Source organism: Accipiter gentilis, chromosome 33 (assembly GCF_929443795.1).
Source record: "Accipiter gentilis chromosome 33, bAccGen1.1, whole genome shotgun sequence".
Classification (NCBI taxonomy): domain Eukaryota; kingdom Metazoa; phylum Chordata; class Aves; order Accipitriformes; family Accipitridae; genus Astur; species Astur gentilis.
The window spans coordinates 19158695-19367682 of record NC_064912.1 but is presented as its reverse complement, the minus strand read 5'-3'; the positions used below and the strand labels follow the sequence as shown (position 1 = coordinate 19367682).

Below are 208988 nucleotides of genomic sequence, written 5' to 3'. Positions count from 1 at the left end.
CTTTGCTATGGTTAGCGTTAAAAAAACACACTGAAAAGTACCTGTCTTGTTCTTCACCTCTCTCCAAGATACCCGAATTACCTACTGTGCTGTAGGTGTGTAACGCACACCGTACCCTGCAACTCTTACTGGATTCAGCAGGCCTGCAGCGGCCTCAGGAATGGGCACCAGCCGCGGGAACTCAGTGCCAAAAACCTTCCAGGAGGGTGCAGGTGCGTGCTCGTGCTCCCCTCTGCCCATCGCCCATGTGTGCAGAGGAGGGAAGGCTCCCCCCTCTAATTTTGAGACAAGCAAAGCTCTATCCGGCAGAACTCCGCGCTCCATTGCCAGCCCTGTCGGGTTTCTGAGATGCTCCCACGGGGATACCCCCTGCTCCCCAGGATGCCCCATGCCCTTGGGGATGGCCCTGCTCCTCGGGATGCTCCTGCTCCCCCAGCAATGCCCCTGCCCCCCCAGCAATGCCCCTGCCGCCCAGCACCCTTCTACCCCTCGGAAACTGCTTGCTTCCAGGACCCCCCTGCTCCCTGGGATCCCTCTGCCCCCCCCAGGATCTGCTTGATCCCGGGACCCCCTGCCTCATGGGATCCCTCTGCCCCTGGGATCCGCTTGCTTCTGGGACCCCCGTGCTCCCTGGGACTGCCCCCGGGATCCCTCTGCCCCCCAGGACCCGCTTGCTCCTGGGACCCCCTTGAACCCCAGGATTCGCTTCCTCCCTGGACTCCGCTCTCCCCGGGATCCCCTTGCCTCATGGGACCCCCCTGCCCCCCCGGGATCCGCTTGCTCCCGGGACCCCCTTGAACCCCAGGATTCGCTTCCTCCCTGGACTCCGCTCTCCCCGGGACCCCCCTGCCTCATGGGATCCCCCTGCCCCCCAGGACCTGCTTGGTCCCGGGACCCCCTTGCCCCCCGGGACCCCTCTGCCCCCCCGGGATCCGCTTGCTCCTGGGACCCCCTTGAACCCCAGGATTCGCTTCCTCCCTGGACTCCGCTCTCCCCGGGACCCCCCTGCCTCATGGGACCCCCCTGCCCCCCCGGGATCCGCTTGCTCCCGGGACCCCCTTGCCCCCCCCCCCCCCCCCGGGGCCGGCCGGGCTTGGGCTTGGATTTGGGCTTGGGGTTGGGGTTCGGGGGCCGGCCGGCCGGCCGCGCTGCGGGGGCGGCCCGGGCGGGCGGCGGGGCTGGAGCGGCGCCGGGTTTCCGCCGGGCGGGAGGCGGAGCGGGGAGGCGGCGGCCGCGGCCCGGGCGGAGCGCAGAGCCGAGCGGCGCCGGGCCGGGCCGGGCCGGGCCGGGCCGGGGGCGGGGGGGGGGCTTGTCAGCGCGGCGTGGAGCGGGAGCCCCAACGGGCCGGGCGCCGCCGCCGCCGAGCCAGCGCGCAGCGCCAGCCCTTGCGGGGGGAGGCCGCCATGCCGGGCGGGCGCTGAGGCGGGCGGCGCGGAGGGTGCGCGGAGCGTCGCGGCGGAGCGGGGCGGGGCGCGGCCGGGCCCGGCCGGCCGGCCGGGGGAGCGGCGGGCCGGGGCCATGCCATGCCCGTAGGGAGAGATGCCTTTTGGAAATGGAGACACTGGATCACAGCGCAAACATGGCGTCCCCGCGGCGCGGCTGCCCCTCTCGGGCTGGTGCCTGCTCTGCTCCCTGCTGTGCGGGGGGCTGGCGGCGGCCCGGGAGCCCCCGGCCCCCGCCTGCCAGCCCTGCGCCGCCGACTGTACCTGCGCCGGCTCCGCCTGCCTCGTCAACTGCTCTGCCCGCGGGATGGAGCGCCCGGGGACCGGCATCCCTCCCGCCGCCACGGCGCTGTGAGTACGGCGGGGCGCGGCGGGCCCGGGGCGGGCGGCGGCGGCGCGGCCGCCCGGCGCTGTCGTTCGTCCTCCGGTATTTCCCGGCGCGTTGTTTTTTGCGTTGGGCCGGGACGGCGATGGGACGCGTGACAGCGGGGACAAACATGGAGACGCGGTAGAAAGTTTGCCGTCAGCCTGCCGGGTCGGAGGCGGGCAGAAAGTGGCCCGAGCGGAGAAAAAAAGGGGGAAAACGGCTCCAAGTTTTCGGCAGCTTCAGCTGGGGTAAGGGCTAGCGCGGCGGGGCCGATGCCTCCCTCCCCGAGAAGGCACGGCCGTGGGGATGCCCTCGGCTCCGCAGCTGGAGAAGCGTTTTCAGGATTTCAGCCCAAAGCGGATCGTCTCGTAACGCCGCTCGCGTCTTGCCAAGAGTTGGCAACCCGCGGGGCACGCAGGGGAACACCGGCGTGGGAGATGGGAGGCGGCCCGGCGGGTACCTGGGGCAAAACCGTAGGGTAACGTTCCCCGTGGGTAGGTCGAAAAGAGGCGGGGGGCTGCTGCGCCTCGCCGGGGGAGCCCGGAGGTTTTGTGCCGGGGGGTTAATTCCTGAGGTTCTGGGGGAAATGGCAGGAGGAGACCGGTGTGGGGAAGTCAGCAGTTGGATGGGGTTTAAACACTCTTCTCCTAACAGCAAACCCGAAAGACTCAAGTAACGGGTTCGCATAAAAATGTCTCTGTGAAAGTGCTGGGTTGGGATGACAGTTGTGTTTGTGTCCAGATGCTGATTTTGTTGTTTCGGGATAATCGGTCAGAAAGGCATGTTTCTTGGAGCGGCATTAGAATGGTCCAGGTGCACAGTCACTTGAATAAAGTTACTGTATGATGCAAAAAACAGACTTAGGGGAAAAATGGTTTGGTTTTGGTTTTGTTTTTTTTTTTTTTATTTCTTTTTGAACCTAAATTTGTTTGCCTTAGGGAGCAACTTTTCTGTTCTTGAGGAGACAAAAGCATGGAGTGATTCATGTAGGAGAGATGACGTGGGGCCCGGCACAGTAGAAGAATCTCACATGAACTAATTTCTGCTGGTATTTCAATAAGTTAAGGGTCTGCTCTTCTATTCGGATATTCTTAACTGAGTTTCCACTTTTTAGCGTCAATGTAGATTAAGAGATGTTGCAGAAGTTGCCAAGTACCGCAGTAAACGTTAAACGGTACGTCGGCAAGATGTATGTAGGCTAACTTCAGGAAAATGTCTCTCAATCCTGCAGACAAGGTGTTTTCCAACTCTTTTCTTACAAGATACGTTTAGACTTTTCCAAACAAACTAGCCATTGCTTGTTGCAGAAAGTCCCTAACTGGGAAAGACTAGTGTTTATTAAGGGGTTTCTGACATTGCGTTATCTGTTGTCAGTTAGACGTGGGGATCCGCAGCTCTGGTGGCTGAATGTGCCATTGTGACAGAGGTGGAACGTGCCAGCTCTTTGCTGGTCACTTGTAGAGCAGCCTTCTGAAGACTGTGATGATAAGTCCTTCATTTGGCTCTTTAAGGATTTGGGGTTATTACAGTGTGTTTCTAGGATTATTAATTTTGGTCGTAAGTGTTTGAGACTGTTTATATTATTGTTGTTCAGAGGCGTTGAGTTGTAAAAGCTCCCAGAACATTTTGGATTAGATCCTGTTATGCAATGACAAATTGAAGTTGGACATAAAGCTCTTGCAGGTCAACAAAACAAAGTGTCCGGAATATGGGGAGGGGAAATCCGCTAAAGCAAATGGACTGAAACGGCAGGATAGTGTTACTGACATCTTCCTCTGATTTCGATCGAGAAATGTTTGTTTACAGCACTGTTGAGAGCATATGTGGTAAGAGGAAGAGCTTTCCTCCGCTGAGGGACAGTTGTCTTTGGAATTCAGACTGTAGAGTCATCTTTGTCAGCCAGCAGATCATCTTGTGTTGTACAGTCACGACTCAGCTGAAAAAGTGTGTGCTGGTAATATTCTGATGACTGGTATAAGATGTGCTGAATTGGTCTGCCGCGGTACATGGATTTCCTTTGGGGAGAAGTTTACTGCCCTGTTTGACCTCCTGATGATGGGAAAGAAGGCATGTGTACTTATGTCGTCATTATAACCATGAAAGATTTACAGATTCAATTTTGTCAGGATGAGAGGGACTCTGGCTCATGACATAGTGAAGTTATGCAAGCGGTTTTGTCTATTCATTTCATGTTCCCTTTATTGAACACTGACAGATAAAGTAAATAATGCTTTTAATGATTGCTGCGTATTCTCTCATTAGAGGAAAGCTTTTTTTTTAATATCTCAGCAAAACTTTTTTTTTAGTTAGTCTGAAATGAAAACAGCCTTTAAGAAGGCTGAGTTCAGAAAATTACCAATGCCAAAGCTCCCTGATTCTGCAGCAGGCGTGTGCGCTAGCAGTTGCACGCAGCAAATGTGATACCGTACCTCTAGCTGTAGAAGTAAGGCCTAGGAAATGAATTCCTCGTATCCGACATTATAGATGTAGCAACTTCGAAGAAATAAATGCCAACTTCGGCAGCACTGTTACTAGGAGTACAGAAGAAATGTCCCATCCAAAGAATCACTAAGGAAATAAGCTCTGCTGCTTGCAGACGCTACATACCTAGCTGGAAGCAGTCTCCAGGCAGACCGAATGGGAATATTGGCCCCCTCCCATTGCCAGAGTCGGGTTCTTGAAGTGTAACGCAAAGTCTGGCTGGAATCAAGAGCAAAGTCTGTTTTTCCAAATAATCTGCAGTGCGCAACATAAAAAACTATACCTCAAGAGCAACACGTTTCAAGTGGCAGCATTTGCACTTCTGAGTTCCTCCATGTGAGAAATGCTCTGATCTGATCTCTTTTCAAGTGCTCTGCTTTCAGGGCTACCAGATTTTGTTCTCATTTATTTTTTGAGACTTAGATGTTTCATGAGCTGGTACCATTTCTTTCATTCCTCAACTGGAAATAAACCTCATAAAGATTTTCTGACTTTCCCTTGCAAATATTGACTATTTCTGACACATCTTTAGTAACCTGGTAGTTTTCAAGTGGAGATTAGAATCTCAGCTGAAAAGACTAGAGTTGAGACTCCCTTATTTTTCCTTCATTAATGTGGAATACTATTTGTGGATGGGTAAGAAGGAGAAGCTGAAATCAGAGGAGCTCTGCTATCACCACACTCCTGCAGAAGCAGAAGCTTTGCAGATTTGGGGGTCATAACTTTCATCCAAAACCCAGCGGGGTTTTTTTGTGGGTTTGGCAGTGAGCCCTGGGGTTACACTGCCTAGCCGGTGATTTCACCTAAGCAAACCTTCTTAAAATAAACAGATTTTATGATTCAGGAACCTACAGTCTGTGATATTTTAAATTTCAAGACTTGGCAATGATCGGTAGATTTTTGGTATTGTTATGTGATGCAGTAAAAGCTGTTTCAAGGTTCAAGGTATCTTCAAAAGCTGTGGGAAAAAATATTCCCATTAAAACTAAAATCCAGTTCGGGTAAAACCACAAGCAGTGGAGTGTCTGTACAGTAATGTCCAGTCCACAAAGGCAAAATAGTTTTACTGCTGTTCCTAGAAAAAACTTAAACAGCCTGGAATGTCATTCTTACAAGAAGCTGTATCCCCAGCGAAAACAAGGCTGTGTTTCTCTTTTGTAAGACGTTTTGGAGGGAGAAAAAGGCCCAAATGAGGTGCTAGGTAAATATTTTGCAAATGAGATTAATTCAGCCTGTGGAAGGGACCAATCACGTAAGCAAATTGTATCTATAGTTTAAGCACTAAACAAGGAGGCAATTCTGCATTATTCTATCGGAGCATAATGGTCTCTGGTGTTAGTGAAGTGTTACCATAATGCTGTTACAGCAATGGCATAAGCAGAAGGTCTGGGTTGTTTATTGTGTTCCTTCCTAAAGCTTCAGAGAAATTTGAGTGCTGTTCCCATGACTGAGAAACTTACCCTTTTAAAAATTAAAACTTTAGGGTTTTTTGTTGGTGTTTAAAAACGTCCTGCTAGGTGAGAAGAGGCGTCCCCCAGAGAGGTGGCATTTGGAGGCGTTCCTGCTCCGTGGCAAAAGTTGCAATTAAATAATCCCGAGCAGCATCAAGGTCTCTCACTTCCTTGATGGTAGCCCAGCATTAAAAGATTTTGCGATTTGCAATTCAGCGCAGCCAAACCTACAAACCCTGGTAGTGACTGAAAACCACACATTAAGAAACTGTAGCTAAACATCTCACAGCCCCACTGGGCAGAGGGAAGATCTGCTGTCTGAATGCCCGCTCCTGATGCTAGTCAGATGTTAGTAGAAAGGAACACCATGTCTCTGCTCACCTCACCTTTTGGGGTTCCTTTGACATCTGGTGTATTTTTTTTACCAGGTACTGTTTGGATTGATTTTTTCCCTGTATTTCCTGCAATTTTTAAGTTTATTGGTGGTGTCCTGTGTGTGGCTTTTTCCCTGTTGGAGTGAACAGCTTCTCCTGCTGGCAAGCCCCCACCAGGTCTCTCTCGTGTTTCACCCAGCTGCTTTCATTCTGCTCTCACAAAGAGGGGTTTTAAAAAGAAAATCACTCAAATCAGAAGGTAGGGTGAAATGGGCTCATATGGTTTGTTAATGCTTCTCTGCTTGCCATTTAATGGGATTCCTTGTTTTATCTCTTGTCATGCCGCGTTTTCCACGCTGTGGTTTCCATAATGCGTTTCTGCGTCATCGTTTCTCCATTTCTTCAAGCTTTGTTGTCCTTTGATCGTTGCAGTTCAGCTTGATTTAGTATCTTGTCTCTTATTTACCCCACATGTCCCCAAACATTTCTCTGAGTTGTAGTAAGTGAATAAGAAAGTAAGCGGGAGTGAAGAAGTACAGCTCAGGAGCAAAGATGTGCTTTCCAGTGCCAGGGTGGAGCGGGCTGGGAGCTGCACAGACAGAGGTTCTTGCTCTTACCGTGAGGAAAGTGCACGGGGGGTGTGTGGGAGACATGGCACTTGTGAATTAGTCCCTCCCTAGCCAACAGCACGATTTAGGCAGTCGCTGTCAGGCTCAAAGAGAAAATCTGTGTCTCTTCCACAGTGGAAAGTTGGCAGCTCTGCTCGTAGGCTGCACTTACAACGCGACTGCTATTCGGAGGAACGGCTGCTAGCCCACGTCAGCCCACTCTTCTCTCACCCCACGTCAGCCCACCCTTCTCTCCAGGCCTTGCTGAGATCAGGCTTAAATGCTGGAAAGCTGCAGCAACTGCCGGGCTGCAGAGCTCCCCTTGCAGCTTCTGCCACCTACACGAACATGCTCCGCCGAAGGTCACTGCCTGTCCCGACGGGAGGATGAGGGTGTCAAATCAGACCTCCCCGGCCCTTATTTCTTAACCTGCCTCTACAGTAGAGTTGGCTTGTTTTTCATATCGAAGGACTGTTGTTTACTTAGACACTGAGGCTAAGTTGGCATCTCTGTTTGCCAAAACTAAAAATGTCAAATTGAAATATAACGATAACTTTTGCTTTGCAAAGGGCACAAAAAGCAAAAACCATGTGATTACAGCCATTCCCATTTTTTTAAAGGACAGCTATCATCAGGAGAGCATCAACAACGTGCAAGTTGACCATCTGTAGCATTTGTGGGATATTATAGGAACCGTGACCAGTAAACAGATTCTGTCCTCACTTTCCAGCTCCTCCTTTTCCCTCAAAAAATTGCATACATTTTGATGATGTGCTACCACTGGATTTAAGCAGAGATAATCAAAAGAAAGCGTAATATTTGTCAGTCAGCTGTTTCTGCCAGTCTAACAGTAAAAATAGTTTCCCTCAGGTTAGGAACCAGTACATCTCTTTGGCTTCTTGGCATCAGGCCTATTAAAAAATTCAGTAAGCTGAGATTGGCAACAAAGTTTCAGATGTGACATAGGGTCTTGCGTTACTCTGTTTAATCCAGCGTCATTTTTAATTAGCAACCCATGTTAAGATAGTGCGATCCGCTGGTTTGGTAACAGTACTCGATGGAAGGAAATGACGATGTTCACTTTGTGGTAATGAATCTCCCACCTACGGCATTTTTCAGTCGTGGTGCGTGTGTGTTAACCACGTGGCCCTGCTTTACCTCCCGTCTGGGGTCTACGGGCTGCCCTCCGGCAGTGCGGTGTTGGGAGACGACGGGACTCTCTCTGCCCGCTGCAGGCGTGCTGGCGTGTGCTCTTGAGCATCATCAGGAGAAGGCTATACTCACCCTGACAGCAGTCTGCAGCAGCTCTTGCTTTTGACGAGCCTGCAGGACGATCTGTAGTGACATGAATTCTGGATCCAAGCCAGGGCTCAGCCAGCCTGTTCCTATTCATTTGAAATTGTACCTGGACACCATACCATGCCCTTTTTTCTTCTAGTGACAGCTGGGCAACTTGTATTCTGCCCGCCTATACAGACAGCTCCTTGTATCAAGAAACACATTTGGCTCTGTGCAATACTGTTTTGCGTGTCTGTGATGAAGTCGTGAGGTCTAATCACTGGTTTGAAACTGCGACTTCCACTGTGGAGTCTGTAGCCCTGGCTAGAGCCTGTGCCCACCTCCTTGGACAGACATCGCTAATGGTACTTGCAGACCCACAGCAATGGCCTCTTCACAACTCCATTGCAACATCTCCTGGCAGGACCTCGGGCCCTGGCTCCCGCAGGATCCGTGCTGCTTTGGGCTCCTCTAGCAGGGAGGAGGACTACTGCGGATCCAGAAGCAAAAGAGCAGTTTTCCTTGTCACTTTGGTTGAGGCAGGCAGTGAAACCTCTTCTTCCTCTCCCTGGCGGGGGGAGGCTTGTATGGGATTCTGTAAACACCTTTCCCTGCTCGGTCAAGGGACACGGGTCCTGCTGGGAACGGGTTAAATAGGTTCTGCTACACCAAATGCTTCTTTGTCAGGGAGAGGTGGGAGTGGCTCTCTAAAAAGAGGATCTAGGGTGTGGGTTGAGTCCTCCTGAGGGAGGAACCCGAGGAACAGCTAAGCCTGGGAAAGCGAGAGCCCAGACAGATTGTGTTGGCCAAAGTTGTTAGTTTCTCTCTCAAAGCCACGCCTCGGGAAGGGGGTGGAGTGAGTCCAGCCTGAAACATGCAGATTTTGTTTTAGGTCAGGTTGGTGAAAGCATCCGTGTCTAGTCCCGTTAGGGACCGCACGTGTGATTCTTGCTGCGCTGCAAACAGACCCAAGGTGGTTAGCTGGTGGGTGGTGGGAATACGCTGTGAACACAGAGCTGTGAGTCGAGGGGATGCGTCCTTTTACTGTGTTGCAGTGATGGGAGCACCTGGGCCCCTCTAATAGCTGGAAAAAACCCCCAAGATCATTCCTTTTTGTGTATTTATTTTTGTAGGGCAACCTCGTGTTGCTTGAAAGAGCACTACAGAAGTGGCTATTTTTGTACTTCTCTGTTCATCTGCTTGCCTCACAGCTGGGCTGGTTGTGCTTTAGGGGTGGAATACAGCTTAGCCTTTCCAAGTGTGGCTCGGAAAAAACAGATGTTTCAGTTCCTGTCTCCACTGCCGATGCTCCCATATGCCACATTTCCAACAGTAGGACATCAGTGCTGGCACACAGGGTCTGGACTGTGCCCAGGGGAGGCCCCGCGGGGCTCTGGCTCTCCAGTGTCTGCGTGCTCTTTGTGGAGCTGTCAGGAGGGCTGGCCACACAAGCGTTAACTTCGAGGGGAAGCACATGGCTCCTCGTCAGCACCTGCCTGCAGCCCAGTCCCAGCACCCTGGCGTCTTGCTGGCAACGGGGACCAGCGGGCTGTCAGTACGGGAATGTTCACGGGTTTTGCCTCATGGGTTGCTTCTGTGCTATTGCTTAATGGCTTTCACATGGAGAGGCTGCGTAGCTGTTTGGGAGCAGAGAGAACCATCTGAGCCATGCTCTTCAGCCAGTGCCAGGCAGTCCGTGGGGTGATAAGAATAATAATCACCAGCCCCATCCTGCGATGCATGCTCCCAGTGCAGAGTGTGCGTGCTGCATTTCCTCTCCTGGGGCTTAGAGAGCTGAGGGAACAGTTGGAAACCACAATGAGATACAGAGTAGAGAGTCTGTGAGAAAAGCGTTGCAGCCACATTCCCTCTTAGCTATGTTTTGTACTGCCTCAGACACCTCTGTTTAAGCTGCATTTCTTCCTCAGAAAGAGAAGCGGGACAGGGTTTTTGGGACAGTGTCTTGTCTTTTCACCCACAGACAGATGCTTGCACAGGAGCCTTGTGAAGACCTTGTGAAAGGGTCTGTCCTCTGCCTGAGCCGGTGCAGACAGCACTGTGTGCTGCCTGGAGTGTGGAGCTGGCCCTCTGCAGAGAGTTGTGTTTCACCCCTCCTCAGATGAAAAGGATTGGAAAGCCTTTTGGAAAGAGTGAGTTTTCGAAAGAAGGGGTTTGGATATGGAAAGAGCAATCAACTGGCACCTTTAATATTTTGTACTGCTGTTCCACCTCTGGGATCTCATAGCTTAGGCACAGTGCAGACACAGCAAAGAGACAGCTCTTACCCAAGACCTGCATGTGGTCCACGCAATCCTGCAGAAGCATGAACTTGGAATATGGGCACTTGCCTTTGAGGTGTTAGCAGAGCTGCTGCCATTCTGGTCTCATAAATGATTCCAGCAGGCCATTTAGTGACTCCTCGGTGATTTGTGTCATGAAGCCGCCCTTGCACCTAAGCATAGCACAATTAAAAAGAAATCTTCTCCTATTTCCTAAAACAAAACAAAGCACTCATCTGAAATACAATGCTGGGTGATTCCCTGGGAGAAGAGTTTCCATTGGAAAATACCTTGGCTCTCGACCAACCTGCTGTAAAGCACTTGTAGAGGGCAGCTCATTATCGCTACCTGGGTGATTTTCTAGGAGAGGATTGTTACATAAGCAACAAGTTGGTGAAGCCATTAGTCAGGATCCCTTCTCAGCTACTTCACTACATGGTAAAAAAAAAAAAAAAAAAAGGTTCCCTGTCCTCCCGGACTCAGGAGGCGACTGCAAGTAGAGAGCCACTGAAATGAACGGAGTGACGTTGGCCAGAGATTCATAAGTAATGAATTAAATCTGTGCAGAGCAAAGGTTTCTATCAGAGTGTGGGAACGTTATTTTACTCCTACAGAGGGAAAACATGAAGTCACTGGCTTTATAGACTGAACTCTGCCTAGATTTGCAGCCTCTGATTGCATGGATCAGTGCAGTTTGTATCAGAAGTCTTAAAAAATTTAGTAGACAAAACTGAGGTGGTAAGACAAAAGCTACAAGGGGCCAAGGGTTAGACTGTGTTAGTCTTTCAGTTGCATTAAGAAAATTCACTGTAGCTAATATATGTGGTGGATTGTGTTCATATCAGCAGTAAGTAATGGCTTTACTTAAGGAAAAGAAAAAAAAGAAAACTGCTGCCCCTTTGTGCAATAAAGCTGTTACAGGGCACAGCACATGTTAGGACAGCACCATGGAAACAAAGCTTAAGCTGTCTGGGTGGTACTCGAGGCTCTGCTAGACTGACACAACACAATTCCCAAGTTTTAATTTAGAGAGAAGACACACCCCATTTTTTGCAGGGAGTGCCAGGAGCATCACTGATTCTTGAATCTGTGTTTCATACAACACAAAATAACTTCAGTAGCCCAACAGCCAGACCCAGACCCTAGGCCCTCATTGCTTTCCCTCTTGTCACTCATTGCATCCAGCAGTTAGCCATTTCTTGAAAAGCTCTCTGTCTTTCAAGTGCTTGTAGGAGAGTAAACTGTCAAGGTAGCAATGTCACTGTCCTTGGATAATTTAGTTTCTGATTACATGCACAGATTGTGTCTGATATAGCCACCAATTTAAGTTGCATTACCTTGGATTTGCTTTGTGCTGAGTGTCGTGACCCACGTTATGCAGCCAGTCAGATTGGAGTATTACTTTCTGGCATAATTTAGAATTTGCAGTGCTTAAAGGGTTAATTACAGCTAGCCGTCAGATCTCTGAAACAAGCCAGCAAAGCCCACTGCTGCATTCTGTCTTCCTGTGGATTAGCTGTGACACATCCAAGCCTGTAGCTTGATCCCATAACTTCAGAGAGAATTGGGAGAGGAGACTAAGTTTGGAAATTAATCTCCAACACCCCCGGTCCCACAGGATGCAAAGCTTCCTCTGAAGTAAATGCACTCTCTAGCTGCTTGGGAAAGACATAAGTCATCAGAGAGTCCTGGGTCTTTTGAGATGGTGCAGCCCTGCTCCAGATCCTCTCCTCTTGCAGGTGATTGTTCTGATCAGCAACATGGAGCACCTTTTACTTCCTGTGCAGACTGACCACAACTCCTGTTCATTCCCATAGAGAGGGGAAATAGCAGTGGAGCTGGTGTTTATTGGCTTGCTCTGCAGTTCCTGGAAGTTGCTAAATTCTGCAGCAGCCATGGAGGCTGTGTACACTGTGCTTAAGGCCAGGACTTACTTCCCCGTCTGTCCTTCTGCCCTCCTCAATCAGGGAATTGAAGTGCATACCTTAGTTTGGGAAGAAAGCCGAGCTACTGGGGGCAGTGTTGTCTAGCAGCTGGAACACAGAGGGGAAAGCGGGACTTCTTGGTTTTGTTTTCAGTTCTGACCCTGGTTGTGTGGGTTGGGCTGTCATTGATTCATCTGCACTCAGTCTCCCCTGTCTGAGCAATGGGGCTGGTGCTTCCTGCCTCGCGGGAGTATTGTAGTGGTTATTTATGGGAATTAAATGCTTGTGGAGGGCTTAAATGCTTGGCTGCTGGATAAATGCCCTGGATTTCTAATTCCTACTTGCCTGGTGCTCCTTGTGAAAAGGCAGCAAAACATTATCCTATACCAACTCTCGGGAAGCTGAATCTTCGCTCTGAGCAAGGTAAAGGACAGGGCAGCAGAACACACACCCACACTCATTTTGACAGGCTTATCGGTAACCTTGGTCCTGCCTTCCCATCCCTGCTTGTGCTTCAACCTCTTCTTGCCATCGTCCTCCACACTAAACCTTGTGCTTTGCTGGTACGTACTGTGTGGTGGGTACTGGAGCCAGCAGGATCTCACTGTGCTATCATAGCTAGAGAACCATTCGTTTTTCTTTTAAAGCATCTGAAAAAAAGAAAAGTTTTGTTTTCTGCCCAACTTTATTTTTTGTTTCAAGGCAGTGCCATCAGTTTCCCAAACGGAGACATCCCAGCCCCAAATGGGAAGTCAGCGCTGACTCCATTCCAGGGTGCCAGCTCCTGAGAGAAATGTGGCTGCTCCCTGTGGGCTCCTCGGAGCAGAAGGACATGGAGCCGTGAGCATTTTCCTCACCAGGAGCAGCCTGGGGAAAGACGCTGTGTAGCCCCAGGCCACCTGTACAGAGATGGATGTGCATGGCCAGAGCTGGGACAAGATGGCCCCCCACAGCAGGACTGTGGCCATGGTTGTGGACATCGCTCCCCTTTGCGGAGAGCGAGGACTGGGGTGGCTCTCTAGTTCTGCCAGCACCTCTGCTCTTTCTCCCTCAGCCAGGCGCCACTTTACGTCAACCAGGCACCACTTTACGTCAACCAGGCGTCACTTTACCTCAGCCAGGCGCCATTTTAATCTCACCGGGTGCCATATTACTTCAGCTGGGGGGCAGCTTCTCCTCTCTTGTGCTATTTTCCCCCTCAGGTCAGGCAGCCCACACCTCAGGGTATCTGGCAGGCTGGTCTCTGTAGTGCTAGCAGTCCGACCCTGTTTCTCAGCCCCAGGCAGCCCTCCTGGGTGCCTTCACCCAGCAGAGGCCTGTGGCAGGCAGCCTGTCCCCATCATGGTGCTCGGCAGCAGCGTGGTCTCGCAGGTGGGCCCTCTGGAAACACGGGTTTTGTCTGGGCTTGGGCAAACCCCCGCGCATCCATCTCCTCTCCTGCCTCGCACCTCTGCTGTCAGCACCCGTCGGGCACGCAGGGCCTTGGCGCTGCGTGCACCTTGCAGTGAGGCTGGGCTCAGCCTTGGGGAAGGGGTGCCATGAGCTGCCCCACGTCCCAGGCTGGGCGCCCTGCGGGGCTGAGCTGGCTGCCCTGCCTCGGGGCTACGTTGCTGGGCCTGCTGACACCGCTGCGGTGCGGGTTCAGGATCAGGCAGTCGGTAGCTCTTGGCTGTGGTGCGTACTACAAGATCCCTGCTGTTAGTTGTTTGTTTAATGATGGCTGATTAGGGGGAGAGGAGACGAGCCCTTTCCTCCTCCTTAGGGGGTGTGTTTCGGCATTCCGACTGGGAATTTGAGGATGACTTGATCCTCTGCCTAATCAAACTCAGTGCAGGGCATGAAGAGCTGTGTCTCTGCTGCCCTGCTGCCACTGCAGCCTGGAGCCCAGCCCTCCAGAGTAAGGGGTTCTGTCTTTTACAATATGAAACATATTTCAGCAGCAGCATTTTATTTTCTTTATTGAATCTAGAGCTAAAAGGCCCTCAGCAGGAGCTTGAGCTTACTGTTGGGATGAGACACAGGCCTGTGGCAGGGATGGGTCCCAGTTCTCCTTCTGGCTGCAACTCAACTTTTGCACTTGTTTCTTTTAACTTCTTGGGGTCCTAATTCTTGCTGGCTTACGGGCTGTCTGGCAGTAGCAAAGCCGTCGTTGGCGGTCTATGGGAAAGATAAGAGTTTACAATCAGTGGCAGTGTGGGTGACAGAGGATCAGCATGGGGGCTAGCGTGAGTGTCTGGTGTGACCATGAGAACAGTCCCATCAGATTTATATTACTGAATTAATCTACAGAAGTGAAGAGCATGGGAGACTTGTGTTGTTTTACTCTGTTTCTGCGCAGGCCACAGAGAGATGAGAGTCTTGGCGTTGCAGCATCAGGTCCTTGCTTTTGCAGAGGAGTATTTTAATCCTTCCCACCTACCTTTTCAGATGCACCATGTTGTGCTGAGCAAGGGCTGCTCTTAAATCCCACCTGGCCATCAGTATGTGGAGGCCATGAAATACCCTGGCTCTCATACTGCAAGGGCAGGTTTCTGGGTCTTGGGATAGTGGGTATCCACGTATTTCGGGTCTCCATATAGTTTTAACTGGTGTCTCCCTGCCCTGAGTGTGCGCCGTCAGGGTCCTGGTGTTGAACAGTCTAAGCAGACACCTGTTGTGGCTGCATGGGTGGCTCAGCGCCACTAATTGATGAAACCCAGGCATAACAGTGGGAGCGTGAGAGCTGTTTACTCAGGTGTTGCTCTCCATGCCAGCAACTTTGGTGACAGGCAGTAGTGGCAAGTTGCTTTCAGCAAATGCCTGTAAAATTGTACAGTCCTTCTTCTCCTAGTGGGAGGAAATTCTGAACTTTTAATGTTGCATGCAAAGACTTTGTGTCCTGACAGCAGAGCAGACTTTCAGCAGGCCTCTTGCTCACTACTAGTCATCGGGTGATGAAGGAGCAGCTTTTTGTATGTTGAGGTACTGGAATGCCCAATTTAAAATGTGGAGATTTAGTTGTATCTCTGTTGCATGGTACCGTGGTATGTGTGGGCTTGCATAAAAGACCCAAAGCTCTAGGAGTTGTTTTTTGTATGTGTTGTGCTTCGAGCCCTTGGCAGGATTGGGACCTCATAGTGCTGGGTACTGTACACAGGCATACTGAATAACAGACCTTATCCTCAGGATCTTGCAATAAAAATAGACAAGGCAAAAGAAAAAGGAAGTCTTCCTGTTTTTCGGCTGGGTAAGGCTGTAAAAGCTTTATGCTCACAGAGTGAGGGAGTTGCCTGAGGTCATACAGGGAGTCTGTGTCCGAGCCCAGCACTGAGCCCTCCCAGTCTTCTGAGGTGCAGCTGAGTGTGATAAACATGTGGGCTTGCACGTGCACGTGGGGCCAATCTGACATGAAGATCTTGTAGTGTGAGATGACTTGCTGGGGGTGCACATGCATCTGGGCTCCCACTGGTCTGTAGCATCTTCAGGCTGGCAGAGCTGCATTCACTGTCTTGTCTTAGTCCCAAAGGCAGTACAGCATGGCTTAGATGTGGTTCATTTCAGAGTGGAGAGAGCAACACCTAGTCATCATATCCTTTCACTGCCTTGTAAAGAGCTGTCCTTGCACTAGCCCCTGCTCCTGGTGTGCATGGAGGTCCTGCCTCTGCAAGCCTGCGTAGACACCGTTCCTCCATGGTGACCTCCAGGAAGCAGGATTCATTTAGGTAAATTCAGTGTGACAAGAGAAACAACATTTCATCATGAATTTGTGCTGGGGTTCTGGATTAATCATTACTGCACTTAATGTGTTTTAACTCAAAGCTAAAACCATCCGCATCACCTGACCACTCTGCAGGCAAAACCAGTGGGGTATCAGATTTTGGCATGGCTTTGCTACCCGGAACTGGGGTTTCTGCAAGGCATGAGGGAAAGGAGAGCAATGGTTAATAGGTAGGATGGAGTTAATCATTCACTGAATTCCTTAGCTGCAAACTCTCTCCTCAGTATTTTTTTTGGTGCATTGCTGGAAAGGAAATCGGGGTATGTGAAGCAAAACCATACTTAACAAGTCACAGTAGCCCTGGTGTGTGTAGGATTGCTTGCCTTTTGCTGAGGGTGGAGCTCCCCTGTGGCAGGAGATGCTTGAATAACCTGATAGAGCTGAGCAGTGCTGGGAAATTTGATATATCTGCACCTGTCACTTTGCATGCTTGGGCCAGAGATTGAGGAAGGAAATGTCTGGCCTTTCACCTGCCTGGTACCCGAGGCAAAGATCTCTATTTTTCTCTCAGCAGACAGTGGCATCACCAACACCTCAAACAGAAGTGGGAAAACTTAATTAATGAAATAGCAAGGATGCAATTACTTACAAAAGTCCAGCCCTGCCAGCCAAAACATGAGTCAGCTACCTCTCATAAATCTTGAGATTAAAAATAAACCAAAGAAGGCCAAATGTTGTTGCCTTCTGGGATTTGAGCCTGAAGTCCCATGTAGGAGACGTTTGGAGGAATCTGTACTTCTCAATAAGGAGATGTAGAGGGGAAAAAAAGACTTTAGCAACATAAAAGGGAAGAAAAAAAGTAGAGATTATTATTTAATGTCATGATTCCAGGAGACAGTTTTAGGGAACCCACCACTTCTTCTACAGCAAGGCTGAGTATATCTTCTAATTCGCTTTTTGGGGTAAAAGTGGGCCATCTAGAGCCACGTACCATGGGACCAGATACAGGAGTTGGTTAGGATTCAAGTGAGGTTGATACAGGCTTTGAGGTTGCTAAAGAGGCAGCTGAAATCTTGAGGGTCATTTTTGGAGGATTTGTCATGTGACGAGATGGATTGTATGACATTTCTGCTGTTTAGAGGTAAATATTTAATCTGTAGGTAACCCAAGGCTGAACTGAATGCTGTACCAGACGGAGCTAGCCTTTAATCCAGGAATCTGAGTCTGCCTTCCTCTCCCTCCCAGCTCTGATTCACCTCCCAAACACCACTCAGACCTTGAGAAATTTTATCCCTGAGCTTCTGTCTTTTGCTTCTTTCTGAGGCAAAAGAGTGGTTGTAGAGTTGGGGATGGTGATTACAGGGTGGTTTCAGACTTAGAGATGGGATGTGCCCAAATGTGACAGATCTCCTGTCTTCCTCAGGAGTGCTGGCTGGACCCAAGAGGTGTGACTGTAATTGGGACCTGTAGGTTCAGGATGTATTTAGTGGGTAGCACCAAATTCAAGTACTGTGAGGCATTTAATGGGAAGGGCAAGTTCCTCTATCTCACTCTTTGATTTCAGAGGTCTCTTCCAGTCTTCCAGCCTCACCTTCTCCGCATGTTCAACAGGGCTATCTTACCAATATTTTTCTCATGCTTTTTCAGGACTCTGGTGAAAAATTGTGATTTGAAGCCTGATTCTGATCTGTCTCGTAGCAAAGATCATGGTGTTGTTCAGCTGAGTCCTGTAAACCTGCACCAGGAATACATGGGTGGGAGAACAGATTAAGACTTTTCTGTGCCGGTAGAGCTTGTGAGCCTCGGAATGCCAAGTCTAACGGCTCGTGCCAGCCCCTGGGGTGTCTGCACATAATAGATGTGGACGGATTGTTTTTGTAGCTGATTGTTTCCAATTTGAAACTATACCCCCTAATTGCTCACTGTAAGTTACCAGGACTCCCCACGTGGAATCTCGTTAGACAGCATAGTTAATGGCAGAGCAGAGGGACCATTTTAAAGAGTGTTTGATGATATGTTGAACTATGGAAGATTTGTCTAAGAGTACATTAGATGGGGAAATCTTGCTGTAGTTCTATTCCTCACTTCTGAGCCAGCAGTTGTAGGATTGAGGCTGTCTTCACATCAAGAACGGTAGATTATTACAAGAAAAGGATGGATTTAATTTGTTGACAGTTTCTTGCATGGCATTTTTGAGACTTTTAAGATCCCAGGTAGGATGAGCATGCTGGGTGTTTCCAGGATCCTCTGGGAGCTGCTGTTGTGCAGGGAGGGGCTCCTGGAACCAGCTCTGTGGTTATATTTCTTGCAAAGTCTCTCCCATTTCTTTCCATGCCATTAGTGATGTTCCCAACCCAGTTAGCCTCCACCATTAAGATGAAGCCACAGTCTGTCAAGGAGGGGGAGAGGTCATGGAAGGAGAATTCTGAAATCACCCGAATCCACAGTTCAGAGACATCCAGTTGCGAAAGACTTTTCCTGGTAGGGGAAAGTGTTGGTTCCACAGGGTGTTTCATAAACCACTGCCTGCTGCCTGCTTCCTGGGCCTGTCTCTGTCTCTGCTGCCAGACTCTGGCCAGTTAAGTGCATGCAGTCAACCAGAGTCTGCTGGTCACTTTTCAGAAAAATAAAAGGTGGGGGAGGGAGAAAATCCTCAACCTCTTGGAAGCGCAGGGCCAAATGTTGCTTTCAGAAGCATTGCTGCAAATGCAGGAGAGCCTTGCTAAGTCAGGAGAGGTTCTGCAGCTCTTTGCTGAGGGCTGAAGCCAGCCTCATGGGAAGAGTCACCTTCCTTCTTTAACTTCTGTAGTGGCAATCTGTAGCTCGTAATCTTTTTCCTTCTGCCATTCTGTCTTACACTGCCACATCAGTTGCAGTTGCACTTTATCTGAAAAAAAGCCATACCTACACACCCCTTTTGCTCACTGAGTCAGGGAATGCGGTAGCTTGTCCCTACACCCCTTCAGTCACAGATTTGCTGGTGAACTCTTATCCCTGCTCTGCATACATCCAGCACGCTGTTTATCACTCACCTCTTACTCTGCTGCTCTGTTTGGCTCTCCTGTCTGCTATGACAGGCAGATGGAGCAAAAAAAAGCCAAATGAGAAAAATAACCCAGTTGGTGTTAGTCATGCTGCAGAATGCGTTAGCAGTTCAACAATGGCCTTAAACACCTAGTGGGATCCAATTTAAACCCATAAAAGTGAGGAAGTCCGGACTTGGAGCCTGTTCTTCTACCTGTCCAAGCAGCCATGCATGTAGTAGCTGTGGTACAAGCAGCCTAGGAAGGCGTTGGGATTTTTTTTTACTGCATTAAACAATTGTCATTTGTTTCCAAGGATTTTATTTTATTGCTCCTCTTATTTCACACAGCAGGAAATTAAAAAACCCCCAAACACACAAGGAACAGATGCAAATTTTTATTTGCTCAAATTATGCTGCATGTAGGAGCTGGGGCTCCAGGTAGCTTCACAAAAATGTCATAATATTTGATGATTCTGAATGTAATAAAAATATATTAAATCCATGCTCAGGCATCTGAGACCAGGAGATCTGCCTTTGTGTGATACGTGGGAACACTAGTCACAAGCACAAACCCCTTTCTGCATTTACAAGCCAGGCCTGAGCATGGGCAAGTAATGGTTATCTGGCTTCTAGTGCATTGCCTTTCCTCTTCACTTCATCTGCTGTAAACCTTGGCATGATCCCTCTACCTTAGGCGGCTTCCAAACCCCATAGGAGCTGAGGAGCTGGCCTGCTTATGAAGGACCCAAAATGCGTAATAAATTTCAGAGTCAACCCTCACTCTCCCTGAGCGTCTCCTTTGGAGGATATCAGAAGAGTCTCAGCCCCTTGGTGGGGAGCGAGGACAGAGCTTTGCGAACGTCCTGCCGCATCTCTGAGCAGCGCAGCAGCAGCCAGCCCTGGTGCGGGTCCCTCCATGTGTGTGTGTGCATGCGTGTGCTAACGGGGAGGACTCTGCAGTAGGAAGCGTTTGCCAGACATGGCAGGCAGCTCTCGGAGTTTTCTTGGCAGGAGGGTGTGGAAAATGTTGGAAAGGAAGAACGGAGCAAAGGCAGTCTGTAGCTCAGTCTGCCTCGAGATCAGACGTGTGTGCGAGGCTGGGGAGCTCTGCATCACACGCTCCCCGCTCCCCCTGCCTGTGTGAAATCCCTCTTCATTTGCTGCTATACTTACAATCCCTATATGCTCCTAATTTTATTTTATTTTATTCTGAGGGAAACAGTAGCTCTTTGACAGCCTTCTGAGGGATGAGATGGGACAGACGGACTACTTATCAGGAAAAGCCTTGGGGTCTTTGTCTTCCTGAACCCACCAACTAACATAAAGCACAGCTTCCAGCAAGTCTAAGCTGCTATTTGTATTGAGAGACAGAGAGGGGTGCAATCAGTGTGGGTTGACGCTGTTTGAATAGGCATGACTGGGCAGCGATCCCAGCATGACTTAGCCGAATAAGGGGCTGTTTTTGTCTTTTAGCGCGTGACCCAGGACCTTTGCTGACCACAGGTGCCCGGGCCGTGGTTTGCCCGTCTGCTGGAAAGCAGCGTTCCCAGCAGCTCTGCTCTCCCAGGCACGCACAAGGTGCCTGGCAGTCTGTCGGGGCACCACAGCCCTGAGTTGAGTGGGGGACGGCACAGTCACGCTGCCCTGTTTGGCTGCTGCTAAAAACAGGGAGCTCCAGCATTTGTCATTATTCCAGAGAGATCTGGGTTTAGTTTTGTGAGCAGAAAGCAGCATCTCTCCTCTGACAGATCTTTGGGGAGCAGACCGTGGATCAGAGTCTACCTTTCCTCACATCAGCAACATGACGGAGGATTCAGTTCTTGCTCCATGGCATCCCTTTCCTAGTGCACTGGCGATTCTTCTTTCTATCTTGAACTCTGCTTTAAGGCTGGATTGCACCCTTAAAGAACAGTGGCTGTATTTCAGCGCTGGATTATATAATCCCTGTTCACAGATCATGCTTCAGTGAGTTAAGTTGGTAATGTCCTTTTGGATACAAGAGGAAGAGGGGTGCTATGGAAACGTAACTTGTTATTATTATATGGGAATGAAATTTGTTATTTCGCTCTTCTGCCTCAGTTTGTGATTACACCACAGAGCAATTTTTAGCCTTGGCAAAAAGGTGATTTAACATAAGACCAAAGATGCAGCTTAACTCGGTGTCTACCATAAATCCTGAGAAACGATGATGCCCTCTGAGGCTCGGTGTGCCTTGAGAACTGGGCAAACTTTCTTTCTGCCAGCGGAGCTGATGTAAGGTCTGAGTTATGAATGTGATACTTCTTGACATTGCTGTGGTGTCCAAAGATTACCAAGGATGTTTACTGAAACCCTCCAGAGCCTCCGTATGGAGCCTAAGAAGGGATCAGACTGAATTTACATGTCCTGCTGTGCCAAGCCGGCTCTTGGTAGCCTTCCAGTCTCTGCGGTACTTGGAGCAGAGGCAGCGGATGGTGCTAGCAGGGTGCAGAGCACGCTGGTGCCCGCTTTGCCTGCCACACAGCACGGGAGAGAGTGGGCCACATGCCTCTGCTTGTTGGGGGACTCTGTCCTTAGTATTTTATTGGGCTTGGCATTGCTTGGGTTCCTGCTCTTCTTTCCATTTTAAACAAAGTAAATTTACTGGTGGTTTGTATTTACCGCTAACACCCTCTTACACAATCACCCTTGTGGTTTTTTATCTTCAGCTTATGAAGAATAGGGTAGAGTAATTTTGTATTTAATCATTAAATTGAGACACAGTCCAAGACAGTTGCCTGAACCTGAAGCGAAGCATCAGCTTCCCCAAAGACTCCTCAACCAGCACTGTCAGTGATTCACTTTTGGTAGCACTGTGCCAGAGAGGAGACTCGCAACAGAAAATGAAACGACAACAAAATCAATTTGTGTACAGTAGAAAAAAAATATCTATGAAGTGGAAGGGGGGGTGACTTTTTTTTTTTTTTTTTAATTTGTCTGTGTCTGCTCCAGTGACATTTGCCCTGTTGGGTCTCTGATGGTTCATTTCTCCTTTCTTGGTGTGTGCTTTGACAACTGTGTGACGTGCAGTGGCTGTGAGTGTTAGCAGTAAATGCCCGTTGTTAAGGTGAATCGTCAGAGGACCTGTGCTTGAGAACTTTGGAGAAAACCTGAACTTAGGCAGATTTAAGCTGGCTAATCAAGAAAAGATTTCTGAGAGGAAGAATCAGCTCCTGGGGTAAGCCCCTTTGCTGCAGCCATTTGAAGCTGGAGTGGGGGAGAGACCAGGCAGGCTGAGCTGGGGCAGACCTTCATCTACCCATGCTCTGTTCCCTGTGAGCCTTCGGCACCTCAGCTCCGCGCTGGGTCACTTCAGTAAGGGGCCAGGTGGGAGCACCACGGGGTCCTGAGCCCCTGGGCCACTGTGTCAGTCCCAGCACACACTTGCATGGGGAGGAGACAGTAATTTAACAGGTTTTACAGTTTGGCGTGCCTGTACATACTGACCTGGGAAAGAAGTGTCTCTCGGCTTTGCAGATGAAAATTAAAAAAGAAAACTGCAGTAGTATAGGCTGCCGTTGGTGAGGTTCACCCCTGGGCACAAAGCCAGCACAAACACGGCCCATGAAACCACTTCAGCCTTATTCTGAGGTCTTGAGGGGGACAGGAGTGTTTCACAGGCTTTGTTCTGGTCTTGTACATGGGGGAATGCTTAACCCTGGCTAGCTGAACCACAGCAGTCTTCGTCTGGGACTCTACATCAGGGCTGCGGCACATGGTATCTTGAGCAGATGCAGGAGGCAAACTGGACTCTGGGATGTCTGTCCCCTGCCTGTTCTTGCTAATGTAATTAAGAAATTGAGGGGGGGGAAAGCATTGCAAAAACTGCAGGAAAGGGGTGCTTGCCAGAAATAAAGAATAATTAAAGAAGGGTGGCTGTGGTAGAAGAAAAAATGCTGATTACGAATCATCAACTGTCCATGACTTTCCTGCTGTAAAAGGTTGAATGGTCCAGTCTGTGTATTTGTGCTGGCAGTGAGGGATCTCTACAATAACAGCCATACCCTGTTTAGCTTTGCTACTATTTGGAGGATCTGTGCCAGGACTTATTGGAATTCCCCAGGCAGGCATTTAGAAGATCTTTTAAAATTGGGGGGGTGGGCTCTGGGAGCAAAAAACCCTGCTCAGTCTCCAGAGAAATTGGCTTTGTTTAAAAGAAAAATCCACAGTAGGATGCTGAAGTGTGATGAGACGTTTAATACGACAGCTTTTAATGCGATCAGGAAAGGAATACCTCCCAGTAGTATTTGCAGGTATTAAATCATTAGGAAGATTAGCAGAGTTGCAAGGCCTTTTTTTCTCCCTAGACAGTTTATTCCACATAATGATGTTTTAAAAAAAGGATTATAGGCATTGGTCCTGTGGGAGAAAGGAACAGACACCATAGCGATCCTCCCTTTAACAGATCACTGACATGACCTGTAGTCCGAAGTGAATGAAATTATCCTCTCTGTGGTTCCCTCACAACAAAATCAGACCAACTGTGTCTCCATTATGTATTTAATTTGAGAGAGACATCCCTTTTCCAAAGTTGATCTGAGAAAGGAGTCTGCAGAAAGAGTCACCTCCTTGTGAGGAGAGGGGATGTGGGTACAGCCAGCCTGTCGCACCAGCTCTGTGCTCACTGTGGTCCCATAGGAAGCAGACTGAGAGCACCAAGCCTCTTTCCTGTAGGCTATGGGATAGCTGCTGTGATTTCATCCTATTTTTCCCCAGGCTGAGTTGAAACAGATGCTCTAGAGATAATGTGTTCTTGACCTGAGAGCATGTGTGACTTATATACCTGTATGGATAATGTATGTGCCAGGACAGGGGATGATGCCTGGCACCAAGCTGTGGAAGTTGTGAAGGATCAGGGCCTTCTGTGCCTTGCTCCAAGGAAGCATGGAAGTTCGAAGCATGGAAGTTCTTCCTAAGAAGCACGCACCTTCTGCTTTCTCAGCTGGTGGTGGCTTTTGAATGCAGCCCCACTTGGACTGCAGCATGAGTCCTTCTAGGCAGCAGGTAGTAGAAAGAGTCTGCAGTTGCTGAAGGTCTTGTGGGCTGCGGTAAAGCAGCACAGAAGCTATGTTTCAACCAGCAGAAGCAAGCCCAGGAGGGTCTTTGACTGAGCCAGAGGTCAGAGGTAAATTGTTTTCATTGCTCTGGACAGGTGGAGGTCAGTCCATGTCAAGGGGAAGAGTTGAGCTGAGGGGAGCAGTGTAAAAGCAGGTTATCTCAAGGTCAGCTGCATCCTTCCAGGATAAGCTGATGACTTGACTGAAGTTTTCTCCAGAGCTCTTTCCAGGGATCTGTCCTTTGGTCTCCACCCCATACCTCCAGATATGTTGCATAGTGGATTTATCAGCCATTAATATTTGGCAGAAGTGCGGACAGTTATTCGTCCCAGGCAGGTCATGTTAAAGCTTTGGCTCTCTCCTATCTGGAGTTTAAATTTTCCAAGCAACGGGTAGAGTTAGATGTGCAAGTCTTGGTTAACCCATGAGATCCAAACCCTTCCTTTCTGCAGCGTTGAGCTCATACCATTCCAGCTGTATCACTGCTAACATGTCCGCTGTGCCATCTGTACTCTTTGCACGTTGAGGAGCTGTTGGCATCTCTTAATGTACAAGTGGAAACGAGTGGATCCCTGGGGTACATCTCTTGGCTTCAGGGCTGAATTTGTCCCATCGCTGCTTGACAACTTTTGTCCTAAAATTCCCTATAATAATTGCGGGTTTGTACTTTGCCCTTCTCACCAGGAACATTTGTTGGGTGTTTTGATGTATTGGGCAGGGAAAGACCCATCTCCTCTCATGAGTGAGATATGACTAAAACCCAGAGTTTAGCTGATAGTGAGGCAAAGAGTGCTAAAACCAGGATGGGTTCAGAGGAGGACACTGAGCTATGCTGCTGTGCACAGTGGTCCAGAAAAGAACCAGAAACGTACATCACCTGCACCCAGGCCTGGCACATGATCTGGCTCGGTGAGGACCTCCACCATGCTGGCAGCAGTATCTGCAGACACTGAGCCTGACAGCCCACCGAAGAAGCCCAAAGAATGGCCAGTGACCAGAGCAAACCTCCTTTGATGGTGTCTGGGCAATGGATCTGATCCGGCTGCTGGAGGAGCCTCGAGAGAAAGGAGACTTCCCTCTTCATGCTTTTCCTTGAACCTCCCAAGAGGGAAGGGTGGACAGTTTCTGTGGAGTATGCGGTCAGCTGTCTCTGCTGAAGCCTCTGTGCTTCTACCTAAACCAGGATCAGTTAGGTGATGGAGGATAAGGAGAGTGGCAGGGGTCCTCAGCCCATACGTTCTCCGATCCCGGCAGCGGAGGCATTGCTAGGGAGAGGAGCAGTGTTGTGTGATTTCTGTCCTATGCGTGCAGCTTCCAGTGCCCGTGTCCCTTCTTGCTAGAGCAGCAAAAGGAACTGTCAGCTCTTTCACTGCAACAGCAGGGAAAGGTTCTTCTGGAGATCTCGTGCAGGGGACAAATGGGTTACTGTTTCCCACGCCTGTTCACAAGGTCTTCTAGAGAGGGCAGCTCTGCTGCAGAGCTCGAGGCCCTGCCGAGGCCTAAGCAAGCTGCTCATTTCCCTTTGTACCTACTTTGGGGCCTCTGAACATCAGCATTTTTTGGAGCAGAAATATTCTGACTGCATCACAGAAGACTTTCTAATGCTAAAAGGAAGCAACCCAACCACATACATTATTAATGCCAGAAACATGCAAATGCATTTTTTACTGGAAGCAGCAGGTCTATATTGGGTTCTAATTGTTTTTTGTTTTCAGAAGGAAAATGTTTAAGGATCTATAGTGAGCATATTCCAAAAACATTCAGAGCAGAGCCCTCCAACCCAAACAACCACATTTGAAAAAATATGGAGGAGCTCGTATCAGTATCAGCATCGGAACACGGAGGTTAAGGAAAGGCCTGCCCTTCAGCATCTTGTAAACCATTTCCCTTTTCTCTGTCTGTCTGTCTGTCCAGTTGCAGAGCAGACTGGCTCTGGGCTTTTACCATGCCCTGTGATTTATGGCACATAACGTCAACCAAAGCTGCTGTTTAGTAAATTCCTTGAGTGTTTCTGTTCCAATAGGAATTCATGGGCCTGACTTTGAATTATGGCACCCTTGTGCTAGAGAGGCGTTTACAACAAAACAGTAGATTGGAAGCCCTTTCTCCCTGGCAAGCATGGAAATACTGTTATCTCGAGCTTCAGAAGGAACTGTAATGCATGGAGACCACCCGAGACACGGGCCCACCTGCCACCAGAGCACCTCTGCCGCTGGTCAGACTGCACACCTCCATTTGGTTTAGGCTGCTTAATTAATGAGGTTTGCTTTTTCCCCCCCCTTGAATAGAGAAAAATTCTAGGATTGATTCTAAATCTCTGTTATTGCCCAGCTGACCAGAATGTGAACTACACATTCAGGCATTTTCTCCAAAAGTGTTTTATTTAGCTGATAGACACAGCAACTCCTGCACAACTGCTGCCTGGATCCTTTAATGAAACATATATTTAGGCATTTAAAACAACGGTCCCAGATTATTTCTGTATTTGATAAAATGTATTTGAAGAAGAAAGTCCATTTGGGGGCAAAAATACCTGTTTGTCTGTATGTGTGTCTGTGTATGTATATATCTGTTTGTCTGTCTGTCCATCTATCTAATTTCAAACCCAGAATATTGTAACACCCAGGGATCCAGGGAGTGTGGAAATGATCCAGGAAAAGAAAGGAGGTATGCTTTAAGAACTAGCATAGATGATATTTGTTGGTGGATACTGCAGCGATACTCAGAAGTAGAAGAGATGCTGCAAACCTGAAACCTTGACCAGCATTTCAGAAGTCATGCCTGATGTTGCATGCCCAGCCTTAAACAGAGGGCAAAGATCTGTCATCTGCAGACCCACAACCCTTCTGCTGGGCTCAGCATCTGATGGGACCCCCATTGGCACAGTGATCACAGCAGTCTGGTAGCTTCTGGGTCTTTCTTTGGACCACCTGGAATTATCCCAGTGCTGGCCCCACGGCTCACACTGGTCTGACTGTCCTGCTCTCACAGTCCTCTCCTCACCTCCCATTTTGCCGTCAGCGTTCTCCGAAATGTGTCATCAGTTCCCATGTTTCTCCTGCCTTCACAGCTCCCAGCAAACACCGCTCCGGTCACGCCAGCCCTGTGTTCATGCCATGTGCCTGGGGGGAGGCAGTGAAATTTGCGACAGGCTGGGCTGAGCCCTCATCACCTGGAAGGGCTGGATCCCCTGACACAGCTGCGGACTAGGAGAGATGGGGAGGTCCTCATCAACGAAGTTTCTGGCTATGTTCGTGGTATCTTCAGCCTGATGAACAACAGAGCTTTGCCCTTGTTACTGCTGAGAGAATATCCCTTTCTGAGGGCCTGCAGGCTTTTCTCTCGTTGCTGTAGCACAGGACTTGTTTCCCTTACATACTCATTTCACTTCTTCTCTTCCTGCTTCTGGTACAGGCTGCCAAACGTTTTGTTTCTTTCTCCCCCGTAGATGTGTCTGCATCCACTGCTGTTTGTATTCCTGCTTTCCTTTAGAGGCTTTTTTTCTTTTTTTAACATCAGCTGCATTTTTATCATATTTGGATGCTATGAGTTAAGAGATCACTGCACAGCGTGGGGTGAGGGGGAGGATGCTGTGCAGATAACATCCCTGTTCTATCACCTGCCCTGTGGCTGTCAGGAGCAGACCAGGTTGGCTGAAGACCAGTGCCCAAAGGGTTTAACCAGCAGACCTATAGCTTCCCCTCCTCTGCAGACCATGGTGGGAAAAAGCCAAGCCTCCCTCCGGCTCCTCTGGTGCTGATTTTGCTGTAGAGGGCTGTGCCAAATTGCCGCTTTTCGTAGGTGGCTGACAAACACCCCTTGTCCTTGTCTCTCCCGGGGTTTTCTTTAATACAAGAAGAAATTGAGCACCTGGAAGAAACGTGGACCCCAGGCCTGGCTGATATCTCTTAAAAGAGATCTCATAGAAGGGAATGCTTGTCCCCATGGCTGGCAGCAGCGTGGCAGGGGCAGCGGGTGTTGGGTCCCTCAGTCCCTCCTGGCTCTCGGTGAGGGAAGGGGAGCGGGGCACCGGGATGGGGCCGGAGAGGAGCCGCACTCCGGGCTGGAGCTGGATGAGCGTTACATAACGCACCGCTCCGCTCCAGAGACACGTTCAAATGATTAATTTGAGGCTCTGGCAGCCGCTTCCCTGTAATAATATTTTAAACATTACTTTTCCACTGGTCCTTGCCAGCAATCGTTATTTTGCGCTGTGGAGGCTGTAAAATTTCACTTCAAGGATGGGTTTCACTCCCGTTACAAAATGTGTCTGGAATGTGCAGATGTTTCCTTCAGGGAATAGCGAGCCAATCCGCTCTAACACATCATCCCCACGGGGAGGACTCAACGTGCTAAGCAGCCCTATTCACAAAATCACAAACAAACACACACACACAGAGCCCTGTGGAGCTGTACCCGGGCCGGGCATGTCGCTCAAAGCCCTGTTGATGTAAAAAGCCCAACGTCTCTGCTGGAGCTGCAGAAAGCTTTGGTCTGGGCTGCTGCTGGGCTGCAGGGATACATGTGCTGGTCGCAGAGAGGTCCTGCTCTGCAGCCCGCGGGAGCTGTGCATGGTGTTATTGCAATTGGCTTTTATACAGTGCCACATATGACTGTTTTCTGGAGACGAATTGGAAGAACTATGAAAATTTTGTCTTACTGGGTGCAGATTAACGTTCTGCAGGTATCCAAGGGGTGTGCATGCCAAGGACAAAGAAGAGTTGCTGTAGATGGGCCAGAGTTAGAGAAAATGGAAAGATGGGATTTAATTGAACAAAAAAAGTTTGCATGGAGTGAGAATGCTGAAGTATGCTTTTTAAGGAATAGCCACCAGCAGATGGGAACCCCAGCAACTGGGACTTCAAATTAAGGCTGTAACCATCCCTGAGGAATATTTTATGGGGTTGGTCCTGTTTTTATAGGAGGATCCAGGAGATCACTCATTTTTTTACTTGTGTAATTTTCTCTTTCAGTATCATCTTTACTGCATGGGATGGGAGAACAAAGCTGTTAGGGGCATCAGGTCCTTAAAGAGGACCCCTTAAAGGGGTTGTCTCTTGTGCACTCGGGGATGAGTGCCTGGAGCAGATCTGCTGCAAGTGCTCCTGGAGTCCCCCTGCTCTGCCCCATGCTGGCTGCTCCCTTCAGTTCTGAACCTTGTGCCTCCGGCATAGCTGTTCCCATGTCTGCAGGTCAGGACGGACAGTCTTTTGGGGATGGGTGCTGTCTTTCTGCCGCTCCGGACGGTATATCTGGGCTGTCTTAATCTGTGTTGAGCCGTGTTGCTTGAAACCCTGTCTCTAGTGTTATGAGAGTATTTTGGGCCCATAGCATCTCTAGGGAGAACCTCATCTGCAGTGCTAGGTGGGTTTTGGCGATGGGGTCTGCCTTGATCCTGATGTGCACCTCTGTATTAATCAATATACAGGATAACATTACACCCTGCAAAAAAAAAAAAGTGGAGGCTGGAAGAGAAATGAAGGCAGTTAGGGAAAATAAACATACAAGATACAGTACTGGGAAAGAGAAACATTGATAGTGATGAGTATGGCCTGAGAGCTTAGGGCTATCAAACACTGATAAGCAAGAGAATGCAAGCGAAAGTCTGTGGCCAGCAAAGTTTAGAAGAATAACGAGTTTTTCCAAGTATATTGGGAATTAAAGGAATTGAATTATACTGGTCTGTTAATAGATTGACGTGGTCAAATTATCAATGAAAATACAGAAAAGGCAGGACTTTTCAGTAAATATTTCTCTTTTCTATTTGGAAAAAAGCCAGATGATGTATTTGTATCATATGAGGATGATGAAACACTTTCCACTCCAACAGTAACTGAAGAGGATGTTAAACAGCTGCTATTAATGTTAGACCTTCTTAAACTAGCAAGTTCAGATATTTTGCGTCCAAGAATTTTAAAAGATCTGTCTGAAGAGCCCAACGGACTATTAATGTTCTCTTTTAATGGGTTTTTGGGCAGTAGAGAAATTCCCAAGGACTGGATCAAAATGAATATGGTGCCAGTGTTAACAGAAGGTAAATGGGGTGGTACAAACATTTATTAGCCTGGTGTCCTGATTTTCTAGGACAAGGAGAAACAATACAGTGCAGAGCATGGACATTACTAGAAGTTAAAGGGGATAGTGTAATTAGTGGCAATCAACATGGAAAATTCACTTATGGAAAATAGATCTCATGAACCTTTGCCTTTTAAGTAGGTTTACAGATGGAGTAGATGAAGATGATGACGTTGATGTAATACACATATGACTTCTGTAAGGTATTTGACTCAATGTCACATATATTTGTTAGAAATTGGAATGAAAAAAATCAGCACTACATATATTATAGAGATTAAATACTGGCTTCAAAATGTAGGAATAAACCGGAGTCATCATGAAGAGCTGTGTTGCACTGAAGTATCAAAGATTGATTGCTGACTGCTTCCATAGTGTCAACAGACTGGAGGAAAACGAAAAACATCAGTGATACTGTACTGAGAGTGCCAAAGCACAGAGAAGGAAACGGAGCTCTGCTTTGGTTGGAGAGGTGGTCACAGAAAGGAACAACGATACTGCCGAGTGTAAGATTGTACATCTGGGACTGAGGAAGGCAGCCTGCTGTGTAGGATGGGAGCCTTCTCCTGGAAGGCAAGGACTCAGCCAGGGAAGGTGTGGGAGTCGAGTGTGCAATGAAGGATATGGCCACCAAAATGATCAGTGCAGCCCAGGGATGTGTCAGCAGAGGACTATGGAGCAGAGGGTTGTATTTCCTGGTGTCCTCACTTCATGGACATAGTGATGCCCTAAAGAATCCAACTAAAAGCCTATCTGAAGGACTGTCTCCTGCGAGGCAGCTGGTGTTTGCTGCTCTAGGAAAAAGGTGGTAGGTGACTGCAGCCTGGGGAGTATTTGTGGTTAAAACCAGAAAACATGGTAGAGGGACCCTCAGTTCAGTGGACAGGTGGAGTGAATCCCACCCCTGGGAACTTAAGCTAGGCAAGTTCAGACCAGAAATAAGCCTGACTAACCCTGCAACAGCTTACCAAAGCTGGTGGTGGCCATCCCATCCCTGGGAGTATTTATGTGAAGATGGGAACGTTCCCTAGAAGGATGGGGAACTGCTTGCTTAGGCTTGATGCAGGAATTGATTGTGAGGAGTCTGATGGCTTGCAGTATGTGATTTGTTGGGATAAATGATCATGTTAAAAGTCTGTGAGTCATTCTCCTTGCTCTTTGTTAGTGCAAGAAGCAGACTGCCAAAAGGGAAGGGTTAGTAGATTTGTGTCCTGTTCCCCCCTTCCCCAAAACTGGCTCATGTATTGAGTAGGTCCCAGGGCTTCAGAACATCTGGAGAGCCTGTGCCTCACTGAGGAGACCACAGAAAGTAGACATAACATCAGGATTGCAAGGAAAACACAAACCGGATTGTGCTGCAGCCGTGGTTTGGCCAGGTCTTGGGTCCTGAACATGCTGCACTTTTCTTTTTGCTCCAGGCTCCCCTGGTTTGTGGATTTTCTGTCGCAGGCAGTGGGCTGTGAACTTTGTGGTTATGCTCAGCATCATTGTTTTCACAGAGCAGCACCATTTATTTTGTGCTATTTTTAAACATATCAAGTGCTAATGTGACTGCCCCAAATCCCAAAGTTTTCTCTCTGGAGAAGAAGATAAGTAAGGGGCTCAGTATCTCTCCAGCACAGGCTGTGCTGCAAAATGTTGCTGAAAGTTGTTCTCCATCGCTAACAACACACTGCCAGGCATGGACCTGGTTGAGTCTTCCTGGTCTTCACTTGCCCTTTTCCCCGTCTCAGCTATTTTTAGTTAGCATCCCGTGCTTCTTGCTGAAGGGTGTTGGTGAGAGCCTGGAACAGGGAATCTCTTAAATGAAAAGAAATGTTGTTGGTAAAACATATTGGAGATGAAAATCTATTGACAGACAGGGCTAAAATACACACAAGAATGTTTTTCTTAAGCAGCCACCCAGGAACTTGGAAAACTTGCTCGTCTGTTAGAGATTGCTGTTAGCTAAAGGTCAAACAAATTTGTACTGTCGGCTACAAAAGGGAAAGCGTTTGACGGAGTGTTATCGCCCGTGGGAAGTGACTGTTGAGATCTGGCTACAGGGCCAGTGTTACCAGGGGTGGGTGGAAATCTGGGTCTCTTTCAGCACCGAGGCGGGTGCCGGTGGGTCTGTGCCGGAGCCCGGCTGGTGGCATCTCTGGTCATCTCTGCTCCGTGTGCCCTGTGGGAGGTACAGGCTGGGGGATTTTGGAGCAGGACCTGGGGGGCTGGAACTCAAACTTTGCAAACGACTGAGGAGGAAATACCTGCAAAATCTTTCTGTTAGGTCCGCTTGCCTTTGTGCTGCTCTGACAGCAGGAGGTCCAAAGCCGGGAGCATGCCGTGCTCACCCCAGGCTGCTCCCACACCCGGAGGGATGAAGGGACGCGGTGACGGTGTCCCTCCACCGCCTCGTGATGGTTGGCCGTGAGACTTTCCCCATCTTTTCTCACGGTGTTTTGGATCCGGGGAGCCCTCTTTGTGTCTGCTTTACCCGCCGTGCGTGGGTGGCTTTGGCTGGTAGGTGATGTTACTCCTAAATCCTCAATCCTTTGTGAACCCCCGTAAAGACTGTGTTTTGCTTTGCTCGAGGCTTTGTTTTCTTCTTGGTTTTGTGCTGCCAGTGCCGTGCAGCGCCTGACAACGTACTGACAGTTCTCCCAGTGTGAGAAATGAGAGAGGTATTTCCCAACTGTTTGAAGAAATTACTTTTGATCTGATACTGCCTCACTTATCAGTCTCACTCTCTCTCAGCTGGCTTGCACTCTGAATTCAGCTAGGAAGTGGCATTAAGTTTTTTGCAAATCTCCTCAGGGCATTTCAGATGATCAGGCGGTCCCTAGTTCACAGCTCTCGTGCTGTATCGATGCCCAAGTTGTTCCACTGTTCCTTTTGGGATACAAAACATGGATGCCCCAGAAGGTTTCCAAGGAACAGGCTATGCAAATATTTTTTCATACCGTGTCAGTGTTTGCAAACTGGACGTGTGCTTTGGAGAAGACTTTTCCTGGAGTTCTCTGCGTCTCTTGGCTCCAACTCCTGTGTCAGCTCAGCGACGTATTGCTGCTATCGGTTCAACAGCATCCAGAGCCTCCTGCATCCTGTGAACCTTGCCTGTGGCTCTCATTTGTTGTGTATTGCAGAACTCATGGTGCTGGGGAAAAAATAACATTATGTTTTTATCATTTCTCACAGAGAAATAATATCCCTAGAGGATAGCTGTCCAAGCAAAGGCCTCACATTAAAATAAATACAAATAGAATAATAAAAAAACAGGACCTGAAGATTATCTACTCCATCCCCTGTCCCGGTGGTGAATTAATATCAACAATACCTAAACATTTATGGAAAACTCTTCACTTTCTGTGAGGAAGATTAAGCACTTAGTAGCTCAGCTGTGTAATTCCTAAATTACAGCTTGCAGAGGGCTCACTTTTCATGGTAAAATAAAATATCAGTGGGCTCTGAACATGCTGACTTGGAAACACTCTGGGTTTTCAAGAGACTGGAGCTGGGCATTGGAAAGAGCTCTGTGTTGGCATGCAATGCCACAGGACCTGGAGGCTCCCTGGACAGATGCTTTTTTGGGGAAGAAGTGGGTATCTGTGTGGAAAGTAGTTGGATTTGGGCTGCAGGCATCTAATATGGTCTGCTTGAGCTCTGCCATGTGTGCTGGGAAGATACTTGGTTTTATCGCATCTTTTGTTTCTTTGCAAACTTTCCATGAAACAAATGTGTATTTGTAGGGCTGGCGTTTAGCTGGATGAAACTGTAGACGGCTTGTTTACGTGCAGCACTAATTATGGACATTAACTTTATTTAAATATTTGGGTTGCTGCTTTCCCAAGCTGAAGGTCTTCCCTGTTCTCATCTTTTAGTGTGATGTTGCAGAGGCAGAGCAGGTCTGGGTGACGCCTGATGTTTTCAAGCCTTATTTTATGCCACGTTAAGTCACCTCTTGGCAATGGAGAGGAGGACCACGTCCAGCGCCAGCTCCGGTCAATGCTGGCTTCTGGCGGCTCAGAAGGTGGGACCTGGCATGGAAAGCCTCTCTCACAACAGTGGCCATCCCTGTAGCCAGCTCCTCGTCCCACCAGAGCGCCTTGCAGAAGCTCTTGCTGACCTCCACAAGCACAGGAGGCCCCTGGTGACTCCCCAGTGCCCCCCTTGCCTTTGGCTCCATTGTTTTGGGAATGAGGAGATGAAGTCAGTTGCAGTCTAAGAATAACTTGTAAAATGAGCCGTGCTGTGGGTCCCTGTGCAGACAGCAGCGCTCTGGTTCCTGGGAGCCTCTTGTGTGAAAAAACCCCCACCCAGCCCTCCCGGCTGGGGAAGAGGGACGGAGCGCATGATGCCATTGCCTATGAGCCGGCCCTGCCAGAACATGACGTCGCTCCATGAGGTAACACGTCCCCTTTGTTCGAGTGGCTTCATCCCTGGTCTGACTTTATAACCATATTTGGGAAAGTCTGCGGAAAGCTGCTGGCTGCGGGGATCCGAGGAGCCGCTCTTTGAGTCTCAGCTGCACTGCAGACAGCTCCCACCTGGAGGGTCAGGACGCCCTGGCCACAGCGGTGGGGATGCCCTGGCCACAGTGGTGGGGATGCCCTGGCCGCAGCGGTGGGGATGCCCTGGCCGCAGCGGTGGGGATGCCCTGGCCGTGGCGGGGGTGCCCTGACTGTGCATCCCGCAGGCACGCACAACTCGCCTCCTCTGTCTGCTCCAGGGATGGGGCACGGGCACAGGAGCAGAGGGAGTGTGGACAAGCAGCGGCTGGGTAGGGACTGCCGTCTCACCTGGGGTGTCCCAAGGTCTCAGCTTGATCTCATGCAGGACTCAGGGATCAGTCTTTCGCACGGGCTTGAATCACAGGCTCTCGCAGCCCCTTTTCCTCAGCCACCGGCAGGGACACAGGCACCCACTGCCTGGCTTGACCCTGAGCTCACTCGCTTTGCCGAGTGCTAAGGGAGCGTTTTACACTGCCCTGTGGGCAGCCATCTGCCTCTCAGGGGGATCGTGAAGAACCTGTGGCCCCAACCCAGCAAGACAAGTAGGATTTACTCCTACAAATCTGAGGGTTGCGTTGTGCTGGTGCTCCGGGAGAGGCTTGTGGCAGGATGAGGCAAGGCAGTGAGATGGGGAAGGAGCATTGCTTCACTCCCATTGCTCAGAGGGGAGCCCACAGTGATGGAGTGACCTGCTTGTGGTCCTGCAGCGAGTCTGGGAGTTACATCTGGGTCTGCTTTGTGTCAAACCCAACCGTCTCCTGGCACAACTGCCTTGCAAGGGCATATGTGAGAGTGCTTTGCGGTTCTCCCAGGAGAGCACAAAGCGTACAGAACATTGCAAAAATGCTTGTATCCTTGCCTTACATTTTCATATCAACAATTACAATTTTGCCGTGGGAAGAAAAACATTTAGTTTTTAAATGAATATTTGTGAAAAAGTCTTTTGGGGCAAATTCCTTAGAGAGAGCTAAGACTTGGGCCAGCATTTGAAACTCATAAATTCAAGATGAACGAATAAACTGTCATCGTGCTGTGACAGCCTCGGGGAGACGAGGGTGCTCGCCGCCGTCTGCCTGTCCCAGCGTGCAGCTCTCTGCTCAGGACTCGCTCTCAGCAGCCACCGGCGTCTCCCGTTGAGCCTTTCCCTGGACAGCCCTCTGTCTCGTGCATTTGCTTCCTAACAGCCTTGCTGTTCTTTGGAAGCTGATCTCTGCAGCGGAGTCCTTGGGCACACGGATGAAATGCAGCCTCCTCTGGGGTGGGATGCATCCGTTCAGAGTGACCCACTGCTAAATGGTTTTGGGAAGCAGGGGTGAAACCCACCAGCGAAGGGCCCTTCTTTGTGTTTGCCTGCAGCTCTCGGAGGTGATGTGCGGTGGAGCTGGAATCCCTTTGCCTTGGAAAATCCCTGCTTCAGTGTGATTGAAACCATTAGCTGGTGATGAAGATCTCCCCATGCTGTTGCTCTCCTGTCTGTGCTGAAAGGCTGAGAGCTCATCGTGCAGGAGAGCTGTTCAGACTGTTCCTCCCAGCCTGCCTGCTGGGGTGTCCCTGCATCTAGTGCAGGATGGCAGTGTTGCTCCCTGCACCCTGCACAGAGAAAAATCAGTGGGTTTTTAGATTTCCGTAGCCACTGTGGCAAGAATCTCTTCTTTCCCCTTCTGCACACAAGTGCTATTACTTTTACTGTGCTTCCTATGAGAGGTGCAAGCCAAAAGACAAAGAAAAAAAGGGATCAGATCAGCAAAACCCTGTAATTTTTCCTGGCTGAAACACACAAAAACACATAGGGTTTTTCCTCCTCTTTTCTGGAAAGTCTGTTATGTATGTCAGGCAGTATCAGCACAGCACTGCTGCATGGGGCAGCATGCTGCTTTTTATTCCTGGAGTCTAGAAAAGTGTTTGCCATGGTAACACATAAGACAACGTTTCAGCGACCCTCTTGGGCAGTTTGCTGCTCTGTCAGCTGATGGAGGGCTCTGGAAGCAGTGGGCTTCGTTGTGTCTCACAAACCATCTCACATGTCCCTCTGTCACTTGTCCTCTCTGGTTGCAAGGTGTGGAACGGTGCAGCCTGGCTTTTGGTGGGGGTGAGAAATGGGAGCATTGCTGGGCATTGCTTGGAGCATTTCTGGGCAGCTGGTACTGCCCGTGGTGTTTTCTGTGCCCGTTTGCTGCTCACTTTGTTCGTTGCCTGTCCTCCCTGGTTGCTGCAAGGCTTTATCCACGGGAACTGCCAGGGACTGAGGACCTTTGTATCCTGAAGGTGAAATTCAGTGGATATTTTGGCAAAATATGTAGAGTTGAGATCAGAAAGGGGGAACTGTTTCCACTGGAAGTTGTGCTTGGGAAAGAGGACTGAGGCAATCTGGGAAGGGCTCTGGAGTCATGAGTGGGCCAGAGAAGATAAATAAGAACAACTATTCAGTGTTCACAGTCCAGAAAATTAGGCAGTATCCAGTGAAGCGATGCATCTAGCAGGTTTCAACAAATGAAAGAAAGTACTTTTTTAAAGCATGTGAGTTACGGAGCCTCTTGCTGTAGGCTCTTGTGGAGCCCAGGCTGACTCAGGAAGGGGAAGATGGCATTGTGGAAGATCAGTCTGTTGGTGGCTGTTAAATACGACAGTCCAATGCAGTCTCTGGCACCAAACAGCCTTGGCTGCTGGCTGCCAAGAGCTGGGAGGTGTGTTGGGGAAGGATTGCTCATGGATCTCCCTGAACACCGGGTACTGACCACCACGGGGGGGTGGGATCAGGGGCAGGATGGAATTGAAAGCAGAGCTATTCTGACGTCCCTGCAACCACACCTGCTGTTAAAACACAGTGTCTGGGCCAGAATGGGGCCCAGCCCTGTCCCCAGGACTCTTACTTGGGTCACACAAACATGAGGCAAATTGCATTTTGGGGGGGTTTGTCCTGAATCAGGGAAGACTGGCTGGTTGGGGGAGGCTAGTGGGAAGAGCCCAGCCTGGCTGATCCACAGGGAGAAAGTGCTTTTCCCCAAAGGACAGGGTCTCTCTGTTGCAGGTGCTCCATGTACTCGCCCCATGTGTCCTGTTGGGCCAGCCTAGTTCAGGAAGATGGGCTGGGAGATAGAAAAGCTTCTCCCTTGCCTGCAGGCTGCACCCGGCAGCCTGGAGGGCAGATGCTTTATCCCTCCTGCACTGTTGCAGGCCCCTTAGTGGCCACTGTACCGACTCCTGTGCAGACTCTGGATGGAAATATGACCGTACTCAAGCTGCCGTCTTTCCCTAGCACCTCTAGAGCTTCACTGACCCACAAAAAGCTTAGCTTTTATTGTGGCTTACAGACCTGGAGCTTCTTTTCTACTGAACCACTGCAATTCTCCCCCAGCCTGCATGCAGGCTTCTCTCCGCACAGACGCTTCTCTCTGTCTGTGGATGCTTTTCCCATTACTGTTCTGGCCGGGCTCCATGCACCAAAAGGGCTGGGGAAGGCACAAGCCAGCACTGCCCCCCTCTTCCCTTCCCTTCCCTTCCCTTCCCTCCCTTTTTTGTGAAATGAAGGCAGAGCGGGCCCACAAATGACATAATGAGAGCATGACATCAGGCTTGGCAGGCAGAGGCGTGCTATACTCTGCTCAACATTATATGTTCTGTGGAATTAAGAAAAAAACAGCCGTGCACCAAAAAAAGCCTGTCCACCACAGTGTTGCAGAAATAAACCCCCTGGCTGCCCTGGGCTTGCAGCTGTGAGGCCGTGGAGCCTGTCTGAGCATCACGAAGGGACAAAGCGGGTGGCACCAAGCCCTGCTGCTCATTTCCATCAGCAGCTGCTGGAGGGCAGCAGCTATGTGAGGGCACGCCAGTGCTTGGTTCTTTTTACCCCCAGAAGTTACCCGACCCCATCTGCAGGAGATCTCGCTGGCAGTTTTTGTGACTGATCCGTCCTCACACTCCCGGTGAGACAGGCTGCTGTTAGCCCTGCGGTACACACAGCTCCGGAGAGGTTGGGTGGCATACCCAGCATCACACAGGGAGTTGGTAGCAGAGCTGAGATGGAGCTGAAGGCTCCCAAGGCTTAGGTTGACGCCATCATTACTAAATGTTCCCTCATCTGAAGCTTCACCTTCCCTGCACAACCAACTCCTCTTCCAGAAGAAGTGTTTTAAAATCTTCCTTTGCTTGGCGTGTAAGTTAAATGTGTCTGCTGGGGCATTTAGGGAGCTGCAAGGGGAGCTCTCTGTAAGGCATCTGTTGCAGTTTTTGTTATATACCGTAGTTGGTGGGTTTTCGTGCCCCTTGGCCCACAGAATGCGGAGAAGTGAGCCAGCCCTCCCAGCCTCCTCTGGCATTATATGTCTCCATTTTATAGGTATGGAAACTGAGGCAGGATCGAGAAGTTGTGGCTTGCCCATAGCTGCCCTCTTCCAGGCAGCACAGCGTGTTCTCAGTATCCCCCATGGCACAGTAAACTAAATTTTTCTTTCTTCTCATGGAGAGGGCAGCAGTCTGTGTGCGCAGTGCATTTCAATGGAGAGCCTTGTTTTCTGCTGGCTTCAGCTCTGCTTTGAACCTGCTCCGAATTTTCTCCAGCCTGGCAGTGGGCTGGGAAAATACAGTCGTGGCAGTTTGTGGCACTGGGAGGCTGAGCTCTGTCCCACAGCCTTTGCGTTGGTTTTTATGGCTCAGTATTTCCTGATTTATTTTTTTTTCTGCAACCTAACTTGGTTCACAGCCATCTTTCCCATGCCAGGAAGGCATAATATGATTTTCCATACAAGTTGGAGAGGGACCAGTGGGAGAAGGCAAGCAGGCAGCTGGGAGCCCCAGCTCACTGACTCGCAGCTGGAGGTGGCAGGCGCTGGCATCCGTCACCATTCCTCACTTCTCCAAGCTTTCCTGTCAACGGGAGCTCTGCTTCCCTTGCAGGCTCTGCACTGAGGAGGTCTGGGGAGGTTGAAAGCTGGGAGGTTTTATACCGGTTCCTCATCAGATCATGAAGGCAAGGGTAGAAAATAGCAAGAGAATTGGGCTCTGGTTTGTAGGTAACAGTGGGTTGCCATCTAGTGCCTGGTCTGGAAGGAGTTCAGCAGTGTCTGTGGGTGCTGGGTGGGAGCTCAGGCTGTGGAAGACAGAGGGTGGGAACCAAGGTCTTGGGATCCCTTGGAAAGCATGTGAGCTGTAGTTAAGTGACAGAGCGTCAGGGTGTAGACAGAGCTTGGGTTAATTACAACCTCCAAGGGCTCAGAGCATCTCGCAGCCTCTGAAGCAGCCTTGCCTGGGAACCGAGCCCCAGGTTTCTCCTTTGAAGGCTGCTGGTGGAGCTTCTCTGCATGCTGGGCTGTGGGTCAGTGTTGGCTTTGCATGACAGTAGTGGGTGCAGGATAGATGGGTGAGCTCAGATGGTACTATCTGGCAGCATCAGCTTGGTGTGTGCAGAATGACAGCCAAGTTGTACTATCAAGAGAGGAGGAAAAAGGCACGGGAGCCCTCTCCAGCCCTTCCACCATGCTGCCATGGAGGCTCACTGGGGCACGATGGTACTGATACCCCAGAGGCACGCATCCGAGGGGCCTGACACCCTCCCAAGCTGTCCTGGCCATATGAAGCAGCACAATCCCTTGAACAAATCAGAGGGTTGAGGGTTGTCACTTAGTAGTTCATGGGGAACAGCTCCTCCTGGCCCTTTCTGAATAAAACCCGCTGGCCGCAGCCACAGCACCAGGCGTCCTGCACCCCTTGGGTCCCCACTGGATCACTCCTGTTCACCAGGAGCTCCTTCCCCCATGCGTGCCTCTCAGCAGGCAGTGACATCTAGTGTCTGTCCAACACACTGTGTAAAAGCAGCACTGAGTGGGGAATTACTGCCTCTCTTTGCATTTTACCTCTTTGCTGAGGCTGGTGGGAGCAGCTCTGCCACTGTGCATCTTCCTGGAGCAGGTGCCAGGTCACAGTCATCCCTGGTCCTGCTCTTGGGTAGGCATGGAGCTGACTGACCCCTGGGAGTCGAGGATTTGGGGTCTTAGCCTTCACTTATCTGAAGTTTAAAATCTTTCTCTGAGATGAAATGGAAATAATGATAAGGGGTGTTTGTAAAGGGCTGGGGAAGGCTCAGGACCAACCCCTCCATGCCTGGCACTGTGGCAGAGGGATGGAGATGAGCAGAGCTGTCCTGCTGGAGTTGTTCGCCTCCTACTTGGGAAGCAGCAAGATGGGAGAGATGGAGAGAAAGCTGCAGAGAGCTGCAGAGAAGGCAGCTGGGCTTGGGGCTGGGTGTCCCAGTCCCCTGCATGGCTCAGGTGCCTGCTTGCCCGATTCTGCCATCTGTGATGGTGAGAGCTTCACCCTGCCCTGCGCGTTCTCTTCTCCATGCAGCCAAGCAGCGCTGTTGGAAGAGGCTCTTTGAAATGGCCAAGCCCTGATTTTGTAGCAGCAGAACAGTTTGGTTTGGAGGTCTTTCTTGTCTGGGCAAGGAGCAAGAAGGCGTCAGAGCTGAAGCACCATTTCCTTCTGTCTTGGGCTTGAGGGGCTGCCTAAAAACTAAATGGGTTATTTCCAGGTATTTCAAAGGAGAAAAATAGTTGTACTGGTCTCCCTGTAAGGTAACTGGTCAAGTAATGCAAGAAGGTGCAGAGGCAGAGGAGTACAATTTACGGAAAATGCTCAAGGAGAGGTGGAGCAGGAGCCTCCCTGAGGAAGGATCTGACCTGGCTGGCAGCAGTTGGGATTCCCGTCCAAGCTGTCCTGTGTGTTTGTCTTGCAAGTGGGAGCTGGAAACAGGTTTGGAGGTGACTTTCATGTCCCCCGTGCAGAATATGACTCCCGTGTGGTCTGTGTCACTTCAGCAAAGGATGCTCTGTATTCTTTAACTATTGTCCCAGCTACCCCGAGACAAAAGAGCACTGGCTTGATCGAATATTTTTGCTAGCATCCTTTTTTTAAGTGGATTTGTTGAGCTTTTATTTTGCACATTTCTTGGACTTCTTTATTGGTGTTGCTGGTGAACTCTTCTGAATCCACTCTCAGCTTGGCAAAGAACTCTTGGACAGCAAAATTAGGGAAAATAAACTCAAACCTTTTAAAGAGACATCCATCCCTGTTACTTATCCCCAGAGTTTCCTGGAATCGTACATAATTTTCCTGCCAGTTTGGCAGAATTCATTTGGATAAATTAAGTTTAAATGTTAGATCAAACCAAGAATTAATTAAATAGGGGATAAAAAATAAGAGGTGAGACATCAAGAAAAAATTACGGGAAATGCTTGTAGGAAAAAAGGTGAGAAGGGAGGTGGGCAGGAGAACGTCTCTGTTGACACAGCACGGCTGTGGCTGCTGTGAATCCAGCCCTGTCCGCCTCCCTGGAGCTCTGCCAGAAATCCTTGAAGGATAATAACCATTGCATGGGCTCGGAATAAGTATTTTGATGCTGCTAAAAGAAGGTTTTGGCCAAAAGAGATTCATCTGAAACCAAAGAGTGAAGTTTATTGGAAACGAGTGGAGACAGATCAGCGAAACTTTCACTTCTTAGCCGAGTGACATTTTAAAATTGAAAAAGAGGACGTGGGGTGAAAAGAGAGAGCTGGACTGGAGGACAGAAACAATTTTGCTTTGGATGAGTTGAAGGCTATTGGTGTTACAGGGAGCAATTAGAGATTTTTTAAAACGGTGTTCCTTTTATAAGGACAGTCTAACCTGATTTTAAACAGAAAATATTCTTTGTTACTTCTTTTCTTTTAAGCTTTTCCAAAGAGAGACAGAAAGATCTTTAAAATGTAAAAAGCCGAACGCATCAATTGTGTAATTAATGATCAGTTCTTTGGCACTAGAAATGGACTTGGAAGTTCTGCAGAAATTTTTCTCTATGTTAATTACTATGTTAGTCTAAATTATTTCTTAATTACTTCTTTGAATGTACATTAGACTTGAATTTTTTTTTAAAAGGATACATCAAATTTAGTAATACATTTGTCATGTCTGTAATTACTCTAGATACGCTGCAGAATGGTATGCATATAATGATAGTCCTAATCTGTATCTACACATTATACAAAGCTTTGAGCAGCAAATGGTTTATAGCTGGGAAAGGCGTTTTCTTTGGCCAGGAGAAATGCTCCGCTTTAACACACCAAAACCTTCCGCTCTGGAGTCTGGAAGGAGTTTGGAGAGAGGCTCTTCTAAGGTCTAGTAATGGAGGAATGACAAAATGAAGTTGAACAAAAGCTGAAAATTGTGTTTTCTTTCTCTAGGGATCTTTCCAATAACAAGATCAGTGGTTTAGATGTTCAGATATTCGAAAGCCTGACTTCTCTGGCAAAACTGTAAGTACACACTGCACCCTTCCAGTCCTCCAGCTCACCGTGCACGTTTGAGCTGGTACCTAGAACACATGCTTGTGTTTCACAAGTTAGCCTTGTTCTTGCTTGACCTCATCTGTCGAGCCCCAGATAGATGTGTCCATGGTCTCCTTCCTCAAGGCATTTAGCTGCACAGTCCAGTGATTCGCTTATTGGCATTCAGAGAGTTGGGGAGGATTTGACTTGCTGTACTGCAAGATGGAGAGGAGATCAAGGCAAGAGAATGAGATTCGTCGCAAGATGTTTATTAGTACATGGAAAATTATAAAACTGCAGAGTCCAAATCCCACTTGTCTTCAGAGGGAATTGGGTACGGAGTCTGAGGGTCCTTTGAGGAGCCTGGCAGTAGTGGGGGAAAGGCCCGTTGTCCCACCGCTCCCCACACCTTGAGCTGTCCCGTTTCACTAAAACTACCCAGACTCTGTCTGGGCCAGGAGAAGAGGAGAGCTTTGACCATTAGCGAACTCACTGTTTCAGCTGCTGATCAGATGAGTTTGCACTGTTATGTGCTGATGGTTCATAGGGCAGATTAACTGTTTTTTAAAGAGTAATTGGACTGTCAGATCAAAAAAGGCACCAATACAGCAAGCCCCAAAACCTGATTTGGTGGTTCCAGCTGAGTACCCGGCAGCTTGGACAGCCTGCCATCTTCACACCTCAAAAATCTCCTAAAAGGAGGGCTTATGGAAGGACTTGGAGCACTGGAACTGGATTTGAGCACGGGAACAGGCTACCTAAGGAGGTTGTGGAGTCTCCATCCTTGGAGATACACAAAAGCCGTCTGGATGTGGTCCTGGGAAGCCCACTCTAGGTGACCCTGCCTGAGCAGGGGGGTTGAACCAGGTAGCTTCCAGAGGTCCCTTCCAACGTCAGTCACACTGTGTTTCAGTGACTTAGTGCCTGTCTGGGCATTTTGCTGTCATAGGCATGTGGCTTTTGAGACTCAAGGTGTTCAGAGGGTAACTACTACCCAAGCAGAGCTTGGGACAAAGGTTGATCCTGTATGTTGGCCAGGAAGTTGTTACCAGCGTGATGAACTTTCCTTTTCATTTTCCCTCTTTTACAGAGATATAAGCCACAACAAGATTTCTACATTAGAAGATGGAATATTTGATAATTTATTTAATTTAAGTGAAATGTAAGTTCATCCTCTTTGTTTCCCAGTTCTTTATTTAGACCTTTCCTTGAAACAGCTCTTCCCTTCCTGGTGGTGTGGGATGCAGCGCTGTCTTGGGGAGACCTGGGGCACACACCCAACCAAGCAGCTGCCTTTTGTACTCTTCTCCAATTTCTTCCTCAAGCTGTGTCCTGCTCCTGGGTCCTGTTGGTGCCCTTCAAGCCTAACCTCTTCCTAGACTTTGCTTCTGTCTCCTGGATACCTCCGGCCTCTGTCAGTGCCTTTTTGGCTTCCCTGCTTCTCTCCCACACCAGCTCCGCTGAGGTTCTTGTCTCTGGCCATGGTCTGGGTCACACTTACTCTTCTGTTTGTATGGTCACGCCTTGGGGCTGGGAGATCTAACGAAAAGGGCACCGACCTGCAACATGGGAGACCTGACTGAGGTGTCTAAGTCACTTGAAGGCACTTCAAGATGTTGTCCCTAAGTGATTCAAGTTCTTAGGCCTATAACTGAAGTAATTAAAATCTGTGCCATTATGTGAAGGGAGGCAAGGGGAAGCCACACATTTCCAGGAGAGATACATGAAGTCAGAGCACAGAATGGCAGTTCTGTGTCTGAATGCGCAAAAGGATTAACCCCATGCAGTTGCTTTTCGCAAGTAAGAAAAAAGCTCAGCCACACAGGACACAAAGGGCATTTTCAGCTCAGCATTTTTGCTTACAAGTGGCACTGAAAAGACAGAAGGTCCAAGTGAGTCTGTCCCTGCTAAGGCTGGCTGGCAAAGTGGTGCTTTCAGTATGAAAATCCGGGGTTCAGCCCCTGCGGCGGCCCGGCCCAGCTGGCGTCAGCTAAACAAACAGCTTTCCATCTCTGTCCTGTTCGCAGCTGAATGCCAAAGGCTGTAATTTGGATCAAGCTTAGCTGCAATTAAAGTTTCCATCTTTTCATTAAACTGCCACATGGAAAGATTATCATTGACTTTGCATTTCTTTTTTGACAGATCAATTTTATTCTCTTAGCTATTTTTTAATGGAGCTGTAAATAGTCTGCCTTAGCTGGAGAGGCTGCCATTACATCCAACGGCTGTTAGATGGCAGACTATTTTAAATATAAGATTGTGTCTGTAATTTGCTTCTAATTGCAACAATTATTTGTAGAGTTAAAAAAGTACTTGGAGTACTTGCCTAATTCTAGCCTCTAGAAAAATCATGTTAATTATTGCTTGATTCCCTATTCATTAACTCCCCTTGCGGTTCTTTCTGAAGCATTTCAGTGGAGTGGCACAGATGGGAACAGTGAGGGATCTGCACACTGCTGTAATTAACACTTCGCACATGTCAAGTTAATGCCTAACTTTTGTCTGATCTCCCCATTACAGAAACTTAAGTTGGAATCCATTTGTTTGTGACTGCAAACTTTCCTGGTTGCCCCGTTGGGTGGAAGACAGAAAAGTCAAAGTTATTCAAGCGTCAGATACGAGATGCACCCACCCTCCTGAGGTGGCAAACCTTTCCCTCTTCGATGTCTTGTTCGTCAATGCTACTTGTGGTAAGGAAGCACCGGGGGCTGTGGTGTGGGAGATGACTAAACTGGTGGGAACAGCGGGCCCAAGGGCAGCTGGGGATCACATCTAGACTTCTTTAGACCTCAAGTCACCAGTTCTAATCTAATTAAGCAAATAATGGTAGCATATGACTGTACCCTCATGCCTTAAGGATTGAGTCGGTCACACCAGGGCTGAGCTCAGCAAACTCGTTACAGACCAAGCTTCGGGCAGCCATCAGATGACACTAGCTCCATGACCTCCAGCCTTAGGCTTTCATTCTCTCTCAAACTTTGAACTGACCTTAAGCAGTGAAATCTCACTGGAGTCGATGGGACATGAGGCCATGCTAAGTTGAATCTTTGCAGGTGACAGGGCTCCACGTCGGGAGTGTTGAATGGACACTGCCCGGATCTACAGCCCGTTGCCTGCTCTGGGTGCGTTTTTCTGACTGCCTTGGCTAGCAGAAATGTTGGGCAGCATTTAACTGGAGAATGGGAAGGGGAAGCCCTAAGAAACCTAATCCTGCCTGGATGCTCAGCTACCTTTGAGTAAGAGAGGGAGGGACAGCGAGTGCTCCCCCCTGCAGGCATCAGGCATCTCCTTTAATGCATGACAGGAGGATGCGGGGCTGAGGGCTGAGGGAACCAGAGCTGGTGGGAGCCAGCTGAGCCGCCCAGTGAAGCGTGGTGCTCCCCAGGGCCAAAACCTTGGTGGTGGTTTCCTCTCCTTCCCGGGCAAAGTTACCCCAGCCTTGCAGCACCTTGCAGGAATTAACGAGGGGAATAACACCGGCACTGTTATTCCCCTTGATAAGATAATTAGTTGTTCCCCTCTTGAACTACTTTAAGTTACTGTGGAAACAATAATGTGAGGCTGTCTTCTGGGTAATTCAGTGTAATGGAAGTAGGCTGGGGACAGCCTGCCAGCTACTGACAGTTGTTACTGACCGGCAGGGAATGAAGAAGTATGACCAGGCCAGTGTTAAAAAGCAAAGCGGTTCCCATGCCGTGGTCCTCCTCATGGGACTTTTCTTAAGAAAAGTGCCTCAACGTTTGCAGGAAGGCCGTGGAGAAAGCCGGACAGTTGGATGGATTTGATATGGGAAGATCACACAAGGCCGGAGCCGTTGAGATGTTTGGGGGGAGATGTTGTAGCAACCGGCAGAAACAGAGGAGCAAACGTGGCTTGGTTGCGTGGGCAGAGCTGGAGAGGAGGCCAGGCAGTCCCAGCTGGGCTGCGGCTGTGCACGCGGCAGAGGCCCTGCCTGAGTGTTTGTGGCAGAGAAACATCCCACCCCTTGCAAGCCGGTGAGGGGGAAGTAAACCCAAGGGAATGAGCTGTTGCTCTGAGAGCGGGGCTGTTGTGGCTGCCATCATTGTACGTGCCTGCGTGTCCATGCGTGTGTGTTTGTGCTCCCTGTAACCAGGCATAGGTTGTTTCTGTGCATCCGTCCCATGAATGCATGCACGTGCATCCTTCCACACTCCTTGGGTGCAGGCTCTGTGTGGCATTGCCCTCTTCTCTAGCACCAGATTTTGCTTGCAAGTAGGTGGGAAGCTCTTGGCTCTCCCCAAGGAGGAAGGTGGCTGCAGCGTCTGCCCAGCTCCAGCGTGGGCCTGGTGGAGGGTCCGGTGGTGTTTCCCCTGTGCCCCCGATGTGCCACTCTGCCCAACTGTGTTTGGTTGTAGACTTGTTGCTGGAAGCCCCAGGCAGCATGCAGTGAAATGTGCTGCACCAGACCAAGCTAAGGTACAGCCAAGGGACAACCTTTGCTCCGGGTCTCACTCAGTGGCTAGTCCTTTGAGGGTCAGACTCAGCGGCTCCGTGTCCCATGGGACTGTCAGGCTCTCCAAAGACCCCTTTTATGTGCTAAGTGTTGCTGCTCCATAAATCTGTGTGACTGGCTTGTTATTTCTGTCATCATTAATTAGCACGAAGAGTTTGGAAATGGTTGCTGAGGGATTAAAGACTTCCCAGGCAAGTCTCAAAAAGGAAGTGCTTGGAGTAGGGGCTGCCCAGGAGAAGTCCATTCCCAGGAGTAGTGGGGTGGTGTCTCTTGGAGGGTTTCACCAAGCCATGGCTTCAGTGCCAGTTTGCAAGAGGATCTTCTGTTCTTTCTCCAGGAGCTCAATACGTAACGTGTCTGACAAGCAACCACACAGAAGGGGCTGAACTTGTCATCATCTTCACATCTGTTCACTCTGGGAACCTCACTGAGGAGACGTGCAGTGCCCTCTGTTATGCCGAAGACCAGGAATATGGAGGTTTCAGCACCCAGGGACAGTGTTTGTGTGGTACTGCCCGTGAAACAAACTCTTCCTCCGGTTGTTTGCCATTTTGCACTGAGCATTTGTCCGGGCAGGACTGTGATGGCCCATCACTCGTCCCCTCTCCCTTCCAGGCACAGCTCCCTGTGTCTTTCACAGGACTCCAGCCCCGGTACAGCCTACACCAGGCCGTGCTCTTCAATGTCAGTATTCCCATTGCTGTCAGCACTTTACTGTGGGAATTTGGGGACCAGACAGAGGTTCTCAACACCACTGGAAATGCAGCTGTCCACGTGTATGCCTTACCTGGGCAGTACAATGTCACTGCCACCATCTTTGTGGGCACCAAGGTCTTACACGTGCGGGCAGAAATTGAGGTGGTGGCTTCACCCCAACAGTTAGAACTGCAGTGTCCTTCCTTGGTCAAGACGAATGAGAGTCTGGACATACGGATCCGCAACAGAGGTGGCACTGGCCTCGCGGTGTTGTACGGTATCACCGCAGAGGCAGGAGAGCTGGGCAGAGGTAAGCAGGGTTGGCTGGGTGGGTGCTGGGCAAGAGAGGGGTGGCACTGGGTCCTGGGACTTCCCTTTCCCTTCCTTCCTAACGAGGAGTAAGGGATGACTCCTTCGGGCACTCCTCGCTCCCCTGACTGACCAGGCAGTGTTTTCTACTGTCCTGGACCAAGAAGATGACTGCACGGAACACGTTTCAACAGCAAAGGGGATTTATGGGCTTCAAGAAGGACGGGACATTGCTGGAGCCTCGCTCCCCAGATTGGGTTGGGGTGTGTGGGCCTGCAGAAAGGACGTCATGCTTGTGTTGCTCTATCTCCTGCAGCAGTTCACCCCATGTGTCCCCCGGACGGCTTGGTTTTCCCGGGCAATAACCACTGCTATCAGCTGGTGGTGGAGAAGGCTGAGTGGCTGGAAGCCCAGCAGCACTGCCAGGAGCATGGCAATGGAGAGCTGGCTTTTGTGAGCAGCCCTGAGATCCAGAGCTTCTTGGTTGCCCATGTCATCAGGTAAGCGAGGAGGGTGAGGGTTAAGACTTCCTAGGGACAGGTGTTGTGTTCCTGGGGTCACACCTGCAGAGGGGTCCGGAGGGAGGGTCCCTGTGTAGCCAGTCAGGCTGGGGAGACACTCAGGTCCAGGCTGAGTACGGGGAGGTGGTAGGGCTGAGGCTGCTGAATAAAGAGGAGGAATAAGCAGAGCTTGAGCCCTTGTTGAACTTGGCTTCTTTGCTTAAAGGCTGTGGAGGGAAGAAGAGGAATGGAGCAGAAAGGCTGGAAGTCAGAACTGGGAATCATGGGGTTGCTGCTGGTGGGCGTCTTGTACCCTATGTTTGTGCCTGTGGGTGCATCTGAAATGGTGCAGAGAGGTGCAGCGTCAGGAGCAAGTGGGGCTGGGCAGACCTTCCTTCTGGGAGTTGAGCAAAATCTGCAGGCTCGGGTTGGGCAGTGGAGAGGGGCAGGCGCTCGCGTCCACGAGGGTATTTGGCTGCAAAGCAGGGCCTGAGGGTGACCTTGCAACCAGGTCCCTCCATCAGCAGAATTACAGCTGGATTATCCCATGTGTGACACCGTGGCATCGAGCAGCTGCTCTAGTAGAGCCCAAGCCAGTGCTGCAGTCCTTCCTCCCAGCTGGGATCCTGCACCCTTCCAGACACGGCTGCAGCCTGAAGCCCAGACCTCTTCCCCTCTTCTTTCGCCTCTTGAGAAGGAGCAGTGCTCCTCTCCGAGTGTCAGGCTCCAGCAGCATCTGTTCCACCTCAGGACTTGAGCTTTATAAACAGAGAGCACTGGAAGTGTCAGCCTTTGATTAAATCCGCCCCTCTAAGTGCCCTTTCTGCAACCAGCCGTCTTGGGAGGGAGGACGACCAGGAGAGCTTTCAGGGGCCTGACAGCTCTTGTCAGCACTCCCAGATGCAGATGTTGGAGATGGCCTCTTAATAAACACAGCCCAGAAAGCACATGGAAGGGAACAGCTGCATGTGACGTAGGCTTTGAATGGTTCTGCTGAAGGTCTGACAGCCCCTTCTTCCCAAAGTTGTATCCTTGCCCTATTCCCTTCACACTGGGGTTTATCCTGAGATGGCAAACGTGGTCGCTGCTCTGGGGAAGAGGAGTCTCTCCATTTCCACAGGTTAGAAACTGGTCACTTGGTGCTCTGATTTATCAGGCTTTGCGTGCAGGGCTTTTGATGGACTGCAGTAGAAGGAAATCATGAGACCCCAGAAGGGAATGAGCTGCCCCAGCTGTTGCCCCACGTTGCTCTCCTCTCTGACCCCCTTTATTTCATGTATTTATTTTATTAATCCATTCAGATAAACATGAATGAGGCAGTTCCAGGATGCGATTTCCCTGGCGATAAAAGACAAATCAACTGAGCCGCAGGTTTTTGGAACACTCAGCCTCCATAGTTTCTTGTGGGAAAATGACAGAAGCAGAAATCTGTTTCCCATTAGAGCGTGCAGCAGTGAGGACCACTCTCTCCTCTCCTTCGCTCCAGTCATTCTATGGCCTCCCCAGGAGCAGCATGTGCTGAGCTGGTCCCCTCCGCACCTCCAGAAACCCACACCCTTTTCAGGGGACCCCACTTTCCCCTCTGAGGCAGCGCAGGGAGCCCCTCTCCCTGTCTGAGCCTCCTCAGGCTTTGTTCTGCTCCTGCTGCCCCAAGCAAGGCAGCTTGGTCCTTCCTCAGAGGCAGAGGGGTGCTCACATCTTCCTTCAAAAAAGGATGTCTAGAGTCCTCTTGTTCCTCTCTGCAAGGTAATGGGCCAAGCAGTGGGGCAGGGGTGGGAAGCAAGCCAGCCAGCCTTTTTCTTTTTTTTTCCTTCCTTTTTTTTCCTTCCCCCCCCACTTTTTTTTTTTTTTTTGATGTCTTGCAGTTAGATCATAGCTGGAATTAGAAGAGGAAAATCTCTACCAAGTTTTACTGATGGCAGCAAACAGGCGGTTTCCTAGCCTGTTCTCCCTAATCCCCTGCCAGTGGTTCGGGAGCAGAGCACAGCGGTTATTTATTTTTTAATCTTATTTGCAGTGAAAACTACTGATTCACGGAACAGTTATTTTCGTCGTCGTTTTTCAGCATGACCTCATGAATCATTTCATCTGGCGTGAGCCTTGTGGTGGAGAGACACCAATTATCTCCCTGGTCTGCTTTTTGCAGAGTTGTACCACCCTGGGAGCACGCTGGAGCGGAGGGCCAAGGCCATAGCAGAATTGATTGCAACCTGCAGGAGGGAGCGTGGAGAAGGAGCTGGGGACTTTGTGGGTGCCTGATGTGGCTGTCCCCCCCCCCCCCCCCCAAAGTTAATAAGGAACAAATGCCTCACTTTCTGCTGGGTGCGATTAGAAACAGTTGTCCAGGCTGTTTGTGGCTATGAAAGACTGCTCAGCACTTTCCACCAGAATCTCTGCTGGGATTCAGCCAGTTGCCAAATGTGGAAGGGACATTTCGTCTTCCTAAAGTGATCCTGGCCGTTTCTTGTGTATGTGGGGTTCATCTGCCTGCAGGGCTTTGGCATCTGCTGCCGGCGTCTTGTCCCTCCGGTGGCTGCTGCCTTTCAGCGGTGGCTGAGGAGCTGACGATCTCCCAGCAGCTGCATCAAAGCGAACAGGAGTTCCCGTACCTGGCACCGTCCGAGGTTTAATCCTGCACTGGTGCCAGTTCCACTTGCAGTGTAGAATTGGCTAGTGGCAAATTCCACAGGTCTGCACAGATGAAAAACAAAAGTTTTCTAAAGGATGCAGCTTTGTCAGACAGTTTTGTATGACCGTACCATTCCTCTTAAGTCATGACTCAATGCAGGCTTAAAAGTGTCTGTGAGGGTCATTTAAACTGCAGTGCAGGTAGGCCATTTGAACAGACTGCTCTCCTAAGAGGGGTCTGAGGTTCCAGTCAACCATCTGATACTCCTTAGTCTGCGGATAGTCCCACTTCCCCGTATTGTGCAGGCTTCACTCCGCCACAGGGGAGAGCTGGTCTTAGCCCTGCCAGCACCCACGGGTGGCCGTCAGCCCTCCGTGCCCGCTGGGAGGGGACGCCAGGCGGCATGGTGGTATTAACAAAGATATTAATATGAAGGAAGCAACTCCAACTTGGGGAAGCAGAAGATGTGCAGTTAGAGGGAGTCCTGGGAATTTCTGAACACAATAAAACTTTGTGGTTCTCTCCAGCCAGTGTCACCTCGTGCCTGTGTTTCATTACTCTCTCTGATATCTTTGTGCTGTACCAGTTGTGGCTGGTATGAATCGGTGCTTACCAGTATCTCATGAGCTCTGTGGTGCTGGTGGAGCCTTTAACTGGGTCCTCTTGTAACTGGAGCGAGAGAGACGGGCATTTTGGGAATGGGGTGGCTCAAGTTGTGGGGCAGTGATCACCAAGGGTCTGACTTGGCGGCACACAGTGGTTCCCTGAGCTGCTTCTCTCTCCTGGCTCCACAGCACTGTAGTGTTGGTGTTAATTGCTCTGTCTGGATCCTTTGGGCTCAGCTGTCCTCTCAGTTTATCAAAGGGCAGGTGGCTTTCTGTAGCTCTTAGGACCGAAGTTTGAAGGGCTGGTAGGTAGCAGGATGGCGAGCCGTGCAGGGGCTGTTACTGAAGAGCCAGGTACTGGTGGTAGAATGGATACTGAAATCCTTTAGTAACTAAAAGGCTTTGTTAAATGCAGCCCATGACACATGGATGAAGCTGTTGTTGTTAAGATTATTTTCATTGAGAACCATAGATGGCATCTGTCCCAGATCTTTCTAATACTCATAGTTTCCTGAAATCCCCCCTCTTTTTATTTTTGAAGGAGCCTTGATGTCTGGATTGGATTCAATGATTTTGCAAGCACTGGAGCGCAGCAAAGAGGTGAAGGATTTAATCTGGAGAGCTGTCAGAACTGGCTGCCGGGAGAACCCCATCCGTCAAACGCTGACCACTGTGTCCGGATGGGCCCAACGGGCCAGTGTAACACAGACCTGTGCATGGCCAAGCACAGCTATGTCTGCGAGTACAAGCCGAAAGGTGGGCTCTGCTTCTTTTCCGCTGTCTGCTGGCATCGTGGGCAGGCGGGTATCCTGCTCACTGGCACGTGCCAAGGAAAAATAGGGCTGCATGGAGGGGGTCATCCAGAGCATCACCCCAGATCAAGTTGGACTGGCAACAACCACAATATTCCCTACAGAGGCTTCACTGATAAACTTTCAGAAACCTGGCCATAGCCTGAAGGGAAGAATTTGGCCCACTCCAATCTTTGCCATCAATAGAAGTAGAGAGAGGAGTGAAGCTCTGAGGCAGAGCTTTGGAAATAGCTTTTCTCTCTTATCTGAGCAGTCTCTGCTGCTGCTGCCAGGACCCGAGGCCATGGTGCTGCCTTGGTGACTCTTGCTGTCCTTATGTGGCATCTCATAGTTTGCGAGATGTTGGGGTCTCGTGACTTAAAAGACTATAGGGCCTTGGAGATCATTAGGTGAGCTTTTATATGGTGTGCGCTGTGCAGGTTTGTGTTTATGCAGCCTTCCAAATCTCCTAAAGTGGTGTAGGGAGTAAGAAAGAGAAGCAGAAAGGGCATGAAATACAGGAGAAGATTTAGGTAAGAAGAAAAAGCCATTGCTAGGAAGAGCGCCCACTGGCCCTGGTAGGAGAGACAGCACCAGCTGGTTGTTCTCAGTCCCCAGAGCCTGACGTGGCTATGAATGAGCCAGAGGTATTTGCCACTGGTGAAACCAGCTGGTCCTGGCCATATTTCCTATAAAGTCCAGGGGGATGGGGAGGATGGGGAGTGCACCTTGTGCTTAAAAATTCAAAGCAAATCATGAGGTATTGGAAGGGAGAAGTATTTGCCGAGTTCCTAGAAGTCAAAATTGCTGAGAATTGCAAATGCAAACATTACTTGTGCAGGATGAGAAAGAAATCAAAACACCTGTAAGAAGAAGAAGGAAACTACAGGATTACAGCAGCTACTTCTCCAGTAAAGCTGGAGTTACAGATTCCTGAGTGGTCCAAGCCCTGCTACACCTTTGCTGCATGGTGTGAGCAAGCATGAGCAGGGTGGGGGGAAAAGCTTCAGGCCTTGCTGAGTCTCGTGGGCTTTGTTCACATATTTCCTTTTTAAACAGGAGTTCTCTTAAATGCCGAAAACTTCCTTGTGGGAGACCCTGTGTTTGACACACATGAGGGTGTGAAAAATGTGACAGAAGATGTGCTGTCAGCTCCCTGGCAAGCTGTGGAGGTAAGAAGGGTTTGCTCATCCTGCTGCTGCAGAGGGAGCCCCGGGAAACGCAGGCAGGTGAGAGCCTGGTTTGTTTTGCAGGTGATGGTGTTCCCTGAGCTGGCATTCAGGCACGAGGGATATTTGTCTGCCCTGGAGTTTGTGACACAGGAACTGCATCAACCTGTTCAAGTGAAGTTCCAGGTGCATAGACCGATAGATGGAGAAGGTGAGGCATCTCCTCTCAACACTTGTGGTATTGTTAGAGCTGATGCCATCAGGGCCGTGTCAAACTGCGTGTTTGTGGCCTTCTTGTGGCCCCTCTGTCTTCAAAGCAGAAGCTTTGAAGCCTTACAGGCTCAAGCGATTCTGTTCTATTTTTTGATGACATTAAAGTACAAAGTCTGCAGGTATGGTTGGACAGCTTGAGGTTGCCTTGGGCAAGTGGTTGTCCTGGAGAAATTAATAGAGGGAGAAACCTGTCTCAATGTGTGAAGAAAATGTGAGTGTAAGGAACATGTGTAGAAGTGAATTAATCTTCTGAGCCATACTTCTTTACTTTGGGGACACATGACAAGTCAAATGGGAACGTGTTCTGGTCCATCTGGCCCCACAGGAAGAACATTGTCCTGAGCCCATTTCTTCCTGATGGATGAGATACTCTAATAAGCCTTTTATTCCTTGCACAACAGCTCAATAGTCACAGTTTTGGCAACAATTAATTTTGCAGCAGAATGTTTGCTATGGCCATAGGGTTGGCTGGTTACAAAAGGATATTTTTTGACACTGAAAAGCTGATACCTTGACATGGAAACATTAACTTAAGAAAAGTTGCTTAATATGTTTTCAATGTCAAAGCCAGCTCTGCTTTTGCTTGGACTTGCTTTCGCTTGAACATAGATCTCTTTTACATTGCAAATTGGTGCGTCCTCACTGGAAAAGCGACCAACTTTGTTTTTAACGATCTTCACGCCTTTGTGAAATTTTCCAGTAAAACAGGACACTTGTCTTACATAGCACCAGGATGTGTTGCAGTTGCAACTTTTACTAAGAGTGGAGCCATGGTCAGTCAAAGTGGAAAAAAATGGTGAATTTGGAGCAAAGGAGAAGTGCACTAGAAGTGTTACTTGCCAGAATGGTGATTGTTGCTTTCTCTTTCACTTCTTCAGACTACCAGGAGGGAAAAAATGCTACAGAACCATTCCACACTGCTCAGGATGATGGGAACTGGACACTACTTGACTGTCCTCCTGGTTTCCACTGGTGTCATTTGACTAATTTGTGCTCATCACTAAACAACTGCTGCAACATGACCGAGTGTGCCAACAGTTCTCTTGCCAGCAGCTCTGCCCCCGTTTCCCTTCAGCACAATGAAAGCCAGCTCAGCTATGAACTCATCAAGGAATTTTTCTTTACAATACCAGCTGGCCCTTCTTCCCAGTATCTGGTCAGTGTTTATTAGCTGCTGTAACCAGTGAGTAGGTGGGGCAGTTTTCTCCTGAGTGCTTTGGGTAAATAAAGAACTGTTCCCAATTTGCAGATGGAGATACTGAAGTCCATTCAAATGAAATTACTTGCTCAGTGTCACACATGCCACCTCTTTCTATCTCCCCCACTCTAAGCCATGGACTCCCTGCAGTAACCTGTTGCAATAGCACAGTTGGTCAAAAGGCTGTGCAGATTTTCTGGGCTATTCCTATTGCACTTATGCAGTGGAGAGAGAGCATAAAGCTGACTTCTGTGTTAGCACATTTTATTCGGAGTGGCCAAGGACAGTAGAGTGGTGAAATGTTTCCCCATGCTGTGTTTGGATCTGTGGCTTTTCTGTTGGTTTCCACTTGGCAGTAAATCCAGCTGACTTGCCCAGGCAAGAGTTGGGTGCTGAGTGGTCTTAACTTGAGGCATTAATCCAAAAATGTCTCCTCTCTCTGCAGGTCACATTCCAAAAAGAAGATATTTTTGTCAGGGCTGAGGATATCTTCAGTATCCAGCACGATGCAGACTTGGGCTTACTCCTCCAGTGCCAACCAAGTACCACATCCCCTTACAGAACCAATGTCTTAAGCATGAACTCTTCAGAGTGGGCACTTGGCCTGTCTGATGGCTTCATTGGTGCCACCTGGATAAACAACACTGTTTGCTCTCTCCGAGTTCGCTATGCCGAGGAACAGCTGGTCCCGGTGATCAGCCCCCACAACGCGGGGCTGGAGCATCCAGGTCGCTACACGGTCAGAGCCAGCGTGGACAACGGGGTCTTCAGCGCCAATCTGTCCTGCAGTTTCTGGGTGACTTCGTGGGTTTCAGGCCTGCGGGTCATCCACCCCGCTCCTCAAGGCGGCAGGGTCTACCTACCATCCAACTACACTACCCTGGTTGTCAAACTCTCCTCAGGGCTGAACGCGACAGCTAGCTGGCTGGGGGACAACCGCACCTTCCCCTTCGAGGGGTCCTGCCCAGCGGCTGTTAAACTGCTGACGGCGGACTGTGCCAGGGAGACCAACGACACCTGGTTTGCTGTGGTCAGCCTGAGCGGCCTCAGGGAGGGGGTGAGCACCCACATCCTCGTTGCGGAGAACGCCGTGAGCTCCCAGAACATCACTGTCACGGTGAAAGTGGAGGAGCCCATCCGCGGGCTGCGGGCCACCCCTGACCCTGAGAGCAGAGTCCTGCTAAATACACGAGTGGTGAGTGATTACTGCTGCTTTTAATTCGTCGGTAGCTTTTTTAGCCTTTACTGCTAACGGTGTGGGTTTGGCTCGTGAGGAGGGCTGGGGCTCGGCTCCACACTGGTCGGGTGTAGCGCTGCTTGCTGCTAAGCGCCGGCTCCCAGGCCATGCAGACAGAGCTGCTGCAGGCACAGGCATGTGGCAGAAAGCACTGGTGCTCTCCAGCAGGAAGGCAGCTCAGCTGTACGTTCACTTTAATTCCCTCAGAGGTAAGGCAGTACCTCCTGCGGGGGGGAGGTACTGGCTTTCCAATTCCACAGAAAACCGGAGGCATTATGAAAGGCCAGTACTTACCTTCTTTTGACTTGTCAACTTCCTTTAGGTGTTTAGATTTGCTCTACTAAATCCTTACATTAGTTGGCTGAAGCTATAAAAATGTTTCATCCATCCATCAAAGTCTTGGAGTTACTCTGGTGTTTGTGGTCTTTTTTTTCTCCAATCCCCTGTCCCCAGAGCTACAGCCGAGCCCTAGGAGCCTGTTGAATAACTGCCCATCGGTATCTGTGACACGCTCTGTTCAACCTCTGGCTGCTTATGGCAGAACCCTGTGCCTGCAATGCCTGTTGGTCTCACCCTTCCTGGCTGCCGTGGTCTGCTCAGGAGCCACTGTAGGAGTGAGGAGGGAGCCTGCCCTGTCCAGTGCAGGTCAACCATTTTTTCCTTTGGGTCAGGCACCATCAATGGACAAGGGTCAGAGACTCAGCGTACAGGCATAGCTAAAGCTGAGTTGTTTCTGCAAAGATGTCGGAAAGTTTTTTAGCCAGCAAGAAGAGAGCTGATCACAAGAGCAGAGCACTAGGGTGTGGGAGCAGGCAGTATGGGTTCTGCTCCCTGCTCTGCTGTTGATTTATGGAGTCAGGGTCTGCATTTCTCTACCAGCAGCAAAGCCACAGATGATCTTGCACCTCTGTGTCATGCTCTGAGGGCGCCGTCTTGTAGGTGTGTGATGCCTCCCAGTCTGGCTCTGCTCCCTCTCCAGTTCAGCTGGAGATCTCCTGGGAAGTGCTGTGCATGCTTTTCTCTTGCACTAGTATAAAATGTTCTCATGCCTTTCAGAGCTACATCCCTGTGATGGAAGCTGGGTCAGATGTGACTTTCCGATGGACAGTAGATGATAAGCCATCTTTCACTTTTTACAATGTTGTCTTCAACGTTATCTACCAAAGCCCAGCTGTGTACAAGCTTTCGGTAAGCCAAGGCTTTTCCCATTTCAATCCTGGGTTTCCATTTCATCCCACAAACTAAGCAGGGAAAGCAGCAGGGAGAGTAGAAGGCAGAGTTGAGTTGAGGAGATTTTCACTGTGCTCCTAACAAGCTCTTCTGCTATTTCTCACTGACCTGCTCTTGCAAATGCAAATAGTAATTTTCTTGCTATTCTTCCATTACAGCTGACTTTGCTGTCTTCCTCGTCTTTGCTTTCTTCTCTTTTCTCCATGTTCTCTTTTACGTTCATGGAGTGTCTGTCCTTCCTCCTCCCCAGCAGGAATGAGGCAGGGAGCCCCCACTACAGGGTGCTTGGCTGCTGCTTTGGCAGGCAGGCAGATGTGGATTCCGAACCAGGCAGGGGCAGGATGCAAACTAAGACTTCCATAGGCAGGACAGAGCTTCTGCCACAAGCTCTTCTGGTCTCTGTCCTGTTCTCTTTCTTCTGGTGCAGACTGGAACACTGGGTTTTGTCATGACCCCAGAAGAACGATAGAGCAGAGAGCCTGGGCAGAGAGCAGTAGGTATCTGTTGTGGAATAGGAGTCTATCACTGGCCAGAACATCTTTCTGTATTATGCCCTGTACTGCCATGCAGAGTCCTGGTCTGGCTCCAAGCTGCATGATCCATTTGCAGGGTAACTGCTGGCTTCCTGAAGAGACACCAGCCCTAGCTCCAGGGACATGCTAGCACTAATTTGCTTGGTGCAGCACTATGCTGAGTAGCACTAATTTGCTGGGTGAAGCCCTGTGCTGACAAGCCTGGATTGCTTTCACTTACAGATCTGACAAGGTGGCATCGGTCTGGGGTCCACTGGGTTCAGTGTAACAGATCCACAGAAGTCAAGACACAAACTTCTTTTATCTGTTGGGGTGGGAGGTCCTTATTCAGCTGGGTTTGAAGGAGCAGCAGCTCCTTCTGTCAGCAGCTCAGCTCTCCTGCAGGTGAGGAGGTGACAAGATGCTTCGTCATTAGGTGCCACGTCACTGTTACATGCTTAGATAATCTTGAGGATCCTGTTCTACTTTTGTCATGTCTCTTCAGTCTCTTGTCTCCCTTTCCCTCCTCTGCCCAACTTTGCTCTCCCTCTCTGTGCCCACTACACCCAAGGTGCTGGAACTGCACTTGGCGTGCTTGGGTTTTGAGTCTCTCCCATCCCCACTCTGTGCTTGGAGCCACTCGTCTGCCACTGTCCTAAGGAAACTGGGTGGCTTTTGCCCCCTTGGTGGCCGCAAGTGCCCGGGCACAGCAGCTGGAGACAGTGTGCGGGGCACATTGGAGCAGGCAAAAGGGTAACTGGCAAGTTCAGAGCCAAAGCAGTCTCAGGATGAGAAGCTCTTCTCCTTGCCCTCTTGCTGTAGAAACAGTCCTTCCTTGGACTGACTTTAATGGTGGAGGTGTTGTGGTTCCAGCAAGAGGTGGCTTCACCAGGTAGGTGACCTTCCAGTCACTGCTGCTTTCCAGTGCCATTCAGGCTGTTGCCCCTGCCTCCCTGTCCCACAGGCTACTCTTCTTTGACCTAACCTGCTTGCCTGCCTGGGGGGACCTCTTCAGTACTGTGAAGCCCCACTCTCAGGAGAGGGCAGCGTGGCAAGGTGATCCCAAATGCATTCTTTATCCCACTGTCCTTCCCAGCTCACCGCCTCCAACCACGTCAGTAACTTTACGGTCAATTACAATGTCACGGTGGAGATGATGAATAAGATGAAGAACCTGACCGTGTTGGGTGTCCTGCCAGTCCTCCCTCAGAACAGCACCGTGGAGCTTACAGCAAGAGTTCAGATTGATTCAGCTGTGGATGCTCTGTTCCTGTGAGTCCTTTGCAAGTTGCCTGAACTTAGGATCTTACTGTGCATAGCTTACCAGTCTTGCCTGCACTGTTTCTCTTCCCAGGGCCTGCTGATGTCAAATGGCCCATTTATCAGCTGCTGTCAAGTGTATTTGAAATCCCTGCAAGCGTGGTTCAGTCATGCTGCCTGGGACCTATAGTTCAGGCTGAAATACTTTCCTTTTAAAGGATTGCAATGTTGCTTTCATATTGGGTTCCTCTTCTTCTTACCAGTGCTGTACTCTTCTCACAGCGACAATTCTGCAGCCTTGGGCACAGCTACTGCTTTGATATTTGGCATTATGCTTCCTATGGTTTTTCTGGAAAACCCAGCCCTGAGCCTGAAAGACAGCCCTAGGCCAGGCCAGGGTTCCTCTGGAATTTCAATGATTCTCCTGTTGTGCAGTGTAACATGGTTTGCATGTTTCTCCAGGTGGGATTTTGGAGATGGTATCCAGGAGACGTACCTGTTCAAACCTCCCTACAACAAGTCTTTCCTTGTGCCTGATCCCAGTGTCCATGAGGTTGTAATTGAGCACAATGTTTCACACATCTATCAAGACCCAGGTATGCTCGGGACGGTTGTTTGGGAAAGAAGGGGCGTGGGCATTTTTCTGGCAAAGAGGGTACAAGGCACCTTCCAATAAAACAGTGGCTTGAAAGTCATTACCTTGTTCCTGAGCAAACAGCCAGAGTGACTGGAAGTCTCTAGCAATTGCCATCCTCTGTAACTCTGTTTCTAGGAGAAGTTTGTAAGAAGCAGGTCCACCACACAGAGTCCCCTTTTGGGGCAGTCTCAGCAGATAGACGAGTGGCAGGCGAGCTCCATGCTGATGGGAGCAGGGGTGGGAACCGCTACTGCGGGCAGCAGGAAGGGGGTCTGTTTTGTGAGCGAATAGAAAGAAAATCTTTTCTCTGTGTCTTGTCGGACTGGCTTGTTAATTGGTGTTTGGTCCTCACATGCATGGCCTGGTTGTAATTCCTGCTTGTCCTGGATCGGAGGAGGGAGGCCCAGGGTGTGCACAGTGCAGGAGCGGAGTATCTCCCTGCAGTGCCCCGTCACACTGCCCACATTGCTGCAGCACTGAGCAAGCTATTGCACAAGCATGTCCTCACAACTGGTCTTTTTCTGCTCTCTTCCAATGCAGGTGAATATGCCCTGGTGGTTATTGTGTCAAACCAGTTTGAGAACCTCACCCACTTGACCCCAGTTCACATCTACAGTTATCTGATTGATGTGAAGATGGAAGCAGAGGAGGATGTTTTAGTTGTGAGCCGTCCGGTCACCTTCAGAGCCGATCCGTTGCCCTCTCCTTATGGTGTTGTGTTCACCTGGGACTTTGGGGATGGGTCCTCAGTGTTCACAGAGAGCCAGTCTACAGTGACATATAGCTACCCCAGAAGAGGGGTATATAACATCACTGTGACAGCGAACAATACCATAAGCAGTGTGGAGACAGTTGAGTGCTACCAAGTGTTTGAAGAGATAACTGGGCTCCGTGTTTCCGCAGATGAGGCAGCAGAGCTGGGAGCATCTGTGACCATTAATGCCTCAGTGCAGACGGGGGACAGTATCACCTGGATATTTGATATGGGGGACGGGACGGTGCTGAGGAGTCAGGTGCCAGTGGTGGAACACGTGTACATAAAGGACATCAACTGCACTGTGAACGTGACAGCTGTGAATCCTGTGAACTCCGTCTCCCAAACTGTGCGTGTTCGGATATTTGTCCTGGAAGTACTCAAAATAGAGCCTACTTCTTGCATCCTTGAGCACCCAGATGTGCAGCTCACTGCATATGTGACAGGGAATCCTGAAGAATACATCTTTGATTGGACTTTTGGAGATGGCTCGTCCAATGTCACAATCAGCGGGGACCCTGTGGTGATGCACAACTTCACCCGAAGTGGGACTTTCCCCCTCTCCCTGACTCTCTCAAGCAGGTTTAACAAGGCTCACTATTTCACCAGCGTCTGTGTAGAGCCAGAGATAGTCAACGTCACCCTTCTCCTTTCCAAGCAGTTCATAAGGCTTGGTGAAGAGAGCAGCTTCCAGGTCAGTGCTGTGCCTCTCTACCAGTACCGCTACCGCTGGGATTTCGGGAACAATGAGTCCACTAGATCGAGTGGGACTGAAGTGACCTACACCTACAAGAACACAGGAGTCTTCCTGGTCACAGTGACCGTCTCCAACAATGTCTCTTTCAACAATGACACAGCGTTTGTGGAGGTTCAGGAACCAGTTGGGGTAGCAAAGATTGAATATAATGGGACAAGTGTTTTGGAGCTGAACCAGATCTACCTGTTCTCTGCCAGCATGAATGGAACCAAAGTGAGTTACTGTTGGGACTTTGGAGATGGCACTACCCAGCCTGGGCAAATCGCTACCCACTCCTACAACAACACAGGCCATTACACTATTAGCGTGATGGGCCAGAACGATGTGAGCTTTAACGAGACCATCATCGATGTCGAAGTGAAACGTCGGCTCCATGGGCTGACCATCAATGCCAGCAGGACAGTGGTGCCATTAAATGGTTCGGTGAGTTTTGTAGCCACACTTGCAGCTGGCAGTGCCATTCGCTACTCGTGGATCCTCTGTGATCGGTGCACTCCTATCCAAGGGTCCTCCACAATTTCCTACACTTTCCGGTCCGTGGGCACATTCAATGTCATTGTGACAGCAGAGAACAAGATCAGCTCGTTGCAGGACAGCATCTATGTCTACGTCCTGGAGCAGATTGAAGGCCTGCAGGTGGCTAGCAGTGACCTGGTGGAGGACATCTATTTCCCAACTAATAAAACACTCCATTTGCAGGCAGTAGTGAGAGAGGGAACAAACATCTCTTACAGCTGGGTAGCCCAAAGGGATGGCAATGCTGTGCAGACCTTCACTGGGAAAACCTTCTCTTTGAGCATCCTAGAAGCTGGAAACTACACTGTCTATCTGAAAGCCACTAATATGCTGGGATGTGCAACTGCTAACAGAACACTGGAGTTCATCGAAAGCATTGGTCTTTTAAAGCCTTATGCCTTCCCAAACCCAGTTGCTATTAATGCTTCTGTTAACATAAGTACCACCATAACCAGTGGCACTGGCATCACGTACGTTTGGTACCTAGAGGATGGCTTCTCTCCTGTTACCTCTGAACCCTTTATTATACACTCCTTCCAAAGCCCTGGAGTGATAGAGGTTGTCATTGGGGCAGAAAACAAGCTGGATTCAACCAATGCAACAATTTGTATCTGGGTAGAGGAGGTCATAGAGGGGCTGAGTATAGGGACTGCAGAACTGGACTGTAGATATGTCTCATCAGGCTCCACAGTGGTCTTTGAGGGAGAGCTGCAGCAAGGGACTGAAGTGACATGGCTTTGGGAGGTGCCAAATGGCACATTGACTGGCCAGTCTGTGGCAGTCATGTTCCCCACAGCAGGGTTTTATACAGTCTATCTGAATGCATCGAATGACATCAGCTGGGCTCTGGCCAGCAGGAATATCTCTGTGCTGGACAGGATTCAAGGACTGGAAGTTCTTGCCAGCAAGAAGGTGGTGGAGCCAGGGGAACAGGTCACCTTTGTGATCAGGATGTTGTCAGGTACCTCTGTGAGTTACTTGGTGAGCATAAGTGGGGACTACTCTGTGGTGCTCAACGGGTCCAAGTACACACATGAGTTCACCAAGAGCGGCGATTATTTGGTGACTGTGACGGTGCAGAACCAAATCAGCATTGCACATGCCCAGGTGCTCATCTCTGTCCTGGAGGCCATCCGCAATGTCAGGCTCCTGAACTGCTGTGAGGAAGGCATACCCACGGGCGTGGAGAAGAGCTTCAGTGCCCAGGTGGAGAGTGGCTCCCGTGTGTCATTCTCTTGGCAGTTCTCCCTGTGGAAAGAGCGAGGCCAATCCGTGGTCACTGTGGCAGGAGAGAGTGTTTCCTACACTCCAGAAGCTGCAGGTCTGCTCGAGATTCACCTCAATGCTTTCAATGACTTGGGAGGTATCAATATCACCAGAACCATCCAGGTCCAAGACCCGATAGTCCAAGTCTCCCTCACTGCCTCCAATGCCTTTGTCAACAGGACAGCACTGTTTGAAGCAGTGGTGGTCCCCAGCAGCAGGAGTGTTGAGTTCTTGTGGACCTTTGGGGATGGCTCTTCCACTCAAATGACCAGGGTTGCGGTGGCCAACTATTCTTACCTGAGCCCTGGGGATTACCTGGTGGAGGTGAATGCCACCAATCTCATCAGCTTCTTCATAGCCCACCTCACTGTCACTGTGAAAGTCCTGGAGTGTGAGGAGCCAGAGGTGGAGTTAGCCTTGCCCCCTCAAGTAGTCATGAAGCGGTCCCAGAGGAATTACCTAGAGGCACAGATTGACCTCCGAGGATGCATCAAGTACCAGACGGAGCACCTGTGGGAGATCTACCGAGCACCCAGCTGCATGAACTTGGATGACTCCAGCAGAATCCGTCTGCCAAACGTTGATGTGAACAGGCCCCAGCTAGTTATACCAAAACTTGCCCTGGAAGTTGGGAACTATTGCTTCATCTTTATTGTCTCCTTTGGAGATACCCCACTGTCCAAAAGCATCTTTGCCAATGTAACTGTGATACCAAGTAAGCTGGTCCCGATCATTGATGGGGGGTCATACCGTGTATGGTCCAACACTCAGGACTTAATCTTGGATGGGGAGAAATCCTATGACCCGAACTTGGATGATGGTGAACAGACTCCGTTGTTATACGATTGGTCTTGTACATTCTCCTCCAAGGTAAGAGCGGTTTTGCACAGCCAGAGAGGGTGATCACTGGGGAGCTCCAGCTGCTTGTCAGCTCCACTACAAACATGTGTCTGGGATGAAATGGTGTCGAGGGAAGCTTTTGTGAGCATCTTTAACAAAGCTGCTCCAGAAGGAGGGTTGCAGAGGTTTCCCAATTCCCAGCTCAGGATGATGCTGCAAAAAATTGCTGTGAAGAGTTACGCAGTGCAGCCTGCTGCAGTCCGGTGCTGCACGGCGTCCCCGTGCACAGCAGAAGCGTTGGCACTGGAAGCTGAGGCATTCGCATTGCTTCTTCCCTTGTACTTGCCCTCTGGTTCAGAGTTTCAGTGTAGCTGCTTCCAGAACCTGAAGGCATTACAGAGCTGCTGACTGCAGTCCAGGGGGCTGAGGGCTCTGGTCCCTCGCCCATTAACAGTTAAATATCTCCAGTTGGAGGAGTCAGGTGACCACAAGTCATGGTCACTGTGGTCACAGGCAGGTCACTGTTCTCACATGCTGAAATGGTCTGACCTTACAGTGATAGAAGGGCAAGGGAGACCTGCCCTTCAAATTCTTATGGGAGATCCTCCTCAGGAGCATTTTTTGGTTGAACGTGGGATTCTTTTGCTTGTAAAAAGTCATTGTTTTCTATCTTTACCTCAAAATAGAAAGATGTGGAGTGTGTGGATTAGACTTTTGAGTTTCATGTGAGCTTTTTGTGTTGTTTGGCAACGTTTATAAGCTATTTAATGAATAATTAATTAATATAAAATAAGGATTTGAAGCTCAGATGAAATACAGGAGTATTCAAAGTAATGCTTACTAACCTGAAGAATAGGATAATGTGCTTTATTGTCCACACACCACCCCGTTTCTCCCACCCCAGTGGTGGCATTGCACAGTAAGATCTGTAACGGTGGCTTTGTGTGGACCTGAATGTTTTGGCTGTGGACTAACCCGATGTGCACCCGTACCAAGGAGGATTTGAAAGTTCTTTTCTCCTTGCAAGCAGAGCTCGGCTGCAGGGTGCTCTCTGAATTTCAGTGCCAAGGAAGGAATTGTCACAATTTCCAAAGCTGTATTAGAAGCAGATGTGGAGTATACGTTCGACCTCACCGTCAGGAAGGAGGGTATGAGTCCCGAGGCAACAAATCAAACCGTACGTACCGCAGACAACTGTCGCTTTCTGTCCTTGTGTGCCTGTTGCTGGATGCAGCCGAGCTGGAATTCTGTGGTCCTTTTCATAAGGATGTTTGCAGAGGAGAGTGCTGCTGGCTCAGGACCATGCCCAGCCATGGGTGACTCCCCAGGCTGCTTCCCCTGGCCTGATGTGAGAGCTGGTGCCAGTTCAGCTGGGGGTGTGGAAGTACAGCTATCTACCTGCACCAGCCAGCACATGAAAGCAGGGGAAGCAGATTTTAGGGCATCACAGGGGCTCCATAACCGATCCCTTCCAGGTCATTGGCAGGAACAAACACTGGTATTTCTGTGATCTGTTCATCTTATGCTGCCTTGGGCAGCACTTTTTGCTCGTCCTGCCAAATCCTTTTAGTTTCTTCCTTCCTTTAGACCTTGTGTTAGTCCCTCTCGGTGCAGAGGCTGCGGTAGTGACCCAGCCCTGAACGGTACTGGCCACCGTTCCTGGGACTGAGTCTGCGACTGCAGATCTGCCGTAGGAGGACAGAACGGAATCCGTTGTCGGTAGCTCGTCCAGCACCGTGTGCAGTCCTGGGCTCTTCACGTGTCACAGCACCAGGCTCTTCTGTGATTTTTGCCCAGACAGAGCTTCCTAAGAGTTGGTATTTAATTTTACTGTCAACAGTTCCTCTCTTCTCTCCTGAATATTTTTAAGGGAGGATTTTTTTAAGTGCATGTTGTTTATGTCAAATTAAGCCTAACACTGAACGCATCTGCAGTCCGGCAGCAGTTATGGTTTATGTCAGAAACATTCATCGTGGTGCGTTTGGCAATTAGAGATATAGTTAGTCTGAAAGTGGAAACTCTTACCGCCTGGGTTTTAAACCAAAGCTGGAGGATAAAAAGAAAAAAATTAAGTTGATAGTCTTTCAAGGACATTCCGTACTATCTGGTTTCCATGCATGAGCGCAAAACAATGATTCCAGTGTCGCAGGAAATTTGCAAATACTGTAGGAATGAATGAAGCTTCAATGCGCTCCGGCTTAGTGCTGTGGAGTATTTATCCTCTTTTAAAAGTCTGCCATATTAAACAATGTCTTCATTACTGTCTTTCTTTGAGTTCAGAATACTCATTATGCCAGGGCAGAGGGCTCTGTCGAATGCTGGACAACCCCATTTCCTAGGGGATTAAAGGAATTTAGACAAAGTACAGGGGTCAGAGCTCAATAGCCATTGTGTCTGAGCCACCAGTGCTTCTAAAGCTCTCCTCTCTCCGAGTGCTTTGCCGGGGAGGTGTGGTAGATGTCTTGAGATGTGCAGCTTAGATTTGAGCTAAAAGCCTGAAACGAGATGCCGCTCTGGAAAAGGTGATTCTTCCAGGCTGTAGAGCAAAATGCATTTGATGCCCAGTGGGAGCTGTGTTTTCTGCCTATTTTTGTCATCATTCCTGTCTCTCAGGGACATAGGTAGTGTCAGAAATGATGATGGTTCTGAACAGGCAGTGCTCTTGAGAGCCTGAGGGTCGTGTCCCGAAACGTGGCATGTGGTTCTAGTCCAAGCTCTGTAGATCAGAGCAGGGATGAGGGAGACAGCAGGACCATGCTGGCTTTGCACAGGCAGCACATCCTCAGTAAACCCACGCTCCCTGGCTTGCCCTGGGCCCTCTGTTACTCTGGACTGTAAACACCTCCCATTTAGCAATCTTCCGAGTCGAGGACAGGGACCCACAGCCCCACACTCCTGTGTCCACGGCAGATCTGCTGTGACCCCACCAAGTCAGGCGCTCCACAGCTGCAGAGGCAGGACCAAGAGTTTGGCCCACCGAAAACAAAGGAGAGCTGTGGTTTCTTCCTGGGGCAGGTGTTCACCAGATGTTTGGTCTGTGCTGTAATGGAGGCTTTCCTCCTCCCAGTTAGACTGCTCTTTTCCAAACTCTTAACACAGATCCCATTTTTGTAGGGTTAATAGCTGTCCTGAGGTGGTTGGTGCAGCACAGTGCTTCAGTTAGCATCATCCCCACCCAACAGCACAAGCAGGACTTGCTGGGAATTCAGCACAGGGTACCAGAGGGACATTTAGAAAGTGATTTATGTTGTTAAAAAGTGTGAATAAAGTAAATCCAGAATTACCTGGATTGGCCCATCTTGGCATTGGGTGGCTCTTGAAAATCAGTGGCAGAAGAACTGGCCAGTGTAAGAAAAGTGATGTAGCTTAAGTCTGACGTGAAATCCTTTGGAAATCCCTTTCTGCTGTTGCCTTAGCACAGACTGGGCGGGTGCGGAGCAATTCCTCCTTGCAGAACCAAGTGCTGGGATGTCTGCTTCCCTGTTCAATGTCTGTATTTTTGTCTCAGATTTTCTGATGGAGCTTCTTGCTTCCCCAGGTATTCATCAAGAGGGGGGGAGTCCCTATCGTGTCCCTGGAGTGTGTTTCCTGCAAGGCTCAGTCTGTCTATGAAGTGAGCAAGAGCTCCTACGTCTACCTGGAGGGGACCTGCCAGAACTGTCACAATGACTCCAAACTTGGGGTAAAGTCATCAGCAACGCTGGTCTTTGCTTCACCTTTGGTGGACTTCAGGGAGAAGGGGAGAGTCAGAGAGGACGGGGTGGAAAGAGCTGTGTGAGAAATTAAGTCCTGGACCTAAACTGCTGTAGAGACAAGGGGGGGGAAACAGTCTCTGACCATAAATGCAGTGGCAGGATAGGTCTGGCTGAGGGGATGAAGGCTGGCTGATACTGGTCTCTTCATCACAGCCCCTGGAAGCGGCTGCAGGACTGGCTTGCAGAGTCAGAACTTTTAAAACAGGCCCTCCATGGAGCTTGCCTGGTGTGACCTGGGGCTCCCATGTGCCGTGTCTCAGCAGCATGGAGGAGGCTAGGAAAGCCTGTGAAGCAGATTCCCCATGTCCTGTAACTGCTGGACACCCTGTGAGATGTCCAGAGCTTTCCCTTGCCCGGGGCTGTGCCTGCAGGCTGTGGGACACATGGCCTGTCAGTCCTCCATCGGTGTCTCGACCTACCCAAGGGCAAGTCCTTGCTGGGTCATTTTCAAGCCAAGCCCATGAGTGACCAGCTTGTTTCACACAAAAGCCACTTTTTTTTCCTAGAAGAGATCTGTAGAGTATTTTCTTCTCCCTGCTGACTGGCATTTTGCCCATTATTCTGGTGGCTCAAGCAGAGGTGGTTCAGTCTCTTCTGATCCCCCAAGTCCCTCATGCCCTCCTCTAATTACAGATTCCACTACGCAGCATCTCTGCAACCTGTTGAATGAAGTAGGGCTCGGAAGCGAAAGTCCTGTTGCAAGAGCTAATCTGTATTGCTCCCAGCAAGCCCAGCATGTAATTGCATGGCATTTTCTGGCTGGCTATCGCGCTGTTTCTGTTGTTATCACAATTGTACATTCGTGCTATTAACAGTAACAATCCAGGACACGTTCAGCTTGAAGCATATAAAACATGGTATCCCGTGGAGACTCCACCAGTACTTAATTTATTTCCTGTGTTTTGTATTCTGTATTATGAAATATTCTGTCGGAGGGTGATGTAATCCTAGAGACTAAAGTAGATCTCACAGTGGAAATATTCCCACCAGACATTTTGGAAAGGTTCCAGTTCTTGTTGCTGTAGCACACAAGACTAAAGCTGAATTATCAACTGCAAATTTGGCAGATGCTCCCACTAGAAATCTGTTACTTTTTATAAGAGACTCAATCTGAAAACATTTTAAGGACATAACTTCAGATTTAAACAAAACCTCTCCTGTCTTTCCCCTCTCCATTTCTATAGAGATGGGCAGCACACAGCTTTAAAAACAAGTCTCTCATCCTGGACAAAAAAACTACCTCCACTGGCGACACAGGAATGAACCTGGTCTTGAGGCAAGGGGCACTGAAGGATGGGGAGGGATATACTTTTACCCTTCACATCACAGACCTCACAACAGGGGAGGAAGGATTCGCCTCCATCGATCTGCTCCCAAACCAGCCGCCCGTTGGAGGATCCTGCCAGCTGTCTCCCAAAGGACCCCTCAGGGCGCTGATGGCAAAAGTGCACTTTGAGTGTTCAGGTGAGAGCGTAAGGACAGCGGTGCTGGGCACCTGCCAGCCCTCTCTGCTCCTCATGGGCAGAGGTTTCTCATGACCAGTGTGTTACCAGCTGCCCTTCTGTCCACAGATGTTTTCTTTACCCCAAGCTCCTACCCCAAGACACTGTTGGCCAGGGCTGAGTTTAGAAAGTGGATCCTTCCATTTCTGATCTCCAAAGTTTGGACCGTGAGCAGCTTTGTGTGCCCAAATTATGGAGCTCTAAAACTCAGGGTAGCAGGCAGGCACTTTTTAAAATCCTATTTCATGTAGTTGAATGGTGATATCCAGGCCAGGACAGTACTTGCAGAAGAAACTGGTATTTCAGTGCAGGAAAAAGAAGATAGGTGCCCAAAACTGAGTCACACATATATGGGAAGAGTCAAAAGACGAAGCACTGGGGCCTTCTCTGCCATGTGGGCTGGATGTTCCCATCAGCAGTTATCTTCTCAACCAGCTGCAGAGACAGCAACAACGAGTCTAGCTTTGGAAAAGTGGCCTGGCTGACATCCTGTAGCCTTGGGCCAAGGAATAAGTGCCTCTGAAAACCATATTTCCCCAAATGATTAGTGTTAGAGATTAATGCTGTCTGTGCACAAATGCTGGGAAGCCACGCTGCAGAGGAGATGATGAATTCTGCTGGTTCTGGGATGGCTGGTCACCAAAGCCCAGCTTAAGCTGGGGGAGAAGCAGAAGTGTATTCAGCATGATATGGTTGTACCTTTGGTATGTTTTGAGCTACCCAGAATAATTATGAAATCCTCTTTGGAGTGGTGGGAATTTTAGTTCTTAGTGATTGTTTTTAAGCTGAAGTGAAACACGCAGGATCCAGACCCTGGTCGATGTCCAGTGCAGCAAGCCCTGACAGAGCCAGCACCTTCACTGGTTCTCACTGGCAAACATGCAGTGAATTTCCCAACTGCCCGGCTCCCACAAGACTCCCCATAATTCCTGGGAGCTCCAAGGAAACCTTTGTGCAGGTTTTATCCTAGACTCAGTTGTTCCTGAGGTGTTGAACTGCCTGAGGGCTGCGCTGAGCCTCTGTCTAATGTCCGGCTTTGCAGGGCTTGTACAGAAGCTGTGGCTTTGGGTCGGTGCTGTTCCCAGCCCCAGAAGAGTTATTCCCATTTTTATTCTGCTCATGAACTCTTCGCAAATCCTTTTAAACGTTACAAGACCCAAACACCTAGGCAGGAACCCCTAAACATCAGAAAAATACAAAGAGGGTCAGAGCTTTACACTGCAGGCTCCGAATACTTCCCTCCAGCCCGGTGGAGTCCTCTAGCTGTCCTCGTTGTGGGGACAACCTGTCCCTCTGCCAGAGCGGGGTGACCCCTTGCTGGGGACAGCAGCGAGGGCAGGTGCCATGCCAAGGGCTGATCGTGGTGGGCACACCAGGGGAAGGAAGGGGCACTGCCAGGCAGTGCCAGCTCTGACGGTCAGGCTGGGCTTCGGGATGGTGGCTTCGGCCCCGCCGTGCCCTTGTCCCATCGGACCCCCTGTTGGGGTTTGTTTTGCAGGCTGGCGAGACACGGAGGACACGGAGGGCCCGCTGGTGTACATCCTTCTGGCATCCCGCTGCAGGGCCGGGCACTACCACGAGTTCTGTGTGTACAAAGGCAGTCGCGCCGAGCACAGTGCCTTCCTGCCCCCGGGCTTTCACGAGAGCGGCTTTGTGGTGTCCGTGTCGGTCCTTGTTCAGGACCAGCTGGGAGCGACCGTGGTGGCCATTAACCGGTAAGACCCACCGCTCACAGCCTGGGCTTACATGGCAGTGCCGGTGTCCGGCCGAGGCTCCTGAGTCACGGTCTTGGGGTTTGACCACTGGATCCCTGTCCTGAAGGGCTCGGCAGATCCTGGGTGAAACATTTGCCTCCTGGAAGAGGCTGTTGGCAGGAAGGAGAGGGGAGGCTCAGCAGAAGTGTCATATAGAGAATTCCAGTCTTTGTGGATCATCGCTCAAGGGGGAGACTTTCCCATGTTACTGCATTCCTGACCACCTCCTTAATTCCCCGGTGACACTTTGCTTTGAAGGCACGATGTCACTTTCTCAGAAGATCTCTATGCTTTGTGCTCCACCACCTCTGCATCGGGAGCCCTCAAAGGAGAGTTGGCAGCACCAAGCTCTGGTGCTGCGGGTGGTCTGGTGTCCCACTGCTGAGAGCCAGGGAGGTCTCACATAGCCAAGGTGCAGAGCACGTGCATTTGAATAGGGTGGAAAGGACTGCAGCTTGAGTCTCAGCAGCACCAGTACCATGAAAGCCCAGTTATCCCTTCTGCATACGCCCCTTGGTTTCCAGTCTGCTCCATGCAGGCCACAAGCACCCACAGGTCTTCGGGCAGTAGCCTGAGCTGGTCTCTGCTGCCTGACCAAGCTGTAGGACTGCTCCTTCTCAAGGCTGATTTGCAGCTCCCTGCACTGTACATGTGGTCCCGGCCTCCCAGGCTGGAGCTCACAGTCCTGCAGTGCCTGCGGAGGAGGATCTGTGTCCCAGCTGTTCCTCAGACCCCAGGGAACGATGCCAAAAGCAATGCGGTTCCTCCCAGCACACCGACCCTGTTTTTAAGTGCTCTTTCTGCTCCATCAAACTAAACCTGGATTTTCTTCTCTGGGCTCGATGCACCCGTGTGCGTCCTTCATCCGCAGCTTCACAGAGCTGGACCAGTGAGGAACCTGGCTTCGGGTCCACGATGTTCCTACACACAGCTGGTGCAAACTGGGTACCAGGGCAGGCATTAGCAGCGCTGTCTTTGTTGTCTAACCACCTGCTTCCCCCCTCATGTTCTTTCCCAGCTAAAGGGCATGTTCTGCCCCCTTCCCCCAGCCCCGTTTGACAGTCTGCACTTAACCCAAATGCCTCTTTCCCTTGGCAGCTCCATGGAAATCGGCTTACCCGAGGGGTTCCCCAGCCTCTCCCACTGGCTCTACAATCAAACTGACACTGTGCTCCAGGGCTTAGTGAAACAAGGGGACCCTCAACAGGTCATTGAGTACTCTCTGGCCCTCATCACCATCTTAAATGAGGTAAAGCAGCACTCTCTGCCCAAGAGGGGCCTCCAGAAGGCCTTGCAATTGCCGCTAATGTTCTTTGGCCAGGTTTTGTACAGCGATGTAGGGAAATGACTAATGCTACAGTTTTTCACGTAAATCGGTGTACGTGCATGCTGAGAGCTGGGCTGGAGCTATTTTCATGCATCAGAAATAGTAACAAGGTCCAGAAGCACAATGACTAGGGAAAATAGAGGGGCTGCAAAATAAAACGGAGGTCCCAGAGAAGGCAGTGGCCTGGGCATCTCCCATGCAGTCTGCTTTTTTCCCCCTCATATTCAGATAGTTTTTACTGCCAACCTCAATTCTAAATACTGAATTTAGAAACGGAAATCTTAGCCCAAATTCCCCCACCTCCTTCACACTTCCTCTGAGCTAGTCACCCCACTCCAACTCTGCAGGGCAGGAAACTGCCGGTAGCTGCTCAGGTGATGCTCTGGGGTGCTAAGGAGACCTCCTTCTTCTGACTGCTCCGCTAGTGCAGCTAGAAGGGTCTGCCTGCATATAAGGCTGCTAATCCACAGTGCAGGAGCGTCACCTTCCTGGCAGCATTTACCTTCACTCCTGCCTACAGTAGGGCCCAGTCCCTCCATGTGCATCTCTGTAGGCAGGGCAGGAATTTTGGTCTAAACTCATGCTGTCCTGCCTGGTAAGAGCCTGCTGCATGCCTGGAAGCCAGGCAGGGGCGATCCCCCTGAGCACAGGCACTTTGCTTACCTGGGTGAGGAGTGCACACTGGTGTACTACTTAGCTGTCAAGTGCAAGGCTGTTAAGGTAATTGCTTGGAAAGCACAAGTGAAATTGAGGAAGTTCTGCTGAAAAAACAGCTCATTAGATCACGCCCTGGGGAGGAGCACAGGCAGGGAGATAGGGAGTGCAGGGAAGAGGTGACTTCAGCACAGCTCATCATCTTCTGAAACAACCTGATACATTTCCTCACTCTACCTGCTTTTCTCCCCCACCAGTATGAGCGGTCCATGCTTCTGGAACCTGAGACTGGGAATGAATTTGAACTCCGGACCTGGACTCGCAACAATATCACAGAAACCCTGAACTCGCTGAAGGTCAACACAGTTGATGATATCCAGCAGATCTCAGCCGCCTTGGCACAGTGCACGGTACGTTCCCCATCGCCACCTCCAGCCTCCTGCTCTTCCAGGTGCAGCCTGGATGCTCTTCAATTCTTGTCCTGCTCCCCTGTCTCTCTCTCTCCCCCCGACACACACCACACAGGGAGGACAGGTATCACTTGTTGACATCATTAGGGTTTCTGTGGTGATGTCCTAAGTGTTGTCAGCTCTGCACCTTGCCGTGCCGCCGATCTAGCAGGCGTGGATAAGATGATGCATTCATGTGCTGGAAGACAGCACCTAAGAGCTCTGTGCTTCTTCTCTGGTATCAGCCCTGGTGTGGCAGCTTGCTAGCAAGTAGTTTCCCACACTTGCAGATGGAGACTGTAGGAGAGGCCTCGACAGACTGGAGAAGCGCTGGAATAAATTGCTGGGGGACTTGCAGAATCTCCAAGGACAGGCTGGACTCCGTCAGGAGTAACACAAGTAGAGCCGGACCTGCCTTGAGCCAGGGGACAGCGCCAAGGACTGATGTTCCTTCCAGCCCAATTTTTACCATACAAGATTAGAAACACTGCTCTGCTCCACTGCTGACTGGAAGCGCTGTGTTCCCCAGCCAGCTCACAGTTTCAGCTCCTTGGTGCTGGGGCTGCTGCCTGGTGGATTTAGGAGTGGCTTTATATGTTTTGTCAGATGGGCAAAGGGAAGAGAGCCCAGTTATATAATGTGCTTGGGGTTTGGTGGTCAGCCAGTCGGCTCTGGCGTGCTCTTCCTCCCAGCCCTCCCAAATCTTTGCTTTCGGGACTGGAGTCAGGTACCCTGGCTTTGGCTGCACTTCGCCTCCCCAGCCAGGTCAGCAACCTCGCTCAGCGGGAACAGGCTGTCATTGAAATGATGGACAGACTACTGCATCCCACCCACAGAGTCCCTATTCCACTGCTCCTTTCTCTTCTTCAAAGTCTGTAAACCTCAAAAATCACTTCTTTCTGTTCATCTTTGTTCAGGGATTTGGGGTTCGGCATATCCCATTCTGATGCTGGACTGGTTTGTTTCTGTCTCTCCCACGTGCTTTTGCCTTGCGACTTGATCTCGCTGTGGAAGCTTAGGTCTAGAAATAGAATTATTGTTCCACGGGAAAAGCTGACGTTCCAGGATCAGTTTGTGCTCTGGATTGGAATGAAAAGCTTAGAAAAACAGTAATCTAGAATTTCCCAAGTGGTTGAGACTAGTGCAGAGTTCACACATTTCCTTTCCTATAGAAGTGTCAATCAATGCTGATACTTTTTGCTTTTACCTACAGGGGAGAGGAAAAATCAGAATTCATTTCTCCTAGAGGTGGAAAAAAAGAATCTCAGTCTTCTTAGGGAATTCTCCTTCCTAAGCAGTAGCTCCTCTTGGGTGGTTCCTCCGCATAACCCTTTTGTTTCCCCACCTCCTTGATAGCTGACTGTGCCTTATGGACTCCAATTTACATAGTATGTCCTCACTTCTCATTGCTTACAAATAAAAGGAGAAAAGGGGGAATTCTAGACCTGCAGATGCTGTTTTGATTCCTCATCAAAACATACGGTGAATCACGTCTGAATCCTATGATGGTTAAAAGAAAAAAAGATGAATAAGAGCTAGGAACGGGGTTGTGGTAACAGCTTCCATGTGTTGCCTCGGTCCCCTCCCATCCAGCCCTCGAGAGTGCGGGGAGCTCCAGGCCATGGCTAGAACATTCTGTTTCTTGGACACATCTGGGAGCAGAGGGAGGGACATCCATCATGCGTGAGTGGCAGGATCCCTCCCACAGCTTTCAGGAGTATTTGGACACTGAAACGGATTCATGAAGAGCTAAACCTTGCTTCCATTGAAGATAGCGGAGTGGATGCAGGAATCCTACCCAGCTCCTTCAGGTTGATTTCTGGAGGAATAATGTGTGGCCCCAAAGGGGTGCTCAGGAGATGCAACAGCAGGAGATGTGCTTGGTCCTTACAAGTGAACTCCAGGGAACTTGAATATGCTGCCCTTTATTGCTGTTTCCAACCCTAATGCATCCTCCATCAGACTCCTGGCATGCCTGCCTGTACGCTGGCAGATTGCAATGTGGGGGGAGGTAGGTGGAAGAGTCCTGGTGACACCACCAACTTCTTGGCATCTCTGAGCGTGAGCAGAGCAGCCATGGTCTCTGCAGTCACCTCCCTGGGACTTTTAGAGTGCAAATGGTGTTTGAACAGATCTGCCCAGGTCTTTGCAGGACCGAGCCAGCTGAACTTGCCTACAGCTGCCTTTGTCTTTCCTGGAGCGTTCCTACCGAATCAAACTGTATTTCCTTTTGCAGGTGGTGAGCAAGGAGCTGGTTTGCAAATCGTGCCTGACAAGGACCTTGAACAAGCTGGAGACCATGATGACAATTCTGCAAGGGGAAACGACCCAGGGCACTGTGACACCAACTGGCATCGCCGACAACATCCTCAACATCACAGGTCGGTTTTGTTCACACAGGAACGGGTGGCAGTTGACCAGGCGCCACTGAGGGCACAGGTCTCCCTGCACAGGGTGCTGGGCAGAAGCAGGCTGAGGGAAGCTTTGCAGACTTTCTCCTGTACCATTGGGGGTTTGGCCTTTTCAAGCTGTTAGGAAAATTGCATCTAACATTTGGAGTGTGGCACCCCAGTACTTTCTTCTCCATGCACTTTCCCAGGGTTGTCCTGGCTTTGGCAGCTGTCTCTGCGGACGTTTAAATATGTCAGTTGTTAATAAACTCACTAATACTCCAGGGACTTCTCTTTTTAGTAAACAATGAGTAACAGCTATGGCTTCCAGATGCTTGCCTTCCTGGTTGCAGTCTGAGGAGGGTGCCAAACTTCACTGGGGCACCCGTGAACACTGTGGAAATTCCCACCTGGTTACCCCGGGAGGAAGCAGACACCTTCTTTGCACTCCTTGTTATGTGTTTGAGTGCTCTCCACTTTGTAGTGCAAAAACTTAGTCACGTATGTTTGCTTTATCCATTCCCTCCCTGTTTCCCAATCTGCTGTTCTGGTCACTATACAGGAGGAAAATAAAGCCTGTTGTGATTAAGTATTCACCACCAAACTTTGTAGATTGGCCAAGACACTGCAGGAATTCCTGACAGCTCTATTTTTAGGTATGGGCTACTGAACACTTCCAGTGTGGAAGGTCATGAGCACAGTGTACAGTTACAGTGAGAAGACAGTAAGGAAAGACTTGTCTGATTGTTTTGGGAAGGTGTCAGATGTTATCTAGACTGTAGCAGTTATCTAGGCTATTTACCACTTCCTCTGTTTGCACCTTTATTTCTCTCCTGGCAGGTGACCTAATTCACCTTGTCAATACGGCTTCACAAGAATCCAAGCCCCAGGAGCTGCTTGCTGATTCCCACAATTTGCTGCTAGCTCCCAAAGCCTACAACCTGTCTTCCAGCCTGATGCGCATCCTCATGAAGTCTCGGGTGCTGAATGAAGAGCCCCTTGAGCTGGTGGGAGGAGAAATTAAGGCCACAGGCAAACGGTCTGATCCCTTTAACTTGCTTTGCTACGAAAACACACCAAACTGCCAGTTCTCCATCCCTCAGGCATTCAACACCACCCTTTCCAACCTGACAGATGTCATTCAAGTCATGTTCCAGGTGGACTCCAATCCTTTCCCTTTTGGTTACATCAGCAACTACACCGTGTCCACAAAGGTCGCCTCCATGGAGTTTCAGACACACAACGGGGTGCAGATCCCCATTGGGAGCCTGGACTCAGAGAAAGCCATCACCGTAATGGTGTCAAACAACACAGATGCTGACAATCTCTCTGCTGGCACTGAAGTGATCGAGGCAAGAACATCTGTGAACCTAATTGTGACTATGGAGAGCAACAACAGAGAAGCAGGACTGCACTTCCAACTCACTTACAGAGTCCTGAATGGTAGCGTAGATGAATCCAACTCTTTATGCTCTTTGCTATTTCTTCCTGTGGGAGAGGAGGGCTGGGTGTTGCAGCAAAGGAGAGCTGTGTCAAGAGATAACTGGTGTGGGAGGGGATGTCAGGTGTAGCCAGCAAGTTCCACACCGCATGGTTGAGGTTCTGGCTGTCACGGGCATTATCCAGTCCCTGGTGCAATCCTTGCTTGTGGATTCTGGCACTGAGAAGCCTTTTGCTTTTCCCAGCCCTTCTGTTGAGCCACATTAGCACTGGATGGTGTTTGTCCGGTCCCTCTCTTGGTCAGGTACAGTGAATGGTATCCAGTCTCTTGCTCAGGGATCCTCTGAACTGCAGACTGAGCAATTGCAATCTAGAAAAGCATCTCTCCCAACTTTCTGCATTCCTGACACTCCTCCCTGAACATTCACTGCTGGCAGCAGGCTTGTGGTGGAACTCTCTCTGGTGTTTATAAAGTACTTTCTGTCTTTCCTCCCCCTCTCCATGCAGATCACTACATTGCAAGTGAGCCTGAGCCATTCATCATGGCTTATCTCCATCATGAACCAGAGCCCAATGAGCACAACTGCAGCGCCTCTAAGAAAATTGGCCTGGATGCCCTGGCTGGAAGTGACCACAAGCTCTATACCTTCTTTACCTCACCCAGGTAAGAGAAGCCTCCCTTGTAATCCCTGCCACCCACAGGCTGTCCCATGGATGGATGTGAGGGATGCCGAGGGCCTTGCCATGGTTTATACCAGGCTGCTTTGCAGGACTGGTGCTGTTGTAGCTATCCACAGTGCTCTTCTGTCCTCGGAGCAAACAGCTGTCCTGGGCAGGGAGCTGCAAGCTGCCAGTCCTACACCCCACCATTGGCACCTCTTCTAGCCTGGCACTCCCTCTTTCCCAGACGTCTTCTGCCACTGGTGCAAAAGCAGCTCAGTGCTCTGTGATTTGCCTTTCTGATCCAGGTGAGGGAGGGTTCCCCTTATTAGAGCTGTAAATCCCATTCCCTGTGAGTACCATGACCCTCACCCAGGGCCTCTCCTGGTGATGAGTCTACCCCCGTTGCCCTTTTCTCTGCTTACTGGCCTGATCCCTGCTGTAGTCTGTTTGACTGCTGCTTGTCCAGGCTTTCATCTTCTGTGCAGTAGCGATCCCAGAGTTGCCCACGTTTACAGGACTCTTTCCCCAAGGGACTCACACTGACCTTTGCAGATTCAGGGCTTGCTTCATGCAGCTCATGAAACCATTTCCCAGAGCAAAGCACCACATGTTAGCCTAGTTCCTGATCTGCAGTGCAACCTTCACAAAAGCACCTCTGTCCTCAGAGCTCATCTTCCCAATGTGTGACAGGAGGAGAATGCAGGTACCCTCATGGGTTTCCGTCCACCCTGCTTGCCTTCTGCTTGGAGTGTGCCGGGGCTCATTAAGCACTGCTGTTGCGCTGTTGGGTTTTGCAGCAAAGCTCTCTTCTTTTATCAGAGCAGTCATTCTTGTAACTTCAGTTGCTGACTTGCTGCCTGGCCCAGGAGTGTGTGTGTTCCTGCCTCGTGTTAGTTACTGAGAAGAAAAGATAGGCAGCTTGGGAATAGGTGGGGCAAGAGTGGAGCCACCGTTGTGTAAGTTGACACAGCTTCCATGGCTTTCGGTAATAGGATGCTCGAAGAGGGATTAATCGTTCTAAAGAGCAAATCTGCTCCCAACCAAGAATCATGGAGTGACTGTGGAAGTGTTGTGTGGCTCAGTGGGACACGGGGAAGGGCAGGCGGGAGAGCTGTGCAAGGTTGCCAGCACAGAGAAAAGGATTTACAACATAGTGCTCCAGGTGCTGGAATAATACAAAGATAAAGAATTAAAGTGGTCTGTGGAACCCCAGAGTTTCTGCACAGCCAAAGGGTGATGTAAATTATACCACGTTCACTGGACTTTTCCTCCTCATCGTGTGCATGCTCACCTGTCCCTGCAGCAGGGTGCTTTCTGTGGGCACACATCCATCAGAGTGGGGTTTGTGTCCCTTCAGCAAGTGGGTTAATAGTGTCTCCTTGCTGTCTTTCCCTTCTCCAGAACTGATGACACCATCCAGAAATACTACTTCAACATCACAAACCATTTCAGCTGGTCCCCGGTGGAGGTGACTCTGGGACTGTACACCTCCCTCTGCCAGTACTTCAGCGAGCAGGAGAAACGCTGGAAGACAGAAGGCATCATCCCGCTGGAAGAGACCAGGCCAGACCAGGCTGTGTGCTTAACCCAGCACCTCACTGCCTTTGGGGCCAGTCTGTTTGTCCCCCCAAACTCCGTCCAGTTCATCTTCCCTGTGAGTAAAACAAAGCAGAGGCTGTGCAGCATTGCCACACACTGAGCAGATTGTTGTCACCTAGAGGAAAGCCTCGGGCTCCCGTCAGCCTCACGTTCAAGCTGGGTCATGGCTGACCTGTGCCCAGCTGGCAGACCAGCACAAGTACCTGAGAGCCTTTGGGAACTGCACATGGGCACAGCTCACAGAGGGGCCGTCTCCTCTGATCTTGAGTCCTGGCTGCTGCTGCTAAAACCAGACCTTTGCAGATGGCTTTATTCTCCATTCTGGACACCTCGCAGTGTGTTCACCTCTTGGTGAGATGCCAAACGCTCCTCCCAGCTGTCACCCAGCACTGTTTTATCCCAGTGAGCTTATACCTGCCAGCTGCTCCCTGCCTCCCAGGGGTGTTCGGGCTCTTCTTAGCTCTGTTGGTGTGACATAAGTGGGAGCAGAGACCTCTCGGCAGCTGCTACAGCAGCTTCAGCCGGCTGCTGCAGTATGCTGCACGTGATCTGTGCAAAGAGAGGTCTCTCTATTTGCATGTGGTATCGTGTCTCTGGATGATGATAATAGCCAGGAAGGAGGCAACATGACTCCTGGGGAATGGCGGGGGGGGTTGGTCCTCCTGGGCAAAGAGAGTGTCTTTCAGTGTATTTCTTTTCTTCTAGGCTCCAGGCCCAGGTCTCAACTACATCGTTCTGCTGACATGTGCTGTCTGCTTTGTGACCTACTCAGTGGCTGCACTGATCGTGCACAAGCTGGACATGATTGACATTAACCGAGTGGGGGTGATTCCCTTCTGCGGGAAGAATGGGCTGTACAAATATGAGATCCTGGTGAAAACTGGCTGGGGCAGAGGATCAGGTTAGCCCATAGTCTACTCCTGTGCTTGATTCCTAGGGTGACATCTGTGTAGTTCCCCTGAGGTCTCACCTCAGCAGGTCATGCACCGAATGTTCCCCTGCAGGGCCCAGAGCTGAGCTGGTGTTTGGGGCAGCACTGAGCAGTCAGTTCAGGGCTTCCCACAGCATTCAGTTTTTATTGCGTGATGATGGGGCAGGTCAAGAGCTGTGGAGAAGAGCATGCTGTCCTACTGCTTGCTGTTGGGGTGGGAGAAGCAACTGCTGCTGAAAGGAACCACCCAGTATAGAAATATCCCCACCCTTCTTTCCCTGACTGCGCTGTGGTTGCAGGAACAGCCGAGAAGCAGCGATTGTTCCTTGCTTCTGAGCCTCTTCTCCAGAAGCATCCAGGCCTTGTGGTTCCTTTAGATGGACCATTTTGCTGTCCTCCAGCATCCATCACTTTGTTCTGCCATCTGCATCTTTCCCAGAGGCATGAAGGCAGAAAGCTTGGCTTTCTGATCTGGGTCTGGGTTTGTAGCTAGAGCTGGCAGAAACATCATCCTGGACTTGGAAATCTGGGCAGCGAGGACGGAGGTGGAGTGCTACCATGTCACTGCCACAAACATGCTCCCATTGATCTTAGTGTAACCACTGATTTCACTGGCAGCAGCTTTCTCCTGAAGCCACCCCAAGGACCATCCAGGTTGAGCAGGTGGACCAGGGAGCATCTGGCAAGTGGTGCCAGAGAGAAGTCAAAGAAAACAAGTCTTTCAACTACTTGGTGGAGAAAAACATCCAGAATAAACATCTCCTCCCATTAGGGTGTTAGCAAGGCAAGGAATGTCAGATTCAGTCCCCTCCAAAGAGGAAAACCATGAGCATGCCAAGGTCCATGCACCAGGTCAATCTGAGCAGCTGCCCTCCAGGCTGTGTGTAACACTATCCCTGGGTGTGGGATGGCTGTCGAGCACATTCCTTCCTCCCAAGTCTCCAGGTGGCCCCTCTGAAGGGCCATTTCATCTGGTACCAGGTCACTGGCAGGAAGGCAGGGCTGGGGAACAGCTCCACTTTGGGTGGACTTTCCTAACAGCCCCATTAACTCTGTCAGGTACCACGGCCCACGTGGGGATCGCCCTGTATGGTGTAGACAATAAAAGTGGTCACAGACATCTGGATGGAGAAAACGCCTTCCACCGCAACAGCCTCGACGTGTTTCAGATCGCAACGGAGCGGAGTCTGGGGAGCATCTGGCGCATCCGCATTTGGCACGACAATAAAGGTGAGACGTGAGTGGGTGTGCGAGGCTGCGGCAGCTGTCACACATCCCACGTCAGAACCAGGCTCTGCTCCACCTGGTACCTGGGCCAGGAGAGAGGTACCTGAGCCTACAGTCTGGACTAACCCTGATGGGAGACCATGGTGACCCACTGGCTTGGGGGAAGATTGCTGGGTGGGGACATGGAGTCTGCATCACAGGGAAGTCTGCAGAATGGTCAGCTGTAATCCTGTACGCATACAATTCAGGATGCTGTGACAGTGTCTGTAAATGTACGTACAGCTTAGGAGGTGACTGGCTGTGCCAAGCCTTTCTCTTGGGGACTGTGCAATTCCCACCGATGAGGATGGTGTCCCAGGGTAACTGCTGCTGTCCCACTGAGGGGCTCTTGTGTTGCCCTCTCGGCTTTACAGGTTCATGCAAGGACTGACTGCCATGAAACACATTTCTTCGTCTCTTAACTTCTAGGGCTCAGCCCCTCTTGGTACCTGCAGCATGTCATAGTCCGGGACCTGCAGAGCAGCAAGAGTTACTTCTTCCTGGTGAATGACTGGCTCTCGGTGGAGAGTGAAGAGAATGATGGCATGGTGGAGAAGGAGGTTTATGCTGCCAGTGAGTGCTCAACCCCTGGGGCGTGGGGCTGGGGTGGGTGACCGACATGGCAGTTCTTATTGCGATGAGGAAGGGCCCACAGCGAGAGACTGCAGAGAGACCACAGAGCCTGCACACCGGCTCTTCCTCACTGCCTTGATGCCTTGCGCGGCCAAGTCCTCTGCTGGGTCCTTTGTGCTAGAGGACAAGGCACAGCAAGGAGCCAGCTGTGCAGGAGGGACCAGAGAGGTGCAGTGCGGGTACCTCCTTGAACACCAGGCTGCAAGGAGGGGGCCGTGGCAGGCCCAGCCGGGTCCCCTGAGAGTCTCTCTCTTTTTGTGCTCAGGTGAGACAGAGCTGAGGAGCTTCTCCCGGATCTTCATAGCAGAGTTGCAGCGAGGTTTCTTTGAGAAGCATGTCTGGCTGTCCATGTGGGACCGCCCGCCTCGCAGCCGCTTTACCCGTGTCCAGAGAGCCACCTGCTGCTCCCTCCTCATCTTCCTCTTCCTCTGCGCCAATGCTGTGTGGTACGGCGTGGTGGGCAACGTACACCTCAGGTGCGCTGCGTCCCTTGGTGCTCTGGCCAGTCCCTTGCTTCCTCAGAGGCCCTCCTGCATTTCCCATTCCACAGGGCAGGACAGAGCTTAAGTCGGCTGTGAATAGGTCCCTTGCTTGTGGCCTTGAGTCTGCCCTTCCCTCTCCAAAGAATCTGGGACCAGGACATGGATGATGGATGACCAAGGACAACCTGATCAGCTTTCCCCCTTATCTGGTTTTGCTGTGTCATCTGTTAGCACAGCCCCTGCTCCTTTCTTTCTCTGCATATCTGAAATGCCAGGTTGTGCAATTTTGTCTCACTCCTCGCTTAGCTGGCAGCCCTGAGTGCTCCTGCTAACAGCAGTCTCTGGTTTCTCTTGATTCTCTCCAGCAATGGGGCCGTTTCCAACCTGATCCCTGTTAATGTGGACACAGTGGCTGTTGGTCTGGTGTCCAGCGTGGTGGTCTACCCTCTCTACCTGGTCATTTTATTTCTCTTTCGGATGGCTCGTGGCAAGGTAAGGAGGAGAAGTAGTTGTAGGCTGCCCAGATGGGTGTGATGCTACGAGGTTTGCTCATCTGAGGCTAGACTCTGCCCTGTGTGGTACATCACTTCTCCAGCCGGTCTCTGCACTTTCCCAGTTGTGCCTCTGTGCTGCCCTGCACCATGGCCAGACCCTTGCCCCTAGCAAGTGTCTGCCTCCCTCTTGAGCTGGGAGCAGCCCCTGACCTTAGAGGGACAGATCACTGCCTGGATTCTGACAATGCCCAGACAGAGACCAAAAGGGCAGATTTTAAAAGCTGTTGAGGCACTTACTCCCTCTTGATTTCAGTACGTGATAGGAACCCAAATGCCGTTTAAAGGTATGACCCTTTGGTGCATTGGCAGGAGCGTGAGACATGCTCAGTGGAGCATTGCTAATGAAATGCCTACCCTGGGTACAAATTCAGCTGTCTGAACAGAGCTGTGGTTAGGCAGCTGTGAAAGGATTAGCTGGGGAGTTAATGACCAGTTAGACACAATTAGCAGCCCCATTAAGTATTGCAGCCAGCTGCTCAGTGACTGATGAGCAGCAAATGTCTGATATTTCTTGTTCCTTTAAGCACGCCCTGCTTTGCAGGAGGTTGCAGGCTCCTGTGGCTTCCTGGGAGCTTGTACCTGGGGTAGCCTAGACGGCACTGGGCTGTGGCACATGTGGGTACAAGTGCCTAAAGTCCCTAGGAGGTAATTGAGGATGTGCACGAGCATGTGCCTGTTCTCAGGCCTGGGGTCCCCCAGCTCTGCCTGCAGAAGTGTGCAGCTCCCCAGCAGAGTGGTGAGCTGACGGGATCCGCTGAGCATCAGGGCTCTGAGCCACTGTGACACTGTCACCTTCACCCCTCCCTTTTCTGCTCAAGCCTTTCTGTCTCCTGCAGGTCTCCATCAACCACACTGTGACTCACTCAGACCAGCAGTCCTTGGAGATCGACAACTACCTGGACTCCTCAATCCTCGACAGCTCCTTCCCCACCTTCCCCGGGCTCCGGGCAGAGGTAACCTGCTTCCCATCCGAAAGCTGGACAGGCTGCTTGGATCTGTGTGCTCCCTTGCAAGAACACAGTGTCCATCCACAGCTGTCAGTGCAAGAACTGATACGCTCAAGTGCCTCTGGCAGATGCTGGTGGTGTGGGAGGGCCACAGCCCTTCATCTCTACCTGCATCTCTGCCCAGGCCACTCTCAGGTACTGAGCACAAGCTGCCTCCAGCTACTGCTCTGTGCCTGTGAGCATGGATCTTCCAGCGTGCCTGGGCATTATCTCTGGAGGAGAGCAGGCTCCTGGATGTGTGGACCCAGGGCTAAGAGCAGCTCAGGGTCCAGGTTTCTAGTGAGCCTTGATGTTAACAACCGCTGTTTTAACCAGGCACAAACCAGTGTCATGTGCCTGAAATGCCTCCGCTTCCTCCACAGGCCTTCTCCGAGCAAACCAAAACAGATCTGTTCTTGGAGGACTCCAAAAGGTAAGTAGGTTTCTGGGGATGGAGCAAGTAGGAGTTTAGTGTAGTTTTCTGCTTTGGTAGACTGGGGTTGTGCTCCCACAGCTGTTTCCCTTCCAGACAGTCCTACACACTAGCACAGCTGCTTTTCTCATGCTTCCCATTCCCCACGCATACCTGATTGCACCCATTCCTCTGTTTTGCCGTAGCCTCGTGCGGTGGCCCTCCAGCGAGGCCCTGCTCAGCTGGCCAGACCTCCTCAGTGACCCCTCCATCATGGGCAACACCATCCAGAAGCTGAAGAGAGGCCGGGCCAGCCGCCACCTTGGACTCGAGGCCCCATTGGCAACTGAGGAGGACAGCTTGTCGCTTGGCGTTCACCAGGGACAGCCTCGATATTTCTCTGCCTCAGGTGGGTGTGTGGATACCATTGCTCTGTGCCAGGGTTTGAATTTCCCAGGGAAGTGCAGGAGGAGCAGTCTGGTCCCTGGGGGCCCTGGCTCAGCTCTGGAGAAGGCAGAATAATAGAGCCTGCTGCCATCACCACTAGCTTCAATTTGAAGGGCAGAAGGGGAGGGTTGTACTTTCTTAATGGGGATTTCAGTCTGCAAAAGCAGAAATCTGATGTGGATCAGTCTGAAGTGAGTGGTCACCACACTGCCAGCAGACTGGGAGCAAGGAGAGATGTGTTTCTATGGGATGGATCTGAATGTTGCAATCAACCAGCACTTCTTCACTGGTTGCAAAGCCACAGTGTGTCTCTGAACCTCTGTAAATGGCTGGAGAAGGAGAAGAACTTGGCCTCCTATGCCAGCAGTTTCATGCCAGGCTCTGCAGCCAAGCTGGGGATAGACGGGAGCTAGAAGACAGGGAGGACGGGAGGGCTGTCCCATGGAGAAGGACCTCACCGTGGCCCTCTGCCTCCCCAGTTCCACAAACATGGCTGAGTCTGAATGGTGCGGAACCGACCCCTGGTGTGATGCTTGGTGCTGTGCTCCTGCTAATGTTGTTTGCACTCTCCCTCTCCTCAGATGAGGATCTGATCCGGCAGATCCTGGCAGAAGGAGCTAGCGGCATCTCCCACTCCCAGGACCTAGGGCCGTACATGAGGGCTGAAACAGATCTGATCTCAGGCCTGTAAGTATTCAGGGAGCAGAGTCCCGCATTAAGCCACTGCCTCCTGTCCCTTGCCATCCCACCCAGCTCTGCAGCGGCTGGTATTGTGCCAGCCAGCTCTGCTGCACCCAGCCACAGTGAGCTGAGCTGGGTTTTGAGGCATTGCAAACGCCTGGGACAGCCTTGTCAAGAGTCACTATGTTCTTGCTGGCTGTGATTCCTGCAGCCCTGCCAGCCAGAGCTCCAGGAGGGCACTGCCACGCTTCTAGGAGCCACGTGAAAGCTCTTTTAAAGCCCCAGCTGAAGATGTGTCTCCAGAGCTTTGTGGACTGCTGACAAAGTGCCGGGATGCGGGTTCGCTTCGTGGCACTGACAGGAGGGAGAAGGGGGGGTTGAACCTCTGTTGTGTTATCGTGCCCAGAGCACGCTGTTTTGGGACCCTGACCACCACCCAGCTGGGCTGGTAGATCAGGGGAGGGGAAAGACTTTCAGCCCTTCTCCATGAGATGCAGAGTGTCTGTGTGCCTCAGCAGCCTCGGCCCGCTGTTCTAGAAGGAAGTGCTTCCAACTGGTCCAGGGCTGCTGCACTGGTGTTAGCACTGGAATTCAGTCCACCTCAGTGCCAGCCTGCTTACTGCAGAGCCAGCAGTGGCAAGGCTCACCTTTGCCTTGGCAGGTCCAGCGTATTTGGGGAGAAGGTGGAGACTGTCATGATGCAGAAACTGAACGACAAAGGCCAGAGCATGGCAGCTCCTCCCAGGGAAGTGAGCAGATCAGCCAAGTCGACATGGACAGGTACCAGGGCTGCAGGGCTGTGCCAGCGCCAGGGCAGGGAGGGTGGGGATGTGCAAGAAAAGGGACTGTCGCACACAGCAGCACTTGGGAGGCACAGGCAGGTAAATAGAAAAGGAGCCTTAGGAAAGGCTGCTCCCCTGCTTGGGATATATTTACTATTTCCTGCCAGCTTCTCTTGGAGCCTGAATCTCAGTAAGCCCTGGGCCACCGCTTGTGCTGTGACGGTCCCCACCGTGCACCCTAGGGAGGCTCTGCTCGCTGCTTCCCCAGTTTCTCTGCTCACTGCACCCCTCTGCAGCCATCAGTCCCTTCATCCATCCAACACGAGAGACAGAGAGTCGCTGTACATAACCAGAGGGGAAAGGGAGTAAAATGCCAAAGAAAGCTCAAATCAACAAACAAAGCAAAGAATAGAAGAGACGCTTCCTACTGGGTCATGCAACATGACAGCCAGCCAGCTGGGCTTGCAGAAGGCAGGGAGCAGGCTGTCAGGCCCCACAAGGTCTGGGGAGTGATGAATGCCTGGGTGCCCCGTGGAGAAGCTCAGCATCAGTTCTCTTAGCATGAGCTCTTGGCTTCCCGAGGCACAGCTTCCCTGGGGCAGGCTGCAGCACGGCAAATCGGACACGGCAGCAGTCCTCTTGGGTCTGTTAAAATCCATCATTTCATCTTGGTTGATGAATGGTTGTAGTATCTTCATGCAGGCATTGATTTGCATGGGTGGGTGAAAGAAGCTGTGCTGAGCAAACCCTGGGGCAGGGTGGCTTGGCAGTCTAAAGACAGCCAGAGCAACAAATCTGTGTGGCTTTTCATGGGTTTGACAGCAGCACTTCCAGCCAGACTGGACATGCCCAATGTCCTGGAGCTCTGGGATAAAGCAGGGAACCCATCCCACTACCCAAATCAGGATCCCTTCTCCTGCTTACCCTGTTGGCTGCAGATGGGAGGCTGCTCTTTTGAGGCTGGCTGTGTTTCAGTGTGCTGTCCGTGTTGCTGCTTAGTGGGACATGTTTGGGATAATCCCTCCAAACTCACCCAGGACTGGTGGCGAGCTCTCTGCTGGGATGAGTGGTATGCTCAGCCCTTCCTGTGCCCATTGGGACCCTTTTGCAGTAACATTTATGCTAGTTTTCCTTCCTCCTTCCAGTTGCAGACCAAACATTCAGGAAGCGCTTGCTCCCACCCTGGTGCTCCTATCTGGCTCATGGTATCAGTCTCCTCCTCTTCGCCACCTCCACGGGGGTTTCCGTGTGGATCGGGGTGGGCTTTTCTTCCAGCGTTGCCCTCATGTGGCTCATCTCAGGGATATTCAGCTTTCTGGCATCCTTCTTGGTCTGGGAGCCCCTGAAGGTAAGGATAACATGAATACAAAAGCACATATCTGTACACATGTATGAATTAGCTGTAATTACATCTTGTCCAGATACGAATCGGGTCATACGGGACACTGTGGATTGAATACTCTCTCCCATCTTCATATCCCTGCAGGAGGGGAAGGATGTACACACCAGCAGCAGTAGGAGGGGCAGGGCTGGTGGCAATTTGTTTTAGATGTTGTCGTATCTGCTCCAAGAGAGTGCTCAGACATTAGTGCCACCAGTGCCCACACTGCTTGTCTCCCCAGGTTCTCCTGGAAGCCCTCTATTTCTCACTGGTTGCCAAGCGCTTGCACCCAGAGGAAGATGATACCTTGGTGGAGCATCCGTTTGTTGAGCATGTTTCTGAGAAGATCAGCAAAGTCCGACCCCCACAGGGATTTGCCCTTTTTCAGGCCAAGGAGGAGGCCAGGAAGGTCAAACTGCTACACAGGATGCTGAAGGTAAGACATCTCCTGATGCTTGTGGTGCCTAGGGCGGAGGCAGAGTGCTGGCTCCGGGAGCTGTGTCCTTGTGTGGGTCCTCCCAGTCCAGCTGTGATCTCCTCCTGAGCTAGTAAGTGCGTATCTCCAGTTTCTGCCCCAGTTTCCCCATCTGTAAAAGACTGGCAGTGATATTCATTGCTGAAGCTCTGAGATGACTGGAAAGCAGAACCGTAATTGGGGGCTGTACATCCTCAATTTGGAGCAGCTGGTGTGTTTGACTCCATAACTCAGGTGTTTGAGGTTAGGGCAAGGTTTGCAGTGTGGAGTAGATGCCAACTTGCACAAGAAAATTCATTAGTTGTGTCTTGTGAAACACACAACTCCCTATCTAGGAGCAGAAGTTTCAATCTGTTTGTAGCTCATTCAGTACTAATCCTCCACACTTGTGCTGGGAATACACAGCTGCTTTAACAGAGTCAAGTTATTTTTAACTGAGTGATTTCCCTTTAAAGGGTGGAAACCCCCATAACTATTGTATAAGCTGAGCTGCCAGCATATAGGAGTTCGTACAGAGAGGTTGTGCGATGCATATCAACTAAAACATGTGGTGCTGGGCTAGGCGCTTTGAACAAAGAATATTGTTATGAGCCTGTGGTCTGGGTTTCATTTTAAGCTGCTTCCCATATGGAAAAAGAAAGAACAGCATGCTCTGGGTCCTGATCCTGCTGCATGGCAGGGAGCAGTTAGTGGAAAGCACTGATTTGCTGCAGGATTGGGAAACAACCCCCCACCCCATGCTTGGGTGCAATCCCTTTCTACTCTCTGCTTGCCAGAATTTCCTCATCTACATGATGTTCTTGCTGGTGATCCTGCTCACCAACTACGGAGATGCCTCCCGCAACAGCAGAGCCTTCCTTTTGCAGAGCTCCATCAAGCAGCAATTGGGCAGCAACGAATTCCTCCGCATCAAGAGGTAACTGTGAAGGCCCTGGGGTTGGGGAGGAACAAGATGTTGCTTTATATCAGAGAAGCTGTCCAGGACTGCAGTGAAGAGTCAGGGAGCGGGCTGGGGCTGGCTGTTGGGCTCATGCTCCACAGTCGCTCCCATAAAGAGATTCTCAACTCTGTGGGGAGCACTGGTGCCTCTGGGGAGCTGGGCACTCGCACACAAGTATGGCATGGCAGTGAGCAGGTCTCTTTTTGTCTCTGTGGTTCTGCTTCTGCCCTGGAGAACAGAGGGACCTGTGGAGGTTGAGAGCTTTAATTTCTTTGAATTTTAATTATTTCCTCAGTGGGAAGCGACTGTGTGAATTATAGATGTTTATCTTTCTGTTTCTGATTAAAAGGACACAAGTTTGCTCTGTCTCTAAAATTTACAACTGTAAGGTTTAGCCATAAACAGTGTCACGAGAACCAAAAATAACATCTCGTATAAATACAGTCCTTCCCTTCCTTGCTCTGCACATATGGTTTAACTAGATTAAATTTTCCCAGCTGAATTTCCACACCACTGCAAACTTCAGCAGTCTAGAATCACATCAGAACGGCTGCCTGGGATTAACAGCGTCTTTGTACCCGTCTCACTACAGACCCCTTGATTCTTCTGTGCAAATAGATGTGACTTGTCCGTGCCATGCAAAGTCACAGAAACTTTGATTCACCACAATATGAATCAGAAATTATTACAGTGAACTCGGTGGAGTTCTGGGATGGAAGTGGTGTAAGGGGGGAGAGCAGAGCAGAATCTGGTCCTAAATATCATCCCTTTTCCACCGCGCTGCCACAGACCCGCTGGTCTGATCCTCATCCAGGTGCCAAGTGGATTCAATCACGTTTAGGTTGTGCATGTCAAATAAACATTTTCCTGACCCCAGCCCAGCTGAGCTCTTGGAATAGATGGAAATGCTGCCTCTGCCTGCTAGCCAGGCACCTGAGAGGAGAGCAGCCCAGGTTAGCTCTCCAAAACTCGGTGCCCCCCCTCCAGGTGAAACACAGATGGTCATACGAGGGTGAGACATGCAGCGACTGCCCTAACAGAGCTGTCCCGGGAGCTCTGCCTCTCACGCCTTTTCCCCGTTGCAGGTCAGATCAGTTCTGGGTCTGGATGTCACAGGTCTTCCTCCCTTACCTCTACAACAACCGGTCGGGTCAGGAGAGCTACAGCACCACGCTGGGGACAGCCCGGCTACGCCAGCTCAGGCTGCAGGAAGGTAGGTGGGCAAGGGCCCATGGCTCTGCTGTCACAGGGTGGGTGGTGACATTCCTGCAGGGATGAAATGGCCAGGTCTGGACACAGCTGGGGCTGAATGAAGCAAGGCAGAGGTTACGGAGGCAGGTTTTTCTTTGCAGCATGTATATTAGTGTGCCTCTGGTTCTGCTCCTGCGGAGATGAACTGGAGCAGTCAATCATCGGGATTTACACTAGAGAGGTTGACTTGATTTCTGGAGGTGTGACTGAGGACGTGGAGGTGGAGGGAGCTTGGGAAGAAGGGAGATGCTAAGTGTGAAAGCTCAGCTGTGTGCCCCAGCACCGTTCGGCTGCCTTGGGCTCCCAAGAATGACAGTGTTGGTCTCGTTCCAGCCGAGTGCCAGCGCAGTGCCCAGGATGTCCTCCACGGCGTGGGCATGGCTGCCAGGAGGAATTGCACCGACTCAGACAGTTTTTCTACTGCTGACTACACAGCTGGCTGGAAAAGGGCAGCCATGAATGTGACGGCTGCGTGGTCCTACTCGCCACCCGACCTGACGGGGTAAGGAGCTGCCCAGCCTGCACTTACACCCCCTGTTCCATCTGCCAAAGACTTTGCATCTTTACAGTTGATTCAGTGCCCAGGGTGGTTCCCAGCCCTCACCTCAGTGAGGCCAACTGCAGCCCCTGAGCCTGGCAAAGTGCAAATAAACACAGAAATTCCAAAGGCCTTTCCTGAACATGTCTACAGTGGCAGTGTGAATGGTGGGAGACACATAGCTGCCGCTCACCCAACTTCCCTGGAGATGTGTGTGTCACCTCGGGCTGTCTGAATGGCAGCATAGTGTGTTCTCAGGGGCCCAGGGGTAGAGGGCTCAACTCTCCAGCTTCAAGGGCAGAGACAAGCTGCAGAACAAGGTAACCCAGCCACCCACAGAGACTACAGAACAGCACTAGCTTTCTCTTAAAGTGGGTTATGGGACATTGGCCTTTACCAGCATACTGGACATTAAATCACTGTTGGTTTCTGCTCTGGTTTGTTCCTGGATGTGTCTTCATTGGTCTGGGGCACAACAGGGCTTGGAGCTGTTCTGAGGCTGGGAACGCTGAGATGGATCAATGCACTTTTGTAATTTGTCTTGTGAAATAAATAATGAGGCAGCTGTCGCCCTTGGATGTGTAGCACAGGGGTCAGGGTCTGCATCTGTACGCTTCCTCCTGGCCTGCCACATAGGAGAGCATACCAGTGGCTGCTCCGTCCTTCAGCTCTCACCCATGGCTCCTCTTCCTCTGCAGGGTCTGGTACTGGGGTTACATCTCATTCTACGATAGCAGTGGTTACGTCCAGGAGCTGGGGGCTTCGCTAGAGGAAAGCAGGGCTCAGCTGAATTTGCTTCAACAGCACACTTGGATCGACAACATGTAAGTGTGGCAGGGGGGAAGGAAATGTTCTGCTGTCACCCAGGTTTTTAAGGGGAGCTGCTGGAGCGTCAGTGGGGAGAGGATCTATGGTCCTACAAAACAGTGGCACCAAAGCCCAGAGTTGGTGTTGTCCCAGTGCCCTGAGCTGCTCTTCTCCCCTCCACAGGAGCCGGGCAGTCTTTGTGGAGCTGACGCAGTATAACCCCAGTGTGGACCTGCATGCTGCCATCACCCTTCAGCTGGAGTTCCTGGGGGCTGGCCAGGCCATCGCCGCAGTCACCATCAGCCCCTTCCCGCTGCTGCGGCTCAGCGGGGGTGTCACACTGCAGCTTCTCATGATGGTCAGTGTGTGTTAATTCCCCTCCGTGCTCCTCTTCCCTCTCGGTCACTGCACAGAGGGCTCTGGGGACCCATTGCCTGGGCTCCCGAAGGGCAGCGTCAATCGCTGAGAATGAGATCTCCTCTGCCTGAGGCTACTTGTCCCCATGCCTGTCACCACTCTGCTTCCAGGCCTGGATAGCACACGGAAAACGTCCCTGGCACCACTGAGGGGAAGGAGTTTCCTCCTGTCTGGCAACATTTGTTGGTCTTGGCTCAGCTTTTTTGCTTCCTTGAACTCATGCCTGTTGCTGTGGAAACTTGAGGCTTTTGTTCTTCTGTCCTCAGCAGGGACATCAGCCAGCTGAGCCGTGTCCCCAGAGACCTTGCCTGGGCCAGGGTTCAGCATAAGCGGATCCCTCTTCCCCTGGGCACTGCCACCCTGCCACAAGTGCATTGGACGTGATTTGGGGAGCTTTGCTGCCAGGGCAGGAGGGATCGGGGCGCTGAGTGAGTGAGGGAGGCGTGGAAGGGGGTGTGCTCTAGCTGTGGGCTGGCAGAACTCAGCCTAGTATGTGGGGCTTTTGCGGTCCTGGAGTGCTGCAGAGTCCCCCGGTGCAGCACAGCAGTTAAACATTGCCCTCTCCTTCCCTGGTAACCTCTCTATTCCTCCCCCAGGTCTTCCTCATGATGTTTGTGGTCTACTTCGTGGTGTCGGAGTCATTGTCCATCAAGAAGGAAGGCAGAGCCTACTTCACCCTGTGGGGCAACTATGGCCAGTGGGTCTTCATCCTGCTCACCACTTGCACCGTGGTGGTACATCTCAGCCAAGCCACCCTTGCCGACCAGCAGTGGCTCAAGTACCTCAACAACCGCAAGGGTTTCACCAACTTCTACCAGGTGGCCTTTCTCAACACCGTCTTCAGCACCTTGGCTGCGTCCCTCCTCTTCATCTTGACTGTGCAGGTATGGAGAGGGTTGGGTAGGAACAGCACGTGGGCAGGGATGTGTGCTTTGGTCCTCTTGTGCCAGCTTGTCATCCATGCACTGTCCCATGTCAGGGGTCAGCAAAGGGCCCTGAAGTAAAAACAAATGCAAGACCGTGGTCCTGCTGTGCCAGGCACTGATCAAATGCAACAGGGCTGCTGCCACATCCAGACTCTACTGCAGGACAGAGGTGGTGGGCCGTGATGCCACATGCATCTTTGCTGTAGCACTTCGGGTCTCTAAAGGCCCTCAGTTCCCTTGGGGAATTCACCCTAGTGTGGCTGTTGGGATGATTTTTTCTGCAAGGAGCCCGTTGACTAGGATGTCCTCCACTCTGTTTGCATTTCTCGGACTTGTAGAGATGTTTGAAAGACCCTTCCCTGGGCTCGAAGGATCTTGCAGCAGCCTCTGCGATGGGCACGTGTTGTAACACCATCCTCTCTCTTGGTCCTAGGCTGCCCAGCAGCTGCGTTTCGTCAGGCAGTGGTCCGTGTTTGGGAAAACCTTTCAGAAGTCTGCGAAGGAGCTGACCGCCGCAGGGCTGGCGTTCGCCGTCCTCATCCTGGCCTACGCTCAGCTCGGCTTCTTGGTAACTACCTGCCGTCCTCGCCTCGGCTCGCAGAGTGGCTGGTTGTCAGCAAGGGCTGCCCAGCGTCGCGTTGCCCCTCATCCCTCACCACGCCATGACTGCGAGCAAAGCTCAGCGGGTCCTCCAGGCGCTCCAGTGCCCAGCCCGTGCGGGGTGCTCTTGTCTGCCACAGGCCAGGCGGTTTTGGCCAGGGACTGCGTCTGTGTCCTGTCCCTGTCATGGCTGATTTGTGGGCCACTCCTCGGGGCTCGTGCTTTGTAAGATGGGGTAGTGAATATCGGGTGTCAGGGGAACATTTTGCTACCGATCCCCGTCTCATTATGTTTCCGATGTCCTCCTTGCAGCTCTTCTCCTCCTCCTCGGAGTCCTTCCGCAGCGTCGGCAGCAGCCTCCTGCTGCTGTTTGCCATGCTGCGGGGCAGCGTGAACCTCCGCCCCTGCCTGCCCGAGTCCTCAGGCCTCTACTACCTGTTCTGCACCAGCTACATCATCCTGGAGGTGTGGATTGTGCTGAGGCTGTTCACCGTGGTGCTTATCTACAGCTACCGGGAAATGCACTTTGAGCTGTACCGCCCAGCCTTCGAGCCCCAGGACTACGAGATGGTGGAGCTCTTTGTGCGCAGGCTGAAAATGTGGATGGGCTTCAGCAAAGCAAAGGAGGTGAGTGCAGCCTGGGAGATTCTGTGGAGAAGGGGCCTGGTAGCAGGCAGTAGGCTGCAGGTGTTGGCAGAGAATCGATGTCCACCATCCTTGGCTTTTCTTTGCCTCTGGCTACTTCCCACTGCTGTTCGCAGTCACGTTCCTCTGGCAGGTGAGGGCTGGAGCAGTGTTCGTTCCTGGAGGCCCAAGAGCTGGGTTAGCGATGGGGTGTTGTAGGGGCATCTGCTGCCAGTTCTCAGGCCCACAGTTCTATGTGGCTTTATCTGGGATCTGTCCCCAGGTCCGTGCCGTGGCCTGGCCTGCCAGGAATGGCTGGGAGCAGCCCTGGGGCTGTTTGGAGCAGGACACGGTGCCACAGCACGGTGTTCCCACTTAACTGAAATAACTCTGTCCCCTGCTCCCCTGTTCTCTTCCAGTTCCGACACAAGGTGAGGTTCGAAGGGATGGAGCCGCTGCCGTCCCGAGACTCCAGTGACTCCAAGTCCTTTCGGGGCCCCACTCCCAGCGCTGCCTCTGACAGCTCCAGGGCTTCCACCTCCTCCAGCCAGCTGGATGGGCTGAGCCTCGTGCTGAGCACCCGGGACAGCCTGGAAGTGGACGCTGACATCCAGCGCCTCCTTTCCCTCTTTGAGATGCTGCTCGCCCAATTTGACCGGGTCAACCAGGTGACGGAGGACGTGTACCGCATCGAGCACCAGCTGGAGGGCTCTCAGAGCCGCCGCTCCAGGAGGAGGGACACCCAGATGTCGGAGGACGTCCTGAGCAGGTACTGCGCAGGCAGCACAGAGCAGGGGCCCTCGCCCGAAACCTCCTCCGACACGGACCTGCAGCCCCCGCGGGACGCCCCACTGTCCCCCAACTCTCCTGCCGCCCCACCAGGCAGCAGGGGCTCTGTGCCCAGCCGGCTCCTTCGAGCTAGCAGAGGCATCAGCGTGGCGGCTTCTGTGCTGCCCCCACACAAACCCTACGCCGCTGTAGCTCCGGCAGTGAAGAAGAAACGGCCCCTCCGGGCCAAGAACAGGGTGCACCCCACTGTCAAGTAACAGGCGACGTGCTGGGCATCGCGGGGAGCAATGCCCTCGGAGGGCAGAGAGCACCTGGGAAGGGGTTTGCGAAGGGTGGGCTGTGCCTGCCGTGCAGACCTGGAGCCTCAGGAGCTGCCGCTTCTGAAAGCTCCTGCCGCGGCGGCTGTGCCTGCCGGGGCGCACGGGGCTGATGCCGGCAACGGGGCTGGCACAGCCGCCATCCTCCACGGACCTGACCGTCCGCATCAGATGTGGTTTCCAGCGTTAAGGGTTGGTTGGAGAAGGCTGAGCCTTTCCCTCGGGGACCAGCTGGGGAAGGCTGTGCGGGGTACGGTCAGCGTAGAGAAAATCCCTGTTGGGGTAGGGCAGTATTAAAAAGTTGTCTCTTTTGCTAAATGGCCCCATCTGCAAACAGCCTGCATATGGCGACTGTCACAAGGACACTTTACTGGGGACTGGCACAGGGTGACCGGTACAAAGCTCACCTCCCTTCCCCACTGGCTGTGCCGGATGGAAAGGGGGAGAGGAGAGCCCCAGGCCTTGAAGGTTTGAACTGAGTCTTGGATTTTTGTCGACCAGTGACACTGTGGAGGAAAGCTAAAGGTTTTGAGAAGATATTTAACCAATTATTTTTTTTTTTTTTAAAGCATAAATATATATAGATATAGATAAATGATATCTACACCCAGATCAGTTAATTTCCAGTATTGGCTACTTTTATCTTCCAGAAATTGGTACTATTATTTGTATTTAAAAAAATCCAATATTTAAAACAAATGACATCATCGTAAGCTGCAGCGAGCTGCCAGCCCTACTACCTGGCCAGGCTCGGAGGGGATAAGGAGCAGCAGCTCAGCCCGAGGGGTGTGGAGACCTCGGATTGCTTTCAGCCGTCTCTGAGCGTGGGGTTGCCAACGTGCTGGCTTCGCTGCGGTCCCCCACCCAGCCCCTGCCTGCCAGTGCTCGCCCCCCACGCAGTGGCCCACGGGGTGCGGGCGCTGCTGGCTGCTTGGCTTTTCTAATCCAAGGAATGTATTGACGTAAGTATATGTATTTTTTTGGTTTACTTGTTCGTATGTACTGCCCAGCACTTTAAACGTTGCTTTCCTCGGCTAACAATGACATGCGATCTAACAAGAACGGGATAATATATCACAAAAAGCAGTATTTTTTGTTTGTTTGTTCGTTGGTTTAAATCATAAACTGAAATGAGCAATGCTGGTGAAGTGACCGCAGCCCCCAGAAGGCCCCAGCCTGAGGCAGCCGGGCCGGTACCTCCTGGCATCTTTCCTACGAGAAGCACAAAGGCGTTGGGGGAGGCAGGTGAAGCCCTAACGGAGCTTTTGTCGGGGTCCCTCCAGTCCTGCCACCCCGCAGCTCCCTGGGACTCGCCGTGCACGGGGCGACAGCTGGCCTGTGCTCGCCATGCCCGGCCAGGGAGGGGCTGCGCTGTGGGGCACCCCCTGCTCGCAGCGCGGGGGGTGCTGAGCAGTGGCTGAAGCCTTCCCAAGGGCTGCCTTCACTTCATCATCCCCATTTCACGTTATGTATATTGTAAGTAATTTATATGTTTTGGTTTTAAATGTATATATTTTTGTATGTTTGCTATATTTTCATAGCATCGGTACCGTGTTTGAAACATGTAGATAGGAGACAGAATACTATTGTCAGAGTTATTTAAAGGATGTATTAAGTGCTTCTTCTTGGGAATGTCCCGTGTATATAAAGTATTAGGTGTCTGTGTGCATGTGGTGCGTGTGCTCTCCTCCCAGCTGAGGTTAGGCCGGGCTGGCTCTGGGCCAGTCGCTGCCGGTGGAGCGGAGCGTGGCAGGGGAGGGAAAGCCCCGCAGTGTGCTAGTTGGTGTGTTCCCAGAACCTGCTCCACGCTTTAGAAATGCGAGAGGGTCGAAGGGAAGCGTTAGGCAGCGAGACCAGGCGGGCAGTGCCCCAGCGGAGGGTGCCTCGCGTTAGACTGCATCTTGCCTCTGATGCTGGTGGTCCTGGCAGCATCTGTCCCCTTCCCCTGGCAGGGGAGACCTTTCTGGGCAAAGCAAGGGGTCTTCACAGACACTTACTTCCATTACTAATCACATCACCTCCTGAGTCTCCCCATCCAGCTCCCAGCACTTCTGCTGTGCTGTGTTAGATACTTGTAAATAAGATTTCATTCCAGCTGTGCTTCCTTGGCTCCAGGCGCCTGCCCACGTCCCTTAAGGCTGACTGAAGGAGGACACAGGGGTGCTCTTTGTGATGGCATCGGGACTGGTGTAAGTTACCTTTGAAAAACTCAGTTGATATGAAGGATGGACACTGTGGAAAGGTTGCAGAAGGATGCGGGCAGGAGAAAACAAGCATGCTGTAGCTTGAAGATCACTTAGTGTGATGGTCGTTGGTCACCATAGAGGTTGTTGAAAGAGCAGATGATTGCAGAAGGAAGTAAAGTGCAGAGGGGAGAAAACTAATACTAGTAAGCATGAAGCTGTCGTAATGGGAAGGCAAGGCAGGTAGAAGAGGAGATGACAGAGAAGTGCCTAGAGTTCAGTGGCAGTAGTTGGAGATGGAGGATTCCAGCGCAGCAGCAGCAGGTGCCTGGAGCAGGTAGAACCAGCAGTGAGGGCTGCAGAGGCCAGGGATGGGGCCCAGTGCTGGCTCAGGTGCTGATGTTAGTAAGCTTTGTGAACCGTACAGACTTGATTTGTTACTCCTTTTACAAACAGCTTCATCCTCCCCAGAACTCTTCTGGTTCTAAAACTGGTTTTCAAGGCAGAGATTAAAACTACTTGTAGTTTTTGGTCTCTTTTACTTACCCAAGCAGCACAGCCACCAGGCTCAACTCTGGTAGATGCCCGTGACTCTTTTTTGGTGACAGGTGCAGTACCGGTGCAAGTGCCTGCAAGCCATGTCCAAAAATCCCAAAGGCAGTAAAACAAGCAGCTGTGAGATGTACCAGGATACCTAGGCTGTGGCACTGCAGCGCTGATAATAGTGCTGGGCACACATCTGCAGTCACATCCAGCTTCTAAGCTCATTGCCCCTCTGGCGTGTCCTCCCTGGGGCTAGGAAGGATGCAGTTATAAAGCAAAATCCTATTTGGTGAGAGAAGCACAGGCTCTGGGTGAAACTCAGGAACTGTTCTACTTCTGTCTTTAAAGACAGAAGTTTCTGACTCTCTGGCTATGCCTCAAAAGGAAAGGCACCAGAGAAGTATTTAGTTGCACAAACAGCAACTACCCACAAAGACAAAAGCAAGTTGCTCATTTTCTAACACCGCTGTGTAAGCATGCAGACCAGCAGAGAGATCGACAAAGGAGGGTTACTATAGGAAAGCAGTCGCTGGCATGTGCTGCTGGGTGGGCCACCAGCTCTTACTCTATTTTGGGTTCCTACATGGGAGATCTCCTAAGCATAACTGCACCAAAACTGCCACTTTTAACCTCCAGCTCCACACCTGGCTGCACCTGTGCATCCCTTTCCTGCTGCAGTGGAGCAACACGCGTAGATCCAGCCACCCCTGAGGGCCATGCAGTAATGTTCAGTGAGTAAAATGAACCAAGCAGGTCTTAGAAAGCTCTTGCATCTTCAAAAGCCAAGAAGTTCAGTTCTCAGCCCCTCCCTGCCCCCACAGCTTGAGTATGCTTATTTAAAAGAGGTTGTTAATCAGAGTTAAGTGCAGGAAGGAGAGACAGAGGCAAGAGGCAGTGGCAAGCAGAGACCCGACTGCTCAGAACAGCCTTTAATAAGCTAACGGGAGGCGAGCGGGCAGTGTAACAAAGATGCTCCCCAGCTGAAGCATCAGGATTTTTGTTCCCAAGTGCCTGTTTCCTACCAAGCTTGCTCTGCGTGTGTGTGAGTGTGACTTGATGCGTGTGACTTACCAAGTGCTTCTTCTAATCAAAGAGGAGCAGAAACAGGATAAGACAACTGCCCTACTTCTTTCCTTCACTTGAAGTACGGAGAGCAGCTCTGGAACCCACAGTTGTTTCTTGAAAAGCCAAACACCTCCGCGAAGGCCCATGTGCGTGGTGGCACCACTGACAGCTTTCAAGCAATCGTAGTTCTCATCGCAGCATTTATTTGTACAAACTATAGCAACACTCACAGGGTTCCTTCACTGTCCCAGCTAAGGTACTGCATATACATGAACTTAGCTGCAGCCAGAGTTACCAGTCATGGAGCTATACCCCTGACGGCAATAAACTTGACTTGCAGCCCTAGCCAATAAATACTCCTGAATGTATATTTCTGTATTTGTAGTCACCAAGAGATGGTTTCTTATTTATTGTCTTAAGTCTCACAAAGATGCAACAGTATCAAGCTGCTTAAATAAAAAACCCTATCCATTAGTTTAAAAGGGAGAGGGAGGGACTTCTTATATAAGTGCTTTTTTAAAAAAAAGGAACAGATGATTGTGACCAATATGCCAACTGTTACTGTCTGGTCAGCATTTCACTGCAAACAAAAAATATCGTATTTTGTAACTGTGGGGATGTTTCTTAAAAAATGACAAGGTCAAATAAAAGATGACTGCTATGACCTGGCTCTGGTGCTTCTGTTACGCTCACTCCAGCCTGTTCACTGCTACCAGCAAAGGCAGAGGGGCAAAGCAGCGCTACTCGGAGCTAGTCCACAGACATTCCTCCCCACCCCATTGTTATTCTCTTTGTCTGTGACTGGAGATTTAATTAAGGTCTCCTGCAGAACTACAGGATGGTTTCTTAAATCAGCCAGCCTATTAGGGCAGCTCTGGGCTGTAATTAACAACATCAGGTTGTCAGTGAAGGGTCTGCCATCAATGTAAAGGAGGCTCAACCAAGGCAGAGTATGGGCACAAGGGCTCGCTCAGCCCCAGGGTGCTGCTGCACAAACACAGCAAGCTGCTCTGGCTCACCTGTGGTGGGAAATGCCAGCAGAAAAGCCCCCCCCCCGCCCCCGTTGCAGAGGTTACCTGAAGCTGAACCAGAGGGAACATCCCCAGCACAGGGACTGGAACACAGCCAGGTATCACACCATGTCCAGAACTTGGAGGTGTGGCTGGTAGTTACTGAAATATGAGCAATATGGATCAGAAAACTGAAAGGGGAAAGAGGGAAGGAATTTAAATTATTATGAAACACAGTTTGAATCTTCCCAGGCCAGCAAGAACCCACTGACCATACAAATATTTTATTTCCTTTACGACTTATAAACACTCAAAACACAACATACACTTAGAGTTCCCAAACAGCCCTGCACAAGCTAGTAGCATCACTTTTGTCCCCTCGCCTGTCACTTCACAGTTCCATGTGCAGATTGCACTTGTCTTCATCTCCACTGCAAGGGCGCTGCTGTTACCTGTTAAAAAAGCCACGCTTCCCATTTATTGACAAAGCAGGAGATAAAGTACTCACAGTATAGTCCAGCTTACATGGTTTCTCCCAGTTGGGTAGTGTAGTGTCTGATGACCATCTTACCACAAGATGGGCTACATAATCCCATTCCACCTGTACACGCCTGCACTGAAAGGACCGCCTGTTAACCACTTCAACAGCCAAGGTCCCAGGAGGAGAGACTGTCACTATGTGTTAGTGCAACAGGCAAAACTCATTCAGAGATGATGCCCCAAAACATGTCAACAGTCTTTCAAAACAGGATTTACAGGGTCCACAGAGAAGGACAAGAGTTACCCCCAGCATCGCTGCAACTACTGGAAATTCTGCAGCTGAACCTAGAAGCCAGGGCTGGCCTCTGGCTAAATCCTTGCAGTCAGCCTGGTGGGTCAGACTGTTCATCACAAGTAATTCATGGCCCAGCTCTCTGCCATTCTGCTGCTCCAGTGAGTGGCATCCACCTCTGTGGTTTGTGTTACTTCTGATAGCAAAATCATTTCTGCTGAATGAGGGAGGGTTTGCTGTGAATCTCTTAAAATGGAGACAAATCCTTGGGAATTTAAGCAGCACGTTTGACAGGTCACTTGAGAACCCAAATTAACTCTTACCAGGAGCTGGCAGCAGAACAAGTCTGAGAGCCTGAAGAGTTGAGTGCTGAGAGGCACCGAGGCCTGGAGAGGAGCTGGGATTCCACAGTGCTTAGAAATAGTAACTGGATTCTCAGTACTTCATATTTCATTCCCAATAAAGTGGTCAAAATTCCCACAATTCCTGCACCTTCCAACTACATGATGCACTGCAGAACATCGTACTTTGTCTGCTTCTACCAGACGCTGGTGCGGAAGGAATCCCAAGAAAGGTTCTGCAAGAAAGATCCCATCAGAGATGGAAGCCTTGAAATAGCTCAAACCAAATAAAAACGCAACACATAGAATTGGTCCTCTCAGAGCATCTGCTGGGGATACAGTGTCCTCATCAGACAACAGTGGCAGGCTGAGACAGTGAAACATTCAAGGCTCCTGGTATGGTTCCATGCCGAGTCCGCATGCAAGCAGCACAGCCACACTGTGCCTGCCAAACCCTTCTCCTGTATGTCCATGCAGCCGCACGGAGTCAGCACGCAGGTAAAACGCTTTCGCTGCTTTGTCCATCCCAGAGCAGACACACCGACCCGCTGGGATCTACACAAACTCTGTGAAATCATCCACTGAGGAGATCAGCCGCTTCCTCTGTCCAGTCTCATAGGTGGGTGGAGGGTCCTGAGGGATCTGGGGAGGGGGCTTTGTCGGAGCAGATGGATGCATCTGGAGGGGAAGGCCAGGAGTCTGGTACTGGGTTTCTTCACGTAGCTGAAAGTCAAACAAGAACAGATGAGCTCCATTCTCTCTGAAGCTCTTTTCACTCTTCATTTGGGCAGGGCAGGGCAGGACAGGTTACTCAGGACAGCTTGTCCTATCATCCCTAGCACAGTGCCACGTGGGTGCAGCTCTGTGTCCAGGTATAAGGGTTCCCAAACCTGTTGCTGCCAGGGAAGCTGTTTGGAAGCTCGCAAATCCAGACCTACATAGCTACACTTAGCATTCCCACAAGAGCTGGATTCTAACCTTCATACACATACTCCTCCTCTTATTCAGCAAGTTTTGATAGCTGATTTTTTGTGCCTTATTTGTAATAAGGTTCTAAGATAGAGCCCAGTTCTAAACACTTAGAACAGACAGCTTTACTTACCCGGTGCCTTAGTCTCTTGATATGACGTAGCCTTGCAATCCATTTGGATGGGTAGGTGTCAGTAGGGTTTGATCGACTATGATGAACCTGGGAAGCCATCTAATTTGGGAAGGGTGGGGAGAAGCAGGGAAAGAGGGGAGGCACATTAACATAACCATGACAATAAAATTAATAGAATGTTTCAGTACAGTTTGACAGCAACTGAAATACAGCTCTGTTATAACTGTTCATGTGCTAACTCTGACTTAAAGGTTGACAGCAATAATGGAAGCAGAAAACATATTTATTTGCTTTAGCAAGCCCTACTCATTTCCTTGGAAGCTGGTGATGGACCAAGACACCAGCTGAAAGACAGAAGGTCTCTGGGAGCTCAGGAGTACTCACGTTAGCATGCAAGGCCATCTGACGGGCTACAAATGGCAGGTTCTTATCAGAGATGATCTTAGCAACACTCGTGTCTACGAGACCCTCCATGTCTTTGTTTTAAAGGAAGAAGAAAAAAATTATTGTAAGACAGTTAAGAACAAGCCAAAGGTTGCCAGTTACTAAACAGATAAGTAATATAAACCTGAGGAATTGCATCACAGAATCTCAGACGCTTGCATCGAGCTCTACAGCTCCAACTGTAACAGAACTTGCACTGCAACTTAACACAACTGGCTCTCAAATTCTGGCTGCTCCATAAAGGTTTTGAGGAGAGCCTGTTGGGCTCTTTATCACATGAACCAAAGTGTGAGCAAAAAACACCCCAGAAGTGCCCCTTTGGCAAGAGGAAAGCAAACACCCCTGCAGATCACTGCACCAGCACTGCTGAACTTCCATGGAGCCATGATCAGTTTCCAAGTATCAGGTCCTGCAGTGCTGGGAAGGACAGCAGAGGCCAAAGCCACAGGGACCTCCACCTCATATCTCCTCCAGTATTCCCAAGTAATTGTTGAAAGGACCTGCTCTACTCTGCTGGCACTTTGCCCTAAGCTTGAAGACAGTATGAGTGGTACAATGAGGAAGATACCTTTTGTCTTGGGGAAGATACACGAATAGGACATATCCAGATATAACTGGGCAGCAAACTGGTTTCAGAGAGTTTCTCCTGGAAGTTTTTACTTTTGAAATGCAAAACCACTGCAAAGTGAAAGCAGTTATGCACCACCAATACAGGAAAGACTGAGAACAAAGGCTGGAGAGATTCCTACCTTTCCGACACTGCAGCGTCACCAGGTTACAGTCATAGTCAAGTGGTGTGATGATAACGTGCACAAAATTGAACTGACCCTAATGAGAAAACAATAAAATAGTCATATACATTTTACTGGCAGCTGCTGTAGTTCTTGTGAATGCCATAAACTAACACATGTGAACCCACCAAGGCGTATGACCTCCATTCATGATCTCAACACTGCTAAGATAACACACATGAGATTAAGGTTTTACAACCAGCCACATGCCTCTTTTATAACACACCCGCAAGTAAAATCTTGTACCTTTATTGTTCCCAGTTTAAAGTCTTCTCCAGAATCATTGTAAACGATAGAAACAAAATCATTCCCAAGGTGCCTTTTCTTGTCACAGCGATATTTATCCAAATCCTTTGTGGGCATCAGAGTAGCAATGTGGAAAATGGCTGAAGAGGAAACAGAAAAATCCTTAGGTTGCCCTGGGAAAGCAGTGCTGCAAGCAGCAACGATCAACATGTAGCACTCGTCTGGAAGACAAAGTAGTACCAGCACCCTAATAATAAAAAATATGAGTTGTGCTCCCTCATTAGGTTTGTCCCCATTTGTGACAGCTGAATCCAGTCCCACTTGATTGCTTCAATGCTACCGGGAGCATGGAGTGCAGAGGCCAGCGAAAAGGCAGCCTCTGAAAGCTCTTCTCTTGCCAGTTTTTAGGTACTCCCCTGCAGAGTCTTCTCTAGCACCAGGCTCAGCAAAGCAAATTAAAGGCCTGGCTTTCAGCATGCGCCTGATGTATACTGGAAGAAGTGTTCTCATCAAGCTGGGGTAGCTATCTATCTGTTCACAGAAAATGAACAGGGGACTGCAGAAGTGCTTCTGGGTATTTATTCCATGACCACAGTAGCATGGCAAGTAGAATCTGGTTTGAGGAGGAAGAGTTAAATAGCTTAAACCAGGACTTCCCCTAATTGAGCTGAACTGGACTAAGTACGATGATTGGGATGCACAGAGGTGTATGAAAAATTTTGGGAAGTTCATCATAGCTTGTTGGATCCTGAACAATAGCTGCACAGCTTGATGCTGCAGGAGCTGGGTAACGCTACTGTTCAATTAGCAATGACCACAGTAATGGCAACCCTCCTGCTTTCAATACTGTTCTACAGAGAAATGATTAGCAGAGTTTTGACATGTACACACTACCCTCAATTAACAGGCTTCATAGCAGCTCAAGAACAAATAGCTTATTCTACAAACCTCTACACCAAACCATATTAACCTTTAATAGAGCAGACTATTTTAAAAGTAAGTAGCAGGATTTTTTTTTTTTTCCTTAAATAAGGCAGGTAGGCAACTCTCCCAAACTTTAACACATGGCTTGCAGAGATACCAGAGAGAGAATGGGATGAGAACAGAACCCCAGATCATTTTTACTACATCCCTGTAAAGGAAACAGTTTGTAGAAGGCAGGTCAGTCTTAAGATAAGAAGAGACTATCCTTCCAACTTCTGGAGCTACCTTACCTTGCATAATGTCATCATGCCAACAGTAGGTAAACTGTCCATCCTCCCCGCACACATCCAGGCCACCAAGGTAGATTTTATCTGGCTGACAGTCTTTGAGCTCAATGAGCTTCCCTAACCCAGTCAGGAACTCTGTATAGCGGTAAGATCCATGTTCATTTGACAGAATTGCGATTTCGTTGTTGCTCTAGGAAATAAGAACATGGGAGTCCCACACTGAATGCTAAGAGCACTCAATCAGCATGAGTGATTAGGTTATTACCTTCCTAGAAGGGCTTCACACGGGCATGGATTTTTAGTGCAAGAAACTAAAGAGAAGCAAGGCAACTGCAGGAGCAGGACAAATCTCAGAGCTGGAGTAGTGGTGCCTGGCCTTCTGTTGAGATGTAACTATTAAAGGATTAATGCATCTACACACAACTCACCTGGCCTTCTCCAACATAGAGCACTGCAATCTTGTGTGTGTCATAAGAAGGAATTTGATCCAGGAGCTGCACTGATCTTTCAAACGTCTACAATCAAAACATTGGTCACATCTTTAAAAACTTATCTCCACACACCCACTGCCCTCCCTAAAACCCTTCAGAACAACGACAGCACAAAGTAAGCACAGATTCCTGACCTTCGCTAGTGTCTTCCTTAATGAATGCTGCCCTACTCTGTTCTGCAAGGGCACAGTGTATCCTCAGTCCTAGGTACAGAGCAGTGCTATATGGCATCTGTCACCACACTTTCTTGGTTTTATACTTCAGATGAGATTAGTCTGGCAAACTGCATGGGTTAGATGCACTTGCCATGACAAAGTACATCATATCTTCGTTTAAACTTCAGGCATGAAAAATTATCACGTCTCTTGCTCTGAAGAACATTTTTAGCGCCTCATCTCACCTCTCTCACCCTACTGCCCGACCACCCAAACCTAAAGTGAGGGGAAACTATCAGCAGGTCTGCGGTGCTCAGTTCACAAGAACCCTGTTCCAGCACTACTTCTCCAGGAAGTTTATGATTAATTTCTCATATGACCACAGAAAGCTTCTTGGCCACTCCCAATTATACGCAGGGCTGACAGGTTTGTCTAGTGACGTTCTGCCAATATCACCTAATGCACCATTTTCATCCTGCACTCCTACCAGCAAAAAACCAAAACTCCACAAATCATCCTGCCTTCTGGCTGGGATTCTGAAACAGCACCAGCAAAATATCCCAATATCTTAAATTCAATCCAGAACCATAAAGTGGGAGCCACCAGGATTGGGGTACGGAAAATCTCCCATCTGTGGCACTGTTGGTAGGAAACACCTTTAAATTGCACCAAGCCAGACATTCATTACTATCATTTTATTTTAAAAAAAAAAAAAAAAAAAGAGGTTAGAAACATTAACAACAAGAATTAAAAGAAATACTTGCCTACCTCATTTGGCAACAAAAGGGGCTTGTTGTTTTCATCGCCAAAGAATGGGGAGTGGTACAACTGTAAAAACACAAAGCTAAGGGAGAGAGGGGGGGGAAAAGTCCTGTTACCATAAAAATTAAGTCACTTTTTATATGTTGTAAGAACGTTATGTACAGAATAAGAGGAGCAAGTAAAATGCTAACAGAGTATTACTCATCTTCTAGAGACAATTTAGGTGCCTAGACTACCTGCAGTTTGTAATAGACCCCTGTCATAAAAAACAATGGGTATGTCAAACAGTGGAAGCTGCACAAATTCCCCGTTCAAAAGGCAATCTTTATGCAGAATAGAGGAGTAGGAATGCACTCCTACCTCACAGCTACAGGGGTTTTTCTAGGCTAGCAGAGAAATGATTTTACAGACATTTGCATTTTACCTGCCCTCAATAAGATGAAGATTGTCTCATAATGCAATTTTGGGCAACCACCAATATCTAAAGTTCAAAAGGCAACTATTATAACCCCTTCTTTTCCTTCTTCTTAGCATTTTGCACATTATATTTCCTGAACTGCAAGACTAGCAATTCAACCTGTTCACAACAAAATTAACTCTACGTGACCTGCATTCAAGCCACATGTGCATTTAGACCCTAAATTGGGATAGATTAAGAACACAAGGAAACTATTTATCTATTTCTTTCACCACTTGAGTCCCATTTCCCAAATCACAAAGTTAATTTGGTGGTAGTGGGTTCAACATGTTGGTATTAGCTCCTGCAAAAACAGGTAATTAATCTTTCTTTTTAATGAGATACTGTTTTGTAGATCCCACAAAACCAGCAGACCACTTTGAACGAATCCAGCCATGGCTGCAGCAATTCTGAGCTCACCATTTCTAGCTTCAGATAAGCGCCTCTACCCACCTTGGATTTATTCCGGGTACTTTCTCAGCATTGGAGGCTGCTGTTCTGCTCTTGAAGGCATCTCTTTCAATCCTTTTTCCCCTCCTTGATGGGGCTGAGTCAGAGATAGTGTATCCCCGGGGCCGGTGCCCAGAGGGAGAGCGAGGCGAGGTGACAGGACTGGTGCCATCCAACCCGCCTGACCCAGTCACTCTGGCATCCTCCCCCTTGCCCAGCCAACTGCCCAGCCCTTCCCCTTCCAGGTTCCCAGACTGGGATTTTGATTTCACTTCTGTGCTCAGCCTCCTTGTTACTTCTCTGCCGTTTGCATCTTTGAGGACCTCCTGCAGTGTCTGTAGCTCAGGAGAAGAACTCGACTTGCTGAGAGGCTGGGATGGCTGGAAGGAAAGCTCCTCCAGTGTTCGGCCATCCTCTGATGGCAGGACTCTCCCAATGGGAATTCCACCCTCCACCAGGTCTTCCGACTTCAGAGATTTTTCTTCTTGGCTGGAGGTTGAGGAGGACTTAAAGAGGGAGAAACAAAGATGAACAGTTTTCCTGATATGCAAAATAAAAGCTGACAACAGTAACGCTCGAGGCACCCCCTGACACTTCCAGTGAAAGATGAGCAGAAAGGTGCCAAGTACAAACCAATGCAGATCGAGGACCCTGCAGAAAACAGGTATTCACTGCTGCTGCTTTGCATGCAGTCCCTCACAAGCCATCCAAACTCTCAATCATGACTGCATGTGCATTTTGGTATCATTAGCGAGTTCTTTCAGAGGACACCACGAGGGACTCTTCTGAGCACAGACAATTCTCCCATGTGTCTAAAGATGGGGCTGTCATACAGGACAGAACTGGATAACCTGTTTCTTCTTACCCTGCTATAAGACTCCTGGGGTTTACCAAACCTTTCCTCGCTCAGGACTTGTTCAGAACATGAAGTCTCAATGTCTTCACTCTCTGGAGACCCAGCTGGGGACTCTGTTTCCTTTAGCTCCATTTCCAACGGGGTTCCTTCCTCCAGCACCACCGCTGATTCTATTGAGACACAAGGCAGAAGAACTGAAGTCTGTAGAGAGGCACAGACTGGCAGGCCCCCATCCTCTCCTCTGAAGTACCAGCCTTTTCCCTACGGGATTTCAATGGAAGGCCATATTGAATGAGTGCTCTGGTTCTTTGATTTCTTGTCATGTCAGACTTGCTCCTGGTTCCCCTTTTGTATAGAATAACTGATCACCTTACCCTCACAGCAAAGAGCTGCGTCTGCTTTGGTCAAAATAAGTGCAGTTGTTTCCAATTGTTACTGATGAACAAGCAGGGGACAGAATGAGGAAATGGGACCTTGTACATCAATGCTCGGTTATCAGGACAGACAGGAACTACAGAGATGTAAGAAAGTACAAGACTGGCATTAAAAGTTCATCATCATCCAGGCAATGAAGACATCAGTTCTATGCAAGTGTGCAAAAAAGTAAGTTTTTCTTGTATTGAAATGCAATGCTCCTGTGCCTTGTAGTGGCCTAGAAGGAGATAAGAAATTTTACTAGGAGCCATTTACTTGCAGTTTGGCAGTTTTCCTAGTATGTCTCAGTAGAAGTAAAACAATTCAGCCCTAGACATATGAAAGGACAAGAGAGCAAGAGTAATACATGCACTGCAGCAATACTGGGAAACCTGCATGTGGCATCTGATCAGACAAACAGTTAATGAAACCACACTGTCAAGAAAGCTCCTTGGAAGCCCTGCCTACAGTGGAGGAGGTTATCACAGCATTTAACATTGTCTCTACTCCAGGCAGTGACCCTGACCACGGGGATGAGTCTGACCAAAGGCTCCTCTTGGCCTTGATTTTTTTGTCCTGAGGAAAAGGCTGGAGAACAGGAGGCTTCCCATTACGCACACAAGGGACTGGAAGACCAATCTGAAAGGCCAAGATTTGTTTTCCAAAGTAAAATAATGATAAAAAAAATTAGCACACACAAAAAATAAAGAAAATCAGCAAAATAAAAAAAAAATTAAATAATAATAATAAAAAAAATCACTAAAGCAGCTTTTCCTGGATTGATTTCAGCTCGCAGGACCAAAGTTATTTCAAAGAAGCAATTAAGAGTTAGCATTGCACACACATACCTTCTAAAAAACAAAACAAAACAAAAAAACCCAAAACAACGTGCTGATCTGGTTAGCTGTCCAAGCCAGAACACACCTGCATATATCCAGTGTTTCCAAGCTTCCCTAGCTTTTACACTACTGCCAAGATTGCTGGTGTTTTTAAATAATGCGAGCACTCACTAATTATTCTTTAGGTGGGAAAAGAATAATAGGAGCAGAGAAGAGAAGTACAGAAAAATATTTTACTGCGGCATCTTTGTGTTCCTTTAAGAGGCCTACGTCAACAACAACCAGCAGTTAAGAATACCCTGCTGCTCTACAGAGAATTTTCCAGTGAAGGAAAGAAGGCAGAAAGACATTTCAACCCTCTAATTAAAATCACAAAGCACTGCAGATTATTAAAGCAATGCAGGTGTTGTGCTCATAAGGTATGCAATTTGATCACCACTTCATTTAACTACAAAGTCAATTTTACTGAAGTGGAGAAAGATTTTACACTACTATAGAGCCTCCAGAAAGCTAGAATTTAGCAGATTTCCCCCTGAAATTTATTTCTTCATTTTTTTATATAAAAAACTTTTAATGAGCATCCGTTGTAACATCAAACTTTATATGTATATCATATATATATCAGCTCCTTTAACCTTTTCTCTGTCCAATTCTGACAGATTTCTGTGGGCCGAGTAGCATGGGACTTCATTTCAGGGTAGCTTGTCCTGTAGCATACTATGCTATTCTCAAAAGTGGGAGCTTTTACATTTAGCAGAACACAAAGCCAATTGTAAAATGAAGCTGAAAATAAATAATTCAATTAATCAAGCCACTCAGACATTTTGACAGGTCATTTAACACGGTGCCTTATGACTCACAATCCACCCCAGCTAAAACAAAAGTTGCTTTAAGAACTTGTCTGCACTTGCAAATGTTGGATCTGGCTTGGACTTCTTCATGCTAGTCAAGATCCCATTTGTTGAGAGTAATGAGACTGGGTACAGACAGGAGACATGGAAGGGGAAAATGAAGTATGAGGGATACATTTTCTATGAATCAGAGGTGTTCTTCTATGGCAATACTTTTTTTTTTTTTTCCTTAAAGATATATAAATATACCTGCCCAGGATATGCTCCTGTGCAACTTCCCTTGACAACTGGACTGGTACATGGAAGAGAAAGAGGCCACTGCAAAGGGAAATCAAGTGAGCAGCTACATCAAAAGGAAGGAGAGACTATATAAAAAAAAAAAATTAAAAAGCACAGAGTTTAAAATGTAACCAAGAGCCTATTTTAAAATAAATACATAAATAAATAAAAACAAAGGAAAGAACAAGCTGGGATAAGCTCACTAGATGCCAAAGGGATACTTTAAGGGTACAAGGTCTCAACATGTGTAAGGAGGCATAAACACATTCAAACAATGCAGGCTTGAACTGCTCTCTTTGAAGAATGCATCTTTGAGTTTTAGAAACAGAAAATTCCTTAGTGATGTCCTAGCACACACAGGAAACCAGTCTGAGCTTTCCTGAGCTACACACTTTTGGCAAAAGATAATTTTTAAACCCACAGAAGAGTCCGAAGAGTGGAAATATGGATAAAGATTCACATAGTTTTAACCTCTAAAGAGGAAGAACATGCATATGACAGTCTGACAGCAAAACTTCTTCAAAACATTCATTCACCAGCCAGCTCCAGCAAGTCTACTGTAGAAGTTGTGTTAACAAGAATGTGGCCAAAATTATTTTCTCAGTCTGCCACAGGAGTTGCATTCAGGCCAGTGCTTCTTTCAACTAATCAGTTAGCACCTAATACCACAAATTTGTAGGAGTCAATAAAAGTTCATGGATAAGAATTTAATTTTTTTTTAATAGGTGATAATTTGATTTTTACTCTAATTTTGTGTTTACACATTCTGAAATCCTAAAATCATATCCTGCCCTGTTTAAAACAAACCTGAAAACTAGCATTTTCACCAGATTTCAAAAAAATCCATACCATTGATGCCACCTTCCCAAAAAAGCCTTGTCTGCTATTACCATTGCTCAGTTTGACAGTGCTAGCAGTGCCAAGAGCCTCAGTGTTAGATGTTGTTGATAAGAGCTCTGAGCAGGGATTACATAAATCTTTAAAAAGTTCAGCTGTTGGTCAACACTAACCTCCCAACATTAAGAGCTCTTTTGGAGTGAACTAGCACCAAACTAAATATAGTCCTGGCGACTATAAAGCCATCAAAAGCAACTCAAGTGATTCAACCGCACCAGTTTGTAGGCTAAACAGTCCTTTTACGAAGTGAATAAATCTGCAGCCAACAGGATTTGCATTCTGCTATTTCATGCTCTAAAAGATGGTGGCAATTAACTGACCCTGGCTGGCAATGTTTGTAATAGGCCATTCTCCCAGGAACCTAGTGCTCTTAGTGTCCAACACAAACTCCCATACTGAAGACAAATGGAAATGGAAACACTGCATGGGAAGATTCATCCACATGTGGGATGCCCAGATCAGCCCCAAACAAGTGGAAGAGGGAAAAGGTCCATGACTTTGTACATTTTCATTTGGGAAACAGTTAGCATGAAACACATTACTCCTCCAAAGAAGCTTCATTACTCCTCTCTTTCTTCTTTTTAAGAAAGAGAGGTACTTTTCCAGTGGAACATCAGAGGCAAGGAGGAAGGGAATTTTTCACTGAAAACTTCTAGGGACAAGAACTGATTCCCCTTCTCATTGCTGTTATCCCTCATGCTACTAACTTTACTGTTCTAGAAGACTTGCAGTAACTTCAACAGACTTTAAATAGGCTAGTGACAGCTATGCTGGACACACTACTGGCTTGACATCTCTCACCTGTGTTGGAACGCTGGAGAAGTGATGGTTTAGCTGTGCCGGTGGCCAAGCTGGAGGAGGGGACAGAGAGGGATTTATATAGAGCTGTTTCTCGGTGTTCTTTAAAACGCTCTGCAGCCATGAGTGCATTAGAGAGCTCTTGCAGGGGCATATTATTAATATCCGAAGAAAATGGACTGAGCGGGTTCTCCAGACTCATTAGCCAGCTTGTGTTACCTGGTAAGACAAAATTAGGGAACAGTATTAAGTACTTCCAACTCCAGAAAGTTTACAACTCACATCGAAAAAAACACAAATTGTTTTGGATTTTGCAAGTAAAAATGAAAACAAACCAAGTTCTCAGTTCTCCTGACATCTGGCAGAATCACTTGATTAATTTCCTATTTTCAGTAAGTAGCTCCCAGTGCTCTGCACTTCACCCCAAGCTCTTCAAAAACCATCCTTGGTAACTCAGTACTACAGCAGATTCCCCAAAGGAATCCAAAACACTCAGGTATTTTAATTAATGATACCAGGTCAGTTATTTTCTCATGAAGCAACTTTCAGCTGAAATAGACAATTCCCTGTTAATGTTGTGTAACATACCAGTATTCAAGAATTTTGACCTTGAATATGTCATTACTTCTTCCCTAGCAGCAGACACAACTATACAGCTGCTCTAGCCATAAGCCTCATTCATCTCAAATCTAACATGGTAAGCTAAAACAGACAGATTTTCAAGAAAGACCACAGAGCAGTGTAAAATGGGAAATGCAAAGTAGGGTTGATATTATCTAGCTCTATTTCTGTAACAGTACTTAATAAACAAATTTAAGTCCTTGCTTCAATCTTTTCACAGGTCTTTTGTAGATTTAAAACACTAAAGAGTGATTTCAAAGAATCAAGTATCAGGTGTATTAGTTTCAAGAGGCAGTAAGCAATAAAGAGATCCATTTCCAACTAAATAAGAATTTTGCTTCTTCATCCAGGCTCTGGTTTCTTAGCAAGTCAAAAGACCTCACTCCACACTCAGGTCAAGATACCTGTGGGTCTGCGCACCAAGATTTCTGCCCATCCCTGTGTTAGCAGTGGGACATATGCAGCTAAGTTTGCTTTTTCTTTCTGCAGAGGTGTTTGTAGAGCAGGATTAGTCTTCTCTGATCGAGATGCTGGAGCAGGAGGACCCTGTGTCCCTTGGGAAGCTGAGCCACTGGGAAAATGGGAGGCTGAGCTGTCTAAGGCACCAACACGTAAGGCATGACCACCTAGCAAGACAGACACAAAATAGAAAGGAGAGCCATGCTTAGTTAGCACTAAAAATATCTCAGAAGTAGTAAGTCTTTTAAGCTCCTCTAGCAGCTGCGCGCACAATATTGGGAACCTAAGAGAACTTTACCTTGCATGTATTTCTTATAAATCATGAGGTTAGATAAACATAAGTGATTCTCAGTGCAAGTGCTCACCACTTAACCAATCACCAGAGCTTTCCTGCAAGGAGAGGCAAGCAGGAGGAGCACCACCTCCTGAGGCCAACAGCTGCTGCTACCTGCCCTCTATTAAATACCAGACAAGTCCAGATTCTCAAATTATTTTAGACACAGGTCTCTTCAGTAGGCACTCGGACACTTAAGCCTGCGACATGGACCCAGAAATGGCAGTAAAACTCCAGGATAGTAATTTACCAGACATGGATCGGACTCTGTTGCGAGAGCTTCTGCAAACCTGCTGCCCAGCTTGAGATTCCAGTTTTGCTGGAGCTTCTTTAGTTTGTCTCACTTGCAAAACAGGGTCTGAGCTGTGGAAAAAGAAGATATTGATGATACCAAGAGAGGATTCAGTCATGCTGGACAACTAAGACATTCCTCTTCTGGTAAAAGGAAAACCTAAAAAGGTGCACTGTAACAGTGATTTAAGTGACTTTGTTAGGTGGAAGTTTCTAGAAACAGGAGCAAAAATTACCTTGATTCTGTGCTGCTTTGGAGGTCTCCAGAGTCTAGGCCAAGCAAGGACCTTGTCCCTGTTCCAACACTTGTAGTGATGGTCACCAGCTTGTTACCAACCAGCCACGTCTTTGTCCTTCCTCCAGCCAACAGAAACTCACCCACAGGAGACCTAGAAACACATTCATGATGAACACAGCTCTCAGACTGCAGAGCACAGAGCCTACACAGGTGGCTTATTCCATGTAACTATGCAGGAGGTGCTGCCTGCTTTCCTTCTTAATACAGCATTTTTAACGTACCCTCTGGTCATCAACACACACATTATCCATCAGGATAAGGGATGAGCTGAATTTAGTATCAATTGATAGTAGTGCTACTGGACACATATTACAGAGCAGTCTAGTTCAATACTGGACACACATCACAGAGCAGAAGGGAACGAGCCTTTTCTGAGCTATGTGTCTCCTTCTGGGAAGGGCTAGCAAGAAAAGTAAATGCCCTCCATTTGAAGCCAGCTGGCACGACACTCCGTTCTGTAGTAAAGACTCTGATTATCCAGCAAGGACATGGAGCAAAGCACTGCTCACAGACAGCATGTCTTCAAGGCAACTCCTTCTGGACAGTTCAAGGCTGAGGCAAAGGCTGATTGGCTCCAATGGACTTCTCTCATCTAACCTCATATTTAGCCAAGCCAGATTTTATCTGCGAGGAATGGCTTCAGAGCCTGGGCCTGCCAGAATCTCAAATGTGTCATGGTAATTTTCCACTAATAAAGTGAAATATGAACCTCAAACAAAAACATCTCTCCCGCGGTCACTGACTGACCCCTACCTCTTAGGCACGGCAGTGAAGTTTGAAAAGACGTATCGAGCCATCATATCCAGACAGGTCTCGGTGAGTTCCAGGTGGAGATTTTTTAAGTTGTCATCAGCCTGAGCCATTGAATTTTCATCTGCAGAGCCCAGGCTTGAACTAGTGATGGATGTTTGTATCCGACTAGAAGAGAATGTTTCCAACTGACAGATCACATTGCAAAATGTTTGTCCCTGTCACCCAAAAGACACTGTGATGCAGAACACCTGCGATACATGCATGTGCCAGATCAGAGAGGTGGCCAGTCATTAAACCCAGGACATAATAAAAATATTTTTGGATCAGCCTCATGTTGTGCTTTGTCGATTGTCATTGCAGAAAGTGTATTTTATCTTGAGAGACTGAGAAACATTTAAATGTCCATCAACTGACTAGGTCAGGCCAGTGCTCTCTGATGTTGGGTGGCCCATGGGCAAGTGCACCAAGCAAATAGTGAGTGGCAGCACCATGCTTTGAGTTCACCAACCTATAGTGAGGGCAAGCGTCCCGTGACCTGCACAGTTACCCAGGCAACATGTTGCCCATGAGCCATAAATAGGTGCATTCTAGACTTAACTTTATAATCCTGTGGTTTGCTTTTTTCTCTGTTGCACCCCCTTCATATATTGATTTTTTCCTCCAAATTCAATAGCTATATAAAACCTAATTTAACTTGAAACAGAAAAAAATTGCACTCTGAACAGGAAATTGGCACAAGAACAAAGAGCAACTCTGCCTACAAATCAGCCAAGTTAGCAATGCAATTTAAAACAATTGCTGTAACAGGCTGGATTGCAATATTTAAAACAATTGCTGTAACAGGCTGGATTGCAATATTTTATAAAGACGACTCCTTATGCCATCATAACACAAACTAAGCTGAAGTACAGCCAAATTTTTTTATAACGTGGAACTTCTTTGGCATCATTCAGTGTAATTATCTGAACTTCCAGTTGCTACCATTTACACATAAATACAAGAAAATCACCTAATAGATTAATGGGGATATGAGAGAATGAAGTGCCAGAATTGTATTCACCATTCAGTCACTTCAGTGTCTTTCCCATAAATACCATATAGTTATAGTCAAAAATAAAACCACAGAAAATAAAACTCCACTGGCAGCAATCCTTACAGATTAAGGCACAAATCTTCAGATTCAGCTTTTAAACCAACATGTTATAGACAGCAGTTTAACACTCAAGGTAAGTGATCCAGATATACGTTTTAAAAACTAGCATAAATTGTTTCATCTTTCATGTGAGCAAATCAATGTCTGCAATCAAAACTTGTTTGCTTTATTCATGAAAGCAATAGCTTCATATGGGCTGAGTATACATTTCACTGCCCTACAGAAAGACAAAATAGGGTTTTCACGGCATCATACTTTAGACCAGAATACTTCTGTCAGCAAACTTTGCCTCAAAGAACAAAGCCTAAACCGAGGCCAGAACTATTCCTCATAGTTTGGGAGGAGGGCCTGTACATAAGTTTGCAGAGTATCAAAAGCCTCTCCTGGGGCAAGTCACTGCTTAGAAGGCTGAAGTTTTAGTGAGTTTTAACCAGGACTCTCACTTGCACAGAATGCAACCTTTTTCTTTTTTTTTTTTTTTTAAGTGTTTTTTTGTTTGTTTTTCCCCCCCTTCACCATCTTTACTTTGAAAATATAAATTTTTGTTGCTAAAGCATCAGAGAATAGGGCAAAGTAACCGTATGCAACATAGGTGTGATGTGACAACCCAATAGCTGGCGTTGGGAAGCCATGGGATATACATGACACTTTCCCAAAACCTTTGACTGTGGCTAAGGCCATATTCTTATTGCGTAACAAAGTCATGCAAGCATCCCACATGCAAATCCACCCTGCTTCCACCCACCCTTGCAGTAAAATTTCCAAGTGCTGAGTTGCTCTTGGATTCTCCCCATTTAAAGTGCCTCTACCTGCGGACCACATGTTCAGACACACTGATGCTGCGGGATCGGAAGGCATCAACTGCAGAGGATTCTTTCAGCTCTTTCACTGGAGGAGAGTTATTCAAGCCTTGCTTTGCATTTTTGGCTAGTCTTAAACTACTAGGTGGAGAAGCACCAAGCCCCAAAAGAGGTCACAGGAAGGGAGGAAATCATTGTAGGGATGTAGGTTGAAAGGTCACAGGTCACAGGGTCAATATTGGGGGATCCCGGAGGGTGATGTAAAATAAAACAAATGCCAAAAAAGGAAAACAAAAATTAAAACGTACAAACAAGCAGAGCTGAAAGCATTAAAAAGACAAACCACATTTTGAAAACAAGATTTTAAACGTGCTACAAAACAAATGAAATTAGTACAAGTTAAAACAAAAAACTGATTGAAATGATAGTTGGAATACTGCGCTGTTAAACAAAGGCAAGAGCACCTGAATGCTAATTTGGCACAAATTTCTCAAGACTGAGAAGTTCTGTGCAGTTCAACCACCTCTTGTGTTGCCCCAACTCACCGCTTCAGCACGGCTAAAAACCTGTCTACTTCCACAGAGACCAGATCCTAAAATGCTTTACCAGTACCAGGTAGCAGCACATTTTTCTAAGAGACACAGGAATACGTCAGCCATTTCTACCTGTTAGGCTTGGCCCAAAACTGAGCTTCTACCCTGAATCACAAAAACACCCAGGGCCAGTCAGAGGTGCCCCTTCGCTCAGCTCAAGACACTGGGGGAGACTCAGCCCATCTATATGAGACTGATCCTTCTCATGCTGCACAGACGGAAAGGCAAAAAGACAAACATCCTCTTGGCTGCTGCTGACTGCATCATGCTTTTCTGTCAAACAAGCTATCTTATTTCACACGGCTCAAGGTAACCCACTTGACTTTCAACTGGAACAGAGGAAGATAAGCCTTTACGCTGTCAGGTGCCAACCACACATGGGAGATGACAGCAGTTAACATCTACGAGGCACTTTAATTAGTCACAGCTGAGATACATGCCTGGCTCAGTACTAATTTGGACATAGTTGGTCCAGCAGTTCACGTCCCCATATATAAAATGGGGATACCAATTTAACTCTTCCAGCTCTTTCTAAAAGTGATTTATTTGCTATCCTCCTTTCAGTGAATTATTACATTTCAGATAGCCATCTGGAGGGATCAGAATTTCTTCGTTCTCCTTCTCTCAACAAACTCTGACAGATCACTTTTGGCCACAGCTGGAGATGTGACTGCACAGAGCAAAGGCTCATACTTTGAGATAATCACCTACACCAACATCGTGCCATTCAGCAACCTTGGGAACTGTTGGGATCTTGATCTCTGGGAACACCCAGCACCTCAGCTAGGGCACAGAAATGCTTATTCTTTGGGCTCAAGGAGTGAAAACTAAGCACACAAGCTTCTCAAGCGAGGAAACAGACATGTGCTCAAAGCTATTTCCCCTCTCACTTGGCCAGAATCCAAGCTCAGACAGACTCAGAAGCAGTAGCATCCTGTCATTCTGGTGTTTCGGGTTGCTGCCTGAGTACAACCCACACTCCTTAGCAGAGACTTTTGTGGAAAGTGATCCAGCAGCACTAGCAAAAGCCTTTAGCTACAGTAGTATTCCAACCTGGTAGAATTTAACAGGTTTTTGGAAAAAAGATTAGTTGAAATTCTAATTTGAGAGACGAGTGTCAAAAGGCTTCTCTTCCAAGTTTCTGAATGAAAGAGGAGGAGATGGGAGGGAGAGATGAAACACAAAACAGGGTTTACAGCTATAGCATTAGGGCAGGGATGGTGTTTCTTCATTGCAAGATACTCATTGAGCCTTGCAGTTAAAGTAGAGGCACTTTCCCCAGGGTTCAGATGCCACTATATGCTTACTGCACATTAACACTGAAGCAAGTTAAGTGAACCAATTTAGGTAAGCCCTGCAGGTAAAAGGACATTAGAGAAACCCTGAATGCCTTCCAAGGAATATTTTCCTATCCCAGCAAATGTTACTTTGAAAGACTGTTGGCAAGATACATTCTGACTAGTAAAGACATTAGGCTTTGCCTAAAACTGACATAATGGCTTCAAGATTCAAAATCAGGACATCCAGATACGCAAAAGGCAGCTATCTGCCACCCAGTACACTGACTTGACAGATAACACTATGGAAAAACACAACATTGGCTCTCTCAATTTATACAGGTTGCTAATCACAACAATTTCTCTGGCGATCATTTAAATAGTTGTTACAGATCAATTATCAAAAGAAGTTAACACTATCAATATGAACATGGTATTCTATTACTTCTGGTATTACCCTTCTCTATTACCTCTGGTAGCATCGTACTGACACACATCCACCTGAAAGAACTGTTGATTTTCAAAAATTAACAACAAAAAGCCCCACACCTTACTGCAAAGGCTTGCAGAACAGCCAGCGATGCCCTCATATGTACTATCAGACTGTCAGCTTGGTTTGATTGCAGCTTCTTACCAACCTAAGTTTGTCTTTTACCAATCCCTTGACCTAAAGAGGTTTACTTTGCTTGCTTAAATGCACTGTCAGATTTTGGATAACTAGACCCAGCCTCCTTCAGAAAAACACAGGGAAAGGTGTCAGCACTAGAACAGAGAACACAAGACCCTGGAGTCAAATATAATTTACCTTTTTGGCCTCTCATTCAGGCTTGTACTGCGAGCCCTGAAACTGTCCTTCTCAGGCGTGTCATCAAAGGAAAGAAGGACATTCGAGCGCAAACCCTGCCAATTGAGACAAACAAATAACATTTTGAATGGCTAGGATGTGCAGCTGAAAGACTGCAATCATGGGCCACCACACAAGAACTCACAGTCAGTTTTGAAAAAGATGTTGACAAGAAAAGTAGAATTTTTCTAGTTTCAAACAGAACTTTTAAACTTCTCAAATTTTATATCATCATTTTTATTACATACTGTTTGATACAGTACAGTCCATTACCTTTGTAATATAGGGGACAAAGTCCTTTCGGAAGGGAAGGCGACACCGAATGAACCACATAGCTATCACATGATGGGCCAGGCAAACGATGTACTGGTTAAACCTAAAACAGCAGAAAGATCTCCATAGAGTTTAATGCTGCATTATGATGCCATTCCAGAACTGAACAGAAGAACTTTTCAATCTGAGAAGCAGCACTGTTCCTTTACCTACTGTAAGTATAAAGAAAAAAGCCTCAAAAAGTTCTGTTCCAGAAAAACAGATATTTTGTCCAAGGTGAATATGTCCCCTCTTCAGAAAAAGCCTGGAGATACCAAAATGAGCAATATCCTATAAACAACCTTGACCCAAGTACTACAAAAAAAAAAGGCATGTTTCATTCTCTTAATTTTACAGATGAGGAAGAAGCACAATTGCTATGAACTTACTTGGAAGGGTTTGTGTATGGCAGGGAGATGGCGAACACACTGGCATACTGCTCTGCTGCAAAGTTCCTGTAGAGGTGAGGCAGCCTCGCTAGAGCTAGAACAGTTCAAGAGAAAACCAACACAGGTGAGGTCTGAACACAAACTATTCAATATCACAGTTCAGTTTAATTTGAATCGTTTTGTTTCTTCTAAATCATCAGCAGACATGGAAGTTAACATCATAGTATAATTTCATGCCATTTAAGTTATAAGCAGCAAGGTGGAGAAAGCAGCTCCATATTTCCCATCGCTGTATGGCTGCACTACACAAAACATGTCTCTTTCTTCACTGTGTGCAAGTGCTTTAAACAGAAAAACAGTAATAAACAAGAGATGATCAAATATTTATATCTTGAGGATGGTGCAAGGGCATCACCAAAAACCAAGAAACGCTTTCACTGCATTCAACGTGACTAACACAATCAAAATATCCATATTCAGTGCATAAAATATGTTTACAACTATAGAAGATCAAAAGTAGAAGAACATTACAACTTACTTGAAAGAAATTCTAAGAGAGGGATTGCCATATTGGCTGTAGCAGAAATGTGGGTTAATTTGACTATTAAGACAGGAAGTGCCTTTATGATGATGTCAGGCATCTCGACACTACAGACAGAGAGTGCCACAACGCACTGGTTTGCACAGCGATAAATAAGACCATGTTCCAGGCAATACACTATTTCACGCTAGAAGAGTAAAAAACAAAAAAAAAGTCGTAATACAGGGAATGAGAAAAGCTCCCATGTACCAGCTCCTGATTTCAGTTAGCATTTCAGAATAGCTTGCAAGGTATCACTACTGCAAGGCCTGTATGACACACATGAATTCCTACCAAGAATGCACTAACACAGAACCCTAAATAACATTGCATGTATTCTAGGCCAAAATCTTAAGATGGGACTTTAATCAAGTAGACATTTTAGAAATTAATATTAAAGTTTCTGGTTAAACAGAACTTTTATGTTTATCAGGGTCTCCCAGCAGAGGGTAAAGTCACTCAGCAACCTGTGAGGGGGAACAGGTATGGATAGAGAACAGTGCATCCAACTGACTGGACAGTTACTGCTACACAAAGTTAGCGAAGTATTTTTTCACCCCTGACCCCAACCCAAATGCAGGAGATGCAGCTTTTTACAACAGAAAAGGGCAGTGTTACCTTGCACTTAAGTCTCCTAATCAGCTAGTAGGAGAAAGTGCTCTACTATACAGATTCAGGCCCTGTACCCCCTACAGACTCTTACTTTCCCCATACCTGTTTAGCTTTGTCCAGGTAATTATGGTAAGATATTAATGCCGTCAGTACTGGGACTACAGCCAGATGCAAATCAGTGCGAGAAAAGCCTTCCGGGGTACCATGGAGCCTGTCAGTAGTCTTTTTGTCTGTGAGCTGATACATCACACAGTAAGTTAGAACACCTCACACTAAAAATACTCTCTAAAAGGCAGTAGACAGGCGCCACCCATAGCTCCCTCTTCACATGTATACATACATACATAAAGAACACTCATTATTACCTACTTCTGTACCTAAAACAATCCTCATAAAAACGGAAGGTAAGCAAGGATTGACGACCAGCATGCTAATCTTCAAAATATTAGACTGAAGAGAAGAAAATAAAAATACCAACTCAAAAAAAACCCCCAACCAACTCTCAAGCAAACTAAGGATCTGGTGATTATACATCAGTAGGGTGCATGGCATTACCATGTAGCTCAGTGCGGAGGCCAGGAGGTCTATGTTACAAGGAGAGGTTAAAAACAGCACTTTATAACGGAGAGATTCAGGTAATTTGTTGAGGACCAACTTCAACACCTTCCAGTCTGTCTCCTGGAAAAAAAAGAAAAAGTTAAGGTGGAAAATTTTTGTATGATTTCAGTTCAGTTTAAAAGTAAGACCAATCAAATTTCAGACAACTTGCCATTTCCTAGGCAGATGTATGTCTTGTCATCGTAACTACATAAAAAGAAGTGGCATTTAACTGTCACAAGTTACTTCCTGTCTGTCATCTAGCTCTAGGTGCAATATTGGCACCGCAAACCGAAAGACAACTTGTATCCAGACCTGACTGAGCTCAAAAAGACAGAGCCAGAATTCAGTTCTCCTAAGCACTAGCGCAAATTAACTTCCAGAGCAAGACAACCCCTCAGCACATAACTATGTTCAATACAACACTAATGAACAATTTATATTTGCCGTTTGTTAGCAACTGAAACATTAATCAATTCTCAAAATACTTCAGAAACTTGCAGTAGGAGAGTTTCTTTTAGTTTCAAATGCCCTTTCAGAAACAGGATGACTTATGTGATCTTTGTTTAGCACACACATTTTTTGCTCATCTGCTCTGAAGCAGAGTGAAATGAAAGCTTTGCTGTTTCTGAAGAGCTGAACCTGTGCTCCCACTGGTGGTTGTAAAGCTGCACAATTACACAGATTCTGCCCAAGAAGGAGGATTTACATATTGCTTTTCAGATGTTATTTAGATACTCTGGGATAGAATTCTCTAGCCAGCTGGTTTAAGTTGACGTATTTCACATGAAGATGACAACTGTCATTACAGTGGACGTACTTGCTTCAAACACTGCAGAAGGACACCAAAGACCATTGAATATGGCAGATGCCCTATCCGAATGGTGGCGTTCTGGGAAGGCACACTGGGACTTCCTGAAGGCGGAGAGAGCGTACCAGTGGGCTTTTTCTCAGAAGCCCTCTTCTCTGCTTCTCTACAACATGGAAAGGGAGAAAAATAAATGTAATGTAAAATCAAGCTCAGAAGAGCCTATTCATGTGACCTACAGTGCTACCTTATTTGGTAGCCAGTTTAATTACCAAACAATACAAACTACATTTTCAATTAAGAAACACAGGATTGCCCAGTAGACAGACAGCAATGAGTCAGTTTGGTCAGGTTAAAGATTCTTCTATCCAGGCCCTAGCAAATTTAGAAAGGTATCTTTTGGGGCATGTTACACAAAGAACTTCAGACCAAGCTATAAAATTAAAAATAGCCAGATTTGTACAAATCATTGAATCAAACCTCAGTGTGAAAACTAGTCCGAGGCAGGAAATTGCAAATATTTTTATGAAGTTTTGTGAGCAGGAACAGAAATTTCACATCTGAGATTGAGAGGTCTGGAACAATTCACCAATGAGTTATTAGCTGAGACAATCCTAGGCTGTAACTGTAGACTTGTCTATAGCAGCTGATTCATCCCGGTTTGGAAGATTTAGAAAAACTGCAGATTGCTACTGATGGACCATTAAGCTCATGCAAAAATACCAAATAATTTGGAAAACAGCTTTTGCTTAATGCAATGAGAAACCTACACAAAATCACATAGACAGTAAGGACTGAACCTCACTGCTCCATCTTTGTTGGAAAGGCCAAGACGGTGGAGGGAGTCAGCTCGAAGCATCAGTAGGAAATCAAACACCTGTAACAGAGAAGACACCGGAATCACTCAAAACCCAAGCCAGTGCAGTACTCTTCCACTTCCCCATGTGATACTTTTGCAAGTATAAGGGAATTTTTAATAGATGCTGTGGCTAGTTCTGTAGGAGGCATCAATTCTGGTGTTACAGTACATATACATACTCCTATTAGCCAAGAAACATTTAATTCTACTTCTGGCAAGCTCTAGAGCACACATTCCCCACCTGCCACCCAAGAATTCCACAGACAGCATGCAGCTCTCGACCTAAAAGCATAGGTTACTGCTCATACCTGCAATCTGATGCTGCTAGCAACAGCAAGGCTGTATGCATATATATAATGGCGTTGGATGTGGTGGATAAGCATCTCATACACCCGCATTGCATGGCTGGAGGGTAAGCTGTAGAGTTTTGTCTGCAGAGAAACAGAAACACAAATCAAAAGGCAGACTGACACTTGTTATTCAGAAATGCATATCTGCACTCAGAATTCAAGAAAAACACAGCAAAAACTTGCTCCTGAAAACAAGATGAACAGATGGCTCTGGTCAGGACCTCTGCAAAGACTGCAGAGCAACTCTGCTTGGCTCCAGAAGGGCACTGGCTGGAACAATCAGCTCTTCACAACTGCTTAACCGTATCTCAGGACACGCTACCCAAACACAAGGGATCTACTCAAGGTTATGAACCACTCCCTTTCTGCTAGTTTATGAACACATCTGCCCTCCACACATGAAAATGTGCTTATATTCGTTGTGCAATTGAAATTAAGAAAATAAAACATTTAGCAGACAGTCACAGTACCCAAAAGCAAAAGGAATGACCAAAACAAGTGTTAAAATATGAAGTGGATAAAACAAAAGTCAGAATATTTAATAGTGGGAGAACGGTTATCTATAAAACCAAATCCAGCAGAAGACTATTCTGAAGAAAACACATTTAATGCTTTGCAACATTTACCTGAAGAATTATCAAGAGTCCAAGAACTGCTGTCTTGACATCCTCCAATGAAGCCGAATACGATAGCAAGTCCCTCTCTTCCAGTTCAGAAGGAGATGAGAGAGAATGTGCAGCTACCTTTTAAAAAGAAAAGCAATACATGGTTTAAAACTGCAACATGCCTTTTCTTTATTTCCATCCTGGAAGATCAGGAAAGACTACAGCAAGCCATCCCTGCTGGAAATTCTGCAAGCCCTGTCACGTAGCTTGGATGTGTATTGATAGGGTTGCTAAAGCTCCCTTCCACTCTGCACTTCAGGCTTGCATCCTCCAAAACCCAGCAGTTTTACAATATCCTGCTGAGCCATGCAACTAGTAACAGTCACGGGTTAGCCTCCTCAGTCACATTAAGAGGATCTGGCAAAAGATGTGGTGATACTACTGACAATTGACCAAACTGCCTCACCTTTTCTATGATATCAAGCAAGCTGTTAAAGTGATGTGTGTTGCAGCCTTCAGCTAGGTCTACGAGTAGCTGAGTGGCCAGTTTTCGGACTTGATGGTCTTTATCCTCTGGAATGTGAGCCAGCTGAGAGATCACAACCAAGTTTATCAGCTCTTCCTGCAACAGGACAGACCTTAATAAGCCTTTACATTTTGCTGTCAGTTGTTCAATCAGCATGTTAAAAAGACAAATAATTACAAACAAAAGAACACTGATATTCTGATATCAGGCTTGTTTCTCAACTAACTGTTTGGTTCCTTGATCTTTCCTCTTTAATTCAATTAAGTGTTTCTGTATGCCATCCCTCCAAATATTTATGACTTTTGTTGAACTTGGATTCAATGCTTTGGTTTTCACCTATCCTACAGACTTGATAGCCCAGGCTCAAATAGACTGCTGGCAAGGGATTTCTAGAGCTTGTTTTTTTGAGAGAAGAAACACGCAACAGCATCATGTTTTCACAAATCTTGAAGGAATCCAAGAAGCACCTCTGCCCCTTCCTGTCCTCTGACACTCTGGGTACATTCCAAGGAGCTGAGCTGAAGACATCCCCAGAGCTCTTCTGTAACAATTCTCTCAGACAGCTTCCATCTTGGATTGCAATTAAACTGCAAGCAGTAAGACAAGTCAATCTGCTCACATCAGATTATGTCCAGACCTCATCGTTTTACAAAGCTTTTAAATAAACTCTGCATCTCTCACATTGACTTTCCTTTCTTCCAAAACAAAATGCATAGGGAATTAATTACCTTAATACAGGGAAGCAAATACACAACCAGGTATGTCCTCAAAACACAGCAGCTCCCACTGCAAGTTACACATACCTGTGTCCAGCTAAGGAAAATTAAAAGGCAGTCCTCCTACAAGCACCCTAAAGAAACGTGTCTATTGCGTGCAACCTTTAAAGCACAGCTCTGTGTATTCCCCAGTGGCAGAGATGACCTGAAGCACACCGTAAAACATGCCTCACCAAAGCCTTTCCCACCCACTTAAGATCTCACATGTGATCATCAGAAACAGATAAACACACACCTCATAGAACTGTCTGTTAATACTCAGGACAAAGGACAAGACATCCAGAACTTTAATACGAACAGCACTACGACTTTCGTTCCTAAAATGGGAAGAGCAAATTCAAGATGAATAAAATAAAGTTGCTGATATTTAGGGAAGGGGGAAGAGGAGAAAAGGAAAGTAAAACTAAAGTAAACTAAGAAACTTCTTAAGAGTTAGAACAAAAACTGTTAGAGATGAGCTGAGCCTTCAGTTAATGTCTCTACATAGAAAATCAGATTCAAGAATAACTGGAAACTGGAATTCCAGTTCAGCTTTTACTATTTCTGGAGACCTGTAACTGCAGCTTTCCCATTTCCAATCCAAACTCTGGTGAGCGAATTTAAAACCAAACATATGGCATCGAGGAAGAGTTGCTCTTTGGCAGCATTTCACAGATGAGACAGAAGTTTGTTATTGCTGTATGTTGTTATTTTAGAGCACAAGAATACTTTAAGGAGTACCAATTCAAAATCAGATAACTTTGATACTGGATAACCATATGCAATCCTGATGCTTAACAGGAAAGTCTTGTTTGGTGTCAGAATTACAAAGTGCTGTGGAGTGGAACACATAACTGCCTAAGCTAACTGGAATAGCAGCATCCAACGGAAATAAAGAAAAAAAAAAAGCAGCAGCATAAATAACTTGGTGCAAAGTTTTTCTTCTCTTTAACAAAATCCTTTTATGTACCGTGCCCTGGAACTACCATACTACTTAGAATTCATTTACTAAGATTAGAACTTCAGAAGACAAAATTATCTAACATGAAAAAGTGGCAAGAAACATTTGAAAGTGCCTTGTATTCACAAAGTTATGATTTCATACCTGAAGAATCTCTCCATTAACATCTGCAGGTTGTGAATCCAGCCATCTTTGGCAGGATGAATGGATTGAGCTCTGTATGTTATCAAGTTTAATACAGAAGATTCCTTTCACAGAAAGATCAAGAATTTTTTTTTAGTGTATAAGTAAATACAATATATCCATTCTACCAGCCCCCACCCCAAGAATAAGGCTCATATAAGTCCTTGCTGTGATTTTCTGGCCACTTGCTATTTTAGGACTCCCAACTTTCAACTGTACTGAGTGACAAAACAGATTCAACTGGCAACAAAGGAAGACAATAATAAGTAAAGTCTTACTGGTCTCTGATCAGCACATCTTTCTACCAGCTCAAAAAATCTCTCTTCAGAGCCATGGAATTCATTCTGGTCACAGAGTTCTTCTACTGTAGTCAAAAGATCATGTACAATGGACTTAAGTTCTTGGCTCTCCAGACTCTGAAATAGAGACAAAAACGTTCCTAAAAGACTTCTACCTTACCAGAAAGTGCTAACTTTTAAATACAAACAGAAAACTTGGTTGAGAAGCACAGTGTTGAGAATTGGGCTAAACCTTCATTCAGCTTCAAAGTTCACTAGAGTGTACAAACAGAACATCAATTTGCAAAAATATTTATGGCAAGGTCTTTTGATTAAAAGCACATCAAGACAGGCTCAACACTTACCTGCAGCTGTTGCAGTAATCGCTCCATGATGTCCAAAAGGATATCCCACGTTACAGCTTGCAGCTCCTTTCCATACTTCTTTATTAGACGTGTTATGGACAGAACTATCTCATAAGACACAACTGCATTGGGACATGTCATGGCCTGGAATACGAAGCATTTCAGTCAGTTAACAGTTGGAAAGCAGTGATCAGAAACCCTCTTAAATTCAAATGAAACACGTCTTACTAATTAGGAACTTAGCCTGAAGGTCTGAGTTAAATATATTCCAGTCTATACACACAAAGGGCAAAGCAAAGAACCATTTTATAAAGTGCAGTTATGCACTCTTGCAAACAGCTGTAGATCAGATGGCAAATACAGTCCCATCTTACAGAGCAAACATACATGAGGTTAAAGCTAGTAATTCCTGCTTGATGCACTTGGGTGACAATTTTAAGAGAGCTCTGAGGCTGTCCCTGAAGACACCATCCCTCGCTTTTTGTACCACACACTGGAAAGAGTGAAAGTTTTTGCTTTGTTTTTATTTTTTAAGCTAAAGTACCCACAATACAGGTATTTGATAAAAAGAATTCAGACTTTACTTTTCTGGCCAACAAAGATATTCCAGAGGAGGCCTCAGTTTCAAACTTAAATCCTCTGTTGTTTTACTGTTTCCCCATGCTTCACCCCCTACGCGATTGCTGCCTCTCGTCTTTCATGCATACAAAGATCTCTTTGGTGGTGTAGGGGACCACATTTTTGTTCTAAATTTGTACAGATTCCAGATATATACCTGACTAAAAAGTTCCTCCAGCATCCCATCCTACCTTGAGGAATGAAGGCAGCACTGAAGTTGGGGAATTCTTGAGTGAATTGAGGCGATGAGCACCCCACAGAGCCATCCCAACAAAGAACACAGCTCCTCTCAGCAGCGCTGCATCCGCCATGTAAGCTCTAAGAACAGATGGAAGGAAAGTCTTAGACCATGCTACAATTATTTTAGCATACAAGAGTCAATAGGAATATACACTGTCAGAGTAGGAATTCCCAGCTGTTATACATCAGAGCCTTATACACCAATTTACAAATATTAAAAGCAGAAAATCATTTAGTACAAGTTTAAACAAAGGAAAATTAAATTCAGAAAAGCCAAAAAAATGAGCAATTCAGCAGCATAACTAAGAAGGGAATTCCATTCTAAGCACCAAAACCTTCAGCTTGTTCTACTGAGGTCAGCGACTCCCTATCTATCTCAACGGAACCTCCACTGAATTCCTTGGGTTTTCTTAGATACACCTTCTTTACCTGTCTTCCATGATCCTGCACATGTTGTAGATGGCACTGTGTCCCAAATGAGTTCCCAAAAGGTTGCGCATAAGCTGCAAATTCAAACAGAACGCTTAAATATCCAATGGTTAAAACACTCCTTAGCAGTTAGCTGGCCGATCATGCCTGCTTATGGTAAGTAAATGTGTCCAGCTATTCCCATGCCACAACAGAAGCCTGTCACAGCAGCTGAGAGGAAACCATGGGTAAATTCCACGGACATGACAGGACTTACACTAACAATGTGCTGACCCCTTAATACTTGAAACAACTTCTAATTTACTCTTAAAATCAAACTGAAATTTATGGCAGATGTGCACATCCAACAGTTCCATCTGTGAGGCCAAAACAGCAAACTCATTAAAAAACAAAACTACAAGAAAGTTCTGACCTTCCAGCATGGCTCACAGAGCTCCTTCACATTGATGGTACGGCACAAAGTGATGATAAATACTGGCAGGTTCTCTGATGGCAGACAATTATAGCAAACAACTGCATCTAGGACTTGCAAGGAAATCTTTGGGAAAGAGAAAGACAAAATGGTTATACACTTCTCTACAAATAAAGCAGGTCAAATGCTAAGCTGGCAGACCCAGGAAATCTTCTAGAAGTCAAAAAGGATACATATGTGTCTTTTTTTTTTTTTTTTTTAATTATTGCGAGATGGAAAGTAAACCATAAAAAGCACTGTTGAAAAATTGATTCACTTATCAAATTTATCAATGCTCTGTTTGTTTTAGAATAAAATTATTATTGGTGTATGAGATCCAATGGCTTACAAATACTTCGTAAGATTGTATTAGCTCTCTCATAAGATGAGAATAAACTGAGAGAAGAGTCTGATGATCTGATTTTGTTTGTAAAAGTTACAGTTTCAAAGAATTTCAAAGAATTCTAAAGGACTAAAAGAGACCCAAATTACTGACCTCTATGTCCACAGATGAGGAAGTCTGAATGCACAAGAGGCATATCTTGCTGTTAGGAAAGAACATTCAAATTCAGTTGTTTGCTTAATATGATTTTAGGCAAATTACAAAGAGCCAAAACAGACAAGTAAACTGGCATGTTACTTTACTTATCATTCCCCTTACTGTGGAATTGTTCATAACACTCCTAGAGACACTGAACACTACAACCTCTTTATAAAGTTAGTTTAAAGTTGCACTTAAATACAACTCAGTATGCCTACACTAACACAAAAGCAGAGACCCGTTGTAAGACTAAGCAATGCAATCAGGTCCACCACATGAAATGGGAAAAGCACATGCCATTAAACTAAAACGGATCTGAACATTGTAAAAAGGGAAAATCAAGTATTTGTCAGAAATGTCAGGTATGACCTGGAACGAAACAGATCCCAATCGGATGAAAAAGATTCCACTTATCTGTATATTGATTTGCAGCTTTCTCCTGTAATTTACCAAGAATAAGCATGTAGGAGATAAAAAAAACAAAAAAAAAACCCAACAAAAAAAAACCAAAAAAACAACTTACTGGACCATGTCAGCTACATAGTCTTCCAGATAGCAGCTATTGAATTTCACCAGGTTCACTAAAACCAGAAGGAACTCAGAAGACAAACCAACATCCATCCACTGTAGTACAAAGTCAGCTAAAGAAGGAAAACAAATTGTGACAATATGCTTTCTACCCAAAAGTGTTATCACTACCTTTTTCTCACGTCACTGGATGCCTGTCCCTTGACTTATTCCCACCAAATTGAAGAGGGGTAGAGACAATACTCACCTAACTCTTCTTCTAAGTAGGTGATATATCGTCCATTCTCCGTTAGAGCCTTGAACACTTCAAGCCGTTCATGCAAGTCTTCGTTGGAAGGATAGTCCTTAATAACCTTAAAAAAATGTGCTCTGAGGATCCCTAATCTCTCACCCTTAAAAAAAAAAGCGGGGAGGAGAGCGGATAACAGTGTCACTAATGAAAAAAGACAGTTAAGGCGTGGACCTTATCAAGGTCTATAACAGTAATCTTCATGCCTGAAATTATTTTCTTTTCCTACAGGCTATGAAAGCCTCCTGAAAATACCTCCAGCCTCCACTGACTACTGACAATCACTCAGGTCTTCTCAATCTGTTCTATCCGCACTCAGGGCTGGAGGCATTTTGTCCAGCAACACACAAACAGCATCCAACACACAAAGTAATCCATTGAAACTGCAACTGACAGCACTGCCAGTAGAGCATTTAAAAAAAAAAAAACAAGCCAGCAAACCAGAATCAATGCCTATTCTTTTCGTAAGCATCTACCCCTATTTTTTCAGAATACTGAAAACTAGAACTTTGGTTTGATACAGTCTTACATTTGTATAACACTTTGTGAAATCTCAAGAATTCATAGTATGCTTAACTTGGCCAAGCTAGAAAAGCATGTCATACAGAACTTCTTGCATACTTGACATGCTGAAACATCAAAAACAGCTGCAGACTAGGACTAATATGTCTGGGCAAAGACCATATAAAATTTGCTGTACTATGCTGAATCTAACCCAAAGTATTTCCTCTTTTTCAAGAATGTTGCCCCAAACCAGAAAAGTTTTCTATGAGTTATATGAAAAGTTTTGCTATGAGGTCAAACCAAGACTTAAATTAAAACGCTTCCTCTTCCCAGTCACTAGGCACAACCGAAATAAGAAACATGGCAAGTTATAGAAAAGAGCCACCCAATATTTTTCACATTCATTCTCTGCACAAACCCTAGTTTAAGTGTAGTGTTTCTTCTACAGTTAGTTTGTTTTCACCTGTCCTTGAACGATTGACTTTAGCAGATGAAGAACAGCATGTCTGGCTTCCACAGGGCGCTCTGGCTGGAGCATATCAGCTACCACTTTCCATATTGCTTCCACTGCATGCTGAAAACAAACATAGGAGAAAGGCAGTAGTAGGAAAATTAAGCTGCTTCTGGGATCTTTACCCCGTAGGTCAGCCATTAACTATGGCAAGTTAATGAACAAGATCTCCAGCGATTTCATGTCCAGAGTTCTCTTTTCTGAGGGACACTCTCATGTGCCCAATCATAAGCTCAGATGAACTACATGAGGGACACCAAATCCCGTCCTACCTGATAACTTGCACCCCAGTAACTGAAGTTCTTCATTCACACACTTACTTCAGTGTGAACATTTGTGCAGAAGCCTTCACCCAAATACAAGATGAGTAAAACCAATTTGAGGTTGCTTATTAACAAGACAGAATGAGCTAGCAAACACCTCTTCTACAGGATTAACATCATCTCCCATGAACTGTCCTGAACGGGCCTGAACATTCACAGCATTCTCTTTCCATTCAGTTCAGGAAGCCCGTCAGCTATGTCCTCTCTGCTCCACAGTTGGTAGGTTGGACAAGAGTAATTTCCTTGGCATGTGAGCCATCCTTTTACAGGTTTGGACAGCACAAAACAGCTTCTGGGATTACCAATTTTAAAAGGCAGTCTAAACTACAGGAGCCTCTTACGATAGGTTAAGAGCTGTTGCTTAAATTTTCATCCTTCCAATATTCACTGAACACTTTGAAACTTACCTCCTCAATTTTTTTTGTCTTTGCCACTTCACAAATTTGACTGATTGCTCGTATCCTATTACTTAATCCACATTCTATGCTCAGTTCCTGGAAAGAAATGTAGAAATAAGCTAACAGTTTATCTTACTAGAAACACTTATTCATTTCTCAAAAGGGATCATGAACCACTGAAAAATAAATTACACATTTGTCCAAAATGATCTAACCATTAGTCATCACTGGAGCTTTTCAGGAATTTCTCCAAAAACTTTTTTCCATTAGCAAATGATTTGTCAAAACCAGAACCTTCACAGAGCTGGAGCCAAGGAGCTCTTCACCTCCAGGACAGAATACCTAATTTTCTTCAAAAAATTTAGTAACTCGCTGGCTGTGGTGCTCACCCAGTTGAAAGGAGAAGGAGAGAGAAAGGAGGGACGTTAAGTCCGGCTTCCCAGTCTTCCAGCGGGTAAGAGCTTGGCTGCTCCAGCACAGACAGGAAGGGATTCTGGTCTCCTTCTCCCTTTTATGCTTTTCCCTCCCTGTGTGCCAACTATTCTGTTTACAGACTTGCAGTACCAATTACTCGAATCAATATTTTTTTTTTTTCATTTTCACAAAACCGTAAGGTTTTCATAAAATAGAAACAGTTTCCAGCTTGTGCTAACTGCCACCACATAAACTTCATCAAGCTCAGACTATAAAAAAAGAGCAACATATTTTGAGGAAACACCCTGTAACCCGGCATAAGGCAACACCATCCTATCAAATATCTCAAAAGTATTCCACCACTGAATAACTAAAATGCTATAACTTTTAAGTAGGTGAGTTTTACATCCATTTCACCACAGAATGAATTGAGACATAAGGTAAAAAGGCATGATCAGAGAGGGAATGCATGTCAAAACAGCAAGGAGAATGAGCAAGCCCTCCTTCTAATCCTCTCAGCTCAGGTAATCCAGGCACTATCCCCACCTTTACTATGGTCAGTTCTCACACCTTGAGTATTTCCGCGGTGATGATAAACTCCGTTTGCTTGCCCTCTGACGACTTTGAACTTCCCCGGGATGTTCCCAGCCCCAGGAGATTCCTGAACTTCTCCTTCAGTCCAGAATCCTTGCTCTGAGGCTTTGCCATTGCTGACAAGCAAGCAGCACTGAGCCCCTGCAGATACAGAACAGGGTTTCTGTTAAAGGAGGCCCAAGGGGAGTCTTTAAGCAGGAAAACACCAGTAACAGCCGTCACAACGTGGCCTTGACAAACAGCTCTGGTGTCTCCAGCTGTTTCAAACAAGGGAGAAGCCCAACACTGAGGACAAAACAGCGAGGAGCCCACACTGCTCCTGCCTTCAGCACCCGCATCCTGCAGCTATCCGAGGAATGTGGACCTCTGGGCTACTATTTTCTGGAAGCTCTGAATGCCCAGCACCACCACGTCCCGCACAAAGCAACCACCATTTTAAAACCTCTGGGCTGATTTCTGAAGTATAAACACACACACAGACTTTTTGGCGGGTGTGAGCTGAAGTATTTGTTCCCAGTCCAAAAGCAATGGACAAGCACACAGCACTGTGAAGCAGATGTTGAAAGTAGCTAGATGTGAGGAAGGACTTAGGAATCTGAGCGTTCAAACATCCAAATGCTGCCACGGCAAGGAGAAAGAGGGGGACCGAGAACAAGCACACCCATTACAGCAACAGCACATCAACAACAACATCTTTCAGAAACTGTCTCCCCGGCCAGCCCCAACCCGCTGCCCCTCGGGGACACTCACACCTGGCCCAGAGCAGGACACCTGCTCCTCGCATGCTGCCACAGCCCCAGCACCCCACGCTCCTGCACAAACCCAGCAACCCCCCGGCTATGCCCTGTGCCCCCCCTGCCCCGGACAGGCCACAGCCTTCCCCACACCCCAGGGCACAGGCCACAGCAATCCCTTCTGCTCCCTGGGGACAGGCCACAGACCCTGTCCCACCATCCCAGGGAACACACCATGGCCACCAGCCCAACATCACCAGGGGACACACCGCAGCCCACCGCCCCGGGGGACACACCAGAGACCCTAACACAGCCCAAGACATGGCACAGTGCCCCCCCCCCGCCCCCCAGACACACCACAATCCCACCACGACCACCCCGGGACATGCCACAACCCCTTACGGACGCACAACGGGGAATACACCGAAGGCGTCGGTGTCCCCCCACACACACACACCCCGGCTCCCTGACAGGGGACACCCCCACACACACACACCCCCCTCCCGGGGCACAGCAAGGCCCCGCCTCCCGCTAGGCCCCACCAGACCCCCCGGCCCGGGCAGTGCCCCCAGCCCGGGTAACGAGCGGGCCGCTCCCCTCTCCTTCCTTCCTTCCTTTCCTTTCCTTCCCTCCCTCACTCCCTCACTCACTCACCCGCCGACCCCCGGCCCGGCCCCGCCGCCCCCGGCCCTCGCCACCGCTCCGCGCCGGCCCGCCCCCCCCCCCCCGCCGGCCAAGCGCCGGAGCCGCGCCCCGCCCCCCCCGGCGGAAGTCCCGCCGCTTCCGGCGCCCTCTCCCGCCGCGGGGCACGCCGGGGCCGGTAGTGCCCCCTCCGGGGCCGCCGCCATGTCCGCGGCCGTGTCCGCGGCCCGGCGGCTCGGCAGGACCCGGGGGGCGGCCGGAGGTACGGGGTGGGGGGATGATCGGTGCTTCCCGGGGCTGGTGGGGTCGTGTGCGGCCCCGGCCCGGCCTTAACACGGGGAGGGGGGGGCCTGAAAGCAGGGGGAGTGAGAGCCCAGGCCCAGCCGGGGAACCGGGAGCATGGTGTTCTTGTCACGTCTCCCTCGGAGCCTGGGATGTGGCAGGAACCTGGCGGCCCTCCCTCCTGTGGCACTGGGCGAGGGCCTGGGGATGCATCTTGTCCTTCTGCAGCCTCCTGTGTGATTGGGACACGCGTCCCCGTAGCGTGACATGTGTCCGCAACTGTTGTCAACCTATTTCCCGGGTCTTTCCTAGCGCTTCCTCGCCCCGCGGCTGGCTCCGGTTAGATGTGAGGTGTTGCTGCTGGGTTGGGACTATGGGGAAGACGAATTCAGCCCTCATCGGGGTCCCCTGGGTGGTTGCTGGCACGCAGGAGCAATGCTGTGGTGGGAGATGAAGGCTTCTTTCCCCTGACCTCAGGCCTGAAAATCTCTCTTCCCCTCTCTTGCAGCGAGCCAGGTCCCCAGCACAGCTGGCATCCCGAGGCACAGCAGGAGGAGGAAGAGTGTCACCATTGCCTATGAATCTGGGCAGGGGGATGGTGCTGAGCAAGGGGCTACTGAGCCCCAGAGACCGCACTGGGAGCCAAGGGACTGGCAGCAGCAGCTGGAGCGCATCCGGGAAATGAGGAGGAACAGAGATGCTCCCGTCGATGAGATGGGAGTGGAGAAGTGTTACGACAGCAGCGCACCTCCACAGGTAACAACGATCTGCTGCCCTGCTCTGTCAGGAGGGCACATGGAAATACAGCCCTGCTTCCACAGTCCTCCAGCCTCCCTCATCCTCATGTTGCCCCTGGATATATGTCCCACTTTGGTTGTCTCCAGAACAGAAGAATAAACACAGGGCTTCTTAGGACTCTAGGCTGGGATTGGTCCCACAAGAGGTTATCGCAGAAGTGTGCATATGAGAGAAACTGTTCATCCTGCTAGAGGAGAAGAGTCAGCTGCTGCTACTCCGGTATTGGGCTTGTTGGCTTCAGACAGCCCTTGTGAAAAGGCAGTGGGTGTTTTCTGAGCTATTCTCTGCTTGCATTCAGCCCATGCTGGGCATGAGAGACCAACTAGCAAACACAGCTGTGAAAGGCCCTTGTCTTCTGCTTAAACTGCTGCCAGAAGTGTTAGCAGGCTGAATCTAGAGTGGGAGCTGAGGCAAAAATGGGATGATTTTGGACTTGGGAGTGAAAAGCCTCAGAGTGTATTGTGGCAGGGCTGTCTTCAGAGGCAGGCTGGCAAGACATGAAGGCATGTCCCTTTTTTCTTAAAAAATTCTGTAGGAGTCCAAGGAAAGTATCCAGCAAGATGGCTCTGTAATACAGAGCAAAAACAGTACGGAGAGAAGTCAAGGGGAGCCGAGAAAAATCTTTCCAGGCTGCTTTTATGCTCTTCAGAGCAGCACATAAGCATAGGTTGCCTTCCTCCCCTCTTACATTCCACTTCTAAGGGGATACTGGTTGAAAGGAAGGGCCATGCTGGGATGGCAGTGTGCTCCCCAAGCCTGGGAACACAATCAAAGGCCCCAGATGACACCTCCCTCCGAGGGGACCATTTGCATCAGTACAAAAAACAAAGCATAGTGAGGCCGTGGTGCAGCTCTGGGACGCAGGGCTGCGCTCTCCATGCATGGCGCTGGTGTGGGAATGTGGAGATAACCCGTAGGCAGGCTCGGCAGAGCAGTGGGAGTCGTATGCTCCACAGCAACCTGCTGGGCTCTGAGGGAGGGGTCTCAAAGACACAGCTGCACAGCTTCAGCGCATGTAACGTTGTCCTTATTGCTGGCACTGTGCCCTAGGCTTGGATCACTGGGGAAAACGGTTAGCTTTGACTCTGGCTTCAGACAGCATCACACGCTCCACCGCCATGTGGGCTGGCACCAAGTGCAGCTGTGGGGCCAGGGGGACCACGATGCAAGATACAGAAATAACTTTTCTTCCCTAGGGAAGCAGGGTTGTTGCTTCCAAGAAAAAGTGGATGTTGTAACCCTCAGCACACACCAGTGCTCCTCACACAATTTCCATGCACTTGGAGATTTTTACCTGGTGAGCCTGCAGTTTTGTTAACTTTGTTTGTAGCATACCTGGAGGAAGGATTGTATCCCACGTTTTTCTGGGCTAGTCCAGGTTAGTTGCATCATCCTCCTCATTCTGGTGGGGACAGAATTGCATCTGGGGAAAAATCAATTCAAAAATAGGAGGTGGATGGTCTGGGCTAAACCCTGCATGATGGCATCAGTGGAACTTCTGGGTTTTGTGCTTCATCTCCCAGTCTCTGTCATCGCAGTTCTTTAGATTTGGTTTCGTAAGGAGCTCACTGGAGCCAGATACCCAGTTCTTAATGAAGCCGAGTGGGAAAGGGCTGAGATTTTCGGAAGCTGCTTAGAGCAGAAGTTGCATGAAAAATCATTGGGCGTTTGTACTTCTATGTCCTGTGGGGTCTCCTGAGAATCCTGTCATCAGGAGAAGCTTTGTCTGGCCCTTTGTGGCTAAGCACTGGTGTCTTTGGATGTGAGATCCCAGCAGGCAGTAGCTGCTCTCTGCTCTTTTATGCATGCTGACTGCTTAGATTGAAGGTGTTTCTTTTCTGTCTTGTGTGGTAGAATTAAAAGGTTATGGATTATTTCTATTGCAGCCTTCCAGCCTCTTGTAGACGGATACAGCTGAACCAGGGTAGGTCCATATTATGCACTGGACTGAAGATGGTGCTGGATGGGTGAACCGAGTCCCAGAGGTGGCCAGATCCTCTCGGAGATCTTGGGGTGTATCACTGTCTCTTTTCCCCCAGGTTATGCGCTACCAAGTTCTGCTGTCACTGATGCTCTCCAGCCAGACCAAGGACCAGGTGACATCAGCTGCCATGCTGCGCCTGAGGGAGCATGGCCTCACAGTCGACAGTATTTTGCAGATGGATGATGCGACGCTTGGGCAGATCATTTACCCTGTAGGGTTCTGGAGGGTGAGTGCAGGATCGCATCAGCACCTGACATGCAAGTAGAGGAACCCTCTCCGCTGTCCTCTGCTCCCATGCAGCTGTCTGAGACAGCTCAGAGGCCCAGGAGAGGAGCACAGAGCGGGTGCAGGCTTGTCCTTTGCAGGCTATACTCGGCGACTGTCGCTGAGCTGACAGCAGGTGATCAAGGCAGGAGGCGGGTGCGAACCAGCCCTGCTCCTGAGAGACGCTCCCCCAGCTGGTATTCAGCCTGCGTGCCATGCCCTGTGGTGATCTTTCCCCTGGAGTCAAGCTGAAGGCTGTATTTTACGCTAGTTTTAGCAATTTGTATTCACAGCAAGGTTGTTTGCTGCAGTGCCTGGAGTGTGCAGGGGAGGTTAGAGCTAATCAGGTCTCAGCATTTTGCTTTAAAGGAGAAATCAAAGACCTCTGTCTCCCTTCCGCAAACTCCAGTGTGTGCCCTCGCATGTCACATACACTCGGGAATGGTTTGTTTTCTGAGCTGTTTGTCTCTTTTCCCTGTATTGGAGGGCAACTTGGATTTTCTGCCTTTCCCTTTGGTTTTCCAGAACAAGGTGAAGTACATAAAGCAGACGACAGCCATTCTGAAGCAGAAATATGGGGGTGACATACCGCGTACTGTGGAGGAGCTGGTGCAGCTGCCAGGAGTTGGGCCCAAAATGGCCCACTTGGCCATGAACATTGCCTGGGACAGTGTGTCTGGGATAGGTAGGTTGGACCATGTTTTCCCCATTCCTCTCCTAAATCCTGCCTGATCCATTCCCCAGGCAGAGGGGAAGCATTGCAGCTGGGTAAACCGCCTGCCCCAGGAGCCTGATAGCATCGCTTCTATTTAATCATCTGCAGAGTATGTGGGTGGGTGAAGGATGTGACCCTCAACCACTCACAGCAGATGAGTTGCTATAGGATTTAAGCATGGATCCAGCTACTGGTTTTCCCCATATTTGATAGCAGAAATTCCCAGGGGCAGTCAGTCCCCTCAGATGCTGGTAAGCAGTGCAAGTATTACCTAATTGAGTAGGCATCCAAAAAGATGTGCTAGTAGAATAATGCTTTGAAATCTCTTTGGTGTCAAGTGAAAGAGAGGTGGGGGTAATTCTGTGATTTGGGGATAGTCGTAGGATAGTCAGAGGTTTTTTTTTTTTCCAGGGTTGCTTCTGTTTAAACAAATCTCATTTGAGATTTTTGTTAGGCAAGCTGTAAGAGGGCAGAAGCAGAGCTTAGTCAAAATTACCTTTTGAAGCCGGTAATTCGTGATGGATGGTAGAAATAAATGGTTTCAGGCAATCTGTAGCTACAGAATTTCTGATGTGTTTTTAGTTCCTGCAGCTGGGTAATAGGTGGCCACAGGTACATTTGTTTATTTGCCGTGTTTGTTGACCAGAGAGCATAGGAGAGCGCATAGCTGTACCCCGTGGAGCTGTGTGCTTCAGCAGCCATCGGCTGCGAGGAGGTCTGAGGTGGAGACCTAACCAGACCCAGGGCAGGTTGGCTCCTGCACGATGCTTGTTTGGGGAGCGTGGCTGGCAGCAGAGCTGCCCGCAGTAGCCGGCAGATGGGGCTGGACGATCAGCTGCAGGGTCCCGGCGGGCTGCCTGGCCTGGGGGCCCCTGGAGACAGATTAATATTCCAAGTGTATTTGCTGCTTAATGGAGGAGCCCTGGGAAAGCTAGGAGTGGTGCCACCTGATGAATGACTCCTGCCGCAGCGAGCACGCAGCCCAAGGTCAGTGCGGGCGGCAGCTGACTCCTGCAGCCCCACTGGTGACCGTCAGCTGTAGGAAATGTGGCTCTTGCGCTAGATTCGACAGCGCTTGGGGTCTGTTGTTCTCTCCCTGCTGTGGGGGAGGGAAGTCTAGAGGGAGCCAGGCTAGCCAACTGTTTCCAAATAATTGTGTGCTCAGTTTTGATTTAGGAGGCAAGACTTAGTCTTCCTGTTTACAGCAATTTCCTGGGTTTTGCCCAATTAGCCATAGAGACAGGTTTATCGCTGCTGATCTAACAATAATATACTTTGCATTCAGAGCTTTTTAGCTCAAAGCACTTTATAAACATTCGTTTAAGTCTCACAAACCCTCTTGTGTTGGTAGGTATTATGAAATGTGTTTTCCATCTGGGTAAACTAAGGGGCAGAGATTGCAACTTGCATAACACCAGCTGAAACACAGGGAGGAAGAGAACCCGGGACAGGCTGCCCTGTGCCTGCTAGATCAGAGCATGCGAGCCTTTGAAGGGAGGCTGGGTCAGATTGTGTGAGCGTGTCACTAGCTGCGTGGTGTGAGAGATATCCATCCCATCTTGCTTTTGGCTCTGGGCCTAGGAATAAAGCAGCACGTTTGTTCTGCGAGTGAACCTCCCCTCCTGTTTCACCTACCTGTTTCTGCCTGCCTGCAGAGGAAGCCCATGCAGGGCGCTGTACCTGGTGTGCTGTGACAGGCAGCTTTTGGCTGTGCTCTCTCCGTTCAGGTGTGTCTGCCCCCACCTAAACTCTGGGCTCTCCCTTCCTAGCTGTGGACACCCATGTGCACAGGATCACAAACAGGCTCAAGTGGGTGAAGAAGGAGACCAGATACCCTGAGGAAACTCGGGTAGCGCTAGAGGAGTGGCTGCCCAGGTGAGGCCCGAGACCCCAGCCTCCTTCCTCCACACCAAGCCCCTCAAGCTAGTTGCAGGAGCCATGTCTGCACACAATCCTGCTTATAGCATTTTCAGTGACTGCACTTTGCGTCCCTTCTCTCTATGGGGGAACTAGTCTGCAGGTGTTTCTCTCCCAGAGAGCTGCAGCAGCAGCATCTCAGCTACTTGGTTGTTTCCTGGCTATCAGATATATGGATCGCCACTAGTGCAGCCAGGTTCCTGTACGTCTTGATGCCCGATTCTTGGCTTGGCAAGTTTACCATGACCCAAGGCAGGTCCTTTTCTACACAGGACCTTGCTGAGCCTAATGGCCACAGCAGTATCAGACCATGGTTAGATTCTGGCCTTCATTGATGGTTAATCTTCAGTATCACATGCCAGCTGACAGGTACTGTGTTGCATCTCGATTATCTGGCACGTGCCTTAGCACGAGGGAATGACCACAGGCAGTTAGTGTGTCTGTCCCCTGCTCCCCACCCCAGTTCAGAGGGATCAGGAAAGGTTAGGAGGGCTGTTTGTAGCAGGAGGCTTGGAGCCGCCTCCAGGCGCCTTGGGAAGCCAAGAGGAACAGGCAGTAGGCAAAAGGGATCCATTTAAAAGCACAGGCTGTCCTTTAGCCCCTCTGAGCAGCTGTATCGGAAAGCTCATGTTTTTTCCTCTCACCGCAGGGATCTCTGGAGGGAGATAAACTGGCTCTTGGTAGGCTTTGGTCAGCAGACCTGCCTGCCTGTGAATCCCCACTGCAACGAGTGCCTCAATCAAGACATTTGCCCAGCTGCTAAGAGACCCCGAGGGATCATCCGGTCTTTGCAGAGCAACAAAGCTACTTCAGCTCAGCAGCAGCCCGGAGCTGAGCCCTAGTAAAGCTGTGCTTTGCACGGGGCTGGCTGTGTGATTGCAGGGAAACAGGAGACTGCTGCAGCCAGCTCAGCATCTCTGGGGAGGGAGCAGCCGCTGGCAATGGCTGAGCTCTCGAGAGGAAAAAGGGTCTTTCAAAGTGCAGCAGTCCTGCTGCGTCAGTGCTAAAGGCTCCAGCCCCCATGTGAATGCCTGAGCATGCCCCAGCAGAGCAGCAGGCTGTGCCGCATCAGGAGTAGCTGAAGAGAAATGCTTTGTCCTAGGGGACTTGCTGCTGCTTGTAAATACACATTTAATAAAGGTGGTGGGGTTTTTTTCCACCTATGAGGTTTGCTGGCATCTGTGCAACACAGGGCAGGGGGAGGAGAGCATGGGTGACCTCACCAAAGTGTGAGACCATAGCAACCAGCCCTGCCAGCTGAGAAGAGGCAGCACACAACCTGCCAAGCTGCCTGCCTAGCGCAGGCAGTGAGGGGCACTGCAATGAATAAGGTACAACTGCAGACCTTGTGAGCCAGGATCAGAGGAGGATGCCGCCTGGACAAGTGACCTCAATCCTGGTAGCAGAAGAGCAGGGGGTAAGGGGGGGGGGGGGGGGGGGGGGGGCAGGAGACCAGCCAGCACCGCACTCAGTTCTGTGTGTGCCAGCAAGGGTTCTAGTGGCCACGGGAGCCAGGCTAGTGTGTGCCTCAGAAGCTGACAGAAGGGACACCATCACCGTCTGTGTTTTGTTCTTCAAAGAAAGGGCAGTGCTGACTTCATTGTAGAGCTTCAAAGGAATAATTTCAGCTACTCTTTAAACAGGCAAGGGAGGAAGCAAAGTTTATAATGTGCTAAAGAAGGCTGTAATTCCGCTCTGAAGTTCCCTACCAAACAGATGAGGAACGAGCAAATAAGTACTCGGTACATGGGAAAACGAAGTTTATTACTGACGTTACAGTGTACATTATGTTTTTACAATGCAGCTGACAGCCTTATACTTTATTGATTTTTTTTCCAAGTTAAATGTACAGGAACTGAATAATTACTACTGAGCTACAAGATGTCAGAAATACAGCAAGTGCTTTAACCAGGAGCAGTTTCCACGGACTAAGCAGAGATTAAGATTTTAAAATTTTATCAGTACAGATTTGCACACCTGATTTCTTTTGATCTGCATTCAAAACTACATTTTCTCCCACCACCACCCCCCTCAACTGCAGTGGTCCAGTCTTGTACAAGAAATGCGGTATTCACAAACAGGTCTTTGCTCTCTGACATGCATCGGAGAGTGTGACGTTTAGGTCAGTGTAATGGGGAACGCTTTGCCCTCCGCAGACCAGGGCACTGCTTGGGGTTTGGCTACGCAGGCACGGGAAGCAACGTGCATACCGTGAAAAAGAAGGGCTCCTTCAAAAGATTACCGATTTATAGAAGCAAATATTTGGAGGGCCAAAAAGAGAGCAGGTAATTGTCTGTGAAGTGGGGTAGGGAAGAGGCGTCTTGTTAATAGCAGAGTCCTGGAGGGGAGGCAAACCTCTCTGCATCCTGAGCCATCATCCTGCTGCCAGTCTCATTACCAATAGCCAAACACCTGCACCAGTTCCTCTCCAAAGTCATTATTTTCAACGTGTTCAGCCCATCAACATTCCTAAAAGATAACTTCTGTACAAGAGAACTCATCTCCTTCACCCCTGAGGCTCTCCATGCTCTCCTGCCAGCCAGCAAACAGCCATGGGCATCAGCTGCTCCCCACGGTGAAGCCCAATGTCCTGGCTCCGCTGCCGCGGTCCCCCTGCCCTGCACCGACTCGGCGCTGTGCTGAGCCCCAACCCACTGCCGAGGAGAGCAGTAAACGTTATAAGGCACCTTTTAGCTTAATACTTGGGAAATACACACAGAGCCGTTACGATATCCGTAGCACACTGACTAACCCAAAGGCCATGGGCTTGGAACACAGCAGTGCAGGAGTAATGCAGAGCAAAATCACAGCTGTGTGTTTTAAAACGGTCATCGATGGCCAAGTGATTGCTGCCATTTGCTTTTAGCTGGGGAAAGTGGTTTTGTACTCAACTGTCCTGCTGTGCCCAGTCCCTTCCCACTGCTCCCTTGGCCTTTGAGCTGAAATACTGGGCAGCCGCTGTGGCTGGGCTTGGGGAGGTGCCGGAGCGTGGGAGGGAGGGAACCGGCCCCATCACAGCCAGGACCCTGCCCTGGTAAAATACCTCTGTCTGCAACCCCTGAGAGTGCTGTAGTTCAGACTAGTCATTTTCCCTCATTTACAGCCAAAGGCAAGTAATAAAGAGCTTAAATGGGCTTAATTTGTAATGCTTTAACGGTACATTTTTGACGCTCTAATACCAAAAGCAGGGTGTTTTCAAAGGAGGCCATAAGCAACTGCCCACTCCATCACACAACTGCCTGCTTCAGAGCCAGCCCCACGGCTTCGGAGAGTGCCCTACTGACAGCGAGACCGAGACTCAGTTACGCATCAAATACCAGCCCAGAAGTAACAACCCAGGTGGGACCCGGCCCCTGCTCCGGGACCCAGCGCCCAGGCACGGCCACAGCTGAGCCCCACTTCCCCCGCACCAAGCCCGCAGCTAGAACCACATCCCCGCGTTCCTCCCTGGAAATAGATGCTGGGTCGTGCTGGCTTTCAAGTCTGTCCAAAGAGTTTTTGTCGCATCTTGTGGCTCTTGTCTTCTCGCAAGGCTGCCGGAGCCGGGCCGGCAGCGCTGCTCCTCGCACCGTGGGGCAGGACTGGCCCCGCTCCCTGCCTTCCCCTGCCGCTCGGTGCTGCATCGACGGCTGCAAACGGCGAGGCCTGTGGCGTTTAGGCTGTTGGGTTTGGGTTTTGTTTTTAAATCCCGCCCTCTCCCCTCTGCAGAGCTGTCGGGGATGAAAAAGGGGCTTTTATTGCCAGGGCAGAAGTCGCTGGTGGGGAGGGAGGTTCCTAAACTAACTGGAAACATATGGGACTTCATTAAAAAAAAAACCAAAACAACAAAACAAATGTTTTCTTTTCAATAGCAAAGCCACCAAGAGCAATTTACAGCCACTGTCTGTTTTCCCATCCTGTGAGTAGTTAACGCTGAAGACGGGGTGCCGGGGAGGGGGTGCCAGGTATACCCCACCCTGCGGGCCCCCACCACAGCAGAGGCGTGAGGCCGTAAGACGTTTGCACAGGGGCACAGAGCATCCCATGGGGCTCAGCCTGGGACACCGGCAAAACCAAAACAAACACTCCAAATTTAAAAAAAAAAAAAAAAAAATAATAGAAGCCTAACTGCTGCAGGTAAGAAACAAGAGTTAAACTCTTCCAGTCCTTTCTCATAGGAAGGGGGGACGGCAGGCAGCCAGAACTGGGCTGAAGAGCAAGCAAGAAAAGGAGCTTTGGTCACATTTGTCTTATGAGAATCGCTGGTGAGTAACAATAATAATAATAATAAAAAAAAAATAAAATAAAAAAAAGACTTTAAAATACGCCTTGTAAAAGCAACCAGTGAAGAGCAGAGCACAAAGCATCTCACATGGACACTGAAGGACAGGGCGTAGGCACCTCAGAAACGTCCGAGCTGGGGCAGGGGCAGGAGAGTGGCGGACGGCAGCCACCAACAAGGCTCAGAAATTGCTGAAAATCTCTCGCTTCTTGTTCCAGTCCATCTGCGGAGCCCTCTTCTTCACCCGCTTGGCCCGCACCTTCTCCTTGGCCTCAGCAGCCGTTGGACTCAGGGTCAGCCCGCTCTCCTCAAATGGGTCTTTCTTCTCAACGTCTCCATCCTGCATGGAGAAGGACGAAAAGATGTTCAGCCCACGGCAGCATCCCCCCCACCGCCATGAGCACGGCCACGGTGTCCTGCACTGTTTCACCCCGCACGGCCCGGGGAGAGGCAATTCCTCCAGCTGCACGATAAGCAAACGCTCAGGGGTGGGTTTTTTTGGAGCAGAAGGTCAAAGTCCCTCCCCTGTGCCATGTCTGTGGTTTCACCGGCGGCAGCAGCATCCGTGTGGCCACGGAGTTAATTACTGCATTGCATTTTGTGGGGGGTTCCCCCCCCCCCCCACCTGAAGAATGTGTGGCTGCCACGGCTAGAAGTGGAAAAGCAGAAACACAGAAGCTGTTGCCAAAGGGAAAACAAGCTGCTCGGTTTGTCTGCTGGGAAAATGAAAAATAAGTCCCCGGTGTAGGCAGAAAGCAGGGATGAGGCAGCAAGCTGGGGGAGCCTCAGGGCTTGCAGGGAGGGGTTGTGGCAAGGCCCCCCACCCTGTGTTTGCCTGCCCTGGCACCCGTTTGCTCCCAGAGCACCCGTGGCTAACCGAGGCAGGGACGGGGGGTGCGTGGGAGGACAGCAGTGCCTGCCTGGGTGCCCAGCTGGCCATGCCCGGCACGGCCACCGTAAGACGCCAGCCAAGGCAGTATTTGCTTTGGGAACTGTATTGAAAACAGCGTCTTTCCATCTGCTTAATAAAAGTACTTTTATAAGAAGAAAATTAACTTTCCTTTCTAAAATCACTGCCACTGCAGCAATGTGCCCTCAAGCCAGAAACCCCAGGTACCCAACCGCTAACCCCGACCCTCTTGTTCTTGCAGTAGGTGAAGGACAGCCACCGCCTCCTCAGGGTACAATTAACATCCTGGCCCATTGCATCCCTGCTGGGGACAGACCCAGCACCGGGTCTCCGAGCCCCCCAAACCCCACAGGGCTGGGAAGCATCATCCCTGCAGAGACTTGGCTCATCAGAGCTGGTTTCGGCGGGCAGCACGCTCCATAGTGGGCACAATCTAAAGCTCCATAGCAGGTACTATCTAAAGCTTCTGCTTCTTCAATCATGTCTGTACGGATGCTTTGCCAGGTCTCGGTGCCGGCCAGGGCAGAGGTGCCCGAGGAGCCGGGTTTGGGGAAAAGCGGCTGCTGCACCCCGGAGCAGCACAGCGGCGCTCTGCAAGCACCGCGCTCCTGTCAGTAGTGTGCAAACATACAGAATCAAGACCTTCTGTTTTAAGGGAACATTTTGGAGCCTGCCTACTCGCATTGCTGCCCTACCGCGCATGTGAAAGTCCAAAATATATGATTTCACAAACGCGGCTGATAACCATGGGCAGGTCGTCCACCAGCACCGCAAGGTAATGGCTCCAGCTTTGCTCTGGCTTACGAATGCAAACTGAACTGGGTGGTGGCTTGAATGAGCACACCAGGCTACGAACTGGGGGGCAGAGACACAGGCAAACCCCCTGCCACCCCTCAGGGACTCTGGTTTCTGGTGCAGAGGCGGGACAGCGATCTCCGAAACAGCCCACGGGAGGAACCGCCATGCTCAGGCACCAAGACGCTGCCCGGTTTTCCAAAGGCAGCAGCCGTTGGATCAGGACATGTATTATTTAATGCTCAGAGAGAAACGGAGATGCCAGACTGCAGGCGTTTGGCCACAGCTCTTGGACACAGCTGGCGTTCGAGATGTTTTAGAGGCTCTGGGGGCTCAGAGGAGGCTGCGTGAGCACTTGCTCCCATCAGACTCCCGCACCCAGCGGTCTGGGGGCAGGGGACAGCACAAGCACCCAGAACCAGCAGAGACCCCGCAGAGCACCTGCATGGAGGCATCCCTCTATTTTTAGCAGAGCCTCATGCTAAAGAAATTTTTGAGCAGTTTAGAAATCCCTTACTTCTTATTTTAAGAAAAAAAACCCAAAACCTGCTCAGTTAATAACACCGAGAGAATACCAGTCTATGCCTTGTGTTTACTTTTGGTCACCCCTTGCACAGCGAGGTCTGCCTTCGCTGCGGCGTTCAGCCAGGCTCCACCAGAGGAACAGCCCCAGCCCTGCAAGGCACCAAACCCACGCTCCTCCCATCTCGAGCAGCTCCTTTAAACACTGTGATAAATTCACTGTGCCCCAAGCTAAAAGCAACTTGGCTTTTTTAAAATTTTAGCCTGCCTTGTTCCTCTTAGCAGCACTTGAACCTCAGGGCTCCGCTCCTCCTGCCCTTGCGGCTTCCCAGCCTCGCCTCCCGCCCTGTAGCTTGTCAGTATAATTACACTTAAGATCCAAAACTCTCGTAGACATCCTTTCATCTCACACCTCCTTTCAAACTATTCGAGCACAAGTCACTGCCCAGCGAAGCGCCAATTAACTTGCTGCCGTTCTCCTCTGCCCGCGTTTGGGGCAGTGCCACCTCCTCCCCGAGGTGACAATGCCCAAAAGGACGAACACGCGCGAGTCCTCCCGCAGCCAGGACGGAGCACGCGTCTGCACCCTTGCAAAACTCGTCTGTTAATGGGGGAACATCTGCTGCTGCTGCTGGCAGAGGCTGTGCAACCCCCGCGAGCTTTTCTGTCACCCAGACAAAGAGGGGAAAGAACATTTCTGTGACAGCAGCTCGTGCTGCTACGGCACACGTCACCCCGAGGGTCCCGAGCCCTTGACCGGCCACCTGAAGGAGTTATCGGTCCATCCCAACGACGCGGCCACCTCCGCGCTGGAACCAGCAGCTGCTGACAGCTCACGGCTCCGTTTCATGCACATCTACAGTGCAAGGGATGAAAGAAAACCCTGGATTTTGTTTGCTGGATGGGTATAAGTATACCCAAGTCTGTGAGACGAAACTGGGAATGCATCGTTACACAGCACCACAAGGCAAGTATGTACCTACAACAGTGTGTAAAAGGGAGGGGGAATGTTTGGGGTTTTTACCTCTGATTCCTTCCCAGGACTCTGAAGGTCACTGTGAGATGAAGATGTGGATCCTCCATTCAGCTGGTGGAAATTAAAATGGTAGTCCAGTTTGCACAAAGACAGAATTAGGAAAAAAAATCAAAATAAAAAGCTAAGCAGAAAAACGCTCCAGCCCGGTGGGGACGGACAGCCCAGCCGCTGCGCCAGGCAGAGAGCAACGCCTGGCTTGTCCAGGGCCGGAGCCTGGAGGGGAGGGTCCTGCCGAAGGGACCCTGCACGCTCACGTGCACGCACACACCGGAGCTCCCGGGATTTGCGGGCAGAGCCGCTGCTCTCCCGCATCCCCCAGACCCTCCCGCCAGCGCCGGGCAGCCACTTGCCACCGCTCGCCTCCTCCCTCTGTCACTGGGAACAGGGATTAAATGGCCCCAAACCCAGCCTTGTTCAACCCCTAAATTAAAGCTGCAGCAGGAAGCAATTAAGATCAGCCAGCAGCAGTTAAACTGAGCTAAATGAGCCTTGGGGACATTACGAGCATCCCTGTCTGCTCTGCAGGCTGGCGAGTCATCCCAACAGGCTCACGTGTCCCAGGTGGGAGCCAAGGAAAGCTGGCGTGCCAGGAGCCTGGCCTCTCCCCCCTGATCCCTCTTGATCCCTCCAACACATTCCCCTAAGCTGAGCTAACCCGGGATGCTGCCCAGCCACCCCGGCCCTCGGGGCACTCCGGACCAGGCAAGTACTCACCTGAGTCTGTGCGGATCCGTTCGTCATGGGCTGAGGTACCACACCTACAGACCACAGAAAGAAAAGACGTGGTAAGTACGCTCAGCTGGGATTGCCGGCCTCGGGTCGCAGGCAAGCATCCCTCGGCATCGCCCACCCGAGCCTGCCTTCATCCCTGCCCACCCCACCAGCTCAGCGTGTCTCGTCTCTTGACTTTGTCCTTGTGCCGCTTCCGAGCCTGCACAAAAGCCTGTGCATCCCCCTTGGGCCCTTCTGGAACCAAATCCTTTCGAATTCCCCTGATTTCACTTGATTTCACCCTGTTTTTATCAGAAGAAAACACCTTCCAGGAAGCGGACCAAGTAACTTGCATTGTCCCATTTTTTTGATTGTTAATTTTTCTTCAGAAGCTGTTTCATCAGAAATCTTAAAAAACAACCCAACATTCTTCACCGAAATCAGCACCTTGGTGTCACAACAGCATGTGGCAAACAACCCACTCCCCAGGTACCCTGGCACTTTTTTTTTTTTTGCTCACTTCCAACGATTTGCACTAATAATATTCCACACGATGGCAAATTTTATGCAGATAAGCTGCCAGTCACTACAATCAAGTCATTGCTAAAGGCATTACCATGTCTCGTCTGTCTCAGGCTAACAGATGTGTTAATTGTGACAGGATTAATAACTGAATTATGCCAAGCATGAATGCTTCTTGGGGCAAAGCCCTCACTCTGTGCATCTCTCCAGCAGAAGACAATGATGTGGATGCACATCGCTGTGTCACCCGAAATCCAGTGACGCAAGAGCAGCACGTGGTGCCAAACGCATCTTGCAACTGCAGAGACCCAGGGCAGGTAACTGCGCGGCTCCAGAGCCGTCGTCTCCCTGCACCGCGTACGGGCACGGCTGGGCTTTCCGAAGGACCGATTTGGGGGCTGGATCAGTGCGAGCTGCAGGGATTCCTAGTGCAGATCAGGGCACCTTTGCACGCAAAAAAAAAATAAACCCAAATCATAATTTTGAGAGTGTGCTGGTGCAAAAGCCTCGGTTATGGTGTTGGGATCCTTGAGTATTTTATCACACTGAATGCTGGACTTGTGTTGATAAGCTCTGAGCGATGGTCATCAGAAGAAAGTCGGCTCATAGCAGAGATGATATGTTAAAGTCTCTGGTGTCATAAGAAGCTAAAAGATAATGTTATTTAAATGAGAAGCAAGCTTCAAATCACAAGCAACATTAAAGTGGAACTGGATTTTAAAAAAAAAAAAGTTATTTCAAAATTTGGCATGTCTCGAAATATTTTCCTATCTCCTTACTCCCGAAAGGTGCATAGCTCTTGAAGTATACTCATTGGCTAAAACATTGAGGTGCTCAGGATCAGCTGTAAGACTTTTAAATTGTCATCTTGAGGTCAAAGCAGTTTGATTAAAGAGCGCAATTATTATTTCCTCTTATCCTGCAAACAACAGAATATACCAGAGCACTTTGTCATCAACGCAGGTGCCGTCCCCGGCCAGCCAGACCCAATTCTTGATCTCTGACGAATGCATCGAGACGGCAGTGAGAGCTGCAGAGCCAAGGCAGGGGCTCGAGCACCCACCCGCACCCCCCCTCATGCATCCGTGGCCCTGGCTACATCCCCCCCCCCCGGGGAACAAGGGCTCCTTTATCGCTTGTGCCAGCAGACAGCTTCACCCCAGCTCCTCCTCGAACCGACGCGGAGCATCTGACACCGCTTTCGCCCCGTGCGCTTCTCAGCATTGTTTGACCTATTTTTTTTTGGACAAATCTCCCCATTGAGTATCCGAGGGAGCCGGGCTGCAGATCAGATAAGGAACAGCTGTATTGGGAAACAGAGCTCCCCATTCAGCCGGGGGAGCAGGACGGGCTGGGGAGCACCCCGCTCCCTCCCCATCCAGGAGCCGCAGCAAACAGGTCGGGGAGTGGAGAGGCAGCTTTCTCTGCCAGGTTTCAACAGCAAAGAAAATATTTCCTGCAACAACCACCCCTGTGATCGCCGTGGCGTGAAACCCTTCCCGCTGCACGCACACGGCGTTTTGCTCCGGTATTTTTCGATGCACCCTCAAGCTCCTTCACCGGAGCAAATAGCAACGGGGGATTTATGGCGTTCTCCCTCTCTGCCCAGCTCAGCACCCCGGGCAGACCGCTCCGCTCCTGGACCCTGCGGGTCCACCCACTCCCACACCAGACACCCTGTCTCCCAGGGTGTGGGTGCTGCAGCCGAAAACAGAGTGGCTGGAGGAACTGCTGTCAGAGAGGCTTCCCAGCCCCGACCAGATGGACCGGTTCCATCTGAGCATCCCTCCCGGAGCTCATCGCTCAGCGAGCGCCCAGCTCCCCCCAAACCCCACCACACTTTCCCTCAGCCGCTTTATGGCAGCAAGTTCCTAAGTTAATTATTCACCACGTAAAAATAACAAATTGCTTTTTGGCTAGGTTAGGAAGCGTTCTCACTATTTATAAATAGCTGGGTGGTGCTCAGGAAACTACCGAGGGATGAGACAGAAGGGAAACATGACTCTCCCTCACTTTTGAAATCCCACCCATGACACGGTGAGTCACAGGAACGGCGTAGTGTCACCCAGGGAAAGCGAGGTCTCACCTTTGGTGTGCTCCTCCGTGGGGGTCACCCCCAGCTTCTTGAAGTAATCATCTGTTTCGGGGTCCACCACCAGGAGCCTGGCTTCGTTCTCCCTGGACTTAATGTGGGACACCACCTCCGAGTGCCGCAGGCCTTCCACATTTATGCCGTTCACCTGCAAAGCCACGGCATCAGAACCCAAGTCCGAGATGCTGCTCAAAACCCCCCAGAGCAGCCTCCTCATCCCCTAAGGGATGGGATTTTCCTTTTTTAATTTCCAGTGGGATGGTAGGAAGGCTACAGGCTTTTTTCTTCCCCCTCTCAAGCCAGCCACAGCCTCCTACCACCCGCCCGGTGCCTCTGCCGGAGCATCCTTCGTGTTACTGCACCCCTCCGCCCGCATCCCAAACACATCCATCGGGAATCACAGACCCCACATTCCTCCATCACCTCGCCCACCCAGGTCCTGCCTAAAACGCTTTGGCTGCCCTCTTCAGTGATTTCAAACCCAGCCTTCACCTTGGACGAGCCCCAGGTATCTCAGGCAGCTACAGGGTGCAACCATGGGCACGGGCACTGGGCTGGGTGCCACCGGCACGTCCTTCTCCCTGGCCCTGCCCAGGTGGCTGCCCCATCACCACACCATCGTTCATCCCTCCGTGATGGAAATCCGTGGCTTTTCCACATCCCCGGCAGGCGAGTCCCCGTGCTTGCTGCACGGATTCATTTTTCCTTTCCCTGCGTGCGAGCCGGGACCTACCAGGGAACATGATCCTCTGCTCCTAATTGTTCCCTGCAGCGAGGGGACAATTGTGATTTCGAGACATTGTTCGAGGTGGAGAATGAATCACTCTTTGTCCCACAGGGGAAGGTCTCCACACTGCCCGGCCCCTCGCTGCTGGACCCGCTTTTGTGCAATAAACTCTTTTCAATGCTCCAGCCTGTCTCCGGCAAAGCTCGACCCACCCTTCGCCGCCCGTCCTGCCTTTGGCATCCAAAGGAGCCTGCCTGCGGGACGGCAGAGGGATGCGCTAATTCAGCTTGGATGGAGAAGGGCAGAGAGTGCTGGTGGAGCAGAGATCACCGGGAACAGAGTAACCTCCTCTTAAAAATAGCTACTCAGCTAATACAGCTTTCTGAAACAAATCAAAGACTTCAGAAACGTGTCCAACACAGAAAGGCCTTCGTTAGGAGAAGAGGACAGCAGGTTTTGTTTGTTTTTCTAAGCCACACATGACGTTATAACTGCATGCTCTGGCTGCACACGCCTGCTCTCCTGCAGGGCCACGGCTGTCCGGGATCACCAGCATCAACACATTTTTATTCCTCCACCGCCTGCAGACAGACAACTGCCTTCTCCAGTGCCAGACCCCAAAAACCAGAGCACACCGATGCCAGAGTCAGGGACCGAGCCCAGGAATGGGGTAACCCCATCCCAGCAGCCCCCCCGGGAGCTGAGCTACACCAGCATGGCATTGCCCCAGCAGCTCCCAGGATGCTGCAGCCCATTCCAGGGAAGCAGGACAGCCACGGTCTCTCTCGCTGCAAAATCGTGGCCGCATTGCGGCAGGAACGAGCAATTGCCGCCTCTGGGTCGTGCCGAGGCTGTCGGGGGGCTGGAGACCCTCCGTTCGGAGGGTCTCCAGCCCCCCGACAGCCTCGGCACGACCCAGAGGCGGCAATTGCAACTTCAATTGCTGGCTTGTAACCCCAGCAGCATCCTCCTGCCGCTCCAGGTCACCCCAATTCACACCCAGTGCTCACCCCTGGTTGAGCTCAGCCAGACAGCGTGGGGCTGCTCTCCCCCCCACCCCAGCACCCCCAGCCCTCCCAGGGCAGAAGGGCTGGGGGGCATCAAATATTTATCGAAGCCCCAAAGAGCGAGTACGGAGAGGATTGGGTTTCCGAGCTCGCCAGCTCACCCCTCGCCGCTTTGTGTGTGCCAGGCGCTCCGCCAAGCACCGATAAATAAATAACAGAACGCCTCGCCGTGACACCGCGCTGCTGGGAGATGCTGCCGCCGGTGCCCCGCTCCCGGCCCCGGCCCCATCCTGCTCCCAGCATTAAACTTTCAGGTGCTGGGAAGAGGCAGCAGCTCCCACCAGCTGAGGAACAATTATTCAAGGGGCTAGAAAGCAGGCGAGTGCTTTGGTCTTAGTATTTCCCCAACTCGCCCGGCTCTGCGGGATGCGAGTGTTTTCTTCCAGGAGTGCAAAGCCCGTTCCCACTCTGAGCCGGCAGCGAGGGCCACGGCTTGGTCCCCACGGGAGGGTTTTGGGGTTCACCCTCCTGGGGAAGGGCCACGTATCACCCCGAGCAGGGGACATCCAGGTGCTCCTGCAGCAAAAAGGGGTGATGGCTGCTGTGCCTGGGGCACCGGCTGCCAGATCAAGCCCTGCCTGTCCCTCTGTCCGTGCGCCGCTCAAAGCAGAGGCAGCTCTGGATGAGAAAAAACCTCATTCTTCAGGAAAAAACACAAGACACAAACAAGCCAAAGGGAGGGTGATTCCTGGCCGCATCAAAACTCGTGCTGTCCAGCGGTCGGTGACCAGGAAGCCACTTCCAAGAGCGGTTTCTCCCCGTCATTCACAATTTCGTGTCTTAACATCTCTCCAAAGCTTTTCTCCCTCTTTTTCCAAACGTCTGCCTGGCAGCGCATCAGCTCGGCCGGGCAGCACCGACCCACCCATATGCCCACGGCAGGACGTCAGACCGGAGGGTGGCTGGGTGGGGGGCCACCCCCTCCCCTGCGCTGGTGGTGGGACGGGTCCCATCCGTCCCTGCGCCCCTTACGCTGCAGCGGGCAGAGCCAGCTCCAGCACTGAGCGGCATCAGTCAATGCCACCGACTACGGGGCTCGCTGTGCTGCGGGGGGGGGAAGATGGGGACCCATCAAGCACCCCGTCTGTCCATGGGATCCCGCTGGCACCCCCGAGCCACCCGGACGGGCACTGGGGCAACAGTTCATCCGCTCCCCCCCTCCTCTGTGCCAGCGGGAGCCAGCAGCATCATCTAGATTTCAGCGCTCGCAAGTGCCTGCTTTGAACGAGCTGCCAAAGGACCGCAAAGCCACTGCCTAAGCACCCGCATCGCTCTTATGGCTCTGTATTACGGAGGAACACGGGGGGATCTGATGGAAAAGCTCAAGGGATGGGGGCTGGTTTCAGCTTCAGGCTTCCCGAGGGTCCCATCGCTTCTGCCATCCCTCTCCCCACCTGCGCGAGGGGGACAGGACCCAGCCGCCACTGCCAGACCGGGCAGGATTGAACATCCGTGCGCAGCATATGCCGAGGAAACCCCAAAAGGCTTCCCAGGCAGGGAGGTGCTGAGCCCCCGTGCCGTTACCTCCACCAGCCGGTCCTGGGGCCGCAGCCCGGCTCTGGAGGCCGGCGAGTCGGGGTCGACCGAGCGGATGAACTGCCCCGGCCGGGACTTCTCGCTGTGCAGGTTGAAGCCGTAGCCGTTGGGGCCTTTCTTCAGGTGGCAGAGACGTGGGCACAGCTCCTTCTGTCCGTTTAGATCCTGATTAACAGAGGAGGGGTTTGGGGGGGGAGACAAAACATGGCGGTTAATTTGGAGGTTTGGGTTTGCCCTAAAGCAGATGCAATTGTAAATAAAGCTACCAAGGAAGCACTGTATCTGCACCCTGTCCTCCCGTTCCCCGGAACGGGGACAGGTTAACAAATGAATTTCCTCTCATTGAGTCTATTTTAGAAAATCAATTGTCCAAAACCATTCCAGAAAAATTAAAACAAAACAAAAATGCATTTCCTTCACCAGAAGCGGCCCAGATAAAGTCCGCCCATACGCAGAGACCCCCACGGCTGCAGCCCTGGGCAGGGAGGAACCAAACCTGAGAGCCCGGGCAAAGCACACAGGCTCACCGAGACACTGGATTAACCTTAGTTATTTATTTAAGGCATTGCCATGCCCTTGGTCCTGGTGACATCGGCATCGCCCGCGAGTATGATCACAACCCAGCGGAGGGGCTCTGGGGGCCGGGGTGACGAACCCCACGCCTGACAGCTCCCCACAGCATCCAAAGGCTGAGCTTGCTATAGGATGAATGGTACAGGAACGTGCGAGGAGTTTAGTGCCTTCCCCCATCCCATGGAAAATGCTTTACAGCTCCTCGGGGCAGCCAGGGGAGCAACAAATACCAGCTTTTCTCCAGGTCTGCAGGACCCATTACATTCCCTGCTCTCCCCACCAGTCCCCACACAGCCCCTTCCCAGCCCACGCACTGGGCAGCACCGGCTCACGGCACAGCACCGCGTCCCCGGCAAGAGCCGCCTCGGAGATCGGGGTTTTTATTTTCATCTGTGGTTTAAGGAAAACATCCCCTGTGGCTGAGGTTTAATCTTTTGTTAAAAGAAATGCCACTCCCCTCCTGCTAACAGACGACATTTTTTTCAAATCACATTTATGGTGAAAGCAGGTACAGCCTTTCCTTGCAAATTAAAAACCCACGCAGCAATCTTCTCCACGTTCCTCTCTTGGCCGAGAGGTGCCAAGAAACACCAAACCTGCACACACACCCCCTCCCGCCGCGTACCCAAAGATGTCCTCCCTCCTCCACGCCGTGCTGCCTTCGCACTGGAACTGCCCGTGCCAACGGCTCCTTGCACCAGCAGCACCTCGGGCTTATTTCTGCAAAATACCCTCAACGTTGCTTAAAAGCCACTTCCTCTGCGGGAAGGGCTGCGGGAGGTGAGGGCACCCATGGCTGATGCCCAGGAGACCTGGCTTGGCCACCACCCTCGTAGGGGACCCCAGGGACGATGCCAAGGGGCTCCAGCTGCACACAGACCCCACGTGGCAAGAGCCAAAAAAGCCAAAGGACGTTTCCCACTGCCACCGTGGAGCCGGAGTATCCGCAGGGTCCCCGCGTGCCCCAACGACGATGGGGAATAACTCCGTTCGCAACGATACAAGGTGATTTTTGGCCACCGCGAGTCACGGTGGGGCAAATACGGAGGGCGGTGAAGAGCTGAATCAATTCATCAGCACTCGGCGACCTGCCAGCGGCACCCCCAGGGTCAGTGCCTAATTCCCGCAGGAGAAGCACAGCGTGCAAGCAAGCCGATTACTGGGTGGCCGAGCATTGCTGGCGAGCTGCTGGCTCCTGCTGCCGGGACCGCCACGGCTAAGTCGCTTTGGGGGCTGATCCAGTCTTCTTCATCCCCTCAAAGAGGGATTTTTCTGGAGGAGCATCAGGTGGGGGGACACAGAGCGGTCTCCCCCAGGGACCTGCCACGCTGGGGAACGGCTCTGCTGCTTTTCCCCTCCGGCACGGCCACGGAGCCACCGGCTGCCCACGGGGATGGAGAGAGCAGCCCCGCTGCGTCCTTCTGCCCCTGGGGCACCATGTTAATGCAAATGGCAAAACACGACAAATATTATTCAATGCACGTCCCTGTCCCCAGCCGGGTTCCCCACTTTGCAGAGCTCAGGGCCAGAGGATCCCCAGGCGCGGGGCATCGGCCGTCACCCGCACCGAGCACAGGCACCATCGGTGACACAAACACACCCAGCCGGGGTGACAGAAAACGAGAGATAAACCCAAATAATCCCTGCAAGAAATACCCCACTTCCTGCCACAGAGAGCACGTGTCCCCATGCCGTGAGCTGTGACCGTGGCCGCCTGGCAAGCGGGGGCTCCGGACAGCCCTCCCCAGCACCGACTGCCTGTTGCAGGATTTAATGCAATGGGGTGAGACCTGGGGATGGGGTAAGACCTGGGGACAGGGCAAGGAGAGGCAGAAACCCACCACAACTGATTCACTGGGGGGGGGGAAAACCGCCCCTCACCCCATCCGGAGCTCGCTCCGACCCCGCACGCACCCGCCGGCTCGATGGGATGTAAATAAATATCCCAGCACAGCTCTCTTCAACTGCTTACGAAATACTCAAGCTGGCGGGGTTCATGGCGGGTTGGAGGAGTTCAGGGGACAACTCTGGCGTGACTGCAGCCCCCATCCCCGCACAGCCCTTTGTTGAGAATACGAATGCAAAAAAGCCACCTTCCCCCCCCCCCATCACTTAGGGCCGCATTTTCCCAGGGTGGCTGACCGCACCAAACCTCCTCCTCCGTTCCCTCTGCGACTTGCTTCCTCACCTTGAGCTCTTCCCAACACAGCCCCCGTGGGGCTGACAGCCTGACATCCATCCCCCCCACCCCGCCACGGGCTCCCCAGCCCTGCCAAACCCCAAAGCAGGGAGGTGAGAGCAAAGCCTTCCCCATGGCCAAGCGCCAACGCTCGGCAGCCCCCGGGCAAAGCAAGAGCTGAAGCTGCAACCGCTTGCACCCATCTGCTCCCGCTCGCATCCATCTGCTCCCGCTCGCACCCATCATCTGCTCCCGCTCGCATGGGTGCGTGCCGACTGCGTTGTCCGACAGCGAGCAATGAGATCGGTCCCAGGGTCCTGGGGCAAAAAGCAGGGAGGAACTTTGGCCGTGGTTGCAATGCCCAGTGGGGATAGAGGTGGGTCGGGATTCAGGACCAGCTCGACCAGCTCAATCCCAGAATCCGGGAAGAAAAGAGGGATGCGAGATGACCAGTTCTCCAGCCCCCTTGACTCCTCGCGGCCAGGGTGCCAAATTCTTCAAAAAGCGCTTACAAACGAGAGCTGCTGTCGGCAGCGCCCATCGTGGCCATTGAGGCTTACTCGGACCAGCTGCAAACTGTACCCGAGATTTACAGAGGTTAATTTAGCAATGCAGGGGTTTTCTAAAAAACAAACAAACAAAACAAAACATGGAGAGAGCCGCAAGAAAAGCTTTACTGACTGCTCATGCGCACACAATGCACCGGAGCGTGCGGGGCGCAGGGATGCTACCGGGACAACTTTTGGAGGAAAAGAGACCCACAGGCACCTGCCCAGGGAGACGCTCTCGGCATCGACACCTCAATGCACAGATCGGTTCTTAAAAGGGAAAAATCATCGGTGCAACATCGAGACCAATCTGTACAACCATCCACTGATCGATAAAACCCAGGTCCTGCCAAAAGCGGGCAGGGTTCCCAAAGCGTTCCAGCTACCTGCTCAGCAAAAGCCAGGACCAGCCCCCCCGCCTCGCATCCTCTCCCTCCGCAGATTTAGCACGCCTGTGTTTTTCCCATGGCCCCAGCGCAGTTGGTTCACCCTAACTGCAAACATTTCCAGCTTGCTTAGGAGTTCTTCAAAAACTGAAGAAAACAGGAAATGATTCAACCGGCCAAAGAGGGTCGGATCCGCGCGACCTTAAAGGATGCACAGGGCTCTGTGCAGCTAGGAAAAGGGGGCACGTCTCGCAAGCAGAGGGGAATGCGTCTGGGATCACCCATTTGGGTTTTAAAAGGACCTTTTTAAACCATTTTCCTCTTCCTCCATTTTTACAGGGTCACAGCTCCGGCAGCAGTGCGAAAGCACCAAGAAAGTCACCCGAAAATGCGGCGCTGTGGCTGCCGTCCCAGCGCAGAGATCCCCCGGCCTCGGCAGGCGGCTGCGGGGAGACACGGCGGCAGGGCCAGTCCCTCCGCCTTCAAGGGATCCCCCGGGATCACCGGGGAAATCAAATTACCCAATAAATAAACCACACAGGGGAAAGCTTCGTCTGCAGGATCTCTTTGGCTGTGAGGGTAGTAACCGGTGCCATGTCCCACGCGGACTTGCTCTGCTTTCACCACAAAATCTTGAATTCAAGGTCCTTAACTGAAATGAATTCAAGATCTTTGTTTTAAATAAATAAATAAATCCCAGTTCAGCATCTGTTCTGAGCAGAAATCCTCAGGCAGAACTGCTTATCCTCCCGCAGAGATGATCTGGGGCTTTCGCTGGGCTCTTAAACCTCCCAACTAACGCAATCCTCGACCACTGGAAAAAACAGGTCTTAGACCACAACTCTGCTTAATCCCAGAGAGGGGCTTTGCAAACACTGACGCTCCCCTCGCTTCACCCAGACCCGAGCACATGCTCAAACACTTTGCACTTACGTGCTCTGTTGACACAGAGCTGCTGCGTCTCTTGCCAGCTCTGCTATTTATTTTCTTTTTGACCAGTGCCAACGTTTCCCTGGTTGTGTTCTGGGAAGATATTTCCTAAGCTCCCGGGGGGATTTTGCCTTTGTGAAACTCAAGCCCTGCGACGAAGCGTTCCCTCTAACAGCGGCACGTTATCTGGGCTCCCCAGAAATTCACCACCGCTCACCCCTGCAGAAACACTTCGGTATTGCTCCAGAGGAGGCTTTGCCGCCCTTTCGCATGCCAAGAACATAAAAGCTAGTTTGGGTAAGTTAGATTTGCACATATACTAGAAAGCAACAAAAATTAACTGTATTTCTTGACTATTTGCATGCAAAAAAGAATTGCAAAACAAAGCCAATTTTTTTCTAGGAATCTGGATACTACCAGTGACCAGTAATTTCATAAATTGTATTAAGAAGAAATGGCATGGCATGGCATACTCCACCTACAAGCATCACTGGCTATACCCATCCACAGGTATGCATGTGCAGATAAATGCTGCTTGGACAATAAGCTGCATTGCCACATCACCCCTGGAGCTGCCGCTTGAGACAAATCATGGTCATTTTAGAAGGAAAAAGGTTTCGGAAACACTGCTCAAGCTGGTCCATTTAAAAATGCACAAACAAGACATTAAATAACAATGAAATGCTTTCAATAAAGCAAAACAAACCAAAACTGTTTGGGTGTTGCCAGCTCTCACAATCTCATTGCAACTGTTGCAGCATCTGATTTTTTTTTCCGATAGAGTTTCCAGTGCTGCTGCTGGGAACTGGGGTCCCCTGGGAACACCCCTTGGCTCACCGCAGCACAAGCTTCGTGCCACCCCTGTGCAGGTCCCTGCACTGACTGGGACCATTCCCATTCTGACGGATATTTCCAAGCACACTCCACCATGGAGCTGGTATCTTAAATGTCATCCACTCTGATTAACGAGGGGTTTCCATGCAATTAATTAGTAGGTGCCAGCCTCCAAGCGAGCAGGATCCCCTCGCAGAAGCACCAAACCGCCGGCACTTTGGTCTTTTCTGTTTCCTGAAACAAACTCGCCTCCCGGGTGTTGAGGGGCGGCAGAGCAGCCCCCCCACACTCCGCTGTCCAAGCAAAACCCTCCTGCCCCTAGAAAAGCCCCTCGCTGGCTCCAGCGCCCACCCGCCAGCCCAAGCTCAAGACCACGAGGCTGCCGGCATCAGAGACCCGCTCGCCATCACCGCCGACCCAGTCCCAAGCTCCGGTTCCAGCCCCTGTGCTCCCCCCCAGCCCCTGCCCACCACCTCCACCTTCCCAAAAGGCACTAACTCCCAAAACCAACCTGTGCGTTCCAACCATCACCCGCAGCGTGACTTTGGGCAGGGCTGGGGATGAAAAGGGTTTTTCAAAGACCTCCGTCGCGCAGGCATGGGTACGTGCTTTTGAGCACGACGCAAACTCGCTGGCCAGCCCAGCCGGGCTAGCTGTCGCCCAGCCCTGGGCAACCCAGCCAGAACGGCCGCGGGTCTCTCCCTGCCCAGGATGCTCAAAGCCGACGGTGGCCGAGTGCAGCCGTGTCGGGTCCCAGCACCATCTCCAGCCCCTCCACCCCGCAGCTCCCCGCGCTACGCAGGCAAATGCATGCCCCGTGATGGGCTAAAACGCCTTGAAAAGTCACACTTTAAGGGTTTATTCCAGGAATAAAACACCGGCGCCAGCACGGACACCTGGCTCTCCCGGGTCCTCCAAGAGAGGAGAAGGAGAAGAACTGAGCACACACACGCACAGACACAGAACTAGTCTAGTGGCCAAGGCCGGTTTGGTACCATCGGCACGTCGCGGGGCAGAGCCGCTCCTGCAGACCGACGCGCCGAAACCACGATGCTGCTGTGCACCTCAGCAAGTGGGGTCACCCCCTGAACCCCCCCCACTCCGAGGCTGAAGAGATGCTCTCGGCAACAGCCGGGAAGCAAGCGGTGTCCCACGGCGGCACCGCAATGGGAATGGGAGCTCCGGTCCCGCTCACCCCCCTCCCGGCACGGGGATTTGCTCAAACTGAGCTGAGCTCATCTGCCACGGGTGTGACGGCTGCCTCGGCTCCACCACTGTGCGTAATCACCGGAGATCAGGGCTCGACACCTAATCGGCTCAATCCTGCCTGGGACCACCTCACCCGCAGCACTCCGCACCCACCGGTGCTTTTGGGGCTGCTCCCGGCACCGGCTCCATCCCTCCACGGACCAGCCCGGTGGGCTTCGCCGCTTCTTGGGGGCGGCCAAATAGGCTCTAATTGCTGCTGTTCGGAATTGCACCCCTGGATGCGCTCCAGGCTCCGGATCACCCTGCAACACGTCAAGCCTTTCCGCCTCTGCTCAGCCGAGCTGGAGAAAACACAGGCAGGAGCATTCCTGCCTAATTTACATTGTTAACATAGTTTCTTTTAAGTCAGCTCCCGTAGCGTTTCCTCTCCTTTCACATGTGGTTTTGGTCAGAAAATGGCTCCTTTGCTCGCCTGCTCCCTGCAAAGAAAACCTCTGCCAGCAAATCCCACCAGGACTGGGGGACACCGGGCTCCCGTCCTGCTCCGTGGCCACCTCGGGACACTGAGATGTCCTGGGGGGGGAGAAGGGACACTGCTCAGGGCCTCAGCATCCATCCCCGCTGTCTCACCTCCAGCCAGGACCTCTCCATCCCCTGCACTTTGGCTTCTCCACTGCAGGCAGCGAGCCCCAAGGGATGCACGGGAGGGACGCACAGGGCGGACGCCTTTGGGGGTTGCAGAGGAGAAGGGCAGCTCCGGCAACGCGGGAAACCCACCAGATCCCAAACACCAGCAGGGAGAGCAGCGAGGGGCGATGCTGGGAGCTGGGAAGGAGCCGAGCGGGGGGAGAAATTCATGCAGGAAGGGGGCCTGGGGCCGCAGCAACACCAGAACAAGGGGCCCATTTACACCCGCCCTGACATGGGCACCCTCCCTTGGCAGTAACGGTTATACTGGGAGCCGAGCTGAGCCGCCGGCAAGCTTTAATTGCCACTATTATTACTACAATTTTGTTGGAAGCTCAAAGGCCGCTGCCTTTGCACAGATTTAGGGATGCACTTAACTTTAAGCAGATGTTTATGACCCTGATCTGGGAAAGGGAGGGGGGGTTCGCATGTCCCCAGTGTGAAAACCCGCTGTCTTTCACGCTACAAAGATGAGGAAAGCTGGGAGAAGCAAGAGCCCTCACCTCGGCTGCCGGCAGTGCCCGCAGCCCCGCTTGCCATGAGAACCAGGGAGGCTTTGGGCTCGTGCCACAGCCAGGAGCGGGATTACTGCCTCCATTCACTGCCGTGCCAGGGATCCGCCGCCTGCTACAGCGGGACTGGTTTTCATTCCCCTTCCCCCAGGAATGACTCAAATTTTCCCATTAAAGCAGCACCAGAAAGGGGTCTATTGTAGCCCTGCATCCCCCCACCCACCCCAGGCCAGGGGGACCTCAGTGACGCTTTTCAGGAGGGACAGGGCTGACTGCTGATGGCAAATGTCAAAGGAGCCTCGAAACCCAGCCAGAAAGCGGGACCACCGGCCAGCAACGCCACGGGGAGGGGGGCAGAGCACCCCCAGGACCGCACTGTGGGGCGAGGACACGGCAGCTCTCCCACCGTCGGGAAAAGCAGACCGAGGATGCTCCCAGGGCTTCCCAACCCCTGGATGGTCCTCAGCTCCGCGCTGGGATGCTGCGGCCCCCCGCACACCGCTGGGAAGGGTTCGGGGGGGTCCATGCCTCCCTCCCTCCCCGGCCGCACACGTTTCACCCAGCTCCGTCAACCGGCTCGGAGTCAGCCAGCGCCGAATCTGCTCCAACTCCAGATGTTGGTGAAATGCTATAAATAAAGGAGGGGGAAGGGGAGACAGGGCTGGTGGGACGCCAGGCCCACCGAAACACAAGCAGATGTTCCCCTTCCCCGCGGTGCCGGGCTGCACCCATCTGCAGCTGGGGCTGGGGACAAAGGTGGCAAATCCAGCACCCTGAGGTTCCCCCGGCCGGAGAGACCCCCCCCAGCACCTGCAGATGGGAGGTAATTTGGAGGTTTTCCACCAGCCAGCCCGGGAATAAATCCTCAGGCAGGACCAGCTCAGTAAACAACCTGCTTCCATTTTTATACAGCCACAACTCTAATTACCACCCGCCCCGTTAGCCGAGGAGGTGTTTCAGCTCCGACACCAGCAGGCAAAAGAGAAAAACCTCGCTTTGTTCTTCCAATACAGACGCGACAGCCTGACCGACGTCTTAAAGCTCGCTGCTTCACAGCATCTGCTGGGCAGTGGCAGCCGCTGCCTCCACATTGCGACCAGGAGAAAGTTTCGGGTGCTCCCGGCAAACGAGCCGGGACCACGGCAGTGCCCACGGCAATCACTGCCCTGAGAGAAAAAGGGGGACTCAAAACACAGCTGAGCTGCCCCGAAATAGCTTTAGGTAGAGGCTGCGATCACCCTGAAACAAGCAGAGTTATCTTAAACGTCACCGTGAGGAGAAGAGGGCTGCTGCAGGTTCCCACCGGCGCCGGCACAAACCGTGCCGCGGTGCCACCGTCCCTCACCTCAGCGTCAAAGCTTCGCGTCACCACCGACCCAAACTGCCAGGCACCTCGCCCGCTCGTGTGGGCTACCACCCTCAAACGCGAGATCTGGGCTTTTGTAGCTTATTTAAATTGCTTCCATTATTCAAACTGCTCCAATTATTTAAATTGCTCCAGCTGGCTTTGAGTGATAGAAGGATCCCCAAAAATTATGTATTTGTTTTTAAAGGGCAAAAGACATTAAGATTTGCACTCTTTTCCTCAACGGCTGCAGCACTGCTGCCCCTGCATCCTCACACCAGCCCAGGGGGCTCAGCCAGGCGCTGTCTCTCTGCTCTGGGGGGCTGCTGGAGGAGCGGGGGCTGCACCGGCACGCACGCCCAGCACCCTTCGGACACATCCTGACGCTTTCTCTGCCAACGCGCAGCATAAAGGGAGCGAGCGAGGATGGCAGGCGAGCTGGGAGACAGCCGACTGATTCCAATTAGCAGTGGAAAGTGTCCAGCCATGGGTATTCAGCAGGACCCACAGCCAAGCTGCAGCTGATATGGTAATTCGGATATTTTCAGCGAGTCTCCAGTCTCCGGCGGGTCTGCTGCGGCAGACGGGAGCACCAACTCAGGAGCTGGCTGTGCGGGCTGGGATGACACCGAGTCCCTGCTCTGCCTTCGCTCGCAGCCCGAGGAGGATTAGCGTGCAATGGGAACGCCGTGCCCGCAGGACGGCTCCTTCCAGCCACGGAGGGGAAGGATGATGCCCGCAGCCGGCCACGGTGGGTACCAAGCCTCGGCAGGAATCCGCCGACCCTGGAGACACTCACCCTCAGCCCTGCAGCAGTTTCAGACACAGCGGGGAGGGGGACACGGACACAACGGTGTGGCTTGTCACCGGTGACCCACAGCACCCAGCAGCCCTTTCCAGGGCAATGCAAAAACAATCAGAAAAAATTAATGAGGTCCTTCTCTGTCCCCTGGCGCTGCAGGAACAGCATGAAGAAGGGGTACGCACCCTGCCTGAGCCACGAACCAAAGCATCCAAGGTCTCCCCCAAGCCCGTGCACCCCAACCTGATCCCTTCCAGGATTCAAACCCCCCGGGAGAGCGGGGCGGCCGTGCCAGCACCCTGCCGCAGAGCCAGACCTCGGCTACGGCCCCAGACACGACAAAAGGTTATTATCCCGAGAAACTGCCGGGCAGGAGAAAACAAGAGCAGGAAGGATGTGAAGGGTGGGGAGGACGCCTGATCTCCAGCCCACGGTGACAGTGCCTGCCAGGCTGGGCTGCCCCACGGGACAGCACAGCTCCTGCCCCCCACCCCGGGCACCGCGCACCGGAGCGGGGTGATGGGAAAAGCATTTCACTTACAGCCTCCCACCCTTAAACAATTTGCTGCCCAAGAAATTAAGAGCCCGACCTCATCAACTGCTGATACCCTAAGGTGAGGGGGGTAAGCCGAGATTTGCCCGTCTCCAAAATCCCCAACAGCGTGCCGCAGCTTCGGCCATGGCATTATGGAAATCCCCAAGCACAAAGGGGTCTCTCAGGAGAGGGGCTGCGGTCGGGGCCACATCCTGATGAGGACCACACATCCCCGGTGGGGACAACCCTAACTGAGGGTCCCCGACAAGCACACCCCCCCGGCGAGGGCGGCTGGCTAATGCTGGGACCCCAGCCCGGTCCAGCTCCGTGGGGTCTGTCTGATCCCATCCGCCTTCCTCTCGGCAGCGATGCCACCGGCCAAGCTGTCCCCGCTGTTCCTCAGCAATCCTACAGCTGGGGAATTTCTCAGCCACAAGCTGCAAAAAGCAGCTTTTTTTTCTTCCCCCACTCCGCTTTGCTGGCGTTTGAGCAGCCTCAGACAGCGAAGGCACCCGCGCTCTCCCCCGGGCAAGGCTGGAGCCAGGAACAGCAGCCCAGGCTTGGCTGGGAGCAGGGAGCAGCTGGGCCAGCCCAGGGAGAGACGGGGAGGGAGGGAGGACAGAGGAGACCAAAACCGCCACGTGCATGTGTTTTCTTTGAGAGACAACTTTTCCAGCATGAGCTGCCAAAGGAACACGCAATCAGGATACCTGCGAGCTCCCCTGCTCCGGAGGGATCGGCTCGGGGACAATGTGGGGCAGCAGCGTGGGTCCTTGCAGGCTGGGATTTGTCCAAGAAGAGAAACACTGGTTCTCCATTCTGGATGTAAAGGGATCTCATCAGATCTAGACGGATTTGTTTTCCAGTGGGTAGGAGGGAAAGGAGGCAAGGAGCATCGGTTGCTCTGCGCAGGGCTCAAACCACAGCTCGAGCTGCTGGAACAGGGGGAAAAGTCCTTCCCACGCTTCCCATGAACCCCCCCCCAGCAGGGGAGGGATTGCTGCGGGCAATAGGAAGGCAGCGGGAGATGCTGGGAATGAGCTTCCCTGATCGCACGGTGCTCTCTCCCTCCGCAGGGGCCGAGCCCCGGGGGAGAGACGTGCCCCGCTCCGCAGCACCCCTAAAATCGGAGGTACAACTGCCACCCACGGCGGCACATCTCTATGTCCTCAGCGCTGCTCCGAGGACAGGCGATGGATCCCAAAGGGAGCCTTGCGCGCAGGGCAGGACCCAAAGCACACCCTGCACACGAGCTCGCGCTCGCTTGCAGCCAGAGGCTCTGGCCAGAGCCGTGCACCATAAAACCGCTGACCATGCCGTATTAGCCTGCCCTTTAGACTCCTCAGCTTCTCACCGCAGCCAAGCCTTGAGCAATCACCAAATCATTCGTTAACGCTGGCCCCATTCGTTGCCTTTAATAACCCTGGGTCACTAACAGGAATCCAGTTGTACCAGCTTTGCGCTCCCACAGCGACCGGCTTGGCACGACCAGCGCCGAGGGAAATCCCCCTCCAGACGGTGGGGGCTCTCACGCGATGCACCGGGCACCACGGGGAGCACCGCTCCCTCCCCAGAGAACACCGTACACCCCAGGACAGGCAGGGCTCTCCCAGCCGCATGCCCAGGGAAGGAAAGATATTTTTCTTAAGGGTTGAGGTTGCTCAGCCTCTTAACTCCTGGCTCTCACCCTGCGGGCTGCACGGTCACACTGCAGCGCCCGTGCCAGGGCTGCGGGACCTGGGGAACGCCATCGCAGGACCGCGTAGCGAACCCCACGTCCCACAGCTGCTTCTTGCCCGCTGCGATCCACGGACCACGGGGGCCAGCACCAACCCGCTCAAACCCACTGAGAGCTGCCCCGAAAGCCCGATTTCTGGGGATGGGGTGCAGTCCCCTGCAGGTCAATAAATAACCCGCAGCCCCGCAGAAAGGCGCCTGTTGGCCGAGACGTCTAAAACGGGATGGGGAAGCCCGTGTTCTGCACCACGGGCCAGCAAGGACGCTGCTCCTGGTCCTACCCCCGAATCCCCGCAGCCTCCCCTGGCCCTGGAGGAAGAGGTCACGGGTGCTGTATTTAGACTTGCAGAGCCCAATACAGCACGTGTGAGGTGGGAGACAGACCGCGCAAGCCATCGTACCGGCCCTTTGGGGCCGATCTTCTCCCCCTGCTCTGCCACCAAACCCACCCTGTGCCCAGGCTGGGGCGAGGGGTGCAATGGGCAGGAGGAGCTGGGTGCAGCCCCACAGGCGCTTCAGCCCCGCAGAGCACGCTGCACGCTCACCGCGCGCTCGCTGCGCACCTTCCAGCTCCCATCGGTGCACAGCAGCGTTTCGCCGTCCCCAGCATGGGGACGCATCTCTGCCTCCCCAGCCCGGCCCCTGCCTGGGGAAGGGGGGAGAACAGGCGCTGCTCTGTGAGTGCCGGGGAGCACTGGGACCAGGGAAGTTCAATAGTTTACTACCAATATTTGTCTTGGCCGGGCGGCACGGCTTGCTGGAGGAAACGGGGCAGGGGGAGGGCTCCAAACATCCTCTGCATTCCTTATAATGAAAGTAAAGCCAGTGCTGTGGCACCCGCGCTTGGGGTTAACCAAATGTAAGGCCTTTTGTATTTAAAAATCCGGCAATAAAATATCCAGGGGTGCAATTTTCCAAAAAGCAGGAGCGAGGGGGCCTTGCTCCCAGCCCTCGGCGTGACAAGCGAGCTACGCGCTCCTCCCAAAAACCCACAACTCAAAGATTTTGCACAAAATCTGCCCATGGAGCCAGTCTGGACACAGCACCCGAAGTCCATGGCTCTGCCTGGGGCTTTCAACCTCCTCCAAACAACTCAACCCTCCTTCCACAGCCACCAATGCAAAATGCTGGCGCCAGCTCCATCCCACAATGCTGCTGGAAAACACGGGATCAATCGGGGAGCATCAGGTCTCGCTCAGCCTGTACCACTGCGATGCTCAGCTCCAAAAATCACGTTTTAAACCCCAGCCTCTGAAAAACGAGAAGACTGCAGAAGATGCCCCTCGCTTGCCAAATGCTGCGGGGAGCCGAGTACCCTCCCGGCCGCTGCTCCTGGGACGAGGGGCTGGTGTTTATCTCCAGCAGGAACGGCACCTCCGTGCTGGGGCAGATAAGGAGGTTCGGAGGCGGCTCTGCCTGCGCAGCGGCGGGTGGTCCAGGACAAAGTGCGTTTCCGACGCGGTGCGGGAGGACCTCCCGCGATAACCCTCGGGTTCGGCACCAGGCTCCGGCTGCTTCTGCTGATAAACCTTGGGTGAAGGTGGGTGCACGGTGTCAGGCACACTCCGGGGGCTCTGAGCACGCTGCGAGCTGTGCTCCTGGGAAGGGCTGAAGAGGACCAGAAAGCCGCAGGGAAAGAAGACACCCCGGCACGGCGCTTGCAAAACCGAAAGATGGATCCGGGTGCCCAGCAAGAACCAGCAGCCGCTTCAAGGAGCGGCATGAAGAATTTTTTAATCCCCATATTCAAGCTGTCCCAACCACCTCTCCAGCACGATGCGGGGTCTCCCACGTACCCCATCCCCAGGGCAGACTCAACCCCCCCGATGTCGGTAGGAGCGCTGCGCTCGTTAACAGCTGCCAGACAAGAGCAGGGAACTCTTCCAGGCAAAGCAGACTATTCACCCCGCTTAGAACTAATTAGGGCTTGTCTTAATTAAATCCTGCTAACCATGAACAACCCCAGGGCCAGAATTAACAGATTTACCTGGGATGGCCTTTGGCCACTCATAAGGGACTGCTAGCCCAGCACGAGCGGAGCCAGCCCCGTGCCGGCCACGGTGGCTGCGGACGTGGCAAGGCAGGAGCAGTCAGGGCTCGGGAAGAGCCACTGGAGACCATTCCCTGGACAGAACATCACATCACCGGGGATGCCGGTCCAGCCGGGTGGTACAGCCCCGGCCACGAGGGCTGCGGGAAAAGCTGCCGCAGCCCGCCAAGGCAGGAGCGGAGGGATTAGCCCTCCCACCACCTTTTGTGCTGCTCGTTTCTTTAAGGGGATTAGTCCCTGTAAATCTGTAAGAGGGTTTAATCACATAACACCACGGGTTGAGCGGCGGGGCTCCCGCCGGGTCCGTGCAGGCGGTGAGCCTCATTTAACTGGGTTTGCAGCAGACAGTGATGGAGGGGTCCGGGACCGCATCCCGACACCAACTCACTGCTCCTCCCTGGCCCGCTCCTCTCTCGAGCATCCCCGGCCATGGGGCAGCGCATGGGATGGCTCAGTGTTGGGGCTGGAGACCCCACCGAGGGAGAGACCCGCTGCCAGGCAGTCAGAGCCTGAGATGCCCATAAAGCAGCCCCGCACACTACTGCGGCACTGGTACCTATAGGGAATCACCTTTCTTACCTTCCCCTTGCTCATAAAACTACTTTTGAATTTGGCTTGCACAGACTCACCACTAACAGACATCTACCAGCGGCTTATTTTACCTGGTAACAAACTCTCGCAAGGCTTTAGTGGGAAAAGAGAGACATTTAGCCAACAAAATCCAGCTTGAAGTCTGGTTACGGTTTAAACGTACACAGCAGTGGAACTAAAACACTCAGGAGTCCAGGCAAAAGCTCTAACGAAGTTAAATTGTGATACGGATCTTGCCAGAAATAATTATGTCGACAACTTGGTGTTTAGTTCCCTATTTATAGAGACCTGTGATTCTGGAGAAACCCTTTGCTGATTATGAGTTTAACTTTTTCTCTCTCTCATATCCCAACCTGGAGTCTCCCAAGACCACTACCTGTAAAATCTCCATACCTAGAGATAGAGCCAAGGACTGGGAGCCAAAACCAGCTCAATTCAGGCCCTCATTTATACACCAAGTTCTCCCATAGTGCTGGGTAACTCACTCCACCTCGCAGCCTCAGTCTCCCCAACTGAAGGGCAGGAACGAAGCGCGCAGAAGCGATGCCACAGCCATCGCATCATACTCGCGTGCCGTTACAGCTGCCATCAGTAAAGGGATGTCACCTTATGGATTAAAAGGAGCTCTTTAAAACCTCGTTTGGAAGTCAGGTGTGCCCAGCCAGCAGCTGGACGCCCTGGCCCCTTCCGACCCAGGAATGCACGCCGTAAATCAGAATCCGCACGGCACCTTTGCCCCATGTGTTTCCTCTTCCCACGAGCGATGCTGTAACGCCGGCACCTTCTCCCCTGGGTGGGAGCAGCCCTGTGCCCAGAGGGGCTGGGCAGGAGGAGGTGGGATTCACCCAGACCCGCAGCATCGCCTGCAGCACTGCCGGGTCCGGGGTCAAACTCCTGGAGATGTTTTATTCAGCCACGCTGCACAGTGGCACCAGGGACAGTGCTGGATAAATAGCTGGAAACGTGCAGTCTGTCCCCTCCTCCACAACTCATTTGGATTTTGGGAATAAATAGAGAATCAAAAAAAACTAACCAAAAAAAACCCCAAACCAAACCCAATATTGTTTTAAGGTTTTTTTCCACCGCGACAAGACCATGAGCCCGACTAGCCTGGAGAAACTCTGAGGGATGGAGCAAAGTCACAGCAGAGGCTCTGTGCAGCTGCCAGGGCACATGCAGAAGGCCCTGATTCTGCCAAAAGATTTTTAATTTATTTGAAACCATTTAATATTCTTACTATTGAACAGAACCATTAACCAGCTGGCAAGCAGCCCACTTTTAAGTGGGGCTGTTATTAAAGCAAGCTGCTCAAGCGCATCCCTGTGAGCAGAGGGGGCTGGGACTGGCTGTGCCGGAGCAAGTTGCATTTTGAATGGCTCCCATTTAATATCAGTTTTCAAATCATTTTGAGGGAAAGCCTTTGATTACTCGAGGATGCAGAAAGGAACATCACCGGCTGGACCACATGCAGCATCTCTCCACATCAGCAGCATCACTCCTCTGCAACCAGGCAATGGGTTGGGATGCAAACACCCACCCACGCTCCTGCCCCCCTCCCAGGGAGGTGGGGTGTCCCAGGGGTGACCCCACTGTCCCCTCGCAGGACCGGGTGTCCCTTGGGAGCGCATGGCCCCAGGAACAAAGGCTCTTGGCAGGGCGCAGCTCCTCCCGATGCTAATCTGCCTCCTGCCTCCCGCTCCCTTCCACTTTGCTTTGTGTTTCACTAAAAATATCGCAGTGGAGGAAGTTTCTGCTGCGGGGTGGATGCTCTCCTCCCCGGGAGGGGCTTCCTGCGCTGCCCCGGCACAAAAATAAACCCCCAGCCGAGGTTTGCCGCAGGACCCGCTGCCCACACCGAGCCCGGGCAGGCGAGCTGCGGCCAGGGGATGCCGGCTCAGCCCCCTCATCTGTCCCCGCAGCCCCCAGGTGTTTTGGGTGATGGGACACAGCCACAGTCCACGTGAAAGGAAGCGTTTCGCATCCAAACCCCCTTCCCACAGCACTGGGAGGATGCAAGTATGCGAGACCTGGGGGGGTCGGAAGCCAGGGCTGACCCCGCCGTGCTCCAGCACAGCGACCAAACTCTGTTTTCTTCACCTTACAACACCGTGGGTAAGCGTCCCATCTCGTATCTGGATTGCATCCAGCAGGAGGAGGCTCAGATCCCTGCCGGCACCTCCTCCGAGCGCTGCGGCAATACCCACCCCACGCTGCTCCTCCGTGGGCTCATCACCACCTGAGCTGAGGCTCCAGCAAACCCCACTGCAGACGGCGGCACTTCGATGCCAGCCCCAAACTGATACCAAAACCAATGAACAAAAAATCAAAAGTTAACAGATTGCCGACGCACAAGGAGCGAGCAGACGGGACTGCATGTGGAACGAGGCTGGGGCTGCCCCGGTCCCAGCGCGGGAACCCGCAACGCTACGGGATGCAGATCCCCCCCCAGCCCCTCAAGCAGCACAGATCCCACTGCTCCCAGTCACCCGCACACCATGGGAGGCAGAGGTGCAACCAGCTCCTGAAACACCTCAACGCTCACGCAAAGGGGTCTCTGCAAAACCAGGTCCAACCAAGCGCCAAGTCGCTGGGCTGTCAGAGTGACCAACGGTCTGAAAAATCAGGTATTTTTATCCATTTAGCCTATCGCTGCCTGCACAGGAAAGGGCCAGCCTCCCAGGAAAGCAAAATATTCCAGGCTCCTCCGAGCAAAGCTCGCGGTGCGACACAGCCTCCTATGGCCTGGATCGGCACAGGCCACCAGCCCAGGGAAAAGCATCCTGCCGCTGTCCCCAGAGAGGACACCTCCAGCTGCCGTGTCCCCTAAGATGCTCCGTCCCCAAGATGCTGTGGGCTGGAGCTGCTCCAGAGCCCACCTGCGGTCCCAGCACCGACTCTGCCCGGCCCCGTGACACACGATGCCAGCAAGCCCGGTGCTATCAATAATGCAGCGGGGTCAGCGCCGGCACAAACCTGCCGGCTTCCCCGCATGCCGGCCAAACTGCTGCCTCTGGGACAGGATTGAAGCGCTAATCCCAAAAACAAGCTCTGCAGTAACCAGAGCCCTCGCCATCCCTGTACAGCCCAGCACCCGCTCAACGCTGCCCTTTGCAGGGAGGCAGGGGGGGTCTCTGGCCCTGCCATCCCACTTCCCAGCTCCCTGCAGGCATCTTCCCTTCCCCAGGAGGGACGCGGGAAGCCGTGCTCCCATCCCATGCTCTCAGCCGGGCACAGCAGAGCAGCAACCTGAGCTCCCAACAACCCTGGTGCAGCTCCACGCTGTGGGTGAAGCAGCAGCTTTGCAACGTGTTTTTTAAGCAGAGAAACACAGAGCGCACACTGTGATGGATCCCTGCCCCGACAGGGCATGTACGTGGCTTCCTTTTGGCTTTGCCCTTTCAGACCCACAGCGAGAGCTGCCGGGCTGGCAGCATCCACAAAAATAGCTGCTGTGGGAAGGGCAGGGAATGCTGCAGGGACATGGCCACAGCTCCTCGGGCTCCGTGCCGGAGGGCTTCCCCAAGCCTCTGCCTGCACAGCGGGAACCTCACCCAGGCTGTACCAGGGACGAGCTTTGCCATCCACCCCAATCACCCCCTCCCCGCAGGTCTGAGCCTGCCACCAGGACCCAGGGAGCACAGGATGCTGCAGGGAATTGCTTTAATATAAACCATGCATTTATTTGGTGTTGGGTTTTTTCTTTTTTTTTTAATCGCATAATTACTGCAGACATTTCTGCTCATGTTAGGTTTTATTACATCTTTGTGGTTATTCTACAAGCCCTAAATTTTGGGCCTCAACTGAGTTGGCAAAGTTCTCTGAAAACATCTGTCCTGAGTTACTGCCCCTCCAGCGCTCCGGCAGAAAGCTGGCGGCTGAAGATGTTGCAATGCAGAGTTTTATTTGCAACAGAAAAAGTTCTTATTCCTGAACCAAACAGTAGTGTAAATATTTACTGCCTCCATCTCAGCACTGGCCCCACACCTGTGGGTCTCAAAAGGCACCCAGGCGCTCGTCCATTCTCCTCCAGAAAACCACACATCTGTCCTCAGGCACGTCAGCTCCTCTCAAGCACAAGCCGGCGGCACGCAGGAGGCTCAACGCTGCTCACTGTCGTGACAAAGAGCCAGCCACAATCCCCCGTGTCGGCGGAGGGACACCCACTCTCCTGCTGTTTGCAGGTTTTGCCAGCAGCAACACGAAGGTGACGCTGTCACTCGCCAAGCAGGAGACAATTAACAACCGGCTGCTAATTCCCCTACATTAAAATTCCCAGACCCAACACGCCGCTTGAATCCAGCAGCCACAAGATGTGCATTTGCTTCCCGAAAGATAAATGCCAGTTGTAAAGGTCCCTTTGCACACCCACCCCCTGCAGTCGTGCTTTAGTGCGACCGGAGCAGCGATGGAGGGCAACTGCATCACCCCAAACGCATCTCGGTGGCTTCACCGTTGTTCTTGTTTCTCCTACAAACACACCTGGAGAAAGCAGTGAGGCAGCAAGTCCCAAGGACACCCCTAACGTGGCTCACTGAGCCTGCGTGGCCTTAACGGGGGGAGTCCCAGTAACGGCACATCCCTCCCACCGCGCAACTGGAGCGGGGAGAGCCGAGCCACAGCTCCTGCCTGCAAAGGTGCTGCCAGCCCCGGGCCACGCTGCCTGCACACCACGAACACCCCCGGGCCGGCCGGCAGCACCGCTCAGCACCGGCCCAGCCCCACAGCACGCCTGCCTTTTTACACGCCGTTAGCCCAGGCATTTAATTAACAGCCACCGTGCGCTCACCCCGCTGTCCCAAAGGCACCTTTGCAATAAAAGCAGCTCGCCACCAGGCACCCGGCACCCAAAGCAGCCCCTGCCACGCTGAGACCCCCTCGCCCTCCAGCACAGCCCTGCCTGCTACCTCCGAACCTCCCAGAGGACTTGACGCCGGGTGCCGGGCGAGGCAGAGCCAGAGTCCCAGGGAAAAGCCGAAAACAGCCCGGTGACCACGAGAACACATTTGGGACAGGGGGAATACGTGGCATGAGGGCACATGCCCTGCTGCTTCCCCTTCCAGGGGACACGGCGTGGGGCAGGCAGCGAGCAGGCAAATCTCCCCAGCCCACACGGACACGGGTGCAGTGCCGTGGGATGGCGAAAGGGCGACCCTGCTCCCCGTGCCACCACGGCTACGCGTCCCCAGGGTGCCGGGGTCGGCAGCAGCGGCTGGCAGCCAGCCCTGCTGACCTGCTCTCGGGGCCAGGCAGCCTGATTTTAAATACGTGCTGAATTATTCATGGCATGACCGTGGTTCCTGGAGCACAAGGTCCTGGATGCCGGGTCTCTGCCGGGGGTGCGCGTTGACCTCCCCACCCGCGGCAGCTCGCCCAGAGGGGTCACTCCTCTTGGAAAATAAGACTGGGGCAGCACGGGGATGGCTGGCAGGGCTGTGCCCACCTCTTCTGCCGCATCGCCTCCCTGCTGCCCACTGCTATGGCCACCAGATTTCCCTCCTCTTTGTTTCAGTTGCTCGTCGCTTCGGGCTGCACTGAAAAACCCAGCCTCGAATCAAGGAAAACTGCAGCCTTTACATAAACAAATGCCGCTCAAAAAAATGCTGCTTCCCTGGGAGCAGCCCGGAGCATCAGCACCAGTTCCTACAGGGGCAGGCTGGGGCCAAGGGTCTGCAGGGGGAAGGGAGCTGCCTTTTCTCCTCCTTCACTGAACGCCTCCAGGGAAGCTACACAAAAGACCCAAGCACTGCCAGCCCAAGCCCAGCTTCTCCCGGTGCCACCCAGCTCAGAGCCTGGTCCCCTCCAAACCTGGCTGGGGACGAGTGTCTGACCGGACCCCAGCTGCCACAGCCCTGCTGCAGGGACAGAAATCTCCCAAACAGCCCCCGCATTCGGGAGCTGCTCACAGCACGTGGGCCCAGCGCCAGCGATCTGCAGGATTCGGCTCAGGCTAGAGCTGCCCCAGGCAGGGACACGGCACTGACGGGCTGAGCACTGCAGGAACCGGGGTTCACCATGGCTCCCCTGGCTTCCAGCCATTTTGGACTTAGGCACACCATCACCCAGACCAAGAGCGGCTCTTACCACCTTGAAGCAAGCAGGACAGCAAGGCACGGGAACAGGACGCAGGTCCTGCTGCTCCGGCCACCCCTGACCTCGTACCACGGTCACTCATGGTCCCAGCACGGAGAAGTGACCTTGGCCAGGAAAGCCTGAAGAGCTGGGCGCTGCAAAGCTCAGCAGGAGCAAACCAGCCGCTGACCCAAGGCTCTGCAGACACCCGACACGCTCAGCACTACCCAGCTCAGCAGCCTCTGTCCCCAACCCCACACGATGGGCATCCCCCCCAGAGTCAATTCCCTTTGTCCAGCTCAGGTTCTGCCAAACGCCGGCTCCGGCACAGCGAGCACCAAATGCCCCAGCCACGCTGCCCCAGGTGAAGCCACCGGCCAAGCCCCCAGCCCCTCTGAGGGGGTGCGTGGGTGCTTCTCCCCCCTTGCACCCCAGCCCTGCCAGACTCTCCCCGTCCCACCCTCTCCTTGGAGGAGCCGAAACCCAAAGGCCGGAAAGGACCGTCCTGTTCCCCTCGCCTGACTTCCCGTCAGCACACGCTGTTGGATTGCACCCAGCAAACGAAACAGAGACAGGATAGGAAATCCCCAGCTTGGAGAGCCGCCCCCAGCCATGCCCCCCCACCCCAGAACGGCTCCTCTCCCACCAGCCATCCCAGGAGTGACCAACTCCCCACTGCACCTACCCCCATGGGAAATGCATCCATCACCATCACACAGACCTTCAAACAGCTTCAAATCATGCAATAAGTTAAAAAAAAATACTGTGTCCTATCCCACCCCTGCCAGCCCCAGGGAAGGGGGGGGATCCTCCTCTGCAAGATGCCAAAGCACTCCGGAGGGAAGGATCGGAGGCGAGAACTCCTCCTTACCACTGGAGATGCACATGCCTCCTGCCTCGTACCACCACCCCCCCTCACCTGTGCAGGGGAATTTCTTCAGCTGTTTCCCCACGGGGGCTCCCGAGGACACAAAGCTTTCTTGATTTTCCCACCCATGTCCTCCCAGCAGCCCCACGGCCACTTCTGGGCCAGCATCCAGCCACCACCCCACCTCCGAGGATGCAGAAGCTGACCAGGAGCCCTTGCAAGCTCCCTGGGGAGGAGGAAGAGGAGGAGGAAGAGTGCACCCACAGCACCTCTGCACTCGAGGAGGTGGCTGAGCACCACTGCTCCCTGCCCAGCAGCACAGACCAGCAAGCACGGGGCGGGGGGGGGCTGCAGAGCGGGGACGTGGAAGGGAAGGGGACAGACGGCTGCTGAGAGGTGACAGAGTCACCGGCTCGGCCACGCGACGCCCACACCGCTCCTGCCACATTCACACCCTGAGCAAGGGCAGCGCCGGGACCAAACCCTGCTATCTGCCAAGAGCAAGGCTGCGCCGTCTCCGCCAGCCCGGCCCCAGCAGCAAGGCAGCCATGGAAATTGGACGTTTTCCACCCCAAATTCTTTCCTTTTTGGAAAGGAGTTTACCAATAAAAGGCACTTACTGCAGAATCAGAGTCCAGACCCAGGCCACTTGAAAAAGAGCTAATTTCCTTCCTATTTAAGCAAAAAAGCTGAGAACACATTTGCCCCAGATGTTCCCTCCCTCCTGCAAATAATGGAGGGGAGAGAAGCTCATTCACGAGCTCCAGCTTTGCCGCGTCCCTGGTCTGTGCAGCCTGTCCCCATGGGTGAGCGAGAGCCAGGCTGGGATGCCAACCTCAGCCGAGCACTGTGGGGGTCACTCGTCCCCAGGCCTGATGACTCTCCCCCCCCCAGCCCCCTCTGTGCCAGCCCCCCAGCAGCTCCTGGGGCTCAGGAGACCCTCGAGGGGCAGAGGAGGGGAGAGCAGCAGTGCAGCCCCCAGCAGCCGATGCTGCTTCGAGCAAGAGCAAATGAGGCCGAGGGGCAGTGGGACACAGCGGGGTCCCCAAAGCCAACAGCCACGTGCAGAAGGTTTTTCTCTGATGGGAATCAAGCCAGGCTTGCAGAGGGAGGTGCTCCCAGCGCGGCTGCACCCACTCCCCGGCTCTGTACTCACCTTCCTGCTGCCGTGCGAGGAGAAACTGTGCGAATGCCGCTGGAGGCTGCCCCCGCTCAGATCCAGCTGCGGCTTCCAGACCTCCCCGTTGTCGCTGCCCACCGACTTGGTGGGCGAGACACCGGAGTTCAGCAGGATCCCACTGTGCACCATCTCCTCCGTGCACGTCAGGCGGAGGCTGCACAGGTACTCGTCCGTCTCCTTGTCCACCACGAGCAAGCGGGTCTCCGTCTCCACGGCTTTGATGCGCTGCACGACCTGGAAAGGAGGAAAACAACTGAGTGGAAAGCCAGGCACCTCCTGGTTGTGGCAGGAGCTGGACCCAAGGACCATCAATTCCCCAACACTCTCCCGCAGCTTCAGACTTGCTGCAGGGCGCGAGTTTTGCTGTCGCTTCCAGCTATCGGTGATGGGGGAGAAGGGCAGAGCGTGGCTTTGGGGGACCCCCAGGATGAAGCATCTGTTGCCTGCAGCCCTGGGTGATGATGGTGATGCCTCTTTCCACCCCATGCCCTGCAACCGACCTGACAGCTCTGCCCAGGGCCACTGCACAAACCACCCGGGATCACCCGCTCTGCTCAGACAGGAGCTTTCCCGGAGGCTGCTTCACTGCCCCCCGAGCATCAAAAACCCTGCTGCCTGGTTTTGTTCCTTAGAGGGTCAACATAATCTGTCCCACCAAGCCAACAGTCTTGCACACCCTCATTTCCTTGACCTGACTTTCTCTCCCGATACCCATGGCAGGGTGGAAATCCGGGAAGCACAGGGAGGCACCAAGCACCCACGCATGCATTCACTGGCTGGGCTGCCTTTGCTGGGTGCTCCCCACCCTACCGGTGTACCAGCTACCCCCCACCCTGGGTGGATTTATGAAGGAAACAACCCAATCTGCACATTCATCCCCAGTCTGTGCTAGGAGCCAGCAGAGATAAGGGAAGCTGGTGCTGGGCCCGTCCCTGCTGGGATCCAGCTCCAGGCAGCGCTGAATGGGGACCATTGTCCTGCTCCTGCCCGGCTCCTTCGTGGGGATCGGTGACTGGCAGAGGCTCTGAAAAGAGCTCGCCGTGTCGGCACGGTGGGGACAGCCGGGAGGACCCGATCCTGGCCGTGGCCGGGCAGGCGGGTGAATCACGCCAGGGCGGGCTGTGATGGAAACAGGGCAAATCCAGGACAGGCACAGGAGGGGGATAAAGGGAAACCGCCTCCAGAATCCCTGCCAGCAGCCACAGAGCGCTGGCTCTGCTGGGCCACCCCCTCCCTGCACAGGCCTTCATCCCGAGGAGGAAGAGGAGGAGGGGTGGTATCACTGGCAATGCTGCTCAGCAGCCATCCCCAGCCATGAGGTGGCCCTGAAGACCACAGACCCGTGACCCCCCCAGGGTGTGCCGGGAAACCCCCAAAGCAGCACTGGGCTTCCTTACAGAGCTCCTGCTCTGATCTGGGTCACGCCGGCCAGACACACTGCAACCAAGGTTGTAAGTGACAAACGAGCCTAATGCGCAATTAGCTAGCATTTATTTACTCCCCTGCAAGCTCCATTCAAGGTCAACAGAGCCAGTATCTGCAAACGAAAAAAACAACCAGCAAGAAATTTATAGACTGCAGACAAGGTGGCTTGTCCTGAACCAACTAATCTGCTGCAGGGCTCGTCTCCACACGCTGCGTCGGGCAGCGACGTGCCCAGGGCTCCCATCCATAACCGGCCTGAAGGATGCTATTCCATCAAGCCCCAGAAAATCCATCTGCTCCCTTTCAGATCTATTTACACGCGACAGACAGCGCTGCCGATACTGGCAAGGGAGTGCCTGTGCGAGGCCACTTCTCCCCAAAGGGACCTGGGAGCAGGCAGCTGACATGCAGCGGTTGCAGGAGATGCAGACGAGCAATACCTGTGGAGAGCACGCAGGAGAAACATGCTGGGTCCCACACAGCGACATTCCCCCAGACCTTGCAATTTGGGTGCTCCAGGCATTAGGGCAGCACAGTTAATCGCTGCCAGGGAGGAGGGTCGCGCAGACCACAACGAAACACAGAGGGACCACCGAAGCGCCCTGACCTGCTGCGGTGCTGCACAGCAGGATGGGTGAGCTGCCCTCCCGGCCGGCAGGGAACGGTGCTGGGGCTCAACCCGCTGCCGAGCTCCCCAACAGCCACGGCAAGAGCAGCGATGGAGCAAGCGTCCCCCCAGCCCCACATGTCCCAGAGCGCCAGGGGCTGAGCCAGGCAGGGATGGAGAGCGGGCACGGAGCAGCCCCTCGCCCTCTCCCCATTAGCAGGGACGAGCAGAAGGGGCACTCCGTGACAAACCCCCCCAAGCAGCAAGTCGGTTTGGGGACAGCGCAGCGAGGTGGAAGGCAAAGCAGCAGCCAGGCACACGGCGAGGTCCTACCCGACGCGGGCAGAGCCTGGCACCCTACCCGTTTCCGAGCCATGGTCACAGGCTTGAGTCCGCAGCTTTTCTGAAGACGACACAGCCTTCCCTGCGCATCTGGCGCCTGGGGACCTTCTCAGCACCGGTCCCAGCCGCATGATTTCCGCAGCTCCACCCAAAAAGACCTTCACCCCTGGCTACACCAGCACCAGCCCAGCAGAGCCGGCCTGGACCCTTCCACCCTTGCCAAACACCAGCTGCCCAACAGGGAGACTCATGGTGTCACCGGGAACGGCTCAGTTCATCCCTCCTGCTCCGAAAGGGACGCCTCTGCCCGTGCACGGCGCTGCCAGCCTCAGCAAGGACCTGGAGAAGCTTTCCTCGCTGCGCTGCCCAGCCAGGCAAGGGACTGAGGAGCCAGGATGCAATTTTGCATCCAAGACATGAAACGCCCTGAGAACACGTTCTGCCTTCACTCTTTGGGTAAGGCCAGGAAAAAACAGAGAACAAAGACACAAATGCCGCCAGCTTCAGCTTGAAACACAGTTACACCCAAACAGCAAGGCCTTGTTTGCTGCGGGCTCCGTCCCACCGCAGCTTCAGATGCGCAGGGAGAAGCGTTACTTATTCAAGGTCGGGGACCTCAGCAGCACAAGGAGGAGAGGCCGCAAACTGGCTGCTTTAACACGTTGGCAGGAGCCAGCATCTGACTCGCCATGGCATCTCCCTCCCCACAGTCCATCAGTGCTGGGGTGGGTTTTTTGGGGGGTGGAGGGAAGGTTCTTGCTGTATGGAGGCAGGAGGAAGGGCGATCCTAAAGCATGTCCTGGGGCAGGGCTGCTCCTGCTCCCACCACTCATTCCATCACAGCAGGAACGCAGCACAGCGGTGAGCTCCATGACACCCCGGACGGGACACTCCATCCCATTCACTGCTCTGCAGCAGGGAGCGAGTGCCAGGGCTTCATCCTGCCTCCGCCAGCAGAAAATGGAAGACAGGAAAATTTCTCCCATTTCACTTGACCTACTGGAAAACTCCCACACATTTCAAAGACACAGCTGGCTGTCTCAGCTCTGCTATCGCCCATCCCCAGCATCCCAGTTTCAGCAGGGAGTTCTGTTGTCTTCCAATATGACGCGGCTCCTTACAGGAACACAGCCCTCCTTTCTGCCCAGCCAGATCAAACTGTGGATCCTCCTTCAAGGGTTTTGAAATCACATTCAGGACAAACGTTAACTTTTACACAGCTGGCTCAGATCATCAAAACAGGCTCAATTAGCCATGAAAACCCACCAAGCCCCCAGAGGAGTCCACAAAGGCTTTACTGGAACCACCTGGAAGGCTCTGCCTCACCTTCAGCAAAGCGACATCCACACGTGGTGGGTGAAGCCCAGGAACCCGCAACCCCCCAAAACTCCGCCAGGTCCGCAAGCTACACGAGGCACATCCCTGGTAAAGGGCTGGCAGCGGGGCCCAGCCATATGTTTTAAGTTACTAAAGCACTAAACCCCGCAGAGCCCCGCGAGCCATTCGGCAAAATGGGCACAGCGGGCACTGTGCCTCTGCCAGGCTCCGTGTCTGCGGTGAGACAGGAGCAGCTTGAGTCTCATTGCTTGTTTTTTGGACTAAACTGTTTAACAAATACAAGTTTCAGTTTTATAAGCAGAAAATGACACAGCCCAAAGCATGCAGCTTCTGTTACAGAGCTGAGAAACAGCTTACTCAGACACCCCCCCCCCTCACAGCTGTGGTCTAATAACAGCCATTATTTCTCTACAAGCCCTATCTCACTTAAACCAGTCAAACTGGTGAACATCTGCAGAGCTTTATCAGTAGATTTTAAGGCATCCTTATACACTCTGGGCTGCAGAAGCAGGAGCAGCTCGCCCAAAGTGGCGGAAGAAACCCATAGCGGAGGCAGAAATAAAGCCCAGGTCTCCCCATTCCTTTCCACCACGGGTTGCATAACGCAGCGGTGCCCTGCCCATACCGAAACACCTTCGCCTTTCCCACCTTTACACAATTACAACATCCCTTCCCCGGCAGCGAGACGGCCCGCGCCACGCAACCCTTCCCTTCGGAACTTGGCACACAAAGCAGCCCAGGCCTAGGATTTTTATTTATTTTTTTGGCGGGGGAGCACCCACCCCAACAGCCTCCAGCACTGGCCAGGCCAAGGATGCTCGGGCACAGCTATTCTGGGAGAAAGCCACCCCTCTCCAGCCCACCCCAGGGAGGCCGGAGCCGGGCAAAGCCAAGCCGGCGGGGTGGCTCAAAGCCGGGGTGCTCGGCCCCTGGGGGGGACCTGGGGGGGGGTCTGCCTGCCCTGCCCGCCCCTCGCCCGTCCCCTGCCCGTACCTGGTGGTGCGTCTCCTGCTCCACGTTGAGCCCGTTCACCTCGACCACCCGGTCCCCGGCGCGCAGCCCCGCCGCCTCGGCCGGCGAACCGGGTTCCACTTTCCGGATGAACTGCCCGCTCTTGCCCTTCTCGCCGTGCAGGTGGAAGCCGTAGCCGCTCTCCCCTTTCAACATGCGGCACAGCCGCGGCTTCAGCTGGTCCTTGGCCATGGCCGAGCGGAGCGGAGCGGAACGGAGCCGGCGAGCGAGTGGGGGCGGCCGCGGGGCCCCTTTTATGCGCGGCCCGGGGCGGGCGCGGAGGGGCGGGCCGGGGCCGGGGCCGGGGCCGGGACCGGGGCCGGGGCAGGGGCCGGAGCCGGCGCTGGAGCTGGAGCTGGGGCTGGGGCCGGGGAGCTGCGCAGGGCGGCCATGCTGCGCGCTGCCCCGCGGTGCCGGGAGCGCGGCGGGAGGAGACGGGGACGGGGACGGGGACGGGGACGGACCGGGCGGAGCCGGGGCGGAGCCGCAGCGGCGGACGGGGACGGGGACGGGGACGGGGATGGGGACGGGGATGGGGACGGGCGAGGGACGGGGCGGGCGGAGCCGGGATCGGCACCGGCACCGCGATCGACACCGGCACCGGGACCAGCACCGACACCGGGATCGACCCCGGGATCGGCACCGGGACCGGCACCGACACCGGGATCGACACCGGCACCGGGACCGGCACCGACCCCGGGATCGACCCCGGGATCGGCACCGGGACCGGCACCGGGATCGACCCCGGGGTCGGCACCGGGACCGGCACCGGGCGGACGGAGCCGATGGAGCCCCGGGACCGATGGCGGCCTCCCGGGCTCACGGATCGGAGCTCTGCGGGCTCAGCTCCTGCTCCGGCTGCTGCGGGGCTTCTGCCCCCGGCCCCGGCCCGGTGCAGCACAGAGCACAGCCCCCCTCCCCGGGCCGGGGCAGGGGCAGCCCCGCGGGCAGCCGGCCGGAGCCCACCAGCCTCCGGGCCAGCCCGGGGACCGGTGCCGCCACAACGCCGCCGAGCCTTGGGTCTGCGAGCGGAGACCCCCCATCCCCATCCCCTCCGGGAAGGGGTACCCGAGCCAAGGCTCATCTTTGGGGGGTAACGCAGCTTTCTGGGACACGGGCAAGGACAACCTCGTGAAGGGGAGGTGATGAAGAACAGGGTCACTCATCCAGAGTTGATCCTGAACTGATGGGATATGCTGGTCCGGAGAGGGCAGGATACAGCCCAGGAGCCCCTCTGCCCACCCAGCCCCAGCCCGTGACCATGGGGAGATGCGGAGCTCCCTGTGGGAACGGCTCTGCCCACCCAGCGGCTCTGGCACACACGGAGCTCATGACCTGATGCGCTTCATACGTTCACGTCAAGGAGCTCAGAAACGTTTTGTGTGTCCCCGAACGCCAGGCCGGGGCTGGGCTTCGTTAGCGGGCCGCTCTGCCACTCCAGTCCCAGACGTTCCTGGCAGGGAAAGGCTCCTGCTCCATCCCGGGTGCCCCTGCGGAGAGGCCGTCCAGGTTTCACCTGGAATGAGCTTGTTTTGGTGGAACACGGGGATCCCCATCTTCACCCTTTTGCATTCCTGGTCTTCATTTCCTCGAAATCTTTTACAAGGAGGAAATGACCCAGATTAGCGTTGGTTGGTGGTGTGTGTTGCATTCCTGTGTCACAGGTTTTCTAGCTCTCCTCTGTGGCATTTCTCCTTCCTCAACTGCTGTTCTACCAGATTTTTATAGACCCGCAGCAAATGCAGCAGCCAGCTTGAGGCCATAAATAAGATTCCAGAAATTAGTATCGATTCACTTTTAATTTGTAGTCTGCTTTAAAAGAAAAGACTTCCACTGCAGTTAGACATAAAGTCTCTCTTCAAAGGATAGTTGCTCGAACCAAAAAGATGCTTGGTGACATGTCTTAGAGGGGAGTTGCTGTCCTGCAAAAAAATGACGTTATTTATCTCCAGCAACACTTCCCACCCTCGTTTCCTATAGGCAATGCGGCTACCTGGGCGTCACATACAAGGGGAGAGCACAGCGTGGCTGGGCGGTGGGCACCGGCCCCCGTGAGCACTCGGTGCTGTCCCTCGAGGTGACCGTCACCCTCAGACAGGATTGGGCTCAGCCCCGGCTCCGGGTGCCATTTGCAGCCGGCGAGGTCCCACCAAGGAGGACGCCGGCTGCCTTCGCTTTGAGGCTCCTTTGCTCTCTGCGGTGCTGCAGAAGCGCCGATCTCAGCACAAAATCTTGGGTGACACAAGGGGAAGCCTGAGAGCCGGGGAAATTCGGAGACTGCTTTATTTGCTGTACAACGCAAGTACTCCCTTGAGCCTCTTTGTGGAGTCCTGAAGCTTTTTATCAGGCTAGAGGAGTGCGAATAATTGATTTTTCCACTCACTGGCCAAACCAAAAAACTGGAGGGAGGGGGGGAGGAGAAGGAATTGTTTCAAGTTTATTGGAACAAAAAAGTTTTTCTTTTTATTCAGTGCAATAAAAACACAAGGAAGAAAATCTTTTGGGTGGTCAGACAGAATATTTTAAACCTTTTGAATGTTGTTTAAAAAGTGTTGGTAGCTCTCGAGATAAAAAACAGGGAGAAAATATCATTTCGAAAAGGTGAAAATGGGATGTTTGAATTTGTCAACTGTGACCTGGATATGGGCTTTTTTTTCAACCTCGGTGTCCTCAAAAGGCATTTTTTTCCCAAAAAACCCATCAATTCATTGTAGAGAAATTAAGGAGGGTCAGGTACCGAGTGTCACCTCTCCAGCAAGAGAACATAACCCAGCAAAACACTCCCGGGAAGGCTTTAGCAAACCTTCCAGCCTGAGCACCCCTGCCCACCTCCACCAGGTGCGGGAAGCAGCAACATCCCAGCACTCGCTCCCCGGGGGCATCGGGACTCCCCGACCGAGCCGGTGCTGGGTCCCCTCTCCTGCAGGGACACGTAGGGGACTTGGTAGAGCCCTGACTCAGCACAGGATTTTTGCCTGCCTGCTTGTGGTCTCACACCTTGTGAGCTTAAAATGGAGCATTTATTTCATGATTCCACTACTTTGGGGACCGACGGAGCCGTGCTGTGGTTGTGCCCCTGAGCTCAGACAGTCCATGGGTCTGGGGTGTCCCTCCCGCCTGTCCTCGGGTGCAGAGCTCAGGGCATGCTTTGGCACAGACATGGTTCAAAGAGAAATGCTGTATTTTTTCACTGCAGCTGATGGGGAAGGCTCCAGCTTCATGTGAAGGAGCTGGAAAGAACTCGAAAAGGCGTTGTGCATCCTCGCACGGTACAAAACCCCTTCAGTTCTCAAGGCCATCCTGCTATTTCCCGTCTGTGGCCCGTTGGAAAAAAAAAGGAGAGAGCACAGGAGGGCTCCTGCGCTTACCGGTAAATATGATTCAATGCAGCAGATACTGCACAGGCGAGGTTTTTCCATCTAAATTTCGGAGTGTTTTGATTTGGGCAGATATTTAAGTCTGAATTGGGCCGGCCTCGAGGCTGAGGAAGTTCATGGGATCTGTGTGCTTACTGGCTTGGAAGGGTTTGAAGCTCTTTTTGTTTGACATCTGCTTCTAATTCCTTCACTGCACTTGGTTGAGCAGCCACAGAGAATTGCACCTGTGTCCTGAACCCTGTTTGCTTTAGGCCTGATCCTGTCGCATCACTCATGCAAAATGCAGATGCAAAATTACAGAAGTTAGGCTCAACTGGCAGGCTCCCTGCTGTGTCGGAGGGAGGGAGTTCTGGACCCCATAAAGTCCATCTTTGTTCAGAAACTGGCAAAACCTCGGCCGATAACCTGAGCCTGTTCAGGCTGGCTTCTTTCTAAGGCGGGTGGAGGGTCAGGGCGAGGGGCTCTTTGAGGGGGAGGATGGTTTGCCGAGGCTGACGATGGAGTCGCTGGGCTGTGCCGGTGCTTCCAAAGAAATCAGAGGTTTTGCACGTGCCTTTGGGCCATCTTCTGCCAAAGAGAACACACATTTTCAAGACGGCAGGAGCCCCGTGGCTCGCTCGTGGCTCCACCTCGTGCCTGCTGGATGACTTTGGGCAGATCTTGTGGCTTCTCCATCCCCCCCCGCCCCTTCCCCGACCCTCTCCCAGGATGCAGGTTGCTCTCTTGTGCTTGTCTTGCTCGGGGACAGGAGCTTCGCCAAAGGTAGGCGAGGGCAAGGAAAAGGCTGGGCGCTGCCGGACACCCCTCCCTTCAGCTTTCGTGAGACACCGGTTTCCATCTCAGCCGTGGGAGCAGCTGGCAAGGAGATGCTCTTCCTCCCGTGCAGCCTCCTCCTCCCCGTCAGCACGTTTCGGCCAGTGTTTATCCGCCCCCCGCTCCACACCCAGCTTTCCACCGCAGAGCTGGAGCTCACTGGGCTGGTTGCAGCCGGGCTCCACGTCCCAGGACACCTTGGCCACCCAAGCACCTTCTGCCTGGGTGTGGAGGAAGACGCGGGTCCCTCTGCCCAAGCTCAGGGACATATCTTTGTTGGCCATGGTGTTGGATGGTCCCTGCTGGGAGTTGCAGAGAGCCACTGCTACTGCAGTAATTAGCTCTGACTATTAATAAATCGAGTCTCGGGCTTTCTACCTGGCATGGATACGGCCGTGCTTGTTCCCCCCTCGTTTCGCCATCACTCAGCGTGGGGCTGCTGGGTCCTGGCCGCTCCCGGGGAGCAGCAGCTCTCGAGGAGTGGGGAAAGGCTGATGATATATTTGCGCTGCTGGAGGAACTGGGAATGAGAGGAGAGCTCATAAAAAGCACCGTCTCATTTTCTCTAGGCCTCTGTGTGTGGCACTATTGAGCTGTAAACATTTTCCAGGTTAGATTTATAGAGACAAAAGGAGAACCAATCATTAGGAGGATTAATTACATGCTTTGTGGGTTGTGAAAATCCAGAAAGTTCAGTTATGCTGCTGAGAGCTGGGAGATCCCTCTTGTACAAGCTGGCAGGAAGGAATCCACCCAGATCTTTTATTATTTGCAAGCAGGTAGCAGGGCGGTAGGTACCGAGCCAGAGGGGGCCCGGTGGCACTTGGTGCTGTGCAGGCATGGAGCTGGTGACAGTCTCTGGCCAAGCTGGGTGCACTCGAGACGTCCCACATGCCAGCACACCCGCGGATAAGCGTGCAAGCAACGATGCTGCTCCCGCGCACTGGTGGCGTGCAAGCCACCCTGCTCCGCAGCTGCCATGCCCCTGCGGCACCGGCACCCTGCTGCCTGCACCGTGCAGTGCAACAGTCCCGCCACTGACCACCGTTTTCCCCCAGGAGAGCTGGAATGTCTTTAGCGGCTACAGGAAAACCGCAAGGATAATACCATCGCAGAGGAACTTGCTCCTGGTAGAGGCTGGTGTTGGCACAGCTTGTTTCCTGAGCTGGACGCCAGCGGGTGCTGGTGCCGGTGCCACTGTGCCTGCCACAGCAAAGATGTGGATGTAAGAGCAACACCAAACCCTGCGGTTGGCTCTGGGACCCCCTGTCCCTGGAAGCACCTATGCCCAGGAGCACCCATCCCTGGAAATAATACCCATCCCCAGCAGCACCCATCCCCAGAAGCACCCACGGCGGGTGAGGCTGGTGGCAGAGCAGCGCTGGTGAGCATGTCCGTGGAAGGACCAGCACGGCAGAGGGGACATCTCTGGGCAGGAATGCACCCATGAGGTCCCTGCCAGCACCCAGCCAGGCGGGCAGCACTGCTGCCCAAGGAGAGCATCGGCGTTCATTTGCGCCGCGCTCGGCCCCGTGCTGCCAGACGTGGGAGCTGGACCCAAGCCCCAGGGTGGTGGTGACCTGAGCGGGGAGCAGCAGAAGCACCTCGAGAGGCTCTTGCGGGGCTGGAGGTGGATGGAGACTGCCGGGGGCGGGGGGGAGGTCCCGGCTTCACCCAGCTTGGACACCCCCTCCACCAGCCCAGCCGCAGCAGCCCGCGGGGCTGGGAGCGTGGCCGGTCTGTGCTGGTGTTTTAGCACGGTCGTGCCTGGGTTTAATCCTACCGTGCTGTCAAAGTCGTGGCCCAGGCTAAGGGTTCTGGAGGCAGCAGCTCTTCTACTGGCCTGTCCAGCCCTGGATGCCACCCCAGCACCCAGGGGACCCCGTGAGGACTGGGGCCATTCCTGCAACATCTTCTTGGCATGAGCAGAAGGGCTAGAACTTCCCCAGGGACCTTCGCTGGCCTCTGAGGTGTTTGTGGTTCTTGACAGGGTTCGGGGAGCGCAGTTTGATAGAGGGGCTGCTTCTCCTGCGGCAGCTGCACGGCTGGGCTGGGGGAGGATGGCTTCCTTCCGCTGCCCGATGGGGCTACGTCTGAGTTTTGCTCTCTCCTGCACACATTAGAAGGAATATCCACCAGAAAATAAGACAGGGGAAATGCTCAGTCCTGGGAAGGTACCTAAGCCCAGTGTCTCATCACCCGGGAGGGGGTGAAGGAGGGGCTGGAGGGGACCCTGAGATGATATTTTATCTTTGCTGCACCACCAGCTGCTCCTGTGCCGGACCCAGCAGTGTGTGTTCACGTCCTCAGAGAGGGGCACGGGGTCCGGCAGGATGCCCAGGGAGCAGGCAGAGCCAGGCAGCGCAGGCAGGACAGTGCTGGTATGGGTCACCTCCACTCCCAGTGGCACGTGCCCACGGCAAGTGAGCTGCCACGATGACGGAGCGGTGCCGGCGCACCCCAAATACAGCCCTGTGTACAGTCAACATGGGGGAGGCACCTCCAGGGCAGCCTCGGCATGGTGCTGGCACGGCTGTTGGGGTGCCGGGGGCGGGGGAAACACTCGTGGGTGGGAGCGTGGGGCCCGTGGGAGGGTCCTGACCTGGAGGTTCCTCTCGGGCACCCCAGGAATAGCCCCGGGCTGCTGCAGCTCAGCCACGGAGATCTCTGCCCGTGTTTCTAAGCCACTGTCACCTTATCAGCGCTCTGGACATCTTGGAAATAGGCAAAGCAGCAGGCACAGAGGTACCGTTATCTCCTGCTCTCTGCGGCTCCTACCCCTTAGCTCCAGCCTCGGTCAATTCCCTTGGGCAGCATCAGCGTGAAGGTGTGGACAGCCTGGCGGGATGGGATGGGACGGGACCCCTGGCAGATCCCAGCTCAGCGCTGCGTCCCGCAGCCCGGGGCTCCCCGCAGGGACATTTGGGGTCATCGCAGGGACCGTCCGGGGTACCCAGCTCTGCCCAAGGGCTTTCCATCCCCAGCCACCACCGCACCCAACAGGGACCACCCGCCGGAGAGGGGCTCAGCCCCGACCTGGCTCAGCCCCAGCCGCCCGCATCCCAGCGGGGCGAGGAACAGCTTCTGGGCAGAGCCGACAACGGAGGAAATTCCTTGGGGAGTTTTCTTCCTCCTGGTGCACGCGGTGGCCCTGCAGCCATTGTGTGTGTGCCCAGGCCAGCCCCGGCGTGAGCTCACGCCGGCTCCCCTGGGGCTGCCGGTTCCTGTCTCAGACGCTGCCCTCCCCAAAGCCCCCAGCCCCGGCGTGCCCGTCCGCCTCGATGGATGCTGTCGGTCCTTTGGGAGAGGCCAGGGAGCCGGGAAGGAAAGGGAGCCGCCCTGGGCTCTGGGCCGGGTTGGGGTGGGACATCTTCCTGCCCGCCGCAACCCCTGGGATTCGCTCGCCTCTTGGACTGGAACAAAACGGATCCGCTGGCACGGCAGGCTGGGTGATGGCGCACCCCGTCCGGGAAAGCCTCGCCGTGTCAGCCGGCCCCGGCTCTGGCCGGTGGTGCTGGATCTGCAGAGTTCCCAGGCGGCACCTCAGGGATGGACCTGGACCAGCGGCCAGATCCAGGTCCAAACCCCAGGTGTGCTGCACAAGGACCCAGAGCCTGGGAGCAGCCCCATCCGTGGGCTGCCCTAATCCAGACATGGAGCGATGGGACAGAGTTTCCATCGTCTCCCGGGCCCGTGGCCTTGGCTGGGGCCGTGCAGACAGAGGGGCACCCGTGGGGGCAATTCCCCGCTCTGCAAGGGCGCAGGGACGGGGACATGGTGGGAGGGCTCATCCTCATCCCTGTTGCATCTCCCCAGCCCCTGGCATGTTGGCGTGGTCACAAGATGGCATGGCAAAGCCACCCGGGTGCCGCTGCACTCCTGGCACCCCCTGCATGCTGCCCACCACCCCACAGGCTCAGTGACCTGGTGGGACATAGTAGGGGGGAAGGGGTGCCGTGTCCCACCATCACCTGGGGATTTCTGAGCCCCCCCATCTCCCAAAGTCCAAAGAGGTGCTGGGAATCCTGGGCTGCAGTTACCCCCCACAAAGATGCTCTGTGGGGGTCAGGGAGCACCGGGACCCTGAACGGGGGCCAGGAGCCGATGTGCTGCTGGGGCTCTGGGCCTGCCCATGCTACCCCCTCCAAAGCTTTCGTCCCCCCGCTTTGCTCTTGGCTGCAAACTCAGGGGACCCAGCATCCTCCCCGAGAATCCCTGGGGCTGCATTTCGTCTCAGGGCATCCATGGGGGCCAGGACAGGGGGTCCCCGTGGTCCGGGCACACAGCCCCCCCCGGAGCAAGGGGGACGGGAGGCAGACCGAGGGGAGCGCAGCATCTCACCCAGGACCAGTCTTTTAGAAGGGATCAGATGAACATCTGTCAGGGATGGCTGGGCCCTGCCCCGAGGCGGGAGAGGTAATTAAATGCCTTCTTAAGTTTTCTTCCATTTTATTGAGCTTGTTGACCCCGGGGAAGGCCCAGACCTCTCCAGAGAGCTGGGAGCACAGAGGAAATTATTTTTTATGGCCGCAGAGAGGAATCAGCTCATGCTCCTCAACATTAACAGGAAAAATTATTTTACAAGGTGAGAAGCGAAGGGCTTGTGGTTAACTGAGTGTCTCACTGGCTTTGCCCCAGTAATTGGCACATACAAGTGTTCCTTTCCGAGAGACGAGGGCGGAAGCGCACGCTCCAGTCGCGTCTCTCATCACATTGTCCTTCATCCCGCTCTCTGTGCATCCTCCTGCGCAAAGCTGACCTTTACATTTTCTACCTCATTTTATCACTTACCTCCATCAAGAAGGGCAATCTGCCTCGGCGGCCACTCCACAGGCTGATTGGCACCCTGACAGGTATGGCCCTTTTCAAGTGCAGCTGCCTAATGGGTTATTGGCAATCATGTCTCATTTGGCCCATCCGAGCACTGCACTGCGCTAACGAAGAGCAGAAATTAGAAAATCATGGGGAGGGGAAGGGAGAGGGGACATGGAGGAGAAACTGGTTGCCAATCAACTGGGAGAGAACAATCCTTCACTTGTTGCAGCACCTGAAATCCTCCCCGAGACCCGGCGAGGGGTGATGGCAGCCCCCCAGCAGGCAGGGTTTGGCGTATGCCCGGCTCCCCCAACAAGCACCATGAGGGTTTTTTTCTTTCGGATCCAAACCACAGGCAGCACAAACCCTGCTATCCCCGCTCCACGATAGGCTGCAGAGGCTTGGCAGGAGCAGGCGGTTCACGCGAGAGGGGTGGAAATGTCTCTCTCTGCCAGATTTCCTGCAAAATCCGCCAGCGCTGGCGCGCGAGAGCTCAGCAATTCCTGGGAGCCTGACTCAGCCCCCCAAACCTCAGTTTTCTTTAGAGCCCACATCCCACCCACTCCAGCACACCTTCACTGTGCACTCCTGCCTGGCCCTGAGGATTCCCCCTGTTTTAATGGGAAATAACGTTTATTTTCATCAGCAGAGAGATGTATAAAATTAAGCTCTAAGCAGGCAAATAAACAACTAGAGCAGTGATGACTCGCAGAGCTCTTGTTCAGCCCAGTCCAGGAAAGATTTCTAACTTTGTCATCTTAATTGACACTTAGCCTGGCAGTAACTCCCCGACGGGCAGTAAAAGAGATTTACTGTAAAGCTGCAGAAGAAACTGTGTCAATGAGTTAAATCATGTCAGAAGAATCTGGGAGTGACCCGACCGCCGAAGTGCCTGCCCTGTGCAAAGCCGTACCAGGTTTTGCTTTAAAAAAAAAACCCCAAAAATGTAACAGCACAATGAAGCCAAAGCTTCCTTTGATCAATTCTCATTTTAATGAGGGCAGGTTCCTAGGAAGCAAACAGTACATGTTTGTATCATATTGCAAACAAGCTAGTACAGAAATCTAAAAAAAATAAACAAAAATAAATATCTTCCCTGTTTATTTCTCCCCAAGTTTATAGCACTAGGTTGACCTGAAAACAAGATGAATTTACCACTGCGTCTGGACAGTGGCCACAAAAAATCAGATCTTTTGGAATGCAATTGTCTATATGGTTTCAGAGAGGTCAGAGTACCAGGAGATCCGCCGATGAGACTCTTCCTCGCCAGCTAGGGTGAGCGGTTTCCACCTTGGGCAGTCAATGCTCCTCCGGCGCTTGAAGCATCTCTGCCGGGCCCCTTCAGCGGGTCAGAGCCAGGTCTTCAAGTGGGAGAAGCTGAAAGGAGAAGAAGGGCCGAGTTATTTCGGAGCCTCGCCTGAGCGTCCGGCTGGGCACCCGAGCCCTGCCACCACCTCCCTCCCCACTTGGGACTACATTTCCCCTCTGTGCAGCTCTTAAACCAACGCTGCATTCATGATATTCATGAAATATTCTCCTCCACGGGCTCAGACCCGACCCGCGGGGACTGCAGGCTCCCATTCTGCCACTGTGCACACAGATAAACCCCATGCAGACACCCAAATCCCAGGCTCGGACCTGCCTGCGAGGCTCCCGTGGAAATTTTGCGGTGAAATCAGAGGGATGCACGCACGTCCGCAGGTCCGGAACCCCAGCCGCGGTACTCGGGACTGCTCTGCCCACGCACGGCCAGGCTGCGGGAGGTAACGGGACAGCGCAGACGTAACACAGGGCTGAGCTGACCTGTCTGGGCTTTCCCAAAAAGATACTAATCCCAGATTTCCTCCCAAAAACGGAAGGGGGAAGGAATACAGCTACGTGTTTCAGGGGCTGATCCAACAGCTAAAAGCCTCCGTGGATTTCAGCTGGATGTTGGCTTCAGCTTTACATGAGAGGAAAGAGATTTAATGTTTGGAACCAGCCCCGAGCCAGTCCCACGCAGCTTGGCTGAGCCCCAGGCGGGCAGGGAGAGGGGTCCTGCGGAGGGGCCACGCCGGGAGCCCCTCGGCATCACCGGCCTGCCGGCCCCGCAGACACCCTTCCCGGCACCTGCGGCTCAGTCCCAAAGGGTGCAGGTTTATGTTGCACTAAACGGGGGGCACAGAAACCATCTGGCTCTTTTTTTCTGCCCTAAAGCCAAAGTGCAGCTCCTCCAAACTCGCCCCATGGGGAGGAGGAATGACTGCCCCCTCCTCCCGGCCCGCTTTGCTGGGTGAAACAAACCTCGCGGTTCAAGTTTAAAAATGTGGCAGAGACTTCAACTCATGCGGTCGCACTCACGCAGCGGTGACGGGGCTGTAACCCCTCCGGGACCCGGGCTGTCCCGCGGGGTCACGGCTCCCCTCGCTCCCCCCACGCCCCCAGCCCAGCCGGGGCTGGGGTGCAGAAGGCGGTGGGGGTGTCGGGGGGCAGCTCCCCGCAGCTGGGCGATGCCATGGGGCAGCCCAGCTCTTTGCCTGGGGCACTCCGAAACCCTGGTGCCTGTGGGATGGGAGACCACAGCAAGGCTCCGTGCACCCCTCGTTACCTGATGAACCCCCTCCCAGGCTCCGTGCACCCCCTGTTACCTGGTGACCCTCCTCTGTGGCTCCGTGCACCTCCCGTTACCTGCTGAAACCCCTCCGTGGTTCTATGCACCCCCCATTACCTGCTGAACCCCCTCCCAGGCTCCGTGCACCCCCTATTACCTGCTGAAACCCCTCCGTGGCCCTGTGAACTCCCCGTTACGTGGTGACCCCCCTCCGTGGCTCCGTGCACCCCCCATTACTTGCTGAACCCCCTCCCAGGCTCCGTGCACCCCCTGTTACCTGCTGAACCCCCTCCGTGGCTCCGTGCACCCCTCGTTACGTGGTGACCCCCCTCCATGGCTCCGTGCACGCCCCATTACTTGCTGAACCCCCTCCGTGGCTCCGTGCACCCCCCATTACTTGCTGAACCCCCTCCATGGCTCCGTGCACCCCCAGTTACCTGGTGAACCCCCTCCGTGGCTCCGTGCATCCCCCATTACCTGCTGAACCCCCTCCGTGGCTCCGTGCACCCCCCGTTACCTGGTGACCCCCCCCCAGCACCCCAGGGTGCCGCAGAGAGACGGCAGCAAGCCCCCTTGCCCCCCCCCCCCAGGCACCCCTCAAGCACCCTGGGGCGCGGCGGAGAGACCGTGCCTCCCCCCCCCCGGCCTCCACCACCGCCCCCCCCCCCGCGTCCGTCGGTGCCCCCCGGGACCGGGTTTACCTGAGCTCCGCGGGGGCCGGGCGGGGGCCGGGCGGGGGCGGCCCCATCCCCGTCCCCATCCCCGCCGGAGCAGGCGCTGCAGGAGGCGGCCGGGACCCGGGGGGGCCGGCGGTGGGGCGGGGGGGGTGTCCCCGTCGGGGGGTCCCGGGGGCGGCGGGGCGGCGGCGGCGGGCTCGGTTCCCCCGGGGGGACGGCGCCGGGGGTCGGCCGGCAGCTCCCGGCGCCAGAGGTAGGGGGAGCGGCGGACGCCCATCAGCAGCCCCGAAGCGCGTCCCACCGTGTGGTAGCGGGGGCTGGCGACGTGCTTGTACCAGGCTCCCGCCGGCAGCATCAGCCCCAGCAGCACCAGGGCCCCCCAGGCGCCCCCCGACAGCCGCCGCCTCGCCATCGCGCCGGGCTGGGGGGGGGGGCGGGGATGCGGGCAGGTGGGGGGTGCTCCCCGACCCCGGGCGCCCCAGCCAAGGCTGCCCCGCTCCCGTGCCCCGCCGGTTTATACCGCCGTCGGGAGGGGCACCCCGCGGCTCCGCCCCGGCAGCCCCCCGGCCCCCCGCACCTCCTCCCCGCCGGCCTCCCCCCGCCCTCTCCCCGCAACCTCTCCTCCCGGGATGCCGGCATCCTCCCCATGGCCCCGAGCATCCCGAGGAACCTGGAGCATCCCCCTGCGGCTCCGAGCATCCCCCTTCCCGCCCCTGAGCATCTCCCCCGCAGCTCCGAGCATCCCCCCCATCCTTCAGCATCCCCCTTCCCCCCCCCCGAGCATCTCCCCTGCAGCTCTGAGCATCCCTCCCATCCTGGAGCATCCCTCTGCAGCCCCGAGCATCTCCCTTCCCGCCCCCAAGCATCTCCCCTGCAGCTCCGAGCATCCCTCCCATCCTGGAGCATCCCTCTGCAGCCCCGAGCATCTCCCTTCCCACCCAGAGCATCCCCCTGGAGCTCCGAGCATCCCCCTTCCCACTCCGAGCATCTCCCCCGCAGCTCCGAGCATCCCTCCCATCCTTCAGCATCCCCCTTCCCACCCCCCGAGCATCTCCCCTGCAGCTCTGAGCATCCCTCCCATCCTGGAGCATCCCCCTGCAGCCCCGAGCATCCCCCTTCCCACTCCGAGCATCTCCCCTGCAGCTCCGAGCATCCCTCCCATCCTGGAGCATCCCCCTGCAGCTCTGAGCATCCCTCCCATCCTTCAGCATTCCCCTTCCCACCCCGAGCATCCCCCTGCAGCCCCGAGCATCCCCCTTCCCACTCCAAGCATCTCCCCCGCAGCTCCGAGCATCCCTCCCATCCTGGAGCATCCCCCTGCAGCCCCAAGCATCCCCCTTCCTGCCCCGAGCATCTCCCCTGCAGCCCCGAGCATCCTTCCAATCCTTCAGCATCCCCTCGTGGCCGGAGCCACCTCCCCCTGGTCCCCTTTGCAGCCCCAAGTATCTTCCCCATGGCCTTAAGCATCTCCTCGCAGCCCTGAGCATCCCCCTGCAGCCCCACAAACCTCCCCGCAGCCCAGCATCCTCCCCGGCCCCTCAGGACCTGCTCAACAGCAGCAGGATTTACTGCTGGAGGAAGAAGTGTTATAAACCGACTGCAAGTGAGGACCCTCAGAGGGTCCTGCACCCCCCTCCCTCAGGTATGACCCCCAGCCTCACTCCCGAGAGAAAGACCGACTGCAAGGCACAGCAACGTGCCCTGGAGGAACCATAAGTAAGAACAAATTGCAGTGATTTTCAGCAAAATTCATCCCAAGTGGGGTACCAGACGGAGGTGGGCGATACGGCTTGAAGCCCTTCTTTGGTAACCTGCCTCGGTGCAGAGACGATGCTGCTGCTGGGGGGGGGAACGGAGGGTCCACACGGTGTGTGCTGTGCAGGGCTCAGCTGGCTCCTCTCCACCTTTGTACTGCCCACAAAGTGGTAAGACCCAAATTTCACTCCCATCTCGCTGAGCTCAAACTAACATCCCACCCATGGTTCGGGGGTCCGAGGGCCCATGAACTCGCCTCGGTGCAGGACAAAGACATGACTGCTTAAGAGGTGCAAAGCGATGGGAAGAGATAAGACACCGAACCCGTGCGGGGGGCTCAGACGACCCCCGTGAATGCTGCCCCCGGGATCACCGTCTGCTCTTGGTCACTTTTCCCTCACAGTTTAAAACGGGCAGTTGCCTGACTTCCTACCCAACAGCTACTTGAGTTAACTCCTGCTCTTCCATCTCTTCTTTAGGAAAAAAAAAGATGATCCGGGAGACGAATACTTGATTCCCATGGGACGCCTGCCAACTTGTCCTCCTCTTACCGAAGCCTACTGCCTTCATAATCCAGAGAAATTACAGGAGCTGGTATTTCCAGCCCCTTCCAACACTCCTCTGGTGCCACTTCTTAACAAAAGGGCGGGTGGGGGATTCAGTAACACTGGCCCTGCTGCCTCCTGCTGAGAGCCACTTTATGTTACCTGGACTGAAATCTTGTGACCACACAAAGTTTTGCCCCGTAGGTATTTTGGAGAGATGCGAGGAGGCGGTTGTTCTGCTCCCTACTGCGATTTGGGAGCCTGTGGCGGACAGGAGCGAGCAGCCGCTTTGCACTTTCTCCTGCAGCAAAGTGCTCAAGACCATTTGCGCTGGATTTGTCGAGCTGCTTCCCCTCCTCTTCTGCAACTCGGCTCTTAAATAGGACAGTACCGTGAATTTTGCCATTCCAGTCAGGTGACTTTTTCCCCCAGATTCCTTAATAAAACCAAGCAGGTCAAATCTATGCTCATCAGGGAGCAATTCCAGTTCCTCTTGTTTATTAGCCAAGTTCTTGCCTTTACACACTGAACTATGACTAAATAATTTCCTTTTTTTCAGGCCACACAGTAACTTGATTAATTTTGTTCTCAGCATCTCGCATGCTCCTGTGTGCCCATTTCTCCTTGTTGATGTTATTTTAACATGCTCCCAAGGAATCCGGCCAGCCTGCTTCCCGCCGTCAGGCTCTCCGGCTCTTTACCGGCACCCATCCAGCCCCCGTCTTCTCACGCCCAGCAAGCACAAGTTCCCAGCAGCAAAGCTTTCTCCATCAGCCCAGCTCACCCACGCCGGCGTTTTGTGACCCTCCGCTCAGGCGTGGGGATGTGTTTGCCCATTCGAGCAGGAGACAGACCCATGCTGGGACCCCTCGGCGTGGGGGAGCAGGTTCTGCTCATCTCGGCCCAGCAACAACCTCCTCCTGTAGGAACCAGCCCCTTGGCCAGGCGGGGGCCGGAGAGAGCGGCGCTGGGGGCTGGGGGGACAAGGAGGAGGAGGAAAAGAAAAGTGCAAAGCAGCAACAAGACATGGGGAGGTGTAAGGCGGGCGGTGCAGAGCCTCACGATTTTCCTCTTCTGGGAAGGCTGGGAGCCAGTGAAATTCCCAGTTGGTAAGAAGAGCATCCCGGCTTTTTCCCGAGAGGAGTGCTGGAAGTCACCTCTGTGCAGAGCACGGCTCATTTCTGTTCATGAACCGGACCCAGACAGTGCGGCTCACCCACAGCCCAGCTTCTTGGGAGCACCCAGGCTTACAGTAAGGACGAAGCCGGGCTCCCATCTCCCACCGAGCAGATCATTGATGGGTGGGCTATTTTTGTCACCCTTTGAGTGCTCTGGACATTATGAGTGGCCTCACTGCTTTCATGTTTTAATAGAGCCATTAATGAATGGCATCGGTACAGCACACAGACAATCACATCGCATCCCTCCCTGGTCACCGAACCCCAGTTCACAACGGGACACGCGCTGCCGGGTTTATTTCACTCAATAAAAAGCCATTATACTTTCTTCTCCCCCCGAGAGCCCGATCAATTCCGAACGACCTGACGCTCAGTCTGGAGAAGGCTTGTGCCTCTGTTTCAGCAGCTTATGTTTCGCTGCAGCAATACACCAACGTGGGCTCAACCTTCCCAACCAGGAGCGGAAGATTTTCTCATTCCTAGAGATCTGCTTGAAGTGTCTTTTACGTGCATTTTTGGCGTAACACGAATAACTTGTCACGCTGATAGACTCTCCGGGAACTGAACTGAACTCTCTCCTCCCAGTAGATTGTGTGATTCCTGCTTACAGCCAGCCTGTTGTGTCTGCAAGGCACTTTGAGATCCTTCAGGCTGATACAGTAAGGCTCCGGACTTCAAGCAGAGTGCACGTTTCCTCTCCCAAGTATTTTTAAATATCTTTTGAACGAAACAGCTGACAAGCAATTTGTCTTCTATTTATATTCTAAGTAGCTAAAATACAATTTTAGGATTCCTATTCCCCTCGCAGAAGCCGACGCTCCTGCAAACACCGTAGCACGTCAGCAGGCACATTGCACCGTGCTGCTCCAAGGTGGTCTTCAGGCTAGGAACTCCCCCAGAGGAACAAAATCCTGGTTCTTCTTGGTAGATGAAAAGCTTTTGAACAAATCTTGGCTGCTATGGAAGTTTTCTACAGACTCCTGTGAGATTAAGAGTTCAGCCTTTCGGGCCACTTCTATAAACTGCAGGTGCTTGTGTTCACCCAAGCAGGGTCCAGCTGATCTCAAGGCCTTTTTGAAAACCCTGTTTTTATGTTTTCACTTAATAAATCCAGTTATTAGCTCCAGCATCGCATTTACCAACTACACAGACACCGAGCCGAGACTTTGCTCGGCTACCCCAGTGCTTGGAAGAACCCTTAATGATGTTATTCCACATTCGTCAAGGTGAAGGGGAGAGGGATCTAACCTTATGGCTCTGCTGCTGAAAGGATTTAAGTTGTTTTTCTTTTACTTTGGAACAAAGTCATTCTTTTTGTAAGAGGAAGGCTCCGCTGCAGGTCCCCGTCCCTCTGGATGCTCGGGGTCTCCAGGATATACCTCCCTCTTCTCTACTGGACCAGCCACCTCCACCACAGCTCTAAGCTGAGATACCAGAGCATCAACCGGGGTTTCAGTCTGAAAAACATCCCCGGGGGACCCCATGGCTGGGGGGCGAGAGGGGTGAGCAGCTGGAGGCATCACGTCTTAAACCCCTGCAATAAACCCAGCCGAGCTCTCCTGTCACAGCCCCGACTCCCTACTCGATTTAATGCCTGTTCTGCTCTCGCCTCCCACCACACACATTACTGCATCCATTCAGGATTTGTGGCTTTTGAGAATGATCTAAATGAATTTGATGTCCCAGAAAGAGGCACTTGAAAAATAAACCGGTGTGGTTTAATGATAGCATTTTCCACATTTTTATTATAATGACTCTGGTGTTTATTGGAAGGTTAGCGACTCAGCCGAGCATGAAAACAAAGCAATTGAAGAGGCCGGCCCCGTGATGGGGTCTCTGCACGCTTGGTCATTAATGCTCATCCTATACATGACACTTTTTGGCCATTTGGGCTCTACAGCCTCTCCCTGTGGGAGTACGATGAGGGGATGGAGGCGACATGGTTTTGGATGAGAAGCCTCATGCGCTCAGGTACAGAGCCTGCCCTCCTCCTCCTCCGGCTGTGCAGCTCTCTGCAAACTCACACCGCCTTTGTTAACTGTGATCATCCTGTTTTTCAGGTTGGGAAACCGAGGCCCAGAGTGTTGGAGTGAGTTGCCAAAGGCCACACAAGCAAATGGCAGGTCTGGCCGAGTATCGGAGCCTCCTGCTCCGAGGTCCTTCACCTAGAGACTCTGCCTGGCTCTGCCTTCCCACGCAGGCACAGGTTTGCCTCGGAGAGACAGGCACGAAACAGCCAAAAGGCAAAAGAGGCTTCACCGCCGTGAAATCAGCTGGAGGCACAAAATTGGCGAAGGAGCTGAAGTCGGAGGTTGCAGCAGGGATGCGTTTTGCCGCCCATCCCCTACCGGGTAGCACCACGCTCATCCTGAGCCGGTGCAAAGCCGGGTGCTGCTGCAGGCAGCTGTCTTTCAGATAAGGTTCGAAGCTCAGCATCTGAGCGACCTGGCCCTGAAGATCCCACATGAAAAGGTGAACGTGATAAATAACCTGCCTGGCTGCCCAGAAGGTCAGTGGTGTGGGTCCCCACTGCTCCATCACTGCCTGCACGCCGAATTTCTGCGGTTCACCCTTCACCTACTTTCCCAGATTCACATCCCTGCTGCCTCCTGCATTACTTCAACCCAGGAGTGAGCGCAGCCTTAATGGCGAGAAAAAAATATTCCCACATATGTAGCTCAGCAAACCCTGATGCTTTCCAACACCCAACCCACTGCTGAGCTTTCTTGGTGAATCAGAACGAGTGTGTTTTGCTAAGGAGTGTGGATGAGCCACTTAGCGAGCGGGACCCAAGCAGGCTCGGTCCCTCGGGTACCGCAGTGACAGCACCCCAGGCAGATAGTCCCAGGAATAACAACCTTTGCCATTTTCTTGCATCTAGAAAGTGTCCTCGTGTAATAAATTCAGATTACGGAGCAATTCCTTTCACCAGTGATTCAGAACATGCTGATTAAATGCTATTTCTTTGTTCCTCTGAAATAAAAGAACTGTAGCTGATACAAACAAATTACGATTTCAAACTGTGAGGCAAGGCACACCTTTGACTCCACAGTAAAACTGCTGCATATTTTGGTGGCTCTGAAGAGAAAGAGGAAACAATAAGTGGTGTTTCCTGGTGTTGCAGATCTTCTTATTAGAGTACACTAAATTAATTATTTTACTCCTAAGAAACAACCAATTCCTCACTATTTTTAGACTCGTGTACTATTTTAAGAGATTTTTTTTCCAGGGTCCAGTCACATGGAAGTTAAGCAGCAAGCAGTAAAGTCTCCAAAGGATAATAAACTATCTCAAATTACTTTGCTAATGGAACAAAGAGTACTGTAAATGTCACACACGGTATAACACGAGCGGTAGAAACCTTTACATGAAACAATGGATCCATTAGCACTAAGTTAAAAAAACAACGCACAGACTCGCGATACTTTTGCATAGTTTTGTGGAGCTTGCTGCTCCAGGCCAAATGAACTTCTTTGTTCACTCGAATTCTGCAGCTGAGCTCACAACACGGCATCCAGCTTACTAATCGCATGCACTCTTGAGGCATTGATCATTTAGGATTTCAAAGCCCTTTATAGATAATAATTAAGCACCATTGCACCCAGCTGAGTCAGTGGAATGATTTCTGCTTAAAACTGAGGTATGGAGAGGGAATAACTGAATCACTGATTGGAGACCAAAACCGAACGGAGGTACAGACCCGGGTCCTCTGCACTACCCACCAAACTCCGATAATAGGTCCTCACCTATCCAAGCTTAATGAAGTAGTCCATCATCTTACAAGCTACAGGCGTGATCCTTCGCTTCTTACGTGACTCATCAACTTGAGAACCTGACTCTGATGGGGCTACTTGGGTGAAAGGACGAACTGTCAGAAACCATCACATCGCCCATCTGTCCAGCCCTGTATTTCGCCTATTTTGCCTCCAACAGCTGCCATTGGCAGAATATTAAGAGAGTCTCTAAACATCTCAAGGGCTGAAGCAATGTCATCATAGAGTGATTTGGACATAACGTAACACCACCAAAGAATCATGATGAAAAAAATCAGGAGGATGTGGCATGACAGTGTCGCCTTAGAAAAGCAGCAAGGAAGAAGGAAAGACAAAAACCTGAACTGCAGGTAAAAGAGCAGGCAAAAAAAGATGCCATCAGATGGCTGTCTCTAATGCAAGCAGATTTCTCAGCCCCCCTCCAGTCCATGATTCAGCCTTTCTCCTGGAAGTCATTTACAATAATGAAAGCAAGCTAATACCCAGATGTGTGAAGTGCAGAGTATATTTGGCTTCGATCTGAAGCATGTTTACTGTAAGAAGGAAGAGTTGTGAGATGAATCTTTTCTTTGACAGCTCTGAGATCTCTTAACCAAATCCCACACAACCCCAAAGTGCTCTCCTATTTTCTCGAAATTTGATTAGGTGAGGCTATATAGTACGCCCATTTATATACGTGTAAGATAATTGGAGCAGAGGGCTCTAAGGCATGTAGATGAGAACAAAATTTGTCTTCAAGCAAATCTGCACAGGTGGAGTATGTTTTCCTTGGCATGACCACTTTGCCAGATTAAGAGCTGTATTTGTAAAACCCTCTGAGATACCAGAAAGGAGACGCATTAGCAGTCCTGCTCCTGCACCAGCACTACAACGAGAGTTAAATATGCTACAACTGTGTTGCAAGAAGCATGATGCTACAACAAGAAGCTCAATGTCCCACACTGACCGCATGCAATTCTTACTGCTGCTTATGGTGTCCCTGTAGGTGTGAGATTGACACCCCCCAAAATCTAGCAGCAGACAAAAAAAAATTGAGATTATTCAGAGCAGAGTGGTCGGGCTGGCAGGGCACCAAATGGGGAGTCAGGAGCTCCAAGGTGCACTCCCAAATTTATCAGTTATTTGCTATCTGACCTCTCCAACTTTCTGAGCCTTAGCATTGCTGAAAATAAAAATGGGGATGAAAACATCCAGGCAGAACTTGCTTTTGCCAAGTCTTGGGCCGGCTTGGATTAAGCGTAGTAAAGGTTGGGTCACAATTCGGCTCCACAAACACTCCTGAGGCTCCCACCCTGCCCAGAGCATCGCGCAGTGCCCCGCTCCGGCTGCCTCGTCCCCTCTGATGTGCACCAGCATGAGTTCTCCTCCCCGTTACGAGAACTGGGGCATGAGCAGCAAGGGAGCTCTTGCTGCCGAGCTGCTTTGCTTCTGTCCATTGACGTTAGCTCCCGTAATGTTATTTGAAAATCAAGCTCTCTCGAGGTCCTCATCCTGTTCTGGGAATTTGCACATTGGCGCTTCACCCTGAAAGCCTAATGCCGTTTCTTTCCCCCTCTGTTCCTCTGAATTCCCATCTAGGTACTATATTTTCAGTTAGCTGCACTTACGCTGCTCTCAGCCTCCAACAAGCCGTTGCTAAAGAAAACTCTATCACTAGACTAATGTTTATGAATGCCTTAAAATACAACTCTGCTTCCCAGCATGTGTCTCTCTTTAGACTTTAAGGATCCTGCCCCTCCCCGTTCATCCTCCCCCTCTTCAAGGAATCGCTACTTTTCAGAAAAGCTCCTGTCACCAAATTACCTTTTTTAGCAAATAAAGATCTTGGGAGGAAAACTCTCTCATCAAATCTGAAGTTGTGCATCACGCAGAGTGCATTGTGCCTGCTGACAAACCAAAGGACTGCGGTATGTGTATGCCTCTCTGCAACTGAACTTTTAAATAGAAAAACATGTTTCGGTTAAAAAAAGAGGTGAACAACTAATGTGATTAGCAATCACAGACTGGGTTATTTCTTAAATGCAAGAATATAACAGACCGACTTCCTATCGGTCCCACAGATAGGGCTGTCAGTATATTTGATCCAAAACCTCGTAGGATGAAACCCCCCAACCCTACAGACCCCCGTGCAGTCCGAAATGCTGCAAGCTGCTTTGATAGCACATGGGACGCAGTGGAAGGGAGGTCGCAGAGGAAGGCAGCGTGATGGGTCTGGGACAAAACACTGATCTTACAGCAACCTAAAATGCTATTTTCAGCCTTAAACTCTGAACCATAAACTGGTCTCTGAAGACTATGGATAGTCAGGGCTATAAATTTAAACGTGCCCTCAAGTGAGGTAGCTGCATGAAGCCACCACTAACAAGAGGCTGCCTGTGACTTATTTAAAAAAAAGAAGCCCTGAGAAAATTACCACTTTTAACAGAAACTTTGTCAAATGAAAGCAAATTTCACTATTACACACTAAGTATCTTGGCTGCAAATGAACCGCATCCGCATCAAGCTGTGAATATGAAATTAATCTAAGGCATAACCTTTAGCTCTACACTTTGACAATATTTTAGTGCTGAACTATAAATATTTGATCTGTTGCTCTTCTGAGTAAAATGGATTTGTTGTGCTCATCTGCAGAGTTATCAATTATTCCAAAGTATATTTATTGCTGATTAAATTACTTGAAAAGTGCCTTTGTCTTCTGATGTTATTATGTGATATTTAGCGAGTAAACATGGAAATTAACTATCCCTAGCATCAATATTAACCCTTTATCTTGGGAAGAAAACATTTCCTGTCTGACAGCACATAGAACTAAGTACCAACCAAGATATTCACAATACACACTGGAGCCTAGTTAATTATATATGATTATATTTCTTTATGTTTCGGGGTCACGCTTAGCGCTAAGATCCAGCTTCCATTTGCAATCACCAGAGAAATAAAACAGCATCCTTAAGTCATCAGCAAAGAATGATTCAATCCATTGAAAGAGTATTATAAAAACCTCTTTGCATCACGAAATAAATGAATCTAAACCCATGACTCACATACAGCAGCAGGATGATTTTTCAGAATGATTATGAGTTGAAAACAGGCTTTGGTGAATAGTTTGAATATTGGCTTTTTAGCAATTCTTTGTTCTGTTTGCTGAAGGTGCAGACATCAAGAAAGCAGGAGTATCTTGTGCGATGATATCGAAATGGCAGAGAGGAGGGTTTTTTGGCGTTTTACACCTGTGTAAAGACCTGGCACACCGCTGGAAAAGCCGAGCCGTAGACAGAGCTGCAGTTTGCAGGACATGACACAGAAGGGCTGTTCAGACCTGTTATCTGGCGTGCTATGGAGTGAGAGCAAGAGGCAGGAGTTAAGGAAACCCAACCTTTGCCGAGGGCTGCCTCGGCAGCGGGCCGGCAGCTGGGGGTCTGGGTTGATTTGGGTTGTCGTATGGTTGCACACAGAGGACAGGGCTGGATCTGGCATCCCAGTCTGCACTGATAACCTTACGTGTTCTTTGTTCCAAATAAACTTCTGGAATCTAGTTTAAAACTGGGGACTTGGTGAGAGTGCGAAATCTGACAGGTATGAGCTTTCACTGCTGATGGAAGTTCAGCTGTGCCGTGAAGTGACACAAAACCTTCAGTGATTTCCCCCTTCAGACACCGATTATAGTAAATATTATCTGAGAAGCAGAAAATGCCCCAGCTGATGAGTTGCCAGCAATGCTGCCTGCCTGCAGCACCCTAGCAAAGAGCCAGTGCTCCCTTTCACCAGGAACATCACACATGCTACCAGTGGGAAAAACACACTGGTATGAACATGCTTTGCAGGATCAGGTCCTCGGCGCTGTCAGACCTGCAGGCAGCGGGGCCACCGACCGGCTCCTACCCACACAACTGAAATCTGAAAAGTACAAACTCCAGTTCCACCCAGTCACTTTGTCACCATGTTCCTTGTGATGAGTAATGTCACTTTTAAGCCTAATTATGCAGGTATATTTATTATCCTATGCTTGGCCATAGTGCTGGGGTACTTGCGTAATTTCACAGACGAGTGACACTTAAGACAGCACATTACTGTCGGCAGCCTCCATCTCATTTCATGCTAATTGCTCTCCAAAATTGTGTGATGCAGTTTTGACACAAAAACATGTTCAACAGTATCATTAATTCGCGGGACACACGGACACACACACATTTTCTGAAGTAATTACAGCCAACATCCTCAGTCATTCCTAATTATTTAATACAGCCCCACCCAAACACACTTTAATGTTGATTACCAGAAAGACATGTATTATCTACTCTACTTCAGTATGATAAATGGGTCTCTTTAGGAGAAAGTAAACATTACCTGTTGTAGCCAATGATCCAAAACATTGAAATACTTTATTTATCTGTTTTCCAAAATACTTATCAAACCTATTACTTAATTTATTTTACAGCACAGATGTTGTTAAATGCTGCTGGTGTTGGACTAGATAACATCATGATACATTTTAATGAACTCACTATGTTTTATATGCTCCTTTGTCCTAAAATGATAATTTATGCCTCAAAGAAAACGGAGAGCATCTTTAAACTCAAATGACAAGGAATTCAGTGAAAAGAAAGCGGATCCGAACGATAAGGATGGTGCTCGTCCAATCTTCCAGCCAGCCATGATGCACACAAGTAGATCCTAGGAATTTACTGTATATTTTAATGTGTAATTTCATGTGGTTTGTCTCCATTTTCTTTCCTAGAAAATTTAGTTTCTTTTGATATGTTTTGTCTTTAAGGGTTATCACACTATGCCAACGAGTAACCTGAGCATTGAGCTGTTTCACTGAGGCATGGTGCATCCTGGCATCATTTTTCGATCATCCCCTAATACCAGCTCTACAGGTCACAGGACACACCCACAAAAAATCGGGCACTTTGTCATTTCTGGGACAGATGGCAGCCCTTGACTCGGGGGACAGGACTCCAGGAATGTTTGCTAAGCGGAGTGACATGCTGCTCATCTGGTGACACACACGATGATGTGGCAGAACAAATGCCTCATGCCAAGATCTTGGGGTTTCTTGAGACTTTTTGGGTGGATCTAGAAGCAGAACTTCCGTGTTTGACAGGGATCTGCTCTGGTTTTTCACATGCAGGAAGTGACCCCACGTTGGTCATTTGGTGGGAATATGGGAGAAAAAAAGGGTGGGAGAGTCCGAAGTTTGAAAAACTGTTTCTGTCTCTTCCTCTGTGCTGTCCCCAAACAAGCTTCTACGCTTTTTACTTTACTTCCAGAGGAACATGGCTGCTGAGCCCCACGTTAAAGCTGTTCTCCGTGCTCCTGGAGCACCCTCTTCTGTTTGAGGCGCTGCAATTCTCACCTCCGAGCCCCAGCAACACACAGGCCTTCAAAATACGAAATCAGCCCTGAGGGAACACACATTTCTTCACCAACCAAACAGGCGTTATCCACGATTAACTCTAGTTCACCTCAACTCGCTCTGAAACCCCGGGCAGCTGTCACATGC

The 208988-nt window shown here is 51.2% G+C and overlaps 5 protein-coding genes across 13 annotated transcripts; 2 read left to right on the top strand and 3 right to left on the bottom strand.

Moving 5' to 3' along the window:
• The first annotated feature begins 1472 nt into the window (after nt 1-1472).
• On the top strand, nt 1473-101217 carry PKD1 (polycystin 1, transient receptor potential channel interacting). Of its 3 annotated transcripts, XR_007504578.1 has the most exons (47): nt 1473-1793; nt 42778-42849; nt 43952-44023; nt 45382-45551; nt 47673-48341; nt 48657-48840; nt 52616-52830; nt 53925-54037; nt 54119-54245; nt 55186-55463; nt 55951-56700; nt 57799-57930; nt 59581-59756; nt 60207-60340; nt 60922-64544; nt 65545-65691; nt 68053-68196; nt 69454-69733; nt 71270-71486; nt 72624-72774; nt 73764-73916; nt 76192-76336; nt 77186-77788; nt 78293-78449; nt 79850-80102; nt 80753-80948; nt 82038-82208; nt 82674-82817; nt 83143-83353; nt 83725-83851; nt 84750-84866; nt 85283-85332; nt 85518-85720; nt 86340-86445; nt 87101-87219; nt 88367-88569; nt 88844-89038; nt 89854-89993; nt 91103-91230; nt 91602-91770; nt 92505-92630; nt 92797-92971; nt 93627-93914; nt 94390-94524; nt 94869-95183; nt 95600-97248; nt 100106-101217. XR_007504578.1 is itself a non-coding variant. In XM_049791872.1 (46 exons), the coding sequence occupies exons 1-46, from the start codon at nt 1540-1542 to the stop codon at nt 96224-96226; spliced, it is 13164 nt and encodes a 4387-aa protein (XP_049647829.1). In that variant the 5' UTR covers nt 1473-1539; the 3' UTR covers nt 96227-101217. The 3 variants fall into 3 exon arrangements, 2 of the variants coding, with proteins under 2 accessions (XP_049647829.1, XP_049647830.1); XM_049791872.1 differs by having other exon boundaries at nt 95600-101217; XM_049791873.1 differs by lacking the exon at nt 57799-57930 and having other exon boundaries at nt 95600-101217.
• Nucleotides 101218-101324: 107 nt separating this feature from the next.
• On the bottom strand, nt 101325-136131 carry TSC2 (TSC complex subunit 2). 6 transcript variants are annotated; one of them, XM_049791874.1, is made up of 42 exons: nt 136075-136131; nt 134663-134827; nt 133688-133774; nt 132910-133020; nt 131901-132045; nt 131649-131766; nt 131081-131129; nt 130546-130671; nt 130134-130207; nt 129656-129782; nt 128847-128990; nt 128482-128619; nt 128165-128268; nt 127316-127397; nt 126245-126400; nt 125800-125916; nt 125132-125254; nt 124735-124841; nt 123977-124130; nt 123115-123237; nt 122662-122796; nt 121906-122095; nt 121368-121461; nt 120940-121042; nt 120628-120722; nt 117962-118093; nt 116000-116164; nt 115185-115337; nt 114908-115020; nt 114269-114490; nt 113247-113462; nt 111519-111587; nt 109175-109335; nt 108313-108815; nt 107409-107484; nt 106423-106509; nt 105998-106184; nt 104784-104923; nt 104496-104574; nt 103687-103778; nt 103303-103401; nt 101325-102923 (listed from the first exon to the last, which is right to left on the bottom strand). In XM_049791874.1, the coding sequence occupies exons 2-42, from the start codon at nt 134798-134800 to the stop codon at nt 102756-102758; spliced, it is 5502 nt and encodes a 1833-aa protein (XP_049647831.1). In that variant the 5' UTR covers nt 134801-134827; nt 136075-136131; the 3' UTR covers nt 101325-102755. The 6 variants fall into 6 exon arrangements, with proteins under 6 accessions (XP_049647831.1, XP_049647832.1, XP_049647833.1 ...); XM_049791875.1 differs by lacking the exon at nt 136075-136131 and having other exon boundaries at nt 117962-118090; nt 134663-135751; XM_049791876.1 differs by lacking the exons at nt 111519-111587; nt 136075-136131 and having other exon boundaries at nt 134663-135749.
• An 89-nt stretch (nt 136132-136220) lies between these two features.
• Nucleotides 136221-143185, top strand: NTHL1 (nth like DNA glycosylase 1). 2 transcript variants are annotated; one of them, XM_049790964.1, is made up of 6 exons: nt 136221-136324; nt 136853-137100; nt 139182-139352; nt 139916-140075; nt 141875-141980; nt 142672-143185. In XM_049790964.1, exons 1-6 carry the CDS (start codon nt 136267-136269, stop codon nt 142862-142864), a joined length of 936 nt encoding a protein of 311 aa, XP_049646921.1. In that variant the 5' UTR covers nt 136221-136266; the 3' UTR covers nt 142865-143185. The 2 variants fall into 2 exon arrangements, with proteins under 2 accessions (XP_049646921.1, XP_049646922.1); XM_049790965.1 differs by lacking the exon at nt 139182-139352.
• A 2764-nt stretch (nt 143186-145949) lies between these two features.
• NHERF2 (NHERF family PDZ scaffold protein 2) lies at nt 145950-184405 on the bottom strand. Its single transcript, XM_049790963.1, has 7 exons — nt 183942-184405; nt 179213-179470; nt 156190-156366; nt 152866-153019; nt 150261-150304; nt 149535-149597; nt 145950-146623 (listed from the first exon to the last, which is right to left on the bottom strand). Exons 1-7 carry the CDS (start codon nt 184149-184151, stop codon nt 146465-146467), a joined length of 1065 nt encoding a protein of 354 aa, XP_049646920.1. The 5' UTR covers nt 184152-184405; the 3' UTR covers nt 145950-146464.
• Nucleotides 184406-194109: 9704 nt separating this feature from the next.
• Nucleotides 194110-196643, bottom strand: NPW (neuropeptide W). Its single transcript, XM_049791411.1, has 3 exons — nt 196256-196643; nt 194603-194718; nt 194110-194341 (listed from the first exon to the last, which is right to left on the bottom strand). Exons 1-3 carry the CDS (start codon nt 196641-196643, stop codon nt 194306-194308), a joined length of 540 nt encoding a protein of 179 aa, XP_049647368.1. The 3' UTR covers nt 194110-194305.
• Between the last annotated feature and the right edge of the window lie 12345 nt (nt 196644-208988).

Bases quoted from the DNA above. Each gene is read 5' to 3' on its own strand.
- PKD1 (XM_049791872.1), top strand. From the start codon at position 1,540: ATGCCTTTTGGAAATGGAGACACTGGATCACAGCGCAAACATGGCGTC. The intron at 64,545-65,544 runs GTAAGAGCGGTT...CCTTGCAAGCAG, and splicing joins CTTGTACATTCTCCTCCAAG to AGCTCGGCTGCAGGGTGCTC. The intron at 83,354-83,724 runs GTGCGCTGCGTC...GATTCTCTCCAG, and splicing joins GTGGGCAACGTACACCTCAG to CAATGGGGCCGTTTCCAACC.
- TSC2 (XM_049791874.1), bottom strand. From the start codon at position 134,800: ATGGCAAAGCCTCAGAGCAAGGATTCTGGACTGAAGGAGAAGTTCAGG. The intron at 128,991-129,655 runs GTAGGATGGGAT...TTCGTATTCCAG, and splicing joins TGCTGCCTTCATTCCTCAAG to GCCATGACATGTCCCAATGC. The intron at 124,842-125,131 runs GTATGAGCAGTA...TCTCTGTTACAG, and splicing joins CTAGCAGCATCAGATTGCAG to GTGTTTGATTTCCTACTGAT.
- NTHL1 (XM_049790964.1), top strand. From the start codon at position 136,267: ATGTCCGCGGCCGTGTCCGCGGCCCGGCGGCTCGGCAGGACCCGGGGG. The intron at 136,325-136,852 runs GTACGGGGTGGG...CCTCTCTTGCAG, and splicing joins GACCCGGGGGGCGGCCGGAG to CGAGCCAGGTCCCCAGCACA. The intron at 140,076-141,874 runs GTAGGTTGGACC...CTCCCTTCCTAG, and splicing joins GGACAGTGTGTCTGGGATAG to CTGTGGACACCCATGTGCAC.
- NHERF2 (XM_049790963.1), bottom strand. From the start codon at position 184,151: ATGGCCAAGGACCAGCTGAAGCCGCGGCTGTGCCGCATGTTGAAAGGG. The intron at 156,367-179,212 runs GTGAGTACAGAG...TCTGTTAATCAG, and splicing joins CCTCGCACGGCAGCAGGAAG to GATCTAAACGGACAGAAGGA. The intron at 150,305-152,865 runs GTGAGACCTCGC...TGTGGTCTGTAG, and splicing joins CACGGAGGAGCACACCAAAG to GTGTGGTACCTCAGCCCATG.
- NPW (XM_049791411.1), bottom strand. From the start codon at position 196,643: ATGGCGAGGCGGCGGCTGTCGGGGGGCGCCTGGGGGGCCCTGGTGCTG. The intron at 194,719-196,255 runs GTAAACCCGGTC...TACCTCCCGCAG, and splicing joins CCGGCCCCCGCGGAGCTCAG to CCTGGCCGTGCGTGGGCAGA. The intron at 194,342-194,602 runs GTCCGAGCCTGG...TTCTCCTTTCAG, and splicing joins CACGGGAGCCTCGCAGGCAG to CTTCTCCCACTTGAAGACCT.